Source organism: Triturus cristatus, chromosome 9 (genome assembly GCF_964204655.1).
Source record: "Triturus cristatus chromosome 9, aTriCri1.1, whole genome shotgun sequence".
Lineage (NCBI taxonomy): Eukaryota > Metazoa > Chordata > Amphibia > Caudata > Salamandridae > Triturus > Triturus cristatus.
In genome coordinates, this window is record NC_140592.1 from 941844296 (window position 1) to 942132653 (window position 288358).

The 288358-nt window shown below is 47.1% G+C and overlaps 1 protein-coding gene across 1 annotated transcript; it reads right to left on the reverse strand.

Annotated features, from left to right (window-relative positions):
* Positions 1 to 21734: 21734 nt before the first annotated feature.
* NRDE2 (NRDE-2, necessary for RNA interference, domain containing) lies at positions 21735 to 226738 on the reverse strand. Its single transcript, XM_085626525.1, has 14 exons — positions 226593 to 226738; positions 199445 to 199553; positions 197624 to 197824; positions 188082 to 188231; positions 127213 to 127675; positions 122343 to 122748; positions 119170 to 119303; positions 106500 to 106623; positions 104892 to 105067; positions 84509 to 84895; positions 60977 to 61899; positions 48096 to 48234; positions 47822 to 47893; positions 21735 to 22192 (listed from the first exon to the last, which is right to left on the reverse strand). The coding sequence occupies exons 1-14, from the start codon at positions 226651 to 226653 to the stop codon at positions 22067 to 22069; spliced, it is 3471 nt and encodes a 1156-aa protein (XP_085482651.1). The 5' UTR covers positions 226654 to 226738; the 3' UTR covers positions 21735 to 22066.
* Positions 226739 to 288358: the final 61620 nt, after the last annotated feature.

Genomic DNA, 288358 nt, shown 5'->3' on the forward strand with positions numbered 1-288358 from the left:
TTTGTCGCTGCATTTGGCAATGGCAGGTGAATGTCCTGTGCCTGTGTGTGTCTGTGTACTCTGCTGCGGTAGCGTCAGTGGCCTGTGGCATGTGACTGCTTAGAGGTGCTGCACATTATCCTGGTGTAGCTTGTGATGCACAGTGTGAGCCTGGATCATTGATTGTGTAGTTGCCCTCATTCCACCTGTGTACTTTCAATGGCACGTACTGCATTTGCCCTTCCCCAGAGGATCATGTCCCTATGCCAAAGGTGCAATGCGTTGGATGCATACTATGCCTTGTTGTAAACAGCAAATGTGTTCTAATATGTGTCTCTGTGACATGTGCCAGGTGTATTGATGTAGTGTCACTTGTTCATCCTCACAGGTAGGCGCCTCTGCCAAGGAGCAGATATGGCTGACCGCCGTCAGCGCCGTGAGGAGTGCGGATGGTCGGAAGCGGCGCCTGTCCCAGGTGAGGAAACGCTGGCAGGATATCCGGTGCTGGACGCGGAGGATCGCATGGGTCCTGCTGGGGGACTCACCTGAGAGCCATAAGAACCGCGGGCGCCGCCGACTGAGCCACATCCACAAGCGTGTGCTGCCGGTGGTCTTTCCAGACTTGGAGAGGCGCTTACAGGAGATGCAGCAGCAGGAAGGGGGTAGGTACATGTGTGCTTGTTGTGTTTCACCAGCATTTGTAAGTGCACAGTTGCATGGATACACTGCCAGGGTTTAAAGGTGCTGTGCAGATCCAGTTACCCACTGTATAGCTGTGCTCTCCTGCCTCCCTTCCCCTCCTTGCAATGTGTTCCCTGGTCTGTGTGTAGTCACTCCTTCACAAGGTTATCTAGGCTGGCACTTTCTCCACGTGAACTATGCCTGTAGCATCATGTGTGGGGGTGGTGTGTAACCGGTTTTGGGACCTTGCCTGTGCCCTGTCCAGTTCAGTACATGTGGGTTCCATGTCAGTTGGCACTGATGCAGAGTCCAGACATGGGAGTTAGTCTCACAAGTGTCATGCCTTACAGTGCGCATGTCCTATGTTGTGGCCTGTGACATGATGTGCATGAGTGTGCGATACGCATAGTACAGGGATGGTGGCGTGTGTTGCAGTCATTCCCATTCAGGACCATGGAGCTGTGTTGCCACTACTGTCCCCTGGGGCATGTTTTCCTAGGTGTCATGTGTGTCATCACAAAACGTGGACACTCTCAGTGTCTACAGCATAGGTTGTGCTCTGTGCCATTGTCCCCTGGCACCATGTATATTGACGTGAAATGTAGTACAAGTGTCCACTGTACAGACTGACCTGATTTTCCTTGTTCATACTCACGGTGGCCAGTGCCTGTGTGTCTTGTTACAATCATCTGATGATGCCCATTTGTACATGATCATTTGGACAGGCGCACCTTGGGTATTTGGTGTCCAATCTTGCCTTCATCCAGCCCATGTGTATTTCACCCAGACTAAGAGATGTAAGTGCTTCCTGTGTCTCAACAAATTGTCTCATGTAGGGGGTGGTTGGTGCGGGCAAAGCCTACATGTCAAAACCTGATATCTCCGTGCTAGGTCTGGCCAGTGTGTGATGTTTGTATGCACATGCACTCAAGGTGCAGTGAGCCAGTCATGGTGGGCATGTTTTGAGTATTACCTATGCAGCATGTGCCTCAAGTTCATGGATATGGTCCCTGCTCATCCCTATTTTCGGCAACGCTGTGTGGTGCAGATGCAGTGCTGGATTGTCCCCAGGGCCTGGCTCCTCTGTCAAATTCCATTTCATGTCATTTGCTATTGTGTCATGCTCTCCATGGATTTTCATTGCATGGTGGGTCAACCAACTGTGTGTTGCATGCCCTACATCTGTACCTTGTTTTGTAGATGTTACTGATCTTACTTTTCAGGCTATGCACTGTAACCTACGTAGATTGGACTCATGTGACATATGTATACAGGTGTGTGATTAATTGCTGTCTCTTCACCTTGCCCACAGCATCGTCGGGGGACACGGAGGGAGACATGAGCACAGACGGAGCGGAGGGACCGAGCACCAGTGCCAGCGTTGACATCGTGGCTGGCACATTGAGTGGTACAGAGGCGGAGGAGAGTGAGGCCGAGGACCTGTCCACTGGCACCACTGAATATGAAGCCGACGGGTCCGAGGATGATCTCTCCGAGTGGGCGGAGGCTGCACCACCAGCTGACAGCGGCACAACATCGCACCCCGCCCCCTCCATTGCCATCAGCCGCCTCCCACTTGCTCGTGTCCCTTCCCAACGTCCACGGTCACCACATGTCTCCTTCCTGCCAGGCACCGCACCCCCTGCCCCTGTCTCCACTGCTGCCACCAATGCCGAGTCTGTGGACATCCAGCGGCAGTTGCAGGTTGGTCAGGCTGCGATCCTTAATGTCCTCCATGGCCACAGCCAAGTGCTGCACAACATGGAGGCATACTTGGAGGGCATTTTTTCATCGCAGGCTGACCAACGGCAGTTGCTGAGGTCCATCGACTCGACACTGACTGCAGCAGTGGGTCTCCTGCAGCGCTACGTCCCACCCCCTACCCCTGCCCCATCCACACTTCCCACTCCCATGCCTGTCCCACGTACGCCCAGACGTACGCATGCACACACCACAACAGACACAGGCACCACACCAGCAGGGAAGGTCATATGCACACCTCCTGGCACGCACACACAGGGTGAAGTAGGCACACCCACTGGGTCGGGGGCAAACGTAAGACACGCAGCCAGAGTGGGAGTCCGCATTCCACCCAATCCACTCCCTCCAAATCCCCTCCCCTCAGCTCTCCTGGCCACATATCACACAAAGACTCCTTCATGGCCGCTCTGTCCCTGAGCCCCACAGTGACACCACCCCGCAAGCGGTCAAGGGAGTCCCCGGTCAGGGTGGTTGATTCCCCCCCCCTGTCTACACCCTCCCCCAGTGGCGCTGCGACCCATCCCTCTGACACCCCTCCCCCCCCTCCTTGGGGCCTGTGTTTCCTTCGGGTGCAGGGGATTCCCTGGAGGACCTTGCTAAGGTGTGCAGCGAGATCCTGGCCTCTGCCTTTGGCCCTGCCCCACCCCCTGTGGTGGAGTCCTCCATCCCTGCACCCACGACGCCTACCCTTCGCCCTCCTGTCCCTGCGGTGCCTGGTTCTTCCCCCCCACATGATGCCCTCACCCCTGTGGAAGACGACGGAATCTAACTGTGCAGGCAAGCTAGGGGACACGCATCCCACTGTGTCCCCCATCCAGCTGTGACTTCTGGACTGCCCTATGGGCTTTGTAAATATTGAACTTCCTACAAACAAGATTTTTTGGTTCATGCTGAATAAAGCAATTTATTTTTTCCCTCTTGGAACACTACTGCTTTGCTGGTATTGCTGTTGGTGGGGCTGCTACATGGTTTTGGGTGGTGTTCATGTGTTGGGTGTGTGGGAAATGTAGTAATGTGCTGGTCATAGGGGGGACCCTGGGATCTGTGTGCCATCACACGGTGTTAGCTAGGTTTCTCTGTTCATGTAAGCAGTTGCTGCATGGTGAAATTGTCAAAGGTGTATTCCTTGCTCTGTGTACCCTGACATCTTCCCTGCAGGGTGTTCCCAATATTTAGCGCTGAGCTGTGTGTACATTAGCTGGGTGTGTGACGGACTCCTTCAACTTTGCACATGCATGCTGAGCAATGTCTCCACCTGCATCATTCGTGGCATCCTTGGTAGTCATTGTACTTGTGTATGTGGACTATTGACATGACTTCATGTGGACATGTTTTCTTTTCTGCGCTATGCATGCGTATACTCCCAGCCTCGCACACATGTGGTACATGTACTGCAGGGTCTTTGTGCACCTGACTGAAATTTGTGGGCATGGTATCTGTGGCTACTCCACCCTTTGCGTTACATGGGCACTGCTGTGAGTGTTAGGCACACACCCCTCCTGCGTCTGGGCACTGCTGGGAGTGATAGGCACACACCCCTCCTGCGTCTGGGCACTGCTGGGAGTGATAGGCACACACCCCTCCTGTGTCTGGGCACTGCTGGGAGGACTCTGCACACACCCCTCCTGTCTCTGGGCACTGCTTGGGAGTGATAGGCACACACCCCTCCTGCATCTGGGCACTGCTGGGAGTGATAGGCACACACCCCTCCTGTCTCTGGGCACTGCTGGGGGGACTCTACACCCACCCCTCCTGTGTCTGGGCACTGCTGGGAGGACTCTGCACACACCCCTCCTGTGTCTGGGCACTGCTGGGAGGGCTCTGCACACACCCCTCCTGTCTCTGGGCACTGCTGGGAGGACTCTGCACACACCCCTCCTGTCTCTGGGCACTGCTGGGAGGACTCTGCACACACCCCTCCTGTCTCTGGGCACTGCTGGGAGGACTCTGCACACACCCCTCCTGTCTCTGGGCACTGCTGGGAGGACTCTGCACACACTCCTCCTGTCTCTGGGCACTGCTGGGAGGACTGCACACACCCCTCCTGTCTCTGGGCACTGCTGGGGGGACTCTACACCCACCCCTCCTGTGTCTGGGCACTGCTGGGAGGACTCTGCACACACCCCTCCTGTCTCTGGGCACTGCTGGGAGGACTCTGCACCCACCCCTCCTGTGTCTGGGCACTGCTGGGAGGACTCTGCACACACCCCTCCTGTGTCTGGGCACTGCTGGGAGGAGTCTGCACCCACCCCTCCTGTGTCTGGGCACTGCTGGGAGGACTCTGCACACACCCCTCCTGTCTCTGGGCACTGCTGGGAGGACTCTGCACCCACCCCTCCTGTGTCTGGGCACTGCTGGGAGGACTCTGCACACACCCCTCCTGTCTCTGGGCACTGCTGGGAGGACTCTGCACCCACCCCTCCTGTCTCTGGGCACTGCTGGGGGGACTCTACACCCACCCCTCCTGTGTCTGGGCACTGCTAGGAGGACTCTGCACACACCCCTCCTGTCTCTGGGCACTGCTGGGAGGACTCTGCATACACCCCTCCTGTCTCTGGGCACTGCTGGGAGTGATAGGCACACACCCCTCCTATTTAACAATACACGTGTGTGGGTTCGCTCCATGGGGGTACGGTTCGTACTTACACTGTTGGGGTGGGAGTACGCTCCATGCATACGAGGTGGGGGTACGGGTCGTACATACACGGTTGGGGTGGGGGTACGGGTCGTACTTACACTGTTGGGGTGGGAGTACGCTCCATACGTACGCGGGTGGGGTACGGGTCGTACTTACACTGTTGGGGTGGTGGTACGGTATGTACATACACGGTTGGGGTACGCTCCATGCATACGAGGTGGGGGTACGGGTCGTACATACACGATTGGGGTGGGGGTACGGGTCGTACTTACACTGTTGGGGTGGGAGTATGCTCCATACGTACGCGGGTGGGGTACGGGTCGTACTTACACTGATGGGGTGGTGGTACGGTACGTACATACACTGTTGGGGTTGGGGTACGCTCCATGCATACGAGGTGGGGGTACGGGTCGTACATACTCTGTTGGGGTGGGGGTACGGGTCATACTTACACCGTTGGGGTGGGAGTACGGGTCGTACTTACACTGTTGGGGTGGGAGTACGCTCCATACGTACGCGGGTGGGGTACGGGTCGTACTTACACTGTTGGGGTGGGAGTACGCTCCATGCATACGAGGTGGGGGTACGGGTCGTACATACACGGTTGGGGTGGGGGTACGGGTCGTACTTACACTGTTGGGGTTGGGGGTACGCTCCATACGTACGCGGGTGAGGGTACGGCTCGTACATACACGGTTGGGGTGGGGGGTATGCTCCATGCATACGCGGGTGGGGGTACGGTCCGTACGTACCCGTGCCCACGCTGTGGAATGCTTGTGCGGGCCGTACCCAGGCCTTTGCCACGTGGGTACAGCCGTCCCGCCATTGTTGGGGTGACGTAGGTGTGGGCGTGGTACGACTCGTACCCACGCTTTTAAGGCGTGGGTACGGGACGTACCTGTATAGTTGTGTTGCCGGTTCGCGTCGTCAGGCACTTCCGTTGTGGCGGACGCTGGCTTTGCTGGACACGCCCCCACCCCCTCGTAGTGACCAGGGCCTGGGGGTCAGGTATGTCCAGGGCATGTGTGCTGTGTGACTTTGGTGGTGGTTTTGTGGCCTGCCCCTGGTCCTGCCCCCCCTTTCCCCCCTCCCTTAGTTGTTCTGACCTTCTGCGGCGTCTGCGTCCGAACCTGTAGAGGAGGTCGACTGCTATGAGGGCCGGGATGACACGTAGGTCCGTGTCCATGTCTGTGCGTCGCGTACAGGTCCTCCTTGTTCGCGTCGTCCTGATTTCCCGGCAGTTTTTGGCAGCCGGAAAATATTGTCCGTGCGGGATGACGTCGGTGTGAATCGTAATTCCTGGTTCGTGAATGGCAGGCTGCGTGCGTCCCGACGTCACGTCGGCGCTTTCCCGGATCGCATTTGTATGTTTATTTTGGTCGGTCGGGGTTTTGTACGAATCGTACGGAAATGGTGTTTCCGTGCGAATCGTAATTCCATGTTTGTATATTGTTACGACCGGGTACGCGTCGGACGGAGAATATGCTCCGTCCGACGGTTCGTACCCGGTTTTTACAGGATCGTGAACGGCGCCTCAGTGTCCAAATCTAACAGAGGACTAAGGGGATTAACATTGGGGACCAAATCAGCAGAAGTATTTGATGGCTTATCAGCCAAAGCTATAAGCATGTCCATATTTTCCGACATCAGAATGAATGAAATGAAATGAATGAAAAAGATATTTGATAGAGCGCACTGCGGCCAAGCGGCTTCCTGGCGCTAAAACCTGATCAAGACTCACATAAATCAGACCGAAGGGTTAGAGAGAGAAAGCCTGAGAGAAGAGGAAGGTTTTTAAAGCTTTACGAAAATGATAATAAATGGGAATAGAACGAATAGAAAGAGGGAGAGTATTCCAGAGCTGAGGAGCCAGAACCGAAAGGCGAGTGCCCCCGGTTCTGGATTTACGAAAACGAGGGATGTGCAAAAGAGACAAAGAAGAAGAGCGAAGGGTGCGACAGGGGGCATAGGAAGAAATGAGAGAGGTGATGAAAAGAGGGGCAGAACGGGAATGAGCCTGAAAGGCTAGACAGGCCAATTTAAAAAAAGATCGAAAGTGTACGGGAAGCCAGTGAAGAGATTTGAGTGCAGGAGTGATGTGAGAAAATTTAGGAAGGGAAAGAATAAGGCGAGCAGCTTGATTTTGAATGGCCTGAAGTCGGCGAGATTGAAAAGCAGGAATGCCTACATACAGGCCATTTCCATAGTCGATGCGGGAGATGACAAGAGCCAATACTATGGTTTTGAGGGCGTCAGTGGAAAAAAACCGAGAGATCTTCCGGATGAGACGAAGGGACAAAAAACAAGAAGAAACGACGGAGCTGATCTGACTATGCATCGAAAGGTCATGGCTGACTTTGATGCCAAGAGTACGGACAGAGGGGACAGATGAAGGTGGGGGACCAAAAGAGGGGGGCCAATGTGCAGGGGACCAAGGGTTAGAGGGGCCACCCGTGAGGACAAGTTCCGTCTTGTCAGGATTGAGTTTCAGATGGTTGGCGCTCATCCACTCAGAGATAAAAACTAAAGTAGAACACAATTTGGGAAGGGAGTCAGAGGAAGAGGATAAATCAAAGATGAGCTGAAGGTCATCGGCATAGTTATAAACAGAGACCCCCAGCTCAAGAAGGGAAGTAATAAGAGGTTGGATGTAGAGATTAAAAAGTAAAGGGGAAAGAGAGGAGCCCTGGGGAACGCCACAGGTAACCGGGCGGGAGGGGGCCAAAAAGCCAGAGCGATGGACCGCCTGGGACCTATCCCGAAGAAAAGACGCTATCCAGGAAAAGGCCACACCCCGAATACCAGCTGATCTGACACGGTCGAGAAGGATGGAATGGTCGACCGTGTCAAATGCAGCGGACAAGTCGAGGAGGACCAAAGCTTGAGGAAGATTGAGATCGGCTTTCGCTTTGAGCTCATCCAGAACCGCGAGGACTACCACCTCCGTGGAATGACCCGGGTGGAATCCGGCCTGGTGAGATGCCAATAAGCCATTCTGCGCGACATAGGAGGAGAGGCAAAAGGTGACATGTGCTTCAAGAATTTTTCCAAGATATGGGAGAAGGGAAATGGGACAAAAGTTAGAAAGAAGAGAGGGATCCAGGCCAGTTTTTTTTAAGATGGGAAGGACAATAGCAGATTTAAAAGAGGAAGGGACAGAGCCCAAAGCCAAAGAAGAATTGAGAAGAGCAAGAGGGGGAGCAGAGCAGCTGGTGAATAAGATTTTGAGGATACGAGCTGGCGCACAATCGGCAGGAGAACCTGACCTGACTTTGGCCAGGAGTTTAGAAAATAATTCAAAAGAAAAGGAAAGGAGACAAAAGAAGAGAGAGGAGGAGGGGGGGGGAAGACAAGACAAGGTTGGGACACAGGGGGGATGTGGGCTTTTATCTTCAAGATTTTGTCAATGAAAAAATCATTGAGTGAGGAGCAGAGGGTTTGTGAGGGAACGGGACCGGGACCGGGGGTGGAGCGATCGGAAGTGGCTAGAGCGTGAACCAGGGAAAATATTTCCCGAGGCTTATTGGCAGCCAGAGCCACTTTCTCAGTAAAGTAAGCGGTTTTGGCTGCAATGATCGCTTTTTTGTATTCCGTGAGAAGAGATTTGTATTTGACGCGCCGAGATGGACTGTAGTTGCGTCTCCAAAGGCGTTCCGATCGCCTAAGATCGAGTTTGAGCACTTTGAGCTCGGGAGAGAACCACTTGTGAGCGTCATGGGAACTAACCTTTTTGACCTTTCTGAGCGGGGCGACTAGGTTGCAAGAAGAAGCGAGCCAAGTGCGAACGGTCTCAGCTTGGGAGTCAAGGGGGAGGTCGTTAAGAGCCGGGGCAGAAGAAGCCAGAGTGAGCGTGAGGGCGTCGAGGTCAATCGAGTTCCAATTTCGGGCTAAGAGATTTTTAGGAAGAGAGGGCTTAACGGCCATGGAAAATGAGGTATTAAAATGATCCGACCAGACACAGGGGGAAATAAAGAGAGAGGAAATATTAGAACAAGTAGACCAAATTTGGTCTAAAGTGTGGCCCTGAACATGAGTGGGAGCTGTGACGTAGGGTGTGAAGTTCAGACAGTGAAGGGTGGCAGAAAAATCTTTAGAGGAAGAGTCTTCCCTAATATCACCCGGCCAGAAGTTAAAGTCGCCGAGCAAGAGGACCGAGGAGTTATTGACCACCAAGGTGGCCAAAAGTTCCTGGAGGGAAGAAACAAAAGAAGGCATAGATTGGGGGGGGCGATACACGAGGACAACTGTGATAGGCACCAAAAGATTGAGTGAGCGGGCCACCAGGTAATCCACATTGGGTATAGGAGGATAAGTAAGGAGTTGAAATTTAAGAGAGGACCGGATGAGCATCGCCACTCCTCCCCCGGCTTTGCCTGCCGGGCGATCAGCTCGAAGGGCATAATGAGAGTCGGGGAGGATGGCCAGAAGGTCAGGGAGAGAGTCAGAAGAAAACCATGTTTCGGTCAGGCAAAGAATGTCAGGGGAGTCTGTGGTCAAAAGGTTAAAAAGGGCCGTCTGATGCTTGACCGCAGCAGCCCCTGACGTCCGAAATCCAATGCGGAGCCGATGCAAATCCCCACACGGACTGGTGCCTTCTCCAACACCCGATCCCAGCTGCTAAGAATTTAGAAACAGAGGCGGCTCCTCTCTGCCCCGCTCCGCTCACAACTGAGCCCGTAGAAAATTACCGCTGCCACAAAACAGGATATATTGAACCACTGCTAGCCGAGGAAATTGGAGGAAAAAGCCGCCGTGGTCTGGTCAAATCGAAAATGCCAATTCAATCAGCAATCAGCAAAAACGCTTAGCGTCTACCACCGCCATCCGCCGCCATCCACCTCAGCCTCACAACCTTGAGGGGGGGGGGGGGGGGAGGAGCCAGGAGCCGGAACCTCAGGTGTGTACGGAGGCATGGAGCTCCATACCCGGACCCTGGCTTTTATTCGGGGAATTTTTATTGGGAAAGATGCCGCCACATCGATCGCGGCTAGGGCTATAAAAAACTCATTGGAACATCGTATACAGGTTCTTAGTGTTTTAAGACAACAAAATCCTTCTAGAAATATTAAAGATCAATTAAATGATGCCAAACGCGAATTCAGTACATATTTATATGAGCAAGGAGAGGCGTTCTTTCGTAGTCAATACCAGAAAGTCTACGAGGAAAGCAATTTCACGGGTAGATTTTTAGCCTGGCAGGCTAAAGAACAAGAAGCTTCCAATTTAATTCGGGGTTTAAATTGTCCTGTTACTCATCAATACACAACTGACTTGGATGGGATAGGTAAGATAATGCATTGTCACTATCAAAAAATATACAGCCATCAGCATAAAATAAACCAGCAAAAATTAAATGTTTTTTTGAAGAAAGCTGTGATTCCTTCCCTCTCCCAATCAGAGCAATTAAACATGGCAATTGGATTCTCTTTGGAAGAGGTAGAGTCGGTAGTGAAAGAACTTCCATCAGGGAAAGCCTTTGGCCCAGATGGGCTACCTGCGGAATTTTTTAAAGTTTTTTTCCCTGCCTTTTCTAACCTTTTTATGCAACTGCTTAATTCTATGTTGGCAGGAGCTTCGATTCCAGACTCGTTCCGCGAGGGTACCGTGGTTAGCTTTTTGAAGAAGGGGAAGGATGCTAGAGATCCTAATTCATATCGCCCAATCACCCTTTTAAATTCGGACTATAAGATCGCTACTAAACTACTGGCTATTCGATTTAATGATATTGCTACGGATTTGATTCACGAAGATCAAAATGGCTTTATTGCCGGTAGACAATTGATGACCAATACCCATTATTTGTCGGAAGCCCTGGATTATTTTCAGACACGGAGGATTCAAGCATTAATTCTGTTATTTGATGCGTAAAAAGCTTTTGATTTGGTGGTCTGGGAGACACTTTTCATTATTTTGCAACACTTTCATATTCCGCCAACTATTATTAATTTCATTCGGAATCTCTACACGGGTGCAAAAGCAAATATTATTATTAATTCACAAACGGTAGGATCAGTCTCAGTCAGGGCTGTCCCTTATCACCGATTCTTTTTGCTTTTTTTATCGAACCCCTCGCAATTGCAATTCGGAAGTGTGCAGAGATCTCGCCTCCGATTCCATTAATGTCAAAGATCAAACTTTACGCTGACAATATCATGCTACTCATTAAATCCGATTTGCAGTCTCAAGTTCGAGCATTTCAGCTCTTTGAGGAATTTGAGACTTTCGGGGGCTATCGGATTAACAAAAAGAAGACAGAAATATTGGTCTGTGGCAAGCATAATCCTGAATTATATCCGGACTTAAGGGGCTGTATTAATAATAAACCTAAAAGATATCTCGGTTTTTTTTTTACATCTTCAGTTAAAGATCTCTATAGTCTCAATTTTGATCCCCTTCTTCAAAAAAATCGTTCAGTGCTCACTCGCTGGAATAAACTACCGTTATCAATTTTGGGCAGAGTTGCTTTGATAAAGATGTCTATTTTGCCATTGTTTAATTTTTTGTTCTCAACGAATCCCTGCTTTCTCTCGGGTACATTTTTTACTAAAATTGAATCTATATTTTCGCGTTTTTTGTGGGCACACAAAACGCCTCGTATTGCGTTGAGCACTCTCTATGAGGATTTAGATAATGGAGGCCTCGCACTTCCAAATATCAGAGAATACTATAGTGCTTATTTTGCTCAGTATTTGACCCGATTTAAAGTCCCAATTCCAAATCCAAACGTATACATTAGTTTTTTCTTTGATTTAATTTTTTCGGAAAGTCAAATATCTTCCCCTCTTCAAGTTCCTAAATCTCCCAAACTGGTTAGGTATAAAATAATTGCATGTTTTTTTAGGAAGCGAACGGCCATGCTTAGAAGATATTCTCTTTCTCTTTTTAATTCTTCCTCTTTGTTGACCAATTTACTTTCATTTAGTGGGCGGGGGGCTGGCTCTGATTTAATGGGCTATTGGACTAAAGCTGGATTTAGCAAAGTGTGCGATTTTTTACAACATACAAGGTGGATAACCCTGCCGGAGATGCGATTATTAATTTCAGGAAATTTTCTGTTAGCCGGGTTTTATAATAAAATCTATCAATCTCTGCAGCAGTATGCTCCCACATCGTTTACTCAGATTTCTTCATTAAACAATGATCTTTTTTTAAATAATACTTTGATACGGAAACCCGGAGAGTGGAAGCGTTGTTTTGCTCAGTCCAGACAAGGCGATCTGGGCTCTAAAGCTGTAAAAAAATGGCGGGAACAAGAAAATCATGTTTTATCATTGAATACCTGGCGGACTATTAATAAGTTTAACTTCTCCACATTAAGGGGAGCTAACTGGCGCAGAATGTTATTTTTTGGAAAATGGCTTTTGTATCGCACGCCGGCGGCAATAGCCAAAATGTATAGTAACTATATACCGAATTGTTTCCAATGCTTGAACTTCGCCCCAGCTAATTGGACACACGTTATAATTGATTGTTGTATGGTGAAAGCATTTTGGGAAGATATTTTTGTTTTCTTACGTTCTATTTATCATATCCCGATATTTTCAAATTTTAAACTGGTGCTCTATGGTTTCGATCCGCACCTTAATTTATCTGAATCATTCGCAAAATTGGTCTATATTTGCATGGCAGTTGCTAGATCGCTGTTACTTCAAAACTGGCGTACAAATCAGACACCATCCATGCATGAATGGCTATTCAAAATGCGTAGAGTAAAGAGAAGTGAGCGAAGTTATGCTTTGAGGATTGGGGGGGAAGAAAATTTGAAAAAATGTGGGGGACATTTTTTGAATAATTCGCAATTTTCTTGTCTTTTGATTCTGGTGAACTGTAAGCTAATTATATGCCAACACCAGTCGTCGAATGCGGGGTATGCTTTATGAGACATTTCTGGGTTTTGTTATTCTATATTTTGTATTTCTAATTTTATGTGTATGACACCAATCAATTTCAATAAAAATACTTTAAAAAAAAAAACTGATGCACAAGTTTTGGTAACACTCTTTTTGGTGGACAATCTACCTAACTGCAGATTCCTCATCCTTATAATATTCCCCAGGTGCCAGACTGGATCAGGAAGTTTTTACAGAAGTACTAACATGTGCCACTTCATGGCACTTCACATAGCCACCACAGTCAATTTCTTGATTGACTGACTCATTCCACCCCCCAGCCCCTTCCTTCCGGATGCAGAGCACAAACAACTGTCAGTATCAGTATGCAGATCTCCAACATAGAGATTTTTTGACTAGTAAAATGAGACTACTCCACAAAATGGAAAGGTGGAGGAGAACTGAGGAGTCCGTGGTTAGATAGAGTATCCACTACAAAGAGCGTTACTGACGGTAAGTAACTTGTTCTTCTGCTGGATACTCTAACAGCAGTTTTCTCACATTTAAAAGTGATACCAAAGCAGTATTTCCCAAGGTGGAGTGCTGAAGAGTGGACTCGGACCATACTCCTGAAGGACCGAATAGGCGAAATTCCCTTACCCTCACTCCTGGCTGTCGTTTCATAATTGTGTGCACTGACACCTGGCAGGTGTGAAGAACAGGCATGCCGTGTTCCAACACAGTAATAGCAGCCATGGCCCTGTGTAATGAACCAGCAATCCTTCCAGAATCTGCTTCTTGGCCAGTGCGTAACAGATCTTAATTCAGAGGACTATCTACCTTGATAAAGTTCTTTCTGCACGGCCTTACCTTTTTTTGACCCAGAGAACCCCACAGAAATCCGATTGTCTACCCAATGGTCTTTAGTGAGATTAGTGTAAAAGCTTAGGGCTCATTTGGGGTCCAGGCAATTGCCTCTCTCCGACTATTTCAAGGGGTAAGGCAAGGCAAAGACCATTGGGAGGGTGATGGATTGTCCACAACTTAAGGCAAAAAAGGCTGCCCTGGCCCAGTTTGTCTGTGAAAAAAGTGGTGTAGGGCAGCTGCACCAAGAAATTCTAGAGATCACTCATGCGACATGCTGAAGTGAAAGCGATGATGAAGATAGTTTTGACAGTCAGAGGACGCAACCGGCAGCTGTCATTAACTGGAAAAGGGTACCAATGAGAAACATCAGGACCAAATTAAAATATCTCATTATGGTAGCACAAAAGATTTGGTAGGGAATGTGTGTGTCAAACGTTTAATGAGCTACATCACAATGGGTCATTTAAACTAGGAAGGCTTGCCTGGCAAACACCAAAAAGCTGAAAGGGCAGCCAAATAACCCATAATGGTGTCCACTGCAAGACCTTGCTGGGCCAAAGATTAAACAAACAGCAAAACACCTGCAGTTTAGCTTGTATTACAGACTCCACACCAGGCCACATATTTGTCCCAGCCGCCTTCGTAAATACATTTTGTAGAAGGAAGCCTGGCTGCGAGAATGACATCCACAACCTCAGGGGGTAGATTAAATGTAGCCAACTTCCCCTGCTCAATCTCCACACATCGACGTGTAGATTACGATGGCTTGGTTGCAGAACCTTTTCTGGCTGCTGCAACAAAAGATCCTCCCAAAGCAGTAGCCTGATCTGAGGGCAAATGCTAAAGCCCAGAAGTTCCAGGTACCACACACTTCTGGCACAATCCAGAGCCACTAGGAGGACTTGTGCTTCCTGATCTTCTTCCGAACTCTGGGCAGGAGAGACAGTGGCAGGAAGGCTTACAGGAGTCCTGTGCACCACTCTAGTCTGAATACATCTCCTTTAAAGAGAATTCTTGGGAACTTGCAGAAGTATTGACATTGCACTGTCTCAAAGGCAGCAACAGATCTAGCCAGGGCTAGCTCCACTGTCAGAAGACACCCTGCACCCAATCAGGAAACAACTGCCATTCATGATCCACCAGGCATTGATGGCTGACTTCATCCGCCCTGGTGTTTGAATATCCCCACCAGGTAGTTAATGATTAGGGAGATGCCCTGACGCTGCAGCAAGTTATAGAGCCCCAGGGCCTCTTGGCACAGGATCCCACTCTGCCCTGCTGGTCATTGGTGTGGTCTGTGAGAACCTGCACCAGCCTTCACTTGGAGTAGTAAGAAAGCCTGCAATGCAAAGCGGAATGCACACAACCACAATAGATTTATGTGATTTAGTTTTTTTGCCGGAGACCATAGCCCTCTGATCCCCACCTCTCCCAGATGGCCTTACTAGCCTAGCAGGGATGCAACTGTTGCCACTGTCAGCTCGGGATGGGGAATGGAGAGAGGTCTGCCACTGATCAGGTTGAAGGCTAGCAGCCACCACTACAGATCTTGTGCTATCACAACAGAAATATGGATAACGTACAACAGGTTTCCATGGTGCTGGGACCACTGAGACTGCAGACCCCAATACAGAGCCCGCATATGCCACCTGGCAAAGGGGACAAGCATGATGCATGAGGCCAGCAGGCCAAGAAGCGCCACTGAGTTCCAGGACCAAAGATGAAACATGGGGATCATAGCCCAGATGTCCTGGACTTTTTGCGGCGGAGGAAAAGCCCTGAACTGCACTGTGTTCAGAACAGGTCTAGTAACAGGAAGGATCTAAAAATGAGTTACATGTGACTTCACTCATTGATTGAAAACACCAAAGATGTCCGGAGGTTCGCCATCATCTGGACATGGTCTACAACTGACTGTGGAGAGCCTGCCTTCAACAGCCAGCCATAGAGGTAGGGGAAAACTGGTATCTCAAATAATGGAAGATGGGTGCTGACCACCACTATCAATGTTGTGAATAACCAAGGGGCGCAGGGAAGGTTGAAGGGGAAATGCTCCTGGCTGTCCTTCAACTGCAGGTAATATCTGTGGGACTGAAGAAGGGTCAGTATGCATCTGGCATTACCAAGGAAACCAGCCATTTTCCAGGATACAGAGCAGACAGAACTTGGACCAGTGTTAGGTAGGCATTCAGAGAGCGAAGATCCAGAACAGGGAAAGGCACCTGTCCATCAAAAGGAAATAGTAGAAGTAACAACCTGTTCCTTCTTCCAAAGCAGGCATCTTCTTGATGGCTCCTTTGTTCAATAGAGCTTGAACCTCTTGCAACAAGATGGATAGATTCTCCCCCGAAAGGAGATTGATAGGTTCTCCCTCTGAAGTGGGAGAAAGTTGAGGTGGGTAGGAAAGGAATGCAAAGTCATAGCCTTGCTTGATGATCTGAAGAACCCATCTGTTGAATGTAACAGCCGGCACCCTGAGGGAAAATACCTGATCCTCCCTCCCACAGAGTGGCTGTGCACTGCTAAGGGTAAACTAAGTTGGCTTGCAGGCTGATGCTGCAGTGAAATAATGTCTCTCTAAACCCACACAATGTCTGCTGAGGAAACTGTTGGGTAGGGAATAAAAAGCCAAATGAAAGTGCTGTGGGTCTGCTTTGTTTAAAGTGGTCAAGAGGAGAATCAGCCTTTTGGCAAGGAGGCAAGACACTTCAAATGGCACATCCATTAGAGGTGATTGCACATCCACAGAAAAGCCAGTGTATCCTACATCAACATGTGATGGCACAGCACCACACTAATGCCCACAGCATGCAGTCAGTAGTGTAGAAGTTCCAGACATTGGAGCAACTTTGGGAAAAAGCTCCATAAGTGGACTGACTCAACCTGGCCAGCCAAGCCGCCTGCCTTCAACTACACGTCGGCCTGCCATCCAGGTTTGTACCGCTGAAAAGCTCCGTAGGTCCGACTTCCAGAGTTTGACCGAGAGTAGGCGAAATCCGAGGCCAGAGAACCCTCAGCAAATCCGGCCTGGTGAAGAGCATCGAGGGAACCCACAAGAAAAAGTTTTCTAAGTCCGAACGAAGAAAAGGTAACTGGGAGCAACCGCAAGAGCCAAGCTGCCTACATTCAACTGCGAGCCGGCCTGGATCCTTGGTTCGTCCCGCTGGAATGCTCCAGAGGTCGGACTTCCATAAGTTTGACAGGGAACTCATTGCAAGGCCATCTGGCGAACCCTCACCGAATCCGGACTGACTGAGAGATTCGAGATAACCCAGGAAGAAAAGCTCCAGAAAATGTTCTAAGTCAGAAGGTAAAAACTTTGACCGAGACCTAGCGCGAGGGGTAGCCGCACTGGGATTCATCGCGGTCGGCCTGAAACTTTGACTTTGACCCGGTCTATCGCGACCAAATGTCCAGAAAAAGCACAATAGGTTTCTATGTGCTATATAATGCTAAATCTTTAGAAATTCATATCTCCGGTTCCCTACATATGAATTTTGTTGTTTTGGTGTCATTATAAAAATAAAAATATTTCCCATTTTTATAAATTGGTGCTGGAATTGAATTGTGCATTGTGTCTTAAATATTTACTAAATTGGTGTTTTTAAATGCTTTACATACCTGCCTTTGAAGTTAAGCCTGCCTGCTCGCAGCCAAGCTACCAAGGGTTGAGCATGGGAATAATTTTCCATGACCTATTATGAGTCCTATACTGTGTTAGTGGCAGATATACATTTGCCCCTCCTAATAATCCACTTTCCAACAGAGGCCAGTTCAAAGGGTGCTCCAACTCTGTGGTTTGTGAGACATGTAGCCATACAAGGAGTGTGAGCCTGGAGGCCACCCTCCAAGAAAGAGTGGCAGCAAGATGAGCAAGAGGGCCAGAAGTATGCAGCGCTGATCCTCACTGTAGTCACCAACTGTACAGTATTATCAGAAGCTCGGCTATGACAGACCAGCCACTGTACACCCATTGCCTGCACACCCATGAAAATGAACGCGTACGTCTGAAATGCATGGAGCTCATCGGTTAGTGCTGGTGCTTTGGAAAATAGTTTTTAAAGAAAAAGAACAAACAGCGTGAGGAGCAGGTGATAGGATGCACAAGCAGTAGGAAGAGTAGAGCAGCACGAGGGAGCTGGAGGTCAGGGAGAATGCAAGTGAAAAAAAAACAGTGGCACAAAGACGACGGAACGCATGTACTAGAATGGAGTGCAGGGAAGAAAGTATAAAACAAGCATGTTTTAAATGCTTGCAGCCAGGAGAAGATAAATATCGGTGAACAGTAAAGTTGTGCAGCCTTAACATATGAAAAAAAGTTCCACCCACTAAAGCGGATGAGAATGAGTACTTGGGACTCGGGATACTGATACGAGAAAAACTTTGAAGAACAGGAAATAAAACGCTACAACCAATAGAAACAGAGGAAAAGTTAAGTGACAAGCATGGTGACAAATAAAGAGTGAAGGCGGGATGCAAGTCCATTTTAAGATATATTAAAAACAACAGATTTCACAAGCAATCGAAGTGTAGGCAAAACCTTAAAATCAAGGTTTTTCTAAAGTTAAACGATGCAGGACACCTTAATTACTTCCATTCTGAATGTTAGTGCTGAGACCAGTGCTGCTGTTCACCAAGGGGTCGCTTGGAAAGGCCAGGGCCGTACTTTGAGTATCATTGGTGTGCACTTGAGATCTAAGGACAGGGACAGTGGGTTTGGGACATGGTCAAAAGCTACTCCAATCCTTCTCCAATTGATGCTTTGTGCAAAGTACAAAGTAGGACCTAAAAACAAAAAAGACTAAACTACTGTACTTTACTCACACTGCAAAATAACACATTCTTAAAATCCACTTAAAAACTCTAGTTATTGGGGGTTGGGTAAATGATCCAAACTCTAAAAGTACTACTGCCCCTCCTTTAACACACTTTTCATGGTCACATACACAAAGTCAAAAGCATCCCAAATGCCACTGATGACTCCATTGGTGAAATCAAAACGCCCTTGGGTTCCTCAATAACATAATTGAAGATGCAAATGAAAGTGCTTTGACACAACTTTGAAGTTGTCAAGTAAGTATGTCTCTCTTTCTTTGTGCATCTTTTTCAAGGGCATCTTAGTGTTGATAAGCTGAAGGAAAGAAGCTGTAGCCTGGGGTCTATGGGAGCAGGTGCATTCAGCTCCGGGTCTGTCAAAAGGCAATGCCCAGCAGGATCAGAGGAGATGATGAACACAGGATCTAACCAAAGGCTGGAGCCCATGAGTTGTGAGCAACTGGGGACTAGGCGCAACTTGATGCAGAGCTTGTTAAGAAAATCAAGCAGGATAACGAAAACCAGACAATTTCTGAGGTATTCACTTTTATACCTCAACTTAAACCTAATTTTCTGTAATGGGATATGACTGAATGAACTGCAAGGTTGTCTTAAAATGAAATCTGCCTTTGTCCCAAGGAACAACAAATGTTCTGAAAGCAAAGGGCAATTAAGTGATCCTACAATCTATGTTTGGGGTGTTGCTGTTTTAGAATAGAAAAGTGCAGAATTCTACACCCACAAATACTGTTACCACCTACACTGTTCCTGAAATCAGATCTTTCACAACTACTGGGCTCTGCCAAAATATGAATAGCCACTTGATCAAAGTGCAACGTAAACACTGCTTGGCCAATGAAAGGTAAACTTGAAGGGTGAGGCATGGCTTACGCCCACGGAAGATGGTGGCATCCGAGTAATTCTGCTCGGGATGGCGCAGGCACCGGCAAAAATAAGACGCTTCCTGTGCTTGCTGACCGCTGAAAATTGGGTCGCAGGCACCACGAACTATGTCCTGGTGGGGACGCCTTGATACCATTAAAATGATGTTAGTTCCTATCGAACTTTACACTATCTCTAATATCCCACTACCTATACCCCTTAAATCCTTCCATAAAATTAATTCTATACTTATATCATTTTTGTGGAACAACAGAAAATCTTGTATGTCACTATCAAAACTGTCATGCCAAAAATCAGAAGGAGGTGTAAACTTCCCTGATTTTTCTAGATACCATAATGCGTTTTTATTCTGACAATTATCTAGATGGGTTTCAGACTTCTCATTGACTCCCCGTTATGGGTTGACCTTGAAAACTCCTTCCTTTCCCCTTTTTCTTTCTGAGAATACTTCTCTTTTACCCACAAATCACAATGTATGTCTACACCGGTCCTTAAACACTCCTGTAACTTGCTTGATTCTGTCCTTCACTCTATCCCGAAAGATCTTGATACTTTTCTTACTTCCACTATTTGACATAATAAATATATACAAATAAACCAGAAACTCATACATTGGAAATCGTGGAGAAATAAGGGGTTACTCTGGGTAAATCAGTTTTATGAACAGGATACATTTCTTACATTCTCACAAGCACGCCATCTTTTTCACGGCCCCTCTTCGTAATACACATTGCATATACTCACTTCCAATCTCCTCTCCCTTCTTCTTCCTTTGTTGATTCTGGATGGTATAACCTCCTCCGTACAAACCCCAAAGCATCTATTATTTGCTCTCCTCTTCTACTGATAGAGTTAAAACAAAGGTAGAACTATTCTGGGAATCTGACTTAGATACGAAATGGACCATCTCCCTCTGGAATAAGATCTGGACAAAACTTTGGAAATCTACTAGTGCAGCAAACGCCACAAAAACTTTTTTATGCATTTATAACAGACTCTGATTATCTCCTTTGACATTGCATTAAATGCATTCTAAACTTCCTGTTTCTTGCTGGTCATGTTCCTTTGAACATGCTGACTTAAAGCATATACTTTTCACATGTCCATTTGTGCTCAAGTTTTGGATGCAAATTTGGACTCAGATTAATAGTTTTCACACCACAATTCATTTTTCTTTTACTAATATTTTCTTCGGAAGCTTATCTACTGACTGGGACATATGTCAATCTTGGATACGAATCGTGGATTCACTGCTAGCAGTCGCATTTCAGCAGATCACGAAGAATTTGAACGATTAGTCTAAACAATCCTTTCAAATATGGTGGTATGCTGTCTGTCACAACCATAGATTGGATACCACATTTGTATACCCGATATCTCTTGCTCTGAAGCGTTTACATTTATGGTCTCCTGTTACACGGTTCTTGGATGATAGTGCAAAGCGTTCCTTTGCTCCTACACCCTCTCAGCAAGAAGTTCTTCAGTCTCCTTGACTTTCCCTTTATTGATATTTAGACTGTTTAGCATGTCCATTTTTATCATTCAAACAATTTTATTTTTATATTACATTAAGTTTTTAGTTGTACAAACCAGCTCTCTTTACACCCTGGCATATACTATTCCTTATTCATGGACAACTTATTTTAATTAATACTGTTCCTTATATAATTCCTTATGTTTTATTGCATTAAGTATTGATGTTTTAATATTCCAGCAATAAACGTACTTTTTAACTGGAAAGGTGAACTTGAAGAAGCTGCCTGGCACTTTCGCATTTCTTATGTTATGCATGGTGTAAATGTTTGGTTCCCAAGACTGGGAACACAGACATTCATGTTAAATAGATCTGCTTTGGGAGAGTATGATATCGGAAGAAACTGTTAAAGTTGTTTTGCCCCACATTGCAATCCAGCATTGACTACATTGCATTAGCACCCTCTATGGAATGCTAAAATGACCTCTGTCACCATCTATGGTTGTTTGCCTGCATTTTAAGTTCAGTGAGAGTAGTAAGTAGGTACGAAGAGCAGACATTTATAGATGGCGTGTTCGGGATGGGATTGGGAGCACAAGTACTACTAGCTAGGTGTTAACAGCTGTTCATTGTCCTTACTTTGTTATGTGACAAATTGTTGGGGAAGGCAATGAACAGCGATCCACGCCTTGCAAAACGTTTTAAATAAATCACCTTCATCTACCAGCACTCTGAGGTAAACGAAAGGTGATGCACAACGCTGCATGAAATATCAAAATAAATGTTCTTTAAGAAATAACATAGTTTTTCTTTATTATTTACAAAGAGTCCACACAGACCACAAAGCTTGCACGATTTCTGTTGTATGGTACAAAAGTGTAAACTGTGGCGAATGGAACATAAAGGTACTCAAAATGAAGGCACACAACAGGCACAGATACTGGGTCTGCTGTGCAATTATTAAGGGATGCTGGATGGTCAAAAATACAGAATAAAACAATATATTCACATAAGATAGACATCCTTAGAAGGTTTACATCTAACAATATTAAATCATGCCTTTCAAGCACAAAGTCCTCTTTCAATGTACAAAAAGACTAATGTCCAATAGTGTGCTCCTCAGTCTTCAAGAAGCAATTCAAGCTCTTCGATGGGAACTCTGACTCGCAACTCCTTCTCAGTCATTAGATCCAGAATCTCCTGCAACTGATCTGGAAAATATTCTATTGCATCCAGGTAGAGAACCTGCGTGTTAAGTAGAAAGGAACAGCACCATTAACATCTCGGCATTAATAATCGTTTAACGTTTAACGTTAACGTTTTTTTTAACGTTTCAATACTTTATTCGATAGATATTTATCATAAAAGTACAAACATGCAAAATACATAAAAACAATCCATCCATAGTACTACAATTACATCCAGAACAGCAAATAGTGAATTAAAAAGGGACAAAAGATAAAAACAGAGTTTAAAACAATGCTTTCTTCAGTCATGAGAATTTATATATTACCCAGCAGCCTAGAGCGGATTAACCAGGCACCCGCGAGGTATTTAGCAACCCCACAGATGGTATACATAGAAACAGTATTGGTTAAAATAATACGCATGGCTGATCTGTGATCCCTTACTCCCAGCTCCCTGCATACAGGTTTCAACCATTTAGCCCTAACGAACTTGTAGGCTGAACAAGCAAATAAAAAATGGCCAAGGGTTTCCTCTGGACATTGGCAACCTGGGCAATTTAGATCAAGCCCCCCCCTTGGCCTTCCACCTTTCCAAAAAAATTTTAAGGGGAAGAGTGCCATATCTTAGTTTCAAGAACAAAGTTCTATCTCTAGGTAGTTGGATAAAATCTAAAAAGGGTTCCAACTTCATAGATGGTTTATGGTCAAGAAAGTTCATCGTTAAAGTTCCCAGGTTTGAGTTATTGTTAACCTTGGCCTCAACCCAGTCCCAGTATAATTTCTTTACAATTTGTTTTACAGGGGGGACTTGTGTGGCCCAGGACTCCCCCAGGCCTATTGATACTACCAGTTTCTTAAGGTTGTTGAGCCACTTTATTTGGTGAGAAACATTTAAGGATATTAACTCATCCAACACTCGAGCATATCCGGCTAATTCCTGGGTTCTTCTAAGGCGCACCCAAAACAACAGCGGCCTTAGTTGAACTTTGTCCGAGATTGATTTTTTACCCATATCAAAAAATAATGGTAACAGAGGGGTTGAAACTGGAAGTGAGACTAGATCTCTGATAAACTTATTTTCTGCAGTTGCCAGGACCTTAGTGTTTTCAGCACCCCATAATTCGGAGCCATAGACTGCCGAGGCTAAAGCCTTCCCTTCATAGACTACCAAGGCAGGGGCAACCGGTCTACTAATAGAGAGGCGCTGATTCTTTAGTATGGCACCGGAAACCCTTTTGAGGTTTAGTACCATTTTTGATATATGGGAATCCCAGCTCATGTTGTTGGACAACCTAACCCCTAGATAATCAAATTCATTCACCACCTCTAAAGGGGACCCATACAAAGTAAGACAAACCTTCCTAACCTTTCTATTTGGAGATAAAACCATTAACTTTGTCTTCGAAGTGTTGACCGTTAACCCACGGTCGTTACAGAAGAGGGAGAAGCGGTCAAGCAATTTTTGGAGACCCTTGGGGGTCTTGGACATCAGGAGGGTATCGTCCGCAAAAAGAAGTGTGGGGGTTTTCTCCCCGGCAAGGACGGGGGCATCCGCAGGGTCCTCCCTCAAATGGTCCACCACCCCATTTATAAAGAGGGAGAACAGTGTCGGAGCCATCACACATCCCTGCCGCACCCCCCTGTTGACTGATACCCTCCCTGTCAATTGGCCCTGGCGCCCCCATCGTATCCTTGCATAGTTATCCTCATGGAGTTTGATAACAAATTGCAGCAGGGAACTAGGAAACCCCATGGCTAATAAAACCTCCCATAGCTTGGCACGTGGGATAACATCAAACGCGGTTTTCAGGTCTATGAAAGCCAAGTAAAGACAACCCTTAATAATTGATACTGACTTCCAATAGACCGCGCAAAACCGGAAGACTTGATCCATTGCACCAACATTCCGCCTAAACCCAGCCTGGAAATGGGTTAGAATATCATTATCCATTAGCCAAGTCTCAACTCGATTTATAATGACCCTGCCAACTACCTTTTGAATGGTGTCAATTAAACTAATTGGTCTGTAGTTGGCAGGGTCCTCTCTATCACCTTTCTTATAAATCGTGATCACCTCCGCCCCTTTCCATGATTCCGGGACGGGATGGCCTCGCTGGATGAGATTCATTAGATTTGCTATATAGTCTGCCCAAATTTGGGGGTCATGGAGTAGAAGATCCCCGGGCAGGCCATCTGGACCAGCCGCTTTGCCTGGAAGGATATTTAAAATAGCGACCTTGACTTCTCGCGGGGAGAATACGTTTTCATTACTGGGCAACTCCAAACTAAGGTTGCGCTTATTGCACACTGCTAATGGCAATGGAGGGACTTGATCGCCTTCCTCACAATACAATTTTAAAAAATGGGCGTGCCATTGCTGTTCCCCCTACGGTCTAAAGCATTGATCAGTTTCCAGAAAATAATAGAATTCTTCCCGCTGGCAGCGATCTTAAGCTGCTGCCAATGCTCCTCCTCCCAATTTTTCTTGGCTGAGGCTATTGAACTACGGTACTCCTTTCTAGCCAGTTTCACTACTGTTGGGTCCTTCAATTTTATCGCCAAACCAATGGCTTTCCTCTTTTTCCTACATTCCACTGTATACCACGCGTTTGCCTTCAGGGGTCTAAGATCCACTGGGGGGTTCCCTTGGGTGTTTTTGAGGAAATACTTTCCTATTTTATCTATGAAATTTTGGTACTGGCCCAATAATTTGGGCCCCAGAGAGTGAACCTCTCCCAGATCCACCGCTGCGAGGCTGGAGGTTTCTGCTTTAACTAAGTCCCCAATACTATTAATTTTCCCCTCTTCACATTTTACCACGTCCCATCTAAGTTTCCGGTTACAATTAGAGGGGAGGACGTCCTTGGTAATCAGCTCCAGCCCCCCGTTATTACTAATCCCATTAGCCCAGTTGATTTCCATACATAATGGGTTATGATCGCTATCTGAAGACTGCCTGACCTCCATATCAACTAAACTAGCCCATGAATGAACATCTAAAAAGATGTAATCGATACGTGATGGGCAGCCTATCCTATTATAGGTCATTGCCCCGTTGCGATCAGAAGTGGTCCGGCCATTTAATGCCCGTAGATTATGTTCCAAAGCCAGTGCGTTCAACTGTATAGCTATGGCAGACCACTTCTTAATAGGGGCCAGTACTAAAGGGGGTATAGTCTGTCTCCAGTCCTCTGAGTTCAAACCCAATACATCCTCGTCATCCAGGGGTTCAAATGTACAGTTAAAATCACCCCCCAACAGGATTTTGGACCTAGGTGGAAGCTCAGACAATTTTACATCAAGCAACTCAATTGTTTGCGAGGTTAAACCACCCTGTACCCCTCTTGCATAAACACAAAACAAATGAACAATACCCCCGTGTGGGCTTTTCAGGGAAATGTGCAAGATATCATTGGATTGGACCTTGTGTGTAATAACAGTACAATTCAAATTCACCTTTACCCAGATGAGCAGACCACCTGAGGGGCGGCCTTTTCCTATGGAAACTGCTGGGACAAAGTATGTAGAGTACCCATTTTTATATTGCGGGGACAAACTCCAAGTTTCCTGAAACATACAAATATGGAAGGAGTCAATGAAGTCATTCCATTCCGGATTTTCAAGATTTTTCCTGAGCCCTGCTATGTTCCAAGAAAGGATGTTAATCGAAGAGAGTACTACAGTTGGTGCAAATGGTGTGACTGTTGGACTACAATCCAATTCGCCCCTGCTAGGGCAAACATTATCCACAAACACTTGAACCCCCTTTACAATTGGAGTTACAGCCCGTGGTAACCCTACCTCCTCCCTCATAACCTCTTGGCCAGAGTGCTGGATCGAATGTCAATCAACTGCTTCCAGGCCACTGAAGCGATTGAAACAGGGTAATGGAGGGGGGTTATGCTGATGACCATGCCATTCCCCTTGAAACTGAGTAGAACCAATAGGGGGCCTACCTACTCTCCTGTGTACTGTGCTCCACCCTCCATCTTCACCCGCATCCCACTGGTTAGAATTATAATCCATAAAAGGCTCCTCTCTCATCCCCCTTCTTGTATAATTGTGAGCTCTTAACCAGCTCCACCTATTACTGCGGTGATCTGCAAGCATATAGAAATAGGAGAGGGGTTTAACTAAGACTGAAGAGTTGTTATTACATGGGGGCCCAGCACGGATATATTCCACCGTACGTGGGTCCTCAAATGTTACAACAACACAGTCGCCCTGGAGATTTTTTTTATTCTCACCCACCCATGGTGCTCTCTCCACCATAAGCAAATTACTGCGAATGTTAGGTGGAAGTGGGTAGTTTCTATCTAACCAGTGGCAAACTTTGTTTTTGAGAGCACAAAATGATTCTGTTGATGAGGGGGCAAGCTCGGGGACACCTGTTAGAACTATTACAAAGGAGTGGGCGTCAGGAGGTAAATTAATATTCCGGCGTATCTTAGGATTCGCTGGATGGGATAAAGGGGGTTTGGGAGCAGGAATAATGGGACCATTTACTTTCTGAGATTTACTGGGTGCCTTGGAAGGCAACTTAGTAGTACTAATTGTATTACCCTTAGGTGTAGGTATTTTGGGTAGACACTTTGGAGGGGTAGGGTTCTTCCCTGCTGGTTGTTTAATACACAGAGGCAGTTTGATGCCAGCCAGTGCTGCCCCACCAGTTGCCTTTTGGGCAGAAACTTTGGGTCTGGCTTTTAACTCCAGATTTAGAGCCTGTAGTTGATGTTCAATACCCTGTAGTCTGGTCTCCAGGGGAGACAGTAAGGATTTAATGAGCTCAGATATGGAGCTCATAAATATACCATTCCTGTCTTCGGCCCCCTCAGAAGATTCATCCAGGCTACTCTCTTCAAGGGGACTTGCTAGAAATTGAGGCTGTATCGTCGGGAATACCCAATGGTAGCGGGTGTGAAGCACGATGCGCCTCAGCTCTTCCTCCACTATCATCTATGGTATCCACATTAGCCCTACCCACCTCTGGCCCACAAAAAGTGCTAACAGAGTCATTGGGGCCTCCTGCCCCATCAACTATAACTACTAAATCAGCACTGTCCTTACTAGATATTTGGGAGCATTTGGGAATGGCACCCTCCCTTAAACCCCTTTGTGCAAGTGTTTTATCATGGTCGTCGATAGCTAACGAGGAAGCCATGGGAGAGGTAAGAGGGGCTACTGGTGGGGGCATCAAAAGAGCAGAGTCCAGGGGTACAGATTGACTGGTAGTGATGGAATGGGTTGCAGGTATAGACTGAATGGGGTTTGGTTGGAGAGTGTATTGGGCTTTACTTGGTGTGCGCGCAGAGGCTATAAGGCCTAGAGATGATCTTCTCGCTTGTGCGAGATCCTGTGACACTCTTCTTTCCATGAGGGCAATCCCCTCATCAATTAGAGTGTTTGTACGCACAATAAAGTTATCTAATGTGCCTGTCAGCTTCGAAGCGCCAGCCGCAGCCTTGCTTCGAGTTTCACGTGTGCACATCACTATGACCGGGGGTTACTGACTAGCTAAAACAATATACAACCACAATTACAACGTCAGAATACCAGCAAATAATATAAGGGTAGGCAGAGTTACTCACAACAAATATACCCAAGGCAGCTAAACAAGAATCAAAATACAGGGGGCGGAGCCTAGCGCGCAACCAAGATGGCCGCGTAGGTGCGAGGCTCCCGAGGACCTCCGCAACCTCCTACATTTATCCTGAATTCATCCTGCCTCGATTGAGGGGACTGTGTGGGTGAGCCTGAGCTGAGGTGGAACCCGTTTTCCGTTCTCGAATTGGACCCCGGGTGCCGGAGTGAGCACCGATTGAGGTTTGCGGCCTTCTTCTCGCCGAACCCCGGATTTGCATTGGGGGGTGACCCAGTGGCAAAGTGAACAACAACGGCGGGCCGGGCCTGGCGAGTCGCGTACCCCACACTTTCGCTTTCGCTTTCTCGCCGTTTCTGCAAGTGAGATCGCGGAGCCTTTTGTGTTGGTGTGGCCTCGCTGGGGGACCCGGCCTGCCTGCCTGCTGTGGCCCACCCCGCCGATCTGGGGTGGCCCCCCCGGAGCTCGTGGCCCTGATTGCCTGCCCTCTACGACGTTGCTGGTTCGATTGTGGGACCAGCGGCGATGGCCACGAAACAAGATGGGGATCGGTCAAAGACCAAGTCGACCCGGCGTGGCACCGTCCATCCGGCCAACAGCATGGACCGCTATACCCTCCAGAGGGGATCTCCCGGCGGACCGCACAAGTCCCCTGAGGGCCCCTCTGATGCCCCGGACTTGCCCACGGATCTGACTCTCCACGACGTCATGGGCGCCATTTCCGAGATGAAGGCCTCGGTGGGCCAGCGGTTCGACACCCTGGCACAGAAGATCGATGCGGTCCTTGTAGACGTTGGCATGGTGAGGGCCGATCTTTCCAAGACCAACGATCGAGTTGACTCTTTGGCCCACACCGCATCGGGCCTTACGACTGAGGTGGCGGCACTACAACTGGAGGTACGCCGGCTAAGTCAGGCGAGCGCACTTATGGATCGGCGCCTCGAGGATTCCGAGAGTCGGGCCCGGAGGAATAACGTCCGCATCATCGGAGTGCCCGAGGGACGGGAGGAAGCGGCGGCGGATCTATTTGTGGAGGACCTGATTGCTACCCATCTCCAGCCTCGGGGCCTGAGTAAATTTTTTGCTGTGGAGAGGGCCAACAGGGTTCCCGGGGGAAGGCCGAAGGTCGGAGCCCCTCCGCGACCTCTCATTGCCCGGATTTTTAACTTTCGGGACAGAGACGCTATCCTGCAAGCTTCCAGACTACATGGGCCGGTTAAGTTGGACAATATGGAGGTGAACTTTTACCCTGATTTCACCCAGGCGGTCCAGAAGCAAAGACTGAGCTTCCTCGGCGTTAAACGCCGACTCCGGGACCTGAACTTAAAGTACGCCATGCTCTTCCCGGCCAAGCTGTGAGTGGAGGTGGATGGTCGCACGCACTTTTTTGATCGTCCCGAAGCGGCAGGGGACTGGCTGGACACTCTGTCTGGGGATCGTGATCGAGATGGCGGGGGGTGGGCGGCGGGAGGAGGCGGCCCACTGGATCGGGACTGAGGGGTCAATACTGGGCCTCACTCAGGACGAATACGATGCTACTTTCGATCAAGCGTCTGTCTTTGTACATTCCCCTCCCATGGAGGTTGTGTGGGGTCTAGAAGGGGTACTCTTTCCTCCTCTAGGGGGTCTAGCTAGTTTCTTTTATAGGGGCGACAGGCACACTGCAAGTTGGGGGGGCTGTCCGGGCTCATGCAGGGGTGCAGGGTGGGGGGAGTTTTGTTGGTATGGGTGGGTTGGGGTGGGGTGTTGTTCGTTTCCACCACAAGGCAAACGTATCTTTGTGTTATCTCTACAGTGCTCTCCGGGGGACGAGTGATGACTTCTGTTTATGATGGGGGGTAGGGGACTGAGTTTGTTGTCCTGGAATGTTAATGGACTGGGGGACAGGATAAAACGAGGTGTGGTCCTGCAGTTCTTGAAGCGAACTTCGCCCGATATAGTTTTTCTGCAGGAGACGCACCTCATTGGGAATTCCTTTTGCGCTATGAATCGACGGGGCTACCGCCTTGTGGCCCATGCGGGCTTCACGTCCGGTTCAAGGGGTGTGGGCATTATGGTTAAAAACTCGCTCCCGTTGGAGATTGATGAGGTGCGCCATGACGATAGGGGACGTTACACGGTTTTGGTGGGCAGACTGGAGGGCAGAGCGATTGTTTTTGTGTCAGTATATGTCCCACCGGGGCTGCAGACGACCACCTTTGCGGACCTGGGGCACCTCCTCCTTGGCCTTCCGGAGGGGATTCTAGTGGTGGGGGGGGGATTTTAATGCTGTTGTTTCCGGAACTGTGGATCGTCACCCCCCTAGGGATCTCCCCCGGGCCCAAGAGTGGTTATCTGGCCTCTTGGATACCCTGGGGCTGGTGGATTGTTGGCGTCTAAAACATCCCACGCAGCTACAGTACACCTTCCATTCAGGGGCCCATGGTAGTCTCTCACGGCTAGATTATGTCCTGGTCCCTGCGGCTTATGTAGGGAGGGTGGGAGAAGTGCGCCATTTGGCACGGGGTATTTCGGACCACTCTCCGCTCTTGTTGCACTTTGATGTTTTGCCGAGGGGAGAGGGTAGAGTGGCCCCGATCAATCCCTGGTACCTGCGTGACCCCACCATTCGCGCAGAGCTGATTAAATCCCTTAAGCGCTATTTTGACGAGAATGTGGGGTCTGTGTCTTCGGCGGTCTCACTGTGGGAGGCGTTTAAGACAGTACTCCGAGGAGAAGCCCTGTCCCTTATTTCCCACTCCCGGAGGCGCGAGCGGGAGGAGGTGACCCGTGTTGAAGCTGAGATAACTGAGTTGGAGGGGGATCTAGAACGTGGGGTGACGGAGGATAAATTACATGTTCTCCAACTCAAGCAAGCGGCCTATAAGGCCCTCGTCACGGAGGCGGCCAGGGGCCTCAGTAGGGAGCAACAGGGGAGACTGTATGATGTGGGTGATAAGGCTGGTAAATTGATTGCGTGGCTGGATAAAAAAGAGAGAGCGAGTCGTGTTGTCCCGTTGATTGAGAAAATGAATGGTGTATGTGTCACTGAACCGGAGGAAATTGTCTCTTGCTTCGCGGACTATTTCCGCGGGGTATATTCTCCAGTGTCTTTTCGCTCTGAAGAGGATTCCCATGCCCTGCTCAGAGATATCGCGCTGCCTTCCCTTTCTGAGGAGGACAGAGTGTTGTTGGACGCCGCTCCAACCTCCGAAGAAATTGCCCTCGCCATACGCTCGGTCGCTTCCGGCAAGGCCATGGGTCCTAATGGTCTTCCCATCGAGTTGTATAAGCTGCGACCGGATACGCTGGCGCCGCATCTCCGTGCTATGTTCCTTGCGGCCCACTCGGTGGGTTCCCTCCCGCTAGACCAGCGTCTGGCTACCATCGTGGTTATCCACAAGGAGGGGAGGCCTCGGGACCGGGTCACATCCTATCGACCCATTTCGTTATTGAATGCGGAGCCCAAAATTCTCGCCAAGGTTCTGGCCAATCGGCTGGTCGGCGTGGTGTGTGACTTGGTCCACCAGGACCAGTCCGGCTTTATCCCCCATCGTAACACAGCGCTTAACCTGCGGCGTTTGCATGGGGTGCTCGCACGTGTCCCGTTCATGCGGGAGCCGGCCATCTTGGCATCCTTGGACGCCACTATGGCGTTTGACACACTTGAATGGCCATATATTTGGGCGACGCTCGCGAAATTTGGGTTTGGCCCAGGGTTTATCAGCTGGGTTAAATTGTTGTACTCTGGCCCACTGGCGCAGGTGGTTGTGAACGGTAGAGTGTCGGCTCCGTTTGAGTTGGGCAGGGGCACGCGGCAGGGCTGCCCGTTATCGCCGCTTCTTTTTGCGCTTGCCTTGGAGCCCCTGGCGGAGTGGCTGCGGTGGGAACCTTCTATTCGTGGTCTCCGCTGGACCCCCGAGTATGAGGACCGCGTGTCTCTATATGCTGACGATATTCTCCTGTACCTGGCTTCCCCACGTAAATCACTGATAGTCCTGGTTGATGTATTGCACTCATTTGGTCGTAACTCCGGCCTCGTCATCAACTGGGCTAAATCGTGCGTGTATGTTCTCTCTGGGGAGGCTCCTATCCTTCCGCGGGGCTGTCCTATCCAGATCGCCCCGCAGGGATTTAGGTACCTGGGTATCTTCATCACCCTAGACGCGGAGGCCCGGTATGATCGAAACCTGCTGCCCCCCCTCCAGGGCCTGAAGGAGGATGTCGTGCGTTGGCGGCGTTTGCCGCTCTCGCCGCTCGGCCGGGCGGCATTGTTTAAGATGATGTCGCTGCCGCGTTTCCTGTACGCTCTGCAGAATACAATGGACCTCGTCCCGGCGCGCTACTTCCGCGAGGTGGAGAGCTTGCAACGCCGCCTGTTCTGGGACGGGAGACCGCGTATCGCCCTGGCGAAGCTGACGCTCCCGTGGTATGACGGGGGGATTGCCCTCCCGGATATTAAACGGTATTATTGGGCCTCCCAGCTGGCTGCGATTAATCACGGCCTATACGGGCCCGCCCTAAACCCGGCCTTTGAAATGGATAAGATGCTACTGCCGGGTGGTGACTATAATCGAGCGCTCTACTCCAGCTCGCTCGATGCACGTCTTACGGGCCCCACGCGTGTCATGGTAAGAGTGTGTCACGCGGCTAATGTAGCGATGGGGTGGAAGGATCGTTTGACCCGGGCGTCACCACTGTACGCATCTGAGCAGTTGGGCTCCCTGTGGACCTCGAAGGGCTTCGAGAAGTGGGACATGATAGGCATTAGCAGGGTGGGGGATCTCTGGACGAGGGGGGGATTCAAAACGTTCGGGATGCTGCAGACGGAATTCCAGTTGCAAGACAGGGAGTACTTTCGGTATATGCAGATCCGTCATGCACTATGCTCCGCCTTTCCGGACGTTGCCTCCATCCCGGAGTACTCCCCTCTGGAAGATAGAGTGCTGGATGGACATGTTCCGGAAAGCACGATCTGGTTAATCTATAAAAAACTGATCAATGACCGCGTGGGATTGCTGCTTGATCTTCGCGAGGCTTGGGTTGCCGATGGATTGGAGCTGGACGACGAGGACTGGGTCTCTGCGGTGGCCTCCCCGAAAGAGGTGGCCATACCGGCCCGCCTTCGCTTCGTCCAGCTCAAGATACCCCATAGGGTCTACATAACGGGGCCAAGGCTATTGCGAATGGGCTATGCTGTGGACGGGTTGTGTAAGCGTGGGTGTGGTTCTTTGGGGACCTTTCTTCATATTTTGTGGGAATGCCCAGAGGTGGAGCGATTCTGGGGCGGTGTGCATGAGGTCCTGCGGGTGGTTACGCGTGTGCCGCTGCTGCCCGAAGCGAGGAGATGCCTGTTGAACGTGTGGGAACCAACCAACTATTCGGCGCCACAGACGTGGTGGGTGACTCTGGGATATATGGTGGCCAAGCGCGATATTGCTCAACTGTGGGGTTCCCAGAGGCCCCCGACTGCTTCGGCCTGGAAGGAAAATATGGACTGGTGCATGTTTCGGGAAAAGGTGGTGTATGTAGCGAGAGGTAAGCCTGGGACATGGGTGAAAGTGTGGGGCCCCTGGAACGCCTACCGTGGTGGAATCTGCGCCCCGCCGTTATTGCCCGATCCATCGCCTGCCCCGTCCCCTTAGCCGGTTTAGCTCTCCGGTACCGGGCACTGAGTCCACCCAGTCCCTGTTCTGACCTTCTCCCTCCCCTTGATACTCCTATGGTTTGGTAGGGGAGCACATGCTGCTGTTTTCGATCGTGGGTTGCCTTGTGGTTGGATTTTGTTTGTTGCTATTTATGTTTAAAAGGAACCGTCATGTGGGGTCCATACGGTGTGGCCATCAACGCGGCTGACTCCTGTATGTTTCCCTTTGCCGCTGCCTGCGTTCTACTGTGTGTATATTATGCTCCTCTTGTGCTAGCGGCCGGCCTGAAGGTTGTAGGCCCATCTTTGTATATTCTTTGAACTTTGTAATAAACGGTTTCAACAAAAAAAAAAAAAAAAGAATCAAAATACAGTGGGGTGAGCAAAACCAAGCGCTATGGCCAACACCAGACCCTACAGGCCTCGGAGGGCCACAGAGGGCCCGCCCTTGTCCCGGGCTTCTCCCGGGACGCTCCCGCGCTGCGACCGTGCGTCCTTCTAAAATAACAAAAAAGGAGTGATGGGCGGGGGGGGGGGGGGCGGGGCCAGCAGGGAGAGCAGCCCAGGTGAAGCAGATTGGGCTCGCAGGGACTCCTGGGTGATGGAGTCCCTGCTAACGTGCTCGCAGCCCTGCCAGCAACAACACGCCCCAAGTCTTTACACAGGAGACAGCCCCTCTCCCAGCAGCAGCTCTCGCTGATGGTATATGCGCTGCGGGACCCGCGAAGCGGGTCCGGCGTGTTGCTGGTGGTTTCTGGTGGTTTCCAAGGCCAGAGGGCGAAGAGGCAGCAACAGCAGTCCGGTGGCAGGTCCAAACAAACAGCCGGTAAGGGTCCCACAAACAAAGTCCTGAAGCCCGCTTTTACTCCGTGGGCGGGGGGGCGGGGCCAGCAGGGAGAGCAGCCCAGGTGAAGCAGATTGGGCTCGCAGGGACTCCTGGGTGATGGAGTCCCTGCTAACGTGCTCGCAGCCCTGCCAGCAACAACACGCCCCAAGTCAATACACAGGAGACAGCCCCTCTCCCAGCAGCAGCTCTCGCTGATGGTATATGCGCTGCGGGACCCACGAAGCGGGTCCGGCGAGTTGCTGGTGGTTTCTGGTGGTTGCTGGTGGTTTCCAAGGCCAGAGGGCGAAGAAGGCAGCAACAGCAGTCCGGTGGCAGGTCCAAACAAACAGCTGGTAAGGGTCCCATTAATAATCAAAAATAACATTTTAAACTAAATAGGATAACCCAACTCTCATGAGATATGAAAAAGAAATCATAAGCAAACAATTATAACTAAACATCAGTTTTAATTTAGAGGCAAGTAAAAAAAATGCTAAAAAGTAACCCTATGAAAGAGTAGTTTCTTACCTGTAACTCCAGTTCTCATGTAGGGGGTATTTCCGTGATAGTCATACCATGTGAATAGTCCCGCCCATGTGCGTGGACCCCGGAGCACTTCGTTAGATATATCTTCTTAAGTTGTCATCTTCTGCCTTTCTTCAGGAAGGCCTGTATGGACACTTAAAAGATAAAAAGGCAATAATGCAGCCTAAGCAACTAGGCTACACTGGCCAGTACTTCATCTTGAAGTGAAAAAAGATAGCCAGTTTAACTTTAAATTTAGTAATTTGCTGAGTTTTACACATAGAAAACTCTCCTTCACAAAACTCCTTTTTTCATGAAAGAGATGAAAAGGAATGGATAGAGAAGCCCCCATAGGCTGCCATTATGTGTCTGCAAATGGGTACCGTGCCTTTAAGAGTCTCCAGAGACCCCCGGTATCCCATGAGGCACAACCAGAGGCATAATATAAATAAATAAATTAACTTTCAGTTCTTTTTGAAGGCGTAAAGAAGCAGAGCCTGCTGAGTCTTGGGGACATCTGAGTCTGCCACCGGGGAGGAGGGTGGGTTGCTTATGACAATCACGGAAATACCCCGACAAGAGAACTGGAGTTACAGTTAAGAAACAACTCTTGTAGGGGATTTCCGTGTATAGTCATAACCATGTGAATAGACTAGCAAGCCCATCCCCAAAACAACTCACCGGCGGTGACATTACAGAGAACAACCGCACTATTGTGCAGATAGATTTCGAAGTGAAGCCTGTCCAACCTGAGCATCTGCCCTAGCATCAGTGTCTAGGCAGTAGTGCTTAGTTAATGTGTTGACTGATTTCCAAGTGGCAGCCTTACAGATTTCCGAAATAGGTACATTACGAAATAAAGCCGAAGTAGCTGCTTTACCTCTGGTAGAGTGAGCCCTAGGCTTACTAATCAAAGACTTGTTAGCTTTTTGAGAACACTGCTGAATACATGAAACAATCCACCTTGAAATGGATTGTTTGGAGGTAGCTAGACCAGTTCAAACCAAACCATAGTTTACAAATAGCTGGTCTGATTTACGGATATCCTTAGTCTTGTCCAAATAGAATTTCAAGACCCTTCTAACATCAAGAGTATGCAGCGACCTCTCTGCAGAAGAAGATGGATTCTGAAAAAATGTAGGTAATGTAATAGTCTAGTTTACATGAAACTGCGACACAACTTTAGGAAGGAACTTAGGTTGCGTCCTCATAACTAGCTTAGAGAAATGAAAGACTGTATAAGGTTCTTTACAACAAAGCCTGAAGTTCACAAACCCTGCGGGCAGACGTAATGGCCACAAGGAAAGCAGTCTTCCAGGACAGATGCTGAAGAGAAGCCTTATGAATGGGTTCAAACGGTTCCTTCATCAGTCGTGAAAGGACTACATTCAGCTCCCAGGGACGCGAAAGACGCCTAATGGGAGGAAACACTTTCTTCAATCCTTCAAGAAAATCTCTGATGACTGGGATTTAAAAAAAGGAATTTTGTGAAGGACATTTCCTATGAGCAGTCAAAGCTGCCAGATGAACTTATCGAATGGAACTGAAGGCCAGATTGCGCCAAGTGTAATAAGTAAGGAAGGATGACATCTTCCTTACAGGAGGTAGGATCCAAGTCCTTAGAAGCACACCAGATGCAAAATCTCTTCCATTTATACGCATAGGACGTGCGTGTAGATGGTCTCTTGGCCTCTTTCAATATCTCCATACAGTCCTGAGGGAGATTTAAATGTCCGTACTGTACTAGCTCAGGAGCCATGCTGCCACATTCAACGACGAGAGGTTGGGGTGCACCATCTGTCCGCCGAACTTCGTCAGAAGGTCTGGCCTGCACGGCAGACAGAGATGTGGCAGGAGAGACCGGTGGAGTAGGTCTGTGAACCACCACTGACGGGGCCACTCCAGAGCAATGAGGATCATCTTGGCCAGTGATTGGGAGAGCTTGATCAGCACTGTCGGAATCAGGGGAATTGGCAGAAAAGCGTAGAGAAAGCCGCCTGACCAATTGATCCATAGGGCATTCCCCAGAGTCCCTGGTTGGTAAAACCTGAAAGCGAAGTTGCGGCATTTGCTGTTTTCTGCTGTAGCGAACAGATCGACTTCTGGAGTACCCCATCTGTCGAAGATGTCTTGCACCACTTTGTCGTTTAAGACCCATTCGTGGTTTTTGTGAATAAGTCTGCTGAGCGCGTCTGCTTGAGCATTCTGAACACAGGGAAGGCGAGTTGCCCTGATGGTCAGGTTCCTGGCTAACAGCCAGTGCCAGATGGCCTGGGCTTTCTGAGACAGCACTCGAGATCTTTAGCCTCCTTGCTTGTTGAGGTAGAACATAGTTGTCGTATTGTCCGTTTGGACAAGCAGGGAGCTGGAGTGAAACGACGGCTGGAATGATTTCAGCGCTAAACGGACTGCTCTAAGCTCCAGGAAGTTGATGTGGTACTTGGTCTCTTTTAGGGACCATGTGCCCTGTATCTGAAGGTGGTCGGAATGTGCACCCTATCCGTGGAGAGAAGCATCCGTCACTATTGTTTGCGTGGGTATGTCTTTGTGGAAAGGAATCCCCCGGAGGAGATTGTGTGGAGAACACCTCCATCGGATGGACTGACGAGCCTTTTGCGACAGTTGAATCCTGTCTTCCCAGTCCCCCAGTGTCTGGTCCCACTGATCCTCCAGACATTCCTGCAGGGATCTCATATGGAGGCGTGCATTCGGAATGAGGAAGAGGCAGGAAGACATCGAGCCTAGGAGAGACGATACTTTCCTCACCGTTGGTGAGGGCATGATCATGAGAGCTTGAGCCTTCCGAAGGATCGATAAGCGTCTCTCCTCCGAAGGACACACGTTTGCTGTGCGTGTGTCGATAGTAGCTCCTAGATACTGAAGACACTGAACAGGAGTAGAGATAGACTTCGTGAGGTTGATGTGTAGTCCCAAACGAAGTAAGAGGATGGAGGTCTGATTGAAATGCAGTTGCGCTTCCTGAAACATTGCTGCCTTGATCAACCAATCGTCCAGATATGGGTAGACTAATATTTTGTTCCTCCTCAGATGCGCAACCACCACTGCCATGCATTTGGAAAAAGTCTGAGGCCGAAAGGCAGCACAGAGTATTGATCATGGTTGTTGCCCACTGTGAAACGCAGGAACTTGCGATGTTTCTTCGCTATGGGCACATGAAAGTATGCGTCCTGCACATCTATTGCGCATAGCCAGTCTCCCTGAAGGAGTTGAGGGTAGATCTGATGCAAGGACAACATCCGAAATTTTTCTCTTCTAACCCATTTGTTGGCTTGTCTTAAGTCGAGAATGGGTCTGAACTTGTTCTTGTCTTTCTTGCGAACTAGAAAGAACCGTGAATACAGCCCTGTTCCTTTCTGTCCCAGAGGAACCGGTTCTATCGCCCTTTTCTCTAGGAGGGTGTTGGCCTCCTTCTGCAACTCGCGCAGCATGTATCTTGATCGAGTTGGAGGGATTGATGGAGGAGGGCTTGTAAAACGTATCAAATATCCACTGCGAACAATATTCAGCACCCAATTGTCCGGAGTTATTTTCTGCCACTCTGCCAGATGTTCTTGGCTACTTCCCCCCCACCAGAGTGGACAACGGACGAGGGGGCAGAAACCCTTCAGGGCTTGGGACCAGCAGGAGCCTTGTTCCCCTGTCCAGACTGCTGGTTAGATCGTCCTCGCTGTTGACGTTTCTAAAACGGCTGAAAAGACCGCTGAAACTGCTGCTGTTGTTTGGGTTGGCGACCCTGAGACCGTTGGAATCTCTGAGAGGAATAACGCCGCTGGAAAGGACGGAAGGTCTTACGTTGTTCTTTAGGTTTCTCCAAACCTACAGCCTTCAACGTCTCCATTTCAGTCTTCATGTGGGCCATCTCGTTGTCCGCATGGGCGCCAAAGAGAGTTGTGCCAGAGAACGGGAGATTGGAAATTCGTTGCTGAGCCTCAGGCTTCAGAGATGTGAGAAGAAGCCAAGCATGATGCCGTAGAGCAATACCATGGCAATACCCGTGGGCTGCCAGGAGCGAAGTATCCGCCGCAACGCTGATGACTTGGTTAGAGACCAACAGGCTCTCATTCACAATCTCCTGGAAGTCTTCCCTCTTGTCTCTGGGTATGAGATCCACAAACTGTTGAAGGGACTCCCACAACGATCTATCGTAACGGCCCAGCAAGGCAGTAGAGCTGGCCACCTTCATGGAAGTCGCCGCGGTGTTACAAGACTTTCTGCCCACTGAATCCAGCTTACGGCTCTCCTTATCCGTGGAAGTCAGAGCCGTAGCATGCTGTTTCTGTGCCGCCGCTACTATGACAGAGTCTGGAGTGGGGTCCAGCCGGAGGAAGGCAGGGTCTGAATCCGGTGGACGATACTTCTTCTGCAACCTTGAAGGCGCAGACTTTATAGAGGATGGCGTCAGGAATAGTTCCATAGCTGGTTCCTACAAACCCGGCACCAACGGAAGCAACGGACGTGATGTTTGTCTCTTCTGTAGAGTTTCAAATAGCACAGCGGTCGGCTGCACAAGAGCAGACAGGGGAATGTTCAGTTTCGCAGCCCCTCTGACCAGAACCTCCTGGAAGGTGGAAATATCATCAACCGGTGAAACCCTCTCGGGGGAGAGTCAGAGAGAGTAGGCGAGTACCTCCCTGTACTCATAGAAGGTATGCCGGGACCGAGACCTTTTGTATCGGTGACGACGTGATGTTGTGGAGGACCGGTGGCGTCTATGTGAACGATGTCTTGAGCGAGACTGTGTTCTTGGTCGTCGAGGTTCCACAGGGCGCGTAGGCTGAGGATCCACGAGCCCAGGCTGAGGCTGAGGAGGAGATGGTGGTGGTGGAATCGGTGGAGGAGGAGGACTCAGTAGAACTTCGGTATCGATCCCTCGACGTTGACCTTCGTGTAGCCGGCTGTTTCCTCCTCGACGTCGATCTTCGCGTTGACGTCGATGGTGATCGGTGGCGAACGCCGCTTGTGAGATTCAGAGCGACACCGATGATGCCTCGACGGCGATGTTCGTTGTGTCGAGGTTGGACGCGTGGAACCCCTCGACAGCGATCTCGCCGTTCTTCTCCTCGACGTTGATCGTCGACGTCGCTTCGACCCAGAGCCCTGGGTCGGCAGACAGCATATCGTGGTCATCCCTACTCTCGACGTCATCGTCGCCGTCCTCGACTGGGACAGGCGTTGTTTTTCTGCTGAGGAGCCCCTCAGAGGTCGAAGCATGGGACTTGGTAGAGGACTTACCCTCTCCTTTCCCAGAGGCTGAAGAAGCTGCCTTCTGTCTCCTCTGCTCCATCCCTTGGAGCCGAATCTTCTCCCTGTCACGCAGGGTGCACCTGGAAAAGGTCTTACAAATGGAACAGGTGTCAGGCACATGAGACACAGGCAAACACAGAATACAGACTCTGTGAGAATCCGACTTGGCCTTCTTCCTACCGCAGTCAGGGCACTTGTCAAATAGAGATGGCATTTTGACAAGAAAACTGCAGAAATTCTGCCAAAAAACTACAGCAGAAGTTAGATAAAGGCCAAAGACGTCGAGTGAAACTGTCAAAAGCCAGAAATAATAACTAATTTTGATGAAATACCAAAAAGGTAGAGCTCAATGCTCTGGGGTCCAGCTAGCAGGAGCCGGAAAAAAGAACTGAAAGTAAATGCCCCTGGCAGTGCCTAATGGGATACCGGGGATCTCTGGAGACTCTTAAAGGCACGGTACCCATTTGCAGACACATAATGGCAGCCTATGGGGGCTTCTCTATCCATTCCTTTTCATCTCTATAATGAAAAAAGAAGTTTGGTGAAGGAGAGTTTTCTATGTATAAAACACAGCAAATTACTACATTTAAAGTTAAACAGGCTATCTTTTTTTTCTTCAAGATGAAGTACTGGCCACTGTAGCCTAGTTGCTTAGGCTGCATTATTGTCTTTTTATCTCCTAAGTGTCCATACAGGCCTTCCTGAAGAAAGGCAGAAGATGACAACTTAAGAAGATATATCTAATGAAGTGCTCCGGGGTCCACGCACATGGGCGGAACTATTCACATGGTTATGACTATCACGGGAATCCCCTACAAGAGAATTTAAGTACAAGACTGTGAAATGCGACCATATGCCACGTAAAACATACAGAAGTACTGTCAATACTATAAAGGAGTCAATCAGAAAGTTATCGATCGAGAGAACACAACTTTATGAACAACAAATTGCCATAGATCTGTTCCTCACTTATTTTTTGGCAAGAATACTCAACCAACTCACTGATGTGGTTAAGGTGGCAGCAATTTACTTCTGATGATAAAGATTGTAATGCTTTATCAACGAACACGGACACCAGTGTACCCGATCTGGGGTTTACTCTTGATTAATCTACAATGGGAAGGTAGACATTTACATAAGCACCATCAGTGTTGCACTTGAAGGCAGTCATGTAGGAAGGGTCATTGGCATATAAGAATGAGACTGAATGGAAAGCCACTAAACAACTGAGTAGAGACGTGAGTGCGAAGGAGTAAAACCTTGCACTGCTACTGATTGAGAGGAGGTCATCTTTTCACAAGGATTCCATTGCAGCAAATGACAGCTGTTAATCTGATCCCTAATCAGAAATGTCTGCCTTCATTTTTAATGGGAGCCCGCTAAGACGTTTGAAAAACTAAAATACGTTAGATTAATAAAGATCAAATGCATTACTCATTGTAGCAACTTGTACTGGTCCTCTCTGTATGGCCCCCTGGCTCCAGATTCATGAGATGTCAGAGGCACGGCTGAGGTGTCACGGAGCATACCTGCAAAAAGATTGGTCAAGCCCTTGAGAAAACACATGATAACAGGGGTCTTAAACAGGGATGGCTGATCCGGAAGACAGAGGTAAGCGAACAAGGAGGCTAAATAACTATTTACAGTGCCAATAGCACATCTCCTCTGAGCAAGGGAAAGCGCAAATTGCAGCACTTCAGACAGTTGGACCTGCAAGGGATCCACACCATAACACCAAGCATCAAAGCTGACCCATCTGCCGGAATAAGCAGACTTAGTGGAGGGCTAACGTGTAGACAAAATAACGTCAACTCCGGTGGTAGCTGAAAGGAGCTCAGTTGTCCCTGCTCACTCTGCAAGCCTGTGGGTGGAGATCCTGGAGATTGGGGTACAAACGCACTCCCCCAGACTGGGTGAGAAGGTCCACATGAGCGGAAGACAAAGCGGGGTTGACATGTGGAGAACTGCAGAAGGTATGAATACCATACCCTTCTGAGCCAATGCAGGGCAAAGAGAATGGTTTGGGCCCAGTTTTAGTGCATCATCCTGAGAGCTCAAGGAATCAAGGGCATGGGTGAAACATGCAATGCTGCTGAACGTTTCTCCTGAATGGAAACGAGTCCCACAGGACTCCCTTAAATAGATACAGGAGGGTGCAGAACTAGTGGCACTGAGCATTTTCCAAGGAGGTCAATAAGTCCACTTGAGGAGTGCCTCACTGGGTGAAGATGTCCAGTACTACCTTCGGCAGGAGACGCCACACATGATCGACAGGAAAACACCAGCTATGGGTGTCAGCTCAGACATTCAGTGATTGGCAGTGAGCTACATCACTTAGTGGTGTGCCCAAGACCACAGTCTTAACTCTTCCAGGCAAAGAAAGTGAAACACTACTCCGCCTTGCTTGTTCACGTATTACATCGAAGTAGTGTTGTCTGTCAAGATCTGGACGGGCTGACCCATGATGGTGGCAGCCCACTCCTGCAGTTTCATGTGAAGCACCTGCTCAACCAGAGGCCAGAAGCCCCTGATCTGAAAATTATCTCCCTGACTCAACCTATAGTGGAGGCATCCATCACTACTGTAGTCACAGTCGGAGGGTGAGTGAAAGCCATCCCATGAGTAGATTTGCCTCGCTTCCCTATCAAGCCACTTTAGACGCAGTGCTGGGGGAGATCACAATGGAGTCTGAAAGTTCTCCTCTGTACTTGAGCCACTGCCTGCAGAGGCACCACTACCAACGTGAATGCCTGACTAGGAAGATGAAGACACCCAGTAGACCTAGGAATCACAGGACTCTGTGAACTGGAACTCTTCCACGCTGGTGGAAAGACTGAGCCATCTCTTGGTTGTGGATTCTCTGTAGTGGGGAGACGGAAAAAGGGTGGTGTTCAGTACCTACCCAATGACCTGGAGTTGTTGGGAGGGTCACAGGTGAGATTTGGGCTTGTTGATAGCAAAACCCAGGCTGAACAGCAGAGATGCTGTCAACTACAAATGGCTCTACACCATCTCCGGCAAGCTGGCTTTGAAGAGCCAGTCGTCGTGGTACAGGAAAATGGGGAATCCTGGCTATCTGAGATGGGCCGCAACCACTGCCTTCATGAAGACTCGAGGTGCCCAAGTCAAGCCAAAGGGTAGTACTGCAAATTGATAGTGCGTAGAACCCACCACAAATTACAAATACTTCTGATGTGGCCACAGGATAGGGATGTGAAAGTAGGTGTCCTGCAGGTCAAGTGACACCATCCAGTCTCTGAGCTCCAATGCCAGTAGAACTTGAGCTAGGGTCACCATCTTGAGCTTTTCCTTTTTGAGGAATTAGTTCAGGCTCCTGAGATCCAGAATCTGATGCAGACTGCCGTCCTTCTTGGGCACCCGGAAGTAACACGCATAACAATACTGTCTCTATTCCTTCTCTGGCACTAACTCCTCCTCCACCACTCCTTTGTGGAGGAGAGCTGCCACCTACAGGTGTAGAATGGTTGAATGGTGGGGAGCTGAAGAGGAGGGAGGGGGTGTAGAAGGGCGTAACCTGAAGGAAGGGAACTGTGTAGCATCTTTCTAGGATTTGAAGGACCCACTAGCTTAAAGAAATGGCCTTCGAGGTTGAAAGAAAGCAGGACACCTATCCTCCAACAGTCTCTATGTAGAATTAGGGAAGCATACTGGGCCTGCTTTTCTTGTGGTGCAGGGGGAGAAAGAGAAGGAGGGTTGTAAGGCAGATCTGCAGCCTTTTCCTCTACTGATGCTTCGGGACAGATGTACGAGAGGACTCTGTTGCTGGAGTGATGGTGTGTACTGTTAGGACCAAAACGAGGGGGGTCATTCACAGCCACAAAAGCAACGAAAAGGTTGGAAATCCTCGGTCAAAGGCAGAAGCTGAAGGCCCAAGGATCTTGCCATAGCTTTACGGGCCTTAAACTGCTCCAGCGCTGAGTTAGTGTGGTCTCCAAACAAGCACACGCCCTTGAAAGGGAAGTTCATCAGGTTATCCTGACATCAGATGAAAAGCTGGATTTTCTGAGCCAAGCATTAAGTCATACCATCAAGGAGGTATTCCCTGCTTGGGCAATGGAGCCTGTAGTGTCCAGACTTGAGAATATGCCTGGAGGCATTCTGGCCATCTGTAAGGAGCTTCTGAACGTGATCCTTCATGTCTGTGGGGACATGCAGAAGAATCATTTCGGCTATGTCCCACAAGGTGTGGACGTAGTAGGGGAGAATGAAGTAGGCATTAAGTGGCTCCAAGGCCATCCTCCCCGCAGAAAATGCTTTCTTGCCACATGCATCCAGTCATTTTAACTGCCTGTTTGAGGAGGGCTGTAGGGAAGGCACCACCCAACTGAGTTCCAGAACAGAAATCCACGATGACTAAGCTCTCTGGAGAAGGGTGTGTGTTGAAGAACGCTGAATCACCAGGAGCAGAGTGATAACTGCGTGCCATAAGCAGACTGACCGCTGAAGTGGTGGAAGGCTACCCACCATGCTGCCATGATGGGTTCCTGCAGAGCCTCATTGAAGGGGAGAAGGGGGTTTGGAGCTCATCGTTAGGGGCAGGAGAACCTCAGTGAGGACATTAGCTTTCCTTTCAGCTGCTGGCTACCATAAGTCTAAAACCTCTTCTGCCTTTACCACGATCTGGTGCAATGAAATTACTTCCGGTATTGGTGGTCCAGTGAGGAAGTCAATAGCCAGCTCAGATGAGGTATCTAAGACACTGGCTGAAGACAGGCCCAGGAATTCAAGGGGGTCCTGATCCAGGTCACCAGTAGGGAACTGCTTCACAGTGTCCAAATCCATCCCAAATATTCAATGGAGGTGTGCTGTATAAGCTTCCTCTACTAGGGATTTCAGACCCACCTTGGATCAGACGGTTGACGTCAGGTTGCAGCGCCATTTCTGGAGCAGGTGGCAGTGGTGGTGGAAGCGAGGGCAGATGTCCAACGCCATTGGTTTCAGCGCAGAGAAGCAAAGCGCTAGATCAAAACAATGTGGTGATGGCACCAGCTCAGATGGTGCGGGGACGAAGGATGTCAGCTGAACAGGACATAAAGAGTGGCAGATGCCATGGGGCCGCTAGGCCCGAAGCTGCACCAGATTGTGCTGAAGCCTTTGCGCAGATCAAATACATTGCATTCAGGAGCATCGCTAGGTTTGATCTTGGAGTTGGGAACTCTGGGAAGACCGGGGTCAGTGTTGGAAGTTCAGGAGCTGGAAATGCCCGTGCTGAAGGCTCCAGGAATGGAGTTCTGTCAGGAGTCGGGCACATAAGAGGAGCAGTGCTGTGCTGTGGATCCATTGGCGTCAGGTTGACAAGCTACGGTTCGAGGATGAAGGTCCTGAGGGAGACTGAGAGCGACACTGGAACTTACCCCAGGAAATTGAATCTCCTTTCTTTTATGTTTTCTCTTTGGGAACGCTTCTGGTGTTGGTGTTCGTTCTTCACCCGGGCCATGAAGAGCTTGGTCTCCCGCTCGTTAATAGCCTTGGGTGCATGCTGAGGCAAGAGGAGCAGGTCTTCCAGTCATGGTCCGAGTCTAAACACGAGTCATGGTCTGAGCCAAACAAATGGCATGTGGATCCATAATAGACATCTGTCCCTCACAGTCCCAACAAATTTCAACCCAGACGTCTTGCGAGGAGACATTGGTACTGCTTTCATCTGAAAAGTTGGTGAAGAAATTCCTCAGAGAGGGAAGCTCTGAATGGCAAAAGGCACAGAGAAAAGAGAACAAATGTCAGTGCGCCGGGGCAGGCAATTTATGGTCTTGGTGGCGTCACCTAACTTTGCCTCCAGTGCCGACTGACTCAAGTGCCCTTTACCGGCAGCCTCGTTGCTATGCAAGTTTACGGATCAAGTCTGACACCTGAGGTAAGGAATCTGCAGGTAGAAGTATCCATCAGAAATGTATTTTAGGCTCTCCTTTCAATTAAGGAATGGAACTCACGGAGTCAGTGAATAAGCTAGCAGGGAGAGGTAGTCATCCTATCACTGGGGAATTCTACATCCTCTTGATTGTCATTGGTATTGAACCCTCCCATGAGCACAGCACATGCTGAGACTGCTGGAGGTGGAATTGACTCTTGTGGCTTGGCAGGCCTTGGCAGCGGCTGAGAACTCAATGATAAAATCACTGGTGATGCATGTGGTGGCACATGTTGTGGCATTGATGAACATGGTGTAGCTGCTTTTTCAGGCCCTTCTGGGAACCTATTATAGTAGTCTGTTATCATCTGCCCTGGATATCGGCCCACCAGTCAGCATCTGCATCACAAGTGGTTCATGATAACCTCTCTCGTAGTATGGTTTATAGTGAGCCTCCTAAAGGGACTCATGGAGCAAAGACCTCATTCTGGTTCATCATGAAAAGTTGATAATGTTATCTTAAGTCGTGAAGTTTCATACTGGTCTTCCATCTACACTGAAATGGGAAAGGCGTCTTCTTCATCCTACTCCTGGTATTTTACTTCTTAGCTCTATGCTTGACCAAATGGACATTCATCCTCAGAGCCCTCCATATCTACTATTCTTGGTAAAGGCTGTGGTGTCACCTTGCACTGTGATGTATATGCAGGAAGCAGGAATAATTGAATTCCTGTCTGGAGGGGAGGTCGTCGATAGTATCGTCATCTACAGTACACCTGTCTTTGTTGGTCAAGTTTGTGCTTGTCACCAATGTTTTATTGACTATGCTATTTTTGTCGAAGGTGGAAGAACAGCTCATGGTGAAATAAAGGAAATTTCAATTTCAGAAACTGGGGCACAAAATAGAGACTAGAAAAGCTAAATTGTTGGTGTTGCTTGCTGGTGTGCCTTCTCTGCCTCAGGAGATACTTCAGGAGATGGACTGAGCTTTTTCACAGTTTTCTTCTCTGCCTTCCTGGACTGTTTACAAGGTGGCTCTTTTGAAGTTAAATTTCTTCTACATCAGAAACTGTTTCAGAGATAGTTTTATGTTCAGAATGAGCCTTTGTTTGGGTCATCGTAGGTAGTTTTGAAGCGGTGTCAGAGTTTTCACCAGAGGGAATTGGGTCTTTTGCCTTCAAGTTGCGGAACCACAGCAGCAAGCTTCCTTCCAAGTCTTTAAGGATTTTACTTGAAATCTTGTAAGGTTTAGGTTTATGAACCGGCTATAAGTGACATATGCAGTCTTTGTGATGATCATCAGATAACTTTCTCTTTTTCTCAAAGGCACCACAAGGTCTAAAAAGACTCTTATCAGAAGAGCCTCAAACTCAGCTTAAAGCATGTCTCTCAGGTAGACATATGCTTTAAAGCCTGAGTAGGAGCTGGAAAAGACCATTAGGACTCCCTTCACACACACGACATGCAGGAGAAACCTGAGGGATTATTTCCCAATAATAATTCACCACCACTTTTTGGGTTCCGGAGTAGCGTGCTACTCGCTGAAAAGCGCTTCAACATCTCATCAGTGGTATGAAGAGTTATATGAATGTAAAAAACCGAATTAAATGCAATTACATATACGTGAAACTATGTAAGATCCAATGCTGTAGAACTGTAAACAAACATACAAATAAACTATTTTGCATTGTGTTGCTGTCATACATCAAAAATGACGACTTCTGAACAATACGTTGGATAAGCCATTAACGTGCAATGTACAATATTCACTTCAAATACTCCCAATGTTAACTGTGTACAAATGTAAGAGCAAAAGTAAACAGTAACGTGTAATGCCTTATTTTCTTGAATCTGCAAAAAGTTAGCTCAATAAACAGCAGCTTGGCAATTATGCCTCTGAAAATTCCAAATTCACAATCGAGTCATCAAGGCTACATTTTGTAAGTATAGCTGGAGACATCTCTCTCTCTCTCTCACCTTTGCCCAAGGGCAGTTCTGAAGTGCTTTATAAAACAATCCTTTGGCACGTTCTTTGTTCCCCAAAGAAACCTAAAAAGGGAGGCAAAATAGTACTGTTTTATGAAAAATTAACAGATGTAGAAAACAGTAGGGTAGAACATTGTTGGAATGGAAGTGAGAATGCTATACTATAGTTAATAGGAGGACACATTTAATATACAAGAACAATGATTAGGTAAAGGAACTATTACTTTCTCTGCGAACAGAGCAATGGAACAAAGTATGCGCTTACAGTAAAGTGCAAATACATCCTCCACAAGAGGGGACAGTGCATCCCATTCTCGCTCTGAAGGGCGTGTTCAAATAGTGCTTTGATCCGGTTGGATAACCCAGTCTCGGGAAAAGTGTAGTGGACATCTCCCAGCTCTGCCCTAGGGGAATAAAAAGGACTATTACTATTATAGTCAACACTTTCAACAAAAAGCCCAGAACACAGCAATTTAACTGTTTCAATAAGCAGTCGCTTTTCTTATTCATAGCAACTGAATGTAGTCAAGTCATAAAATAGTGACTGCATAGTCGGCAAACAAAACGTTACCAAATCATGAACACGGTTGGAAACAGATGTAAATTTCTAAACAATACTACACAAGTTAAAAAAGCCAAGAATTTGCAAAGACAATAGTTTAGACCCTGCTGTGCAAACAAAGCCATGCACACTATATGTGCCATGATTCTGTACAACCGGTCTCTCTCTGTGCTGCCTTTAGCTGAGCCGTCTACTTTTTTCTCCAAAGCTTGTGGTGCAATAAGTTGCACGGACAGAGCACAAACAGACTGTACACACATACACCAAGTAGTCTAACAGAATTAGAGCAGTGTTGGAAACAGCCCACTCCCACTCCGCAGGGTGGTGGTGGACCTTCCCGACACAACGTGGTAGCTTGGCTCGAGTGGTCAGGAAACAGGCGCAGTGCTAAGCATACAAAATACCCATACAATAACCATGCGTGCATCCGTTCCAAAAACGACTCTACACCGTAAAAATTATGAAAATATGTTCTCTTTATCTTTCTTCTCTTAGTTGCTGATTGGGAAAATAAATAACAATCACAATATATACATTTTTAAATATAGCAGGTCAAATAAATATTTGCTGTTTGCTGAAATAAATAGGGGTGATTATAAATAACAGGGCATAAATACAAGTGCAATATATACAGTCAATTAAATACTTTGAGGTAATAAATACTGTATCAATAAATACTGTCCCAATAAATACTGTACACCAACAAGTCCTGTGGACCTAGAAATTCAGTGCAGCAATAAATAGATAAGAACTTAATAAATACAGTATCCCCAATAAATAATTAGAAGTATACAGTACACTTTGTGAATCAGATGGCACTTCAATTCTTAAGGGCTGATTTGGCCCAGGTACAGCTTGTAGGGTGTGAAAGGCTTGAGGGGTACCACTCCCTGGCTGAGGCAAAGGCCGAGGCCTAAACTGAGGTAGATCAAAAAGGGGGGAAATTCCAATGCCCTGGCTTCCCTCTCCACAGAACCTCTCCAGGTTAGTCCCAGTTCACCCCAGGCACAGTCAGGTGGGTTTCAGCTCCTCCCTAGCCCCTTAGAGTAGTCTCTCAGGTCTCCACAGGGCCTAAGGCGCCCTCTACTCCACTTACTGCCCTTTTCTGATGTTCCGACGCCGCTGGAGTCGTGTCGACGCCGTGAGGCGGTTCCGGTTCGGTCTCGGCGGCCTCGGCACAATGTCAGTTCTATGACGACGCCGGTAGGCGGTTCCGGTCCGATGTCGGTGGCCTCGGTTCGACCTCTACCTTCGATTCGACGGCGTCGGGCAGTCTCCACACGATGTCGACTTCGGGCGGCTCCGGTCCGATGGCGCACTCGGCTCCGATGACGTCGGCCGGTCTGACCTCGCTGTCGACTTCCGGCGACTCCGGGGTGCGATCCTCACCCCCGACCTCCGGTGTTCCTCCTCACAGGTTCCGGGCGACTCCGGAGTGCGATCCTCACTCCCGACCTCCGGTGCTCCTCTACCTCGGTCTCCGACGACTCCGGAGGGCAGACTTCACCCTTCCGATGACGCCGCTCGCTCGACCTCGGTTCACCTCCTTCTCGACCCTTGGTATTCCACTCGACCTCCGCCGGCGCCCTCTTATGACCTCAGGCGGCTCCGGGTACGACGTCTGCTACCTCAGTCAGCGCCGCTTCTCCACCTCGGGCTCCAGGTCTTCGGCTACTCGACGCCAGGCTCCAGGGAAACCAACTCTCAGGTCAGAATCTTGTTATCTTCTTGGTTCTAAGGCCTGTTCCTGCTGTCCAGGTCCTTAGGATGGTTTTCTTCTTTCTTCTTCCCACACAGGGCTATAGGCTGGGATCCATCAGCTGGGACAAGTATCAAGGGTGGGTTTATGGACCCCACTCCAGGCACAAGTTTCCACCCCTGCTGCTTCACTCCTTCCTCCTTCACTCTTGTGCTCCTCTCTCTTCACCAGTCAGGTGCCAACTGCCAGCTCCAACTGCCAACTGCCTCTCTTATCCTCCCAACATTCTAAACGGTTTCCAACTGTCACACAGTTCTGGAATCTCCTGGAAGGTTCTGGAAGGTGCTGGTAGGTTCCAGTGGATGCTGGTGATGTCACAGGAGGCCACCATTTTGTGCTTCAGGCCCTCAGACAGAAGTTTCAGGGGTAGCTAAAATGGCTCCCTGAATCTGTAGCAACACTAAAAAGTCTGGTGGTTCCCAATAAAAAGGAAAAAGTCAAACAGGGTTTGAGGCAAAAGTGGGACAAAATAAATAATGATGAGGAGGGACCACCCAAAGGGCTGACAGGTCTAACACGCGTCCCCCCCAGCTGAAAGTGGGGAGAGCTACCCAACCCCTTGGGAGTTCTCATCACTAAGGCGGAAATACCTTGAGAGACCGTCTGCATTGGCGTGGTCCACTCCAGGCCGATGTTCCACCTGAAAGTCCATCCCCTGTAGGGAAATAGACCACCTCAACAACTTGGGATTCTCCCCCTTCATTTGCATCAGCCAACGAAGGGGTCTGTGGTCGGTCTGAACTAGGAAGTGCGATCCAAACAGGTATGGCCGCAACTTCTTCAGAGCCCATACCACTGCAAAGGCTTCACGCTCTATTGCACTCCACTTCTGTTCCCTGGGAAGTAGTCTCCGGGATAGGAAGACCACGGGTTGATCCAGACCCTCTTCGTTGAGTTGCGATAACACTGCCCCAATGCCATGTTCTGATGCATCTGTCTGGACAATGAACTTCTTGGAAAAGTCTGGGGCCCTTAAGACCGGGGCCTCGCACATGGCTTTCTTCAATTTCTCAAAGGCTTGCTGACAAGCCTCCGTCCAGACTACCCGTCGAGGTTGTTTCTTGGACGTAAGCTCCGTGAGAGGGGCTACGATGGTACCGTACCCCTTCACGAAGCGGCGATAGTAACCCGTGAGGCCCAAAAATGCTCGGACCTCAGTCTGTGTCTTGGGGGGTTCCCAGGCCATGATGGCCTCGATCTTCGCCTGGAGGGGTTGCACCGTCCCCCTACCCACCAAGTGTCCAAGGTACACTACCGACCCCTGCCCGATCTGGCACTTGCTGGCCTTGATCGTCAATCCAGCTTGTCTCAGGGCCTGGAGAACAGCTTGCAGGTGCTGCAAGTGATCCTCCCAGCTGTTACTGAAGACGGCTATGTCATCCAGATAAGCAGCAGAGAAACTCTCCATCCCGGTGAGGATCTGGTTTACCAGGCGCTGAAACGTGGCAGGTGCGTTCTTGAGCCCAAAGGGCATCACACAGAACTGGTAGTGGCCATTGGGCGTGGAGAAGGCTGACCTTTCCCTTGCTCCATCAGTCAACGAGATCTGCCAGTACCCCGAAGTAAGGTCAAAGGTACTTAGATATTGGGCAGCTCCCAGCCGGTCAATCAATTCATCCGCCCTAGGGATCGGATGAGCATCAGTCCTTGTCACTGAATTCAGTCCCCGGTAGTCCACACAGAACCTCAGTTCTGGTTGGGCACCCGGTGGTGCAGCTTTTGGTACTAGCACCACCGGACTGGACCAGGGGCTGCTAGAAGGTTCAACCACTCCTAGCTCCAGCATCTTAGTGACTTCACTATGAATGCTGGCCTTCACCTTGTCAGACATCCGGTAGATCTTGGACTTCACAGGTGGGCTGTCTCCTGTGTCCACGTCATGGACGCACAGGTGAGTCCTACCTGGGACAAGGGAGAACAACGAAGAGTACTGCCCCAAGACCTGGCGACAGTCCTCCTGCTGTTCAGGAGTTAGGGATGGGGAGAGAATCACTCCCTCCACCGACCCATCCTTTTCCTGAGACGCAAACAGATCAGGGAGAGGCTCGCTTTCCACGTCCCCTCCTCCGTCAGTCACCATCATCAAGATGACTTCGGGCCTCTCGTGGTGGGGTTTGAGGCGGTTGGCATGCAGCACCCGCGGGGGCTGACGAGGGGTCTTCAGGTCCACCAAGTAGGTAGCCTTACCCTTCTTCTCCAACACCTCAAAGGGTCCTGACCAGCGATCCTGGAGGGCACTAAGCTCTCCAGGTTCGATCACCCACACCTTCTGGCCAGGCTCCAACTCCACCGGGTGAGCGTTGTGGTCATACCACGCCTTCATCACTGCTTGGCTGGCTTCCAAGTTGTCAGAAGCTTGCTTCCACAACTTAGCCATTTGGCTCCGGAAGGCCAGCATGTAGCTCACCACATCCTGGGGGAGCTTTCTGGGAGTTCTTTCCCATCCGTCTCTCACCAGGTTAAGAGGTCCGCGTACAGGGTGCCCATACAGAAGCTCGAAGGGGCTGAAGCCCACTCCCTTCTGTGGCACTTCCCTGTAAGAAAAAAGTAAACAGGGTAGGAGGACGTCCCATTTCCTCCGCAGGCTTTCAGGCAGACTTCTGATCATGCCTTTTAAGGTTTTATTAAACCTCTCCACCAGACCATTGGTCTGGGGGTGGTAAGGAGTTGTGAACCGGTAGGTCACTCCACACTCCTTCCACATTGCCCGCATATATGCTGACATGAAGTTGGTCCCCCTGTCGGACACAACTTCCTTGGGAAAACCCACTCGGGTAAAGATTCCCATCAGGGCCCTAGCCACAACAGGTGCTGTTATGGTCCTCAGAGGTATCGCCTCTGGGTACCGTGTGGCATGATCCACCAGAACCAGGATAAACCTGTGACCAGCTGTAGTTGGTGGATCTAACGGTCCCACAATGTCGATGCCCACCCTTTCAAAGGGGGTGCTAACGACAGGAAGTGGTTCCAGGGGAGCTTTCAGCTTCACCCCTGTTTTCCCACTGGCTTGGCAAGACACACATGTCCGGCAGTAGGTATCGGACGACACTTTCATCTGAGGCCAATAAAAGTGTGGGACAAGACGGGCGAAGGTCTTGTCTTGCCCCAGGTGTCCTGCCAAGGGGATCTCGTGAGCCAACTCTAACAGGAAGGCTCGAAAACGTTGAGGTACTACCAAGGCTCGTGACGATCCATGTAGGGGTGCCTTGGGTTCACTGTAGAGGAGGCCATCCTCCCAGTAGACACTGTAGTTCCCTTCAACGTTCCCTGCTGCCTGGGCTTCGGCCTGTCGCCTCAGCCCCTCAAGGGTAGGGCACTCCCTCTGGCCCTGGCAGAATTCCTCCCTGGACGGGCCTCCCTCCACGTGCCACTCGGCCGGGATGGGTAAGTCCTCCAGGTTGGTAACGTCCCCCTCCGCAGACTCCTGGTCCACCACCTCCGGTGGCCTATCCGTCCTACGGGGTGGAGACGCCGAGGCAGGCTCCTCCTGTCCTCGGTTCTTCCCTTGACTGGCAGCTGGCTGGGCCTTTGTTCCAGGCTCCAGCCGGAATGAACTCCCTCTTCGGGTAGTCTCGGACCTTGTGCTAACACAGGCCCAGTCAGGTGTACCCAGCATCTCGGTATGAGTCCGGTATTCCACCTCCTTCCAAGCGTTGTGCTCCATGTCATTGCCCAGCAGACAATCGACTGGCACGGCAGGGCTTACGGCAACTCGAAGTGAACCTGCAACCCCCCCCCATTCAAAGGGAACCTCAGCCACGGGATAGTGACCGGTTCTGCCGTCAGCCATCGCGGCTGGGTGGAGTACATCGGGAATGACTTGCTCTGGAGACACCAGTTGGCTACGTACCATAGTCATACTGGCTCCTGTGTCTCTCAGAGCCTCCCCTCTTTGGCCATTGATGGTGATCCACTGCCCATACTTTGCAGTATTTGCGGGCACCTGGATCTTAGGAACCATCTCCCGTTCTCCCAGGGACACTAAAGTGACACCCGCCCACTCCCTTCCCTTAGTTAAGGGCATCTCCTCCCCGAGCACTACACTAGCTACTCCGGGGGGCTTTCCTCCAGTGGGAGGGGGTGAGCGTTTCTGACACTTCGGATCTCCTTTATAGTGTCCAACGCCACCGCACTCGTAGCAATGGACAACCCTTGGCTGCTGACTCTGGCCAGGATTAGGGTTTCTGGGTGGGTTAGCCTTAGAGGTGAATCCTGTTCCCTTCCCTTGGAAGTTATTTTGGGGGCCTTTGGAGAACTCCTTTTTCTTTTCCCCTCCTTCTTTCTTTTGGGGGGCGCCCTGTCCGGCCTTTTGAGTATCCCCTCCAGTCCCCCTTGTGGACACCCGGGTACTAGCCCAAATGTCCGCCTCCTCAGCAAGCTTCCGGGGGCTGGTCAGCTTGCTATCCACCAGGTGTTGCCGCAGTTCAGGGAAACATTTCTCGAGTAGGTGTTCCTTCAATACCAGGTCAAACAGCTCCTCGTAGTTCCTGACTTCACTGCCCTGAATCCAACCTTCCAGTGCCTTCTTTGCATAGTCCAGGAAGTCCACCCAATTCTGTGTGCCCAGTTTGTGACTACCCCTGAACTTCTGCCTGTACTTTTCCGGAGTTAGTCCAAACTTCCTGATGAGCGCCAGTTTCATGGTGGGGTAGTGGGTTTGCTCCTCCTCTTCGAGGGCCAATAAAGCATCCCTACCAGCTGGAGGCATGTATTTGTACAATCCCCCTCCCCAATACTTCACTGGAACCCCATGGGCCCTCAATGAGACCTCATAGGCTGCTAGCCATTTGGCGATGTCATCACCTGCCCCATAGCTTGCTACAATGTCCTTTGGCAGGTAAGGTTTGGATTCCCTGGTGGACTCTTGGATTTGGCTGCCACCATTAGGAACAGTTGGTGCCCCAATTCTGAGGATCTGAAGCTCTATCTCCTTCAGTCTTATCTCATGAGCCATCCTCTCTTTCTCCGTCTCATGAGCCAACCTCTGTTCCTCCTTCTCCTTCTCCAGCTTTGCTAAATCCAATGTGAGCTGTCTTTTCTCTCTCCGATCTGCTAACTCCACGCTGGATAAGCCCCCACTAGAGGCACGGCTGCCCCCCCTAGAAAGTGTCCTGGGCCCTGCTGACAGGTTCCCCACCTCAGGTTGGTACATCTCAGCCCCCTCGGGGTCAGGCTCTCCATCCCTGTCTTCCTCCTCAGCCTTGCCTTCCCTGCGTGCCTCCCCCCAAGCCCTTAAGCTGGTTTGAAGTGCACCCTTCTTTGCTCCTGGGGGACAGTACACCCCCTCTCGCTGGCAAAACTCCCTGAGTTGGGCCACAGTGTATGTTTCTAAATCTTCAAGAACAAACTCCATCTTGCCCACCCAGGTTAGAGGACAGGTTTTGTGCAGTAACAATGCAGGGGGATACCTTTAGTAATACCTCCTCCCACCACCAGAGTAAATTTGGAAAAAACAAAAACCCACAATTAGGAAGGCCGCTGTGAGAAAACTCCCGGTGTAGGCCTATGGACTACCCACAGTTATTGTTGAGTATATGTAGGCACAGCTCTATCCCACCACTGAACACCAATTTATGTTGGAAACAGCCCACTCCCACTCCGCAGGGTGGTGGTGGACCTTCCCGACACAACGTGGTAGCTTGGCTCGAGTGGTCAGGAAACAGGCGCAGTGCTAAGCATACAAAATACCCATACAATAACCATGCGTGCATCCGTTCCAAAAACGACTCTACACCGTAAAAATTATGAAAATATGTTCTCTTTATCTTTCTTCTCTTAGTTGCTGATTGGGAAAATAAATAACAATCACAATATATACATTTTTAAATATAGCAGGTCAAATAAATATTTGCTGTTTGCTGAAATAAATAGGGGTGATTATAAATAACAGGGCATAAATACAAGTGCAATATATACAGTCAATTAAATACTTTGAGGTAATAAATACTGTATCAATAAATACTGTCCCAATAAATACTGTACACCAACAAGTCCTGTGGACCTAGAAATTCAGTGCAGCAATAAATAGATAAGAACTTAATAAATACAGTATCCCCAATAAATAATTAGAAGTATACAGTACACTTTGTGAATCAGATGGCACTTCAATTCTTAAGGGCTGATTTGGCCCAGGTACAGCTTGTAGGGTGTGAAAGGCTTGAGGGGTACCACTCCCTGGCTGAGGCAAAGGCCGAGGCCTAAACTGAGGTAGATCAAAAAGGGGGGAAATTCCAATGCCCTGGCTTCCCTCTCCACAGAACCTCTCCAGGTTAGTCCCAGTTCACCCCAGGCACAGTCAGGTGGGTTTCAGCTCCTCCCTAGCCCCTTAGAGTAGTCTCTCAGGTCTCCACAGGGCCTAAGGCGCCCTCTACTCCACTTACTGCCCTTTTCTGATGTTCCGACGCCGCTGGAGTCGTGTCGACGCCGTGAGGCGGTTCCGGTTCGGTCTCGGCGGCCTCGGCACAATGTCAGTTCTATGACGACGCCGGTAGGCGGTTCCGGTCCGATGTCGGTGGCCTCGGTTCGACCTCTACCTTCGATTCGACGGCGTCGGGCAGTCTCCACACGATGTCGACTTCGGGCGGCTCCGGTCCGATGGCGCACTCGGCTCCGATGACGTCGGCCGGTCTGACCTCGCTGTCGACTTCCGGCGACTCCGGGGTGCGATCCTCACCCCCGACCTCCGGTGTTCCTCCTCACAGGTTCCGGGCGACTCCGGAGTGCGATCCTCACTCCCGACCTCCGGTGCTCCTCTACCTCGGTCTCCGACGACTCCGGAGGGCAGACTTCACCCTTCCGATGACGCCGCTCGCTCGACCTCGGTTCACCTCCTTCTCGACCCTTGGTATTCCACTCGACCTCCGCCGGCGCCCTCTTATGACCTCAGGCGGCTCCGGGTACGACGTCTGCTACCTCAGTCAGCGCCGCTTCTCCACCTCGGGCTCCAGGTCTTCGGCTACTCGACGCCAGGCTCCAGGGAAACCAACTCTCAGGTCAGAATCTTGTTATCTTCTTGGTTCTAAGGCCTGTTCCTGCTGTCCAGGTCCTTAGGATGGTTTTCTTCTTTCTTCTTCCCACACAGGGCTATAGGCTGGGATCCATCAGCTGGGACAAGTATCAAGGGTGGGTTTATGGACCCCACTCCAGGCACAAGTTTCCACCCCTGCTGCTTCACTCCTTCCTCCTTCACTCTTGTGCTCCTCTCTCTTCACCAGTCAGGTGCCAACTGCCAGCTCCAACTGCCAACTGCCTCTCTTATCCTCCCAACATTCTAAACGGTTTCCAACTGTCACACAGTTCTGGAATCTCCTGGAAGGTTCTGGAAGGTGCTGGTAGGTTCCAGTGGATGCTGGTGATGTCACAGGAGGCCACCATTTTGTGCTTCAGGCCCTCAGACAGAAGTTTCAGGGGTAGCTAAAATGGCTCCCTGAATCTGTAGCAACACTAAAAAGTCTGGTGGTTCCCAATAAAAAGGAAAAAGTCAAACAGGGTTTGAGGCAAAAGTGGGACAAAATAAATAATGATGAGGAGGGACCACCCAAAGGGCTGACAGGTCTAACAAGCAGACAGAATAGTCAATAGCCAAATCATTAGTAGAAAGTCTCAATTCAGCTGATCATCGTCTAAAAAGAGCCGCAAAAAGTGCCCTTCGCTTATTCTCGGTGTAGGTCTTCCTACAGTTGATATATGAATTGTTAGTTATTCCCCATGTAAAGTTTTATAGTCATCGCTACGTGCACTAGTTTAATTACGAGAACTATATTATTGCGTGTGCAGTTTCTAATATAAGTTGTGTGAAGATAATGCATTTCTACAGTCCAAAATATCACACTTAGTGATGCAATGCTTCCTACAAATTAAATACTATAACTAGTATTGTGGAGATTAAAGTTCATAATAGGAAGAGTTTTGTAGCTATGAAAAATCTGAAAAGTTACTGGAGTGTCTGTGGGCTATTTAAAATAGATTATGAATCCAACATAAAATCTATACAGCAGTGTTAAGTTAAATAATGAATGTAGGCACAGTAAATAACATCGGGGTACATAAATATATAAACGTGAAGATGGATTTATGTGAATAGGCTAGATAGCCTTCTCCTCATATTGAAAATCATCAGTTAAAGGCAAGAAGTCTCAGTAAGCTGAAGGTCGATCTGCTATGATCTAGAGGTCACAAATAAGAATCCTGACCAGACCAATTCAGCCATCCATTTCCACCAGGTTAGTAAATTGATTACCACTTAATTGCATAATAGTAATATGGTTATTTACAGCTAATAGATATGCAAGTGCGGTATGAAACACTATATAAAATAAAAACAGTTATAAGAAGGATGAAACCGCACACTCCCTGAAAGAAAGAAAATATAAAGCTAATAATAATTCTTTATGATATGCATAAGATTGTTAATCCAAATTAATGAAAACTATTAAAAAAATAAACAGGTGTAGCAGGTCTGATGAGATAAGGCTTCTCCAGCTTAATGCTGCTTCCTCTCTTACATGTCTTTACTGAGTCAAAATGTCAACATTTATTAGTCATGATTTAGTTCATTAAAACCATCACATAATATAAAAACATACTGTTTAACTAGTGCACACTCAGTTAAAAAGTAAGAACGTTCTAAGGCTAAGGTCACTTCAATAAATGTCCTGATTATACATGTTTAAAGTGCTAGCGCCTGAACTCATCCACAGTTAAGATTTAATCGGATAAGAAAATAAGAACGGTCCTAGCTGTTCAGATTATTCCCGTTATAAAGTGCTAGTGCGTTGGATCATCAAATGAATAGATTCAATGCACTTTAAACTCTTTGTTAGATTAATAAAAACTGTAACTATTTTTCACATGCAACAATTATGAGTGCGGCCATCAAAGTTCAGTTTAGGGGCTGAATACGTTCTAACGCCAGTAGATGATTCTAGACAGTTTGATTACAGCCCAGACACCCAGAGAATAGAGCTGTTGTTTATAAAATCGTATAGGATACCAAAGGGCTTGAACCAACAAAGATAAACTCAAAGCAGTGCGGAAAAAGCGCAGTCGTGGAAAATACTTGACTCAAATACAACCATAGCTAGACGATTTTGCATTTGAAGAGGGGCCTGTAAACTGTGCTGTATGGCTAGATGTTTCGGGGATTCTTGGGGTTGTAGTCAATTATAAGTTTTAGACCATGATGCAAGGGTTGGGAGGTTGAGGGTCGGCGTTGAAGGGAGTCTCTAGGAAAGCTTGACAAATTTAGCGCACCTTGATAAGGACATTGCATCAGGCAAGGCAAGTTGTTGTTGTTGAATGGAATGCATGGTTCTGACGCATTTGTTGTTCCACCCGCGTTGTTAGGGAACGCATGGGAATGGAATGCGTGGTTGTGTCATACAACCACACAGAAGGCGTAGCCTTGATTCCTGCTTGAAATTGCATAGTCTACAGGCCCAAGCTTTGTCTTGGTTGGCCTATACCAACCAAGGTTGAAATCTGCTACTGGTAGGTCAGGCAAACGCCTATGCATAATGTCACTGCGCACCCTGCTGTTGATGGAGACTAAAAGGTATGGCTCAATGATGAAATAGAGTAAAGCAGAAATGATACATTTAGAATCCGTGGTGGAAATAAATATTCAAAAGTTCCAAATAAAGATTACCAGCATTACCTGGAGACAGTGGTGAGCCAGGCACCATTGGCTTTGGGTCTACCAGCTCACCCCTAGGAAGTTATCACCTCTCACAAATGCCTGGTGAAGTTTCTCGAACTTGTGGTCGAAGTAGCAGTGCTGTGAATGTGTCTGACAGCATGTAATTAGGAAGAGAGCAGTCTCTGGCTCTTTTAGCCCCACCACCTTTAAACCAAGCAGTTCCAGCAGGATTCAGACAGCACCACTGCCAGCAGGCGCTCCAAAGAGGGGCACTGTGAGGAAGCTGGCTTTAGAAGTGCAACCTCTTTTCTCTCTCTGTGGCTGGATTCCACCAGCACTGCACATAAAGCAAAGTTATCCAACCTGAGGCAAGAAAAAACACCTAAGGCTGCAGGGGCACGATCACGCTTCTCAAAACTGGATAGGACACTACACAAGATCCTTTCTCTCTCTGACTATTTGATTTAAGCATACCGCGTGGTCTGCCAATGGCCTAAGCTTCTCACACTCCCTGTCCATGTGTACCTATCTCTATACACTTATTGCCCATGTGCCTCATGTACCTCTACCTGTCTGTTCATACCCACAAGCTCCACACATTGCTTGCATATGTGCTTCATGTTCCTCAAACTCTCAGCCCACTGCTCCAAACTCAACACTTTCTACCTCATATGTGCCAAGATCCTCGAGGTGTCAACCCATGTATCTTAAGATCTTCACACTATCCATATGATTCGATGATCCTCACAATGATTGCCTATATGTCCCCCCAAGATCTTCACATTGTCTACCCACACATCCTAAAGCTCTGCTCCTCACCACATGTGCCCTTAGCTCCTTACTATGTGCCTAATACAAGAACCATGTTTATAGGACAAGATGTGAAGGAAATAAAAGACTGGATTTGAGACATCTTGAAATAAATAAAAGAAAAATAAATGGATGAAGAAAAAGAGCACAATTGCTCTTCAACTCATGGATCACTATATTTATAAAGAAACAGGCTGCTAAATCAATCACTTATATAGAGCAATACAAATGGATTGCAATAAGCGGAAGAAATCAGATGTACTTACATGACAGGCTCAATTCACTCCACTCACAATAGTTCAGTAATAAAGCAGTTAGGTAAAAGAAACCAACAGGCAAGACAATTGACAAAAAAGCCATCAAAAACAGCTGCATTACCTCTGAACGGATTCCACAAGCTTTTTCCTGCTTTCTTCTGCTTGGATTGCAAATAGCCACGGCTCCAAAGACTTAGTGGACCTTGCAATGCTGTCAAACAGCCGTCGTGCTTTGCTGGCATTGTGGGACTTACTCTCCACCTGAACATAGACTTTCCAAAGAGACTGGTTGCTGGGGTACAACTTCAAGGCCCCAGTGAGGACCTCTCTCAGTGGTTTCAAAGGGTACACACCAACTTTCATGTGGAACCTGAGAAGATTTACATGCATGAATGTGAGAGCTTCGAGTGCAGTGCTGACATTGGACGCCCCAGTATTTTCAGTTCTTAGTATGCCTTCAAGTGTGACAGAGCTGGGACATCTTGCAGAGACTTGACTAAAAACAGAGACAGCTGCTTCAATTCCAACAGTTAAATACTGGAAGAGTATAAAACAGCCCACCAGGCTCATGAACTGACTAGTGCATTCTGTTCGGTCAGAGGCTGAATGTTCACTCAAGCAGTCTTGAACTGCATGTTCATAAGCCTTACGAGCTTTCAAAGAACTAACTGAAGATACCTGTCCATTATAGGGAACGTATGGTCCACTTTCTGCAAGCTTGGTAAGGATGTGAACAGCCCGGTACCTGCCAACCCCTTCCTGGTTCTGTAACAGCCCTAGCTCTAGTTCACCATAAAGCAGACACAAGTCGCAGAGCTGTGGGTTCTTCATCCCATTGGTTCCCGCCATGCTGATTGCCGTATCAAAAACTTTCCTGGAGTCCTCAATGTTGTCAAGAAGCCATTCAAGGTAGGCAAATTCCTTCCAGAGTGCTAGGTTGTTCCGGTTCTCAGCTTCTTTGAGGAGGTTCTTAGCTAACCTCTTGCTTTTCTTTCCCTGTGATTTAAGCCTCTTTTTGTCTTTCTGTTTATGGTACCCAGAAACCTAAAGCAGAAGATACTTTGTTTAACATATTTCCAAGGTTTGTCTAATTATAATTACTACATTACAAAGAATAGCATTGCACTTTTCTACGAAATACTGTAAAAAGGAAATTTTCAAAAGTAAATGTACAGTGCCAGCCTGCAGGCTATATTTACTGAATGCTATTTGTTTTTGCATTTTAAAAATAAATTCTAATTTCAATTGCTACTAGTGCATTATTAGTTGGTTGTGATTTTCTTAACTTTTAAAAAACAGATTTTACAGAAAATGAAGGAAACAAATCATGTTATGCATCATATTATTTGAGCTGAAAACAGACACTGTCATTTTGAGGTAAGCAGCAGCTCGAGTGTGCTATCATGATTTGTACTAGACATTGCTCCAGTTCAGGTGGAGAAGTGTGGCTCAATGATTAGAGCGGCAGACCCTGATGCAGAGGTCTAGCCCGGGACCAGGGTTCAATTCCTCGCCTCGGCGGGTCTTGGGCTCAAAATTCCACGGACCTGATAATTCTCGCCTCGGTGCCATTCCAATCATGGAGTCCCACTCTGCAACTCTGGGCAATAGCTTGCTTAATCTCCACAACGGCCCCCACAACGCTAAGGATGCCTGGCCTCCACCTTGGGGGTGCCCAGGAGTGGACGCCTCACAGGGAAATCCAGGATGGGCTCCACAGCGGTATTCGTACAAGCGCCTTGAGACCCTTGCGGGTGAGTAGTGCGCTATACAAGTATCAATTTACAATTTATTCCCACAGAGCCAAAAGATCCTGGTTTTGCACGATTTAGCCTCCTTTAGCCACAACAAGGCAAGTAAGTGGTTGTGTATGGCTGCAATGAAGATACCCACCTTGAAGCACTATGATTGTAACTGCATAAAACTTCTTTCTCTATTATGGGATCATCATTTATCATCCAAAAAGGTGATTAGATGAGCAAGCTCAGCTGGTCATGAAGCGGCAAAGAAACTATGGGTTGGAACCACGACAAACAAAAGTAGAAATAATCTCTACTCTTAAGGAAACACCATTCCCTTTTGTTCAATGCTGCCGCAAATAATATAGAGAAATGTCTTAGCTACAAAAGACAGAAGGATCTGCAGTAGAGAGGCCTGTTGAACTTTAATGAATGGTGGAGTTTTTATTAGCCAGTCATCCAGGTATGGACAAAAAAGGTCTTTCGCAGATGAACTACTATCACAGACATGCACTGTGAAATGGATTGAATGTAGGACTTTGCACCGACAATGATCTTTTCATAGTACAAATCAAAGAACATCCATAGGTTTCTTGTAATCAGGAAGTTGGAAGCGTGAATCCGTGAAGAGGGGTCCAGATGAGAAGAGGTGTGTGGAAGAGTAGTGAAAGCAGATGCAATTGTTGAGGTATGCTAGGCCAGTGTCATGTAGTGTCTTGAAAGTGTTGGGGAGGAGCTTGAATTGTGCTCTTTTGAGTGTGAGGAGCCAGTGGAGCACCTTCATGTGTGGTGTGATGAGAGTGCGGCGTGGGATGTTGAGAGTGATTCTGGCTGACGAGTTCTGAATGCTATGCAGCCTCTGATGAGTTTTTTTAGGATCCTGGCATAGAAGGCGGTCCCGTAATCCAGGTTGCTTGAGACAAGGGCATGCATGATGGTTTTCGACTGCAAATTGGGTACCATTTGAAAATCTTTCTCAACATCTTCAGTGTATGAAAGCATGAAGCGTTGAAGGGGTGACTTGGGTGGTCACGTCAAGTTTGTTGTTGTTGACAATCCCAAGGTTCTTGGCATGGGTGGTGGGACTGTGTGTCGGTCCTAGCTCTGCTGGCCACCAGACGGAGTCCCTCAGTGAAGTCCTCTTTCCGAAGGTCAAGATTTCAGTCTTGTTGGTGTTCAGCTGCAGTCAGTTGGTCTTCTCACACATGGGCGATTTTAGTCATGAAGGCATTGAACTTGATGTGGATAATGGGCGTCTTGTTCGTAAAGGAGACAATAAGTTGCATGCTAAGATTCTGGATTCCCGAGCCAATTTATTTGAGGTAATGCATTGCCACATTTCCTCCCTCACTTTCAATGTTGGCAATCAGAAGCATGATTTTAGGAAAACAGTGAATTCAGCAGTATGTTTATGCATCTTCATTTCAATGATTTCTCATGAGAAGATACTGCCTCATACTCATTTGATAGTCTCATTTAAGTAACAGTTTCTCTCATGTATTTATGTTGATCGACTTGTATTAAGAGAAAAGTGTATGAGAATCATCTAAAAAAAGGATGCATGCATTTTAGCATTACAAGCTCCAACTGGCTGTGACAATATGACAAGTCCATCACAGCACCAGAGTGGTGAATGCAAGAAAGGTAAGGTGGAAGTTACTGCTTACGGTAAGCAGCGGATTTCTGAGATACTGCCTTAGGCTGTTGTCCAGCTCTTCCATGGGCTGGTTCTAGGGGTGGCTTGATTGTCATTGATGTGTAATGTTCTCTATGTCATGCACTCTTTCATTTTCATTCCTACTTCTTTTAGTGTTTCTCCCTCCATCATACAGTTCACTTCAAGCTTGGGGGTTGATTAAGCCTCGCTGATATAAGGAGCTTCAGTTGTTTTAGATTTATTGAGGCTGTCGTATCCTGACTGAAGTTCATTATGGGATTAGGAATGACATAATTTATATGACTTTAAATACAAGTAGTCCCTCTCACCTTTGCACAGCTCAGGATCATAACTGTCTTTTAAGGGATGCTATTATTAAGCGAATCAATACTATTTTGTCCTCCAGTGACATTCGCAGACCTACTTTGTCAATCTCCTTTTTTTAATGGCTTAATGTCAACAATCTGATACTGATACTCGGCATTTCGAAAATCTGCTCCATTGTAGAATTTGATGGAGAGAGAGGGAAAGACCCACATATGGACACAAAACAGTTTGAATTACTGTACAATCTACTGCAGTCATTATAGTTTCTAAGTGCAGTACCTCCATTAAGGTATTTCTCTTTAAGTTCTAGATTGTGCACCATGTTGTAGATTCACACTTCTCAATCATTTTGTCGAAACTCGAATCCACATTTGGGAGCCAAGTAGTGTAATCTGGGTCACCTTATCTCCACAGGCTCTAACCAATTGGTGCAAAGGTGCTCCTCCATATTGCTGGTCAAAACATAATAGTTAATTCACTAGGTTGTTAATGGACATGTTTGCCTAAATAGTGACCTTCAATTACTATCCTTATCAAATATTAGGCACATATACTTGTATTCCTACACTTTTCCAATTTGTAGATATAGTAGGAACCATAGTAATTAGTTTCCAAATGTAACTAGTTTTTCCAGCATGACGTTTTCCTGCATTAATAGTTATGTTACTGCTCTCAGCATATCCCACTAAATAGTGCGGTAATAAATACTCATAAAAATAATGACTGAAATTATTCTGTAATCAGACATGGTACATTTGATGATTTAATATTCGATTATGTCACTTCTAAAGCTAGGATAAAGCCTTGTGTTACACTAGAAGAGCAGTATGTATTGTCCCACTTCGCATCGCATGTAAATAGTTTGATGACTGCCCAGGTGTGAGCATGCAATTTGGTTTATAGGTGTACTGATATTGGGTCATTTTTACCGTAATTTGGGTTAAATAGCTTAGAAAGGTCTATGAAGACACAGTGTAAAAACCTGCCCCATGAACAAGAACTTGACTTGTTATTAGGGCTAAGACCATTGCATTATGCAAGGTGGAGTGGCCTTCTTTGAAGCCTGTTTAATAGGTAGACACAACACTATTGTTATTCAACCTATGGGCATCATTGCCTCATTTGTTTTGGTCTTTTAAAAAAAAAAAATCAGGTCAGAAAACCACACCCAACTAATTTTGCACGAGTCATAAAAAAAATGATTTTTTAAACTGAAAAATACAAATGCAATTCAATAAGTACAGCCTGCTGGCTAACTGGTACAATGCATTTACATTTATTCCATTTTATGAGGGACCAGAAACCTTTTCACTTACCATATGCTGGACGCCGCTAGTGGCAAAACCACACACTTTTTTAGTTGTGCACAAATTTGGAAAAAACTCGATTCTGACAGAAAATATCAAATTCTGGTTGCAATTAAAAAGCTGGATTATAAACAATAAAGAGAGGAGTGTTAAGTGTAATCAAATATTTTGCTTTTAGCAAAAGTGTAAAAGATAAAAACCTAACTATGTGCACTTAACACCTTATTGCTCAAGTCCACAACATCTAATGTATAGTTGTTTTTGGAATACGTTTGTAAAAATTAATAACATTTTTTAAACAATTGGGATTGAATCCCTTACAAGACCTGCACATGCTCAACAGATCATTCTGATGATGATAATTTGCATTAAATGTATGTCCAATTGGCATTCAGATAACATGATTACGCATCGAAATGGATGCACACGGATTTTGGTTTAAGATCATTGGTAATACTATTTAAATATAAAATGCATAGTTAAAGAAAGTGAGGGTAAGCAGCTTGCAGTGTGTTAGACCTGTCAGCCCTTTGGCAGTTCCCTCCTCATTTTATTATTTTTGTCCCTTTCCCCCTTCTCATTTTTTCTGTCTACCTAACTTTTTGGTGCTGATGTAGAGGTTCTGGGTGTCTTTTCCACTCCACATGAGGGAAAGGCGCAAGGTGCTCCTCTGAGGGGGATGGATGAGAAAGGTGATATTCATAAAATGGTGGCTCCAACTGTCACTTCAGCACCTGGACCATGACTGCTATGGGAGATTCCAGAACTTTCTGGGCCTCTCTGGCAAGTCAGGTCCAAGGTGATAAATAGAGGTGACAGGAGGGCGGCCATTTTAGGTTTTTCAGAGAGAACTGTGTGGCATCAGGAGTAAGGCGCCTGTGTGAGGAGGTGGTCGTGCCTAAAAGGGAACAGACAGGTTTTAGGGCCTGCACAAACTTCCAAACCAGGTGACGTCACCCCTAACCTTGTGACCGGGCCCTGAGCGCAGTCGGAGATCTGGTGGACAACGCTATCTTGGAATTTACCTGTTGGCACTTCCAGGAGCAAGGAAGCTTGTGGACCCCAATCCAGCCGCACCAAAGAATTACTGGCACCCTTGATTTGGCTCCCCCACTCCCCTCTAATTCCCTCCCAAAGACCCTACCAGAACTGGACACCGTCATCCTCCAGAGATCGTGAGGGACTTCTGGTGTCCTCCGGAGGTGGTTCCTGGCTTGTGGGAGCTTGTGGTGGGGCTTCCTGTGAGGAACGGGTGAGCCGCGACGCCGCTGCCCAGGTGAGGAGAATTGCCTGAGGGAGGAGCGAGACGCGACCGGCTTCGAGGCCGGCATCCTCATGTCACGTGAGAGGGGCCGTAGCGCCGCCCCTCTCTGCTGCCAGTAACCCCGGAAGGCCGCGCCCCATCTGAGACGCTGTTGCTTGAAGTACCCGAGCAGTCCGTAACGGAGTCTGAACCGACCCGGACTCTGCCGGCTGGCCAAGCCCCCCTAGAAAGTGAGGCCATAGCGGAAACGGAGCACCCCCTCGCTACCAGTAAGCGTTGGATGAGGCATTTCGGTGAGGTGCCTAGTGGGACGCCCTCCGACCCTTCGGCCAGATTCCCCCCTTTGGTGTCGGGAGTTCCGACACCCGGAAACAAGGTCCCTCAGTTCAGGAGTAACCTACTCGCAGGACGACCAGCACGAACACAGTAAGCGGGGCCCTAGTAGGAGAAAGGGGGGGTGATAGAGGAGTCCCCAGAGGGCCCGGGGGAGTACGTCGCAGGGGGCAGGAAGTGTCCTGGTATCCCTTGAGGTCCGTTACTGGGAAACACCAGTCCTTGGCGAATAGAAAAGGGAAAGTGACTGGATTTGACACGAGACTGACTAGGGGGGAATACAGTCCTGTCGCTCAGTGTGTGAAAAGATAATCTCCCAGTCAGTGACAGCTGGAGATCGGATTCCATGTTAATAAAAATGTGATTGGGTGTTTGTCAAGAAATAAGCAGAACTTGACAGACTGATTAGAATGGATCAGTGAGTTGCCAGCCAGTGAAGGTCCAACGTAGCGCCTAGAAGGTAGAGATTGGATAGAATCAGCAGAATAAGAGTCCTGAAGTACAGCTGTGAGGGGACTCCTCAGATCGAATATTCAGAGGGGACTAAATGTTCTTTTGAAATGTGATTTGAAGCACGCCCTGTAGAAGTGTAGCTAGGTCTCCCGATTCGGGGTGGGAGAAGCTCTGAGGGTATTTCTGTAATCACTTTGTAAGGTGTAACGTTGAAAGGTATTGTCATTTTGAATGAAAAATATAATGTTTTACCCTGTCATGGGAAACTAAGTACCACCGTTAAAGAAGAAAAGATTATCTAGTACAGAAACGTCCAGGTTTGGCCTTAGACTATAGAGAGAAGTCTAATGCAAATGAAATGAACTGGTTCCAATTGTAATGTCAAAGTGAAAACTGAATCTTGATCAGAAAAGAAATGTTATAAACTTTACAGTAACTCTTTTACAAAAATCGGTGTAGTGTTCTTTTTGAGTGATGTGGCGCAGGATTGCGAGCTGAGTGGGATGCAGGCCTGAAAAGCCAAGAGGAGTGTTGAGCCAAGTGACCTGAGCCAAGCTACCCCCTTAGACGTAGGTCTAACAAATTGGTGCTCAGCGGTGGGATCGTTATTCAGTGCTTGCATCCGCTTGGTAGCAGTTTTGCGCGCATCACCACCTACACTGCATTGTTTTGACTGGAGTTTTCTCCAGATTGTTTCTTAATTGGAGGTTTTTAAAATTGTCCTGTGGATTCTCTTTCTTGAGTAAAGTTCTTGTTAACTGTGTTGGGGTCCCATCTGGCAGGATGGAATTCGAATTGGGTAGGCTGGAGGAGTATACAGTGGCCCAGTTGAAGGAGTTCTGCCAGGAACGGGGGGTATTCTTTAAGCAGGGGGCGAAGAAGACAGAGCTCCAGGCAAGCTTAAGAGCCTGGGTTATGGCCCACCCTAGCGGGAAACGGGAAGAAGAACCAGGACTAGATCTCCTAGAAGAACCGGAAGTGCTTCTTCCCCCTGGGAGCGGTAATGTGGACGTTGGGTCCAGGGCCCCATCAAGAGTGGGAAATAGCGCCTCAGGGGGGAGCCTGTCCTCTGCTGACCTAGTTGATCTGAGGGAAGAGAGACAGCTTAGAATGGATCTGGCCCGGTTGGAAAAGGAGAGGGAGGAGAGGAGGTTCCTCCATGAGCTTCACTTAAAAGAGTTAGAGCTCAAAGCCCTTCAACTTGGAACTCCCAGTAGTCCTAATGGTGGCAGCATACCGAGAGAAGTCCCGAGAGAGTCCAGGCCCTACCTGACCAAAGATGTGGTTGCTAGCTATGGTATAGGGGATGATATTGTAAAATGGCTGGCTGCCTATGAGGTCTCTCTAAGAGCCCATGGGGTCCCCGAAGCCCAGTGGGGGGGTGGCCTGTATAGGTATATGCCTCCGGTGGGGAGGGATGCCTTGTTAGCGCTAGAACAGCCAGACCAGACCCGGTACCCCGTTATGAAGGTAGCCCTAGTGAGGAAATTTGGGCTGACCCCTGAAAAATTCAGGCAGAGGTTCCGGGGCAGTCAGAAGTTGTCCACTCAGAATTGGGTGGACTTCTTGGATTATGCCAGGAAGGCCTTAGAGGGCTGGGTGCAGGGCAGTGATGTCAAGGACTATGAGGGACTGTACAATTTAATTTTAAAGGAGCACCTCCTAGAGAAAAGTTTTCCAGAGCTGCGTCAGCACCTGGTAGACAGCAAGCTAACTAATCCCAGGAAGCTTGCGGAGGAGGCGGATATCTGGGCGAGTACCCGGGTATCCTCAAAAGGGACTGGAGGGAATTTCCAAAGGGCTGGACAGGGCGCCCCCTAGAAGACAGAGGGGGGAGACAAAAAGAGGGAGTTCTCTAAAGGTCCCCAAAAGAGTTCACCAGGGAAGGGAGTAGGATTCCCTCCTAAGGTTGGTCCCCACAAACCCCCTTATCCTGACCGTGGTCAGCAGCCTAGGGTTGTCCGATGTTACGAGTGTGGTGAGGTTGGGCACTATAAGGGGGATGCCAAGTGTCCCAAGAGACCACACCCTCCCATTGGAGGAAAGACCCCTGGGGTGGCGAGTGTAGTGCTCGGGGAGGAGTTGCCCCTAGATAAGGGAGGTGAGTGGGCAGGGCTAACCCTAGTGTCCTTAGGGGATTGTGAGATGGTTCCTAAGACCCAGATGCCCTCGAATACTACTAAGTACAGGCAATGGGTCACCATCAATGCCCAGAGGGTGGAGGCTCTGAGGGACACAGGAGCCAGCATGACTATGGTGAGGAGTCAGCTGGTGTCCCCAGAGCAGGTGGTTCCCAATGTAGTCCACCCGGTTGTGATGGCTGACAACAGAGAGGGTCACTATCCGGTGGCCCAGGTTCCCTTTGAGTGGGGAGGGGTTGCGGGTCCTCTACGAGTTGCGATCAGCCCTGCCATGCCGGTCGACTGCCTGTTGGGAAACGACCTTGAACACTCGGCGTGGAAGGAGGTTGAGTTCAGGGCCCACATGGAGATGTTGGGGACCCCTGAGTGGACGTGTGCCCACACTCGGTCTGTGACCACCCGAAGAGGGGATTCACAGAGGTTGGAGCCTGGGACAAAGGCCCAACCAGCTGCCGGAAAGGGTAGACGGGGACGGGGAAAGCCTGCCCCGGCATCTAACCCTCCAAAGGTGGATGGAGCAACTAAGGTGGTCCCGGAGTCTACGGAGGGGGATGCAACGTCCCTGGAGGGCTTGCCTACCCCTGCAGACTGGCAGGTGGAGGGAGGACCTACTAGGGAAGAGTTTTGTCGGGCTCAGAAGGAGTGCCCTACCCTTGAGGGTTTACGGCGGCAGGCCAAAGCCCAGGCAGCGGGTGACGATTCGGGGAACTTCCACATATACTGGGAAGATGGACTCCTGTATAGCGAACCCAAGGCTCCGGTGCATGGTTCATCCCGGGCCTTGGTAGTTCCCCAGCGTTACCGAGCCTTCCTATTAGGACTGGCTCATGAAATACCCTTGGCAGGACACTTGGGACAAGACAAGACCTTTGCTCGACTTGTCCCTCATTTTTACTGGCCTCAGATGAGGATTACGTCCGATACTTTTTGTAGGACGTGTGTAACCTGCCAAGCTAGTGGGAAAACAGGGGTGAAGCTGAAAGCTCCCCTGGAACCACTGCCTGTCGTTGGTACCCCCTTTGAAAGGGTGGGCATCGACATTGTCGGGCCATTGGATCCACCAACGTCGGCCGGTCACAGGTTTATCCTGGTTCTGGTGGATCATGCCACACGGTACCCAGAGGCTATCCCTCTGAGGACCATTACTGCACCTGCGGTGGCACGGGCCCTTATGGGAATTTTTACCCGGATGGGATTCCCCAAGGAAGTGGTGTCGGACAGAGGTACCAACTTCATGTCGGCCTACATGCGGGCCATGTGGAAAGAGTGTGGAGTTACCTACCGGTTCTCCACTCCTTATCACCCCCAGACTAATGGTCTGGTGGAAAGGTTTAACAAAACCTTAAAGGGCATGATTCGGAGTCTGCCTGAGAGCCTGCGGAGGAAATGGGACGTCCTCCTACCTTGTTTGCTGTTTTCGTACAGGGAGGTACCACAGAAGGGAGTGGGCTTCAGCCCCTTCGAGTTGTTGTACGGGCACCCTGTGCGTGGACCCCTCAGCCTGGTGAAGGATGGATGGGAAAAGACTCCCAGGAAACTTCCCCCGGATGTGGTGAGCTACATGCTGGCCTTTCGTAGCCAAATGGCTAGGTTGTGGAAGCAAGCTTCTGAAAACCTAGAAGCCAGCCAAACGGTCATGAAGGAATGGTATGACCGAAACGCTCACCCGGTGGAGCTGGAGCCTGGCCAGAAGGTGTGGGTGATGGAACCTGGAGAGCTTAGCGCCCTCCAGGATCGCTGGTCAGGTCCCTTTGAGGTTGTTGAGAAAAAGGGCAAGGTTACCTACGTGGTAGATCTTAAGACCCCCAGGCAGCCCCATCGGGTGCTCCATGTCAATCGCCTCAAGCCTCACCAAGAGAGACCCGAGGTCACGTTAATGATGGTGACTGATGGGTCAGAGGAAGAGGAAAGTGAACCTCTTCCTGATCTGTTTGCGTCCCAAGAGAAGGATGGGTCGGTGGAGGGAGTGATCCTTTCACCGTCACTAACTCCTGAACAACGGAAGGACTGTCGCCAGGTACTGGAGCAGTTTGCTTCCTTGTTCTCCCTTATCCCGGGAAGGACTCATCTGTGTACCCATGACGTGGACACAGGGGACAGCCCACCTGTGAAGTCCAAGTCCTACCGACTGTCGGATAAGGTGAAGGCTAGCATCCATGAGGAAGTTACCAAGATGCTAGAGCTAGGAGTGATTGAGCCTTCGAGTAGTCCCTGGTCCAGTCCGGTGGTACTGGTACCTAAAGCTGCCCCACCGGGCACTACCCCAGAACTCCGGTTCTGTGTGGATTATAGGGGACTGAATTCTGTGACAAAGACAGACGCTCATCCAATCCCGAGGGCGGATGAGCTCATTGACCGGTTGGGAGCTGCCCAATATCTCAGTACCTTTGACCTCACTTCCGGGTACTGGCAGATTTCCCTGACGGATGGAGCCAAGGAAAGGTCAGCCTTCTCCACACCCGAGGGTCACTACCAGTTCTGTGTGATGCCCTTTGGGCTCAAGAACGCCCCTGCTACGTTCCAGCGATTGGTGAACCAGGTCCTCTCTGGTATGGAAGCCTTTTCAGTTGCGTACCTGGATGACATCGCTGTCTTCAGCCGCAGCTGGGAGGACCATCTGCGTCACCTTCAGGCTGTTCTTCAGGCTTTGCAGCAGGCAGGTCTGACGATCAAGGCCAGCAAGTGCCAGATCGGGCAGGGGTCGGTAGTGTACCTCGGTCACTTGGTGGGTCGGGGTAAGGTGCAACCCCTCCAGGCCAAGATCGAAACCATCATGGCCTGGGAGCCCCCCAAGACTCAGACGGAGGTCCGGGCCTTCTTGGGCCTCACTGGTTACTACCGACGCTTTGTCAAGGGATACGGAACCATCGTGGCCCCCTTGACTGAGCTCACTTCCAAAAAGCACCCTCGACGGGTGATCTGGACCGAGGGATGTCAACAAGCTTTTGACACCTTGAAAAAGGCCATGTGTGCGGCACCTGTTCTCAGGGCCCCTGACTTTGCCAAGGAGTTCATTGTCCAGATGGACGCGTCGGAGCACGGTATTGGAGCAGTGCTGTCGCAACTTAATGATGAGGGTCTAGACCAACCGGTGGTTTTCCTATCTAGGAGACTACTCCCCCGGGAACAGAGGTGGAGTGCAATTGAGAGGGAAGCTTTTGCGGTGGTGTGGGCTCTGAAGAAGCTGCGGCCATACCTGTTTGGCTCGCACTTCCTGGTTCAGACCGACCACCGGCCCCTCAGGTGGCTGATGCAAATGAGGGGCGAGAATCCCAAGCTGTTGAGGTGGTCCATTTCCCTACAGGGGATGGACTTTAGGGTGGAACATCGCCCAGGAGTGGACCACGCCAATGCTGACGGTCTCTCCAGGTATTTCCGCCTTAGTGAAGAGGACTCCCAAGGGGTTGGGTAGCTCTCCCCACTTTCAGCTGGGGGGGACGCGTGTTAGACCTGTCAGCCCTTTGGCAGTTCCCTCCTCATTTTATTATTTTTGTCCCTTTCCCCCTTCTCATTTTTTCTGTCTACCTAACTTTTTGGTGCTGATGTAGAGGTTCTGGGTGTCTTTTCCACTCCACATGAGGGAAAGGCGCAAGGTGCTCCTCTGAGGGGATGGATGAGAAAGGTGATATTCATAAAATGGTGGCTCCAACTGTCACTTTAGCACCTGGACCATGACTGCTATGGGAGATTCCAGAACTTTCTGGGCCTCTCTGGCAAGTCAGGTCCAAGGTGATAAATAGAGGTGACAGGAGAGCGGCCATTTTAGGTTTTTCAGAGAGAACTGTGTGGCATCAGGAGTAAGGCGCCTGTGTGAGGAGGTGGTCGTGCCTAAAAGGGAACAGACAGGTTTTAGGGCCTGCACAAACTTCCAAACCAGGTGACGTCACCCCTAACCTTGTGACCGGGCCCTGAGCGCAGTCGGAGATCTGGTGGACAACGCTATCTTGGAATTTACCTGTGGCCACTTCCAGGAGCAAGGAAGCTTGTGGACCCCAATCCAGCCGCACCAAAGAATTACTGGCACCCTTGATTTGGCTCCCCCACTCCCCTCTAATTCCCTCCCAAAGACCCTACCAGAACTGGACACCGTCATCCTCCAGAGATCGTGAGGGACTTCTGGTGTCCTCCGGAGGTGGTTCCTGGCTTGTGGGAGCTTGTGGTGGGGCTTCCTGTGAGGAACGGGTGAGCCGCGACGCCGCTGCCCAGGTGAGGAGAATTGCCTGAGGGAGGAGCGAGACGCGACCGGCTTCGAGGCCGGCATCCTCATGTCACGTGAGAGGGGCCGTAGCGCCGCCCCTCTCTGCTGCCAGTAACCCCGGAAGGCCGCGCCCCATCTGAGACGCTGTTGCTTGAAGTACCCGAGCAGTCCGTAACGGAGTCTGAACCGACCCGGACTCTGCCGGCTGGCCAAGCCCCCCTAGAAAGTGAGGCCATAGCGGAAACGGAGCACCCCCTCGCTACCAGTAAGCGTTGGATGAGGCATTTCGGTGAGGTGCCTAGTGGGACGCCCTCCGACCCTTCGGCCAGATTCCCCCCTTTGGTGTCGGGAGTTCCGACACCCGGAAACAAGGTCCCTCAGTTCAGGAGTAACCTACTCGCAGGACGACCAGCACGAACACAGTAAGCGGGGCCCTAGTAGGAGAAAGGGGGGGTGATAGAGGAGTCCCCAGAGGGCCCGGGGGAGTACGTCGCAGGGGGCAGGAAGTGTCCTGGTATCCCTTGAGGTCCGTTACTGGGAAACACCAGTCCTTGGCGAATAGAAAAGGGAAAGTGACTGGATTTGACACGAGACTGACTAGGGGGGAATACAGTCCTGTCGCTCAGTGTGGGAAAAGATAATCTCCCAGTCAGTGACAGCTGGAGATCGGATTCCATGTTAATAAAAATGTGATTGGGTGTTTGTCAAGAAATAAGCAGAACTTGACAGACTGATTAGAATGGATCACTGAGTTGCCAGCCAGTGAAGGTCCAACGTAGCGCCTAGAAGGTGGAGATTGGATAGAATCAGCAGAATAAGAGTCCTGAAGTACAGCTGTGAGGGGACTCCTCAGATCGAATATTCAGAGGGGACTAAATGTTCTTTTGAAATGTGATTTGAAGCACGCCCTGTAGAAGTGTAGCTAGGTCTCCCGATTCGGGGTGGGAGAAGCTCTGAGGGTATTTCTGTAATCACTTTGTAAGGTGTAACGTTGAAAGGTATTGTCATTTTGAATGAAAAATGTAATGTTTTACCCTGTCATGGGAAACTAAGTACCACCGTTAAAGAAGAAAAGATTATCTAGTACAGAAACGTCCAGGTTTGGCCTTAGACTATAGAGAGAAGTCTAATGCAAATGAAATGAACTGGTTCCAATTGTAATGTCAAAGTGAAAACTGAATCTTGATCAGAAAAGAAATGTTATAAACTTTACAGTAACTCTTTTACAAAAATCGGTGTAGTGTTCTTTTTGAGTGATGTGGCGCAGGATTGCGAGCTGAGTGGGATGCAGGCCTGAAAAGCCAAGAGGAGTGTTGAGCCAAGTGACCTGAGCCAAGCTACCCCCTTAGATGTAGGTCTAACAAATTGGTGCTCAGCGGTGGGATCGTTATTCAGTGCTTGCATCCGCTTGGTAGCAGTTTTGCGCGCATCACCACCTACACTGCATTGTTTTGACTGGAGTTTTCTCCAGATTGTTTCTTAATTGGAGGTTTTTAAAATTGTCCTGTGGATTCTCTTTCTTGAGTAAAGTTCTTGTTAACTGTGTTGGGGTCCCATCTGGCAGGATGGAATTCGAATTGGGTAGGCTGGAGGAGTATACAGTGGCCCAGTTGAAGGAGTTCTGCCAGGAACGGGGGGTATTCTTTAAGCAGGGGGCGAAGAAGACAGAGCTCCAGGCAAGCTTAAGAGCCTGGGTTATGGCCCACCCTAGCGGGAAACGGGAAGAAGAACCAGGACTAGATCTCCTAGAAGAACCGGAAGTCCTTCTTCCCCCTGGGAGCGGTAATGTGGACGTTGGGTCCAGGGCCCCATCAAGAGTGGGAAGTAGCGCCTCAGGGGGGAGCCTGTCCTCTGCTGACCTAGTTGATCTGAGGGAAGAGAGACAGCTTAGAATGGATCTGGCCCGGTTGGAAAAGGAGAGGGAGGTGAGGAGGTTCCTCCATGAGCTTCACTTAAAAGAGTTAGAGCTCAAAGCCCTTCAACTTGGAACTCCCAGTAGTCCTAATGGTGGCAGCATACCGAGAGAAGTCCCGAGAGAGTCCAGGCCCTACCTGCCCAAAGATGTGGTTGCTAGCTATGGTATAGGGGATGATATTGTAAAATGGCTGGCTGCCTATGAGGTCTCTCTACGAGCCCATGGGGTCCCCGAAGCCCAGTGGGGGGGTGGCCTGTATAGGTATATGCCTCCGGTGGGGAGGGATGCCTTGTTAGCGCTAGAACAGCCAGACCAGACCCGGTACCCCGTTATGAAGGTAGCCCTAGTGAGGAAATTTGGGCTGACCCCTGAAAAATTCAGGCAGAGGTTCCGGGGCAGTCAGAAGTTGTCCACTCAGAATTGGGTGGACTTCTTGGATTATGCCAGGAAGGCCTTAGAGGGCTGGGTGCAGGGCAGTGATGTCAAGGACTATGAGGGACTGTACAATTTAATTTTAAAGGAGCACCTCCTAGAGAAAAGTTTTCCAGAGCTGCGTCAGCACCTGGTAGACAGCAAGCTAACTAATCCCAGGAAGCTTGCGGAGGAGGCGGATATCTGGGCGAGTACCCGGGTATCCTCAAAAGGGACTGGAGGGAATTTCCAAAGGGCTGGACAGGGCGCCCCCCAGAAGACAGAGGGGGGAGACAAAAAGAGGGAGTTCTCTAAAGGTCCCCAAAAGAGTTCACCAGGGAAGGGAGTAGGATTCCCTCCTAAGGTTGGTCCCCACAAACCCCCTTATCCTGACCGTGGTCAGCAGCCTAGGGTTGTCCGATGTTACGAGTGTGGTGAGGTTGGGCACTATAAGGGGGATGCCAAGTGTCCCAAGAGACCACACCCTCACATTGGAGGAAAGACCCCTGGGGTGGCGAGTGTAGTGCTCGGGGAGGAGTTGCCCCTAGATAAGGGAGGTGAGTGGGCAGGGCTAACCCTAGTGTCCTTAGGGGATTGTGAGATGGTTCCTAAGACCCAGATGCCCTCGAATACTACTAAGTACAGGCAATGGGTCACCATCAATGCCCAGAGGGTGGAGGCTCTGAGGGACACAGGAGCCAGCATGACTATGGTGAGGAGTCAGCTGGTGTCCCCAGAGCAGGTGGTTCCCAATGTAGTCCACCCGGTTGTGATGGCTGACAACCGAGAGGGTCACTATCCGGTGGCCCAGGTTCCCTTTGAGTGGGGAGGGGTTGCGGGTCCTCTACGAGTTGCGATCAGCCCTGCCATGCCGGTCGACTGCCTGTTGGGAAACGACCTTGAACACTCGGCGTGGAAGGAGGTTGAGTTCAGGGCCCACATGGAGATGTTGGGGACCCCTGAGTGGACGTGTGCCCACACTCGGTCTGTGACCACCCGAAGAGGGGATTCACAGAGGTTGGAGCCTGGGACAAAGGCCCAACCAGCTGCCGGAAAGGGTAGACGGGGAAAGCCTGCCCCGGCATCTAACCCTCCAAAGGTGGATGGAGCAACTAAGGTGGTCCCGGAGTCTACGGAGGGGGATGCAACGTCCCTGGAGGGCTTGCCTACCCCTGCAGACTGGCAGGTGGAGGGAGGACCTACTAGGGAAGAGTTTTGTCGGGCTCAGAAGGAGTGCCCTACCCTTGAGGGTTTACGGCGGCAGGCCGAAGCCCAGGCAGCGGGTGACGATTCGGGGAACTTCCACATATACTGGGAAGATGGACTCCTGTATAGCGAACCCAAGGCTCCGGTGCATGGTTCATCCCGGGCCTTGGTAGTTCCCCAGCGTTACCGAGCCTTCCTATTAGGACTGGCTCACGAAATACCCTTGGCAGGACACTTGGGACAAGACAAGACCTTTGCTCGACTTGTCCCTCATTTTTACTGGCCTCAGATGAGGATTACGTCCGATACTTTTTGTAGGACGTGTGTAACCTGCCAAGCTAGTGGGAAAACAGGGGTGAAGCTGAAAGCTCCCCTGGAACCACTGCCTGTCGTTGGTACCCCCTTTGAAAGGGTGGGCATCGACATTGTCGGGCCATTGGATCCACCAACGTCGGCCGGTCACAGGTTTATCCTGGTTCTGGTGGATCATGCCACACGGTACCCAGAGGCTATCCCTCTGAGGACCATTACTGCACCTGCGGTGGCACGGGCCCTTATGGGAATTTTTACCCGGATGGGATTCCCCAAGGAAGTGGTGTCAGACAGAGGTACCAACTTCATGTCGGCCTACATGCGGGCCATGTGGAAAGAGTGTGGAGTTACCTACCGGTTCTCCACTCCTTATCACCCCCAGACTAATGGTCTGGTGGAAAGGTTTAACAAAACCTTAAAGGGCATGATCCGGAGTCTGCCCGAGAGCCTGCGGAGGAAATGGGACGTCCTCCTACCTTGTTTGCTGTTTTCGTACAGGGAGGTACCACAGAAGGGAGTGGGCTTCAGCCCCTTCGAGTTGTTGTACGGGCACCCTGTGCGTGGACCCCTCAGCCTGGTGAAGGATGGATGGGAAAAGACTCCCAGGAAACTTCCCCCGGATGTGGTGAGCTACATGCTGGCCTTTCGTAGCCAAATGGCTAGGTTGTGGAAGCAAGCTTCTGAAAACCTAGAAGCCAGCCAAACGGTCATGAAGGAATGGTATGACCGAAACGCTCACCCGGTGGAGCTGGAGCCTGGCCAGAAGGTGTGGGTGATGGAACCTGGAGAGCTTAGCGCCCTCCAGGATCGCTGGTCAGGTCCCTTTGAGGTGGTTGAGAAAAAGGGCACGGTTACCTACGTGGTAGATCTTAAGACCCCCAGGCAGCCCCATCGGGTGCTCCATGTCAATCGCCTCAAGCCTCACCAAGAGAGACCCGAGGTCACGTTAATGATGGTGACTGATGGGTCAGAGGAAGAGGAAAGTGAACCTCTTCCTGATCTGTTTGCGTCCCAAGAGAAGGATGGGTCGGTGGAGGGAGTGATCCTTTCACCGTCACTAACTCCTGAACAACGGAAGGACTGTCGCCAGGTACTGGAGCAGTTTGCTTCCTTGTTCTCCCTTATCCCGGGAAGGACTCATCTGTGTACCCATGACGTGGACACAGGGGACAGCCCACCTGTGAAGTCCAAGTCCTACCGACTGTCGGATAAGGTGAAGGCTAGCATCCATGAGGAAGTTACCAAGATGCTAGAGCTAGGAGTGATTGAGCCTTCGAGTAGTCCCTGGTCCAGTCCGGTGGTACTGGTACCTAAAGCTGCCCCACCGGGCACTACCCCAGAACTCCGGTTCTGTGTGGATTATAGGGGACTGAATTCTGTGACAAAGACAGACGCTCATCCAATCCCGAGGGCGGATGAGCTCATTGACCGGTTGGGAGCTGCCCAATATCTCAGTACCTTTGACCTCACTTCCGGGTACTGGCAGATTTCCCTGACGGATGGAGCCAAGGAAAGGTCAGCCTTCTCCACACCCGAGGGTCACTACCAGTTCTGTGTGATGCCCTTTGGGCTCAAGAACGCCCCTGCTACGTTCCAGCGATTGGTGAACCAGGTCCTCTCTGGTATGGAAGCCTTTTCAGTTGCGTACCTGGATGACATCGCTGTCTTCAGCCGCAGCTGGGAGGACCATCTGCGTCACCTTCAGGCTGTTCTTCAGGCTTTGCAGCAGGCAGGTCTGACGATCAAGGCCAGCAAGTGCCAGATCGGGCAGGGGTCGGTAGTGTACCTCGGTCACTTGGTGGGTCGGGGTAAGGTGCAACCCCTCCAGGCCAAGATCGAAACCATCATGGCCTGGGAGCCCCCCAAGACTCAGACGGAGGTCCGGGCCTTCTTGGGCCTCACTGGTTACTACCGACGCTTTGTCAAGGGATACGGAACCATCGTGGCCCCCTTGACTGAGCTCACTTCCAAAAAGCACCCTCGACGGGTGATCTGGACCGAGGGATGTCAACAAGCTTTTGACACCTTGAAAAAGGCCATGTGTGCGGCACCTGTTCTCAGGGCCCCTGACTTTGCCAAGGAGTTCATTGTCCAGATGGACGCGTCGGAGCACGGTATTGGAGCAGTGCTGTCGCAACTTAATGATGAGGGTCTAGACCAACCGGTGGTTTTCCTATCTAGGAGACTACTCCCCCGGGAACAGAGGTGGAGTGCAATTGAGAGGGAAGCTTTTGCGGTGGTGTGGGCTCTGAAGAAGCTGCGGCCATACCTGTTTGGCTCGCACTTCCTGGTTCAGACCGACCACCGGCCCCTCAGGTGGCTGATGCAAATGAGGGGCGAGAATCCCAAGCTGTTGAGGTGGTCCATTTCCCTACAGGGGATGGACTTTAGGGTGGAACATCGCCCAGGAGTGGACCACGCCAATGCTGACGGTCTCTCCAGGTATTTCCGCCTTAGTGAAGAGGACTCCCAAGGGGTTGGGTAGCTCTCCCCACTTTCAGCTGGGGGGGACGCGTGTTAGACCTGTCAGCCCTTTGGCAGTTCCCTCCTCATTTTATTATTTTTGTCCCTTTCCCCCTTCTCATTTTTTCTGTCTACCTAACTTTTTGGTGCTGATGTAGAGGTTCTGGGTGTCTTTTCCACTCCACATGAGGGAAAGGCGCAAGGTGCTCCTCTGAGGGGGATGGATGAGAAAGGTGATATTCATAAAATGGTGGCTCCAACTGTCACTTCAGCACCTGGACCATGACTGCTATGGGAGATTCCAGAACTTTCTGGGCCTCTCTGGCAAGTCAGGTCCAAGGTGATAAATAGAGGTGACAGGAGAGCGGCCATTTTAGGTTTTTCAGAGAGAACTGTGTGGCATCAGGAGTAAGGCGCCTGTGTGAGGAGGTGGTCGTGCCTAAAAGGGAACAGACAGGTTTTAGGGCCTGCACAAACTTCCAAACCAGGTGACGTCACCCCTAACCTTGTGACCGGGCCCTGAGCGCAGTCGGAGATCTGGTGGACAACGCTATCTTGGAATTTACCTGTGGCCACTTCCAGGAGCAAGGAAGCTTGTGGACCCCAATCCAGCCGCACCAAAGAATTACTGGCACCCTTGATTTGGCTCCCCCACTCCCCTCTAATTCCCTTCCAAAGACCCTACCAGAACTGGACACCGTCATCCTCCAGAGATCGTGAGGGACTTCTCGTGTCCTCCGGAGGTGGTTCCTGGCTTGTGGGAGCTTGTGGTGGGGCTTCCTGTGAGGAACGGGTGAGCCGCGACGCCGCTGCCCAGGTGAGGAGAATTGCCTGAGGGAGAAGCGAGACGCGACCGGCTTCGAGGCCGGCATCCTCATGTCACGTGAGAGGGGCTGTAGCGCCGCCCCTCTCTGCTGCCAGTAACCCCGGAAGGCCGCGCCCCATCTGAGACGCTGTTGCTTGAAGTACCCGAGCAGTCCGTAATGGAGTCTGAACCGACCCGGACTCTGCCGGCTGGCCAAGCCCCCCTAGAAAGTGAGGCCATAGCGGAAACGGAGCACCCCCTCGCTACCAGTAAGCGTTGGATGAGGCATTTCGGTGAGGTGCCTAGTGGGACGCCCTCCGACCCTTCGGCCAGATTCTCCCCTTTGGTGTCGGGAGTTCCGACACCCGGAAACAAGGTCCCTCAGTTCAGGAGTAACCTACTCGCAGGACGACCAGCACGAACACAGTAAGCGGGGCCCTAGTAGGAGAAAGGGGGGGTGATAGAGGAGTCCCCAGAGGGCCCGGGGGAGTACGTCGCAGGGGGCAGGAAGTGTCCTGGTATCCCTTGAGGTCCGTTACTGGGAAACACCAGTCCTTGGCGAATAGAAAAGGGAAAGTGACTGGATTTGACACGAGACTGACTAGGGGGGAATACAGTCCTGTCGCTCAGTGTGGGAAAAGATAATCTCCCAGTCAGTGACAGCTGGAGATCGGATTCCATGTTAATAAAAATGTGATTGGGTGTTTGTCAAGAAATAAGCAGAACTTGACAGACTGATTAGAATGGATCACTGAGTTGCCAGCCAGTGAAGGTCCAACGTAGCGCCTAGAAGGTGGAGATTGGATAGAATCAGCAGAATAAGAGTCCTGAAGTACAGCTGTGAGGGGACTCCTCAGATCGAATATTCAGAGGGGACTAAATGTTATTTTGAAATGTGATTTGAAGCACGCCCTGTAGAAGTGTAGCTAGGTCTCCCGATTCGGGGTGGGAGAAGCTCTGAGGGTATTTCTGTAATCACTTTGTAAGGTGTAACGTTGAAAGGTATTGTCATTTTGAATGAAAAATGTAATGTTTTACCCTGTCATGGGAAACTAAGTACCACCGTTAAAGAAGAAAAGATTATCTAGTACAGAAACGTCCAGGTTTGGCCTTAGACTATAGAGAGAAGTCTAATGCAAATGAAATGAACTGGTTCCAATTGTAATGTCAAAGTGAAAACTGAATCTTGATCAGAAAAGAAATGTTATAAAGTTTACAGTAACTCTTTTACAAAAATCGGTGTAGTGTTCTTTTTGAGTGATGTGGCGCAGGATTGCGAGCTGAGTGGGATGCAGGCCTGAAAAGCCAAGAGGAGTGTTGAGCCAAGTGACCTGAGCCAAGCTACCCCCTTAGACGTAGGTCTAACACAGTGGATAAATGGATGGCATAAGCAGACTAGTCACTAGCCGTCCTCATTTATACTATCAAGGGGGAACTGTTACCACGGCACACTAAACACATACTGCTCTGGAAAATTATATGTTTTTCACTAATGTGTCATCAGGAGAAGCCTAAATCCAAGCGATCTCTTGCACAACACCCACTGGCACTCGGTTTCAGACTGAGTTTAGCGCTCATGAACAGGTGCTTGATAAAAGGCAGTGAAGAGTGACGTCCCTATTTGCGGTGCCCAGCAGTAGGCAAGATATCTGCTGAGCAAGGTGAAAGTCTCTATGTTCATTCAGTCTTTACCTCTCGTCTGAGACTGGTGTTTTAGAAATAATCTGGTGATTTACAGATAATATTGGCGGTAATCATAGAAAAGTAAGGCAACGGAGATGTAATTGTGTGGCCCTGTCTCAGGTGCATATGTGTCCCTGTCTCAGGTGCATATGTGTCTATCACACAATCAAAGCTGTCAAATTGTGGTTACCATTGGTGAGTGTCAGAATCAAAGTCCAACAACACCACCTGATAAACGTAGACATGACAGATCAACAGTAGGGCAAATGGCTAAATGTAGGGCTTAGGAATGAACAAGGACATTTCAAAGAAGTAGGGCAAATGGCTAAATGTAGGGCATAGGAATGAACAAAGACATTTCAAAGAAGCAGCAGTGTGTACAGCAGTGATGAAAGTGAATAAATGAGGAAGGTGACCAGAACAAGTGAGGTGCATGTAGACTAAGGAGACAACACTGACAAGGAACATACAGCGAAAGGTGGAGAAACTTGAAATCAGACACTTATTAAAATGAAAATGGTGCCAAGTAGTAGGCTCTGGCGAAGTAGACACAAAAATGCCACTAGGTGTGTTGCGCCACCGTTTAACTAAAACCAGGGCCGCTGGCAATGATGGGGGTTTGCGGCCACAGGGTTTGCAGCATAGTTATGCATCAAACGTTACTAAAAGCGCAGCAACAAGGGTTGCCACGCAGTAGAAGGCCCTTTGCAAAAACTCCCTGGTCCCTTTCCACATGCTTATTGTTGCATTTGGGTGTTAGGCTAGTACTAATCTGGTGGAACCTTTGTCCAGACAGTGTGAAACATAGTAATGAAGTAATATTATCCCAAAATGAGCAGCATTAAGCAGCATAATTCACATTTTCTTGTTGCATAATTTAGTTAACGCTGCCGCATAACCCGGTCTCCTCCAGCTACATAACTCCAGGGTCCTTAACTAATACCAGTCCTTCCTGTCCTATTTAAAGACAATCATCAATCCAGTCAACTATTAAAACAAGTCTTGGCAAAGCCAATACGCCTCACCTAGGCAAAATATCTTGAATTTGCCAGTGGTTTTTTTTTTTTTTAACCATGTTATAGAGCAGCATGGCTGAAAGAAAAAAAACACTAGGACGCATTACAAATATGGTATTCAGAGTAATATAACAAAGCACCTCCTACAAAAGTCATAAGTAGAATATCTGATGGGTGCCTGACACTGGGAGTGATGCAGCTCATGAACCATAAAAAGAAGTATGTAATTCACTTCCCTTCCTTGACTCTGCAGTGATCAAACAACTCAATTCAAAAATTGCTGCTTAAGAGTTGAGACACCTTCATGCACACTAATATTAATAAAAACACAATATCAGTAGGTAATGCAAGAAAAAGTACTGAAAATATGACCAAAAATACAATTGAAGAGTAGGTGAAAAGCAACACAAAACTCAAATGTACCTTAGATATTTCGTACCGTAGCCAAAAGAGAGAGAGACAAGACCTCTCATCACCCGAAAAGAAAGACAGTATGGGCTGGAAAACATTAACAATGAACTCCTCGCCATCCTTACAGTGACCTGGATGGTGTTTTTTACTGGAAAATGAGCCCATGTGCCCTATACTGTTAACTCCAAAAAAGGGCAAGTCTAAAGTTGATAATGGCAATTCGTTTGGTTGTCTGCAATCGAAGATAGAGGACTCATCCATGGCGAGGTAGAGGAGTGAGCAAGGAAGCCGAGAGCCGCACGGAACTCCCAAGAACTGCAAAAACGACTTGACCAGCTGGAACTTCAACTGGGGAGACGATATTTTGATTAAGGAAGTGCCAAGTTCATCAAACAAAACCTGAAAAGACACAAAACATTTTAGATAAATGCAAACACAACACTTTTAACTTAATAGTCTAAGAAAGACAATAAGTTATAAATTAACAAAAGGTATTTTTTTTTATTCATCCTCACCCACAAGGCATCATGGCCACACAAAGTGTACTGATGGCCCATTATAAAGCAGAAATTTAGCATAAAACTATGGAAATCTAGCAAGCAGCTATGGATGGACCAACAGGAAAAGATATGCTACCTCCACGGCATGCAAGTTTAACAGAAGCAGCTCAATATCAATTCAAATCAATGGATTCAAGCTAGCCTGGATGATGAGGGGTGACACCCCGAAACTGGTCCCAGGATGCTTGTTTCCGGTCCAGGGAAGACCTGGCCTGGCAGTTTGGGCTGTCCTATTCCCACCAGGAGCAGGGTCAAGACTGATTTGCCTATGGCTGGGACCAAACTGGGGTGGCATGGTGAGCAAAAGAACGTTGGATTAAACCCAAATCTCTTGACTGAGGGTGAGTGGTTGAAAAGTTTCACCACTTCGTCCATCATCTTGTGTTTGGTATGTTCAGTCTAAGTGGCCATGGGTAAGCCCAGACGTGGATCCCTTGCTTGCTGTGCCACTGGATTCAAGCTAGTCTGGCTGATGAGGGGTGATATCCCGAAACCGGTCAAAGGATGCTTGTTTACGGTCAGGAAGGACCTGGCCTGGCAGTTCGGGCTGGACTGTTCCCATGAGGAGCAGACTGATTTGCATATGGCTGGGTCCAAACTGGGGTAGCATAGTGAGCAAAAGAACGAAGGATTAAACCCAGATATCTTGACTGAGGGTGAGTGGCTGAAAAGTTTCACCACTTTGGCCATCGTATTGTTGTGTTTGCAATATCACAAGCTATGTAGCATAATAATATATGTAAACATATCAATTAGGTAAGGATTTGCTAGTGGATTTCATTCACATTTGTGGTTATGTTATGCTTTCTAGTGAGTGGGTGATTATTAGGTCTCGCGCCTAGCATTGCAGTGCGCAGCACTGGTCGCGCAGTGAGAGACCTCTTGTAGGGGGTTTCAAAGCTGACCTAGGAATCGCACACACTCGTGCGTGTGCTTTTCCTTTTGGGACACGCTATTGGCCTTTGCGTGCGTCTTTTTAACAAAGACAGCACGCAATTGGCCAAAGGGAGGCGCATTGCTCCGCCCATGGCCTATTGGTGTCGGTTACCCACAGGCCCGACATCTGTTTTCAATTATCGTGCACAGAGGCGTGCACGATAATAGGAAACAGATGTCTTGGTGTGTCGCGCGTGCACCACTTGGTTTTATATTTTCCCAACTCCACGTGTACGTGCGCACAAACCACAACTAATCAAGTCTCGCTTTTAAAAATATTTAGGCACGCTTTTGCGCACGTCGTCTCGCCGCGTCTCTTGCTCCTTGTTATTTATACTGGATAGGACGCATCCACTAGGCAGCGCTGCTTCAAAGGGGAGCCCCCCAGCGGGACGTCATCGCCGGAGGAAGAAGGAGCTGTGCCGCAATAAATTGGTTGCAGGACGTCTCCTAGCAACCAGGACGCATCTACGAGGCACTGCTGCTACACCGGTTTCCCCTTCACCCCCGCAACGGAGAGTCCAGACCTCTTAATGTCATCATTCCACTCACGCGCCAGGTTTCAGCCTCCTCATCCCCTCACACCTCAGCCTCCTCACTCCCCTTCACACCCTCACACATCAGGGTTCCATTTCGTACTCCCCCTCACACATCAGGTTTCATTCTCCTCAGCCCGTCACGCCCCAGATTTCAGTCCCTCTTCTCCCACACATCAGGTTTCATTCTCCTCAGCCCGTCACGCCCCAGACTTCAGTCCCTCTTCTCCCACTCACACGGCTGCTCATGTCCTCATACTCCTCAGGTTTCAGCTGGTTTCTTTCACTCTTGATTCTTCAGCCACGTCACTGCCATCTGCTCGCTCCATCTCATGCCTCGGGGTACCGTTCCTCACACCTCAGAGCCCAGCCTCCTCATGCGCCCTCACTCCTTCCGGCCGGCCCCCACCCTCCCTCCTTTCACCGTTCGCATGTCGGGCAGCCGTCCCTATATTTCACAGCTGCCAGCTTGTCTCTCACACACAGACTGCCGTCAGCTGAGTGAGCTCTCGTATTCATCTCCATCATGTCATCTCACGCCAGGGCCTATCCTACAGAAGAGATCGCCCCTGAGTCATGGGCTGTCTGCCGCATCATGGCAGCCTGGCGTGAGAGTGCCCACTGGCACCGATGCGACGAGAGAGACATCCATCCACCCATCATCTGGTAATGTGTCTACAGTGACACCGTCCTTACAACCCCAAGCCGTGGCGCGGGGAAGACCGGAACCACAGACCCCGGAGTGAAGGCTGCTGAGGTTTAATATTTTGTACCTCCTTGGGGCGAGCCCAGCCCCAGAGTGCCACACCCCTCTCTCTTCTCACCACAGACTGACATGGAATACCCTGTCCCCTGCCCTCGGTATCCCAAGGCAGGCGAAACCTCTCACAGCTGAGGATCATAGCAGTCATTCTTGTATAGTGCAAGATGAGCCAATAAGTCTAGTCGCTTGGATGATGTCACAATCTATCCATCTGGCGAAAGGGGTGACCGTAGGTCTCATCCATATCGCTTATCAAGTGAATGTTTTCACAATAGGGCACGATAGGTCTCGTGTTATGAATGGTGTCAGTAGGTCTCAAGGAGTGAATAACGTCACAATAGATCTCGTCCAGTGAATCGTGCTACCCTAATTTTCCTCTGCTGAGTAATAATGCACCAGATCGTAACATGAAATGACGCTGCAATATGTTTCATCCAAAGAACGATCCTTAATTAGGTCTCGACTGTTGAATGACGTCATAGCAGGTCTCATTCAGTGAATTATGCTAGAATTGGTTTCATCTGGTGGTTGACGTCACAGGAGGGCTCATCGGTAAACTGTATTAAAATATATTTCGCCCAGTGAATGATGTCATAGCAGTTCTCATGAAGGGAGTGATTTCACAATAGAGATCACCAAGGGAATGACGTCTCATGAAGTGGATTATCTCACAACACATCTCATGCCACACTAGCTCTCACCAAGTGAGTGATGTCACTGGAGTTTTCAAGAGGTCAGTAATGTTCACAGTATGTCTCACCAACAAACGACGCCACAATAGGTTCATTCAGTGAATGGGTCTCAGCTAATGACTGATGTTAAAATCACTTTTTAAGAAGAGGTGTGGCGCAGCGGCCAGGGTGCCTGACTCCGGACTACGGGGTTCAATCACGGTTCGATCCCCGGCGGCAGGTTAGGTTACGTAGTTTCTCCTACTGCAGGCACAACATGCTTTCCTGCAACATTCATACTTTCTAAGCAGCCCGGGACACTGACGGCAGCTTCTTTGCATAGGTCTCGCATTTTCGATAGTTTGAGCTATTGGCATTGTACATGATAATGCCAATAGCTTAAACACTCACAAATGCAAGACCTATTGCATTGCAAATGCTTGTTTTTCGTTTTGCAGCTATTTTTCGTATTTTTTTTTGTGGTTACTGCTCGCCTTTGCTTTCCTACCAACTCAAAAACACTATACACAATGCAGTCAATCCACACTGGGTGTTGCTATGCAAGGTGCGTGACACTGCTAGATCAAGTAGGACAGAGAGCAGGAAATACATGGATCATAATGACCAATGCACAAGACAAGACTTAGTGGGTCTTGTGCCGAACAGGTGATCATGAAATCCCTGCAGCAGGTGTTAATGTCAGCAGTGCACAGCGTAGCTAGACTAGGAAAAATAATAAACCGTGTGGCAATCATGAACAGATGTTTTATACTTCAATGTATACCCTTTCACAGGAGCCCTACAGACTTTTTTCATTGAGAGCTTTTGAAGGTGTCAGTTTGTAGCACTCACCAGAAGACCATGTCCAGATATGCAGCCATTGTACCAAATTGTAGATATGCGGATAATATCCCGATCTATTTCCAGAACAATGTGTTTGTGCCACCATTGATATCGGAAATGTCTTTTCTTGTAACACTGGAATAACCGTGAGTAATTCGACTTCTGGTCAACTGATATAGATTAAGACTATTCATTAGCTCTCAATCAAAATTAAAATTAAATAGCCTGTGAGTTGCACATATGAATGTACACAGTACCTACCTGACCTCCTCAAACTCAGTCAGTCTCAAACTTGACATACCACAGGCCATAGCCTAACAGTAGAACACTATCTTGGAACAGCCTCCTAGTAACAAGGAGCAATCCATTCACTTAAAGTGAGTTTTGCGCTCATGAATGTGTATGCAGAGCATAGCTGGGACTCCATTTAGTCTCCATTTTATGTACAGTTGTCTATTTTACGTACATGAGCTTACCATCAAATACCGCAAGTAATATTTTGAATGAAAGACTTCAACAAGTAATACACAGCTTACCTCAAGTCTCATCAGAATTAACAGCTCTCTTGACTGCGTAGGTCAATTTCCACCATCTTTTTCCAGCCTCCAATTTCCATGTGTATGTTACCAATGACAGTAAAACTGCCCTGCTGAGGACATCTGCTCAGCAATAAAAACTCTTGGCTTGTCATAACTTAGCAGGATGAAATCATCCCAAATCATCTATTGCTTTCCTGAGAGCTGTGATACCAAAGGAGATGATGGACGGAGCCTTTGAGCAAATCAAACACTCACCCCCAGTCAACTGATCTGGGTTTAATCCATCATCATTCTTTAGTTCACTCCACCACCCCAGTTTAGACATGGCCATATGCAAATCAGTCTGACCCTGTGCCGCATGGGAACAGTCCAGCCCGAACTGCCAAGCCATGCCTTCCCTGGACCGGAAACAAGCATCCTGGGACCGGTTTCGGGTTCATAACCCTCATCAGCCAGACTATCTTGAATCCAGTGGCATAGTGAGCAAGGGACCCAAGTCTGGGCATACCCTGCCAACTTAGGGCGAACAAAGCTATACCAAAGGGGATGATGGAGCTGTATCGCACACAGTAGGGGCTATTCCGGGTCAGCTACTTGGCCATTACCTAAGACCCACCTATCCCAGTTCTACTTTGATTTTGTCAAGAGATAGAACACTTTCTAAACAATGGAATTTCTTTGACTTGAGGAATTGAGGTTCTTTACACAAGAGACGTTGTCTCAGTGCATAGAGGGGCTTTTACATCCATATTAAACTGGCATGCAACAGAGATCAGAGGTATTCAGCATTACTTGATATACAGAATAACTTCATTTGCACTATTTTATACACAGTAGACGAACAGTATATTGAATGTATTTAATAACTTCTATTTTATGTATGTGTCAAATCTACCTAGCCTAATGGCCTCATCCTCGCTTTTCAAAACAGAGGAACTAAGAGCAAGGATACTTACCATACAAACTAAATTAAATGTTTAAAATTACATCAAATCGGAAATGTTGTAAGCCAATCAATTCCAACTCCAGAGGTAAGAGAGAAAACATTCTTGTCTGAGTTACAAAAGAAGAATGCCCTTCCACCAATAGGACCGGAAAGTGCACCAAGAGGCAGGTAGATTGGCAGTATGTGGTGGACAAGTTACTTACCTTCAGTAATGCTTTCTCTGGTAGAGACATGATCTAGCCAATGATTCCTTACTATTGAATTCCCTAGGCATCAGACTGGATCCACAGATTTTTCTTCGAGCAATATACCTGCACACCAGTAGGTAACGTTGGTCGACTCTGCGCGACGTCATCGGCAGCGTCTGCGCCTTTGTGACGTCCGTGTTACCTATCTAGGAACCACCTCGGCACGCTGAATTCAGTTACTGTTCTTGACTTTCCACGCCAGAAGCACAGAGCCATGAAGGGCACTGGTGTTAGTGTGTTTCTTAACAACTAGGGCCCTGAGAGCAATCAGCCCTGAGCCTGAAAACCTGTCCGCAGTGCACGGAGGATGTCTCTACCAGATAAGGAGTTACCAAAGTTAAGCAATTTGTCCATCTGATAGAGACATCTAGCCGCAGATTCCTTACCTTTGAATGGATACCCAAGCATTACCGTCCCCGGCAGAGGGACTGCGGACAAATTTAGACCAGGAAGTCCTGCAGGACCTAGCGGCCAAAAAAGGCCATCCATGCGGTCTTGACTTTCCAGGCAGTGGTGGTTGGTAAACGTGTGCAGGGATGCCTACGTTGCTGCCTGACAAATGTCAAGGACTGGAACTCCACATTACAATGCCATGGTAGCAGCCTTAGCTCTGGTGGAGTGACACCTTAAGCCTTCAGGAGCCTGCTTTTTGGTCAGAGCGTAGTAAATTTTGATGCAGAGGATGACCCATCTCAAGACAGTCCTTACAAGCTTTCTTTGTTCCAACGTACCTCACAAAGAGTTGGTCATCCACCCGGAACTCTTTACACTGCTGTGAAGGTATAACAAAAACGCTCTTTTTGGGTCCAGACAGTGGAGTCGCTCCTCTTCTTTGGATGGGTGCGGAGGAGCATAGAAAGTGGACAAGGTGAAAGATTGCCCCACACGGAATGGTGTTATTACTTTCGGTAAGAAAGAGGCCCCAGCACGCAGTACCAACTTATCGGGGAAGGTGGCCAGGAAAGAAGGCTTGGATGGCAGAGCCTGCAATTCACTCTTCGCTGTTTTGATAGTAAGCAACCAGAGGGGGCAATTGTGACGAGGTTCAAATGGAGCGCACATTAGAAATGCAAGAACCAAATTAAGGTTCCAATGAGGCATATTGAAAGGGGAATGTAGCAACATATGTACAAGTCCTTTAAGAAATGTATTTACAATGGGAGATTTAAATAATGAGGGTTGGTCAGGCAGCCTCAGGAAGGCAGACAGGGCCAAAAAGTTCCCGCTTGAGTACCCAGTGCAAAGCGCTGCTGGATAAGGGTCAAATTAAAAATCAAAACCTGAGAAAGGGAAGCAGAAAGAGGATAAATAGACCTTTCTAGATAATACTTTACAAATCAGTTCCACCAGCAGGCTTACACGGTCATGGTAGAGGGATGCCTGGCTGCCAAAATAACATTACAGACTTCGAGAAGAAGTTCAAATGCTTTCAATTGCCGCCGCTCAATCTCCACTCAAGAAGGCGTAGAGTTGACAGCTTCAGGTGGAGGAACCTCCCTTGCTGCTGTGACAGAAGATCCTCCTGACCGGAGGATCGATGCTCAGTTGGAGAAGCTCAGGATACCAGACTCTCCATGCCCAGTACGGAGCCACAACAATGACTTGGGCCCAGTTGCTCCTGACCTTCCTGTGCACTCTGGGCAGAAGTTGTATTGGATTAATGCTAATAGAAGGTCTGAGCTCCACTTGAGATGAAAAGTGCCTCAAAGTAAGAGCTGCCTTGGAAACTCCAGCTTGCACAACTCCTGACATCGCGCGTTCTTGGTGGAGGCAAACAGATCTAACCACTGTTGAAAGAGATCTTGCGCCACCTTTGGATGGAGATGCCATTTGCGAAGAGCTAGGCATCAACGGCTGAGTTTATCCGTCCTAGTGTTTCAGAGAACCTGCCAGGTGTTGACCACCAGGGATATGCCCTGCTCTTCCAGTCACGTCCACAGACGCAGGAACTCATCACGAAGGGTCCACGACACAACCCCACCCTGTTTGTTGCAGTACCACATGGCAGTGGTGTTGTCCGTGAACACTTTAATCAGATTTCTCTTGATTGAAGGAAGAAAGGCTTTCAATGCCAAGCAAATTGCTCGGAGCTCTAGCAAGTAGATGTGGAGTCTGGATTCTGGATTCCAGCGGAAAACAGAGTCCTCTGAACTCCACCTCTCTCAGATGGCCATCCCACCCTAGGAGTGACATATCTGTCACTACTGTGTGGTCTGTTAGGTAACGGGTGAGGGGTCTGCCTCTGACCCAACTGCGGTGTTTTAGCCACCACTGCAGGTCCTGTACAGTTCTCTCCAAGATCTGGACCATGTCTGAGAGATTCTCCAAATGCTGCACCCAGTGGAACTTCACGTCCCACTGCAGAGCTCGCATATGCCATCTAGCATGTATCACTAGCAGGATCATCGAAAACCAGGATAGAAGCTGAAACATCGGTATCATAGACTGAATATCCTGGACTCGCCGTTCAGGAGGACAAGCCCGAAACTGCACTGTGACCAGAGCAGCTCAGATGGAAGGGAGCGTCTGAAATGCAGTAGTGCCGCCATAGTCTGGAGGTAGGAGACAACAGTCAGAGGCGAGCTCGCCTTCAACAGTCAGTCAGCGAGATTGGGGAAGACTGGCACCCCTGATTGGCGCAGAAGAGCTGCGACCACCGCCATCACCTTGGTGAGCCGGTCGTAAGTTGGAAGCATGGAGGGAGGACTAGTCTTGAAGGGGAGGGAGTAGCATCTTCAGACTAGCTGGAAGACCCTCCTGCCCAAAGTGATCTTTTACCAGTGGTGGAGGTGATGGCTGATCCTATCACCAACTAGCTGCCCATGATTTTGAAAAGCAGGACTAGGGAGGTTTGGAGGCTGAGGCTGCAGGGACAGGGGAGGGAGCTTGGGGGCGGCCAACCTCTGGCAGCCCAATTCACGGGGTTGGAACGAACCGCGCCCACGGCTGGGCAAGGTTGTTGAACTTGTGCGTTCTGTTGGCTAAGTTATGGCTGGCCTGGCTGAAAGCCCCTTCCGTAGCCACAAAAGGGGCGAAGGCAGATGGGGGACTGTTGGAAAACCACACTCCCACTCTGAAAGGGTGGTGGTGGTCTTCCGGACACACTGTGGTAGCTTGGCTCGAGTGGTCAGGAATCAGGCACCGTGCTAAGCATACAATATACCCATACAATAACCATGCGTGCATCCGTTCCAAAAACGACTCTACACCGTAAAAATTATGAAAATATCTCTCTTTATCTTTTTCTCTTAGTTGCTGATTGGAAAAATAAATAAGTCAATCACAATATACAAATTTTAAATAGTGCAGGTCAAATAAATACTGTCTAAAGATTCAATAAATAGGGATGATCATAAATACAAGGGACATAAATATAAGTGCAGGGAATACAGGCAATTAAATATTCTGAGGCAATAAATACTGTACCAATAAATATTGTGCACCAACAAGTCCTGTGGACCAATAAATATAGTAAAGCAATAAATAGGTAAAACACAATAAATACAGTGCCCCCAATAAATAATTAAAAGTATACAGCAACACTCATGTAATCAGATCACTTTTCAATTCCTAAGGGCTGATTTGGCCCAGGCACAGCTTGTAGGGTTGTGGAAGGCTTGAGGGGGGCTACTCCCTGGCTGGGACAAGGCTGAGGCCTAAACTGAGGTAGATCAAGGGGGGAATACCAGTGCCCTGGCTCTCTCTCTCCACACAACCTCTCTAGGTTAGTCCCAGTTCACCCCTGGCACAGTCAGGTTGGTTTCAGCACCTCCCTAGCCCCTTAGAGTAGTCTCTCAGGTCTCCACAGGGCCTTAGGCGCCCTCTACTCCACTTACTGCCCTTTTTCTGATGCTCCGACGCCGCTGGAGTCGTGTCGATGCCGTGAGGCGGTTCCGGTTCGATCTCGGCGGCCTCGGCACAATGTCAGTTCTTTGACGACGCCGGTAGGCGGTTCCGGTCCGATGTCGGCGGCCTCGGTTCGATCTCGACCTCCGATTCGACGGCGTCGGGCAGTCTCTACTCGATGTCGACTTCGGGCGGCTCCGGTCCGATGGCGCTCTCGGCTTCGATGACGTCAGCCGGCCTGGCCTCGATGTCGACTTCCGGCGACTCCGGGGTGCGATCCTCACCCCCGACCTCCGGTGCTCCTCCTCTCAGGTTCCGGGCGACTCCGGAGTGCGATCCTCACTCCCGACCTCCGGTACACTTCACCTCGGTCTCCGACGACTCCGGAGGGCGGACTTCACTCCTCCGATGACGCCGCTCACTCGACCTCGGTTAACTTCCTCCTCGACCTTTGGTATTCCTCACGACCTCCGTCGGCGCCCTCTCACGACCTCAGGCGGCTCCGGGTACGACGTCTGCTTCTTCAGTCAGCGCCGCTTCTCCACCTCGGGCTCCAGGTCTTAGGCTACTCGACGCCGGACTCCAGGGAAACCAGTTTCCAGGTCAGGATCTTGCTGCTTTCTGCTTCTAAGGCCTGTTCCTGCTGTCCAGGTCCTTAGGATGAGTTTTTCTGGCTTCTTCCCACACAGGGCTACAGGCTGGGATCCATCAGTAGGGACTAGTATCAAGGGTGGGTTTATGGACCCCACTCCAGGCACAAGTTTCCACCCCTGCTGCTTCACTCCTTCCTCCTTCACTGTTGTGCTGCTCTCCCTTCACCAGTCAGGTGCCAACTGCCAGCTCCAACTGCCAACACTCTGTCTTAACCTCCCAACATTCTAAACCGCCTCCAACTGTCACAGAGTTCTGGAATGTTCTGGAAGGCGCTGGTAGGTTCCAGTGGATGCTGGTGATGTCACAGGTGGCCACCATTTTGTGCTCCAGGCCCTCAGACAGAAGTTTCAGGGTTAGCTAAAATGGCTCCCTGAATCTGTAGCAACACGAAAAAGTCTGGTGGTTCCCAAAAAGGAAAAATTCAAACAGGGTTTGAGGCAAAAGTGGGACAAAATAAATAATGATGAGGAGGGACCACCCAAAGGGCTGACAGGTCTAACACGCGTCCCCCCCAGCTGAAAGTGGGGAGAGCTACCCAACCCCTTGGGAGTTCTCATCACTAAGGCGGAAATACCTTGAGAGACCGTCTGCATTGGCGTGGTCCACTCCAGGCCGATGTTCCACCTGAAAGTCCATCCCCTGTAGGGAAATAGACCACCTCAACAACTTGGGATTCTCCCCCTTCATCTGCATCAGCCAGCGAAGGGGTCTGTGGTCGGTCTGAACCAGGAAGTGCGAGCCAAACAGGTATGGCCGCAACCTCTTCAGAGCCCATACCACTGCAAAGGCTTCACGCTCTATTGCACTCCACTTCTGTTCCCTGGGAAGTAGTCTCCTGGATAGGAAGACCACGGGTTGATCCAGGCCCTCTTCGTTGAGTTGCGATAACACTGCCCCAATGCCATGTTCTGATGCATCTGTCTGGACAATGAACTTCCTGGAAAAGTCTGGGGCCCTTAAGACCGGGGCCTCGCACATGGCTTTCTTCAATCTCTCAAAGGCTTGCTGACAAGCCTCCGTCCAGACTACCCGTCGAGGTTGTTTCTTGGACGTGAGCTCCGTGAGGGGGGCTACGATGGTACCGTACCCCTTCACGAAGCGGCGGTAATATCCCGTGAGGCCCAAAAATGCTCGGACCTCAGTCTGTGTCTTGGGGGGTTCCCAGGCCATGATGGCCTCGATCTTCGCCTGGAGGGGTTGCACCGCTCCCCTACCCACCAAGTGTCCAAGGTACACTACCGACCCCTGCCCGATCTGGCACTTGCTGGCCTTGATCGTCAATCCAGCTTGTCTCAGGGCCTGGAGAACAGCTTGCAGGTGACGCAAGTGATCCTCCCAGCTGTTACTGAAGACGGCTATGTCATCCAGATAAGCAGCAGAGAAACTCTCCATTCCGGTGAGGATCTGGTTTACCAGGCGCTGAAACGTGGCAGGTGCGTTCTTGAGCCCAAAGGGCATCACACAGAACTGGTAGTGGCCATTGGGCGTGGAGAAGGCTGACCTTTCCCTTGCTCCATCAGTCAAAGAGATCTGCCAGTACCCCGAAGTAAGGTCAAAGGTACTTAGATATTGGGCAGCTCCCAGCCGGTCAATCAATTCATCCGCCCTAGGGATCGGATGAGCATCAGTTTTTGTCACTGAATTCAGTCCCCGGTAGTCCACACAGAACCTCAGTTCTGGTTGGGCACCCGGTGGTGCAGCTTTTGGTACTAACACCACCGGACTGGACCAGGGGCTGCTAGAAGGTTCAATCACTCCTAGCTCCAGCATCTTAGTGACTTCACTATGAATGCTGGCCTTCACCTTGTCTGACATCCGGTAGATCTTGGACTTCACAGGTGGGCTGTCTCCTGTGTCCACGTCATGGACGCACAGGTGAGTCCTACCCGGGACAAGGGAGAACAACGAAGAGTACTGCCCCAGGACCTGGCGACAGTCCTCCTGCTGTTCAGGAGTTAGAGATGGGGAGAGAATCACTCCCTCCACCGACCCATCCTTCTCTTGAGACGCAAACAGATCAGGGAGAGGCTCGCTTTCCACGTCCTCTCCTCCGTCAGTCACCATCATCAAGATGACTTCGGGCCTCTCGTGGTGGGGTTTGAGGCGGTTGGCATGCAGCACCCGCAGGGGCTGACGAGGGGTCTTCAGGTCCACCAAGTAGGTAGCCTTACCCTTCTTCTCCAACACCTCAAAGGGTCCTGACCAGCGATCCTGGAGGGCGCTAAGCTCTCCCGGTTCGATCACCCACACCTTCTGGCCAGGCTCCAACTCCACCGGGTGAGCGTTGTGGTCATACCACGCCTTCATTACTGCTTGGCTGGCTTCCAAGTTGTCAGAAGCTTGCTTCCACAACTTAGCCATTTGGCTCCGGAAGGCCAGCATGTAGCTCACCACATCCTGGGGAAGCTTTCTGGGAGTTCTTTCCCATCCGTCTCTCACCAGGTTAAGAGGTCCACGTACAGGGTGCCCATACAGAAGCTCGAAGGGGCTGAAGCCCACTCCCTTCTGTGGCACTTCCCTGTATGAAAAGAGTAAACAGGGTAGGAGGACGTCCCATTTCCTCCGCAGGCTTTCAGGCAGACTTCTGATCATGCCTTTTAAGGTTTTGTTAAACCTTTCCACCAGACCATTGGTCTGGGGGTGGTAAGGAGTTGTGAACCGGTAGGTCACTCCACACTCCTTCCACATTGCCCGCATATATGCTGACATGAAGTTGGTCCCCCTGTCGGACACAACTTCCTTGGGAAAACCCACTCGGGTAAAGATTCCCATCAGGGCCCTAGCCACAACAGGTGCTGTTATGGTCCTCAGAGGTATTGCCTCTGGGTACCGTGTGGCATGATCCACCAGAACCAGGATAAACCTGTGACCAGCTGTAGTTGGTGGATCTAATGGACCCACAATGTCGATGCCCACCCTTTCAAAGGGGGTGCTAACGACAGGAAGTGGTTCCAGGGGAGCTTTCAGCTTCACCCCTGTTTTCCCACTGGCTTGGCAAGACACACATGTCCGGCAGTAGGTATCGGACGACACTTTCATCTGAGGCCAATAAAAGTGTGGGACAAGACGGGCGAAGGTCTTGTCTTGCCCCAGGTGTCCTGCCAATGGTATCTCGTGAGCCAACTCCAAAAGGAAGGCTCGATAACGTTGAGGAACTACCAAGGCTCGTGACGATCCATGTAGGGGTGCCTTGGGTTCACTGTAGAGGAGGCCATCCTCCCAGTAAACACTGTAGTTCCCTTCAACGTTCCCTGCTGCCTGGGCTTCGGCCTGTCGCCTCAGCCCCTCAAGGGTAGGGCACTCCCTCTGGCCCTGGCAGAATTCCTCCCTGGACGGGCCTCCCTCCACGTGCCACTCGGCCGGGATGGGTAGGTCCTCCAGGTTGGTAACGTCCCCCTCCGCAGACTCCTGGTCCACCACCTCCGGTGGCCTATCCGTCCTACGGGGTGGAGACGCCGAGGCAGGCTCCTCCTGTCCTCGGTTCTTCCCTTGACTGGCAGCTGGCTGGGCCTTTGTTCCAGGCTCCAGCCGGAATGAACTCCCTCTTCGGGTAGTCGCGGACCTTGTGCTAACACAGGCCCAGTCAGGTGTACCCAGCATCTCGGTGTGAGTCCGGTATTCCACCTCCTTCCAAGCGTTGTGCTCCATGTCATTCCCCAGCAGACAATCGACTGGCACGGCAGGGCTTACGGCAACTCGAAGTGAACCTGCAACCCCCCCCCATTCAAAGGGAACCTCGGCCACGGGATAGTGGCCTGTTCTGCCGTCAGCCATCGCGGCTGGGTGGAGTACATCGGGAATTACCTGCTCTGGAGACACCAGCTGGCTACGCACCATAGTCATACTGGCTCCTGTGTCTCTCAGAGCCTCCCCTCTTTGGCCGTTGATGGTGATCCACTGCCCATACTTTGCGGTATTTGCGGGCACCTGGATCTTAGGAACCATCTCCCGTTCTCCCAGGGACACTAAAGTGACACCCGCCCACTCCCTTCCCTTAGTTAAGGGCATCTCCTCCCCGAGCACTACACTAGCTACTCCGGGGGTCTTTCCTCCAGTGGGAGGGGGTGATCGTTTCTGACACTTCGGATCTCCTTTATAGTGTCCAACGCCACCGCACTCGTAGCAATGGACAACCCTTGGCTGCTGACTCTGGCCAGGATTAGGGTTTCTGGGTGGGTTAGCCCTAGGGGTGAATCCTGTTCCCTTTCCTTGGAAGCTATTTTGGGGGCTTTTGGAGAACTCCTTTTTCTTTTCCCCTCCCTCTTTCTTCTGGGGGGCGCCCTGTCCGGCCTTTTGAGTATCCCCTCCAGTCCCCCTTGTGGACACCCGGGTACTAGCCCAAATGTCCGCCTCCTCAGCAAGCTTCCGGGGACTGGTCAGCTTGCTATCCACCAGGTGTTGCCGCAGTTCAGGGAAACATTTCTCGAGCAGGTGTTCCTTCAGTACTAGGTCAAACAACTCCTCGTAGTTCCTCACTTCACTGCCCTGAATCCAACCTTCCAGTGCCTTCTTTGCATAGTCCAGGAAGTCCACCCAATTCTGTGTGCCCAGTTTGTGACTACCCCTGAACTTCTGTCTGTACTTTTCAGGTGTTAGTCCAAACTTTCTGATGAGCGCCAGTTTCATGGTGGGGTAGTGGGTCTGCTCATCCTCTTCGAGGGCCAATAAAGCATCCCTACCAGCTGGAGGCATGTACTTATACAATCCCCCTCCCCAGTACTTCTCTGGAACCCCATGGGCCCTTAACGAGACCTCATAGGCCGCTAGCCACTTGGCGATATCATCACCCAACCCATAGCTAGCTACTATGTCCTTTGGCAGGTAGGGTTTGGATTCCCTGGTGATCTCTTGGTCTTTGCTGCCACCATTAGGAACAGTTGGTGCCCCAATTCTTAGGATCTGAAGCTCTATCTCTTTCAGTCTTATCTCATGAGCCATCTTCTGTTTCTCCGTCTCATGAGCCATCCTCTGTTCCTCCTTCTCCTTCTCCAGCTTTGCTAAGTCCCATGTGAGCTGTCTTTTCTCCCTCCGATCTGCTAACTCCACTTCGGATAAGCCCCCACTAGAGACAGTGCTGCCCTTCCTAGAAAGTGTCCTGGGCCCTGCTGACAGGTTCCCCACCTCAGGTTGGTACATCTCAGCCCCCTCGGGGTCAGGCTCTCCATCCCTGTCTTCCTCCTCAGCCTTGCTTTCCCTGCGTGCCTCCCCCCAAGCCCTTAAGCTGGTTTGGAGTGCACCCTTCTTTGCTCCTGGGGGACAGTACACCCCCTCCCGCTGGCAAAACTCCCTGAGTTGGGCCACAGTGTACGTTTCTAGATTTTCTAGTACAAACTCCATCTCGCCCACTCAGGTTAGAGGACAGGTTTTGTGCAGTAACAATGCAGGGGGGTACCTTTAATAATACCTCCTCCCACCACCAGAGTAAATTTGGAAAAAACAAAATCCCACAATTAGGAAGGCCGCTTTGAGAAAACTCCCGGTGTAGGCCTATGGACTACCCACAGTTATTGTTGAGTATATGTAGGCACAGCTCTATCCCACCACTGAACACCAATTTATGTTGGAAAACCACACTCCCACTCTGAAAGGGTGGTGGTGGTCTTCCGGACACACTGTGGTAGCTTGGCTCGAGTGGTCAGGAATCAGGCACCGTGCTAAGCATACAATATACCCATACAATAACCATGCGTGCATCCGTTCCAAAAACGACTCTACACCGTAAAAATTATGAAAATATCTCTCTTTATCTTTTTCTCTTAGTTGCTGATTGGAAAAATAAATAAGTCAATCACAATATACAAATTTTAAATAGTGCAGGTCAAATAAATACTGTCTAAAGATTCAATAAATAGGGATGATCATAAATACAAGGGACATAAATATAAGTGCAGGGAATACAGGCAATTAAATATTCTGAGGCAATAAATACTGTACCAATAAATATTGTGCACCAACAAGTCCTGTGGACCAATAAATATAGTAAAGCAATAAATAGGTAAAACACAATAAATACAGTGCCCCCAATAAATAATTAAAAGTATACAGCAACACTCATGTAATCAGATCACTTTTCAATTCCTAAGGGCTGATTTGGCCCAGGCACAGCTTGTAGGGTTGTGGAAGGCTTGAGGGGGGCTACTCCCTGGCTGGGACAAGGCTGAGGCCTAAACTGAGGTAGATCAAGGGGGGAATACCAGTGCCCTGGCTCTCTCTCTCCACACAACCTCTCTAGGTTAGTCCCAGTTCACCCCTGGCACAGTCAGGTTGGTTTCAGCACCTCCCTAGCCCCTTAGAGTAGTCTCTCAGGTCTCCACAGGGCCTTAGGCGCCCTCTACTCCACTTACTGCCCTTTTTCTGATGCTCCGACGCCGCTGGAGTCGTGTCGATGCCGTGAGGCGGTTCCGGTTCGATCTCGGCGGCCTCGGCACAATGTCAGTTCTTTGACGACGCCGGTAGGCGGTTCCGGTCCGATGTCGGCGGCCTCGGTTCGATCTCGACCTCCGATTCGACGGCGTCGGGCAGTCTCTACTCGATGTCGACTTCGGGCGGCTCCGGTCCGATGGCGCTCTCGGCTTCGATGACGTCAGCCGGCCTGGCCTCGATGTCGACTTCCGGCGACTCCGGGGTGCGATCCTCACCCCCGACCTCCGGTGCTCCTCCTCTCAGGTTCCGGGCGACTCCGGAGTGCGATCCTCACTCCCGACCTCCGGTACACTTCACCTCGGTCTCCGACGACTCCGGAGGGCGGACTTCACTCCTCCGATGACGCCGCTCACTCGACCTCGGTTAACTTCCTCCTCGACCTTTGGTATTCCTCACGACCTCCGTCGGCGCCCTCTCACGACCTCAGGCGGCTCCGGGTACGACGTCTGCTTCTTCAGTCAGCGCCGCTTCTCCACCTCGGGCTCCAGGTCTTAGGCTACTCGACGCCGGACTCCAGGGAAACCAGTTTCCAGGTCAGGATCTTGCTGCTTTCTGCTTCTAAGGCCTGTTCCTGCTGTCCAGGTCCTTAGGATGAGTTTTTCTGGCTTCTTCCCACACAGGGCTACAGGCTGGGATCCATCAGTAGGGACTAGTATCAAGGGTGGGTTTATGGACCCCACTCCAGGCACAAGTTTCCACCCCTGCTGCTTCACTCCTTCCTCCTTCACTGTTGTGCTGCTCTCCCTTCACCAGTCAGGTGCCAACTGCCAGCTCCAACTGCCAACACTCTGTCTTAACCTCCCAACATTCTAAACCGCCTCCAACTGTCACAGAGTTCTGGAATGTTCTGGAAGGCGCTGGTAGGTTCCAGTGGATGCTGGTGATGTCACAGGTGGCCACCATTTTGTGCTCCAGGCCCTCAGACAGAAGTTTCAGGGTTAGCTAAAATGGCTCCCTGAATCTGTAGCAACACGAAAAAGTCTGGTGGTTCCCAAAAAGGAAAAATTCAAACAGGGTTTGAGGCAAAAGTGGGACAAAATAAATAATGATGAGGAGGGACCACCCAAAGGGCTGACAGGTCTAACAGGGACGTGTGGCCACTGAGAGGCCCAAGGACTTGGCCATAGTCTATGAGTACTTAAAGCACTCCAGGACCATGCCTGCCTTGTCTCAGAAGAAACAGGTCCCATCAAAGGACATGTCCATGAGAGAGGCCTGGCATCCCCTGAAAAGCCAGAAGTCCTCAACCAGGCGTGGTGTCGAACAGCCACTGTCGATAAAATCGCTCTGCGCAGTGAGTCGGTCATGTCTAGACCACAACGAATGGCGAACTCTGCAGCATCTCTCCCGTGTGATACTACACGGGAGAGGATGGCCCGGGCCTCCTCCAGGACTTGTGGCAGCACTTGCACAACCATTTCCCACAAAGTATGGGAATAACGGCCCAATAAGCATGTGATGTTGACCGACCACAGTGCAAGGCTGGCGGAAGAAAGTATTTTCTTACACCAACTATCCAGCTTTTTGGATTCCCTATCTGGGGGGGGTGCGGATGGGAACATGTCTTGGGAGGTAAAGGCCTGGACCACTAAGCTCTCAGGGGTACGGTGGTTCGTAAGGAAATCTGGGTCACCTGGCGCAGGGAGATGGCAGCAGGCAATTGTCCTATTCACAGAAGCCCCTGTGCTGGGCTTGGACCAGGTTCCTAGTAGAACGTCAGTTAAGGCCTCATCAAAGGGCAGCAGTGGTTCCGAGGTGAAGACACCAGGCTGCAGGACCTCTGTCAAGATATTCATCTTGACTACCACGGAAGAGAGCTGAAGGCCCAGGACCTCAGCTGCCATTCACACCACCATAGCATATGATTTTCCCTCCTCCATAGCAACGGTAGGGGAAGAAAGCATCCAGAATCTGGAGAGGTATCCAGTCCGCTGGCCTCACCCAATTCCTCATACCAGTCCATTTCTTGATAAGGCTCGTCTTGTAAAGGGTCCAGCGACCCCTCCCAATCTTCCTCCATTCCTAGCCCTTCAGAATAGGGCTGAGGAAGTGGCCTAAAACCTAGGGGTTCTGATCCAGCTCATCAGGGATAGGAATGGGCTGGAGTCGGTAGCACCGGAGTCTCGGTGTCGGGACCGGCGCAGAGGAAGGTCGCTGGATCCATGGGGGGTCATTGGTGCCGGGGCTGGAGCCTACTCACAGCCTCCGGGGCCGTCCAAATATGAAGACATGGCATTATAAAATTCCTTGAGCTGGCATAGGTCGCTACGGATTGCAATTAACCCTTTCACAAGGAATACAACTGCACACATGGTAGTTCCCTTCAGTGCCAATGTTTTTTGTTTTTACTTTTTTATTTCATTAGTGTTGCATTTGCCTTTAGAGCCTGATGAGATAGCATAACACTTTCTACCAGAGCAAAAGGCACATTCCAAATTGATCTCTTAGTGTCTCCTGCCAATGCTGTTGTAAATTCCTGTGGCCTTTGTTTATCTCACTGCTGCTTTTTCACACCATTTCAGCAGATCACATGACTGTAAGCTCACTAAAGTACTCGATCTTTGTAACTATCCTTTCTTCTTCCTTTTCTTGTTGCTTCATCCTTTCATTCGCTCCTCTTTCTTTCATTCTTTCCTCTTTCTTTCCTTTTTTGTCTTCCTTTTTCTTTTTTATTCTTTTCTTTCTTTTTTCCTTATTTCTATCCTTCTTTCTTTCCTTCTTCCCTTATTCTTTCTTATTTCATTTGCTCTTTTTTTTCATTTGCTCTTTCTTTTTTTAATTTCCTTTCCGTTCCCTGTCCTCCTTTTGTTCTTCTTTCAGCCTATACCAGACCGATTGAAGTCTGTGTTAGCCAAGACCTTTTCATTTTACTAAAATTATTTGGATAACATTGTTACCTACAGGCCAGTCTTTGTCAATTAGTAGCATTTAGTCTGCCATTCACATTTTTCTTTCACCTACTCGAGCATGCATCATGGGGCAATGTGTCAGCTCACTTCAGCTATTCGCTGACTTCACTAAGAGTTGTTCGTGCATCAAGTGGTCATTTCATCTATGTCAGAACATTGAACTACTTATCCAAAAATAAGGGAACACATGAAAAACAACGAAAGGATGGCACCTCAATTTGTATTTATCGGGAGGACATTCCTAATCGTTTTTCAATCACTAAGAGTTCCGGCTTACTTTCCTTCCACGAGGAGCACATTAACACACAACATAGTTCCCTCCAGAGCCAGGGAGTACTATGGCACTGTGTGCTTTTTTAAGATAAAAAAAATCATGGTTTTCTTAGATTGATGACGGACTGACAACTACCTGAACAATAACATTTTACAAAAAGCATGACAAAACAAGCATTGCTAAAGTCTGGAAGCCAACGCCAGACCAGTTGCTTTGGTAATGCTTGTTTTGGATACTGCATTCTCACCTGTCTCTCAGGGTCTTCACAATCTTCCTCCTTTTGTCCTTTGGTTGTATCAGGTCGCCAAGGTATCCAGTGCCGGGTTTCCCGAGAGCACTCAGTAGCAAGCCAAATCCGCCATCTGGGAAGTGTCTTGTCTTTAATTTCTGAATCGTTGTCAACCTCTTCTTCATCCTCTTCAACTTAAAAAAAAGAAATGTACCTTTAAAAATGAGATCAGCCACACAACATAACAAAGTAGCACACAACAACCACACACCTCCCTATTTGCACTAAAGCCTTTCCAAATTCATGCTATGGGATATATCCTGTGACAAGCAGTGTTCCTAGACCAGCTGGTGGAAAAGTCACAAAGACCTGTAAGGAAGGGTCAATGGAAGCATAGGTGCAAAGAAATCAAGGAGAAGAATGGGAAGGCTTCTATGATCATATGAGGCATTAACCTCCTTTGTCATATATTACCCTAATGTCCTTTGGCAGATTGTTTACCTTTAGTGGGATCTCTCTAGTAGAGTGGTGTATAACATGCGTCATTCAGGTCCAGAGAAATCCTCTATTTTCAGGATAACCAGATAAATTGTACAATATATGTAATCGAAACTAATTTACTTTCTGAAAGTCTGGCATCGATCTTGCCCACCTAGGCCTAAGTTTGCTAACCATTCTCCAATGGAAGTAAGGAGTTCTGAACTTGCTTGAACATTCTTATTTTACAGGTGACCCAGGCCTTCCCCGAGTCATTCAAAAATAACACAAAATGCGCATTATAAGCATTTTCAATCAAATTAATGTTTTAGTCATTGAAGGGCTTTCTTCCCGCCATCAGTCTCAAGAACCTACTAGGGACTCCATTCCCAAAGAAGAGTAGAATGGAACCGAAGAACCTGGTGAACTATAATCGCATATCTAACCTGGCATGTCCTTGTTTGGGTAATGCAAAAACATGCTACCACTCTACTATGCTGATAGAGACTGATGATGATGAAAAAGTCACCAGTGTAAAGCACAAATGATAATTTGAAGGAAATCACCTATCCGGTGGTAAATATGGATGAATAAGGTCATAAGGAGGGATATCACCAACATATTTCTCATGCTACTGTCATAGATTACTACCAGCTTTTTGCTGGTGGTAATTATGACATAATTATCAAGCTGTGGCACAGTAATATCCATGCAGATGAAGAGTCAGTACAACAGTAAAAAAAAATGCTACATAATGCAGTACATTTCTACTGATCTGCTACAATAACGCAACCAAGTAAATAAAAGGGCCAAGAGAGTTAGAGACCCATGCGAGAGCATTCACTAAGCATGCAAATCCATCCTTGAAGAAAATTGGAAAGCTAAAACTAGTGCCGAGGGTTAACATTTTAAGTTACCATTGAGCATTTCAGAAAATAAAGTCCACTGTGGCTTAAGAGCCACTCTCTTTTTCTTTGGTACTTTATTCTCCTCCATGTACACTCAGGCAGTGAAAAAGCCTTTCACGCTGTGACATTACCAATTAAGGAAAGTAGCACTACATGAATCAGAATTACTGATACATCAATTTTAAAAATGGCTGTTCAGTAAATGTAGTTAGTGCTGATGAATGTGAACGAAAGTAGTTACCGTGGTTTTGGACTACGACCCAGCCCCCTTTCTCCTTCTGGCGCATCCAAGAGTTCCAGCTTTTTGCTCCTTTCTCACCAAATCGTGGCTCACCACTATCCCAAAATGGCTCGAAGAACTCTACCTGGAGCAGAAGATGGAAAAGGGGAAAAAAAAATAATTGTCCAGTGTAAGAAACTACGTTTTTGACTGAGGGGGTGAAAAACTCTCCTCAAGCAACAACCACAATCCTTGTCAAGGTGAACCACAATAGTCACTAATTTAACCTGCACTTAACCTTCTAGTAGCTAGACACAAAAGCAGTCAGACTTAACCTACAGGTACTGTGTTAAGTATTTATGCATTACACAAACACTAATAACGTGAAAACAGAACATAAGAGATATCCCACACCAATTTAGAATAATAGAGTAAAATGTATTTAATGAAATGAGACCGTAATGACAAAAATCCAATCAGTACAGTACAGCCTGATATATGCAATTTAAAAGGTTTAAGGAAAAATAACATCAGGAAGTAGAAAGCGCTCACTGTGGGCATCTGATCGTGCTAGACCGGGTACAAAGTCACATGCTCAGGCGGACTGTGAAGGATTGTCGGTCAGATAGAGGGACCACGTGAGTCCCGTTGAAAAAGTTACCTACTGAAAGTTTGGCACACAGAGTTCAAAACGTTAGGATTTCACATGATGGACTCAATTGATTCCAGCAAATGGTCAAGGATCTGGGAGGCACCACTTGGGGATCAAGAACTCAATCCAGCAAAGGTTGACAGGGCTCAGGCAAGTCCAGTTGCAGGACCAAACTACAAAGAGGTTTCACTTTCTTGTTTTTTTGTAAATGATCAGCTGCCCATAGCACAAAGAATACATACAATGAATTACATAAACATATACATGGCGTACACTGAAATGATCCAAGTGTTGACACACAAAACCTGAGGCAATGAAAAAACATATAATATCTAATGTCCAAAGATTCAAGTTCAGGATATCCTTACATCTTCATTTCATATCACAGGATAGCTGACGTAGGACATAAAACAATGTCATCGACATTTAAACCCTATGATCATGTACTAGTAACTATGCATCATACTGGGTCTTCCTCAGGAGTAAAAAGGTAACAAACCAGAGGACAGCCTTCAAACGATGTAGTCAGGAACGCACAACTGTGCTGTCAAATATATTTCATGACACCAAGGGCCCCAGCCGGGGTTCACTCGGTATAAAAAGGGGTGTGCATCCATCGATAAATCTTCTCATTTGTTTGACTTTAAGCAATGACTTCCCACAATTGGATTCGCATTGGTTTGAAATGGATTCCTTAAATCGGAGCAGTTGGATATATGACGGCCCACTGGACCATTTGGAGTCCCTCAGGTTAGCCTGGGATGAAGGGTGCAGGTCTACTCTTCCTTCTCTTAAGGAAGGGGAGGGCTCAAGCAGACGGGTAGGCCTCTGAAGAACAAGGAAGACCTCAAGCAGCAAAGCAGTCCCTCGGGGAACAAGTCAGGCCTCAAGCAACAGGGCAGTACTATGGTAGCAGAAAGATTGTTCATTGAAGAACAAGGCAGGTCTCAAGCAGCAGGGCAGCCCTCTGGGTAACAAGTCTGGCCTCCAGCAGCAGAGCAGTCCTCTGGGGAATTTGCAAATCCTTCTTCTGCAGTATCCACAGGTCCAGGAGTGTACTGAGGAGTGGTTCGGAGTGTCCTATTTTTATCCCTGATGCTAGCTTTGAAGTGGAAGAAACTTCTACAGTTTTCCCCCTACAGAGGATTCTGGAATTTCTCCCTCCCTGCCTAGGCTCCAAGGGGTGTTGGGTGATAAAAGGCTAGTGTGAAGTTCTTTGTGAGTGTGTTGAGGCAAGTCCTTTAAAATGTAAGTTGGGTAGGGAACAGCTCTGCCCCCCCACACATCCTAAAAGAATGGCACATCCTGTCAACACTTAAGTCACCATTGTCTCACTGTTTGGTAGGAATAACAACCTCCGACTGCCAAGCTAATCACAGTCATGCGACCCAGGCTGAAGGCACCAAATGGTCAGGACAAGAAAATGACAACTTTCTAAAAGCAGAAATTTCAAAATTGTGACTTAATGGAGGCGCCCTCTTCCCCCAAAAGATCTTTCCACAATCACTCCCAGGCTTCTAGGAATGAGCTGCCTTTAAAATCTCAGATAGGGTCAGTAATTTTCAAGAAGATAGCTAGGTTCCTGACCAAAGAGGCACTAATCATGATGGTGACGGTCTTGATCACATCTCGCCTGGATTATGCTAACTCCCTTTACTTGGGTACTCCAAAAGCCCTAGTGAGTAGACTGCAGATTATACATGTTAGAAAACCCCGGGCAACCGGGTTTAGCAGTCACCCGGTGTTTCCCAACACACAAGGGGTATCTTGGCTCGAGCGGTCGGGGGTCAGGCACCGTGTTAAGCGTACGTCACACCCTCACAATAACCATGCGTGCATCCGTTCCAAAAACGACACTACACCGTAAAAATTTATGAAAATATATCTGTGTTTATCTTGTTTTCTCTTAGTTGCAGGTTAAATAAATAATAACACACTTACAGTACACAAAGCTTCTTCTGTAAAAAGGGTAGGTCAAATAAATAAGCTCAGATCCTAAATAATCAATGAATAAATAGATGTGCATAAAATACATAGGCAAATAAATACTGTGAGGGAATAAATACTGTGAGACAATAAATACTGTGAGACAATAAATACTGTGAGACAATAAATACTGTGAGACAATAAATAGGATAAATACAAAGAATACAATACTCTCAATAAATATGAGCCATCAGTACACTTTCAAATCAGGTCACATTTGTGAGGTACTATGGGTTGATTTGGCCCAATCACAGCTTGTGGTTATGTGGATGGCCTGAGGGTGTCTCACCTAGCTTGGATAAGGCTGAGGCTAAAACTGAGGTAGATCAAGGGTAATCTAGGAATCTGGCTCTCCCAAACTACACAACCCCTCACACAGGTCACTGTATCAGTCTCAGTCCACCCCTGGCACTCCCAGGCTGGTCCTAACACCTCTCTAGCCCCTAGGATGGTCTCTTAGGGCTCCACAGGGCCTTAGGCGCCCTCTATTCCACTTACTGCCCTCTTTATGAACTTCCGACTCCGCCGGAGTCGTGTCGACGCCGTGAGGCGGTTCCGGTTCGATGTCGCTAGCCGGCCTCGGCTCGATGTCAGTTCTTGTCGACGCTGTGAGGCGGTTCCGGATCGATGTCAGTTCCTGTCGACGCCGTGAGGTGGTTCCGGATCGATGTCGGCGGGCGGCCTCGGCTCGATGTCGCTGGGCAGCCTCGATTCGATGTCGGTCTCCGGCGTCACAGGGACACGATCTCCCTACTTCCGGGTGTCTCCGGAGTGCGACCTCCACTCCCGACCTCCGGTGCTCTTCCCTTCAGGTTCCGGCGACTCCGGAGTGCGATCTCCACTCCCGACCTCCGGTGCTCCTTTCCTCAGGTTCCGGCGACTCCGGAGTGCGATCTCCACTCCCGACCTCCGGTACGATTCACCTCGGTCTCCGGCGACTCCGGAGGGCGGACTTCACTCCCCCGTCGACGCCGCACACTCGACCTCAGGTGACTTCCTCCTCGACCTCTGGTGTCTCCACGACCTCCGTCGGCACCCTCTCTCGACCTCTGGCGGCTCCGGGTACGACGTCTGCTTTCCAGTCAGCGCCGCTTCTTCACCTCCGGCCCCAGGTCTCTAGGCTTCTCGGCGTCGGACTCCAGGAAGATACCAATGGACAGGTCAGGAACTTGCTGTTCTTTACTTTCAAGGCCTGTTCCGGCTGTTCAGGTCCTTGAGTTGGTTCTTCTTGACTTTATCCCACACAGGGCTCCAGGCTGGGCTCAGTCAGTAGGGACTAGTATCAAGGGTGGGTTTCTGGACCCCACTCCAGGCACAAGTTTCCACCCCTGCTGCCTCACTCCCTCCTCCTTCAGTGTTGTGCTGCTCTCTCTTCACCAGTCAGGTGCCAACTGCCTACTCCAACTGCCAACTCCGAGCTGGCTTCCCAACATTCTAAACCTGCCTCACACTGTCACAGGGTTCTAGAATGTTCTGGAAGGTACTAGTAGGTTCCAGTGATGTCACAGGTGACAATGGGTGGCCACCATTTTGTGTTTCAGGCCCTCAGACAGAAGTTCCAGGGGTAGGGAAAATGGCTCCCTGACCCTGCATCAACACTAAAAAATCTGGTGGTTCCCAAAAAGGAAAAATACTAACAGGGTTTGAGGCAAAAGTGGGACAAAATAAATAATGATGAGGAGCTGACAGGTCTAACACGTGTCCCCCCCAGCTGAAAGCGGGGAGAGCTACGGTCGGTCTGAACTAGGAAGTGCGTGCCAAACAGGTATGGCCGCAGCTTCTTCAGAGCCCATACCACTGCAAAGGCTTCACGCTCTATTGCACTCCACTTCTGTTCCCTGGGAAGTAGTCTCCGGGATAGGAAGACCACGGGTTGATCCAGACCCTCTTCATTGAGTTGCGATAACACTGCCCCAATGCCATGTTCCGATGCATCCGTCTGGACAATGAACTCCTTGGAAAATTCTGGGGCCTGTAGGACCGGGGCCTCGCACATGGCTTGCTTCAGTTTTAAAAAGGCCTGCTGGCAAGCCTCCGTCCAGACTACCCGTCGAGGTTGTTTCTTGGACGTAAGCTCCGTGAGGGGGGCCACAATGGTACCGTATCCCTTCACGAAGCGGCGGTAATATCCGGTGAGGCCCAGAAAAGCTCGGACCTCAGTCTGAGTCTTGGGGGGTTCCCAGGCCATGATGGCCTCGATCTTCGCCTGGAGGGGTTGCACCGCTCCCCTACCCACCAAGTGTCCAAGGTACACTACCGACCCCTGCCCGATCTGGCACTTGCTGGCCTTGATCGTTAAACCAGCTTGTCTCAGGGCCTGGAGAACAGCTTGCAGGTGACGCAAGTGATCCTCCCAGCTGTTACTGAAGACGGCTATGTCATCCAGATAAGCAGCAGAGAAACTCTCCATTCCAGTGAGGATCTGGTTCACCAGACGCTGAAACGTGGCAGGTGCGTTCTTGAGCCCAAAGGGCATCACACAGAACTGGTAGTGGCCTTTGGGCGTGGAGAAGGCTGACCTTTCCCTAGCTCCGTCAGTCAGAGAGATCTGCCAGTACCCAGAAGTAAGGTCAAAGGTACTGGGCAGCTCCCAGCCGGTCAATCAATTCATCCGCCCTTGGGATCGGATGAGCATCAGTCTTGGTTACTGAGTTCAGTCCCCGGTAGTCCACACAGAACCTCAGTTCCGGTTGGGCACCCGGTGGTGCGGCTTTTGGTACTAGCACCACCGGACTGGACCAGGGGCTGCTGGAAGGTTCGATCACTCCTAGCTCCAGCATCTTAGTGACTTCACTGTGAATGCTGGCCTTCACCTTGTCTGACATCCGGTAGATCTTGGACTTCACAGGTGGGCTGTCTCCTGTGTCCACATCATGGACGCACAGGTGAGTCCTACCCGGAACAAGGGAGAACAACGAAGAGTACTGCCCCAGGACCTGGCGGCAGTCCTCCTGCTGTTCAGGAGTTAGAGATGGGGAGAGAATCACTCCCTCCACCGACCCATCCTTCTCTTGAGACGCAAACAAATCGGGGAGAGGCTCGCTTTCCACGTCCTCTGCTCCGTCAGTCACCATCATCAAAATGACTTCGGGCCTATCGTGGTGGGGTTTGAGGCGGTTGGCATGCAGCACCCGTAGGGGCTGACGAGGGGTCTTAAGATCCACCAAGTAGGTAGCCTTACCCTTCTTCTCCAATACCTCAAAGGGTCCTGACCAGCGATCCTGGAGGGCGCTAAGCTCTCCTGGTTCGATCACCCACACCTTCTGGCCAGGCTCCAATTCCACCGGGTGAGCGTTGTGGTCATACCACGCCTTCATTACTGCTTGGCTGGCCTCCAAGTTGTCAGAAGCTTGCTTCCACAACTTAGCCATTTGGCTTCGGAAGGCCAGCATGTAGCTCACCACGTCCTGGGGAAGCTTTCTGGGAGTTCTTTCCCATCCGTCTCTCACCAGGCTGAGAGGTCCACGCACAGGGTGCCCATACAAAAGCTCGAAGGGGCTGAAGCCCACTCCCTTCTGTGGCACTTCCCTGTAGGAAAACAATAGACAGGGTAGGAGGACGTCCCATTTCCTCCGCAGGCTTTCAGGCAGACTTCTGATCATGCCTTTCAAGGTCTTATTGAACCTCTCCACCAGACCATTGGTCTGGGGGTGGTAAGGAGTGGTGAACCGGTAGGTCACTCCACACTCCTTCCACATCGCCCGCATATATGCTGACATGAAGTTGGTCCCCCTGTCGGACACAACTTCCTTGGGAAAACCCACTCGGGTAAAGATTCCCATCAGGGCCCTAGCCACAACAGGTGCAGTAATGGTCCTCAGAGGTATAGCCTCTGGGTACCGTGTGGCATGATCCACCAGAACCAGGATAAACCTGTGACCAGCTGTAGTAGGCGGATCTAACGGACCCACAATGTCGATGCCCACCCTTTCAAAGGGGGTGCTAACGACAGGAAGTGGTTCCAGGGGAGCTTTCAGCTTCACCCCTGTTTTCCCACTGGCTTGACAAGACACACACGTCCGGCAGTAGGTGTCGGACGACACTTTCATCTGAGGCCAATAAAAGTGTGGGACAAGACGGGCAAAGGTCTTGTCTTGCCCCAGGTGTCCTGCCAAGGGGATCTCATGAGCCAACTCCAGAAGGAAGGCTCGGTAACGTTGAGGGACAACCAAAGCCCGTGACGATCCGTGCATGGGTGCCTTGGGTTCACTGTAGAGGAGGCCATCCACCCAGTAAATATTATAGTTCCCCTCAACGTTCCCTGCTGCCTGGGCTTCGGCCTGTCGCCTCAGTCCCTCAAGGGTAGGGCACTCCTTCTGGCCCTTGCAGAATTCCTCCCTGGTCGGCCCTCCCTCCACGTGCCACTCGGCCGGGATGGGTGGGTTCTCCAGTTTGGTAACATCCCACTCCGCGGACTCCTGGTCCACCACCTCCGGTGGCCTATCCGTCACACGGGGCGCAGATGCCGAGGCAGGCTCCTCCTGTCCTCGGTTCTTCCCTTGATTGGCAGCCGGCGGTGCCTTTGTTTCAGGCTCCCGCCTAAGCAAACTCCCTCTCCGGGTAGTCGCAGACCTGGTGCTGACACAGGCCCAGTCAGGTGTACCCAGCATCTCAGCATGAGTCCGGTATTCCACCTCCTTCCAAGCATTATGTTCCATGTCATTCCCCAGCAGACAATCGACTGGCACGGCAGGGCTTACGGCAACTCGAAGTGAACCTGCAACCCCCTCCCATTCAAAGGGAACCTCGGCCACCGGATAGTGGCTGGTTCTGCCGTCAGCCATCGCGGCTGGGTGGAGTACATCGGGAATTACCTGCTCTGGAAACACCAGCTGGCTACGTACCATAGTCATACTGGCTCCTGTGTCTCTCAGAGCCTCCCCTCTTTGGCCGTTGATGGTGACCCACTGCCCATACTTTACGGTATTTGCGGGCACCTGGATCTTAGGAACCATCTCCCGTTCTCCCAGGGACACTAAAGTGACACCCGCCCACTCCCTTCCCTTAGTTAAGGGCATCTCCTCCCCGAGCACTACACTAGCTACTCCGGGGGCCTTTCCTCCAATGGGAGGGGGTGGTCTTTTCGGGCACTTCGCATCTCCCTTATAGTGTCCGACGCCACCGCACTCGAAGCAATGGACAACCCTTGGCTGCTGACTCTGGCCAGGATTAGGGTTTCTGGGTGGGTTAGCCCTAGGGGTGAATCCTGTTCCCTTTCCTTGGAAGTTATTTTGGGGGCCTTTAGAGAACTCCTTTTTCTTTTCCCCTCCCTCTTTCTTCTGGGGGGCGCCCTGTCCGGCCTTTTGAGTATCCCCTCCAGTCCCCCTTGTGGACACCCGGGTACTAGCCCAAATGTCCACCTCCTCAGCAAGCTTCCGGGGATTGGTCAGCTTGCTATCCACCAGGTGTTGACGCAGTTCAGGGAAACATTTTTCGAGCAGGTGTTCCTTCAACATTAAATCAAACAACCCCTCGTAGTCCCTCACCTCACTGCCCTGAATCCAACCCTCTAATGCCTTCTTTGCATAGTCCAGGAAATCCACCCAATTCTGTGTGCCCAGTTTGTGGCTACCCCGGAACTTCTGTCTGTACTTCTCGGGTGTTTGTCCAAACTTTCTTACGAGCGCCACTTTCATGGTGGGGTAGTGGGTCTGCTCATCCGGCTCTAGGGCCAATAATGCATCCCTACCAGCTGGAGGCATGTATTTGTACAATCCCCCTCCCCAGTACTTCTCTGGCACCCCATGGGCCCTTAAAGAGACCTCATAGGCCGCTAGCCACTTGGCGATATCGTCGCCCGCACTATAGCTAGCTACTATGTCTTTTGGCAGATAGGGTTTGGGTTCCCTGGTGATTTCTCTGTCTTTGCTGCCACCATTAGGAACAGTGTGTGCCCCGACTTGTAGGATCTGGAGATCTATTTCCCTCAGCCTCAACTCGTGAGCCATCCTCTGTCCCTCCTTCTCTTTCTCCAGCTCCGCCAACTTCCATGTGAGCTGTCTTTTCTCCCTCCGGTCAGTTAATTCTACTTCTGATAAGCCACCGCTAGAGACAGTGCTGCCCTTCCTGGAAAGTGTTCTGGGCCCCGCTAACAGGTTCCCCACCTCAGGTTGGTACAACCCAGCCCCCTCGCTATCAGGCTCTCCATCCCTGTCCTCCTGCTCAGCCTTACTTTCTCGTCATGCCTCCCCCCAAGCCCTCAAGCTGGTCTGGAGTTCACCCTTCTTGGCACCTTGGGGACAATACACCCCCTCTCTCTGACAAAACTCTCTGAGTTGGGCCACAGTATAAGTTTCCAGGTCTTCCAACACAAACTCCATTTTGCCCACTCAGAATAGAAGACAGGTGTTTACAGAAGCTATGCAGGGGGGTACCTTTAGTAATACCTCCTCCCACCACCAGAGTAAATTTGGAAAAAACAAAACTCAGAATTAGGAAGTCCGCTTTGAGAAAACTCCCGGTGTAGGCCTATGGACTACCCACAGTTATTGTCGAGTGGACGCAAGCACAGCTCAATCCCACCGCTGAACACCAATTATGTTAGAAAACCCCGGGCAACCGGGTTTAGCAGTCACCCGGTGTTTCCCAACACACAAGGGGTAGCTTGGCTCGAGCGGTCGGAGGTCAGGCACCGTGTTAAGCGTACGTCACACCCTCACAATAACCATGCGTGCATCCGTTCCAAAAACGACACTACACCGTAAAAATTTATGAAAATATATCTGTGTTTATCTTGTTTTCTCTTAGTTGCAGGTTAAATAAATAATAACACACTTACAGTACACAAAGCTTCTTCTGTAAAAAGGGTAGGTCAAATAAATAAGCTCAGATCCTAAATAATCAATGAATAAATAGATGTGCATAAAATACATAGGCAAATAAATACTGTGAGGGAATAAATACTCTTTATGAACTTCCGACTCCGCCGGAGTCGTGTCGACGCCGTGAGGCGGTTCCGGTTCGATGTCGCTAGCCGGCCTCGGCTCGATGTAAGTTCTTGTCGACGCCGTGAGGCGGTTCCGGATCGATGTCGGCGGACGGCCTCGGCTCGATGTCAGTTCCTGTCGACGCCGTGAGGTGGTTCCGGATCGATGTCGGCGGGCGGCCTCGGCTCGATGTCGCTGGGCAGCCTCGATTCGATGTCGGTCTCCGGCGTCACAGGGACACGATCTCCCTACTTCCGGGTGTCTCCGGAGTGCGACCTCCACTCCCGACCTCCGGTGCTCTTCCCTTCAGGTTCCGGCGACTCCGGAGTGCGATTTCCACTCCCGACCTCCGGTGCTCCTTTCCTCAGGTTCCGGCGACTCCGGAGTGCGATCTCCACTCCCGACCTCCGGTACGATTCACCTCGGTCTCCGGCGGGCGGACTTCACTCCCCCGTCGACGCCGCACACTCGACCTCAGGTGACTTCCTCCTCGACCTCTGGTGTCTCCACGACCTCCGTCGGCGCCCTCTCTCGACCTCTGGCGGCTCCGGGTACGACGTCTGCTTTCCAGTCAGCGCCGCTTCTTCACCTCCGGCCCCAGGTCTCTAGGCTTCTCGGCGTCGGACTCCAGGAAGATACCAATGGACAGGTCAGGAACTTGCTGTTCTTTACTTTCAAGGCCTGTTCCGGCTGTTCAGGTCCTTGAGTTGGTTCTTCTTGACTTTATCCCACACAGGGCTCCAGGCTGGGCTCAGTCAGTAGGGACTAGTATCAAGGGTGGGTTTCTGGACCCCACTCCAGGCACAAGTTTCCACCCCTGCTGCCTCACTCCCTCCTCCTTCAGTGTTGTGCTGCTCTCTCTTCACCAGTCAGGTGCCAACTGCCTACTCCAACTGCCAACTCTGAGCTGGCTTCCCAACATTCTAAACCTGCCTCACACTGTCACAGGGTTCTAGAATGTTCTGGAAGGTACTAGTAGGTTCCAGTGATGTCACAGGTGACAATGGGTGGCCACCATTTTGTGTTTCAGGCCCTCAGACAGAAGTTCCAGGGGTAGGGAAAATGGCTCCCTGACCCTGCATCAACACTAAAAAATCTGGTGGTTCCCAAAAAGGAAAAATACTAACAGGGTTTGAGGCAAAAGTGGGACAAAATAAATAATGATGAGGAGGGACCACCCAAAGGGCTGACAGGTCTAACAATACAGAATCAGGCTGATAGACTTATGTTAACCAATCTAGAAATTGCCATATCACTCCACTCTTACTAGGCCTTTATTGACTTCCGGTGGAACAGGACTATAATTAAAGTATGTTGCATCACCGTTAAGGCCCTCCATGATCTGGGCCCACAATTCATTCAAACCAGAATCATGTGTTATACTCCTGGTCGGCTATTACGTTCCTCTTCATCCAACTTGCTGACTATCACGACTTTCAAAAATAAAAGGATGGATGGTATTACATTTTCGGTACTAGCTCCAACCTGTTAACACTCTCCCCCAGACACCCTACGCTTTACTAATGACTTGAAGAGGTTTAGGAAAGATTTTAAAAAATGGTTATTTAAACACGCCTTCCGTCTTTAAACTAATACAGCTGTGCCTCCTCTGGCTTTTACTATTGTTACCTATTAGCGCCAAGAAACCTTTGGGTGTACATGCGCTGCATAAATAATACTAACATGATATAACTTACAATCCGGGTTTATTATTAAAGAGGATTTTATATTACAAATCTTTTGAGACCTGTTTCACCGTTGACAATTCAGCCACTAGAGCACACCACCTTCCTAATACACCTACAACTACCATCAGTAGTAGGACATTCCACAGACGAAAAATCCACCGGAGAATCAGTAAAGGTAGGGGATCTTTCACAACAGCCATCTGGAACAGAGACTAACCAAACCCCTGATGTACTAAATTGCAAAGTGTTACGTTTACGAGTTAACCACAAACTTTACCCACACACTACATATCACCTGGAATCTAGTTCACTGCCCACATTCGGACCTAAAATGTTTTAAAAAAAGAGAATGTTGATTGCTGCATTCATTCAATTTGGATTGTAAAATAAAATGGGTAGCAGAATAAGTGAAGCTTGGCTGAACAATGTTCCAACAAAGATAATCTGTAGGAAATCATTTGGTCTGGATAGCTAGTATATGAAGTTAAACTTTAAATTATCCAGTAGTAGCTGTCAACATGGTTGTGGGCTAGCTATGCTACACAATAATGTAACAGGTTTGTCTCAGTCAATCAAGACCAACAATTGCTGTAGACGCTTTAGATTCAGGGACAGGGGTAAAGAGGGTGTTTGATTTTTACTAGCTGGCTGCAATGTTTGCATGTAAAGTTCTGTCAAGTTTTCTTTTCAGTAAAAAAGAATGCATTTTCCAGAAAACACATTATGTCTGAGCTGCCGCAGAGCACTGCACCAATGATCAAACCAGCAATAAATGTTTTTGCTACCTCTGCATGCCTTCTGGGGGCATTTACAGTGAGCAATATGATGTTTAAAGGGACAGGCATCTTGTGAAAAAACAAGTGCTATGATCTTTGTAAGTGTTTTAGGAAAACACTGGAGTAATAAATCCCTAAAACACTGCTGGGATTGTAAACTGGCAAACACAGGTGGCTAGGACTACCTTTCCACTTTCCCGTTAAACTTAGCAAGGGACCTAAAACAAAGAGATGAAATCTGCAAACAACCGAGGAAAAACTTCTAAAACATACTAAAAATACTATGATTAATTACATAGGGAATACTCCTTGCAAGTACAGCATAAGAAATATGAAGCATGGCCAAAATAGAAAATTAAAAAACGGGACAAACTTTGGTGCTATGACTGCAATGCTGTTAAACAGAAAAACAGTGCTTTAATCAAGATGGATAAAGAATGTGTGAAATATACAAACCAAAAATGTCCAGTCAAAAGATCTCATACATAAATGTCAGGTTAATATGCAGTGTCCAGCTCTGCCTTAACAGACTATCCCAACAGTACACATTAAAAACATTTGAAAACGCAAAATCAGAAAAACAGTCCGCTACTGATGTCTGTTTTCGATGGGGTATTGTGGACACAAAGTTACATTGACTGATCTATTAAAAGGAGACCTTACCTGGTCTTTCGTAGACATATTCTTCACGCTGTCCGGTTTGAAGAAGGTGAAGTCGATCATGGCCTGGTACAAAGATATAGCCTTCTCTGAATGGCCAGCTTGCCTGAGAAAATGGCACTGCTGCAAAAAGACAGCTGCAGAGACAAAGGAAGCCAAAAAACATGAGTCAGTAAACAATGAAGAGAATCATTTATTCCTAGGCAGTGCTTAATGTGAGCTTGTGCAAGTTGTGGAAAAAGATTTGATTTTTTTAGGACAGGGACTTATTTTCATCTTCAGATTTTCATCCAGAGCAAGACAGAAAGTAAAAACAGTGAAAAAGAAGAAGAAATAGAAAAGTAGGAAAACAGTGACAAAGGTAGAAAGACGATGTGAAAAAGAATCTGCATGAATGAGATACAGGGAGAGGGAGTGTAGAGTGGTGAAAGAAAAAGGCATGAGGTGAAATCAAAACTAGACAGCCATGGTGTTCGGCAACGCGGGCATTCGACAATGCTGTACTCTTGAGAAAAACATTGGGACCCTGCACTATATGCATCTTACATAATGTTCCAAGAGAGTCAGGCACCCCGTTGTGGGACTGGGGCTCACTGGCAGGTATTTCAGTCACCTGCTTACATAGAACAGGAAGCCAATGTACACTTAACATACATGCAAAAGGAGAACAAAACACTTGCTAGTTCAATTTATTAAAAATGGGATCAGACAAATAAAAAAATTACAGGTGATGCAAGGCCATAGCTTTGTACCGCCTGCATTATAAGTTGCTACAACTCACTGTCAACCACCTACCTGCTCACCAAAACACTTTCTCATTCACTTGTAGTAGGGATGGATCAATGTTGTCTTGCTGTGTATAAAAAGCAGAAGAAATAGGCAGACTTATTCTAGCCACACTGCAGTGCCAGCAGGCTTTGGAGAAAATGGTCATTCTATGAATCTTAACACTAATTGTGGGGTCTAATTAAAGGAGTCACTTGCCCTTGAAGGCTGATATAAGGCTCACGGAAGCAGACTGCTGTGGCTCAAATCCAATTGGATTGCATGACTGCTCTGAGCAGTGAATAGCAATAATAACCTGAAGACACAGTGGACAAATATCCAGTATTTTTATGTGAAATCTAGTAAAGGTATGCTTCTCTGCAAGAGCAGTGTCAGTTTATCCCACTTTCTTGGTTGCAGGCTAGTCAATATATATGTATGTCATTCTGAAGCCCCGCTGTGTCCCTTGATTTTGCTCAGAATGGAGGAAAATTACTTTGGATGTTAGGCGTGTTTCCAGTACCACGCACAAGGGACCCTTTCGCAAAGAGGCCACGGCATTTGCTGGAAAAGAGTGGAGGTTTTACCCGAGGTATCGGATTGCTGTGGCCCGCCACCCTAACTCTGGATGTGAAGAGACTGCCAGCATTAGCGGGTCCGTCACTGTATGGAAAGACGCAGTCACTAAACAGGCGTCTTCAGCCCTTGACGACCGGAGGGAAAGAGGTGCTGAAAGTAGGGGACACAATGACTTTTGTTGTTATTACTTACCAAGTCCTCTCCCTGGTACCACGGGTGTAATCAACATTCTTGTGAGGCACTTTGCTACTAACATGCTGCATTGTGGGGCGGGTAGTTTTCTACATTCAAACTACCGTCATGTAACGTGGTCCAGGTGCGCGCCTCACCACATGGAAGGAGACGCTTATTTGAGACACAGGGTGGAGAGACTTGCATTAAGGAAGAAGGCATCTGATGAAGGCTGTCGCTGAAACGTGTTATGCTCTATTCTTCAAATAAAAGTCATTCTGAAGCCCCGCGGTGTCTCTTGATTTTGCTCGGAACGGAGGAAAATTGATCTTGATCTCGATCTCTCTCTCTCTCTCTGAATGCTGCGCACCCTGGCCACTATTCAAGTTAGTTTATTTTTGTCAATTTCTGCAAACATGATCAACTGACAAACGCGTTTCAGCCTCCTGGCCTTCGTCAATGTCAAAGATCGTGTTCTTCGTCAATGTCAAAGATTGTGTTTGCAGAAATTTACAAAAATAAATTAACTTGAATAATGGCCAGAGTGCGCAGCATTCTTGAACTGTTTTGCGTAAATACGCGAGTTTCATCCTCGCGGCTGTGGCACCTGCTGTGTCGGGAGCGGGGAAACTGACGAGCATCGCAGCAAAAATATATTATTCTAGAATCCTGTGCATGGCCAGTACTCAGTACTTAAGATTAACAAATAAGATCTCCTGATACCACTCCCACCTGAGTTCTGCCTGCTAGGCGTGCGACCAAGAGCCAAGGGGAACTGTTATATTCAAAGATTTATAGACCTTGCCCTGGTACTCTTTAAATGCCAAATAGCAGTGTAGTTGAAGGCCGGTATGGTGCTTGACAAGAGGTGCTGGCTGAGAGAGCATATGAAATGGGCCAGAGTGGAAGCAGGGGGCTCGGAGGTGACCGCGTGGGATGCCTGTGTAACGATACTGGAGGCCAAGAATGATGAGAGGCCGTCTTGAGGGGGAGGCCAGAGGGCCTCAGGAGCTGATGAAGCAGATTGAGTGCTCCTGGGTGCTCCTAGCACTAGCTACCCTTATTTGAAATAACATTGTTGACATTATTTGAAGGTTAGAAAATTTACTTTAAAAACGGATTGCATCTGGTATCCCTTCATCTCATATCGGACTCTACAAATCTCTACATATCTTCAAAGAGTGACCCATACATTTTCCCGTTCTCACAAGCCTGCCTGAATTTCCTGGATTGACATGCCTGCGCAACATGACACTACCCTCACTACAGCATAATAACTTGAGACTAACATCCAGATTTGTATATGGATCATCACTGCACTCCTGTACTGTTGCCGGTTTACACTTGATGTAATATATTGAACGTCAAACTGTGCTGTGGAGTGTTTTCGGTAACTCAAGAGTAAGGTATGAATTGGCTCACAGTTCAAGTCATGGATGTCATTTATAGGAATATCATTCAGTGAGATATGGACTCAATACAAAGGGCTGGGCTAAATCAGGAGGCAAACTGTGGCCTACAGTGTGAAGAGTTTGTTGGAAAATGGGTGTGATCGTCCCCATCTACATCACATGTTGCATCAAAGTCACTGATAATTGGATCAATAACTTATCAGAGTCATGCTGCAGAGTGAAAAAGGCACAACATTTTTTTTTACGTACCAAATATCACCTCCTCCGTGCCTGGCAGGGCAGGGTGGGACACCATACTGCCGTCCAGTACAGTAGACAGGGTGCTCAGGCATTTCCCATAGATGTTGTTAACTTTGGAAACAGAAAAGGTGCTAAACTGGCTCTGGCAAAACAAGAGATATTTCTGCCAAAGCTGTGGATCATTGGGGTGGAGAAATACTAGTTTCTGCCACTCTTTCAGCAAGGTGGCTGGCTCCCAGAACTCCTCACACAGCTTTAACCGGGCCAGTTTCAGCTCCACGTTCTTTTGATTGCTGTCAATGGCTCGCTCCAAGATGGAGAGCTTCTTTTCCAAGATGAGCTTGAGAGAAATCTTCCTAGATTCCAATTCTCTTTCATCAATGGTGTACATGCTGGGTCCCTTCATTAATTCATCCTAAAGAGAAAGAAGTTAGATTTAAAAATCACAAAAATGTATTTTACCACTAAAGTCATGCAATGGGAGTCTCAAAAATATAAATATGAATTAGGGCAAACCGGTCGTTTGCTACATGGTTTATTTTCCGCAAGGGAATACACCGATTGTTCAAGTCATTCTAAAACGATGCATATATAAGACAACAAATATGTACATGTTTATTTGGTATGTCTTCTCTTACATTTCAGCTGCAGTGAAGCTCACTGGAATGAAATTAACACACTGGATGTGCCTGTGTGCCCTGCCAGCTAATGACACCAATTCATCCCCATAAGACTATTCCATAATTCATACACAATTTCTATAAATTACACGTGCTGCTTTAAACAATGTAACAAAGTCAGAATGTCTTTCTGGGGAGTTGTGACCCTGCTAACAGGAGGTACCCACCAGGATATGTGAACACATGGCAAGGGGGCAGAGTATACAGCTAAATCTAACATAACTAATTATAACAATTTCAATTATTAAAGATCCCTAGAACAAGGTAGATGTTATACAAGTTACAGAATGCGGGGCTTCTCAGGAGGAATATAAAAATGGATTCTTCACTAAAATGGTGGTAAATGTAAATGCCTGGACCCACCTCACAATAAAGGTGTCAAAGGTTAAACAAATAATTACATTTTTTAGGGGACAGCAGAAGTAAATTTGACGTTCAAGAGGGTCTGCATTGTTAAAACTTAAGCACAGAAAGGAGCAGACTGTCACCAAATTTGAACATTCTTCTACACATAGAAGAACACTTCGGAGAAAAAAGTAACTGCAATGGTAATATTGCAATGGTAAATGTCCCACATGCAAAGGACAACCTCTCACAAAATGGAAGACTCTCCTACAGTGCAATTTACGACTTCTAAAGTCACGAATACAATAAAAGCCTGCTTCCATCCATGACTTCACCCCCATTCCCTAAAATGAAAGAGGGACCCTTGATGTATGAGCCCTACTGGTATGCAATAACTCTTGACTTGTTCCAGATGGCCAAACCCTCTGGTAATTGTTGAGAAGACATCAAAGAAGTGCTCTGCTCAGACAATCCTTTTGGCTCCTACAACTTTACAATATGGCTATAACTCTACTTTGTTATGCTTTGAAAGGGATGACTTATTTAGTGAGTGAAATCTAGACCTACATACCAATAACCAGCAACATCACCCCAGTTGCAGAAAAAAACACTTTGGAGGGTCTACAAAGATAAGTACTTAATTAACCTTTAGAATACATAAAGCAGTCAATAAGTGAGGGGCCTCTAATACAATAACTGCAAAATGTCATGTTCTCTCTCATGCAAAAACGTACCCCCGGTGTTACACATGACATCCGTTCCAACATATAGAGTCCCAATGCAATCAGTATGATCCCCCCATACATTTCTTTATATGTTGTTATGCAACATCCTAGTACACTGAAGTACTATGATAGCGTATACCTGTACCACGTTGGTTTAGGAGAAAAACAGCTGGCAGCTGGATCTCAGAGAAACAAAACCAACACTATAGGGTTTAATTTAAATATTTTACTAAGCAAATGTTATTTGCCCCAAATATTTTCATACCATACTTTGGCTCAATAAGCAGATGAGGTTATCAGAGCTTTCTGCGTAGGTAATTTGGAAACTTTTTGTGCAGTTTAGACGTTTGTGGAGTAGGCTTCTTGTTAGCTCACCAATGTATCTAACTAATCTAAATATCTATCTAAATAAAAATCAGTCTTACAAATATTTCTCTTACTTCTGGTCATAGCACACGTTTGACCCACGAGCAATAAATAGGAAACCCAGTGTAATAGCCAATTTTGATAAAAAAATAAATGACAAAAATGTCAATGGTCACTTATTTCATGATGGAACGTTCTCTTAAAGCATCGCAGGAACATTAGGGTGCTGGCCCTTACTTATTGTATGGCTAAGTCGATAAGACAGCGCAGCAAGTTAAATCCACATAAAAATACTCAATCAACCAATGTTTGGTTCCATTTATCACAAACCTAGATTTCTGGATTTTTGTGTGGGGCGAATATAGTTTTAAAAAGGTATCCTCCTTAAAAAGTTATTTTTGTTGGAGGCACTAACTCTAAAAAATTATTGAGGCATGTGGCGTACTTGCATTTCTCGAAGGGGGAAGGAGGCCCTCCCCGAATTACTTTTAGGTCCAAGAGGAGGGAGGAATGAGAAACCCCAAAAATGTTTTTTGTATATACCTCTGTGCCGACCTATTTGATTTTACAAGCGACCAAACAAGGTTCTAAAATACCAAGACCCTCTGCATATCATACATTTATATTAATACCACAGTTATTAACTAAATTACAAAACATATTATTGTGCAATTCATCTTTTTATGAAATTCTTTTTATTTTATTCTATAAGTATAAGTGCATATCTCTGAAATTCACACAGTTACATATAAACGTAACACATGTAATGTTATCAATTTTCACAACATTTCTTTTGTGATTCTTTACAAAAATATATCGCATAGGACATCCCACAAAAATACAAACAATATAAAATTGCCCATTATCATCGTTCATTCATAACCACTGTCAAACTGTCACGTACTCTCATTCATACAACAGCTTGTAAAATCAAATAGGTCGGCGCAGAGGTATATACAAAAAAAATGTTTTGGGTACTTGCATTTCTCATCAATTTCAGAAAGAGAAGGATGTTCCTTAAATTTATTGCCCTGATATTCCGGTAGAGTAAATTTTACTTTAAATCTTCACAAATTATTTCTACCATTTCCCTGAAAACACTGGTAAGGTAGATTCATAATTGTCGAAATTTTCAAGGAGAAGTTGCAATACTTAATGGATTTCTAAATTGATCGGGACTCTGTTCAAATCCAATTTGTTTTAAGAGATGTACTACTTTGGCTAGCACAGGTGTGCCTATATGTGGCGAACAGAGGTATCACAGCAGCAGATGTTCATTCTGTGTCCGCCTGTGCATTTTTCCCGCCTCATCGAACACTAAGGTGCAATCCTCTCAAACAGGACGGAGAGGGACAGGAGACCCTCAACAGGACTGAATTGAGTTTTTCATGTATTTAAGGTGTCAATACAAGAGAAGGAGGGGGATAATTTAAAAATCCCCTGAATAATAAGGCCCGATAGAAGCGTGAGGCAGAGGACTCAATGAACTAAAAGCATAGATAAACAGAAAAGCCTAACTTGTCTAAAAATAGGACAATAGTGTCTGAGAAGTTTAAAGCAGAAGAATGGCATATTTTGTACCCAATCAAGAAAACTTGCCTGTAGATGCATTCCGTGCTCCAGGAAAAGTACCCCAAGCCACCCAGAGTACAGAATGTATATATTCATAGATATGTGTAAAGTGCAAATAAAAAGCATGCTTTATAATAGAAAGGGGGTGGTAAAAAAAAGCCAAGTAAGACGCGCTTACAGATGAAGTGTTTTTTTGTTGGTGTCTATGTGTAGTACCCAAACCAAGTGTATATTTTGGACTTGAAAAGTAGGATCATCAACGTTTCCTTCAGTGGAGGAGTGAAGGGGTTTGATCTGTGTTCCAGGTTGTTCGAGATCCACAGCTAAATATGGCCTATTGTGCTGTCTTTTCCTACTTGCTTTTTGTTGTTTTAAGCCTGCCAATGTCCTAACTGCAAGTTTGGTGTCCATGACTGGAGTTATTGCTGCTGTGTTGAAGGTGAACTCCTGGAATGGAACAAAGTAGATTTTAAAGGCAATGCATGTAGTTTCTGGAGCCCCAAAGAAGAGTTTGTATCTTCCGAAGTGTTTATATTATTGCTCCTTACATTTTCACTCTTGATCTTGCCACAAGGACTGTCTATGTATTAATGGAAGGAACTAGATGCAAGAGCAGACAATTTTGTAAATCTTGAGAATTAATATAGGCAGAGATGGGCTTATTTCAGTGATAATTTGGTTCTAGAACAAGGAATCTTCAGGTAAGTTTTACCAGCTGCACACACAGAAGCAAAGTCAGCTCCAGAGTTTAGAAGAGAGAAAGACGTAATCTTAGCATAAGTCTGAGCAGAAAAATAGTGGAGTCTATTGTTAAGCAGGGAGGTGAGACTTATTTCCTCATCAAATATCTTTATACCTCTGCACTAATCAAACTTGCCAGAAAACTGGTGCCAACTAAGGCTTTTTGAGCAAGGACCAGTTTAGCATCAGAATACATACTTATTCAGAATCCTCATAGGAAGTCACAGGCATGTGATGTCTCTGATATATTTCAGGGTTTATGCAAACATGGCTCAAACTGCATATAATCTGGAATATTTTTCCCAAATAATAATGTACTTACACTTCACAAGCAGCAATTTTATGACAAAAAGGATTACATTATGTCTTCCCCTCAAAGACACCAAAATGATGCAGTATCCAAAGCATAACAGCAAGCAGCAAGACCAGATCTCTGACAATAATCCATACCTGAAAAGAAACAAACTTCATCCACAACTGCACATCACTTGGGTTCTCTCTCAGCTTTCTGTTAAATTCCTCCACTTTCACCATGATGGCTGTCTCCTCACTGCTCTCTAAGGGTAACGGCTGCTTGCTCTCTGCCTCCGGGGCACCCTTGCCTTGCCGCCACAGCATTGTTGAATGATCATATATTCCTAAGGGATTCACCCAGGTTTCGGCTGGACACAAAGTCTTTGTCTCCTCCTCTTCCCGCTTATCGATAGGGATGAAAGCACTTTGGCTAGACTGAAGGCTTTGGGTATTGATGTGAACTTGGAAAGCAGGGCAGCTCATTAACTGGACGACACTCTTAGTGAAGTAGCGATCAGGCCGTTTGTTAGGTGTTTTTTTAGCAGAGGTAGACTTTTCCCAAATGATGCAGTGTTTCTTTGGATTGATACCCAGTGATGAGTCTCCTTTTCTTTTATACCTAAAAGGGCGAAAGACTACTGATTTGTATCAAAGCAAAACATTAGGATGGAACACATAGTGTTTACAAAACTCGCAATCTCCTATCCAGAAAAAAGATGTTTCTCAATTAGGAAATCATCACAGACAGAATGATGAGCAATATTCTAAGAAATACAAGTCATCATGACCCATGATGTGACTAAATCAGTCCCAGTTTCAAACTGCAAAGTTGATATTTGTTAGGGGTTACATTGTGCCCGGTCTTGCCCCCTGTTAGGGGATGGTAAAGGTAAATAGTGTATATGTACTTACTGAGGTACTACAGTTGGGGTAGAGACACTAGATAGGTAGGAGGAGAAGTACCCGAGTAAAAGTGCTAGCAGTGTTAGGAAAGAGATACAAGGATAAAATTAGCGCAGAGCAACTGCTGGATTGGTAAGGGAAGGGTTCTAGGCAGTTGTAACGCTAAAGCACTATCGGTAAGGGTAGAGGTAGAAGGATTAAAGGCAGGGGAAAGACGGTATAGGCAGATGGTAGAACGGTTAGTGTAAAGTGGAGGTATAATAATATTGGCAATAGTAAAGCAACAAGGGTATAGACAGGAGTACTAGACAAAAGCAAACAAAAAAGTAGTTGATGAAGAGGAAAATCCTCAGGGGCATAGGAACATGGAATTAAGAGAGAAAACACAGAGAAGGGGTGAAGAACGAGGATAGACAAGCAGATAAGTAATTCTAAAAAATAAAAAACACACTCCAAGGATTTGTTTGCGCAACACAAAGGGTATTCAACCTGGATGGATTAAACATCTTGGGAATGTCATTCAGTTGAAAAATTAAGGACGCAGGTTCATGTGATGGGTTACCCAGAACATGTTTCCTAAAATATGTTTTTCTGCAGAATCGCACATAATCCTTTGAAGAACAGTTCTAAAACGTCCTCTTCCAGACTGCGATGTTCGTGATTAACAACTTTGTGTCTGTGTGTATTAAAGAGTAATATCCCAATACTCCTTCTAAAAGAAGTTTGAGAAGCTCTTTCTTCATCAACAAAAAAGTAAAACAATCAATTGAAGCAAAATACTTCACACAGTGTTATGACAGTGCTGAGATGATTCCTCGAAAACAGACTGACTATTACTTATACATGAATTGATAAGTAACAGTATTCAAAACAGTACATACAGTATCAGACTTGCAACAACACGAGGCAAAGCGTCTCCAATAGAATGGTAATCTGTTAACCCTTTCGCTGCGGCGGGAATTCCGCCGCAGCGCTGGGGGGGGTTTGGGGGCAGCGCGGTGCTCATGACGGAACCACTCCGTCATGAGCCGCGGTTGAGCTGTGCTCATGACGGAGTGGTTCCGTCATGACTCCGCCCACTGCGCTAATCGCCCGCACAGGCGGGGAATTAGCGCCGCGTGGGCGGCGCGGCCGCCAACGGCCGCAGCATGACGGAACCACCCCGTCATGAGCACACGGCGACCGTGGCTCATGACGGAGCGGTTCCGTCATGAGTGGGGAAGGGGTTAATCTTTCTTATCAGCAGACATCAAAGAAGGAATACGTAATGTTATTTTCTTGTAATCTTTGCACACCAACATGTCTCTTGATTAAATTCATAAGCACTGGATATCTCTGCTGATAGGCAGTTTATCAGAATCTTAACCGACAAGAAAACTATATTTTCAAAACTTGAATAACAATGCACCGCTGGTTTTAATTCATTGTATATCTGATTTTCAATTAAACCTAAAATTAAAGGGGGGGGGCGCGGCTTGGCACCAGCCAAGATGGGTGCACTTTAGGAGAGCTACGTAGCAGCAAAAATCAAAACCCCTAAAATCCACCCCAAAATCAGTTTATTGCTCTGAAACTGTGCAGCCCAACAGCTAGCAGCTGAACATTGGCTGGAGAGAGGTGATTTTTAGCACTTCAAGTTGTGGCGTGAGCGAGGACCGCGGAGCAGAGCTATGCAAGCCACGACCAAGGCCCAACAGAGCGCGTAGCGGGAGCGGACGCCCTTGATGGACTCTGATAAAGGCTTGCGGAAGCAACAGAAGTAGCGCCTGGCTCCTTGATGTAAATGAACCGAGCAAAATGGGACCAGAGTTGCGAACGGCCTCAGACTCGGAGTTCGGTACTGAGGGCTGCGATGGCGTATGGTGCAGCAGAGGAGGTGGAAAGACGAGGCCTGAGCTGGTGAGTTATGGCAGCCGCACAGCCGAAGGAGGACGCAGGGGACGGGGGCCAGGCAGTGGGATTCCCCTCTCCCCCTCCCTAACTGGATACTTTGGAGCCCTGGGAGAGCTGCCCCAATACGTTGGTGCTCGAGACTGAAGGAGGCAGGGAGGTCTCTCCATGAAGCAGCGGGAGCAGCTAAGAGATGGCAGTGGGGGATTGAAGGTGCGGGCAAACTCTCGCGGGCCCTGTGAAACAGGACTCCACCGGTCTTTCATGAAACTGCTTGACAACCCCCCACTGTGCAGTAAGAGCATTGAGTACCTGGATGAGTTTGTTTCACGGGCTCGGTTCTAACTTTACCAAGGTTGCACAGCAGGGGTGAGAGGTCGATTTCTTGGCCCCATCCGGCTGGCACTAGTCACCTGTGGCTGTGGTATACATACTTTCTCACTGACTCTTGAAGTGGGGCCAGTGGGTGACGAGTTGGCTGGCATTGTTCAGCCTAGGTCGTAGTGGAACTGAGATATGGTGCAGAGTGGAGACCAGCACAAAGTCACCTATTCGTGAAGGGAGGGAAACCCCTTGGGAGATGTCATAAGCTCATGGAGAGACGATCCTTGAAAATGTTGGTCGACCATGGCTGAAATTCAGCCCAAAGGAGTCCCTCATACCCAATCCAACAAAATGGACAAATTTGCAGTGCCTAAGCAGCCTGGGGAAGCGGCAGCGCCACAGGTGGAGGGTCCGGAGATTGCAGAGCCCTCCCTGGCCACCATAATGGAGGATCTAAAAAGGACCCCTAGAACCTAAAATTGATGCAGTAACCATTGATGTCAACAACCTCCTCAGAGTTGATTTTAGTAAAATGTCCAAGAAGGTCACTGTAGCGGAAACTCACATTGATCGCCTACAGTCCATGTCCCATAAATTAGAGGAGCAAACTCAACAACTGACCGACAACATGCAGCCATGGCAGCTAAAACTAGAAGATCAAGAGGGGAGGGCTCGAAGGAACAACATTAGAGTGGTGGGGGTCCCTGAAGGGAAGAAGGGCCAATGCATTGATCTCTTTCCAGAAGACCTCATAATCAGCAATTTAAAACCCAAGCGCCTCTCCAACTTTTTATTTGTCGAGCGGGCACATAGAGCGATGATACTGTGACCGGGATGCCATCCTGCAAACGGCTCGATCCCGAAGAGATCTCGCCTGTGAGAACACTACGATCGCTTTTTCCTGGACTTCACTCTTCAAGTGCAGCATCACTGTCACAGCTTCGATGAAGTTATAAGGGTTAGGCGAGCGGCAGACTTCAAATACATGATGCTCTATCCAGCGCGCCTTAAAAAAGTGGCGGATAGAAAATAAAGACATTTCCTATCAGTAGAAGAAGCACGGGATTGGTTTGAGAACTTAAGTATGTACCACAAGCCGGAGCATCGCAATGGAGAGTGAAAGCGCCATGGAGGCAGGCCAACAGAGCACAACCTTAAATGAAAGGCGACAGATTAACCGACAAAGCCTTGCAGGACACTTACTCGGATGCCCCTGCCACATTATCTTACTAGGCGAACTGCCGAGGGGAAGCTCTGAGTCAAAGGGCATGCTGATAACAGACTCTGAAGAACAGGTAAGCAGCGTGGGTGCTCCTGAGGTAGATGAAGCTATTTACGAGACCATTGAGGCAAGAGATGGAAGGCATAAGGTTACAGCCTGTCCATACTTCTGAAATGTAGTCCTGAAGACATTACGTTAGGTTATAGGGGGAAAAATTACTTAATCCCAGGCTTGTCAGGCAGAGCCAACCTTCCCCAATTAGTTGAGATATTTCATGGGTGACAGGCACTGTGCAAATTGGGGAAGTGGGTAGTTTTAGATCTACTGTGCAGGAGAGGAGGGAGTTATGCATGGATAAATGTAATTATGGTTCTTATATGTTTTTGTTAACTTTGTTGTTTGAAACTAACTCAGCAAGATCCTGCTGTGCACATAGGGTGTGGGACACTATGCCGGAGACATCGGCTGCACTTTTGGTTCCCAGGGGAGGGGTATACTTGTCTTAGATATCATATGGCTTAGCGTACCTCACCTGGCCGTAGAGTACTGACGTGGCCCGTCAATGGCGTGGGCAGCAAAATTCAACACACCATAGTTAAGCAGTATCTTCGACCACACGGCCCAGAACTGGTCCTGCTGCAGGAAACTCACCTTAAAGGCAATTAGTATAAGGCACTAGATAGGAATGGATACACCCTCCTTGCCCATACAGGTTTTACGACAAACTCTTGGGGTGAAAGATTTGTATTGAGAATCCTTGAAATGCTATTTTAGAAGGGCTTTATATTGTTTTATCCTCTGTAATTTTGTTTATATTTTCAACTTTATTACTGTATATCAGTAGTTGCCTTGTGGGAAGGTTTATGCAGAATACAGTAGGCCTGATTTGGTTATGGTAACATACCACTGATGAAGGCTATCGGCCTCATTGGCTCATTGGAAAAAGTTATGCCAGAAGCCCTGGGTCCAATTAAATCTTTTCATAATAACTTTTTTCATTTTGAAGATCATATGTTATAGCCAACAGGACCTTAAGGGTGATATTATACTGTTTAACGCCTGTACACAGGTATTTCGTTAAACATATTCTCAAAAAATTACTCTAGTAAGCAATGATTTTGGTATTGGTCTCCCCAGTCTGGTTTCCACCTCTCGCAAACCCTGTGGGGAGAAGAGTTTCACTTTGATAATTCTAGTTAACCCAGTTTAGGAGGGGCTGCATATTGTTTTCCCAACTATAGTTTTCTATACATAATTTATTTTCTGACTGTATGCCTCAGGGTTGCCTTGTGGGAAAGTTTATGCAGAATTTAGCAGGCCTGTGTTGATCGTGGCAAACAAGCCAATTATGAAGATTTAAAGCCTGATTTGATCAATGGGAAAAAGTAATTCCAGAAGCCATAGGATTGAATTGTTTGCTATGAAAAGTAAAGACAAAGGAAGTAAACCTGAAAAATGAAAAGCACATGTTAAGGCCTTTAACAAGGATTGTCAATACAAGGTGTTAAAGACTTTACACACCTATTGTCTTTCGTGGAATCTCAAAGTTTACTGTAGAAGGCAAGGGTTTGGTGTTGGTTACCCCTCTAATAAACACTTGGAGTTGAACATTTGCAATGTGATAATACCTGTTAGGCCCTTTTCATAGGGGCCGTATTTTGTTTTACTAACTGCAGTTATTACAGATTTGTAATTTTATGAATGTATGCCTCATAGTTGCCGGCTTCAGAATAGTACAGGTGGCCTTGGTTGGTTATGGTGAGAAGCCAATGATGAAGGTTGTAGGAGTGATTTTTTTCTATCAGGAATAAGAGAAATAGGGGGCGTGGCCAGCAGCATGCAGGGCTAGACGTGTCTCCCGGGAGCTCCCGGCCGACGTCTACAGATCCGACGAATTACATATCTCCACCGGCCACAATTCACACATTGGCTGCTGGTAGATGCACAAGAGAGGGACGAGAACGTCAAAACCCGACTCCGAAGCATATAGAGGACGTTTTGGCGGACCTGGACGCAGCGCCCGCGGTGAAGAGCTCACGACCAGACAAGATGGCGGCGCGGTGAACGGCCCGGGGTAAAGTCCCGCTGCCCGACAGGAACTGGAGCCCACCTGCTACCGACGAGACACCACCGGACACTGGCGCCAGCAGCAACCGGACCGTCCTACAAGCCCGGGGGCCGCCAGGACCGCCCACAGGGAGAGGAGCAGGTACGAGGCGAAGGCGCTCCAGTGACAGACAGCGGCACGACGACGGACGGCGGCGGGTCTGGAGTCCAGTACGAGACGCTGTTCGGCGGCATCGACGGGGCCAGAGAGAGACGCCGGGCCCCGCGCTGAGGGGGCCGGAGGCGGCGGGTGCCGCTGAGCAGGACGGAACACTTATCCAACATGGCGGCCACTCCACCGGACTGACGGCCCGAGGCAAGCCCTGCGGTCCCTGCGGCGGGGGACGGGACCTCTCTACACATACCGGCTGCAACGAAGGCGCGGAGGTGATACGCTGGATGCGGCTGGACCGGGGGAGCGGCGGACGCCGTGAGTACACCTACACCAAGATGGCGGCCATGAACGCGGAGGCACTTGGTGGGTGAGCGGAGCGGGAGAGGGCGGCCCGGCCCACCCACACGCACGGAGGCCGGTGGTCGGGAAACTGGACTGGTACCTAGGGGTTCCTGTGGCGGGAGACCCTTCCCCCCCCACCCCACACTCTTCGCGCCTTCACCAACCCCCCCCCCCCCCCCCCCCACGGAGGTGGGGAGGAAGGAGATTCCAACCAGCGACGGGGGGAGAAGGGGGACAGGTGGAACCCTGCTGGACGTGCCGCTGCAAAAGAGGGGCCCACTGCAGCTGACCCTGTGCAGCATTGAGGAGCTGTGGGACAGGCAGAGCGGAGGGACGCCTGGAAACGCGCGACAGGCATACCCGCTACCGGATAAGCGGGGAAGACGTGAAGCACCAGCACGGTACACCACCCTGGCCGATCGGAGTGAGGTGACAACGGGGGGCGGCCCCGTGCAGGGTTGGTCCTGGAGATTGGCCGTACGACGGGCGACATCGAGCCGCTTTGGATCCCGGTGGGGCGCACAACGGGGAGACCGCTACAACCACTCGGCCAAGGGCGCTGGCTGCTGGGTTGACTACGGAATCAGGCAAGATGGGGAAGAGAGATCCCCCACCCAAGCCCCCCAAACAAGGCACTCTGGATCTCTACGCAGCGCCGAGGTCATCCAAAGACTGCGCGGGCGCGGCGGCAGCGGGGGCCTCTGACACGGACAGGTTGCTGGCGGCTATCCAGGCGTCGAGATCGGACATACAGGAATCCCGATCAGCGCTGGAGGGGAAAATTGGGGAAGTGGGCGCTGAGGTCACACTTCTGCGACAAGACTTCAAGAACCTCTCCGCCAGGGTGTCCGAGACCGAAACTCGCATTGGAGAGGCTGAGGACGCAATAACTACCCTTCGAAGAGACATGGCGGAGCTCCAGGCGTCGCACAGACAGCTGCTCTGGAAGGTGGATGACGCCGAAAATAGGGCGCGACGGAACAACCTCCGTTTCGTAGGATTTAGAGAGGAAATCGAGGGGAACAATATGGCAGCCTTCCTGCACAAGTGGCTCACGGAAACCTTCCCTGGAGCCCGTTTTTCTTCCTGTTTCGCGGTCGAAAGAGCGCACAGGGCGCTCCTGGCAAAGCCTCCGGTGGGCGCAAGACCCCGGCCAGTGATCGCACGATTCCTCAACTTCGCGGACAGAGATCTAATACTGCGGGAAGCGAGGAAAATGGGCGAAATCCGAGTGGAGAACGCCAACGTAATGATTTTTCCGGACTATAGCCAGGAGGTACAGAAGCAGCGGCGCTCCTTTGACTCGGTGAAGGTCAAACTGCGATCACTGAACATTACGTATATGCTGCTCTTCCCGGCGAAACTCAAAGTCATCTACATGGAAAAAACTTCTTCAGCCAGCCAGAGGATGCATGGCACTGGCTGGAGGAGAGACCGATCCTCAATGGTCGGGAGACGGCAGGGAGAGAGGAGCTGGTGAGGACGGCACAGGATAGGGCGCGGTGGGACACGCCAAAACAGCAGAGGAGGAGATCCAGGAGGCTATACTCCAGACACACCGGCACCCCATACCATCCGCGGACATCAGCAGGATCCAGGAGGGGGAGATCGGAATCACCCGGGACGTCGAGGGTGGCACACGGACCCCAGGAAGGGTTGCGGGATCCGACCGGCTCGGAAGGGGAAGGAGGGCACCCCAGAGACTCGGAGGAGGAGGGTGAGGTGTCGGACATTGAACAGCGCTCCTTACACCCACTGGAAGCAGAGATCCGGCAGTTGGAACAGGACGTCTCAGACAAACACTGCAGCACAGTACCGACAACGCAAGACTCACACTCGTGACCCTGGCAGCAGTGGGGGGTTTGATTGTCGGCCAGGACACGGACATGACACGCAAGTGGCCAACACCCTTTCAGTTGTTGTTTCTTTCTCTTTCCCTTTTTGTTCCTTTCCGTTACCTTTCTTCTCTTGTGTTTACAGGTACGGTTTACTTGTTAGCAATAACAGTGGTGTAGAGGGAGGGAGTGGGGGGGGGTGACAGACCGACTTCTACTGACAGCTTGGACCGTGATGGGGACGAGTCTGGAAGGGGAGAGTGGTGGGGTGGGGGGTGGGAGGGGGCGCGGGGGAGTTTCCACAAGTTGGGGTAGCGGGGGAGGGAGCTGGACCAGGGATAGCACGGAGAGACACGATTTGAGGAATGGGTGTCCACACTGTCACACGCAGCCGCAGGGGTCGCCTAGTGACCTTCGGAAGACCTACACAATATGGCAGGTACACTAACAAACACGGCCGGTCTACACAAGGGGGTATCCATTCTGACCTGGAACGTCAATGGCCTGGGCTCCAAAATAAAAAGGGGATTAGTGAATTCCTACATCAAGAAGACCGCCCCGGACCTCATCCTCCTGCAAGAAACCCACCTTAGGGCAGGAAAATGTACATTCATAGCGAGGGGGAGATACAAAGTCTTGCACCATGCGGGATACACGTCAGGCGCCAGGGGAGCCGCAATACTTATTAACAAATCACACCCCTTCGCTGTAGCGCGTACATGGAGTGATACACAGGGTACATATGTGGGAGTGCAGGGGGAGTGGAACAGACAACGCATGACCATCATCTCCGTATATGCCCCTCCGAAACTCCAACCACGCACACTCAGGGAGGTAGCATCCATCTTACTGGACACGGCGGATACGATGCAGATAGTGGGGGGGGACTTCAATGATGTCATGTCAGAAGACTTAGACCGCTCGGGGGCACAACATCGAGGGGGGACACAGACACCTCTTGCAAAATACATGGCGGACATGGGACTCACCGACGCATGGCGGTGGCGACACCCGACGCAGGCGGCATTCTCTTTTTACTCGGGGGCCCACAAAACCTTCTCCAGGCTAGACTACCTTTTTGTGGCGAGACAGTATTTGTCAGAAGGGGATGAGATCGAGTACAAGGCAAGGGGAATTTCGGACCACTCCCCACTCTATGCGCGCCTAGGGAAGAACGCCGAAAGGCGTGAGACGGAATGGCGCTTGGCGGCCTGGGACATTCAATCCCCTGAAATAATCCGGGGTCTGAGGGCGGACATAAAAGTCTATGTAGCAGAGAACAAGGGCTCGGTGGCCTCTAACATTGTCTTCTGGGAAGCCATGAAACCTGTGGTGCGAGACAGACTCAGAGGGAGACTACGAGATGAGCGTAGCAAACGACAGGGGGAGGTTACAGCGTTAGAATGCGACATCCTGACCCTAGAAAGGCACTACCTTGTAAACCGAGGGGAGGGAACGCTACGGCAACTGCAAGACAAACAGAAAGAATATAGGGAGCTGGTCTCCAATGAGGCAAAGACGCAAGCCCTAGCCACGCTACACCGCCTGTATGATGTGGGCGACAAGTCAGGCAAGCTCCTGGCATGGCTTAGTAGGAAAGAACAAGCCGCGAGGTGGGTGGAGCGAATCAGGAACGAGGGGGGAGGCCTGGAAACTACCGACCGGGGCATAACAGCAGCCTTCGCGCGGCACTATGAGAACTTCTATAGGGGCCGGGACCTCGGGTCGGTGGAAGAGGCCCTACTTTATATGGACAGTCTAGATATCCCAGTTTTGGATGAGGAACTCAGCGCCCCTTTGGAGGCGAGAATCACACTGGAGGAGATCTCCGTAGCCATCGCTAAATTAAAAACGGGGAAGACGCCGGGGCCAAACGGGTTCCCGGCGGAATTCTTTAAAAAGACGGCTGACCTGTTGACGCCCCACCTGTTGGCACTATATGTAGAAGCATATGGACTGGGGGACCTCCCGCGAGATTTAGCGCTGGCAACCATAGTGCCGATATACAAACAGGGAAAGCCAAGGGAGGAATGTGCCTCGTACCGCCCCATCTCCCTCCTAAATCTGGAGGTAAAAATACTGGCAACAATTCTAGCGGCGCGCCTACGAACGGTGATCCCGGACCTTATCCACACAGACCAATCCGGATTCTTGCCGGATAGGGCGACAAAACACAACCTCCGACGGACCCACAACTGGCTCCAAGAAATACATGGTAGAACAGAGCCGCACTGGTTCCTGTCCTTGGACGCTGAAAAAGCGTTCGATGCGGTACACTGGCCTTTTCTCATGGCGGTGTTACGCCGGTTTGGATTTGGCCCCCACTTTCTAAAATGGATAGGGCTGCTCTACGCGGCACCAAAGGCGAGGGTACGAGTGAACGGGTGCCTATCACGCGAATTCCGGGTGGAGCGGGGCACCAGACAAGGGTGCCCGCTGTCGCCTCTCCTTTTCACTCTCACCATAGAAATACTGGCGGCTAAAATACGGCAGAATCCGGAGATCCATGGCTTCAGGTGCACCGAGCTGGGGGACACCCAGGAAAAGATTTCGCTGTACGCGGACGATGTACTGTTGTATATCACGAACCCCGAGATATCCATTGGGCAGTTATTTAGAGAGTTGGAAGACTTTGGGGGACTGGCAGGACACACCATCAACTGGCATAAATCAGTCTTGTATATGCCACGGGGAGCAGTGCAGGGAGTAACGTTACCGGGACGTCTACTCACCACCGATGAGGGGTTCCAGTACCTTGGGGTATATGTCACCTTGGACAAAAGGCTCTCGTTCCAGAGAAATGTGGAGCGAATACTGAAAGAGGCGGTGGAGGATATGACGAGATGGAGGCAGCTGCCACTCACCCTACTGGGGAGGGCGGCGATGTATAAGATGATTACCCTACCCAAATTCCTCTACGCACTGCAAAACGAGTACTATCCACTCCCGACGAATACTATCACTAGAATACACGCTGACCTGCGGTCATTCATATGGCTAGGCAAACAACCTCGCATTGCGCTCCAGACCCTCCAGCGCCATCAATACAGCGGAGGGATTTCACTACCGAACCTGGAGGCCTACTATTGGGCGGAACACCTGACCCCCATTAATGACTGGTTGCATACTCCGGCAGATCACCCAACCTATGCTTTGGAGAGATATAAACTATCCACACACAACATACTCCACTACCTGTACGGGGGTAAGGCGGAGAGAACGCTCTTGCCAGCGACTTTGATCACGCTTAGAGCATGGGCCCGAGCGACTAGATCCACGGGATGGGAGGGGAAGCCAACACGTCAGACTCCACTGTGGCACTGTACATGGTTGAAGGAACTACATAAACTGAGAGGCTTCCAAAGGTGGGATGACATAGGGATCTCCACCATCGGGGACGTGATTAGTAAAGGGGAATTGAAGACGTTCGCGGTGCTTCAGGCAGAGTTCGGATTAAACAACACTCAACGTTACAAGCACCTACAGCTAGTTCACGCCTGGAAGACACAGCAGGTATCCATACAGGGCATACCGGAGTACTCACCTTTGGAAGGGAGACTCCTACAGGAGCAGATGGTACATCAGGCAGTCTCACTTACATATAAAACCCTCACAAACAACATGTTGGGAAATCTGGCGAAACTCAGAGCTACCTGGGAGGCAGACATAGGGCAGTTGGAGGACTTAGACTGGGAACTGATATTGATGCACCCCCGGGAAGTCGCCATTAAATCAAGGCTGAGGCTGATCCAATTAAATATACTACACAGGACTTACTTCGACCGAAGGCGTCTCCAGAAGATGGGTAGGATAGCGGACGCTACGTGTCTTCGATGTCATACGGAACAGGGAGATTTCTACCACACCCTATGGTCCTGTGAGGAAATTCAAACGTATTGGTCTCACATCTTCACAGAATTGGGGGAGGTGCTGGGAGTTGAGCTACCACTAGACCCGAAACTGGCATTACTGGGAATGGTGACCGACATAGACCTGCCGCGCCCACATATCATTTTCCTGGTGTTGGCGCTGGTGGTAGCGAAAAGGGACATCGCGAAATATTGGGGGGTGGCGGAGAGGCCGGAAATAGAGGAATGGAGGAGAGGTCTGGACCTCTATATGGCAGCGGAACGAGTGACATACAAAGCGAGAGGCTGTCCCAAAAAATTTCGAAAGATATGGAGCAAATGGAGGCAGTACCATGGCCTAGAGGTGGGACACATAGGAGGACACACATAGAAGGGAGGATGGGGGGGACGGGAGGGAGAGACAACATGATAACGAGGAGGGCCAGTGCAGGACAGTGACGGCGATTCATTGGGAGAGGCCACACATGCGAGGTGCCATATTAGGCGGTGGGGGGGGGGGGGGGGGGGGGGGGCAAGCGTGACTACACTATACCAGTATGACACCGGTGAACGGGAGACTCATAGTTGGCGCGACGTGGGAGTTGTTGTTTCACCCTGGAGGGAGACGTGCTATTGGTTCTGTGGGCAGGGGGGGGGGGACGGGGGGGGGGGGGGTGTTGTGGGAGAAAAACAATACAAAAGCAGGATTGTGGGGTTCTGTAACAGCTATGATCTCGTAACAAGCTATAAGTTGGTTATGTGGGTTGAGATGTGCCACAGCTGTAATCTTTTTTTCATGCCTGCACAAAAATAAAGTTTAAAAAAAAAGGAATAAGAGAAATATTGCTGTGAAAAACCATGGAGAAAATGTGTTAGGTCATTGCTTGAAACAAACTGGTGACTAGATGCCCGGTGGTAAATCACTGGAGAACGTTATTGGGCAACAGCCTAACCGACATTATAATATGGCTGCCATTTTGGCTCAATAGACTGTGTACCTTATGTGATGTTTTCTCGCAAGATTTGACTTGATACAGATTACGCAAGCCTTTCACTACTCACTTCAATTAGAGACTAGGAGGAGAGTAGTGTTTTCCGTCTTAGTGACCTGACTTCAGAAAACCTGTGTAACCTTCGTCTACAGCGAGGCTTCTTCTCATCATTAGCCTTTGAGGGAGCAGTATCCTAGCGAGGCACGGACTTAGTCGCTCCAAGTTGTGTAACCTCCTTCGCTCATACAGAGCAGTGTTCCCACACGGGAATCCCTCGACATACTTAATCTAACCCCGTATGTCTGTCTTCCCACCCATGAAAAAGGGCACAAGCTGACCCAGATCTTCTCATCGAATCGGATCGAAATGGATGTCCCCCTGGCCTTAACCTGGTCGGACCACTGCTTGATTAGTTTTAGAGTATGTAGGGAGCCAACCACAGGGTAAAACCCGCGCTAGCAGTTTTAGGCCCTTTCATTTGATCTCGCACTGAGTCGCATCCCTATTCCCCTCAGTGGTAATCTCGAGAGGGATATGCACTCCCTAGAGCATTGTCTCCAACTCCGTGCCCTAGAACTTGCCCACCACGAGGGCAGTTAAATTAAACCGAGTTTCTGCCCCTTGGTTTACAGAAGCCCTAAGTAAAAGGAAAAGTGCGTGTAAACACCTTGAAAGAGTGTGGTGGAGGAATTACAGACCCACTGATAAATCCATTTATAAACAGGCTTTAAAAGACCATTATAGGAAAGTCAGCGAGGGTAAGAAATTCTTCTTCTCCACAAAAATCGATCAGGCGGGCAATAAAAGCAGAGAACTTTTTAATATTGTACAAAGTTTCTCCTCTCCCACGGCAATTGGTTGCCCGTTTGTTCCCACGAGTGATTGGATCAGTCGTATGGCCTGTTTCTTCTATGATAAAATTAAAAACATTTAGGATTCTTTCGAAGTTCAGTCGCCAGCGCTAGAGGTAGCTATTGGTCTGCCCCCTGACACTTGTAGTAATACTGATTTCTCCCTTATGAAGTTTCCTGCCATCACTTTGGAGCAATCCCTGGCACTCATGAAAAACACTTAAGTCCGGCTCACCATCAGATCCCTGTCCAGCAAAAGTCCTGTCTTCTATTGCAGAAGTGATAAACCCTGTAGTAAACTCGATTTTGAACACTGCCCTGTGGGAGGGGCACATGCCGAAAACCTGGAAACACGCAAAAATTCTCCCACTGTTAAAGAAACCCACGGCAGACCCTGAAGTCGCCAGCAACTACAGGCCTATATCACTCCTGCCTTTCTTATCCATGGTCTTGGAGAAATAGGTCAACACAGTCACCACGGATTACATGGAGGCCAACCATCTTCTGCACCCGAGCCAGTCGGGCTTCAGAGCTAATTTCAGCACAGAAACGGCCCTGCTAGAAGTCGCTGAAACTATAAAAGCCACGCTGGATAGAGGAGGCAATGCGGTTTTGATGTTGTTGGACCTTTCCGCAGCCTTCGATACCGTACCCCACAACAGATTATTGCAAAGACTTAAGGAGGGCAGTATCGGAGGCACGGTATTGAGATGGTTCACCTCCTTCTTAAATAACTGTTTACAAACGATCTGGTCTCCGCCTTTCGCCGCCGCAAACCCCCCATGAATGTTGGGATTCCACAGGGCTCAATTTTGAGCCCAACATTGTTCAACTTGTATATGGCCCCTCTTGCACCCCTCGCAGAGAAATACGGTGCCAAAATAGTGTTGTATGCGGACACCACTCAATTGTTGTTCATGTGCGAGAAGGGTGCTGAGTTTAAGGCAATGTGATTAACACCTGCCTCTCTGAGGTATTTTCTTGGCTTAGACAAAACCAACTGAAGTGCAACTCTGAAAAGTCAGAGATTATTTTCTTCAGCTCACATCCTTATGAAGCATGGCACACATGGTGGCCGCAGGATATGTCTCCCCCCACTTCTTCAGTTACCACCGTGAAAAATCTGGGGGTCAAATTGGATGCTGCTCTCTCTATGAAGGCTCAAGTACAATCGGTGGCAGGGGCCTTCTTTGGGGTGATGGGGGTGATGAGAATGCTGAGGAATTTTCTCCCCCTGCTCCCAGTCTCTTACAGGAAAACAGTGGTCCAGGCCCTGGTGGTTTAGAGACTGGACTATGTAAACTCCCTGTACTTGGGCCTCCCTGATTACTTACTTGGCCGTTTGCAGGTGATCCAGAATGTGGCGGCCAGGGCCATCTTTTTGACAGGACCTAGGACACACACGACCCATCTTCTGTCTTCCCTACATTGGCTTCCGGTGCGGAAAATAATCCATTTCAAAGCGCTAGTTCTGGTCTTCAAAGCCTTTCATAAGATTGGAGCCCCCTAGCTTAGGGAAAGATTTCAACCCTATATACCTTAACGTACCTTGAGGTCCTCTGCTCAGCTCCTGACCTCTACTCCGAAGGTCCTGCTCTCCCGGGTAGGGGGTAGATCCTTTCAAGTGGTGGCCTCTCGGCTATGGAATAGCCTACCTCTCTCTCTTAGACAGGTACCGGACCTACTTACTTTCAGGAGGAAACTAAAAACATGGCTTTTCCAACATTAGGATCTGACCGATTTCTGCTGTGGGGTGATGTTCTGTTTGCTGTTATGTGGTTTTTTCTTCTAGCGCCGGGACACTCTTGGGTGTAGCTGCGCGCTTTATAAATACCAAATAACATAACATAACGGTGTGGTCCCAGCCACAACAAGTCTTGTGACCTTCTTCGCCCTGATGAGAGCAGTGTTTCTACAATCACGGCTCATCCGCTTCACTTAACAGGAGACTAGTGTCTCTCAAGTGTTTTAGCCTTTCCCGCATTTTTGTCAGTTCCCGCTAGTTACCACCTTTCAGGCGTTATTCTCCTCATATAACACAAAAGAAATCCTGGGGTCTAATGGTAAAGAGAAATAGGTGGTATGTAGGGTGAGGAGGGAAAACCTAATGTACGTAGTGAAACTGGAGAAAGCTCCAAAACCATGGTCATACAATCACCGTGGGTAACTAACCCCATCACATGGGATTTTCATCCCAAAGAAAATCTCAAAATCTCAAGGGGCGACAGCGCCCTTGTGTGAGACGTGAGTACTTTGTGCTATGATTATTATGCACCAAGAAAGTGGAATAAATCCACAAATGAGCCTGAAGTGAGTGGGGATTGCAGTGCTGGTAGTAGTGAAAAGGGGAGTGTATTAAAACTAGTGACGGGACGGCCAGAGGACTTCTGTTAAACAATGCCGTACCGATATTAGATTAAAAAGAAGTAGGGGCAACACTAATCTGGTGTGATCAATGAAGCATCGTGAGAGAATGTGGTCGACATGTTTCAGCCATAGCGCCTATCTAGGCTAGGCTTTCATCAGGACCTTGAAGCTACTGCAAGGAAAAAACAACGTGACAAAGGATATGATGGGCACCCTCAACTTGATTGTAGAGTGCAAGTCTCCTCAGAGATACATACAGCACCCGTACAAACTGGGTGGTAAGAGGACCTCCACCTGGCAACCGCTCAGGAAGGAACACCGCTCTGTCCGTCGGGGAACCAGGCTGGAATATTTATTTTTTGCTAATTTTTTTATGTATTTATCCATTTTTATTTTATGTTTTCTGTATAAATAAAGCTGCAATTAGTATTTTTCAACATTTATTTGACTGATAAATGTATACTTGTATTTGAATGCCCAGAAGGTTTCAGGAGTATACAGTGCCAAAGCGTGATCTCAAAACACTTGCATTATGGAATAGCATAAATAACTGTAGATCTGCACTTAATTAGGAAATCTATTGTCTTTTTTGATCTACCCTACCTCTCAATCTATACACCTACTTACCTGGCACTCATGATTGACAGTAGAAAAAATCATCCAAAGAAGACCTATTTTATGTATTTTTCTGTATTCATAAATAAATACAGACAGGAAAATGAATAGTTTTCTGTCTATATTTATCGGTAAAACTCAGTTAAGAAAGGAAAACTGGGAGCCCTAGTTATGATTGACTGGGGAGCAACAGGCACTTTTTGTGATATTAAATATGGGCAAAAGGTAAGGTAAGAGCGATTCTCAAGAAAAAAAGTGAAAAAGTACAGGCAGTAGATGGAACAAATCTATCCTCAGGTACAAACACGTCATACTGAACCCAACAAACTGATTAAATCAGATAGACATCGGGAAATAATCCAAACCAACCTAACTGATGTTCCAGAATTCCAGATAATTTTAGGGTTGGCTCTCTGATAACAATCTCACCATTGACATGGGAAAACCAAACAGAGGAGATGAACTATAATTACTGTCTAGATAGAACACTTATCAATAACTAGAACAGAGTCCAGATCTTTCCCAAGCAACCTTGTTGTCTCTGGGAGGAGAGTTGATTTGTGTAATCAATAGAACTGATATACGCCCTGAATACAAGGAGTTCCAAGAAGTCTTTAGTGAGATTGCAGAAGAGAAACTACCACCACATCCTCCGTATGACTGTAAGAAATTGAAACCAGGAGCAGTACTTCCTTGTAGTAGGATCTACATTTTAACCGAAGCAGGAAACAGAGCGTTAAAAGAATACCTTGTCAAATATTTATCTAACGGTTTTATCAGACCCCCTCAATCTCCTGTATCCTCCTCGTGTGCTTTCTGTTCCTAAGAAGGAAGGAAATTTGAGGGCCTGTATCGACTATACAGCCTTAAACCTAGTGACAATTAAAAAACGTTATCCCTTGCCCCTGTTATTTGTGCTGCTAGACCAGGTTAAGAATGCTCAGATATATATCAAACCAGATCTAGGAGGAGCCTATACTCCCCTCGCCCATCTTCGGTCTATGGGGCAGCATCTGGCGGTTGTTCCTCAGGTGAGGAGGGTGCGTGCTGGTGGGCGTTCCTTTTGTACTTTGGCTGCCAAACTTTGCAACGCGCTACCTATACACATCCACAGTATGAATAACTATCTGGCTTTTCACAAGGCAATCAAAGCGTACCTCTTCCCTCCGTTGTAGGCTTTCTCCACCTGTCAGTTGCTTTGCAGTTTTCTGCTCTCAGCGCTGGGACGCCCCTTTGCTGGGGCAGCTATGCGCTTTATAAAATGGTATAAAAAAATTTAAATAAAAATAAGAGATAAGGAAGGCGATGAATGGAAAACTGCTTTTCGAACAAAATATGGCCTATTTGAATACCAAGCAATGCCTTAAGGCCATTGCAATGCTCCTGCTGCCTTTCAGCATTTCATCAATGATGTCATGGGAGATCTAACTGATAGCATAGCAGTGGTCTACTTGGGTGATACTCTCATATTTTCAAAAGATCCAGAAAAGCATACTGCGCGTATAAAAACAGTTCTGGAAAGACTGCGCAAAATTGACCAGTACATTAAATTAGAGAAATGTGCTTTTATTGTGAGAACTTGAATTCTTAGGATTCGTTTTAACCCCTGGTGGAGTCACCATGGATGCCAAGGAGGTTGAGGCAGTAATTAACTGGCCGTCGCCAAAAAATGTTAAAGAGGTTCAAAAGATTTCTTGCCTTTGGCAACTTCTAACGAAAGTTAATTCAGGGGTTCTTGCAAAAGATTGTTCTGATCACGAAATTACTTAAAAAAGGTACGAATTTCAATTGGTCAGAAGAAGCTGAAGAAGTATTTAAAGTACCTAAAAAACAGCTTTACTACCGCTACAATTCTAATTCACGCTTAACCTTTCTACCTTGAAGCAGATGCATCAGATCAAGCAATTGGGAAAGTACCAACCAAACACCACAAACTAACTGGTCAGCTACTTCCTTTAGCGGATAGGTCGAAAAAATTAAGCTCAGCCGAGATTAATACTATTGCTGAAAAATAATTTTTGGAAGCCAAATATGCCTTCGAAGAGTGGAGACATTACTTACTTGGGGCAAAATGTGGTAACAGTGTTCACTGATCACAAAAATCTCCAATTTATAAGAATCACCAAGACCTTGACTGCCTGACAATTACGATGGTCCCTTTATTTTGCCGATTTTGATTTCGTTATCACCTATCACCCAGGAAAGAAGAATGAGAAAGATGATGTCTTGTACAGAATCCAGACTGAGACACAGGAGCGTCTAGTAAAAGAACCTATCATCCTGGAGTCAAAAACTATTTCACTGGTGAGTTTTGAGGAGGAAGTCAAGAAAAGCATGACTCAAGAAAAGAAATATTGACCTGGTCAGAACAAGAACCAGCGAGAGAGGTCCTCAATCAGCTACCCTTTTACAATGGAGCTCTGTTCTTACCTACTAAGGAAATACAGAAAAAAGCCCTACATGAATGTTATAATCAGCCTCTAGCAGGCCACAAAGGAATCCATAAAACCATAGATTTGGTCAAACGCTATTTTTTGGTGGCCAGGTATGAATCACATATTTAACAATATGTAGCAACCTGAGAAATATGTGCTTGAGGGAACCCTGATATTTGCAACCCCTACCTGTATCTCCCCATCCATGGCCCGCAGTAACTATGAGCTTGATTGTGCAACTACCATCTAACCTTCCTCTACAACAAGGCTTCTTGTCATCATTAGCCTTCGAGGCAGCAGTGTCCTAGTCAGGCGCGGACAAAGTCGCTCTGAGTTTTGTAACCTCCTTTGCTCAGAGAGAGTGGTTTAACCCACAAGGCATGGACTCAGCTGCAACAAGTTTTTTGGTCTTCGTCACCCTGAAGAGTGCAGTGTTCCCGAAAGGCACAGTCTCAGCCGCAACGAGTCTTGTGACAATCTTTGCTCGAAGAGAGAGTGTTTCTACAAGCTCAGCTTCTCTGCTTAAGTTAACAAGAGACTAGTATCTCTCACCTGCATTAGCCTTTCTGGTGTTTTTGTCGGTTCACGCTAGTTAACCCCTTTTGGGCCGTGATGCCCTTTATTTCCCTTCCCTGGTCCTTCCCTCAGTTCATCGCTTGTTCCAGGAAGTTCCCGAAAGCAGCATCATAAATTGTGGTCGGTACACTGCGATATGGAGCATGAACTGTGAGTAAGAAACCTTAATACAATCTTAGTCACAAGACTTCCTAAAAGAACTATAATTTGAAGCACAACAGAAATGACTATTAGAAGAGAGGCTGAATTTTCTTGATTGTACGGGATGTGTTGAGTAAGCATTAGAAGTGTTTTAATGCAATAAGTTATAACAGCATAGAAATGTACTCCTTATCCTGCATGTTATTGTTTGTGTGAATGCATTAGGTAATCCTCTCCATTGAAAACATGCTACCTGCTAAACAATAACAAGAAGAGCGAAAGAGTGTAGCAGATCAGAACAACCTACAGAATACCCCGCAGATGATCAGGCGTTGTCTCTGCTCTATCCCATTCCCCTTTCCACCCCTGCTGGTGTAACGTGGCCTTACTCATTAGGCAGATGATACCTGGAGGAGGGCACTGGGAACTTACGTCAATTCTGCTTCTGTTGAGATCCTTGGCACCTGACAGGTTATTTGGAAAATGTTATGCAGAAGCCGAGGTCTGATCGGTTTGTTATGAAAAGTTATGATAAAGGAAGTAAGCCTGACTCACTTATTTAGAAATGGGTGCTATTATACTGTGGCATGTTGTTCCATGGGACAGATTAAGTTAGTAGCAAAATTTCTGGGGTTGGTTACCCCCTCGGATAAACCCTTGTTATAGAAGATATGCACTGTTATAATCCTTATCCGATGATCTTAAGAGGGGTTGTTTTGCTGACTGCAATTGTATAACTATTTGCAAGTTTGCTGTTTATTGATGGCTCTCTAGTGAGAAAGTATATACCTATATATACTATATGATATAGTAGGCCTGAGTTATTTATGGTGATGAAGTAGTGATAAGGGCTAAAGGCTAAAGGCCCTATTGGTTCATTAGGTAATGTTATGTCAGACGCCAAAGGTCTGATCTATTTATTATGAAAAATTACAAAAAAAGACTGTAGGTACAACTTATTTATTGTGAGAATCCTATGTTAAAGCCAATTGGCCTTCAGTGGTAGATTAATATTACACTGTGCTAAAGCTTGGAGTCAGGTATTTTGTTACATATAATTTCACTGATTATTTTATCAGGCAAGGATTCTGGTGCTGGATACATTCTTTGACAAACCCTGGGGGTCATAATCCTTGATAGACCTGCTTAGGAAGGCCTAGTAGATGTAGTTATCTGCCAGCCCCTTGTAGTACAAAAAAAAAACACACCAAAAACAAACATACATAAAAAGAGCTTCTTTGGATTATAGTTGTCTGTCAGTCTCTTGTAATAAAAAAAACTAAACACATAAATATACATTCAAAGAGGGTGTTTGGGTTAGCCCTTTTCTCTCTGGTAGAGTGTCACTGGTATTCTGCTTCTCACTGTGAAAGCATACTGCTTGTGACAAAGGGTTAGCCTATTTCTGCCACGGTCTCTATTGTCCTATGAGAAAAAACTGTTGCCTGTGCACACATGGCTGAAAAGGAGTGTGCTTCAGTGCCTGGGCTTTTGGGCTAATCAATTAGTTTACCATTGGTCCTTTATAGGCCCTCTTTGATTTCTTTCCATCTTTCTATTTATTTATTTATTTATTGCATCCCACAGGTCCCCAGACAGTGCCACTAAGTCACTTGTTTCACTTATATTCTTTTAATTTATCTTGCCTAAGTTTGGAAATGGAAGGGGACCTGGAACGGGTGGCCATGCAGGCTGCAGTAGCCAACACCAGACACATTATTAATTACCTTCAAATAGGATGAATTCCTAAAGTAAAAATGTGCCTGTAATACAGTATGAGCAGCAACGAGGTGTGGGGGGAGTTGGGGATAATGCTCTTATGACAACGTTCTGTAAGTGTCACTCTTCTGAGCCATGATGTAGTGCTGTAATCCTATGAAAATTAATAAAGGACATTAAAAAAAAAACACCATAAAATGGCAACACCAGGGACATTAGGATCATCCATGTCTTGGGCTCTTTCAGTAAGACTAGCTCTTCAGCAAAAGAGGAAAGTCAATATAATGGAAAGAGAAATATATAGGGAGCCAGTTGATCAAAAGGACAATGCTTTGCAGGAGAGTTCCAGTTAACACCTTTTTTAGTTAATCTGCATTTTTTAACTTCTGAAAAAGAGATGTGACTTTGGAGACCCCACAGTGCAGAAACTGCTCTGCACCTTGTTGTTGATGGCTCACTCGGAGTCTTCAATATGTGAGATATTTAAGACATCTTTCATATTTTAAACAACTGGAAAATGCACCTCTGTAAGCTGAAATCTTCGATGAGGAGTCAGCCCAGGATTGCTTAGGCCCTTTTTAGGTCTCGGGACCATCCGGTCGGCAGACCGGAAGTCCGGAGATTTAATGTCTTTGAGAAGAGGGGCTTGCACCCGCCCCTCTTCTCTCCTGTTCTCCATTGGCTGGCCTCTTAAATGCTGGCCAGCCACTGGAGAAGAGGTCCAGTCATTCCGTTGAAGCCCCGTCCTTTTCGGATCGGGGGGCGTGTTTTTTCATTGCTTTTCGCAGGGCGTGTTTTTCTCTCCTCCAGCCAATGGCAAGAGGAGAGAATAAGAAACACGCCCCCGAATCCGAAACCGAGGCTGCGTTTCTCCGAGGCAGTTCTTCTCTGCCTCGGAGAAAGGCGGTGGTGTCCCGGCGTTGCTCCCTCACCTTAAATTGATTGACGGGACTTGCAGCCATCTAACTCATTGTACATTACGCCACTTAATCTTGGAGAGAAATGTTCGTAAAAAAACTGCACAGCACACATGGCTTCAAGTTGAGGACGTGCTTTCCGATCAAGCAAGTACGCCACTCCGTCCCTATGCATTTTAAACCCCGTTTTAAGGAATAGACGTGGTTTAGGGATGTTCTGTTTTTTACTACAAACGAATATGGAAAGTTTTCTAAGGCCCCCACGCTCCACCTCCGCGTGCTGCTCAATGGCGAGGTTACCAAGGTTGTCTAGTTTTCATTGCACCTCATTTCCCTTTCTTCCACTCTCGTAGCTCTTTTTCATCTCTTCTTTCTCTATTTGCCACACTTCCCTGGCTTTCTATGACTTCTTTCTGATGGAAGACTGGTGGCTGATACGCTTGCTTGCGGGGCGATGGTCAGACCTGGGACAGCAGCATGAGTGGGTTATTTGTGTAAATCTACCTAGTGAAACCCCTCGGCTGAGATTGACCGCGATTGTGTGAGATCACCCATGCGCACTGGTGCTACGGGAGAGCGCTTCGATCAGGGTGAAGCCCAAACATGGTGTATGGATGGCAGCCGGCCAACAATAGCGACCCAGGGGGTCTGACTGCAGCGGCCCGCAGGCGGGGGGCTTCAGAGCGCTGTCGATTGCTGACTGGAGCAGAGTGGTGTCTAAGCAGCGTCTCACAAGCACTCACCGATGCTGTGTAAAGGTTTTAACTCTGCTCAGTTTCTCTGAACTGTGCGAAAAGTTCATACAAGCTGTAGTCATCGTATGGGCATTTGGCACAGCTTATTAAATGTAGGGTAAGCATAAGACGTCGTGTACCATTTAAAAGGAGTGGCGTGAATACGTGACATTAGACATACTTATGACAGTGGATAAGCTTCAGTGGCCATGTACACATTACCTTGTGAGCGATTAAATCAGACATCATAGAGAGGGTGTCCGTCTGGACCATCAGGGGCCGCTTACAGGAGGCGTCGAGGCATGTGACGTCACACAGAGGGGGTGAACTTAAAACGTTAGGGGTAGGTTACAGGCGATGGCACGTGAACCCGACATCAGACAAAGTTCTCGGAGGGGGTGGGGGGTGTTTACAAGAGGCGCCGAGTGAGAAACACTAGACATCACTTCCTCGAGCCCCTCTGTAAAGGAGGCGCTCGGTCGAGCTGCATGGGCGCCAGCCTACGAGCACTCTGTGAAGTGCGGAACATCCTCTGCAGCTTATTTCAACTGTAGGAATGCCAATGAAATGGTAAACAGGCTGATGAGAGCAAACAAAAAGAATCGTACACTTTGTATTACTTTTTGGGAACAATATGTGCACGCCGTCCTGCAGGAGTTTGGACTTCCTTTGTTTGCAATAAAGGTTTTATTTTCCCATTCTGGTTTAAAACAACAAGGAGCACACCAGGCTACAGTTGTTGGACCTTCATTTAGCATCCCCCAGCCACGATCTAAGCTGAAATGTTGGGTGCTTTGGAGAGGGTGGGGAGATGACGTTTCTCATGCAAATGGGGGTGCGAGATGAAAAACACAACTGAACTACCTACATCGCCACACCAGAAGGCTGCTCAAGCCCCTCGCCAGTTCCCTGTAGCTTATCTGGGTGTTAATAACTTAAGCGACAACGTCCCACCCACAAAAAGGCTTCTCCCGCGCTTCTTCTCTACCACCAGCTATAAGACACAGATCCGCAAAGTCCATCCTCCCCCTACTGCTTCGGAGAGGACATACACAATGACATCTTCTTTCAATTAAAATACGAGCTCTTGACATTATTTTTGTTTATGTTTTTGTTTTTACAACATTTAAAGAAACGGCATTGTCATGAGCAATGCCAATAGCTCTAACTTTAACAATGCCGAGACCGTTGCATTGTAAATGCTTGTTCCAACATGGTCCTGGGCCTTGTTGCTCCTTTGATGTTCAGATAATACATTGCTTTTTTATTATCGGCCTGAAAACGCATTCAGTTTGTTGTTATATTACATAAGTTTTGTATTCTGCAGCATTGCCAATTTGATGGATTCCTTTGGCAGTAAGTTCTAGGGCATTCTGATTGTGGGTTTTCCTGACTCAAGATCTCCATCGAAAGAAGTGGGGAAATAAACAACGTCCCCTTGGCCCAAGCATGTTGCTTGTATCCAACACATCTCCAATGTATTTCAATTTCTGCACCAGAATATATTGACTTATGTGGTATTTGCAGTACCAGGTGGCTGAGGCTTCAGCAACTACATTGTGGACTTTTTAGCATAGATATGCCTTGCGAACACAGTCATCCAGGTGTGGGTAGACCTAGAGGTTAATTTTCCATTAAAGGGCTGCACCAATGCCCATGTATTTGAAAAAGAAACCTGGAGCCAATTTTGGAATACAAGAGATGACTATAAAATTGTAATGTTGGTTGTCCACAAAAACTCAGGGAATTCAATGTTTTTGAACAAAAACCCCGCTACCACCACAGACATCAGACTAACCGAACTGAGTCAGCTCGCCACACAGGATTCCGCCTCCATCATAAACTTGGTCCACTAGACCTCTCAGCAGCCTGCGATACAGTCACCCCACCACACACTCATTCCAAGGCTACACAACATAGGCATCCAATGAGCCACTCTCAAATGGCATGCCTCTTAACTCACAGAGAGAATGCAAAATGTCTGCCTTCCCCCTTCACCTCCGAACACAAGGAAATCATCTTTGGAGTATCCCCAGGATCCTCGCTCTGTCTCACCCTCTCAACACTTATATGACACCTCTGGCCATCATCGCTAAAACCTACAGATTCAACATCATATCCTATGCAGACAACATCCAACTCATCTTCTTCCTTTCTGAAGACACCACCAAGACCAACTTCCGCAACTGCATGACTGCCTGAAGCCTAACTCGGTCAAGACAGAGGTACTGATTTTTTAAAACAAAAGCTCGCCAAGGGACACATCCTGGTGGCCCTCAGAACTCGGACCTAGTCCTACCCCCGCTGGCCATGCTAGAAACCTAGGCATCATTCTGGACGAGAAGCTAAACATGACCACTCAGGCCAACTCCGTCACCTCCTCCTGCTTCTTCATCCTCCGAATGCTCCATAAGATATTCAAATAGCTATCCCAAAGTTTAAGATGCACCATAACCCAGGCCCTCATCTACATTAGACTGGACAAGGGCAATGTTCTCTACACAGGGATCGCAGCTCACCTCCTCCGACGACTACAGACCATACACAAAATTGCAGCCAGACATGTTCTGGATCTCCCTAGACAAACCCACATCACCCCCTACCTCAAGGAAGTCCACTGGCTCCCTTTGCAGAAAAGATGCCAGTTGAAGCTTCTGACCCATGCAAACAAAGCCCTATACAACTGCAGACCAGCCTACTGGAACCACCGCCAAAACTTCCATCAGCCCGCCAGACACCTCCGCTCCACTTCCCTTTCTCTAACCCTAACCCCCGCATCCAATGTAGCAGAATCGGAGGTCGCTTCTTCTCCTACCTAGCAGCGAAGGCATGGAACAAGCTACCCTTTCATCTACTGACTTCCCCACCTCTTTCAGAGTTCCGAAAGTCCCTGAAGACCTGGCTATTCAGATAATCAACTGGACCCTCCCAGGGCCTATCGGGTGACAAAAAGAACTCTACAAATCAACTATTTTTTTTTTAAATCCTACACAAGTGCTATGCTTCATTTCAACTGTGTAGGCTGCAGAGTGCATGAAATAGTTTCGAACTGCAATACATTGTTGTAGATAAATAAACTAATTTCCTTTGAAGTGTGAAACTGTTCTAGATTGAAATGCTGAACACTGTATGTGAGGCAGTATTTCACCTCCATGGAGGAGCACATAAAATGGGACACAGTCAGCACACAGACCTCTTAATATTATCTGCCCCACTGCTGCTTTTTGATTAGCCCAAATAGCCGCACAGAAATCTTACCCAAACCTCTAAAATGACGGTCATGTAATTAGCCTGCATATATCTGACAAAGACATAATGCAAATTAAAAGAAAACTAGTTACATAAGTGTAGACCATGCCCTGTGTGTCACTTGCAGTATTTGGTCGGATAACGAGTAAGACAATTGATTACAATTCCAAACCCAGCATATAATATGTGCCTTGGTAAGAGGATTGCCCGATGCTGCAGATCAAATGACCTTTAGAGCTCATCTGTCTTTCTAAACAGCTTTGCCTTATCCCTTTACCACATTATAGCTCTTCTTATGAAGGGAGCAGGATATTTCTCCCAATGCAGGCTACGAGGATGTGTGCTTCTCAAAAACATATAATTCACTTTCAAGAAGTACAGTTTGACTTCTTGAAAAGCAACTAGTTGCACAGCTAACTTTGTAGCTAAGATACTTCTGGTATTAAACCCACATAAGGATTATCAAATCTAGCCAGCACAGTATATTTGCATATTTATCAAGTTGTCTCTTCCTTTATTATTCAATACATTTATAATTAGCTGATTAGTTTAAAAGGACTATCATATAACTTCATGCTATCTGCTAATCACTCAGTATCATGACTTCTAAACTGCATTACCCTGACATTGTTAGGTAGCTACAAAAAGCTAAACTACACCCCAAGCTAAAAATATTAAAGAAGTGTCATAGTAAAATGTTCCAAAGACAATAAACTGGAAAATGGCAAACTTTGTTACAAAAATGATTTTTCCCTCTAGCCAATTATCAATCAACCAATTCAAATGATGTGGGAATCGAATCTCTAATACTGAAGAGCTAAAATTCACAGCATTTACTATGAGCTTTTTAGGATTTGCTATTTTGGTCAGTTAAAAGTATTAATTATAATTTAAAAATGTTATCCAGAGCATACTATAAAAAAAGTTTAATATTTATCTTGGATCACCTTTTTAGAATCACAGAGAGATAACAAACCTCAGCACTACTGGCACTCTAAGATTTAATCCCTCGAGGTTGGAAAAAAAAAAAAAAAAAGATTATGATGTTTCCTCTACACTATCAAACAATAAATGTTCAAAGCAGTTAAAAGTGTCTGTGTTACAACTAATAGATTACCCCAGTCCTCTATACTCTGCTGCCATTGACTGAAAAGCCCCACTTTTAACGGTTCAAAATGGATCACCAAATGACGCACAGGTGCAGCCACTACCAACATTTTTTAAATACTCTTTAAGCTAACTTAATATAAAAAAGCAGAATAAAAACATAAATGTTTGTCACCAATCAGAGGGCTTCCTGTGAATTGGCTTCACCGACATGTCTAAGTGCATAACTAAGAGCCTAATTTATAGTTCGGCAGATGGGTTACTCCATCACAAATGCAATACGGCAGACGAGATATCCATCACGTTTGTGACAGAGTAACCTGTCCACCGAACTCTAAACCGGGCCCTGAGATTTCTTTTTTTTTTTTTTACAAGCTTTTCTGTAAGTCACATTTTTGTGACTACAATTTGAGTATTTGCATTAGCATTAAGGTTTTTCGTCCATATCAGCGTATCTATGTAGTATTTATGTATCCTTCAGAGTCATAAACCTTTGACTCTTTCTGTTAGGAGCAGGACCAAGTCTTATGTGCACAACTTTATGATCTTTCCACCACACTAGCAAACAATGAATGTTCCCAATAGTTCAGCATTCTCTTTGTTACAAACAATAAATCACCCCATTCTTCTATACTCTGCAACCACTGACTGATGAGCTCTACTGGCAAATGTACAAAGGGGATCATGACGCACAGGTGCAGCCACCACCAACAGTTACATCCTCTTGGGGCTAACTTAGGCAAAAAAGCAGAATAAAAATGTTGATATTTGTCCTTAATCAGAGGACTTCCTTGGATTTGGGTTCGCCGCCGTGTAAGTACTTAACCAAGTATTTTTTCGTTCACAACTTTATCTGAGTCACGTTTTCGTAACTGCAGTTTCAGTACTGACATTGGCATGAAGGTTCTTAGTTCATGTGAGGGCGCCTATGTGGTATTTCATGTACCTTTTTGAATTTCAGCATTTCAACGGTTTCCGTTAGGATCAGCGCAAAGGCTTACATGCACATGACTGGTTCCTATTTGGAGTGGCAATGATTTCATAAAATGATGGTGTGGAATGCGGCCTGAGTAACTGCCATTGGCTGAGACATTTGTAATCATTTCAACCGTCATCATCATGTTTCACTGTGATGCCCTGGGAGCCATGGGTTTGCCCAGACATGGGTTCCATAGCTGTTGTGCCACAGGCCTTGCAAGGCCCCACTAGCCCAAAACAAATTTAAAGTTACTTTTGTTCTAACCTAGTAGGGGCACGGCATGGCCATTTGGGCTGGACTGTTTCTATTGGACCAGCACCAACTTTGATTTGCATATGGATATTTCCTGCCTGAAGTGGCATTGTGGGCAAAACACACATGAACTGAAATGTGGCCCCACACAAGTTGTTCTAGAGATTGAGTGAAAGACACTTTTGAAAGCTTTCCATCCCTTACATTTGTGTTTCCTATTGGCAGCAGAGACTGAAGGTCTTCTAGCGAACTAGGTATGTGATGTTTTTTCATGCATGCCTGCTCAGGTTAGGGGCGTGGCCTGAACGAAGATGGCGGACATGCCTTGTGGGAGCTTTGATAAGACCCCCCAAATATCCGTCATTATCCTAATGTGTATTGCCTTTTTAAGCTACTGCACCCCCTCTCCCCCCCGGACACTTCATGAAATACGTGGGTGTCGGTGCTGGGCCCGGTTTGCGGCCCTGACCCCTCTGTAATTGATATGCGCTGCTTGCAACCTGCCTGGTTGCTGGAGCGGGGCAGTGCTGGGTGAGTGGTGTCCCTGGGAGAGGCCGGAGGAACAGATATGCCCGCAGAACCTGACCTGCCGTTCCTGCCCTGGAGTCTGGCTGGACCCAGCGACGACTGCCTGGTAGGTGCCTGCTGCGGCCATGGACTTGGGAGGCGGAGTGAGTAGCCGGGCCTGTGGGATCCCCATCTCTATCCGTGGGCAATGGGTCGGAGCCCCACCCCCCTCCATGAATAAGCTCAGAGCACCCTGGCTCAGAGGAAACGGTGACCCGAGTTGTGGACATGAAATACCACCCCTCTGGCATCCCGGTAGCGGCGGACTGAGACGTCAGGTAGGGGCGGTGGTCGGGTGGTGCTGCCATCGGCCCCTGTATGGCGGTAAACCTGTCCTGTGTTGAAATTGTGGCCTGGGTGAGGGCCAGTTGTCCCACCCTTCCGGGCCATCCTTGAGACTCATTCTAATTCTGGAGAACGGGTCGGGTGCCCCCCCCTACGGATGAGATATTGGGTAATACAGCCCCACAGGGAATGGACTGGTGGGTTGCCTGTTGGTCTAATGGGGAGTGAGCAATCAGAGACTAATCCCTTGAAGCCCTCCCTACGAGCGACCACCTGCAAGCTGGGGGTATAGTGTAAAGTGGGAGAGAACTGATTTGCCTGCTGCGGCATGCAAGCCTTCAGCATCTTGATAAGCGTAGTGCATTATAAATAATCCAATCCCAATTATTGCCTTGAATTGTACGCCTGCCAACAGCTCCTGTTCAGCAGGAGAGTAGTAAGGAACTAGTCAATAAAATAGACTCAGTGGCCATCGCTGTTAATTTGCTGCATGCTGACTTGTGCGGTTTAGCAGACCGTGTGACATCGGCAGAGGGAATTGTGTCTGACCTACAGACGGAGGTACCATCATTACACAAAACGGTCTCCTCCCTTCAAAAACAGACTATCCGTCTGGAGGACCGTGTTGAAGATGCGGAGGGTCGTTCCAGAAGCAACAAACTCCATTTTTATCGCTCAGATGTTTCATTATAGAGACCGAGACGCGACACTACAGTGCATCCGTGCAAAGACCTCACCAAATTATGAGGTTCGTCCCATCTCAGTGTTCCCAGACTACACCTTGAAGGTACAGGAGCAACGGCAAACGTTTCTAGCAGTCAAGAGAAGGCTTCATGATCATAAACTACGCTATAGCCTGATGTTTCCAGCACAACTACGAGCAATACACCAGGGAAAGGTGCGGTTTTTCACCTCATGGGCCGAGGCATCGGAATGGGTAGATGCTCTCCCGGGTCCTGTTTATCAGTCCTCTGACGTCCCAGCCTCGCACACCTCTGAGTTGTGACACAAGTCCTCGCATCAGAGAAGTCAAACTGCGAAGCCTGCGCATAGCGATAAGCAGACCAACATGGGTCGCAAAGAGGTCTGTTTGGACGGAACACTGTGTGATGCAACATCCTGGCAAACGGTCCAACACGATTGTCAGGACAGACGAAGTGGTCTGGAGTACCATTCCGATAGCACAGATGATGGCTGCTCCTAGCCCTTCTCCTTCACCAATGTGTGTTGATCAGGGACTTGGATAGAGGACGGCATAGCCTGGACTGCCTACAGATCTTTCTATAATTGAGTTTTGTTCCTATTATCTTCCAACCTAATGAATACTGTGTAATTACGGTTACTGTTCTGGGGTGGGGGGGGGGGGGGGGGCGGACTGGTTCGGAGGCTTTGCCTTTGGGCTTTATTGGATTGGTCCCTTGGTATGCAAACCAGTCTGTTTAGGGGCCTCATCATGCTTGTTATAATGTTGTATTGCAATCCACAACCTATACATTTAGGGTTCAGGGGTCGTATGACTGCGGCAAGGTTGCAGGAGGGACGTGTAACCCCTTTGGGCCCTATCTTCCACTAGTACCAGTAGCGGAGCACCGACTCCTAGCATTGCATTCTAGATAATTCATGTTGTTATCTTGATATCTTTTTTAACACAGTAATGGGTATGGGGCGGGCACAGCAATTTCTAGTATTGCTAGGTACGAGGCGGGATGGGTTGGTGGTACTGCCCAGTGGGTGGGGGGAGTTGTGAACTGGGAAGTTAGTTTGTTTATTGTTACGACACACTGAAAGGCTACACAGACAGACAAAAGAACAATGACATAACAGGTCACGTTTGAAACCTGACCTTTCAGACACATCAGAATGGCAGCTAAGACATTTAAATTCCGGACGTGGAATATCAGGGGCCTGGCACAGCCCAGGAAGAGACAGAGAGTACATGCCTATATTAAAAGATATTGTCATATGGCAGATAGAGACATTGTCGACATCGCTAAGTTAGCATGAGCTTTGCTGCCATGATGCTGCTTTTGCGCACGCTACTACATGACTATTTTGCGATACTATGTTTATGTCTTTCACATGAGAACCGTCTGCTTTGTGCGTTCTCTGTCCGTTCCTGGAGTTTAGTCTGAACACGGTGAGCAAGGTCGATAAACAATGACCCTTGTTATTCTGTTCTGGTCAGTCCCTAGCACCTAGACAAAACAAGCTAACACAGCTGCTGCTGCTAGAAGCTCGTGTTTTGATATTATGGGCATGCATGTGTGGTAAACACACACTTGGAGGGGGACCTTTCCAGGGAGAAGAACTATGATGTTTCTATGATGTAGACCATCTAGGCACTAAGGTAGGGGGTCTGCTGACAAAGCCCAGAGATCTTATATTTTATAATAATACGTCTTCTTACCAAGGGGAGTATGGTTAGTCCTTCTAAATCATTAGCCACTGTCTTTATAAATTGAAATCTCCCTTTATGATATATGGCCTTGCTACAATGCTAACTGTGTTAAGTTTGTGTATTTTGCTGCTGGTAGTGGCTCATACAATGTGTTATAGAGCACAATAGTTCAAATAAACATTTTAAACTATATTCGTGTCTCAGACAATTATTATTGTGGCCAAGTACAAGTGAGTGAGCGAAAGGGTGTGTGTTCTTACCGCGACTCCTGAGAGAGTCGGGAGTGTTGCGTTCTGTGGTGTCTAATCATTTGCATCTTTGTGATTGTATAGGAGAGCGAGTGAGTCACCATAGCTAGTCGGCCCTGGGATTGTGGGTACTGAGGGGGTAGGAAGGCTTAGCTCCTATACACCAAGGTCCCGTATTCCTGCGCATAGTTCTGTGTATGTGCAGAATCCCTGCAACAACATCATATAGCGATCGCCTTGTTACAGGAGATACACGTCTGGAGTGACTGTCTCCCCATGCTACATAAGTGATGGAGGGGGCAGTTATATGCAACATCATACTCGGGGTTCACACAAGGTGCATTAATATGGGTGGCCCCGGGGACACCGTTTCAGGACAGTGGACATGTTGTGGATGCGGAGGGATGATATGTGGTCCTAGCCAGGCTATTGGGATGGGCGGGAGCTCTGCGGTATCTCGGTCTATGCCCCAAACGAAGACAGCCACCAGTTCTTCACTGCTGTGGTGAAAGTGGCAGCCCCCTACCTAGCTAGGGACATACTCCCCGCGGGAGACTGTAACTGTGTACTCAACCAGTTACTAGATCGTGAACCCCCCAGGGTGCGTACTAAGCCCTAAATGACTTCACACCTACAAACACTACTGAAAGACTTAGGGTTAAAGGACATATGGAGGGAGAGACACCCAAACACTCGCACTTTCTCCTGCTATACACCGGCAGCGGGTACACATAGTAGACTGGATTACTTTCTTCTGACCCCAACCATTGCTAATCTAGCATGTGAGGTGACCTACCTGGCCAGGTACCTATCGGACCATTCCCTACTCTTGCTATCCTTATCCAGAGGAAGGCCGCAACCTACAGTCCTACATGCCGAGGTGCTCGAAGACTCACCATTTCTTAACACAGTACAGACATCACTGGGGCACAACTTTCGCAAAAACTGGGGGACCTCCACGACTAGAGCCCATGACTGGGAAGCAATGAAGGTTGTGCTCCGGGGAGTGTGCATGAACACGACATACCGGGTGCGGAAACAGCTGGTCCATCACATAGATAGTGGCGAGGCTAAGTTACTGGAGATTAAAAAAACGCTCCCAACACAACCCTCTAGATTAGAGGAGAGGTGGCGCCTGCGCGGAACAGTGCTAGATGACTGCCGTAGATTAGAGAAGCATATGTACAAGGCCCATAAGCATATATTGCATGCAGAGGGAGACAAGACGGGGGCCTACTGGCGAGACTGGTGAGGCAGCAGACATTCCATGACCCTATCTAGGCAATGAGGGATTCAGGGGGCACAATGTATACATCCCAGACAGCCATAAACCAACTAGCACGACAATATCTTACCGACCTATACGCAGTGACAATGAGAACGCCTACCCCCGATTAGTCAGGACACTTAGCAAACCTTGTCCTGCCTTGCTCTACTCCTGAGGACAGAGCCACGCTCGAGGCTGATCTGACTAGAGAAGAGATCCTTGCGTCCCTAAAACTCCAAAAGCCGGCAAAAATGCCAGGTGAAGATGGCCTGCCTGCAGAATTTTATCACAATTCTGCGGACCAAATAGTGGAAAAACTGTTGGAGGTATATAACAAGGCCATGCAGGTGGGAACCCTACCTGACAGTATGCGAGAGGCACTGGTGGTGCTAGTCTCCAAGCCAAGTAAACCAATTGACGAGATGAAGTCCTATAGACCACTCTTGATGCTTAATGTAGATACTAAAATATTAGGCAGTATACTAGCCTCCCGAATGCTTCCCCACCTGCCTGCGCTTGTACACTAGGACCAATTTGGGTATATACCTAAGAGGAACACTGTGTTAAACCTCCGTAGACTATTTTATGTTCTACAGGCCCCTGAAGTACAACAGGAGCTGTGTGCGCTTGCATTCTTAGAGCAAGCCGCTGATTCAATAGCATGGTCGTATATATGGCATGTAATGGAAACAAGCATTGGCATAGCCAATAGGTCTCGCCTTTAGGCCCTTTTAAGTGTTTAGCCATGCAACAGTTGCATAACTAAATACTTATAAGGTCCCAAAAGCGAGACCTATTGGCTATGCCAAGCGGCCGTGTGGCCGCGAAAGTGAAAGTGATCGCCATCGCGATCACGATCAAACATCAAAGCGGCCGTGGGGCCGCGAAAGTGAAAGTGATCGCGGTAAAGCGTGGCGCGAGCGCCCGCGCACATGCACTGTAGCTCTAGGCTGGTCTGGTAGCACTTTTTGGAGCCCTCTCAATAAGTCTCGCCAGACCAGCGCATGCGCTGGGTCAGGCGAGACCTAAAAAATGGGGTTTGGACCCAAATTCACTTCATGGGTAAAACTGTTGTATGCTGAACTGATAGCCAGAGTCAAGAGGGGTGACTATGTTTTCGAGGTTTATCCATTATGACGTGGTACACGACAGGAATGCCCCTTGTCGCCGATACTGTTCACGGTGGCGATGGACCACTGGCGGTGTTACTGCGACATAGACTTATGGACTGGGGCAATAAAACATGGGGACCATGCATGTGGAATCGCTCTATGCCGACGACGCTCTGGTGTAGCTGCGAGGCCAGACAGTGGCACTGCCCATATTGCAGACAGCGTTGGCGGATTTCGCGACGGTCTCCGACTTAGTGGTAAATTCCAGAGAATCCCAACTCATGCCACTTGGGACGCTAGCGGAAGTAGACCTGTTACAGCTCCCTCAATGCCATGGTGCTGTGACGGAATCTGCTATTTGGGCATCAGAATAGCCATAGACAAAACAATTCTTGGACCTGAATATATGGAGGGTCAAGGTGAATCTCCAAGCGTCAATTACATTTTGCAAGGACCTCTCACTGACATTAATGGGTAGGTCGGCTATAGACAAGATAGTGACATTACCCCGCTGCTTATATGTTATGCAGAATTCGCTCTATGAGATCTCCCGTAGGTATTTCCAAGAGCTTGATGGACTTTTCGTGGAACTGCTATGGTCCACGAGACAAAAAAGAATTGGGGTCCGTATGCTGCAACAGTCCAGGGAGAGAGGGGGTATAGGACACAGGAATCTAGAATATTATTACTTAGCAACAAACCTCCAGCATACGATCCACTGGTTCGATGAGAGGAATAATTGGGGAAAGCGATTGCTGAGCCCTCCAGACCGGCAGCGAGGATTGCCAGAGCTCCTAATGATAGGGGCTCACATCCTAGATACCTATACCTTTTTAATTAGACAGATGGTCCGGATCTGAGAATGGGTGGTTATAACGGTCCTACACAGGGCACAATGCGCTTGTGACATGCCCATATGGGCAAGTATACGCTTTGCGGGTATAGAACATAATATGTCAGTGAGAAAATGGAAGGTTGGTGGCTGCTTAGTATGGAGGGATCTTAATCTCGGGGCCCAATTCATAACCCGCGAAAATGCGGTAGAATCATTTGCACTTGGCACAGGACAATATCTACAGTATAACAAGATGTCAGCCACTGCGCATGGACTTTGACCTGGCTTCCCAGAGGAGCCGCCCCTCTCTCAGATATTGACCAGACTACTGGACATGATAGGAGGCGGAAAACGTATCACCCACTTATACAGAGCACTATGCGAGGATGCTCCGCTATTCACCCCAAAAGCCCAAACCATACGGAAGAAAGGCTTGGAGCTAGATATTAGCTCACGGAATTGGATAAAGGTCCATGAAAAAGTGTGCAAGACCAATACAAAAGCCTGATTTAAACTAATACAGTACAATTATGTCCACCAATTATATCTTACTCCTAAGACCCTGCAGGCTATCTACCCAGCCCGATCCAATGAGTGTCTGAGGTGTAAGGCCCCCGCGGCAGATTTTTTTACACATGGTCTGGCAATGTACCTCAGTGCATCATACTGGAGGGGGTTCCGCAGACAAACACGCTACAGGGTAGGAATTTGAGGGCACCCCTTGTGAGGTGCTGCTGCCAGCCCCAGTCAAAAGGAAGCTCAGCCGTAAGTTTTTGGCCGAGATTGGTACTTGCCAAAAGACGCATCACAATCAAATGGATGAACGCGAACCCACCAGAACATAGGGAATGGCTCTGGGATATGCTGGAGTGGCCAACTTCTGAAGAGGTCAGAATGAAACACGTCAAAAAAGACGTGAAACTAGAGGACGACCTAAGAGCATGGAGACAGATGTATGTAGACTTACAGATGGGGGTGGTTACACCGGGGTTACAGCACACAGATGAGTAACAGATTGCTATACCGCACGCACCACATACACACTATCCAGCACAGAGTGCTGGAAGAGGCCGCAGGGCATGCGGACGATCTGCCAAAACCAACTTGTACTCTAATCAGGAAACGCTCTACATTTGACCTGCTGTAATGCCTTAGTAATACTAAATAGCTATCATCCAAATGTTTCTTGTTAATATCAGAGTATAGCCTAAGTGGGAGTGGGGTGAAGTGACGAGACGAGTAGACGATCAGAGTTGGCACATCCTAGATGATGAATAAGGATATGTAATTATGCTGTATAAGATGCAACCAACCATTAATCTTGAAAATTGTTAAACATGTTTTTTTTTAAAACAATCCCTACTTGAGTTATTGCTTTTTTATTTTCTGTACAAACTGTAACCAGTATCCCTATTGGATAGACTGCATCAGCCATTTGCCTGAGGTTATGTCTTTTTTGAAACACCTAAATTACCCCCAATTGGGGTGGCATGATCAATGAGTACACAAGGCCTGGTCACTGCTATGAGGGGCTTGCAACCTTAGGGCTATGCTCTCAGTCTCATCCTTTGTCTAAAATGGCAATATGAGGTGGAACATTGAGGAGTCATGAATTGGTTTGCCACTAATTGTAGAAAGACTTGTAGGCAGATGTGTGCCAAATGTTTCTTTATTTGATATTCCGTATGCAAAGGATTTACCTTTAGAAGTGGAGTTTTTTGTTGCAAGGCTCTCAAAACTAGTAGTGTCACCTTTTTGAGGCATTCGAAAGCATCATTCACCCATTATCTTAACAGTTGTTCACAATTAAATGGCATGTTGATAAAGTGGGCTTAGGACTTAAGCCTAAAGCAGAAACCCTCAGTCACCTTTATCGCTTTAAGACCAGACATATTAAGAGTTGCCTACAGGTTCCATCAACGGCCGTGTGAGATATCCCGAGGCAAGTATGTGTCTGTGTGTTTTTGCGACCATCTTGGGCTCAAGCACAATGGCAATAACCGCCTTGCACTTTTCTGGAATATACTGCAGATTGTCTTCTATGTCTTTCCAAAACTGGTGTGGCCACAACTACCAAGGAGAGCACTAGAACTGGAAATAGGTAGGTTATGGATGCCTCAGACTCCTACTTCTTCCCCACCTCCTCTACCCACTTACTGTCCCTTCATGGGAATAGTTTGGGGTGACACTAGTGTTAATTGTATGGTTTTGAATGAGACCAAACAAACAGTGTTGATGATCAGGTCTGTATTTTAGCTCACTGCTTCGTATCGCAGATGTTACAGTAATGAGTGTCAGCAAAATGGCACTACCCATCTGCAAATATACTTGGCAGCAGATGAAATATTGATTCTTCCTCTGAAGAGGGGCAAGTATCTCAATTAAGAAGCAGGAACGTTCATATTCCTCCTCAAGGAGCACCCCATAAATGTGCCCAGTATTTTCTATGAAATTATTAGATGCATCAAACTAGTCTAGTGATGAGGTAGCTGGTATGAACTTATGTTTTACAACTGACAATCTTATCTATATTTGTTCATAGTAATGCCTAGGTTCATGACTGTGTTCTCAAGACTCATCACTGTGTTCCTGTGATGATGTCGGAGGTGAATCAGAGCCTGTGTCCAAATTATATTGGGCCTCATCGTACAGAAATATATAATAAAGTAAGGGTGCAGGAGGTTTTGCCTTCTATATATATTGTGCAGAAAGGCTTTGTCACTGAAATATTACAGAGCTTTTTGACGGCAACTGAAATAAGGCAATTAACTAAATTCAACATCCAGGTTCTTTGGCATCTCAAGTTGAAATCGGTTTGTGGGGTAATGTGTAAAATCTTTTCAACTCAATTATGATTTGGTGTTTGTAGCAGTGCTCAAAGCTGCTTTAACTTGCACTGATGTTCGTTTAGTTCCAAAGGTAAATAGCCAAGATAGGGTTTGAGATCAATGTCAGTGAAATGAAATCAGGTTACAGTACAAGGAATTTCTGGACACCCTTGTGTTTTGATGCAGTTTTTAGGACAGAAGAAACAGGAGCAACCCAGTATGTCTACTAAGTACAGGTGTTCCACTTAGAACCTATTACTCAGATTTCCTTCTGTGCAGACTTAATCTGAATAAAATAAGCTATAATAGAGCAGACATATTCTGTAAAGATCTAATCTTGTTACAAGCTTGAATAAAATTCTGACAACCAGTATTCCATAATTATATTATCCAATGTGGTTCAGCCAAACTGTAGTTCTTTTTAGAAATATATGAAAAAACGATTTTCATCACATTTATAATGAAGTGAGTGGCAGAAAGATTTAGAAAAATACCCCAAGTGAAAAAAAAAGTACCAGACAAAGACAAAGTGACCATACAAGTGAGTACGAACAATAAATTGGTTTCTCTCAAGAGAAAGCCAGTCCTTATTTAAATCATGAGACACAGGTCTCTTTTAGGTGCCAACAACGTTTCAACCCTAATTGCAGATGCTAGGGTCTCATCAGGACTGAAGGATAACCTGGGGGGCTGAGAGGGTAACATTAGTGATGGGGCTGACATGACAAGGTGTAGTTAACATGGTGATGAAAAAGAGAAGGCTACATACTGGTTGTAACACTGGATAATAGTCTTTCTTATTAATAGTAGACCAAAATTCTTAAAGCACGGTATGATGTGTGCTGTATTCAGGCCCAACAGCCGGTCTAGTATAGAGAATTTGTTTTCTGGAAAGGCAAGCAATGCAAATACACTGCGTTCTGCAAAGAAATGAGTACGGGCATTTAAGTTAGTGTCTCATTAAAACGTTTTGTGAAGGAATATACAACCCTTACTCGTGTACACTAGTATAGCTGTGGTCAAGTGAGGATAAAGTTCCAGCAAAATTAGTTGGGATTGGCATAATGGAACAGAAGACTTCATTAACCTAAGGCTAGACTCATGTCAAAATAAGTATCAGGCGTATGGGCAGAAAGAGAGAAAGGATAGTCCGTGCACAACTACAGATTAACAGTCTCCCATTCAAAGATCTGAGGCCTGTCTACGAAGAACCCTCCGCCTGCACTTGGCGGGAACAAATAGATGAGGACATTGCATCGTGCTACGTCCTCAAGAAAAGGCGTGGTCACAGGCGTGTCATGGGGCATGGCACACTCGGTAAAGGAAAACCTTGGAAAGATATCAGGAATTGGTGCAAAGTGCACCAAACCATGCACACATGTAAAGCCACCTAAAATTATATACAGGGATCAATAAAGCTCAGACAGGCTTATTCAGAGTTATTGTGAGTAATTGAAAAATAAGACAAAAATAATAATGATAAATCAGGCCAGAATTGGGGATCAAACCGGTACGGTCACTGCAAGAGTGCCGTAGTACAAAGGAATGAACTAAGCTCTATCCTGTGGGAAGAGGTGTGGCGCTGCAGCCAGGGCGCCTGACTCCTGACCACGGGGTTCACGGTTTGATCCTGAGTGCCAGCGGCAGGTTAGTCCAGCACCATGTGACTCTGAGCAATAGCTCACTTAATCTTCCCGACGGCCTCCAGCGTCTTGACACCCTTGGGTAATTGTGCGCTTTACAAACACTGGATTTCATTTACTGGATTAATGGCTCTAAGAGGGGAAAGGGAATACTACATTGTTCATTAGGAAGACTGCAAATTCTCCTATAAATTCACAATCCTGTCAAATGAATGAATGAATCATTTATATAGCGCGAACAAATACCCTTAGGCGTCTAGGCGCTAAAACAATTACAGCTATCTGATAGGAGCGGAGTATGAGAGATCATATTTCCAAGGCAAAAAGCCAGGTCTTCAAGGCCTTGCGAAAAGTAAGATGTAGCTCTAAGCCGGAAGTAGATAAAGGAAGAGCGTTCCAAAGATTGGCCGCTGCGACCGAGAAAGCTCTTCCTACCCATCGTGACCTTCTATATCTTGGAATAACCAACTGATTTTTATTGGCTGATAGGGACATATCGGTGGAAGATGTTACTGATTGCCTCTGGTCCTAAATTGTGTATTGCTTTATGCACAATACACAAGTCTTTAAATAGAATAATTTTTCGTGCTGGGAGCCAATGCAAATTCTTGATGGCAGCCAAGATAGAATGGTATTTAGGAATGTCTAATACCAGTCTTGCTGTCGCATTCTGTACCAGCTGGAGTTTATTAATGTAAGTCCTGGTAGATTCTACAAGAAGGGCATTACAATAATTCAACTTTGATAGAATTAGTGATACAGCAGCCTGCTTCTGAGCGCCAAGGGAAAGAAATAGGAATATCTTTCTAAGGATCCTTATGATCCAAAAGCAAGAAGAAACAGTCCTATTAACCTGGAGGTTGAAAGATAGATTTGTGTCAACTATGACATCAAGGTTTCTTGCGGATTCAACCGGAGTGGGACAAGACCCCAAGGTTTCTGGCCACCATAAGTGGGACCATTAAGGGTGACGATTACCAAACATCAAAACCTGTTTTGTCGCAGTTCAGCTGTAGGTAGTTGTCTCTCATCCAGATAACCACTGACTTCATACAATTATTAAAATTGGCGGCTGTGGCTTCTATGTCTTGTGAGATGAACACAATTAACTGTGTGTCATCTGAATAGTATATTACCTCAAGCCCAAGGGATCTAACCAATTTTGCCAGTGGGGAGATGTATATGTTAAACATTGTGAGGCTCAAGGAGGACCCCTGAGGAACTCCACAACAGTTTAAAATCGGGTCTGAATAGAATTGATCCATCTTAACCTTTTGTGATCCATCAATCAAGAATGAAGCCAGCAGCTTCAGTGCACATACCGAGACCCCCATTTGTTGTAGCCGATTGATCATCTCGATGGGGGAGATGGTATCAAAAGCTGAAGATAAATCCAATAAGATTAACATGACTGTTTGCCCAGCATCGAACTGAATGCGTGTATTGTTAACTGTTGTTATTAAAGCAGTTTCCGCTCCATGACAAGTTCTGAATCCATACTGAGAAGGATCCAGTATATGACGTCAAAAAGTAATACATATTAAATAAAGTATTGTAAAAAATTAATACATAGTAAATAACAAAGGTCATGGTTTTCATGAACCCACTGATGAATTAGGAGAACTGAAATTATTGTGAGTGAATATAAAACGGACAATAATAATACATAATAATAAGGCCAAGGTCAGGGAATGAAACAGCACCATCTGCACGAGAGGACCATGGCCCAAGGGAAAGAGCTAAACCCTCTCCAGTGTCTGTTGATTTGGGAAACTACAGTGGTTTGTGGTAACTCAAATGTAATTCTCTAACTCTTGACAAACGGGACCTCTGTAGTTATATGCAAATAAGCATGTTTGATCATGTCAAGCAGCAGCTTGGAGAAAATAAGCATAGGAAAGCACAGATAAAAACCCTAAGGGTGCCTTTGGTGATGGTGACCATTTACAGAAATAATAGTGAAATCACTATAGATGCTAAGCCCTGTCATAAATTAATACAAAGAGAATTACCAAGGTCAAGGTACTCATGAACCCACTGATAACTTAGGAGAACAGAACTAAAAAAGTCATTTCATGAGAGAAATAAAGTTGAGCCATTCTTCCATTGTATTCAACCCATTTCTTACGGAGTCACATTTATCTATTCACTTCCATTCCAGCCTTTGATAGATGTGCGTCACATCACTACCCCTGGGCGGGGGATAAGCTTTTTCAATGACTTGCCACTTGATATCTTCAGCTGTATGCTGCATTTCCATGTAGTGGGAAACCATGGAGGCTAACAAGATACAACAGCAAATCCTGCTCCTCGGTTGTGATATTCTGGTCTTGATTGGCTGTGATTTTGTGCCCTACATAGATCAAGCCACAAGGGCACCAAATGCAATAAATCACGTTTGTGGAAGCACAGCTTGTGTGACGGTGTATAGTGTGTATCTGACCATGTGTAAAAGTCTTAGTATTTGTGGTGTAACACGGTGTCTACATTTGTAGTGACCCTCGATTGGGCCGGGGTCCCAAGCTGACAGAATGGTGTCATTCAGTCTGGTGACATCAGAATTAGCATGAACAGGATGGTCCCTGATATTTTTGCCTTTCTTGTATGAAAATAAAGACAGCTGTCACACGTGCTATTTTATTTGATGTGTCCTTAGTCCTGGTCTTGAATATCTGCTCTCTAGGACTAAACCAGGCTCTCTTCATAGAATTTTTCACAAGATGTTTGGGGTAACCTCTCTCACCGAGTATGGCTCCTTCCCAAAAAAAATCTGAAACACTATCCGTAGGAGACTCTATCCTTCTTCAAGGCCCTGGAATGGAAACTCTAATGGAGGCCTTTTTTCCAGTCTGTGGGAAAGCAGCCAGATTTTAAAACATTGTTAAGCAACAAGGCCAAAGATTGTGCAAGAAAGTTGGCTATGTCGTGTACCATTTTCATGGGGCAAGGGTCTGAAGGTATGTTTCACAAGTCCAATCATGTGTTCAATGGAGATTGTAGTAAATTCGCAAAGCGCTGGATAACCGTCATCCGAGGCAGTGGAGACTGGAAGATTATACCCTATGGGAAGGTTAAATTCCCTGTATATCACCTCAACTTTGTTTCTTATGTAATGCAACTGGTGCTATGTAAAGCGCTCCGATACCCGATTCGGGTCAAGTTCGCGCTAAATAAAACTCTGTAAAATAAAAAACTAAAAAAATTGTTTCTAAAATACTTTGCTAAATTATCAGAGCTCTTGAGTGGGAGGGGTTGTGATGGTGACAGGAGTGGAAAAATAGTGAACTGCTCCCAGGACGAATCACCGGCGGACTTAACTTTGCCTGTAAAATAGCTAGTTTTATCAGAGATAATCAGGCTCCTAAATTCGTGAATCAACAGTTTGTATTTGCGTTTTTCATTTAGGTGGTAATTAATTCTCCAGGCCCTTTCTTGTCGTCAACATCTTTTCTTTAGGTCCCTAAGCTTAGGGGAAAACCATGGAGCCGATGGGCGTGATCTATTGTTGCTGACCTTCTTAAGTGGAGCCAACTGCTTGACTGTTTCCTGAATCCAATTAGCATATCTAGGGATTGCAGAGTTGGGTATGTCTGGAAAGGTGAGTTGGGAGATCTCATGGGTCCTTACCAATTCTGTTCTATTAACATTGTGTCAAGGGCCTAACTAGCTTAGCCTGTGTTTTGTGATTCAAGACTACAGCCACTTGATTGCCACGGATGCTAAACTGCACCACCAGGTGATCATACCACGTCATTAGAAGGATGTCGCCTAGCTGTAATTCAGGAAGATTAGTAAAAAATTCCATCTAATGAGTGTCATGCACAGTGAGTAAGAGAGCTCACCAGCTTTCTGAGGTAAAAACTCAAGAGATAGTCAATGCGTGTTTTAGTATCAGTGCCATTAGGATCATCTAACTGTAAATTGAAATCCCCCAATACTATCAATCAATCAGGGAATTGACAAGCGGCTACTCACCTGTGGGGGGCTCAAGGTGCTGGGGTGGGGGGTAAGCAGCTAAGTGAGGTTGCTTAACTGACCGTTCCCCTAAAGAAAGTTGCTGAGAGATTCTAAAAAAATCGTTTTACGGCCTGGGGTCTATATATTAAGAGTCCATGGAAAGAAGCAGGATAGTTTGGTCTAATAGTAAAGGAGAGTGCTTCACAGTCAGTAATCCTAGCTGGCTGGTAGGAGATTTTCAATTTTTTCATCACCAAAGCTGTTGATTGGCACCCTTATGGTTTTTAACTGTGTTTTCCTATGCTTATTTTCTCCAAGCTACGACTCAACATGATCAAACGTGCTTATTTGTATATAAGTAGAGAGGTCCTGTTTGTCGGAAGTTAGAGAATAACATGTGTGTTATCATGAACAGCTGTATACTCTAAAATCAACCATGTGGCCCTCCCGGTCTCCTCTTAGAAGAGCCACAGAAGAGGGTTAATTTTTTTCTCTTAGGCCATTGCACTCTTGTGCTAACGGTGCCACTTCAATCCCCGACCTTGGCCTTATTATTTTTATTATTATCTATTTGTTGTGTATTCGCTCACAATAATTCCGGTTCTACTAATTCATCACGGGGTTCATTAAAACCATGACATTTGTTATTTACTATGTATTACTTTTGGATAGGACTCTGCATCGATAGAAGAATTTGAAGTCTTCCCAATGAATAAAGTAGTATTCCCTGTACTCTCTTAAAAAAGAGCCACAGGTTAGGGTTTAGCTCTTACCTTTGTACTACGGCACTCTTGCACTGAAAGTGCTGTTTCGATCCCCGATTCCGGCCTGATTTATCATTAGAATTTGTGGCTTATTTTTCAAGTACTCACAATAATTCTCAATAAGCCTGTTGTTGCCTTATTGAACCTGTATATAATTTTAAGTGGCTTTACATGTTTGCACATTTTGGTGCACTCCGCACTAATTCCTGATATCTTTCAAAGGTTTTCCTTTACTGAGTGCGCCAGACTCCATACAATGCCTGTCATCACACCTCTCCTTAAAGGCATAGCGCGGTGGAATGTTCTAGTCTATTTCTTTCCGTCCCGTGCAGCCAGCGGGTTCTTCATTGACAAGCCGCTGATCTCTGACTGGGAGACCATTAATCTGTAGCTGTGCTCAGACTATTCTTTCTCTGTTTTGGGTAAGAACAGTTCTTTCTGCCCATACTGCTGATCTCAATTTTGACATGAGTCTTGCCTTATGTTAATGAAGTTTTCTGTTCCACTAGGCCAATCCCAACAACTTTTGCTGGAACTTTATCCTCACTTGACCACATTTGTACCACTGTACACCAGTAAGGACTGTACATTCCTACACTATCCTTGACAAAGTGTTTTCCATGAGACAATGACTCAAATGCCCTGTACTCATTTCTTTGCAGAACTCAGTATTTACATGGCTGGCCCTTCCACAAAATAAATCCTCTATACAAGACTGGCCGATAGGCCTGTATACAGCATAGATCGCATCGTGCAATACGAGTTTTGGTCTACTAATAATAAGAAAGACCATTATCCAGTGTTACAACCAGTATGTAACCTTCTCTTTTTCATCACCATTTTAACTACACCTTGTCAGCCCCATCACTAATTATTGCTATCCTCTCAGTCCCTCGGGTTATCCTTCAGTCCTAATGACACCCTAGCATCCACAATTAGGGTTGAAAGGTCTTTGACATCTAAAGAAGACAGACCTGTGTTGTGTGCAGTGAAAACATTGTGTATTTACCTTTTGTGTTTCATGATTTAAAGTAGGACTGGCTATATCTTAAAAGAAACCATTTTATTGTTCACGCTCACTGCTATGGTCACTTTTTCTTTGTCTGGTTCTGAATTTTTCACTTGGGGTGTTTTTCTAAATTTTTTCCCCATTTATTTCATTATAAATGGGATGAAAATCGTTTTTTCATGTATTTCTAAATAAACATTCGGTTCAACTTGACCAAATTGGATAATGTAATTATGGAATACTGGTTCTCAGAATTTTATTCAAGCTTGTAACAAGGTTAAGTCTTTACAGAATATATGTCTGCTCTAGTATAGCTTATTCTGTACAGAATAAGGGCCTGATAACGACTTTGGTGGCGTGGCAGTGGGCCATCATGCCAGCGCACCGCTGCCACACTGACAAAGTCGACCAACCACCAGATTAGGAGTGTTATCCTGGTCTGGCATGCGGTCCACGGCGGTGCAGTTCTAAGGCTCATAAGTGAGCCTTAGAAAAGCAGCGCTGAGGGACTGGCAAAGCCCATTCCTGCACAGCATGGACTGTGTAGTCCATACCGTGCAGGAACAGGGGATGCATGCACACAGGGGGTACAACATGTGCCCCCTGCATTCATCCCCAGGCACTGAAGCAACAGAGGTCCCTGTAGGGCCCCTTTAGTTTCCTCACCACCACACTTTTCATGGCAAGCTTACTGTCATGAAAACTGTGGCGGTGAGGAAACACCTTATTCACTTGGCGGTGCCGCAGTGCCACTGCCAGCATATTGCAGGTCTCAGACTGCTGCAAGACCGCCAGGGATCGCGGATCCCTGGCGGTTGCAATAGTCTCATGGCGGTCCTACCACCAGAGTCAAAATATGGTGTTCGGACTGCTGTGTTGTGCCACCCCGGGTTTGCAGTCTACAGACAGCCAAACTCAGACTTAGGACCGAAGTCTGCACAGAAGGAAATCTGTGTAATAACACTGTTTTTGAAAATGAGTTCCAAGTCAACAGCTAAACTTAGTGCTACATTCTTGCAGTTTTTAGTATGGATTCATGCTTCAAGGCTTAGAATGTGGTCCAAAGAACAAGTGAACCTATTGTGTAAAGCTAGGGAAAGGTCCTAGATATAATCCTTTTCTTCATATGAAATCCTATTTTTGGGAGTCTGTGCTTGTTGGAAACGCCCACTCCCACTCCGCAGGGTGGTGGTGGACTCCCCGAACACACTGTGGTAGCTTGGCTCGAGTGGTCAGGAAACAGGCGCAGTGCTAAGCATACAATATACCCATACAATAACCATGCGTGCATCCGTTCCAAAAACGACTCTACACCGTAAAAATTATGAAAATATTCTTTCTTTATCTTTTTCTCTTAGTTGCTGATTGGAAAAATAAATAGGTCAATCACAATATACAAATTTCAATTAGTGCAGGTCAAATAAATATTGGCTGTTGAATGAAATAAATAGGGGTGATCATAAATAGCAGGGCATAAATACAAGGGCAATATATACAGACAATTAAATACTTTGAGGCAATAAATACTGTATCAATAAATATTGTACACCAACAAGTCCTGTGGACCTATAAATATAGTGCAGCAATAAATAGGTAAAAACTCAATAAATACAGTATCCCCAATAAATAATTACAAGTATACAGCCCCCCTCATATAATCAGTTGACACTTCACTTCTTAAGGGCTGATTTGGCCCAGGCACAGCTTGTAGGGTTGTGGAAGGCTTGAGGGGGGAGGCTACTCCCTGGCTGGGACAAGGCTGAGGCCTAAACTGAGGTAGATCAAAGGGGGGGAATACCAATGCCCTGGCTTTCCTTCTCCACACAACCTCTCTAGGTTAGTCCCAGTTCACCCCAGGCACAGTCAGGTGGGTTTCAGCACCTCCCTAGCCCCTTAGAGCAGTCTCTCAGGTCTCCACAGGGCCTTAGGCGCCCTCTACTCCACTTACTGCCCTTTTTCTGATGTTCCGACGCCGCTGGAGTCGGGTCGACGCCGTGAGGCGGTTCCGGTTCGGTCTCGGCGGCCTCGGCACAATGTCAGTTCTTTGACGACGCCGGTAGGCGGCTCCGGTCCGATGTCGGTGGCCTCGGTTCGATCTCGACCTCCGATTCGACGGCGTCGGGCAGTCTCTTCACGATGTCGACTTCGGGCGGCTCCGGTCCGATGGCGCTCTCGGCTCCGATGACGTCGGCCGGCCTGGCCTCGATGTCGACTTCCGGCGACTCCGGGGTGCGATCCTCACCCCCGACCTCCGGTGCTCCTCCTCACAGGCTCCGGGCGACTCCGGAGTGCGATCCTCACTCCCGACCTCCGGTGCTCCTCTACCTCGGTCTCCGACGACTCCGGAGGGCGGACTTCACTCCTCCGATGACGCCGCTCGCTCGACCTCGGTTCACTCCCTCCTCGACCTCTGGTATTCCTCACGACCTCCGTCGGCGCCCTCTCACGACCTCAGGCGGCTCCGGGTGCGACGTCTGCTACTTCAGTCAGCGCCGCTTCTCCACCTCGGGCTCCAGGTCTTCAGGCTACTCGACGCCGGACTCCAGGGAAACCAGTTCTCAGGTCAGAATCTTGCTGTTTTCTTGGTTCTAAGGCCTGTTCCTGCTGTCCAGGTCCTTAGGATAAGTTTCTTCTGTCTTCTTCCCACACAGGGCTATAGGCTGGGATCCATCAGTAGGGACAAGTATCAAGGGTGGGTTTATGGACCCCACTCCAGGCACAAGTTTCCACCCCTGCTGCTTCACTCCTTCCTCCTTCACTGTTGTGCTCCTCTCTCTTCACCAGTCAGGTGCCAACTGCCAGCTCCAACTGCCAACACTCTCTCTTAACTCCCCAACATTCTAAACCGCCTCCAACTGTCACAGAGTTCTGGAATGTTCTGGAAGGTGCTGGTAGGTTCCAGTGGATGCTGGTGATGTCACAGGTGGCCACCATTTTGTGCTTCAGGCCCTCAGACAGAAGTTTCAGGGGTAGCTAAAATGGCTCCCTGAATCTGTAGCAACACTAAAAAGTCTGGTGGTTCCCAAAAAGGAAAAATTCAAACAGGGTTTGAGGCAAAAGTGGGACAAAATAAATAATGATGAGGAGGGACCACCCAAAGGGCTGACAGGTCTAACACGCGTCCCCCCCAGCTGAAAGTGGGGAGAGCTACCCAACCCCTTGGGAGTTCTCATCACTAAGGCGGAAATACCTTGAGAGACCGTCTGCATTGGCGTGGTCCACTCCAGGCCGATGTTCCACCTGAAAGTCCATCCCCTGTAGGGAAATAGACCACCTCAACAACTTGGGATTCTCCCCCTTCATTTGCATCAGCCAACGAAGGGGTCTGTGGTCGGTCTGAACCAGGAAGTGCGAGCCAAACAGGTATGGCCGCAACTTCTTCAGAGCCCATACCACTGCAAAGGCTTCACGCTCTATTGCACTCCACTTCTGTTCCCTGGGAAGTAGTCTCCTGGATAGGAAGACCACGGGTTGATCCAGACCCTCTTCGTTGAGTTGCGATAACACTGCCCCAATGCCATGTTCTGATGCATCTGTCTGGACAATGAACTTCTTGGAAAAGTCTGGGGCCCGTAAGACCGGGGCCTCGCACATGGCTTTCTTCAATTTCTCAAAGGCTTGCTGACAAGCCTCCGTCCAGACTACCAGTCGAGGTTGTTTCTTGGACGTGAGCTCCGTGAGAGGGGCTACGATGGTACCGTACCCCTTCACGAAGCGGCGATAGTATCCCGTGAGGCCCAAAAATGCTCGGACCTCAGTCTGTGTCTTGGGGGGTTCCCAGGCCATGATGGCCTCGATCTTCGCCTGGAGGGGCTGCACCGTTCCCCTACCCACCAAGTGTCCAAGGTACACTACCGACCCCTGCCCGATCTGGCACTTGCTGGCCTTGATCGTCAATCCAGCTTGTCTCAGGGCCTGGAGAACAGCTTGCAGGTGCTGCAAGTGATCCTCCCAGCTGTTACTGAAGACGGCTATGTCATCCAGATATGCAGCAGAGAACCTCTCCATTCCGGTGAGGATCTGGTTTACCAGGCGCTGAAACGTGGCAGGTGCGTTCTTGAGCCCAAAGGGCATCACACAGAACTGGTAGTGGCCATTGGGTGTAGAGAAGGCTGACCTTTCCCTTGCTCCATTAGTCAAAGAGATCTGCCAGTACCCTGAAGTGAGGTCAAAGGTACTTAGATATTGGGCAGCTCCCAGCCGGTCAATCAATTCATCCGCCCTAGGGATCGGATGAGCATCAGTCTTTGTCACTGAATTCAGTCCCCGGTAGTCCACACAGAACCTCAGTTCTGGTTGGGCACCCGGTGGTGCAGCTTTCGGTACTAACACCACCGGACTAGACCAGGGGCTGCTAGAAGGTTCAATCACTCCTAGCTCCAGCATCTTAGTGACTTCACTATGAATGCTGGCCTTCACCTTGTCTGACATCCGGTAGATCTTGGACTTCACAGGTGGGCTGTCTCCTGTGTCCACGTCATGGACGCACAGGTGAGTCCTACCCGGGACAAGGGAGAACAACGAAGAGTACTGCCCCAGGACCTGGCGACAGTCCTCCTGCTGTTCAGGAGTTAGAGTTGGGGAGAGAATCACTCCCTCCACCGACCCATCCTTCTCTTGAGACGCAAACAGATCAGGGAGAGGCTCGCTTTCCACGTCCTCTCCTCCGTCAGTCACCATCATCAAGATGACTTCAGGCCTCTCGTGGTGGGGTTTGAGGCGGTTGGCATGCAGCACCCGCAGGGGCTGACGAGGGGTCTTCAGGTCCACCAAGTAGGTAGCCTTGCCCTTCTTCTCCAACACCTCAAAGGGTCCTGACCAGCGATCCTGGAGGGCACTAAGCTCTCCCGGTTCGATCACCCACACCTTCTGGCCAGGCTCCAACTCCACCGGGTGAGCGTTGTGGTCATACCACGCCTTCATTACTGCTTGGCTGGCTTCCAAGTTGTCAGAAGCTTGCTTCCACAACTTAGCCATTTGGCTCCGGAAGGCCAGCATGTAGCTCACCACATCCTGGGGGAGCTTTCTGGGAGTTCTTTCCCATCAGTCTCTCACCAGGTTAAGAGGTCCACGTACAGGGTGCCCATACAGAAGCTCGAAGGGGCTGAAGCCCACTCCCTTCTGTGGCACTTCCCTGTAGGAAAAAAGTAAACAGGGTAGGAGGACGTCCCATTTCCTCCGCAGGCTTTCAGGCAGACTTCTGATCATGCCCTTCAAGGTTTTGTTAAACCTCTCCACCAGACCATTTGTCTGGGGGTGGTAAGGAGTTGTGAACCGGTAGGTCACTCCACACTCCTTCCACATCGCCCGCATATACGCTGACATGAAGTTGGTCCCCCTGTCGGACACAACTTCCTTGGGAAAACCCACTCGGGTAAAGATTCCCATCAGGGCCCTTGCCACAACAGGTGCTGTTATGGTCCTCAGAGGTATTGCCTCTGGGTACCGTGTGGCATGATCCACCAGAACCAGGATAAACCTGTGACCAGCTGTCGTTGGCGGATCTAATGGACCCACAATGTCGATGCCCACCCTTTCAAAGGGGGTGCTAACGACAGGAAGTGGTTCCAGGGGAGCTTTCAGCTTCACCCCTGTTTTCCCACTGGCTTGGCAAGACACACATGTCCGGCAGTAGGTATCGGACGACACTTTCATCTGAGGCCAATAAAAGTGTGGGACAAGACGGGCGAAGGTCTTGTCTTGCCCCAGGTGTCCTGCCAATGGTATCTCGTGAGCCAACTCCAGAAGGAAGGCTCGATAACGTTGAGGAACTACCAAGGCTCGTGACGATCCATGTAGGGGTGCCTTGGGTTCACTGTAGAGGAGGCCATCCTCCCAGTAAACACTGTAGTTCCCTTCAACGTTCCCTGCTGCCTGGGCTTCGGCCTGTCGCCTCAGCCCCTCAAGGGTAGGGCACTCCCTCTGGCCCTGGCAGAATTCCTCCCTGGACGGGCCTCCCTCCACGTGCCACTCGGCCGGGATGGGTAGGTCCTCCAGGTTGGTAACGTCCCCCACCGCAGACTCCTGGTCCACCACCTCCGGTGGCCTATCCGTCCTACGGGGTGGGGACGCCGAGGCAGGCTCCTCCTGTCCTCGGTTCTTCCCTTGACTGGCAGCTGGCTGGGCCTTTGTTCCAGGCTCCAGCCGGAATGAACTCCCTCTTCGGGTAGTCGCGGACCTTGTGCTAACACAGGCCCAGTCAGGTGTACCCAGCATCTCGGTATGAGTCCGGTATTCCACCTCCTTCCAAGCGTTGTGCTCCATATCATTCCCCAGCAGACAATCGACTGGCACGGCAGGGCTTACGGCAACTCGAAGTGAACCTGCAACCCCCCCCCATTCAAAGGGAACCTCGGCCACGGGATAGTGACCTGTTCTGCCGTCAGCCATCGCGGCTGGGTGGAGTACATCGGGAATGACTTGCTCTGGAGACACCAGTTGGCTACGTACCATAGTCATACTGGCTCCTGTGTCTCTCAGAGCCTCCCCTCTTTGGCCGTTGATGGTGATCCACTGCCCATACTTTGCGGTATTTGCGGGCACCTGGATCTTGGGAACCATCTCCCGTTCTCCCAGGGACACTAAAGTGACACCCGCCCACTCCCTTCCCTTAGTTAAGGGCATCTCCTCCCCGAGCACTACACTAGCTACTCCGGGGGGCTTTCCTCCAGTGGGAGGGGGTGATCGTTTCTGACACTTCGGATCTCCTTTATAGTGTCCAACGCCACCGCATTCGTAGCAATGGACAACCCTTGGCTGCTGACTCTGGCCAGGATTAGGGTTTCTGGGTGGGGTAGCCTTAGAGGTGAATCCTGGTCCCTTCCCTTGGAAGTTATTTTGGGGGCCTTTGGAGAACTCCTTTTTCTTTTCCCCTCCCTCTTTCCTCTGGGGGGCGCCCTGTCCGGCCTTTTGAGTATCCCCTCCAGTCCCCCTTGTGGACACCCGGGTACTAGCCCAAATGTCCGCCTCCTCAGCAAGCTTCCGGGGACTGGTCAGCTTGCTATCCACCAGGTGTTGCCGCAGTTCAGGGAAACATTTCTCGAGTAGGTGTTCCTTCAATACTAGGTCAAACAGCTCCTCGTAGTTCCTTACTTCACTGCCTTGAATCCAACCTTCCAGTGCCTTCTTTGCATAGTCCAGGAAGTCCACCCAATTCTGTGTGCCCAGTTTGTGACTACCCCTGAACTTCTGTCTGTACTTTTCCGGAGTTAGTCCAAACTTTCTGATGAGCGCCAGTTTCATAGTGGGGTAGTGGGTTTGCTCCTCCTCTTCGAGGGCCAATAAAGCATCCCTACCAGCTGGAGGCATGTATTTGTACAATCCCCCTCCCCAATACTTCACTGGAACCCCATGGGCCCTCAATGAGACCTCATAGGCTGCTAGCCACTTGGCGATGTCGTCACCCGCCCCATAGCTCGCTACAATGTCCTTTGGCAGGTAAGGTTTGGATTCCCTGGTGGACTCTTGGTTTTGGCTGCCACCATTAGGAACAGGTTGTGCCCCGATTCTCCGAATCTGAAGATCTATTTCTTTCAGTCGCAATTCATGGGCCATCCTTTGCTCCTCTTTCTCCTTTTCCAGCCTGGCTAAGTCCCATGTGAGCTGTCTCTTCTCTCTCCGGTCTGCTAACTCCACTTCGGATAAGCCCCCACTAGAGACAGTGCTGCCCTTCCTAGAAAGTGTCCTGGGCCCTGCGGACAGGTTCCCCACCTCAGGTTGGTACATCTCAGCCCCCTCGGGGTCAGGCTCTCCATCCCTGTCTTCTTCCTCAGCCTTGCTTTCCCTGCGTGCCTCCCCCCAAGCCCTTAAGCTGGTTTGAAGTGCACCCTTCTTTGCTCCTGGGGGACAGTACACCCCCTCTCGCTGGCAAAACTCCCTGAGTTGGGCCACAGTGTACGTGTCTAGATTTTCAAGAACAAACTCCATCTTGCCCACTCAGGTTAGAGGACAGGTTTTGTGCAGTAACAATGCAGGGGGGTACCTTTAGTAATACCTCCTCCCACCACCAGAGTAAATTTGGAAAAAACAAAAACCCACAATTAGGAAGGCCGCTGTGAGAAAACTCCCGGTGTAGGCCTATGGACTACCCACAGTTATTGTTGAGTATATGTAGGCACAGCTCTATCCCACCACTGAACACCAATTTATGTTGGAAACGCCCACTCCCACTCCGCAGGGTGGTGGTGGACTCCCCGAACACACTGTGGTAGCTTGGCTCGAGTGGTCAGGAAACAGGCGCAGTGCTAAGCATACAATATACCCATACAATAACCATGCGTGCATCCGTTCCAAAAACGACTCTACACCGTAAAAATTATGAAAATATTCTTTCTTTATCTTTTTCTCTTAGTTGCTGATTGGAAAAATAAATAGGTCAATCACAATATACAAATTTCAATTAGTGCAGGTCAAATAAATATTGGCTGTTGAATGAAATAAATAGGGGTGATCATAAATAGCAGGGCATAAATACAAGGGCAATATATACAGACAATTAAATACTTTGAGGCAATAAATACTGTATCAATAAATATTGTACACCAACAAGTCCTGTGGACCTATAAATATAGTGCAGCAATAAATAGGTAAAAACTCAATAAATACAGTATCCCCAATAAATAATTACAAGTATACAGCCCCCCTCATATAATCAGTTGACACTTCACTTCTTAAGGGCTGATTTGGCCCAGGCACAGCTTGTAGGGTTGTGGAAGGCTTGAGGGGGGAGGCTACTCCCTGGCTGGGACAAGGCTGAGGCCTAAACTGAGGTAGATCAAAGGGGGGGAATACCAATGCCCTGGCTTTCCTTCTCCACACAACCTCTCTAGGTTAGTCCCAGTTCACCCCAGGCACAGTCAGGTGGGTTTCAGCACCTCCCTAGCCCCTTAGAGCAGTCTCTCAGGTCTCCACAGGGCCTTAGGCGCCCTCTACTCCACTTACTGCCCTTTTTCTGATGTTCCGACGCCGCTGGAGTCGGGTCGACGCCGTGAGGCGGTTCCGGTTCGGTCTCGGCGGCCTCGGCACAATGTCAGTTCTTTGACGACGCCGGTAGGCGGCTCCGGTCCGATGTCGGTGGCCTCGGTTCGATCTCGACCTCCGATTCGACGGCGTCGGGCAGTCTCTTCACGATGTCGACTTCGGGCGGCTCCGGTCCGATGGCGCTCTCGGCTCCGATGACGTCGGCCGGCCTGGCCTCGATGTCGACTTCCGGCGACTCCGGGGTGCGATCCTCACCCCCGACCTCCGGTGCTCCTCCTCACAGGCTCCGGGCGACTCCGGAGTGCGATCCTCACTCCCGACCTCCGGTGCTCCTCTACCTCGGTCTCCGACGACTCCGGAGGGCGGACTTCACTCCTCCGATGACGCCGCTCGCTCGACCTCGGTTCACTCCCTCCTCGACCTCTGGTATTCCTCACGACCTCCGTCGGCGCCCTCTCACGACCTCAGGCGGCTCCGGGTGCGACGTCTGCTACTTCAGTCAGCGCCGCTTCTCCACCTCGGGCTCCAGGTCTTCAGGCTACTCGACGCCGGACTCCAGGGAAACCAGTTCTCAGGTCAGAATCTTGCTGTTTTCTTGGTTCTAAGGCCTGTTCCTGCTGTCCAGGTCCTTAGGATAAGTTTCTTCTGTCTTCTTCCCACACAGGGCTATAGGCTGGGATCCATCAGTAGGGACAAGTATCAAGGGTGGGTTTATGGACCCCACTCCAGGCACAAGTTTCCACCCCTGCTGCTTCACTCCTTCCTCCTTCACTGTTGTGCTCCTCTCTCTTCACCAGTCAGGTGCCAACTGCCAGCTCCAACTGCCAACACTCTCTCTTAACTCCCCAACATTCTAAACCGCCTCCAACTGTCACAGAGTTCTGGAATGTTCTGGAAGGTGCTGGTAGGTTCCAGTGGATGCTGGTGATGTCACAGGTGGCCACCATTTTGTGCTTCAGGCCCTCAGACAGAAGTTTCAGGGGTAGCTAAAATGGCTCCCTGAATCTGTAGCAACACTAAAAAGTCTGGTGGTTCCCAAAAAGGAAAAATTCAAACAGGGTTTGAGGCAAAAGTGGGACAAAATAAATAATGATGAGGAGGGACCACCCAAAGGGCTGACAGGTCTAACAGTGCTGATTTGGTTTTCTCGTTCCCTCATTATAAAAGCTTCACGGTCAATGACCAGAATGTGTTGCTCTATTTCTTGCAGACCTGCGTTGCAGCACGCATCCGCTGCTCGCTCTGTGAGGCTTCGTGTAATCAAGGAGATTTTATAAGTGTAGTTGAAGCCCCACCTATCTTTTCGATTAGCTGGCGTCAACGTTCATGCTAAATGCTGGCTTTTGATTGTAAATGAGTCTCCTTCATTAGTCGGGACGCACTATATTTTTGTCACAATGCCGAAATTTATTTTAAAATGCGCCTCGGCGGGCTCTCTTACCTCATCCTCGGACCCCATGTGGGCCAGCGCCCTCTACCCACACCGGTCTCCCTCCTTCGCACAGTTCGCCAATGATCTCTTGATAAGTGACGCCTGATTGCCAAAGCCGGTTCCTAGCCGCCCTGGCCACCTTAGACGAAAGGAGAGATCGCTCTGGTGGTGCCCAGCAATCTCCGCTCTTCGCGCCACTGGCACGACGCAGCCTGTCCGCCTCCACGCGCAAGGCCAATCAGTTCTGACGAGTGAGTCGGCTTTCTGGTTTACATATTAGAACACATGCATCTATGCCGGAAATACTGCGTGTAGGGACCCTGGCGGGACGCCGTAGGGGAAGAGCAGGAGACGGGACTTGCTGCAGTTTCCTCCATGAAGGACCATCTTCATACACTCGCCAGCAGCGCATAGCTTAAGACTCCCCCTGATCCGCTGGCACCGGTCAAAGGTCTCTGCGCTCATTAACCCAGTACAGAGAACAATGCCCTGGGCATCACGAGAAAGGTGGCCGTAATCTTCTCAAAAACAGGTCTGCATTCCAACCACAACCCTTCAGCAACCCCCCCGTAAATTCTGCATCTCCAGTGCCCAACTCGTCTACTTGAAATGCATGTTTGCATATCATGGGTAAATGTCATTTTGTGATATATAGCTTCACAGAAGCCTCTATTGTGAATACCCAGATTGGAATATGTTAATTCGCTTGAGTAACGCCACAACAGTGTGAAACCAAAGCGATTATCCACTGCTGTGACATCACACGTGGAAGCGCTCACTCCTCCTTTGTTTATCCATAGAGACCCTAGCGTGGCGGGGGAACGGCAGGCAGATGCCTCTGCAAAGAGCCGAAGGCGGGACAAACGCAGGCATTGTGATGTGCCTGCTTCAGTCACCTACTCCCCTACCGGAAACAGTCCCCATACTTGTTGCCTCATTCCCACATTCGAGGACCCCTCACTTCCCCTCCCCCCATGGCACTTATCAGAGTTCCCATACTTTTTTTATGCACGTCAACTCTGCAGAACTGTGCTGCAAGGACAAAACCATCCATGCTGACAGGCTTTTCCCACAGCTGCTGTGAACGCGCCTCCGACTCCAACAGAGGCACGAGAAAAAGGCTGCGATGGGGTGGGGGGGTGGAGAAGGGTGGTCCGGGAAGGTGGTATTAGGCCTGGTATTTTTATTAAATATCTTGATTTGAGCAGTCACCTCAGGGTTTTCAGTGGCATCATAGACAACTCGAGTTTCGCTCTCCTTGTCTCTGATAACATTCAGAAACCCGCAGTGAAAAACGTCCCTGTTATTCACAGTTACAATAACTACTTGTGCCAATCTGCACATTAATACCATGGTACCCATACCAAGCTAAGTATGGCCGGGTGGTGGTTTCAGACGGCTGCTTCGCATTGAATGCACCATGGTACCTAAACAGCGCTCTAGCCCATCCCCTACTCTTAGCTCCAGGACTCAGCGCCGACCTTGGAGAGGGGTGAACATTCTGGCAACTCCGGGGCACAGCAGTGGGATTATTTTCAGAAGATCACACAGGGTGCTGGTAGAACACCGACTTTTCCATCAAAATCCCTTGCTCTAGCCTTGCATAACTTACCTTGCAGTCTGAGGAACAGATTTGGTAAGTCAGGGCTTTGGAGGCATCAAGTGAACCTTCTACCCGGACGAGTTGCTACTAGGTCTGGCCGACCATTAGGTGAGTTAGCAAAAAAATGACCTTTGATCATGAGCAGTCTCTCCTGTTTGAAAGCCTGCTGATAAGAATGGTCCCCTTTAAAACTCCTTAGCAGAGGCAAATTAAAGGACCAAAAATCCCGTCCAGCTAACAGACATTCCATAGTGGTCAATGTCCCAGTGGTCTGCTGCTGGGAACTTCTGGAGGCAGCACACAGGCCAGAGTCCACTTGTGGGGAGTGTATGATGATTATGGTCTGTCCCAACCAGTGTGCCAATCCAAATCCTTCATGCTCAAAGTGGAACTGTGCCTGACACAATTTCAGTGGCTGTGAAACAGGCCAACCCGCAGAGGAGCCCTCTCATGCAGAATAAGATGAAATCCGGTCTTGCTAATGCACTGAAAACGTGTCGATGGAGGTTCACAAAAGCTGACCTCCCCTACTTGCAAGAGCAACCAGAAGCACCTGTGCATTTATGTACTGCACGTTTTAGGTGCTACATGCCAGTCAAAGGCCACTCCAAGAGCCACAAGGCTGCTGAATCCTTGAGGTAACAAGCGCTTGCATTCCGAGTCCTGATTAAAAAATTAAAACAGTCAGCTGCACTGAAACATGCAACACATGACTGTTGAAAAGGCTGCATCTAGAAGATAAATATTGTAACGAGTGATGATGCATTACAAAGCAAGCACTTTCTAGGAGGTGGAATGATACACCAAGCATCCAATAGCGTCAGGTGAGAGGGATACACTCCTCTGGGAGGAGAGGAGTCAAAGCTCACTATATATGTTATAAAGAATTGGGAACAACAGATTCATAAGACAGCGACACACTCATGCCAGACCAAACAAGCATTTGCAATGCAATAGGTCTCGCATTTACGCGTAAATTGTAAATGACAATGCATTTTATTTATGTTTCAAAAACGAAAACATAAATAAAAGGCATTGTCATTTACAATGCTAATAGGTCAAACTTGCGTAAATGCGAGAGCTGTTGCTTTGCAAATGCTTGTTTTTTTTATGAAACTCACACGTTACGGACACCGAGACCCTGCAATCTTCTGGAAGACAAACATGATAGCCTTTGTGTGTAGTTATCAAAAGAAACCTGGGTAACACTTTGGGTGTACCCTAAATAGGATGTAGCTCATTCCATATATTACACATATAGAGAAAAGCCAAAAAATTCACTATCTATAATTTGTTAACAGAATGCCACTCAGTTATTCAAACCTGATCAAGGGGGAAAAAAGACAAATCCGAAAATAGTCATTATTTTTGGATGTTGCAGATTTTGGGTCAGAGGGCAACAGCCAAAATGTTTAACTCTCAGGCCAGAAGATGCTATTTCAAACTCAGCCACTAAATAGCAGAACATGTACTTTACTGTAATTGCATTTATGTAGCACTTACTACCCCAGACAAGGCGTTGAAGCACTTTACATCAGGCAGCATGCTGCTCCACTACCAAACGTTAGTCCAGTGTTATTGTTGGTTATTGCTGGTTTCTGAGATTAATCTTGTCCGTGCAAGCAAATCATTTCATGCATTCACAATAGCTTTTTTTGTGGTAGATTAAATGTATAGGGGTTAGATGGGGAAATTGGTGGGTGGGTATCTGAGTTCATGCAGATGTTTGGTGGGGTTGATAGGTGAGCTAGAGGAGATTAGATATTGTTAGGCTGCATGGGTGGGACTTCCAAAAAAAGTAGAGGTTCTAATCTTTGAAATGAGTTGTGGGCAATTTAAAGAAATATATTAATCGGGATTAAGGAAAACATGCATGTGTGTGGAGAGAGAGAGAGAGAGAGAGAAGATAAAGGGAAGGAGAAGGCCATTGGATGCATTTTAAAACAGCATGTAATTTGAGGTTGAAAGAATGTAGAAAGAAACATTATTTTTTATGTGAAGGTGGTGCTATATTTGGTACATTAGACTACAAATAGATGACCGCTTCTGCAAGAAGAGCTGATCAGCTCTCAGGTTGGAAGTGTAAACTAATGGTAGGAAGGAAACGTTAAAAGGAGATTCTGCATATGCTGGAGCAGAAGTCTTACAATGTTCAATCTCAAGTTTTGGTTAAAATATTAATTACAAAGCCATTTTGGAAGCTTCTAGTTTTGCGTGGCACAAAGAGCAAGGACAGCTTTGTAAGGCACTAGAAGTGTATTGCGGCAGCATTCCAGTGGCAGGATAGTGGAGATGCGAACAATGTGGTTAGGACGATGGTGACAGGACTGCCTTTAGAAATTCATTGATCCTGTTGAACAAAAGGTTGCTGATTAGACTTTGTGAAGCACTATCTATTAGATGGTAAGGAGGAATCTAGAATAATATGAAATTGGAAAAAATGAAGACATGTTGCTGAGCTATTACCCTGCAATAAACACTTCAGTCCTGGAAGCCAAAAGCAACTTCACATGAACCTATGGCAAATCATCAGTATGATGAAGCAACCAAATTTTACTTAACAGCACACACCTCCATACCTCGCAATGTCCCCTCGATATAAAGACTTGTACTCCCAGTTTGCCAGATCAGGTTTTTTATCAAGTCTGAATGGTTCGGCTGTCAAACTTTGAAGATCTTCAATCCACACTGAGCGACTTTGAACAGCGTCTGGAACTATGTCTCTCTGCCTGCACACATGGAATAAACCAAAGTAGGCCGATAAGTAGGATTAACATAATACACAATCAAACAATTGCAGAAAAGTACTACCATTACTCAATAATTCAAATGCAGGGGTTTATGTTCAATTCAGAGTGAAGAAAAGTTACCAGTTGTAACAGTTTCAGCAGAGGCATCTTTCAAAGATTTACAAGTTTGCAGCATTCCTCCCCATTGGATAAGCTCCACTGGAGTAAAGAATTCTAAGCTTGTGACTCAAAATGACAGCAACTATTGTTACAGTTAATTTGCCTATGCGTGTCCTAGATTCTAGTAGTCTGCTTCTCAGCAGAGGTGCCTTCTAAAAAGTGTCAATTCCAAAAGTGGCACAATGGAGGATAACCATTCCAGGCAATTACCACTGTTGCTGACGGTATGATTTTTATGAAAAAAAGGCAGTAGATGCCCCCTGGATTAAACAAAAGTTAGATAATCTTTCTAGAAGCCTGCGTACTTTTTTTCTCCACAATTATAGCAACACTAAAATAGGTTACTAATTTGTACCCTTTAAATTAATTTTGGACTCAACTTCTCCGTGTTTTTGGTCTGCGGCACCTCAGGATCAGCAGATAATCCAATAAATGGGGACCAATTCAGAGGTGATGCATTAAATCCAGTTTATTCAATTTTTAAAAACAATAGCAAAAAAACATGGGCAATATATTTCAGCTTAAAAACCTTCTATATATTATACATATAAACAAAAAATTACAATTATGAATGCTTATTATTCCACAACCGAAATACTCTTTCAAAAAATGTATATAAATATTTTTGGAGAGAAGAGTTTTAAATATTTTAGAGCAATATGTCTGCAGTAAAGAGCTTTTCTAATGGAATAGCCCAAACCACATAAATCACAAACGACATGTAAAGAAAGGAGTTAAGCAACTCAAAAGAATAGTCTATCAGAGGGGCATCCAAAATACGACCAGGATTGTCAACCCTATGATGTAAACGCCATACTAAGGATTTGAGCACAATATAGGTAAGATGCCTGTGTGTATTTACTGCCCTCACCCAACTTTCATTAGTAAGACAAATTCTTGAACAATAAGCACAGATGCCCTTTTTGACACCCCTAAAATTGTATCCTGCATTCCCAAGTTTGTTATGACGTTTGACAAGTTAAACTTTCTACTTTTAACTCTTGCACTCACAATATTATATTGTATATCACTGTCCTCTTGAAAATACTCATTCTTCACTCTTAGCCTATTCTCCCTCCGTCTGCTTCATATTTATTTCATCACCTACATTACTCTTGCACTGTGGAGCAGTATAGCAACATAGTGTCAAAACGTAATGTAATGAATAAGAAGATTTCATGTCTGCATTTCCACTGTTTTGTTTTGTTGCTTTTATTATGGTAGGAGTCTATTCGGTAAAAAGAAATAAATAGTACAATTTGAATTTAAAAGAAGAAAGGCCACCAGGCAGAAATATTATCAGACACAATCTAGTTTAATTAATTGGGTTTCATTCTAAAGCTGTATAATTATAATTCCGGTTTGTGAGGAAACAAGGTTTTTGCACTTTTTGCTCCCATTTGGGATAAAGCTGGTGGCTTTTCGACTGAGGGTGCACCGAGGCCTGCTAGCCAGGCCTCAGTGCCAGTGTTCTAACCCCGTACAAAATGTATGTTGAATTGACTACCCCCAACTGGCGGAAACTGACTTACTAGTCCCTAGTATATAGTACCAAGGAAACCCTGGCGTTGGCATTGAATCTAATGGCAAAGCCCCAAATTTCCTTAACTATATATGCAAATCTTCCCTAAGGAAGCACTAGCAAGCCCCACGGCTGTATAATATGAAGTGGGATCATACTTTAATATGTCCTAACAGCAAACGTTTAGAAAGTTGCCACTCCAGTTTATCAGGTGGTCTTTACAGTGGCTGGCCACCAGAAAGCCTTCTGCCCTTCTGGTGGCTTCCAGGATCAGGACCAATAGAAGCCAGCTAGAGAGAGAGGTGTTACCTCCCCCTTGCAGGAAGTCAAATCGGGTGTTCTTCCAAAAGGCGAGATTCGAAGAGGAAGCCGCCTTTGGTGGGCTAATGGCGATATCACTCATATAAGGATGCCCCTATGTTCAGGTAGACGAACTAGTTGCAGGAACAGAGAGGGAAAACCACTGACCAAACTGGGTTTTCAGTGGGTGTGTAGCCCATAGGTAGCCACACCTCTAGGGCAGGCTACCAAACACATAAGATGTCTGAACCCTTCCTCAGGTGTTGAGAGTGGGCAGAATAGTGTACTCTGGAATTGCTACATGGCATACATAGCTGAAGTCTTCATAAGTTGGGAGGGATGCTGGCAGCCCATTGGCTACTGACCACATAAAAGCTGTAGTGAACCATCCTGGCTAGGCAGTAGCCACTCGCAAAGTATCGCCGCTGACTGGCGACGTGCTGCTAAGCAGAACTCCACCCAAGACTCAAAAGTTGCACATGTGTCTGTCGGACTCGGAGTGCCATCAGAGTGTGGATTGTTCGCCAAAGACGGGCACTAGCCCTCACCAAAGGATATTGCTGGACCTGCTGTGTCTGGAGATTGGTAGCCCAGCCTGGACTTCTAATAGTTCAAAGAGGACTTCAGGGGACTCCAACCTTGTGGTCAAAGTCGCCGCACCTTACCCGTTAACCGAAGAATAACCCCAAGAAGACCCCCGTTGACCACACAGCGCCAAGAGCATCTTCCAGCATCCACAGCAGTCTGCATTCTCAGCATCAGGACCATTCCATTGAAGTCTATGCCAGTCTTGATGCAAAGTGTGGAACTGGACTTGAGACGGTTTTGGTGAGGAGGTAACAGTCCAAATACTCCTTATTGCCCCCACGCCCCCGACCCTCTTCTTGTTGGAAGTTGTTGCCCAAGTCGGGCTGGAGTAGCTGAACAGAACTCTTTCAAACTTTTCAAAAGTTCCCAAGCTTTACAGTTACTGAAGCTTGTTTGCACTTTGGACTAAAAAGCTGAGATTTATATTTTACTTAAAACCCTCTGGTGGAATTTGCTCATCTTGGTGTCTAAAAATTCATAAAAATATAATCTATTTTTATAAATTGGCAAGGATTTCTTTCATGCTGCATGACTTTCTTATTTCGTTGTTTGGCATTTCTAAATTCTTTACACTAGTTCCTTTGTTTAAGCCTTGCTGCTCAAAGCCACAGCTAACTAGGGTTGAGCCTGACTGGGCCCAAGACGGTTTAAATAGTGTATTACAAGGTAAGGTTGCACAACCATACCATATAATACACCACAATCCTCAAGCTGTATTTGGAAAAATTATTTCTGGAAGAACGTGAAGAATTGCAGGTAACTTCTAAAATACAGTGCTGCAATCTGGTGTTTACAGACTTCTCTCACTTTGCAGTCAAAAAAAGAAAAAAAGGGAAGTGAATTTTGTGACAATCTTGCCGGGGTACACGTAGTGTGAAAGGAAAGGCTGTAGCACAACAAAATGTAAATATCTGTAAATGAACTGTACACATTCAGCAGTTAAGAAAGTAAATATTGAAGCACATTTTTTGGGTAATTCTGAAGTTTGATGGAAGCAAATATTTTTAATAGAATCAAAATCAATACACTTTTACTTTGTGGTGCACAAATGATACATATTCACTGAAACACACGATTTTCACATGTTATGTGTGCAATACAGTTTTATCAGTAAAACTGTTTGTCTGTGCAAATTAAGTGGGTTTTTGAATGGAAAATGTGATGTTTGCAATTGATAAACGCCAAAGCTCGCTAGGCGGTCCTCAGTGTATGCTGATTCTGGTGCTCTGGAAATATTGCTTTCAAATCGCTTTTAATTGTTTTTAAGCCTAATTCCTGCTGCTAAATAAATTGTGTTGTGTTGAATTTGCACGTTTAAAAAACAAAAACAAATCTGACCCGTTTTTTAAAGTGAAATTGATCGGTACCTGCAGCGCATTTCCCTCGCCGACACACACTCCCAAGTCACTTGCACTTCCACTTGCCTAAACGCAGTCTAGTGCTCAGGGGGAGAACGGCTCCTGCAAACGCAGAGCAGACTGGCTGGGGGGCGGAAGGGGAGTACCTAAATAGCTACGCTGGAGCGGACGCGCTGCTGGCACGCCAAAGGCAAGCCCATCTGCGCCCGTCCGTGCCCGACCGGGTCCAGGGGCCAAGACCCCTGGTCAATCGATAGTTTACTCAGCGGAAGAACTACAGACTTTATCCACGGAAAGCTATGCTTTAAGCTGTAATGTAGTAGATAAGCTGAGAGAGGAAAAAATCCTGAGGGAAAAAGGATGGGGCAATCCTATGATCCCGCCTCCAGCATCCCACTAAAACACCGTACCCGAAAGACAGCCAAGATTAAAGGTGGCAATCCTTAACACACGCTCCTTCAGGAGCACCACCTTGAAGTCTTTTCTCTCCTCCAAGATGGAGACATAGACCTATTGGCGCTTAAGGAAACCTGGCTAGGTGACACCTCAGCCCCTGACATCATTGCAGCCCTCCCAGGAGACTTTGATGCCCTCTGGCATAACCGTGGAGATAAAATGAGAGGAGGGGGTGTGGCCATCTTCTTTAAGAGGAGGATAATGGTTGCCAAAATAGTGTCGGAGAGCATTGATAATGCAGAATACTTGGAGTCAAAAGCTCATTTCAATCCTCCTGCCTTCTACTCCTGGTAGCGTACCGTCCTCCGCGGTCAACCCCCAGCTTCAACGATCTCTTCTCGGAGATTATTACTGACCTCTGCTCACGGTACCAACGGCTTCTTGTGGTTGGGGACTTCAATTATCATTGGGATAAAGTACCGAGAGAGCCACTGGCCAGCCAATTTGAGATAGAAATGGGCTCGATGGGGCTCTGCCAATTGGTCGACGGCCCCACCCACATTAAAGGTCACATCCTGGACCTCATCTGGACCTCGCAACCACGGGCTAGTCTAATAGATATCAGCCCCTGTGCCTGGTCTGACCACTCATTAATTAGCTGTTGGGTCCCGATGGACAGCCAACTGTCACAACCACCCCCAGAGTGGAAAAGGGTGCGAAGTTGGAATAAAATTGAGGCATTGAACCTAGTGGGCACCCTACTCAGGCTCCCCCTCCCCAAAATTTGAGATAGGAAACTTAGATCAGGAAAGTGAAGCCCTCACTGGTACTTTGTGTGCAGTCATAGATCAAGTGGCACCAGAGCGGAGGGACAGAATTAGAGACAAGGGCAAGGGGGCCCCCTGGTTTAATGAGATCTTGAGGGAAAGGAAGGAAAAACTTCACCAAGCTGAGAGATGGTGGGGTAAAGCATATGACCCAGCCGAGCTGATAATTTACAAAACTCTACTTACCTCATACAAAAAATCTATTATGACCAGGAAAGCAGAGTATTACGACACCAGAATTACAGCCGCGGCAAACAAACAGAAAGAGACTTTCAGAATATTGAAAGAACTCAGCCAAAAGTCTGAGCGGAAATCGGCAGCCGCACCCATTGACTGCAATGCATTCCAATCTTTCTTTCTCCAGCAGGTCAGGGATATCCTCGCCAAGACTAATAATACCCCTACTAATCAGAACTCCCTGGTTCAGTTCCAAACCTCCCCCCTGTAAGCTACTTACCACCATTCCCAACCTAGACTCAGCTTCTGTGACACTGCTGATGAATCGGACCAAATCGGGTTCTCTTGCATATCCCTGCCCCCCTAGGATCTTCCGAATGGCCCTTCCCAGGCTGGAAAGGCAGATCATCGCTCTATTAAATAACTCCTAGGAGTCTGGCTACTTGCCATCCAACCTGAAGGAGGCCACCCCCCTGTGAAAGAAACCAGGAGCAGACGCTGCTAACCCCAAAAACTATAGGCCCAGCTTCCCTTCCTGGCAAAAGTTGTGGAACAACATGTCCTTAAGACACTCTCGTCTTTCCTGGAGGAACACCAGCTACTCCAGGGGCGACAGGCTGCTTTTAGAGCCCATCACAGCACTGAGCTGGTGATACTGTCAGTAGTTGACGAGCTTAGAATCATGACTGATAATAAAAGCGCCCTGATTTGACTAGATCTATCAGCGGCGTTCGATACGGTCAGCCATGCACAACTGCTGGCCAGACTCACAGCTTTGGGCATCTGTGAGTTGGCTCATCGCTGGCTAGAATCCTTCTTGTCAGGCCGGTCCCAGAGGATTCAGTTGGGTGAGCAGGTATCGGACAGTGGCATCCTTACTTGCGGCGTTCCCCAAGGCTCTGCCCTGTCCCCCCTCCTTTTTAACACGTACCTACAGCCACTGGTAGTGGCCCTAGCCATTTTGGACTGCAGAGTCTTCAACTAGGCGGATGACACCCAGCTCATCCTCTGTATTGTTAACTCTTCCCATGCGCATGATCTGGAACAGAACATTCTCAGATTTACAGTGAACTGGATGACAGCCAATTCACTGAAAATCAACTCGGATAAAACAAAAGTCCTTGTTATCCCCACCAAAAGCAACCCCTGGAGTGACCTTTTTTGGCCCCAGGAGCTAGGTGTCACCCCCACACCAGTGCCGTGCGTGAAAAGCTGGGGCATAAAAGTTGATTCCGAGCTTTCTATGGTAAACCAGGTCACCTCAGTGGTTGGCACATGTACAAGTCTCATGAGGCAGTTGCCGAAACTTGCCCTCCCTCCTTTCAACCACTTCATTACAGACGATTGTGTCAGCTGCTGTCTCGAGGTTAGATTATGGCAATGCCTTATATATCGGCCTCCCCCACAAACTTGTTAATAAACTGCAGGTGGTACTGAATGACAAGGCCAGGGGGATTTTCAGGCTCCCAAGAAGGTGTCACACTACCCCGCTGCTGTGTAAGCTGCACTGGCTTCCCATCAGGCAGAGAGCAAAATTTAAGGGCCTCTGCATCGCCCACAAAGCAATTTATGGCCAAGCCCCAGCCTACATTAAAGAACGCCTCGAGAACTATGTTCCAGGCCGTACACTGAGGTCTTCCGAGACCTGCCGCTTGACCCTTCCATGATGCAACACTGCATCCAAAGGGGGTAGAGCATTCTCCGTCATGGTTCCACAACTATGGAACCAAATGTCTGAACACCTCTGCAAAGAACCCGCACTCCTCCTGTTCAGGAAGCAGCTCAAAACTGTCCTGTTTAGAGAAGCCTTAGGCACAGTTTAGCTCCCTATCCTTGCACTATTTGGTACCGCTAGTAGCTCTGGCCACTCTCCCCAAAGCGCTAAGAGACCTGCCGGTGATTATGCGCTATATAAATACCAGTTAACATTAACAGTGCGCTACCACACTATGCTTTAATTACATGGAAAAAAAAATTGCCTGCCTCATGTCCATTTAAACTTGGTGAGATGCAAACGTTTGCCATTCTAAAAATTGGGTCGTGGTTCTAAAAGGTTTGGGACTCATTGATCTAAAAGATATGTCCCCTTCACCTGGAGAAACCTCTTTAATTAGATGCAAGTCCACGTAGTTTAAAGTATCATCTGGACTGCAAAAAGCTTTTGTACTGCAACAAATGTTGATTCTATTCCGGTATTTGCCCTGAACACAGACTAGGAATTCATTCATTTAGTAGAAAGAACTAAAGCACACCTTGGGCAGAAGCAACCGATATCAACCAAAATAATCATGGTGAGCTCAACCTTCCTAATCTTAAGAAATTAAAAAGTCTCTTTCTGGAAATGAAATCCAATATGTTAGTACAGCTTACATACTATGTTAATAGCTGAAATGGCTGGACAGCAAAAAAGCGAACACTGTGAAACAAGCTTAAAAATGGCCCCACTGGTAGGGGGACTGTGTACCACCCAAACTATGGCTGCTTAATAGCAGAGAACTCTAACACAGCTCCATTTTTTTTTTTAGAGTTGTCTCTGCTAAATGATGCTCCTTAGACCCTGTATTGATGGGTTGGCTTGCAGATTCTCAACTTTACATGGATCTGCTGTATTGACCATTTCTGACACTGAAAAACCAAAGGGGATGATGGACGGAGTGCTGAACATTGCAAGCACTCACCCCCAGTCAACTGATCTGGGTGTAATCCATCATCGTTCTTTAGCTCACTCCGCCACCTCAGTTCAGACATGGCCATATGCAAATCAGTCTGACCATGTGCCTCATGGGAACAGTCCAGCCCAAACTGCCAAACCATGTCTTCCCTGGAACGGAAACAAGCATCCTGGGACCAGTTTCGGGTTCATAACCCTCATAAGCCAGGCTATCCTGAATCCAGTGGCAAAGTGAGCAAGGGACCTACGTCTGGGCATACCCTGCCAACTTAGGGCGAAAGCAAAACCAAAGGGGATGATGGACGGAGTGTTGAACATTGTCCTAAGTGGGCAGGGTATGCGCCGGCTTCTTGCCTTGCCTGCGTGAGTCGTCAGGTATGGAGAACGGTATGCATGTTCTGCATAAAATAATGGATAGGCATTGTAGCACAGTTGCGGTGCGCTTGTCTGAGTTGGAATGATTGCCAATGTATGCCTGTTGAGATATTCCGTGCTTTTTCTTAACTAAAAATCTGTGGCACATAGAAGTGTTGACAACAAAGGTCGGCGTTGGCTTCGCAGCACGTGAACAGAGCTGAGTGGGCAGCGGAAAGGGGCCTGCGCAGCTTTAAAATAAAGCGGTACAAAGAATAAAGTAAGCGTCGGCCTGAGAGCCCTCTTACCTAGTGGGTTTGAATACCGGGAGCACTGCGTTTAATGAGAAGGTCAACAAAAAGGAACAATGATTGAAATCCGAATGCAGCTTTAATGGTGCTACGTGCGTGGCGAAGGAGCGAAGAATAAACAATAAAAAGCCAAGCCAATAGGAGGGATGAAACCCCATACAGTGATTTAAATGTGTTGAGATGACCAACAAAAAGGAACAATGAGTGAAATCCGATGGGAGGGAACAAAGCACCCAAAGGCAGGACAAAAACCAAAAATTATCCAATATACAGGACAATGCAAGTAACCAATAAAAAGCCAGTAGGCGGTATGAAAGACCATACAGTGATTATAGTATGTCTTGCAAACAGCGCATGCGCACTACCTAGGCTCGACCTAAACAGCACAGCTAAACTTGTAAAACAATTAGAAACAAATCCTAATTGTCCACTCAAATAGACCGTTGGAAGTAACATGAGGAGACTGTATTAAATATTTGCTCATGTCAAAAAAACATCAGCAAAGCTAAGATCAAAATTCCCTCAACAAAAATTGCAAGACACCCCCAATTGGTATCTGTAAAAGTCAGTCTGTTCACATTTGTAAAATGAAAGTACATCTTTTTTCACTTTTTTAAACAAAAAAAATGAAAATGGCTATATGCTTTTGCAGAACAAAAGCCCCAATTACCCATTTTGCACTACAGTATATCGCACAAGTGCACGTACTTTGAAGTCTCGGCTTTTCCCTCTTCCGGTTGATTTGAATGAGTCTTCCTCTCCTCTTCACTAGAGCTCTCCTTTTCCCCTCGACTTTTTTTCTTTTTCTTTAGATGCTTGTGTTTCTTCTTTTTCTTCTTTTTTTTTGTTGCTTTTTCAGTGCCTTTATCTGGGTCGCTGACGTTTGAAGCTTCTGAGAGAGAAGGACTCCTAAGAACAGAACAACATTAAAACGAGACCTATGAAATGAAAACAAACACACAACTATTTCACCTCTGTCAAGGTTTGCCCCCGAGAGGGTGAACAGGACCGTCCCTGTCTTTTAGCAAACGTGTGCAGCATGGACTAGAAGGGTGGTGGCTGGAATTTGCATTTAAGGATGTCTGCATTAACAATTATAGACAAAATGGAGTTGGAAGTGTTACGTTAGTGTGAATTACTTTGCATACCTTAGAAAAACCCCGACTAGAAATGAGATACGCAATAGTGTGTGGCTGCACTTGCACATAGCGTTCAAATACAGTCTTAGAAGCATATCTGAGCATAGTGTAGAGAAGCCACATACTAAAAGCCTAAATTCAGAGAAGCAAGGGAAAACAAAGATTATATTATAATCTATAGTTGTGTGCGTGCATAGCAGATTATAGAAGGTTTTGCAATGCATACCCAGTAGTGAGGCCAGTATAGAAAATTACTTGTTATAAGAGTTTGTCCTGTGAATACGTAAATGCCATGATGGCATGCTTAGGCCCTTGGGACAGGGGAAGAGGAAGTAAAAAGTTGATTATCCTTACTCCTACATAACCCCAAATGGAATATCATGCCAGGGCCTGGTGGCTCGGTGGACTAATGCATCCACTGTAGGGGCCTGTGTATGACCTCGTGGTCACAGCTGCAAATCCCAGTGAATCCACTCAGCCTTTCATACTTCTGAGGTCGATAAAATGAGTACCATTGAGATGGGTAACAATAAACATCTTTTATTCAATGCCAAGATACCCTTCTGGGTCAACGTGCGCTGTACAAATACCAGTTATGTTACGTTAAGGTAAATTCTCTCACAGGAGCAAATCATGGTTTTTCCTCCCTCTCCCATTGGAGGATATCACAATGCATGAAAGCAGAGGCAAGAGACTGGGGACAATTGCTTGTATATCATGCTTGTTGCTGGTCTTTCACCAAGTTAACTGGGTTAACCTTATGAGTGCCATTAAATAGACAATTAGTGCATGGGCCTGGCAAAATGCCCATTAAAAGTAGACCAGGTCAACAAATGTCTACTTCAGGTCCTGCATTTCAAACTATTATTCACCAAGTGTCAACCTCAGAGCTATACAGAGGAAGGGCTTCTGTTTTCCAACATGACATCAGGTCATGAGGGGGCCATATATTGTCAGTTCAGGGGCCTCTAGTATGGATCTACCCGGCCCCAAACATCAGGCTCTATGTCACATTCTTAAGCATCAGAAAAAACTGAAGACCTATTTTTTCATTTTACAGTTTTAACAATAGCACCAGGAGACTTCTCAGGAAGGTGGGTGCTTTATAAATTATATTACTAACTGCCAAAGAAAGGAATCTTTGAGTATCACAGTTTTTTAAAGCCAAGTGACAAAGTGGACAGACTAAGGTAAATACTGTGATGCACCACAGTGCATCACTGGCTGCAACTGGCCACAAAAGGGAATAAATAAATGGCGGCCATCATGAAACATAAACGAAGTTGGACACCTTTGAAAGGGCTACATAAAATCTGCCTAGATCCCTGTGTGACGTGGGATGTAAATATGGGTGCAAAAACAGTTAAGAACCATATTTCCATAAGGCTACCTGTTGGTTGACGATATCGCAGGAGCAGGGTCGGTGGTCTCGACAGCACGCTGATGCAGCAGGAGGGCATCATGAGTGCTAAAGCTTTGGTTGCTGAGCCAGTCCAAATCTGCAGGGCAAGAGAATAAAAAAAAAATGAGGAAACAAACCCATGACAACACACTCATTGTGCTCTGTGAAGCTGAGGTGCCATCAGGTCAACAGAGCCCAATCTGCAGTAAATACCACTATGTCACTTATAACCTTCACGGGAAACAGATGGCTAGCATGGCCATTTTCATTTAGGAAAGCGCCTGGGTTTAATACACAGTACAGTATTTAGAAATTTAAATCCTCATCTGACATCAATCCGGGAATTAAGTAGAACACAAAAATAATATATATTTTTTTAAAACACACAAACACCAAAAAGCAAGGGCTCACTCAAATTTATGAAGAAATGATACCAACAGCACCAGAAAAATATATATTTACGAAAGCATATATTATAATTGTTTTAGGAGTCAATGCTCTGAGCACAACAAATACTACCCATTGTGATTACTACATTAATCTTGTAAAAGACAAACAAACATTTCTGAGAATTCTGTTTTTCCCCAATTCACGGCATGCACACCACTGGGTCCTGATTACGCCACCTGCGGCTGATAAGTTGAAGGTCAGAAGGTGGACAGTGCTTATCAGTATGGCTTGGCTGCTTAAATCCTTTATTTACAAGTGAGAGTTGTAATCGAGACTGCCAACATCACCAAGAGGCTAAGCAATTGCTTTGCTATAAAAAAAAAAAAATTATAATGTGGAGTAAATTCTTGCAAATGTCCTTTTCATTAAAGACCCTTGGTTTGATGTTAATGCTCTCAGGAGGATGCAGATTTGTGCAATGTGAAAAACAACAGGGCATCACCGTGATTCGAGCACTGTCTCTCCAGTATTGTTTTCGCCAAGTTGATGTGTTGATGAATTTTGTCTACCGCTCCACTCCTAGGCAAGAGGGAATGGCACATTGCTAATGCAGTGTGCAACGCATGCATCAGTTGACATTACAAGAGGCTACATTTTCACATTAGACCGTTTCTAACTGCAGCAGAACATAAGCAGAAGACACTATGATGTGAGGTAGAGGCGAACAAGTTGTGGGACAAACGAAGGAGGTTGCTGTCAGTGTCATCAATGATGTCATTTGAGATGTCATCAGCGATGTCATAAATTATGTCATAGAACATGTCATGAGTGATATAATATGTGAGGTTATAAGCAGTGCATGGCAAGGACGCAAGTTAAAGTTAGCTTTGCTAACTATAACTCGTAAATTTATGGGTTTTTTTTTTGTTCAAAATATTAATGTTGTCACCTAACTATAAAGATCTTATTTTGTTTTTCTTTTTAAACAGATCTTTTTTCACACCTAACTAGAACGTTACTTTAACCCTTGTTGTTTTTTCAGTGAATTTCTAGGCTTTTTTGTAACATAAGAAATATTATTTTTACCATACGTAAAGCTAACCCCCCACCGTGCACAGCGTTCAGGCGTGCACTCACGGGGGGGGGGGGGGGGAGTCGGCAACTGGGCTTTATATTTTTTAAAGGGGAGAGGGGCCACTTGGCCCCCTCCCCGATCAGTCTTAGGTCCTGGGACCCCATCCTCCAGGGACTTATTTTGGTTAAAGGGGTGGGGGGGGCCACGTGCCCCCCCCTTTAAAAAATACAAGGCCTTGTGGCTTTACATTTGGTAATAAAATATTACTTTATATTTAAAAAAAACCTGGCAATTCACTGAAAAAATGGCAACCCATCGCCGGGGCCAAAAACTTATGAAAAAGTGAAGGGGGGCTGCACGGCCCCCTTCCCGAGTCTCTAATTCCATCCCCATGGGGTTTTTCTTTTAATTAAAGGGCAGGGGGGCTTTGTGTGCCCCCTCCCCGAGCCTTTTTATGCTACGGTGATCCCATCCCCCCAGGGCCTTCTTACGAAAGGGGGCCCCCCTTCCCAAGCCTTATTAGGCCCTGAACAACCCATCACCCCATGCACCAAAGCTGTTTAGGGGCAGACCACTTTCAGTCGCCAGGAACACCATCCCCAGAGCCTGCATCATTAAAAAAGTGAGTGCCCTGGCACCCAGCATACATTCATTGGAGGCCACGGGGGTAGTCCCAAGGGCCCCATGGCCACAGTCGGCTCCCCGCATGCAGCGGAAGCCGGCATTGCTCCAGCCCGGAGGGAGCAGCGACTTATGCTGCTCCCTCTAGGCAGGAGCAATATTTTGATCAGTTTTCCTTCCCGCAATGATGCGCCCAGCCGGTGGGAGCATTTTCAAAGCTTCCACCTGCTTGGAGCAGACTTTGTGGTTGCTCCCGTTTGGCGGGGGGAAGAAAAAAATGCTCCTGCCAAGCGGGAGAAAAAACAGGTTTCCCTGCCCGAGCCGGTAAAGTTAAACCTTTACCATGGATTCAAAGATACAACCCAACAGAAGAGAATGAGATACTGTATCAAAGCCTGTGCTTCCATCCAGAAGGATCAAAGTAGCTCTACCTCAGGGCTTTGGGATGATCTAAACATACATTGAGATGAGCCCAGCTGTAATGAACATTCAGTATTATGTGGTTTGTCAATTGATCTCTTTTTCCAAAATGTTTGTTGGGATTGGAAATAGAGCAGAGAGATCAGACAATGGCTTTTTGGGGGGGGTTTAAAAAGGGAACGAATAAGGCCTTTTTTCCAGGTAACTGGAACAACGGCATATGTTATGAACTTATTGCACACGGAGGTGAGAACTCATTTCTTTAGATACCAGATGCCCAATCGGATGATGACAAGGATCCAATGGGGAACAAGATTTCGATTGAAGAAAAATCTGTTCAGTTCTTTCAATATAAAAAGGTTCAAACTGAATAAAGAGGCCTGAATTGTTTGAAGATTCAGACAGAGGAAAAGTATTCTCCACTAGGTTAGGTGTAGTGGAAAAGCTAGGTGCAATTGTCCATATTGTTTCTTCCTCAAAGATCAATGAGAGTTGGTCACAAAGAGGAGACTGAGAGGTAGTAATTGAAGTAGTGAGAATGTGGCTTAACAGGTTAACAACTGAAAACAAGAATAAGTCTAATAGATGCTTAAATAGTGTGGCTAACACATAGCCTTTCCCAGACTAGAGCACTAAACACAGTCCTACTGTGGTCGTTCTTTCTAATCCTAAATTGGCAACTGTTTTAGGAGAAAACAAAGACAGACTGAATCAAGTTTGATGGGGGAGAGAAGGCAGTGAGCTTCGTGGCAGTGCAGCAGGCACTAGAATACTATGCCTTCTAACAACCATTGAGAATCAAGTAAGTAGTAAATAACGAAAATAAAGTATTAGCACAAGTACTTAATGCAAGATGTCTAAAGTTTAATTACAAAAGGTAATAAGGGAGGCTGCCAAAAAGGTTAAATTGGAGGACAGAATTGTTACCAGCCATTAGCATAAATAAAAGGATATGTTTTAAATACTTTTTTTCCACACTTTATTTAGTTTTGGATTTTTTGTTACATTTGATAAAATAAACAATAAATCAAACAACCAGACACTGGTAAATATGAGGGTAAAACTATGCAAGGTAGGAGAAGAAGAAAAACAAGAAGGAGGGAAGGACAGAGAAGAGAAGAGGGGGGCACATTGGCCATCTTTACCTAGGAGGGAGGAGACGATAATTAACAACTGTGATTCAATTATGCAATTGTTTCAGTCCCTCAATGTCAGGGGAGGGACCATGGCTCGTGACTCTGGTCTCCCTCACCAACCCCCTAGCCTATTACAGTGTCCCCGTTATTATTTTGGGAGGATCCAGACATTCTGTGGAACCAACACCTTCCGCTCTATAGCAGAAACATGTCTTGTAATTCCCCAAATCCACCCCGGAAATCTGATTTTTGATAAATGTCTTAATTAGTTACCAACTTCTTTAAGATCTAAGCTTTTTGTCAGACAGTGTATCTGTCAATTTTCCACTGAGTAACTATGCCAAAACTCTACCCACAATAATAACAGTGGGCCAAACTCATTCTACCAGCTAGCAAGATATGTGCAATTAATCTTCCCAAGTGTGAAGACATGGAGGATTTCCTATTCTTCCCCAGGTGGCCTCAAGCTGTATGTCTATGACAGTTATATCTTTTATAAAGAGTAATAAAGTTGCCCAGCATGGTTGGATCTGAGGAGACCACCACCATATATGCGCCATTGTGTCCCTCACCTGACAGTTCCTCCAACACACATCGGAGCCCCACAGGTATCCTAGAGTCTGGCCAGATTCAGGAGCCATCTGGTTAACAAATTATAAGCATTTTCCTTATATTTTGTGTAGATGGAATCTGTTGCTTCCCTCAACCTATTGGCCTCCCACTCCTCCTCAACTAGGCTCCTTATCAACTCTTCCTGCCCCTTCTCCATATAGCTATGCCGTATTAGTTCCGGGCTTGCGTCTAGAGCCTGGTATGAGCTGGAGGTACTCTTCCGCAAAGAGGCCTGTTTAAAGGTAGTTTCTACTGGAGTTAATTAATGATCGCTTGGGCCTCATCGTTCCCATTGTCCAGCCCAAAGTAATGCTTGTTGTAGTTTGAGTCCTCAGATTCGTCTCTAGTTTTTAAGTTGTCATTATCAAAATAGTATCTTAATCTTTGTAGGGCCAATGCACGAGGGAGGAATTTAGTCTTTATACTAATAATTTAGCTAATCCAGAGACAGATCCAGGCTAGCCCATCTGAAGAGATCCTTTAAAAGGATATCCAATAAGGCCTGCACATTGCCGGTATACAGGGCCCTGCAGTTTGCCACTATCCAGACTCCTAAATAACGTAAGAGCCCTACTATGTGTGTAAAATTTCATTTTTGCAAATAATGCCTTGCATCCTCAATTATACCCATCTCTGGGGAATAATTGTAATTAATAAGGAATCCAGACACTCCTAAAAAGGCTTGAAATTCCTTCTTAAGAGCTGGCCTGGACTTAGCAGGTTTGTTTGGAAACACAAGAGGTGATCGCAAGCTGAACAAATTTAATGTTATGGTTATTTGTAAAGCACAGCGATTACCCGAGGGTGTCCTGGCGCTGACCACTGGTTGTCTGAGAAACTGAGATAGGAGACAGGGTTGAAAAGAGTAAAAAGCCAGGTTTTCAATCCGCTCCGAAAAGTGAGGAGGTCAGGGGCCTTTCTCAAATACGGGGGAAGATTATTCCAGGCCTTCACTGCGCCCACCATAAAGCTTCTCCCCCCCCCCAAGAGGATTTTTTGATGGGTTGCACTATCACTAATCATTCTACTGTTAATATTGACATCATGGATAGGTTGGCTATTGATCCTGCAGCTAAGGGGCAACAAGGTAGAATCAAAAATGAGGGAAAACAAGGGACATCTTGTCTCGTTCTTCTCATAAGCTGAATACAATGCTCTCCATTGATTTTTATTGGGCTCACTTAGTTTGCCATGATAAACCAGGCCATGACAGGCCAACAAAAGTTTGGGGTAAAACTTTAATGCACTGCCAGACCACTCTTTTAAAGGCCTTCTCTGTTTCAAGCGAGAGAAAGACCACCAGAATTTAGCTTATGGTAGAAAGGTCAAATAGGTTAAGGGCCAGCATTGTGTTATCATATGTGTGCTACCCCTGGACATATCCTAAGTGTAAAGGAGATAGCAACTTCCACTGGACCATATTCAACCTTGTGGGAAAGATCTTTGTAAATACTTTTACGTCATTGTTAAGGATCGCTACTGGTCAGTAGGACTCGCACAGTAAGAGCTCTTTACCAGGTTTCAGGAAGACCATGGTAACAGCTCCAAGCATGGCGACCAAAACCTTTTGACCCTCCCCAATATGGCTGAACAGTTTAGTAAGGGCCACAGTAGGATATTGAGAAATGATTTATAAAATGACACGGGAAAGCCATCAAGGCCCAGAGTCTAGTTCCGCGGGATCCCCCAAATCCTATTCAACCTTCTTAAGAGGTGAAAGGGGCTGCCAATTCCTGTCGGAAATCACAATCCCATGCTGGAGGGTTATATTATCTTAGATAGGTGTCCTGTGCATGTGCCTCTAAGCCTTGTTTGTGATATAGCTCTGTATGGAAACCGTAAATGTCCTCAGTATGTCTCTAGTGTGCAACCGGATTGTTCCAAAAGGGGCTCCCAATTTTTCTATATAATTATGCGTTACTTTAAATACTTTTTAAAAATCCTACAGCATAAACAGAGGGCAAAAAGTGTAATAACAGCCTTATTCCCTAGCGAATTCATTCTTGTCGGGCCATGCATTTCAGAACTAGATCACTCACATAACATTTGCAAAATGCTGTGATACCCTCACCACTCCTTTAAGCCACACTTACAACAAAGAGGACATCCTACAGGCTTTTCATATCATTAATTTTTTATCTGAACGGATACCCTGGAAATGGAGGAGTGAAACAATAGGTACACTAAACACCATGCCTTTCTGGAAAGACCTAAAGTTGAATACAAGTGGCAAACACAATACACAAAAGTAAAGTTAACGTTCAGAACAAACTCAGCTGCAGATCAATAAAGAATTCAGCAAGAATTAAAGGCCAGACCACTGCTTTAATCCTCCTCTCATCAACCAAGGTGATAATCCACCATTCCTCCTGCAAACAGGGACAAAACACCCAAAAAGAAATATCTAATGATCTTTAGATTAGATAGGGCCCTTCATCTCAAAATGGAACAGGTTAATTAGGATATGATAGGCTTAAATTCTAACAGCGCTCTATTGACAAAGGTATGCAAGAGTTTCTTATGCTTCACTACGTCCAAAGAAAGATATACCTCCATCTCCCCAAAGTACCTTAAACTGACCTCTCCCTTTGCAACAGGAACTGATACAGTAAACAAAACCCATTAATTCAACTTCTCCCTAAAGACTGAGCAGAAAACAAGCCTAGTGATAGCATTAGTCCCAACAGACCCCCAAACTAACCCAGTGAGAAATCTTGTCTGGTGTTGTAATGTTGACTTGATGTAACTCCTGAAGAAACAAACAATATATGGCAGCAAATATTTTGTTGCGTATCGTTACCTAAGTTAGACTATTTGCTTTTCACATATATTGCACCTGTATGTATTAGGCTGTATCTCGAGTGCTATGTTAAGGTTTTATGGCACCTTAGCCACAGATATTTTGCATCCCTACCCAGCACCCATTCAGAACATTTAGACTCAATAACTAGTAAAATATATGCTTCTCCTTGAGCCAATTACAATTGTGGAGTCTGGTGTAGAGATGAAGGACTTCAATTTGAAAGAGTCCACTGAAATAAGAGGACTACATTTACTACTCGACTAACAGAATTGTCAACCAACATAAATGGAAGGATATTATGGTATAAATGTATGAGCTGCATTTCATTTATTCAGCTCCTACAGGCTCAGACCTATGCCCATAGAGCTATCATTCAGATTAAAGAGATCTTAGACTCTGACAAAAAGCATCCTCCAGGTTATACATATCTTGCAGTCTCAGGGATATGGTAGCAGAGCAAGGTTACACAGCTTTACAAGCTTAGACAACTGACAGCAGGAATATTTGTCAGGCTTGGATACTTTGTAGCTACAGCTAGTCTACCTCATGGATCACAGAGATCTTATCAGCATGGCCATCTGGCAGGAAAGCTATTCCTCATATTACATAGACCATATAGGTTAGACTTTTAGAGGCAGAGTTAAGTCACATGTTGTGCAAATCTTACAGGCACATCTACCCTTAGATTTACAAAAATATTATAGGCCGAGTCATCTAAAAGGATAGAGTAGTACTTACAGGTTGAGTTCGCCGACAGCAAAGTTATCCCTCAGGTAACGGGTATTACATGGTCATGCCTAAGGCATCAGAGATACACCGCAGATTACAGAGAGCTTCCTAGCTCAGTGCTCTTACACAATATATATTCCACAGTGTGTACTGATACTACAAACTATTCTTCAAGTAGTAAATATATATTTTATGGCAACTGATACCATTCAGGCTACAGTCTCAACCAGTAACATTATTCATCAAGTTAAACAGCTCTCACTGGCTCAGGTTAGGGACTGCAAATCTATTAATTAGGTTAGAGTTATGTTGTACATGCTGATTAATCAGACAGCCAAGCTTTTCATTAAAACTATAATCTTATTATGTTCACAAAAAGCAGGAGTACATAGTCTACAATGTGCAGATCTCACACCAGTTCTTGACCATTTCTTCTTTTCCCCAAAAGTCCCTTTGCATCTAAATCTAACTCAACTGAATACCCATCTGAAGGTTGAATCCACACTTACAGCTTGATTGCGTGTTTATCCACTACAAAACCTTTACAATACTGACTAGAGGATTATTCCGTCCCAAGTGATTGTAGTCATAATTTTTAGAGTAAAATCAAATTTTTTATGTCCATGAGTTTATATGGCTGGAAATCAACTTCTACATCAAAGCCATCATAAAACAGCCCCAACATTTCAAGCCAAGTGTGCATAAGTTTCTATAATTAATCCCACAAGTAGCTGTCCGGTGCCTAATTTCTTTATACAACCTTGAAATGGTTGGCGCACAACTCTAATTAATTCACAAATACAAATCTGTAAAAGATCTCGGCCTCTAGCGCGAAGTGATTCTCAATTGGTAGCACATCCTCTACCAATTGGGGCATTATCTAGGGCCCTTAACATATCCTTCAAAATAGAACCAATATACAGAGACGGGGATCAAAGCATAGATACCTGCACCAGTCTAAACGTCCCTATTTATACAAATGAAAAGGTGCAAAAAGGGCTTGAGACCCAATCCCCTAGGTCCCAATTTATGAAGAGGCCAAAGACAATCCACTTGGTCTCCCCAAAAGCATACAACAACAAACAGCCCTGCACACTTATAAAAAATTAAATCATGTATATAGTACATAGACAGTAATATTTAACACAACTGTTTTTCCAAAGAAAGATCGATGTCACCAGATGATTTTGTTTTTGTCCTTTATTTGATTTTCTTAATCTTTTAGAATCGTGTTTTTTTGGTAACCGCCAACGCGTTTCGCCCACAAACGGACTTCTTCAGGGCTTACAGTGTGTTTTAAAGTTCGTTCTTTCTCAAGCCAATGCGTATTGGGTCAGCTGATATAGAGCAAAGTTCAGGACAGTAGAGTTGTGTCCAATCAGAAACTTGTCTTGAAAATTGTTGTCCTTGTACTGTTTGTGATTAGGCGTGTTTTCTTAGACCAGTGTTATATGGCTTGGAAATTCAGAACAGTATAGTAGGCAGTAGAAGAAGCGTCGCTTGATGAAGTTCTTCGGAAGTCGGATGCGTGTATGCACTGACAGATAACCATCACTGCAAATCTTCGAATGAATATGACTTTACTGCCTACTATACTGTTCTGAATTTCCAAGCCATATAACACTGGTCTAAGAAAACACGCCTAATCACAAACAGTACAAGGACAACAATTGTCAAGACAAGTTTCTGATTGGACACAACTCTACTGTCCTGAACTTTGCTCTATATCAGCTGACCCAATACGCATTGGCTTGAGAAAGAACGAACTTTAAAACACACTGTAAGCCCTGAAGAAGTCCGTTTGTGGACGAAACGCGTTGGCGGTTACCAAAAAAAACGATTCTAAAAGATTAAGAAAATCAAATAAAGGACAAAAACAAAATCATCTGGTGACATCGATCTTTCTTTGGAAAAACAGTTGTGTTAAATATTACAGTCTATGTACTATATATGATTTAATTTTTTATAAGTGTGCAGGGCTGTTTGTTGTTATATCCTTCAAAATAGTGCTGTTCAGATTTTCCAAGTGATTAGTCATACAAGGCAGCCAAAAGGGGGTGTCATAAGCTATTAGTTTGATTTCACTAGTATTGGCTATAATCCCAGAGACACAATCTGTGAGCCATAAAAATTATATAATCAGCAGGGCACTTTCCACAGCTTCAAGAGATCTTACTTTAGTCTGCCTTTTGTGTTCCCAAGATAGCCTATTATAAAAGATAACAACCCCCCCCCCCCCCCCCCAAGTTATTTATATATTTTAGGATGCGACTGTCATTCAAACACTAAAAACCACTGTACTCTGGATAATCGAAGCTCATGGCTTGGAACTTCATCAGATTAAACATAAGTAAGTACACTGTGCCAAAGGACATTCAATCCACGTTGAGGGCTCGCAGGCATTTCGCCCCAGATGACAATGTCATTAGAGAAATAAAAGGTTAAAGCAGTCCTATAGCAAACCATAGCAGAAAAGTCACAGTCTTGTTAGCACATATGGAGAGAAAAAAAGGACTAAGGCAAAGATGTACCCCTGAAACACTCCCTTCCTAGTACAGACCAGGGATATTGGATGCTTTTTGACAACTGCCCATGAATCCTAATAGAGGTCAAATATTTGGGACATCCAGTTTTAACAACTTCACCCATGATCGTGTGCTGTAACTACTATCAAAGGCTGCACTAAAATTCACTATGTAGTGGCACATGACCCTTCCTCAAGGACTGGACTTCAGCATCACGAGTCATTGCATTGTGCAACGTGGGTAATCCCATTCTGGAACAAGTATGCATCTGGGGAATTCTCTTGATTCTTCAGCACAAAGCATCAATTTGGCAAAAGCTATTATGAGGGCACTAGTAATCAGATATGCTTCTGACACACTTTGTACATGGGTGGGTGTGGAAAGAAGGCTCGGACAAAACAAGGGAAGAGAGCACTGCGCTGTTAGGACAAGAACCCTCACTCACCCGAAGATGACACGCTTCATCATTGGGTTCCCTCCTCACACTGGGAACGCAAGGAACCCGGTGTGGGCTACAACTTCCCAAGAAAAACAAAGGGGAGTGGTGGAGGTGTTTTGTTATAAGGCTGAGCAATGTTGATATATAGGGTGAGGGGCAGGGCGCAAAACTAGTGACAAAGTGTAAATAAAACTCTCTCATGGTGGGCGAAAATTGTCCTTTATTTTTGTGCACCCATTGATAGGGGTTACTATAATTGACCTATCTTATGTGGTCAACAGGTTTCTGCCAAGAAATACTTGAAAAAGTTCAAAGGCATTCATCAGAACCAGAAGATGTAAGTCACTCTGCTATTGTGTTAAAAAATATGTAAATACTATCTATACATTCAACTTGGTGGCTATACCTTTGGCCTGTCACAGCAGTAGGGCCCACTTAAAATGATGAAAAACAAACAAATAGCAGTTACTTGTGCAACAATCTAAACTCTAGTGTCACCAGTGTACGGCACCAAAAAAAACACTTGTGTTAAAGAACCATGAAATACAAGTCAAAATGGGGTAAATTCTTATCCAAAGCGTGTATAAAAACTCAACTCTACCATCATCAGTCCCCACCCAGAGTACAGAACTGTATATATACAATAAACAAAACAAACATAATTAAAAATTGTTGTGACCTGAACTATTAAAATAACTAAATGGGACTACAGAGTGTTCCTTGGATTCATTCACTTGTTTCTTTCTCCAAACCACTCTAACCACCCCGACAGATCCCCTCTGCAGGGACTAGTTAAAGGATGGACAGAGATTTTGTAGACATGGTGCACGACATATGGAGAGCCTAATTTGCACATTATTCCATGTCTACACTTACATGATTTTATGCCAACATTTACATTGTGACTACAGATGATAAGAGAGATACACTCCCAAACTTTCAAAACTTGACAGCTACTCCTATTCTAATGCCTGTCTCATTTACCTATCTTAGAGTGGTTTCGAGAGTGAGGGTTCTTGTCCTAACAGCACAGGGCTCTCTTTCCTTGTTTTGTCCGATCCTTCTTTCCACACCAACCCACGTACATAGTGTGTGTCAGAATCGATATTGGAGTAATACTTCTTTTGGGTGGGATAATGCTCCTACTAGACCCCTTTGTGTATTTATAATCATATACGCTTCACAGCAATCCTTGGGTTGCCACCATATTACCAAGATCCTCAAAACAACTTTCAAATTGAGGCACTCCTGCAAGATTCAGATTTCAAAATGAATCTGAGGTCATCAGGTCCAAACCCTCCAGCGGTCGTACAGCGGTTAATTAGCCTTTGGGAGCATACTATAATCGATACCCCATTCCACTGCCACTAGATCATTCCTCAGACATTCATGTGGGCTAAACCATCAACAATCCTTGCACTGTTCCTAAGCGCATCATAGAACTGCTTATTGTGATTAAAATTTAGCAAACTCTTATAATTTTACTTCAGTTGTCTCATACAAAATGTTTACATGTCTGGTTGGCGGATAGGTTTTTTGTCTGATGTTGGCATTAATTTCTCTACTAAGTTATCTTGCATCCTGACACAACAATACATTTAGTAGCTGGTTAGCCACAATCTTACAGCTTTTAACTACTAGCTGGGAGTTTAGAAAAGGGTCAGTTTTGCCAGCAGCTAAACTTGTGTTGGAAACAATATCCCCCACTCAGAAATTCAATTTTGTAAGATCAAATTGTAGATGGTTTGAGGCCCACTTAACAGGCACAGAAGTTGGATCACGATCCTTGGTAGCAATTATTTTAAGATAATTAACTAATCAAATAAAACACTGAGGTTGATCAATCTATGGGCACAAATATATCACAAAAAACGTGAACAACTAAACACATGTACACGCAGTCATTCAATATACAATGCTGGCCACTAATTCTAGTGGGTTCTGCCAGGCAATCGTCACCAAATTGACAATTTAAATGAATGCTGTAACAAATGCTTTTTCAGTTATCACGCTGTTGAACATAACCAGTTCAACACCGATTTCTGTTCTATGCATATCAGAAAATATCCTGCCATTTGAACCCCCAAAGCGAATAATCATGGCATCAGGTGAGACAGCAACAAGATTATATCCATGTGAAAAAGATAGCAGTTCATACAAAGCACTTCACTATCTGCACTATTTGAAATACCATGGCAGTTTGAGATGGACAGTATGTAAATTTGGAGCGGTGTAAACCTGTGTGACTGCATCACAGTGAAGTAGTTTAGACTCACCAGTCAAAAGTATTCCCCCCCTTACCTCCTTACAAAAATGCTATATCCTTCCTACAAAATGATACCCAAAGGGCCAAATAGTTGCCCAATTCTCCTGGAGCAAAACTAGATTACACTAAATTTTTCACATACTGTAAGACACGCATACCGTGTCACATTCCAAGAGATTCTTCATGTCAGAAACGTTTCTCCAATGCTAAACACTTGGATGAGGACTCCTGTGTAGTACAGTCATAGCATACTTTGTAAAAATCTCACACTCTCTCCCATGCCTGCTCCTAAGCTCTTGTTTAGCAAGAAACGTGTTACACATTAGCTGGGTCATAACAGGTTATCATTTTGGCAGATTAAAAATGTCAATTCTGCATTACTGTGTTTAGTTGGTTAACATTTTATTTTTAATCTTGGCACGGATGCTAGCCAGAAATAAAACGGAGACGAAAAGGGATAAGCCGCAGCATAGTTTAACTTCACCATTACCCAGTTTACATCTCCATTCCTCAACCCATATTGATGGGCAGCTACCAGTGCTTTGGCAAACACCAAGACAGAGGGAGAAAAGATCGTTGCTAAAGTCCCCCACCCTTTGGAACTCACTGGGTATTGCGGCACCCACCCAACGAGGATAAAGCCCGATGATGAAGCATGCCACCTAGGTGGGAGAGGGCTATTAAATCCTAATCATAGGACTCTCCACGACAAAAAAGGTGACATTGATTCCACCAGTCGATTCTGAGTTTGGTGTCAATGCGGAACAGCGCACCAGGTCATTAAGCTAGGTACCTCGAATTTTCACAAATTAAATTTAAATCATCTATCGGAAAAGCCTTTTAATTCAGGTATGCCAGGCTAAAGATGCAATACAACTATTCCATTTAATATTGAAGAACTATCACTATTTGTGTTGGAAATATAGAACATACATATAATGCAAAAGAGTTAATCCTATGCTCTCATACAGACTACACTCTCTTTCAAAACAATTATGCCATCCCCCACACATTTTCTCGTTGATGGGGATCAACGTTTTTAGATGGTGTACAACCTTTCACATTTTGCAATAACGGGGTGTCTCTGAGTAATAATTTATTTCCTATGCTCCAGCATTTCACTACAGCCACCCAAAGTACCTGCTCTTAAAAACACCATATGGTGACAAGCACGCAATGATGTTGCAAGTTCAGAGTTAGAGGACTTAACAGTCAACTATTTCTCCTCTGTGCAGAGCTGGAATGCTCCAATCTTTCCCTCTGGTTACACAGATTTGGTAGGCCTGGTAATTCACAGAACAGCCATCCCTCAGGGAACAAAGAAGATACAAGCTCAGGTCTCCGACAAAAGGGTTCTCCTTAAACGGAAAAAGCTTGTATAGGCTCAAACATCTCAGAGTAAACTTACTTCTCATGTTACACAGAATTTATGGGATGAGGCCTCAGCAAGCAGAGCTACTCCTAATCTCAAGCAAAACCTACATGCTGAGGTTTCAGAGAACCAGATCTAAGTTACATAGGTCTTTTAGAGCCAGGTTTTGCACAGCAACCATATATCCCTGATTACATAGATATAATAATCACATAAGCACAGGGTTCAGACAGAGAAGCTTACACCTTGGTTATTACTATCTCCGAAGCACATATATCTAAAGGGCAAATTTATCTCCTTGTGTCACAAAGATCCCACAGGCCCAGGACACTGACAGGGTAGCCGAGTCTCCGGTTCTTTCAGGCTTATGAAACAGTTACCCTTCAGGTTACAAAGATCCTATAGGCTCAAACATCTGGCATCAAAGCCATCCTGTTCAACACAATAAATTTCTTGGGTCTGGTACATTTTTTTCTAAAAAAATGGCAATCAAGGAAAAGAAAAGGTGCAAGAAGGAAGAAGAAGAGCAAAAGAAGTGTCTCTTTGATAAAGGTCTAATAGGGGAAGAAATCCCTTTTAGGACGAATGCCCTCACTCACCAAAAGGTGACATGCTTCATCATCTGGGCTTTCTCCTCCCAGTGGGAAATCCTAGTCCCACTGAGGGCTACAACCTCCTCTCTAAGAGGAAGGAGCTCTGGGATGTTTTGATTTTTAAGCCTCACAAAGGATGCTAAAATCCCAAATGTAAAGAATGGTGATGTGGGGGCGCAGCGCGAAAAATCAAAAATAGAGAAAAAGTGAGTCTAAAACTGCCTAGTGCAGATGAAAAGAAAACTTTATTGACTCATCTGTACTGACACTTCTTTTGCTCTTCTTCTTCCTTCTTGCACCTTTTCTTTTCCTTGATTGCCATTTTTTTAGAAAAAAATGTACCAGACCCAAGAAATTTATTGTGTTGAACATATATTGTGTTAGGGGTATTATTTCTTGCAGGTCTTTAAACATATATACCCTTGGACCCCCTTCCTTTTAAGAATTTGGTGTGTTCTAAATCAAAGCCATCCTGCATTTAGAGAACTTTCAGGATCATTCTCCAAACAGCAAATCTATTTATCAGGTGTGCACTTCCTATAACTGAGGTTCCAGGCTCAATCTCTACCAGATTACACAGATCATATAGGATACATTCTCAATTGTTCACAGCCTTTTGACAGCAAAGTTATCCCTTATGTTACAATGATCTGTCACACTGAAGTCTCAGAATCAGACATGGGAATAATCCATCAGGATTTGAACAGCAAAGCGATCTCTTAAATTAGACACATTATAGGTTCAGGACTCTTGAAGTACAAGGTAAGGGGAATATGTAGCCTCCTGAGAGAAAGAAAATCTTAGTTGTTCAAACGAAACATCATTGTAGATGGCAAGCTTTTAAAGACAACAAAAAAAGTTTAAGGCAACTCACTCATTACAAAGCAGCCAACGTGTTTAGCAAAAGAATTTAAATATTGGTGTCCAATATGCTTCAAGTTACAGGTCACCAGAGGATATACAGATTTGAAATCTGGAAATTTCAGAAGTTAAGCATATTGGGAACATTGTCTTCTTACAAATGAGGAACCTCAGGCAACTATTGTCAATAGATCTAGGTTTACAGGACTCACACATAAAGTGTTATCACATTAGAGCAAAAGATAGGGGAAGGAATCAAGCAGGAGTGGACATAGAGGTTTGCAATTGTAAAGTAGTCCCTGATGAAGTTCAATGCAAACCCTGGAGAGGACGCAGAAAGATGTACTCAAACAGGCAAAAGTCATAGGTGAGAGTCCAATACTTCATCGGGCTGAGACAAAACTTGATTGACATAGTCTGAAGCCACTGCCTGAAAGAGTCTGGTCGAAGAAAGCCAGTGACTGAAAGGGGCAAACTCAAAACCCCTTCTACGAATATACTGTTAGGGCATTTTGACATCTGCGCTATGAAAACTCTGACTTAAGAAGTCTACGACCCTTAAAAGGAAATATCACCTTTATTGATTATAGTCTATACTTAAAATGCTATCCACACTGATCACACAATCTGTGCTTTCCTGCGTATACAAGATTTCCATTTTACTCATTCAACAATCCTAGCCAGACAGTAGCTTTGGGTGACTGCGAATGTAAATCTCCCAACTACTAATCCTGTCTTTCAGTCAACAAAGTCTCTACCGTAGAGCCAGTTTAAGATTTTCAGTTTATTCCACTTCAACCTCTTGCCTACTGATTTTCCACACTCAGTGCAGAGCCTTTTTTCGATGTTTGAGGCACTTCAAACTGAAGTCTTCATAACTTCTTTTTTCACAAAAAGGTACCAGTACTCACCCTTGGGGAAAATAGAAAGAGGAACGAGGCCTTAGAATCAGGCTGCAATATAACAAAGGGGGCCAACAGCATACACGAAATGAGTCAGGTTGGCAGGATGAGTAAATTCGGATACAGTAAAACAGAGGGAGGTGAGTATTGTACCAATGCATTCATGTCCAAGGGAGAAGATGTAGTGAGGACAGAGATTATTGGGTTAATCAGATTTGTTAATGTGGAAACACTTCAGAGAGAGAATGGCCGGAGATGGGTGGCGGATTTGTGGGGAAGGAGATGGCTTAGGGGTGGCATTCACCTGAGATGCAGGAATGAAAGGGAAGGACAGGACAGGTGCAGTGGCAGTAGAGGCAAATTAAAAGTGCCTTCAAGAAAGGTGGGCAAGGCTTGAAACAGAGCAGCGGGATGCCCTGGTTCAATATGCACAAGGTGGGGGCTACATAAAAAGTGCTAGCCTGGACCTGCCATACTCGCCTGGTCCACTTCATCCTGTAACTCACCTGTGTTTGCTTCCTTAAAGGTTGGAGCCTCAGTCCTATGATCAAGGGATGGCTGGGCCTATTGTTATCTTAATTTCATTTTATTTGTGGTATCTTTTCCTTGTATGGTTCTCTCCCAAAAGGATGCCTAGCCTGGTTATTATCTTTATTTTAATTTTGTTACTTTACCACATTTGTTTCTAAGTTTTAACTTGTTTTGGCCCTTATCCTGTACCACTGGCCGTCTGCCATGCATTACTGAAGAACCGGCTCTAGGTGCCTCCTCCCTCCCCTTCCGCCATTTGAAGCACTGCCTCCCCCTCCTTTGGGGCTTTATAATGGCAGTCACAGCGTGCATATGCATCTGACATGCCAAAGGCACATTCATCTCTGCCCAGATCACATACAGGACTCCAACCCCAGGATCTACTCTACCTCAATCAAACGTAAGTTTGAATATTGATCTAACTATACTTCAGATGGATTTGCTCAAGTTCACCCGAAAACTTCACTTTAAAAAGTATTTTGATAGCAAAAAGGTCACTAATAACTGGAGGTTCCTATCCATAATGATCTATTTCGATCATACCAGATTTAGGGCAATTGCACGATTCAGCACTAGAAAGGAACACATTTAAATACCAGTGGCGCCTGCCAACTTCGGCGTATCGAGGGGCCGGCAAATGGGTGGTGGGTGGATGATTTCATAAAAAACAAGTAAACAAAATAAAAAATGTACTTGCCGTGGTTGCTGCTGCATCATACTTCACTCCGGTCTTATTCCCTCGTGACTACAGGGTCCCAGCTAATGCTATTAACCTATCCTGGTGCTGCTCTTGTGCTGTCAGAGCAGCACCAGAATTGGTGGGAGGCTTTTGCTTTCTCTAACCCAGCTGTCCTAAAACATCTGGGTTAGAGAGGTTTAAAGTGTGCATGTGTGTTGGCCGACACAAGACGGACGGCCAAAGAGACATGCACACTTTAAACAAGTGCAAAGGCAGCAAGAATGTCAATCTCATGAAAGTTTAAAATTCTCAATTCATATGATATATGTAGATTTTTGCGGCATAATCCAAATATGGATTGACATTCTTTCGGAACACGACACGCATGTTTTGGAAAGACCTCGCCGGAATTATAACCGGATACTAGGCGTAGAACTGCACAACTTGGATAGCCATACAGCCCTGAAGAAGTCTATGGTTTACACCCCAAAGACGAAACACGTGTTGGCTGGACTCTGTGATGTTTCCGGAATTAAAAAGGTAACAAAAGAACATTCGCATTGAGATTAGACTTTTTTGGCATTCCGCTTTGGATCAGATTTTCCAAACCACACTAAAGCGTGTGCACAGGATTTGACTGCTTTGCATTTCGGACCTTGTGGTCCTCATTGGAGGGTTTTAGGGGTTTCTCCCTCACCTGTTGCACCGTTTCATTTCTGTGCTAATTAACGAATAACGCCGTAATTTCCTGTGTTAATCTATACCCCCTTCTGGTTATATAGCTTTTTGCAAGTTCATGTCATACAGGCCAAGTCTGTTGACGGAGAGTGACATTTGAGACATGTGAGTGGACAGGATGGGTCCATCCGGTGCACTTTGATGGGTGTAACATACGCAACGCCATAGAAACTTAAAGTGCATCAGCTTATGTCGGTTGTTTAAGGAAACCATGCATGTCAATCTGTATGCAGCAGTGATGCCACTGTAAGTCAGACAGCGAATGACCCAGATCCCTTTCCGACATAGCACGTACTCCTGCTTCTCTAGCAGGGAGCAGAACCATGCATGCTTTATACAGCTTAGACATCAGGTGATCCCCACCCGTATCTTTGATGAATAGTGTCAAGGGTGTAAATTCGGTCGGTTCAAGGGGGTAGCTGGGGATCTGGGAACTCAGTGCTCCCTGCAGTCGCCTCAACACAAATTGGTCCATCAGTGAGGTGTCTAGGAAGCCGATGTATTCAGTCCGAGAAAACACGTGTCCATCAGGAAACAAATCTCAATAGTTTCCAAGGAATACCTTGACAGTGTTTGCTTTACAAGGGTCTCCTGAGTAATGAGTAGCCAAGTATTACCCGCCAAGGGAAGAGCTGGTGAGTAGAGTAAGTGCCCTTCCGTTTCCCTAATGAGTCTTTTCCAAGCCCAGCTGGTTGTGGAGACCGTTTGAATGTTGTGAGGGTCGCATGTTAGTCCTGCCAGCAGAATAGTGGCCAGCGGGGTGGGGTACGTGAGGTCTGCTTTTGGTTTAGAATATGGTGTCCTGACATCTGGATGATACGAGTGTCTGGCAAAACTGCACTGGGCTACCAGATCATATATATGAAAATTCGAAACCCCAAATTCTCTGAGTTCGTATGGTAGTGTCAAAGTATCCCACGAAATAACACTTGAGGAAGACAGCCCGTCCTACCACTGTAGATTGGATCAAGATGGTCCTAGATTTAGGATGATTTTTAGGAGTTACACACCTGCCCACCAAGTGTAACAACTATTTTATAAACCCCTAACCCACAGATTGGGTCTGTAGGCCAGGAGTTAGAGTCACCGGATCAGTCTTTGCCCATTATCAATGGCACCCCAATCTTGAATTTTCCTGTAGGGCTATGTCTTTATGGGATGGCACTGATGTTAGTCAGGATGCACTAGGGAAGTGTACTCATATCTGGGATGAAAACATTTCACACTATACGTGGATAGATGGTACAGTAAGTCCTCAGACGGTCATGAGACTAACTTCTGTATCTTTGTGTTTCAGAGGGAATGGCATTATTTACGTAGGACAGAATACTGGATGTAAGGTCACAGTTTACCACACCAACATACAGGGGGCACCTCTAGCCTCATGGATTTTTATTGGCAGTGTAGAGAACTGCTGGATGCCCAATTACCACTAAATTGGGGTGGAATCTGTTCCATTGTGACCTTGCACGTTCCGGTTTTGGTCATTCCTGGCATCAACTTGTCAACCTTTCACAAACACCCCATAAGCCGTCCACCGACCTTCCTACACCATAGCCGCAGGAAGAGAACTGCACAGTACTATGACACAAGCACTTGGAGTTATTTACCCCAGGAGTATTGCCTGTTCAGTGATGCTCAACTCTTCATTGGAAGCATTCTTCCGCTTGTGCAAGCTAAACCAACAGCTTGTTGGCTCCTTATAATGTGGTGGGAGCTCCTGAAGGTCATAAATACTACCAACGAAGGTTTCAACGCCATAAAGGAAGAGCTACATGCTATGTAAATGATGGTGATGCAATATCACTATGTACTGGACCTTATGACAGCCATGCATGGAGTGGTATGCAAGCAAATTGGGACTGCATGCTGCACGTTTATTCCACCAAATGATGCTGACAATGGGACTTTATCAGAGGCTATACAGACACTGCATAATCTACAAAAGAAAATGGTAAATGAAGGAGGTGCCCCAGATAGTTGGTTCAGTGGTTGTGTTCTATCACAGTCATCCTGGATGTCGAGGTTGTTAGGGACTTTGTTGCCAACAGTTGTGGTCTTACTGTTAATATACTGTGTTGCACAACTAATCCTAGCATTTTGTAGGAGAATAGGTGCAAAGGCGAGTGGGATGTTCCCAGTTAGGACACCAATGCAAGCAGTGGATTCCCAGGGCAACTTGTACCACCTAGTGCCAAGTTCAGACAAGGTCTAGGTGAAGTAGTTAAAATATCAACTAGACGGGGGAATGTTTTAGAAAATGTAAAAAATAAACACACTGTAGAAAATATAACACAAGAGACTATGACACAACATCAAACCCAAGCAGAAAATACACAGCTGTTCGTGGTCAAAAACCAGGTTAGGCCCAAATCTTGCACCAACACGAGTAAGGTGAAAAGTTCACTTATGGATACAATAGTATGGGAAACTTGAAAGGGCTTTTTAGTTAAAGGTCAGCTCGTGTCTAGTAAGCTTGAAAGCATTACTTTGACACACAAGTCCACCGGCATGCACTCTGTGCTTACAAACAGATCATGGCCTGATTAAACAATGGGAGCAGAAAATTGAATTAGCCAAGAGCACACTAAGGTGCCTGAGTAGACAATATGTGCAGGGAAGTAAATTACTTCAGAGCACACAGAGGTCTTAGGTTCACAATACTGAAAGTACACACTTCACTTAAATTTACCATGGACGCACATGCATTCATGAGCAGAAGAATGCTTTATTTATCAAGCATTGTTGGGAATGCAATAAAGAATGTATAATGGATTGGATCAGAATCTGGGATTATGGGGTCATGGGGTCATGTCTTCAAGTGTTTTTTCCGGCTTTAATCTTTTACTTGCAAGTCAATCATTATTTACCATTTGTAATGAACCATTGTACAATCATGTATAAAAACACTGCAAGCGAGCAGCAATCTGACAAAGACTGAGGAAGACTAAGGTGCAGTCCGTGTTGAAGGTCTTTCTCCTTGTCGTGACAGGTAGGTACTGTCTTAGCATTTCCAAGAGGAGCCCGTGTCTTTATTCAATTTTTTGGAAGGTTTTAAGTCATCTCGTAAAAGGAGGGAGGGGTGTGTTTTGACAGTCAATGCCAGAGTGGGGAGTAGCCAGAGAAGGGGGTGAAGATGAAGGAGAGGAACAAACGATCTTGGAGAGGTGGGGGGTTTAAACAAACGAAAAGCTAGACAGGGAGAAGTGGAAGATGTAATGGAGCCGAGAGGGTGGGAGCAACACAGATAGCAAGTAGGCAATGCAGTATTTTAGGACGGGGAGCTACTGAGGAGCAGGTAGGGGCGGTCACCACGTGAGTAGAGAGCAGTAGGAGGGGAGAACAACATTAGAGCGTGGAGGCAGAGCAGTCAGGTAATTTAGATGTATTCTTCTGAACTTTAATCCAGTTAGGAGAGTTACTTGCTTCTCAAAATACATTTTGTTGTATTTTATCGGAGGGAGAGGATGTGGCATTAAGTTACCTGCTTCTCAAAATACATTTTGTTGTATTTTATCTGAGGGAGAGGATGTGGCATTATGGCCAGAGATGCTGACTTTGGAACTGGGAAACCAGATTCAAGTCATGGTATGGGCTCAATCAACATACTGTTATTCTGGGCAAATCACTTAATCTTCCTGAGCCTAAAGAAAAAAAAAATCAATATGATTATTGTGTAATCTACAATACCTTTGGGTCGAGTTCCCACTATATAAAACTGCAAAACAAAAAAAACAAGCATTTGCAATGCAATAGGTCTCGCATTTGCAAGAGTTTAAGCTATTGGCATTGTAAATGAGTTCTGAAGTTTGGCACCGCTAAGCCCATTGTTTTTTCTGTTTCTCGTTTTTTAAATTCAATGTGGCGTAGGCACTGGATCTTTTTTTTTTGTTGAAAAAAAGGTACACTAGATGCAAATGCTTACATTTATTTTACCCCCTAACAGCTCCAAAAAAACCAAGCATTTGCAATGCAATAGGTCTCGCATTTGCAAGAGTTTGAGCTATTGTCATTGTAAATGACTATGCCTTTTATTTATGTGTTATGAAAACCTGCAAGCGGTGCGTAAACACGCACTTTGTACAGATAGTCCTTGCTTACGAGAAGCAAGGCTGGCAGTAAAAGAGGCGCAGTTATTGCCAGCCTTGCTTCTCGTAAGCAAAGGCTATAAGTACAGAGTGCATGTTTACGCACCTCTTGCAAGTTTTCAAAACACATAAATAAAAGGCAGTGTCATTTACAATGCAAATAGCTCAAACTGACGCAGAAGCGAGACCTATTGCATTGCAAATGCTTGTTTAACTGTTCTAAACAACGTTTAACAAGTCTTTGACCCAGACAATTAAACACTAGTTGTGCGAAGTTATACCTACTGAATGTGCAAGTCAATTTAGTCCAACAAGGTTAATGTAGCCAATACACTCATCGTTGTCTTTTCCAGAACCCGTCCCCGCAGGGCTTTGAAACATGAGAACACAATTAAAGACAAAAATAATCTGTCGACAGTAAGGTCTCGGCCTGGTAACCAAATCGGGTCGAACACTTTGCATTTCAAGGTAACTGGTCTTTTTAGGCATGACCCTGATCAAAAACCAGTTATTAGTGTAACAATACTTTCCACAATCGCAGAGAAATAATTCTGTTAACATTGGTGTGAGACTGCACACAAAGAATGAAAAAACTAACAGGTAAAACTGAGCATAGATCGATCCAAGAATTTACACTTCATACATTTACGATGTAAAGGAAAGGAGTGCATTTGTTTAAATGTTCCTGGAAGATGGCGTGATTTGCCAACAAATTTTACAAGTGCCAAAGAGATGCATTAGAATAAAATGATAATCTCATTTATCTGCAGAAATGTTTCACGGTCTGAGACACAAAACCAAAACTAACTTTTGAGTCTCTTAGAGAACGTGAGACGTGTTCACTTTCAGAGGTTATCTAACGTTTTATTAATGAAACCCACAAAGCAAGTTTGGTAATCAAAGCAAATCTGGTTACAGAATATTCACAGCAGCAACCCAGATAGTCCTGGGAAGATCTCAATGGACGCATAAAATCGTATATTAGAGTTTTCAAGAAATACAGCATATAACAAAACCAAGCAGCAATATGCTCCATTCAGAAAAATCTTACTTTAGCACAGCTGTCTAATCACTTACTGAAGGGCACATAAATATTTTCTTGTATGTGGAGCTGGTACCTGAAAAGCAAAACGCTATGGGTGGGACTACCCAAACAAAACCAAGCTTGGTAAGGAATTGCGTCATTTGTTAATAAATGACCCGCCAGTTGGATTTAATGATTTCCCTTAGTAGTGGTGACTTCCAGACTTCACACGCTGCATAAGGGTGATCAACTTGCTGATATACATAATTGGCTTCAAGCTTTCATTCTCGTGCAAAGCCCATTAACAGAGCTGTCAATCACGATCACAAACTGTAGAGTACAACACATTAAACTACGTGATGCAAAATATTAATTAACCCGTTGTGCAGCCCGTAGCAGTTTTATCACACATTTCAAATTGTCCAACACAAAGCTGGCTTGCCCAAGGCCCACTTAAGAACTTATTAGGTAGCTCCTAATTTTTTACAAAGTAACAAAAAACGAAATTGTGCAAACCAAAGCAGTGCGTGCAACCGCATAATCGGTGGCACTTCGAAGCCTGCCTCCAATTAACTGGTTTGTCTGGCTGCTGCTGCAAATCAAATATTTCAAAGCTCTGACGTCAAATTCCTTTTCAAAGAGTCACCAACCAAACAATGGTAATTAAGAGCACACTTAGACAAAACCTGAAAGGCGGGTCGCGGCCTCGTTATGTTTGTACGTGTTAAATAAATAAAAGATCTCAACTCAAGAAGGCATGCCATATTTACTCCACACAACCCTTCTATTACAAAAGGAAAACCATAAAAGAAATTAAACCCCATCTCGAAGCACCCAAAATCTGCGCCGCCAGAGATTAAAGGTTACAAAGGACCTTTCAATCAAAAAATAAATCCTAAATAAACAAGCATTAGCCGCGCGGCCGTCAATGTGACGCGGCCAATGCTTGGGCTCGGCTGTTAGGGTGCCCACGAGCGAGCACTTAATGAGCCATGACAGCTCGTAACTGTGCGCGTAACCGCACGCTCTAGGCCACACAAATAGCTGTGGTCGGCTTTTTAAAGCCCACTCACTAAATGTCTCGCCAGTGCAGCGTATGCGCTGGCTCAGGCGAGACCTAAAAACCTTTTTTTTTTTAAATTGTTCCAAATTTTAATTACGTATATGTAATGTGTTTTAAATTCCTTACTGCATGTATAACTTTTTATTCATAATGCGAATAGTAGTGTTTTAAATGGACCAATTAATTTCACGACTTCTGCCAAGTACCCATCAGCCCCTCAGAACTAGCTAGATTTTCTGGACTTATGTTCTGTTTTCCTTTCAGTGTTATTTCCCTATCAATGCACATGCGCTTTCTGAGGGTATTGATATTGCGCAGATGTTACAGCAGACTGTTGGCCTGGTATTTAAAGATGATGCACATTTATTTTTGTATGCTGGAAGGAACTTTTTTTATCAATTTTAACTTGTTAAGATATTTACTGTATTGTATACATACTTTTATGGTCTCTAACGACCGAAATGTCACCGGGCCAAACAAGTGTGGCAGAGCGAATATGGAGACACAGGATACTTAAGAGAATCTGAGACAAAAACCCAGGTCTGCAAGGGGGACAGAGACAAAAGGAACTCACAAGATCACTCCGCCTGCCGTGCACAGAAGCGTAGGGGCGGGGCACACTCATCCCCAGGTGCCCAGTGCGCACACCTTTAATGTATGCTGCCTGCACACAAGGTGCGCTGCTTTCACGGGAGGAATAAACGCTCATCTTTTAAATAAAAAAATTAATAAATGTAAACTCATTGCAAGAAAAAAATACAACAAGCCCAATCCTCCTTAAAACAAAGCCCAAAACAAACAAACATTCTACTAAAAACGCCAAATGAAGGTCGACATCAAAAATAGCGAAAAGATAAAAAAATATAACAAATGAAGCGGAGGCATGTAACAAGACGTACCCACAATACAACTGTGGAATTAAGAGGCGGTGGGAGGAAGAAAAACTATATTTAAATGTAATCAGCTATGGTGCCAAAACTACACACAGGCAAACAGAAACAGAGCAGGAAACCAAGAAAAAAAGTAGTCCCCCATAGAACATATAAAGAACTGTAGCGTGATGAGACAGTACTTAGTCCTTGCTGCATGGGAGGAACCGAAGAGAAAAAGGAGACACAAAGAGGCAGGACTGACCACTGGCAAGCAAGGATTTATGAAGAACACTGACATAGACAAACGAAAAGCAAGCAATGGGTCGGGTTGGAACTCCACAAAACACTAAGCGGCAGCGCAAGCGTTGCCTAGGCTCGACCTAAAAAGAGGAGTCCTGTCTCTGCTTATGAAGCACTTCCAGTAATGTTCCCACGGCCTAATAGAACAGAACATTACAGGGGTTACTATTATATCAACCCAGCAGCACTCAAATTATAAACCTTCGAAGGGTAAAAAGCAGATCCTGCAGAGATTCAAACTTTGACCTCCAGGTTGAGTTTGGCCTTTGGCAGCAGATGCCTTGGCTCCCTGAGCTACCGTACATTAGGCTGTGTTTAACAAAACTGCATCTGAACTTTAAAATAGCTTATTTTAATATCCGTATTTCACTTAAAAACTCTGTGATTGCACATCTTTATCGGCATCAAGACCAAAGGCAATTTGTAGTGGGTACCCGAAGATGACCCTTCCCCCAAACAACCCCTGCCCCCCCCCCCCCTCCCCGACCCCGCTCACCACAAAAGAAATGTAGTCTACTATACCCCTATCCCCACTCCCACACATAAAATGATGCCTTTACCCCCGTATCCATGGGAATCCCTTTTCTCTGACTCCTAAATCGCTGGGATGTTGAAGTGATGACAATACAATGATGAAGTAAGATCCTTTATTGCTGAGGAGCAACCCCGGGTACATCCACCTTCATCAAACCCAATACTGGTCTCCACGCAGTGGAACCAGAAACACACTCAACCCATAACATTCCAACCCACGAGATTGCACAGCAACACATAGCCACGCGGATGCGCGACCATTAGTTACCAAGCAACACAACAGATTTTTAACCCCTTTCTCCAGTGGTATCGTCTGTCTTGCACATAATCAAGGGCTCTCTTCTTACCCAATCCAGAGTGAATAGGTAATCCTGTCTGTGTGTGTACTGTATTGGCGTTCAGATTATATAATGGGGTACACAGGACTGCAAGTCCCAGAAAACAACAGGCTTGCCTGGTTGAGGTTCTGAAACATGTGCATGGGAAACGGAAGAACTCTTCTACGACCTCAAACTACCGTCCCCAAGCTCCCACGAGAAAGCAGGATTTTCTCGCTCACTCACCTTTCCTTGCGTTGGTTTGAACGTCATTTGAACTGTCAGAAAAGGCAGGGAACAGAGACATCGCTAGCCCTCACTTTCAGCTACGTAAACAGCACTCCACGACGCACAGAATGTACGTCAACATGCCAGCACGGAGCGTGATGGGATACGTAGTTCTAGCGGTCTCCTTCTGTCAGTTTCCGAGAAGGCAATTAAAAAGAAGGAGGTTAATAACAAGAGTACTGCAGAATTTCGAGGATCGTGACCTAATTACGCGGCTAATCTACTCTCAAAAATAGTAGAATACATGCATTTAATTCGAATTTACAAATCCAGTAAGTCAAAGTTTCTTGTTTTCTGAAAATCATGAAAACACATTGCTGCGCGTCGATAAAACAATTGTAAACGTTTTCTGTACTGGACAAGACAAAGCAGTTTTGGGGAGCTATTTATGCGCCGTGAGTTAAACCCCTAAAGAGGCACCAAAGCGCATTAGTACTTTGTAATTATAGGGGAATTCATGCTGTCCGATATTTTGGAATAGATTAGAGAGAAATTCAGGAAAAAATGCAGGGGAGGTTAATTTCCCGATTGACTCGGACTGAAGAAAAACATTGATGCAGCCTGTTCTATCCAGCAAGATCGGTTTGAAAAATATATGTTCCTGAAGGAGCCCCTTCGGTCACCTGGTGACCTGGTGTTGTCTCTCACACGGGAAACAGTGAACAGGGTTGGCTTTAGCACTGACGGCGCCCTGTGCGACAATGTTTGTTCCCCCCCCCCCCCCCCCCCCCCCCCCATGACGACAGCTGTCACCGATTCCCTCACTACCATCATCTAACAGTGCCCCTCAAGTCTCCATAGCCAGTCTCTCACACACATTTAACAGAGACATTCACACGTGTAAATCAGGAAATATTACATAAGACAGAGGATTACAAGATGTAGGAGTCACATATCGTTCATTTAAGAGTCCTTGGTCTGGAAAAGCACAAATTCAGAATTTAAAACATAACACTAATTGTTAGGGGTTCTCTTTAATAATAATTTCTACCCAAATGAACCCTTTTTGCCAGATTAGGTTAAGGAAAGACCGGGCAAAAAAACATCTAGGTCTAATATACACCTTGCAGTTTCCATGCAGCTCTTTGATGACAGTTAATACCTCATTTATCTATATTAGGATTTTAATTATAAACTGCAAATAACAAAAAGATCTCTCTGACAAAAGCAGTAACCCGTTGACCTATTAACATTATATGCACTTTGTGATCTGCATGGCACAGATTCTAACCCTCTGAGCTACCTTACGAGGAGTCAAACATTCACTAGACAAAACTCTGTCTCTCTCCAGGAAGAACATTAATCAGTGGTGTTATCTTGACATTTTTATGGATGTCTGAAAATTGCTGGAAGCAAGGAACAGGGCAGCAGGTGGTTTTCGAGCCATAATATATTTGCAAACAAGACGCCCCCAACCCAACTCAACGCCCGGTGTGGTGGCACCGATCGCACCGCCCTAGAGCCGGCCCTGACAGTGAATAATCAAAAACATACATGCTAACAATTGGAAGGAGGGAGATGTTGAAAACAAGAGTGACTGGTAACATATAAAGGCGGTGGGCGAGCGAAGTGCCCCACTGCATCCCAAAATACATTTACATAAAAGAGGAATACAAAATAAAAGCATGCCTTACAATTAAATTAAAAATAAAATAAATGCACTACTCCGGGCTGCGTCTCCTCTATGTCCTTGCAGTCCGTGGCTCCAAGGGGCACCAGTCGAAGAGGAAACTTCTGTAACCAGTCCAGACGCTGCTCTCATGCTGCTTGACAGCAGCGCATGAACTGGGTGGAGCAGTCTGACTAGATGCTCCTTTAGGCTCTGTAGGCCTGTGCTTGGTCTTCTCCCAGGTATCTATGGCAGTTTGTTTGAGACCTGCAAAGTGCGCATGTCAGTTTGGCCGGCTCAAGACAGTCGGGCAAACTGACTTGCGCACTTTTGCAGTGTTTTTCCAGCCACGTCACCAGTCCTCCGTGCAGCAGAGGACATGCCCTCCTTTATCCCGGCTCTTGGGCAGGCTGACGGCTGTGGCACACTTTGTGTATAATAACATGGCAATTAAATAATTTCATTGCCATTTTATTGTTGACATTGTTTTAGCTGGGCAAGCAGCGGGTGGGGAGAGGGGTGACGCTTCCCCGCCCTCACGAAAAAAACGCAGCTGGTTGAAAAATAGTTTCGGGGGATTTATTATCCCCATTCACTTTCAGTAAAGGGGAGACACTTTTAGGTAGGAGAAAGCCAGTGGTGCTGGAACAATTTTTAAAGTGGGGGTGCTGCCATTTATGTAACATTACCAAAGTCATAACGATTGTGAAAAATCTAAGTGTCACACAAAAAGTGTAGCAAATGTACCACGCTGATTCAGCAGGAAAGTGGTAAGGGTGTCGTATGTATTTAGTGGTGCATTTTGGAGCACTGTTGTGGTTGTGCAGTCATTTACAGACAGCACATTTTCTATTGAAATGGGCACTAACTTTGCATAGGCATTAAGTTTTACTAGTAAAACTTTTAAGCACACAATTACAAAAAATGTGCTTCATTCGTTCTCTCCTACTTACTGATATATTTGGAAATTTGTACAGTTCATTTACAGATATTTAACGGTTGTTTTGTGTTAGAAAAAACCCTGACATCCTAGAGCCTATCCTTTCACTTCCTGTACCGAGCAAGATTGCCACCTAGGTCACTTTCACAAAATCCTCTCACTTTGCAGTCAGAGAAATAAAAGTACACAGCAGTTTCCAAATAAGCAGCAATTTGTCAGAAGGCATGGCATGACATTGGTCTTTGAACGCGAAACAAATGCGACAAGATAAACAAAAAATTGAAAGGGATCTTTATTGCTCATTCACATTCTGAACTCCAACATCCCTACTTCCAGCGACTAAAATAAACCCATTTTTGTATTGATAAATCAGGAGTCACCTGCATGAATTGAGTGTTGGCATATGGCAACGCGCTGTCACTATTTGCCATTTTGCATTATAGATATATATATATCTATAAAACATCAACGTTGCCCTCTCAGAGATGTCGCACGAGGAAGGGTTACTGCACACCACCTCGGGCAGCAACCGCCACAGCTTGTCCTCCTTTTTTCAATTCTGCCAAACGCGTTTCGAGCGTAGTATCGCTCTTGATCACTGGCTTGAGAAAAATGTAGAGACTACGGTTTTGATCGGAAACTCCATATTTATTAATTGAAAAGTCCCGCCCAAATGAGCGTCAGATAGCAAAGCATTATGGTACTGATAGTCCCTCTGTTTTGCCAAGACTCGAGCAGGTGGGTACTGCATTCTCCTAACAAATAATGTCCCAATGGATATGTACAATGTCATGACCCCAGGTGGGTGGTGGTATCAAGGAAGAAAGCTGTGCCGCTCACCAGTCTATTCCGGAGGTCAGGCCCCCTTCACTCACAAAGGTGCACACAATTGCGAGCACCATAGAACCGCTAAGCAGGCGGTGTCACATCTCTGCGGCCGGACTAGTCGCTTAAACATCAAAACATCAAGGTTGCACTCTCAGAGATGTCGCACCTGGAAGAGTTACTGCACACCACCTCCGGCAGCAATCGCCACAGCTTCTCCTTGTCCTCCTTTCTTCAATTCTGCCAAACGCGTTTCGGGCACAGTGGAAATCATTTCCTGCTGCAACACATGCATGCAAATGCAGGGCATCCTGACCTGTCCCTATGGAAAATGTTGGCATCAGCAAGGGAATGTAGATCTGCTCTGGAGCAATAAGCTTTGTCCAAAAAGTCTTTCGAAGCTCTTAGAGGAGCGAGCTCACCGGACTTTGGTGTCCCCGCAAAGACCAGGGGTCCACTTAGAGCAATAATGGCCTGTAGCCTTAATTTCAGAGACAGTGATGTGATCTTACAGACTGTGAAAGTAAAGGGCCCCTTGCAGTCTTAAAATGTGAATGTCCTGTTCTTTCTGAACGTCACGTAGGCCTTGCAGAAACAGAGTAGGACATTGGATACTATGAAATGGGAACTGAGAAAGAAAGGCCTGAAATTCAAGATGCTATTCCCTGTTTGTTTCCACATATTGGTGATGGGGAAGTCTTGGTTCTTCACTTCGTGCAACAATGCGTGGAACTCGAGGGGCTGTTGCTTAATAGAAGGTGCAAGAATCAATGCTTCATCAAGCAAGGGTGGACCTCTTGGAGACAAGCCAAGTATGGCTCAGGTGAAAATCAAGGACAAACCCAACCAGCCCAGAATTGGGTGGTGCACAGTTTGGTGCAGTAGGATAGGGCCACTGGACATAAAAGAATCACTATCTGAACGGATTCCTTCAGTTTAATACCCTTATTAACAAGCTTTCACTGATCTTATAAAGGAATTGAAGAATAGCCAATGTAGTCTAGGGCTGTATTTGAGGTGTAGTTATGGGTCTGTCAGGAGCCACTGCATTATGTGTTCTCTCCTCTCTTTAGATGAGAGTCTGGATCTGCTAACAACCAATGCAACACTCTACTAACATTTTCCCCTCATGCTGATAGCAACATTCTTGTTGTCAAAGTATTTGGAGCATGTTGGCCTTATTATTCTACCACAAAATGTGATGCCAGTATGCTCCCAGGTGTTACTCATAAGTTAGATATTTTAGGTTGGCAACAAGTTTAATGTGAATTGGGGCTGTGGGTAGTTCTGAACCCACAGCACGGAGTTCCAGGGTGGGGAAGTGGGAAAGAGGGTATTTACAGTTTCAAAGTGCATGGCTGAATGATAGTAGTGCAGATATAGGACGAATGCTGTGTGGTGAGCTGCCATGGGGGCATTGTATTGAAGTCTGGCTGATGAGTGGTAATTGGAATCAAAACAGCTTAACCTGAACTTTAATGAATGGGAGTAGTGTTGAACCTACTCCACATGTATGGACAGGAGCTTGACCGGGAGGAGCCAGTTGTGCCACCGGCCATTTAATGCCTGCCGTGGTGCAGACGCGGTGCTTTGCTAACTGATTTAAAGCACCTATCTGACGCTCGTTGCTGCTCCCTTGTTTTAATGTTTTTAACATTTTAGTTCACTTGCGGTTGTGTTTTCAAATACTGTCTTTGGCCTCACTTTTGTTCTGCTCTCATCACGGCTAGGCTGAGCGCTGATTGGTGTTTCTTGTCCAATCAGGAACTCGACCGGGTGGAGCCAGTTGTCCCCCCTGGCCATTTAATGCCTGCCATGGCACAGACATGCAGCGTATGCGCGCAGCGGCCGCCCTGCTGGCGTGCCAGAGGCAAGCTCGTCTGCACCAGGCCGCGCTTGGACAACGCCAGACATGCTGCTGGTTCGGTTTACACTAACCAGTCATACTCTCGGGATGAGCTAGTGGCTATCAGCACAAGGGTAAGTCCATGTGCACATCAGTTCTGTGTCACACTGGAGGGCCCCTTTTGCTGCACGCATTGCGGTTTCAGCTCATTGGCTGGCGCAACCTCTTTACCTCCTCCCTCACCTACCATCAAGCTTCTTAGCTTGAATTGCCGTTCCCTGGTCAGGCACTTCGCTGAAGTGTCTGACCTAATCCAGGATGAGGTTCCTGATATCCTCTTCCTCACGGAGACTTGGCTTACTGCTAGTACGGTGGCTGAGGCTAGTCTGGCCCTTCCCCAAAGTTATAATATTGAGACACTCAATAGCGGGGCCCGGGGCAGTGGTATTGCAATTATTTTTAAAACTGGTTATACCTGCGTTTTGATTAGGTCCTTGTGGGGTGTGAATGTGCATGTTTCAAAATCTCCCTCAACGCCAACTTCATACTGTCTGGGCTCCTGATCTACCTCCCCCAGGGCCCTCCAAAGATTTCTGAGATGCCCTTATCGCTGTGTCTGGAATGCCAGATCGGCTAATTTCAACATCATTGGCGATCTCAACCTGCATTTAGAAGAGAGCCAAGACAGTGAAATTGGCAATTTTTTAGCTGAACTCGCTGCCTTCTAACTCACGCAGTGTGTCCCAAGCTGTACACTCTCAGCTGGGCATCCTCTCGACCCTATCTTCTCCAATCTACCTGCTCTTACAGTCAATCCACCCCTCCCTATGAGCTGGTCCGACCACTATCTGGTATCTATGGCACTATAGGGAGTAGGGCCCCTCCAGGAGGCTCCTCGGAAATCTGTCCTAAAGCGCCCCTGGCATAAACTTGATGCCGACCATTTCTGTGCCCTCCTCCTCAGCCAAACACCCAACCTTCCAGATAACCCTGACATGGCGGACAGCATCCTGTCTGATTGGCTTACGCATTCCCTTGATACTCTCATCCCCGCCAGGTTGTCCCAGAGTCGTAGAACCCAGTCAAGTCCGTGGTACACTGACAATGTGGCCCTGGCCCGAAAAGCCTGTAAAGCCCTAGAACGGGCATGGACACAGCACTATGATCCAGCTCTGAAAGTACAATATCGAGCAGCCATTAAGAACTATCATAAGTCCATCCAGAAGGAAAGAGCTGCCTACTTTGCAGAAAAAAATAGAAACAGCAGTAACCCTGCAAAATGCCTTCCTTAACGATCTCAAATCCCCAGGGCATCCTAAAACATCTCCTCTTTCCTCCAATCAGCAATGCAAGGTACTTGCTGTTTTTTTCATTAAGAAGGTCGAGGACATTTACAGAACCTTCCCCCACACTGCAAGCAAAACAGGCCCCTCTCTTCTGCCTAGTGGCACCCCCACACTTTTTGCTTTTCCGGCGCTCTCCCATGAAGTGATGCGCACCATCTGCAATAAACTTAAATCAGGATCCCCAGCAGACCCCCTTAAACCGGAGCAATTTCAGAAATTTCTACCCCAGCTTCTCTCCCCTTACTGTGATCTCATTAATCGGTCTATATCCGCAGCTATTATTCCCATGGCCTGGAAACATGCCAAGGTGGTTCCTTTACTCAAAAACCTACGCTGGATGACTCGAAGCCTGAGAATTTTCGTCCAATCTCTCTTCTCCCTTTGCTATCTAAGATTACTGAATCCTACAGTAATTCCGTTCTTACTACTTTCATCGAAGTTAATAACCTGTTAGACCCCTCTCAAAATGGCTTTCGCCCATGTCACAGCACTGAAACTGCCCTTCTGGCCGTAACGGAACATCTGCGGAGCTCACTAGATGCAGGACGTACTTCAGCATTGATCCTTCTGGACCTAAGCGCTGCATTCAATACAGTGTCCCATCAGATCCTTCTGCAGCACCTGGAGTATATCGGTATTGGTGGCCTGGCCTTGGGCTGGTTCACTTCCTTTTTATCTGAGAGATCCTTCCAAGTGTCTGTTCCCCCTTCTGCTCTCATACTGTATATCAAGGGGTACCTCAGGGCACCGCCCTGAGTCCTACTCTATTTAACATCTACATTCAACCCCTGGCAGCAGTAGCTTGGAACAGGGGATTAACTGCGGTATGTTATGCAGATGACACACAGTTATCTGACAACTCTGCACAGGATGTGCTTAAATTCAAAGACAATTTAACAGCTATGGCAGATTGGATGACCTCTAACTGTCTTCAACTGAATGCCAGTAAATCCGAGATCTTGTTGGTGGGTAAAGATAAGCATCTGTGGAGCGAGCATTGGTGGCCATCCACTCTGGCCCTCCCGCCTGCCCCAAATCTGACAGGCTGTTTTTTTTTATCCTACCATCTCTCAGGTGATCATTCAGGGCCATGTACTATCTAGGCTGGATTATGCAAGCTCCCTGTATCTAGGGGCAAACAGAGCAGAGATACATCGCCTACAAAGGGCACAAAATGCTGCGGTTCGGATGCTATTTGGTCAGCCGAGAACCTGCTCTACCTCCGACTCCATCTACATTGGCTTCCAGTGGAGAAACGTATCCATTTCAAATTCCTCTGTATTTCTGATAGAATTATGAATCTCCAATGGGCCGACATTTTAGCTAATCTTCTTACAACCAATATACCCACCTGCTAGCTGCGTTCTATTAGCCAGCACCTGGCGGTTGTTCCTCGGGTTAAGATAGTGTTGGCAGGAGGGCGCTCCTTTCGTGCTCTAGCTCCTAAACTTTGGAATTCCCTCCCTGTGGGTATCAGAAGCATCCAAAATCACACACTTTTCTGTGAAGCCATAAAAACCCATCTTTTCCTACATAATCTGCTCTTCTGTGAGTCTCTCTGTCTGCCCTACGTCAGTTTGCGATTAGTGCTGGACGCCCCTTTCCTAGGGCAGCTATGCAAGCTATAAAACTTATACCATAACATATCATATCGAGTTCATGTAGGAGAGATTTAGTCAACACAAAATGCTTTATTTTCTGTAGGTGAACGAAACCTTGCTAAATGTAAGGTTCCCAATGAACTCAAGTGGATGTCGCCGTATTGCTAAGGAAATCCGTACCATTCATGCAGTATAATGCCTGATTGTATCGGTAGGGTTTTCTTGTGGTGGCCTCTGGAAATTTGGATGACAAGTAATTACTTTGTTGTCAGTATACCTATGGTACATTTGCAAAAGTGCTAAGTTCTGTCAATGTGTGGAGGGAAAGGCACCCTGAAGAGCAGCAATACTCTTGTTATTCTGTTGGGTATTGAACTTTCCATAGGTGGTTTCATTTTTAGCATTGCAATCATTTGTGTATGGATTCCAGGATATAAGGTTCGTAGCCAAAAGAGTGTTCGATCACTTCTCTTTATGTATGGTGTTTGAAACCAGAGACCAGGGTAGGTCCCTATGGTAGAGTTCAGATAAATGGGTAACTGAAAGACAAAACAATTACTGACAAACTGAGAGATGCCACAGGTAATTATATGGGAGGTGCAGGAAATTTGCCTTTTCTGCAAGATCACCACAGATTTGTCACCTTTTGCTGAACTCTATAGTTTTGCTAGATGTAGAACTCTGTGCACATTACCCCTGCTAAACAGTTAGACAAGTGCCTGTATTCCCCCATACAAAATTGTGAAATTGGCATACCCTTAATTGGCATATTTAGCTTACCTATAAGTCCCTAGTATATGGTACAAAGTGTACCCAGGATCTGTAAGTTAAAACAGTTAGACAAGTGCCTGTATTCCGCCATACAAAATTGTGAAATTGGCATACCCTTAATTGGCATATTTAGCTTACCTATAAGTCCCTAGTATATGGTACAAAGTGTACCCAGGATCTGTAAGTTAAATGTCACTACTGGACTGCAGCACCTTGTGTGCTGCCCACTACAGCAACAGTGCAAACCTGACTGCAGGCCTGCCATTTGTATCCTGGCGTTTGGAATTTTAAACAGCAAATCCAACCTGTCAAAATAATCCCTTTGACAGGTCAACACGTCCTTTTAAATATTTATAAGCCAACACTATATAGGCGTTATTACCCACACGGCTGGGTGGATGGTATGAGAATATAGCTTATGTAGGAATTTAATGTTAAACATGTCCTTAAAGGTGTATCCGACGTGCTACATCGCAGTCTGCTTTAAATTACGCTCAGGTACCAATCTACTGTGACCATTGACTATCATTGGCACTTTATGCTTCTAGTCATTATTCCTACTTAAAACTTTAAAAAATCATCTCTTTGGTTTCGCTGATTAGATTTTTATCATTTTTATGTCATTTTACTGTATATTGCTAATTCTGTTTGGGATTTTTATTTTGTTGAATTTCAAGTTTATAACTTTTTTAGTACATCATGAATACTTTACACATAACCCTAAGTTAAGCCTGTCTGCACTGTGCCATACCAACCACAGGGTTGAGCCCGGGTTAATTTAGTGCAGGCCTCGAAAATCCTAAAAGTGTTACTGGACCCGCAGGTCTAGTGACCTGATTAATCTACTCAACCTAACTGTAAAAGAACTTGACCCATAAACTGGTCTAAAACTGTGCGATTCGAGACATATATCTTATTTCACAGAATTGCCTTTTTTTCATTATCCGATTAGAGAGCACCTTCAAAATATGAGTTCAGCATGTCTGCTGTACAAAAAACTATTTTGTTTGTTTCAGTAGACTAAACACTTGCTTCATGTAAAATAATCTAATCCACACCCCTGACGTGCCTCTTAGTTCACTAGTATCATTGTCATCAGGCTGGGGGCAAGAATGTTTCTGCAAATTTAAAAACTCTCACTTCAAATAAGTATATTACTAAAGCATGATGTGGTAGCACTCTGTGATTTGCTGGCAGCACATTTTCCATTAAAATGACCACAAACTTTGCTACTAACATGCAGTTTTACTGGTTAAACTATATAGAGTACAAAGGATAATGTGTGGAAATCGTCTTTCAGTAAATATTTATCATTTGCACATCACCAAGTAAAGTGTTCAGATTTGTTTTGATCCTATTAAAATCTTTGTTTCCATCACACATTAGAATTTCCAAAAATGTGCTTTCCTAACTGCTGATATATTTTGAAATATTTGTATGCTTCATTTACAAGCTATTTAAATGTTGTGTTTCGAAAAAGACTGACATCCAACAGCTTTCAATTTCACAGTCCCTGTGCCCCAGTACAATTGTCAGACAGTTCACTTTACAAAATACTCTAACTTTGCGGTCAGAGAAAAAAATGTAAACACCAGGATAAAATAAGCAGACGTTTGTAAGAAGGCACAAGCTGACATTTGACCTCTGTCTTGGAACACACAGGAAATGTGACAGGATAAAAACAGGATTTAAATGCATCTTTATTGTTCATTCTCTTTCTGGATGAAAAGAACACCTGTTCTTTGTTAGTTGAGATCTCACCATAATGGGTCAGTAGGTCCTAAAAATAGCTCGCCCTGATAAAATCAGACTCCCCATAGTGAGTGGGCAAGTAGATTTTTCGAGGCTTGTAGTGATTTTAAGGGTTGATCCTGACAAATGTTGGGATTATTCCTTGAGGTGGGTAGTTACCCACTCCTATTAATAATCTAATATCTGACAGGAGGCATATAAATCTCATTAGTGGGCTGGCAATCTCATGCCTCAGGGAAAGAAAAAGAGAGAGAATGCTCTATTAACCGTAGAGAAGTACCATCTAATGAACAGAGATGCAGTTACAGGTGAACAATGTATGCTAAAGAGATTTGAATTTAATTCACTCTACACTAATTAAACCCCAAACCAATACATTGCCACACAGAAAAGTGTGTATGAATAAGGGGTAGGGGCAGCTCATTACTTGGCTTAGCAGACATGAGCTCAGCATTAGATGGTTAAGGGCTGTGCTGAACATGCAGGGTTTCCTGTTGCTTTCAATGTAGAGAATGCACAGGCATTTGCTGATCACCTCCAGTCACTCTACTCCACAAATCTGCATGTCCAAGAATCAGACCTTCTTAGTTTTATTGGGGAGTTGATAATCTCCCAACTTTCCACACTAGGTACCGATTTCCCGGAAGTGATGTTTACAGCGTAAGAGGTTTTAGATTCTCCCACTCAAATGAGAGGAGTTAAGTTTGTTGAAGTAAAATCAGATCTCACACCAACTTGAAGTATGAACACATACATTAAAGCAATAATAAACAATCCGTGAATTCTCAAGATTGAGCAACAAAGATTCCCCCTTTCCTCTTGTCCCCAATACATGGCGTTTTTATAGAATTTTACGCACAAGCACCAAAGGAACACGTGACAGAAACAATAACAATTAGATCATTGCAGGTGTACAACTACAACAAAAAGTACAAAGGCACAAGTTCCTTTCAGGAAAGAAAAAAGAAACAAACTTCTAGATGCTAAATTCACTACTTGTGAATCGTTACCTGGAGCTGCAAACATAACAATGAGGCTTGATACATTAGAAGCGGCAAGCCCTGTGTGACATAGGTTAACATAGGCCAACAGAATGTGTACAATGTTTCTATCCTTCCCGTTGCACCTACATGCGTAACTCAAACAATTCTATAGATATCAGTCTTCTAAATTCATTGCTCATTTCGTCTTCTTTAATTTGTTTCCCATATTCAAGATTGCTAGCAGTACCATCCTCACATTTGGGACAATTAGGAGGGATGGAAGGGGGTGGACCTTTCTTATTAGTGAAGCGATGCATGGCACACATGCAAACTTGTATAAGTTTGTAAGGAAGGAAAAAGATGAAAAAGACAACAGTTATTATTTCACTTATCATCATGCCCACTTCATCAACGATGCCTTTTAGCCAGGACCAAATACTCAACCCCTCTAGATTGAATCCATTTTTTATCATCTACCCTTGGCAGCCAGGACAAAATCCAGAGCCATTTGATTGGGTTTTGTTCGCATCCAACTGACCTGAAACCAGTTTCAGCAAGAGCTTGTACTTTATGTATGGTGAGTCCTATTCCATATATGGAAATTGTAATAGCAAAGAAATAGGCAGTATCTTGTGATGAAGGAGCCAGTTGGAAGTGTGATGGATAGCTGGTATAATGATATTAATCCACATTTGTAAAGCGCGAACAATCACCCGTAAGGGTCTCTAGGCGCTGCGGGCCGTCGGGAAGATTAAGCAAGCTATTGCCCAGAGTCACATGGTGCTGGGCTAATCTGCCGCCGGGATCGAACCGTGGTCCCCAGATTCCGGAGTCAGTCGCCCTGGCCGCGGCGCCACACCTCTTCCTTAATGATAATGATAATGATATAAGCAGGGTAACAGGATCCCGACCAATCAACAGGGAAGCAAGGGTAGACTTGGTTCCCACAGACAAGGTAAGTACCAAACTATTCCTCAGGTTGGCTGTGGCAGTATAGCATTCCAGAAAGTAACTAAAAGAGGTACAGTCTTCCCTTGGACGCAGGTATGGATGAATCAGTAAGGCTTCACAAGCCAACACGTAGGCATTGTTAGCAAGACAGATGGGAAGAGGCAAAATGTTTTCATTGGGAAAACTGAAACCACTGTGGATCAGGGGTACCAAGCTAGTACCGTTATTGCACTGCTTAGTGTGGTGCCCATGGAAGAACAGATTGCGGCAGGTTTCTTTTCCTTCGGGGTATAGGGGATTATGGGCACACCCCCTTGACCTCTGTGTGCAGGAGAGTGCAAACCCAGCATGAAGAAAGGGTAATATCCTGTGAGTATTGTTCCTAGTGATACAAGTAGGTGTTCTCACATTACAACGAACATTGATTCTGTGGGTGGGCCACTTACAGGGTGCAATTTGTTTCGAGCCATCTATCACCTGTTACTTCAAGACAGTACCACACCACAGTCCAAACAACAAGACTTGCTACAAACAGAGCCAAGAAGACCAACCGCTGGTGGCCACACTGGCCTCCAAGATGATCGTTTAGTGCAAACCTCCAGGGCTGGACTCACCAATCCTACTTATGATTGGGAAATTCCAGCACCATTGCCACCCATGGATGTGGCAAAAGAACGATGGATTTAACCCAGATCTCTTGACTGGGGGAGAATGTCTCCATTGTCAGCATTCCGTCCATCATTTGTTTGTTGTAATGCTTTTCGCCCTAAGTGGGATGGGTATTCCCAGACGTGGGACCCATGCTCACTACGCCACTGGAGTCAAGCTATCCTGGCTGATGACGGCTGATAGCCAGAAACCGGTCCTAGGATGCTTGATTCCGGTCCAGGGAAGACATGGCTTGGCATTTCGGGCTGGACTGTTCCCATGAGACACAGGGTCAAGACTGATTTGCATATGGCCATGTCTGAACTGGTGTGGCGTAGTGGGCAAAAGAACAATGGATTTAACCCAGATCTCTTGACTGGGGGAAGAATGTCTGCATTGTCAGCATTCCGTCCATCATTTGTTTGTTGTAACGCTTTTCGCCCTAAGTGGGATGGGTATTCCCAGACGTGGGACCCGTGCTCACTACGCCACTGGAGTCAAGCTATCCTGGCTGATGACGGCTGATAGCCAGAAACCGGTCCTAGGATGCTTGATTCCGGTCCAGGGAAGACATGGCTTGGCAGTTCGGGCTGGACTGTTCCCATGAGGCACAGGGTCAAGACTGATTTGCATATGGCCATGTCTGAACTGGGGTGGCGTAGTGGGCAAAAGAACAATGGATTTAACCCAGATCTCTTGACTGGGGGAGAATGTCTGCATTGTCAGCATTCCGTCCATCATTTGTTTGTTGTAACGCTTTTCGCCCTAAGTGGGATGGGTATTCCCAGACGTGGGACCCGTGCTCACTACGCCACTGGAGTCAAGCTATCCTGGCTGATGACGGCTGATAGCCAGAAACCGGTCCTAGGATGCTTGATTCCGGTCCAGGGAAGACATGGCTTGGCAGTTCGGGCTGGACTGTTCCCATGAGGCACAGGGTCAAGACTGATTTGCATATGGCCATGTCTGAACTGGGGTGGCGTAGTGGGCAAAAGAACGATGGATTTAACCCAGATCTCTTGACTGGGGGAGAATGTCTGCATTGTCAGCATTCCGTCCATCATTTGTTTGTTGTAACGCTTTTCGCCCTAAGTGGGATGGGTATTCCCAGACGTGGGACCCGTGCTCACTACGCCACTGGAGTCAAGCTATCCTGGCTGATGACGGCTGATAGCCAGAAACCGGTCCTAGGATGCTTGATTCCGGTCCAGGGAAGACATGGCTTGGCAGTTCGGGCTGGACTGTTCCCATGAGGCACAGGGTCAAGACTGATTTGCATAGGGCCATGTCTGAACTGGTGTGGCGTAGTGGGCAAAAGAACGATGGATTTAACCCAGATCTCTTGACTGGGGGAGAATGTCTGCATTGTCAGCATTCCGTCCATCATTTGTTTGTTGTAACGCTTTTCGCCCTAAGTGGGATGGGTATTCCCAGACGTGGGACCCGTGCTCACTACGCCTCTGGAGTCAAGCTATCCTGGCTGATGACGGCTGATAGCCAGAAACCAGTCCTAGGATGCTTGATTCCGGTCCAGGGAAGACATGGCTTGGCAGTTCGGGCTGGACTGTTCCCATGAGGCACAGGGTCAAGACTGATTTGCATATGGCCATGTCTGAACTGGGGTGGCGTAGTGGGCAAAAGAACGATGGATTTAACCCAGATCTCTTGACTGGGGGAGAATGTCTGCATTGTCAGCATTCCGTCCATCATTTGTTTGTTGTAACGCTTTTCGCCCTAAGTGGGATGGGTATTCCCAGACGTGGGACCCGTGCTCACTACGCCACTGGAGTCAAGCTATCCTGGCTGATGACGGCTGATAGCCAGAAACCGGTCCTAGGATGCTTGATTCTGGTCCAGGGAAGACATGGCTTGGCAGTTCGGGCTGGACTGTTCCCATGAGGCACAGGGTCAAGACTGATTTGCATATGGCCATGTCTGAACTGGGGTGGCGTAGTGGGCAAAAGAACGATGGATTTAACCCAGATCTCTTGACTGGGGGAGAATGTCTGCATTGTCAGCATTCCGTCCATCATTTGTTTGTTGTAACGCTTTTCGCCCTAAGTGGGATGGGTATTCCCAGACGTGGGACCCGTGCTCACTACGCCACTGGAGTCAAGCTATCCTGGCTGATGACGGCTGATAGCCAGAAACCGGTCCTAGGATGCTTGATTCCGGTCCAGGGAAGACATGGCTTGGCAGTTCGGGCTGGACTGTACCCATGAGGCACAGGGTCAAGACTGATTTGCATATGGCCATGTCTGAACTGGGGTGGCGTAGTGGGCAAAAGAACGATGGATTTAACCCAGACCTCTTGACTGGGGGAGAATGTCTGCATTGTCAGCATTCCATCCATCATTTGTTTGTTGTAACCCATGGATGTGGGGCAAGGCCGGCTTAGACCCTGAGGGGACCGCAACTGCCCCTATTGGGCACAACAATGCGGCTGAGAGCTCCCGGTTGCGCGGCCGCATGTCAGAGCCACCACAGGCCTCAGAGGCCTGGAGGTGACAGGGTCCACTGGTGAGCCTGAGGCCACAACAGCGGGTCCCCTGCCTTGTTGGGGGACCGCAGCTCACAAGGGAAGTTTAGAAAATTTCCAACTTTAAGAATCAGTTGACAAAACATTTCAAGTTGGTGACTGATAAGAATATTATCACAGGCTGTGCCGACTAGTTGTGCTTTCGGCTGAAGCATTTCAAGAATAATTGTGGCCAGTGCCCATTGAATTATGGCACTGCCCAGATGGCCTCATGAAGGGGGTGGCGATGGTGGATTCTGAGGTGTGCTGTTGATGGTGGTCACACGCTGCTGAACCATAGGGGAGATGGATGACCCCCCACAACCACAAGCTCACCAGAACCATCCATCGGAGCGCTGTGATACTATTGATCTCCTTGGTGTCTCACTTGGCGCTTGCTGTCATTGACGGTGCACCCTGTCCCCACTTACATTGCAGCCTACTACAGGAGACAATGTGCCAGACTTTGCCTGCGTTTACTACTCCTGCAGTGTTCAGCTCAAATTAGGAACTGTATATTGGTATACTGGTGACCCCCGTGCCCAAGGTGCCTTCTTACAAATTGAGGTGCTATCGTGCCCTTTTGCTGCTCACTGTGTCTGTGCCCTATATACCATTATGGAGAAAGGAGACCCGAAATAGGTCAATTTGTACTTCGAACATAAGAAGCCGATGTGCAAGGCTACACAGGACTCAGACACCGAAGACGGGACCCCTAAGTACTCTCCTCAGGGGAGGCAATGTCATGTTACTGGAGTTTTGTGGCAGTCTTAAGTCCATCTGCAGCAAAATAGACTCTCTGGTAACCAGACTTGATAAGCTCACTGAAAGGCTAGTCAGACAAAATGTGAGGATTGATGGAGCAGAGAGGAGCATTTCTGATCTGAAGGATGACACCAGCACCACTGCCAATTGATTGAGTAAGATGGAGAATCTGCTCTCCCGGGTGATGGACAAAAATGAAGACTTAGAAGCCCGATCTCATTGAAATAACATACTAAGCTTCAGCACAGCTGAAACTACCAACATGGGCCACCCAGACACCTTTGTTGAATAGCTGCCCATTGAACTGTTTAGTGCAACAGAGTTCTCTTTGATCTTCCTGTTGGAACGGGCACATAGATCCCTCGGGCAGCAACACGGCAACCTACCTGGCACATGAGAAAGGCTCACTTCATTACTAGGGAATGACCATATGCATCTTTCCCGATTTTACCCAGTTTGCAGAGGAGACCTGCAGAAAGTTCACAGATGAGCAAAACAAGTTGTACAACAAAGGGATTAAATATGGCATGCTCTACCCAGCACTGTTAAAGAGCGATGTGGGTGGCAAAGCACACTTTTTTATCAACCCCACTGATGCCAGTTTGTATTTAAAAAAACAGTTTGATAGCAAAAGCTGGAATATTCACACTGTCGCTGCAACTGGATGAGACCCTGGGAACGACGATGGGGACCGTGTGAGTACTGTCTGACCATCACTATGACTATAGAATAGGATGAAGGCCCCAGGCAATGTACTGTTGCTTGAGGACAACGTAAACAGTAATACAGACTATGCATACTATACTTGCTCTGTATTTTGCAGGCTCTTATTTGTGCGGCATTTTGTAACAACATTAATCTTTATGGCGGCAATGGTTTTGCGGAGCATTGCTCACGCCAATGGTGAGTATCAAGTATTTTTTTTTAATATATTTATTTCTTGGCATTTTGTAAAAGGAAAAAAAAACATTACAAACAAAACAGGCAGTCCGATGCTTAATCAATACATAATTGACATTACATGTTACCATCATGTGAATTGCAATTATATTTATAGATACATTCGCTTCTACACATAGTCTCTGTAACAAAAGATAGGTATTTCCAGTATGAAGGTTGGAATCAAAAGTACAACGCAATAGTTCCCTGCCGGGTATAACTCATCCATAATTGGAAGAATCGTAGAGAATTCTAGATAACAGTATACATCTACATGGTTGCCGACCCCACAAATAGTATCCCACGTCTCATCTTGCTTCCCCTCCAGGCTACTCCTGTGACCCTGGATCTACAATCGTCCCTTGATGTTCGCGAGCCCACGTAACAAATGGTTCCCAAATATCCTTGGGCCTAGACGCGGAAGGCATCAACTCCCAGAAAGTGGTCAATTCTGAGTGGCCAAAGGTTACATCTTTTATCCAATCATCTTTAAAGGAAATTCTCCAGCCTCCCCAGTGAATGGCAACCCGTCTTTTAGCAAAAAGAAGAAGAAAGGCATTCAGTTTTCTGAACTTAACAGGAGTGTCTTTAACATACCCCAACAGTCACTGTATACGATTGGGATCCCCAACCAACCCTGTTATTTGGTGTATAATATGAAAAACATTGGACCAATACGTTTCCAAGTTCGGGCGGCCCCATGCGACATGTAGGAAACCAGCAGGAGCAATACCGCGCCTCCAGCAACTTTCGTCGTCTTTGAGACCTATAAAATATGTGTAAGAATTTAAAATTAATTAAGTGAAGTTTGTAATTGGGGGAGAGGGCTGTGAGTTGGTTGCAACAATACAACCATTGGTCTTCCGTGAGCTGTGGCTGGAGGTCTTCTTTCCACGCCTACAGTGCCCGGGGTTTTGTCAGAGGCGCCAACGTCTGCATGTGTGTATATATCCTGGTAATGAGTCTGCGGGGGAAGCTGAATTGAGTACGTTTTCTAAAGTGCTTAGAGTGGGCGGGGCGTCCGTAAAAGTGTTATGTTAAGACCGACACACTGCCTTTAGTTTATGATATGCAAATAATTCAGAAAACGCCACCTGCCCATCCTCCACAGCCGTCGGGGAAGGCCGGAACGATCCCTCCGGATATAGGTCTGCAAAAGTGTGTAGTTTCATCTGGCGTGCCAATTCTTTTCCAATTCCGTCGCCTTTGGGGAACAGCATTGGATTATGTGCCAGGGGCACTGATGGGGCATATAGGATGTGGGCCCGGCTCTCCTCCGCAACGCATCCTAGGCCCAGCGTAAGGTCTCCACGGTATCTATATCGTCCCGGGGTGTTTGTACACCTTAAACAAGGCGACCTGCAGAGGGAGGGGCGCTGCGCCTCCACAGCCACATGGGGCTGAAAAGGAGTAGGGTGCACCCAGTAGTGTTAATACTGAGCCTGTGCAATGGTGAGTATCAAGTATTCATCACTGAAAGTTGGGGTTGTCAGTGTGGGTGGAGGGAGGGTGGCTTGGGGTTTTGTTTTGTTTTGTTTTTATGTTTATGTTTTTTTTCAGAAATAAGGTCACACAAAGACTAATACACAAGCAAAACATACACTCCAGCGTAGCTACTACTGCAATGACATGACTACCACAGTCATCAAAAAACTGACACTACTGTCATGGAATATCCAGAGCATGAACACTCTACTACCAGCGCATTTTGTGGCAGGCCACCACGAGTAGGGACGAGACCGGTAAAATAGGAGCCTCACATGATGGGACCATGATTAGTACCTCAGCCTGAATACATTGTTTCAGAAACACATGCCTAGGAGGCAGTCGACCTCTATCCTGAGCTCCTGATGCAGTCATACCGTTTACACACTAGCCCCGCCAGATTCTGTCTGTGAATGCCCACGGCGCAACAACTTGTGATGGGCTGTATGCCCGCCAAGATGCAGCAAGGGCCGCTGCGTGCTGGTAACCTAGATCCTTCACGTTTGAGAGACGAGAGAGAGGTGGAGCCGACGTCCACAGCACTGGCGGCCAAAATGGACTCTGTCCTTGCAGCAGTGGAGAAAATAGGAGCTGCATTAGATCATACCGGGACATCCCTGGAAAACCGGATTGATAAAGTTACCTCAGACTTCACGCTCCTCCATGCGTTCCACTGCAAACTAGCTGACAAAGTTACCGCCCAGGGTCAAACGCTCAAGGAACTCCAGCCGGTCACTTACAGTCACGCTGCTGCGCTGCAAGGTATGATGGATCGTATACATGCCCTGGAGGACAGAGCGGAGGATGCGGAAGGACGTTCTCGTCGCAACAATTTTCGTGATGTGGGATTGCCAGAAGGAGAGGAGGGTAGGAACCCAGAACAGTATATTGAGAACTGGCTGCGTGACCTTATGCCACAGGGAACACTGTTGAAACAGTTTGCAGTGGAAAGAGCCCATCGGGTGCCAACACAGAGGCCTCAGCCGGGAGCCAGACCGCACCCATTCCTGTTCAAACTCCTCAACTACAGAGACAGGGATGCGGTGCTACGAGAGATCCGAAAACTAGACAGCCTCGCAGTACGTGGCAGCCGAGTCAAGCTTTCCCCCGACTACACCGCTCTTGTGCAACACCGCAGAAACAACTATATGGCGGTGAAACGCCAGCTCAGGGAGCTAGAGTTACCATACTCACTGTTGTTTCCTGCCAGGTTGCGAGTGGTTGAGAAGGGTAAAGCCCGCTTCTTTGACTCTCCTGCAGAGGCATGGGACTGGCTCGAAGAGTCAGGGCTGTGAACGGGAACGAGGCCGACAGATTCAGATGAAGGCACCTCAACAGGCAAAAGGAACAGACGGCGCAGACGGCGAAGGGCATCACGCGGGGCAGCATCAAGAACAGTAGCCCCAAGCCCGGAGAAAATGCGAATGGAGAGTCAACATGTACTAGAAGCGGTCACAACACTTGGCACCCCGAGCGCTAAAGATCGCCTGGAATCCTTCGTGCAACCCACGGTGGTGGCAAGCAGCTCATCGTCACCATCAACTGAAATTTCTGACGACCTCTGCCTGCCGGTGGTCACTCTGCAGACTGCTAATGGTATCCTAGGATGAGAACACTATTATGCTGAACTAAGTGGCGCACCGCCCACACAAGTAGGCCATTGTTTGTTAATATGGTTCTGTTCATAATGTGCGAGGGGCGGGGCGGGTCAGCAGTGCTATTGACTGTACATGCCCGTTAGACGTTACCTAGGAACCACTAAGCTTATAGCTAGACATCTCGTGGGTCTCCTCGCAGGCAGCAATTAACATACATGCGACGATATTTAAATCTTAACCTGAACCTTACTAGCCCCGCATGCTAAACTGGCGGAACTTCTCAGCGACACACCACACACGTAGGATAATAAGGGGACAGCAACAGTAGAATGTTGTTTGCGCACGCACCCCATACATTGACCTAGTTTTTACCTGTGCATGGCCACAGAAGTTTTGACGGACAAACACGCAAAGTTCGCCCCGGACGTTATGTTGTTCACAGTTCACACATTGTTATTGTTACAGCAGACCGCTGCACTCATGCTCGACCAAGTTCCGCGCTTACAAAGACATACCCCACCCCTGGCTTCCCAGATGACTATACACTCTAGCAATGACATGAGTTAACATACTCACGCAGAACATACGCGGCATGCACACTCCCACACGGCGATACTCCATATTTGCCTATCTCCAGAGACACTCGGTTGGAATTGCCCTATTACAAGAAACGCACATGACACAGCCGGAATTAGAAAGACTACGCAAGCGTTGGAGAGGGCAGGTGTATGGTACTGCGTATTCGGCCCATGCTAGGGGCACACTCATCTGGGTGAGAGCGGGTGTCCCGTTCATTAGCAAGACGTGGTAATAGACCCTGAAGGCAGGTACACTCTAGTGCATGGAACACTCAATGGTCAATTCATATTGCTGGCCTCGATCTATGCTCCGAATGTCGATCAGGCATCATTCCTAACACAGCTGTCGCTGGTGCTGACCCCTTATGCTGGGCTCCCCTGGTTGCTGGGAGGCGATTTCAATTCAGTGCTTGATGTGCACTTTGATCGATCCTTCCCCCTCTCCGTAAAACATCAGCCGTGTCTAATGCGTAGGCGCTCACAGACTGCCTCTCAAACTGGGCACTGCTAGACATGTGGCGGGTCCTCCACCCCACTGAACGTATTTACTCCTATTACTCGGCGACGCATGACCTACATGTGCGACTAGATAGGGTCCCAGTCTTTGCTACCATTAGTCGAGAAATTGGAGTATCTAGGGCGGACACACTCCGATCAAAACCCCTTGTGGTTTCAGCTCAGCTGGGAAGCCGATCGGCCTCCTACACCCACATGGCGTCTCCAACCCACTGCGCTGGAAGATTCCGAATTCCGCTCCTCACTAGGGACAGCTATCCTTACATATTTTGATCTCAACTAAGGTACAGCAAGTAATGCGCTGGTGGAATGGGATGCCCTCAAAACAACACTCAGGGGTCACTGTTTAGGAGCCACATGGAACATACGGAAGCAGCTAGCGAAATCAATCACCTGCCTTGAATCCCAATTGCTACAATATGAATGCGAGGGGGAAGGAGGGGGCAGACACTCGAACCGTCTAGAATCCCTTAGGACACAACATGTGGAACTTCTGGAGTGCTTGCGGTGTCATAACTATGCAGCTCACACTGCCCGTACACACGCCACAGCAGATAGGGTGGGCCACCTGCTCGCCTGGCTACTAAAACAAGAAAGTAACCGCACCCCGATTGGAGCTATGCGCACACCAGAGGGAGACCTAGTGTACACACAACGGGAGATTCACAGGGTCATGGTAGATCACTATACACGACTGTATCAATCAAGAGCCCACTGCTCAGGCCAAGAACTGGAGAGGTTCCTCGAGCAGTCACAGTTACCCACAGCTCCAGAAACACATCAGGAGACACTCAACTGCCCCCTCACCCTGGGGGAGATAGTTGAGGCGATCACATCCATGGCATCTGGGAAAACACCGGGTCCGGATGGCCTGCCTACCGAATTCTACAAGGCTTACCGGGAGTATCTGGTGCCACACTTACACACACTTTACACAATAGCATTGGAGAAAGGCACGCTACCCCCCTCGATGCGCGAGGCGTACCTAGTCTCTGCTCAAACCAGACCGGGGTCCCACAGCCTTGGGATCTTATTGGCCGTTAGCACTCCTCAACGTGGATTAGAAGATACTTGCCAAAGCACTAGCGGTGCGTTTAGCTCCAGTGGTTCCCGACCTGGTCCACAGGGACCAAAATGGATTTGTGCCCAAGCGGAGCACGTCGCTGAACCTGCGGAGGTTTTTCAGAGTGGCCACAGACAGTGTACGGGAGTGGCCAAGAGCGGGTTGCCTAATGTTGGACCTGGAAAAAGCATTTGATTGCTTGGAGTTGAGTTACTTGTCGGCATTGTTGCAACGATACGATCTGGGACTGGGATTTCTGCAAATGGTGGGCCTGTTATACAAGAACCTCACAGTTCGGGTAAGGCTGGGTCCGTACATATCTGACGTCATACCAATATGCAGGGGTACCAGACAGGGGTGCCCACTATCGCCACTCCTGTTCGCGTTGGCGATCGAGCCACTAGCGGTGGCCTTCCGCACCACATTAGGGGGCGGCATACCCCTAGGAGATGCAGTACACCAAGTGCCGTTATATGCAGACGACCTGTTGGTATACGTGAGAGACATAGACGATATTCCGGCCCAGTTGGCCTGCACTTTACAAGACTTTGCCGCCATTTCGGGACTCCGGGTGAATGCCAGCAAGTCCTGTCTTTATGCGTTCGGGGAGGGGAGGCAAGATCCAGGATACACTCTTAACGGTACGAGGGTACAGTGGAGATGGGACATATTCCGATACCTGGGAATCCAGATATAATTTCAACCGGCAGACCTTTTTGATGGTAACCTGGGAGGGGCCTTCACAGCCATCAAGTCGCAAGTACGCTTCTGGAGCACACTGCCGCTAACGGTCACTGGCAGGGTAGCACTATCCAAAATGGTGATTCTCCCCAGGCTACTGTATTACTTTGCTAACTTGCCTTTATATGTCCCCGTGGCCTTCTTTGCCACACTCTCTAAACTGCTCAGGGACCTCATCTGGGGGAGCAGCTGACACAGGATGACACTAGCGAAGCTATACCTCCCCACGGACCAGGGGGAACTGGCTGCACCTTGCTTCGAGCACTACTATTTAACTGCACAGCTGCAATGGATAGCCCGCTGGCTTGCGGATAAGGGTCGGGAAGATACGGCATCTACACTGCCCCCACGCTCCCTAGAACAGATACTCACACTCTTCCACCCATCCACCAAGTCTGCGACGCCGACTCCGCTCCTTCTGGCGGTGGCGTACAAATCCTACCGTAGGAGCCTATTCCTAACCAGATCTTTGGTCCCCTACGTACCGGCAATACCACTGGAAGGCTTCCCTAACAGGACAAGGGCGCTCACCTCTCTTGCACTCACGCGATGGCGAGATGCTGACATACAGACCCTGGGAGATCTATCTCGTGATGGCACACTTATCCCGTATGACTCCCTGGTCGAAAATGAGGGATTACCACCGGGGCAATTCCTAATACACCGCTCACTGATTACGACCCTGACCGCTAAATGGGGAGACATGTCCACAGAACCCAGCCAGCACCTTACCATACAATACCTTCACGTTATGGGGCGAGGCAGACACCTAGTCTGTTGGTTTGCAGTGTCACTATGTACGCATGCGGCGATTACCCTAAAACCCCTTCGACGCAAATGGGAACTAGATCTGGGGAGACAACTAGAGGACAGGGAATGGGAACGGTTATTGAAGAGTCCAGTGCGCATACCCAGAAATATAAGGTTCCGACAAATACAATTATTCAATGTGCATGGGGCATACCTTACGCCTGAGACGATCAATAGGTATTTCCACCGCACGGATGCAGTGTGCCCTAGATGTGCCAAACCTGGGGCTGGTCTAGTCCACATGCTGTGGAGTTGCCACAGATTACACACATATTGGCACACAATCAGCGAGTTACTACACGTAAGCACAGGTCGCGACATACCCTTTGACTGGACTGGTTACCTGCTGCACCATTTCCGTAGAACCCCGGCCACAAAAGTAACATCCTGTTTCCTTGACCTGGGGCTAGTGGTCGCTAATCGACTTCTCGCCAAGTGGTGGAAGGCGCAAGCATGGAGGCACTCTCTCTCCGCATGGGCTAGGGCAGAGGGAACTACCATCCAATGGGAAGAGACACTGGGATTAAGGAAGGATCCCATAGCTACTCAGTGGGAGGGACTGCTCCAGGCATTTCAGCAAACTGAGGAAGGATGCTCAAGGGGACAACCCGAGGGGAGGGATGCAGGCCCAGAGTAGGTGCCGTGGGCCATGTCCATGTGCGGCCGTAGTGTTCCATGTATATTAATATTTGAATAGACACCAAGGGTAAGCACAGCTGACGCCAATGCAGGGGAGTAACAGCCAGACTGACACGATGTGGCACGTTATTGGGGGAGCAGAGGTGTGGTGGGGGGTGGGGATACTTGCACTAGCACCGGTCTATGTTGTGGTTGTCGGTTTTGACTGTTTTACTTACACAACATCTGTTCAGAAGTCCACACTGACCCATCTGAAAGACTTTACGCGTTGGACTAATGGAACCATGCTATCACTGAGCTGTAACTTATATCTTTCACGGAATGAGCTGAATACTGGACTCACATACATTCTGGTGCAACAGGCACCCTATGTACACTTGAAATGCTCAAACTTCATGTACCAGTAGTATGTTTCCACTATTGATAAGTGATCCAATGCATGGATAGTTCTAAGAGTATATTGCCTTTCATGTACATGTAACCTAAAAGTCAATAAAAAACAGATTTTAAAAAAATGGAATATCCAGAGCATAAATAATCAACGCACAGGTAAATTAGACCGACAAGGCAGAGACAAAGCATTTGTTCCCTGCCAAATGGGGAGCATATAGATTTTTCTCATCATATAGTACTTATTCACGAGTTGTTTGCATACTCATACTTGCATACTCATACACAAACGTTATGTGTCACCCAATGTACATGATGGCCCAGAAGGGAGATATATACTGTTAGATGGCAATGAGAGACAAAAAGTAACACATATGCACCAAATGTAGACATACCCAGGTTTTTTCAATCCATCCTTCTTACCCTACAACACGCAGACACTGTTCGAATGTTATGGCTTTCCAGTTCGATCTCACGCCTGTGATTGCCCACTTAGGCTTTGTAAAGCAGATACCAGAAGGAGTGTCTAGATACACAGTGATAGCTTTGCTTTTAGCAAAAGGACACATTGTGATGTGCTGTGGTGGTGGCTGTGACCACAAAACCTGTATTGGATAGGTTGTACAATGTAACACCCACAGTGAAGTCTTTTCAGACCTGCAGCCCAGACTGCCAGACCTAAGGACATCTGGGGACCCCTGAAATCACATTTGGTTCAGACCAAGGACTCAGACACAAACTCCAGTGCATGCACAGAGGTCAATGTTGCGGCCTCAGCATCATCCTAGGCAGTGCCTAGGTAAGGTCATTCTTCGATCCATTGATATATTACAAAGCTCGCCCTTCAGGGATCAACAACATTATCTGTAACTGAGATGCGTGGACCTCAATATTTCTGGACACGCCTCATTGTCTTGATTGCCTTGGAGAGGCCATCCCCGTAAAGGACCAGACTATAAAACCCGTATACATGTACTCATGTTGATGTAATGCACCACTGTGTACTGTACTGTGACCTGCATTAATCGCGATGGACCTCTGTACTGTAATTTTTCATTAGTTGCTTGATAAAAACTAATGAAAACAACAACAAATAAATTACAAGAAGAGACTACCGCAGCTGGTGCTGGTGTCAATAGGAAGGGGCTGCTTTCCACAGTAAGTGAAGCTGTGGAGGCGCAGCAGCTGAAACTCCTCTTGTGACTTTGAAGCATGCCAGTCTGAGGCAGCAGGACTGGAACTAGGAGGTGCAGAGGAGACAGAGTCTTGGGGTTCTGTAGTCCACTTGCAGTGGCTGGAGTGGATCCAGGCAGCGATGTCTTGGGGCTTCGCAGCAGTGATCTTGGTGAATAGGACTTGCAAAGGGACCTCCCCACTGGGGTGGAGGGCAGAATCACTCTGATGCCCTCTCACGTGGACCCAGTCTCCAGGCTGCAGGTTGAGGCAAGCTTCGGTCAGGCAAGCAGGAAGGGCGGCTGAACTGGAGAACAGAAACTGCAGGGATAGAGAATGAGTTGCCTGCAGGAGTGCAGAACTACTTCACCATTTAAATGCAAGTCAGGTGAAGCTGAAGACACTGTAGAGCTAGATGGTATCAACCTGGGACAGGCCATGACAATTTCATAAGAACTGAGTTTGGTTTTCTGGGATGAAAAGCTCGGATTGAGCAGAGTGCCAAGGGCAGTGCATCTGGCAACTTGAGACCAGTTTCAGCGGAACCCTTCGCTATCTTGTTTTCTGGGTACCACTGTATCTTTCCACTTTGCCCAATGGCTCTGGGCAAAGTGTAAATGCTACTTGGCACTAAACCCTTGCACCATGGAAGAAACATAGTGAGATCCCTTGCGTCTGGACAGGCAGAAGGGGGCCCCAAACAAAGGTTTGAAATCCCTAAGCAACTTTTAAGCCACAGTGATTGCGTTAGCATGCACACAAGGATACTATGCGATCCTACTCGAGAGCATACATATAATAACAAAAACAAATGAATAAGAACCATACTTAAGCATAGGAAAAAGGTCCATCTGTAGACCAACAGAGGACCCCATGGAGATGGGTGGGTATCAGAGGTGGCCTCAATCCCTTTCCAGATATTGTGAGTTTGGCATGTGGCACAGAACTAACAGTACTGATTGGTGATAGAGGAAAAGAATAGTGCAAACCAGTGGGTAGTGTGGTACAACTCATACCATCCCTTCTGACTTGAACAACACCAAGATGCAATCTGGCGAGGATGGGCAGGAGAAATTTCTCTCACAGTGATGTTGTATAACTCTCCACCAGGGTTATTTTATAATTCTGTCCGTTCTTTGTGTGTGCTCCTGCAAGACAGACAAATGCATAGGTACAGGCAATTCATAAGTTTGAATAATGTACATTGTCACTTCAGAATTTAGGGATAGAGAAGCTGTGATACCTTTAGATCTGCAAATGTACTACCCGAGACGCGTTCTCTTGGGAAGACTGCCAAGCAACACATTTATCATTAGCTAGCTCAGAGGGTAAAGTAAGGGCACCTAACAGGTTTATTTTTTTTACATAAGAGCAAAAACAGCACCAGCTGCCTCCTGTCCTTGTTCGGTAGGTTTGGCCATAGCAAAGTTCCTCTCAAAGACATCTTTCAGTCAATGTAGATTATCTGAGGGGGATTCTTCCTTGTTCTGCTTACAATTGGCTGGGCACACTTCCATTACAGTGTTTAACAAAGCTTTCTTTGCCTTGGCTAGAGCAGGATCACCAGGAGGAACAAGACACAACCAATTACCCTTTTCTGCCAGTCGGTCGCTAACTTCACTGAGTACCACTAATTGGAACAGTTAATTCAAATCAGTTTGATTAGGTTTGTTGCACTCGAAAGTGGTGTGAAGTGCCTCGTGGAAGCTCATGAGGTTCTCACAAATATTAAGGAACTGTGTCTTACTATTAACTTGGTCAGCTGAGAACCAGGAGAATAGGATGGTAACCCTTCCTCCAGGTCCTGGGTATTTTTTAAAAGGGAAAAGGCCGTCTTGGGGTCTGTCACTTTCAATATCGTAGGCTAGAGGCTAAGATCATGTTGCTGCAGATATGGGGTGATGACTCATCACCTTGTTATGTTAAAACAATTCTATGGTCAGGGGCTGAGGGTTGCCCAACAGGATATTGCATGTGTAAGAAACTGGGATACTGCTTGAAAGGGGTGAAACCCTTCTCAAGAAGCAACTACAATTCTTGTCAGGGTGAAGTCCTAAGCAACCCCAAATTAACATGTGCCCACCCTCTGTAGTTTGGCACAGAATAGTCAAGCTTAACTTAGAAGCATTGTGTAAAGTATTTTGTGCAACATTTGAAACAGCTTTAAAGTAAAAACACCACACAAGAACAAACCCACACTAGATCACTAGATTAGAAACATAGAGTACGTTTTAATAAATAAAACAAGACCAAAAGGACAAAAATGCAATCAGTAGAAATGGAGATATGCAATTTTAAATATTTCAAAGAATATAGTGCCTCAAAGTGCCAACTGTGGGTATCTGGTCGCGCCAGACTGGGCAAATTCACAAGATCAGGCTGACCATGATGGAGTGCGGGCCGGCTACAGGGATCCACTTAGGCCTGCTGAACAAGAGTACCTTATATCCTGGTTGTGTGTGAGGTCCCACGTTGAGGATGCATCACTCAGCCTAGGTAATGCAAGATCCGGTTCGGAAATGTGTTGTGCAGTACCATTTCTGGGGAGCTGTAAGGCTGCGATGAGAGGTCCTGATTCGTCATTGAGGAGGCCATCGACGTGGGATCTTGCAATGCGAAGTTCTGCATCCAGGGAGTGTCGCGCACCGGCTGGTTACGAAGCTATGAGGTTTGCGATTCAGAGTCCTACATCGTCGTCCAGGCTGCCATTGATGAGGGCTTGCGATGTGAGGGTCTGCATTGAGGATATGTTGTCCAGTAGCGAATACGATGAGACTGCTGGCTGCAAGGAGGATAGAGGCCTGGCACAAGGAAAGTCTACGCAGCAGAGGTGATGGTCCGGTTCCGCTTGGCGGTGTGCCATGCAGCAGAACAAATGCGTTGTTTCAGCTGGGCCACAGATGGCTGGCAGAGCACCTTGAGCCCCAGTTCCAAGGGTCCAAAACTGGGGATGCACCACTTTTCAGGGTAAGGCTCACAGTTGCATAGTCCAGGTGCTGGTTACAAGAGATTATCCCTTGGTGGTTCTGAGTGCAAGTGGCAGGTTTCAGTTCTTCTCACCCAGGCAAGAGGTAGCAGGGCAGCAGTCCAGCCAGTGGCATTCTTTTCAGCTGCACAGCAGTGCTTCTTCCTGGCAGAGACTTCCAAAGGCTCAGAACTGTACTGTGGAGTTGTTGTCTGAGGTCCAATATTTATACCTGGTGCCTTCTTTGAAGTGGGAGAAGCTTTGTGAGGATTCCCTTTGAAGTTCTCAGGTTTCCTGCTTCCACTGTCATGGCTCCAGACTAGCTGTAGGGGGTATGCAATTATTTGTGTGAAGGCAGGACACAGCCTATTCAGGTGTAAGTGGGACCGTGCCTAACTCTGCCCTTCCATCTTGTCAGTGATAGCCCATCTAGGCACACTTATGGCTTTCTAGGAGAAATACACAAAGACCAACTGCCAACTACACCTAGTCATGTGGCCCAGAGACAGCTGCAAGCACTAAATGGCTAAGACAGGAAAATGCCAACTTTCTAAAAGTGGCAAGATGGTGGCGGAGCAACATCGAGCCTGAGGAGCTCCGCTCGCCGTTGCTGAAGAACAACGTTCAATGTCGCTAATGGGGCCCCCGGAGGCTGTTTGCGAGCTGCAGTGACCCCGGTGCTCATACTGCCTGCACTGCGAGCGTCGGAGGCCCTCAGCGGCCGCAATATCGCCGATCCAGAGCTGCGGCCTGAGAAGGCCGGCTCCCGCGCGGTGACTACCGGTGGTGAAGGAGGGCTGCTGGTAATGCTGTGATCCGCATCGGCCAGACTGAGCAATGACGCAATTGAGTAGCCGCCTCCGGATCCCCAGTGACATTGGAGTCGCGGAGCTGTGGGGCCACGGCAGGCGCGGCCGCGAGGTAGCCGGCAAGGTGACACTCGTGTGCAGCTTCCCTGCCGCCGCATCACCACCGAACCGGTGAACGCCTGGGAGCAGCCTTGTGGGGCCAAGCAGAGCAGCAAAGAGGGAGACACACCTAAAGACTAACCCGGATCGGGTCTGCATAGACTCTGCGGCACTGATGACCGGGAGATTCCTGACGGCACCCCCGAGGGAACATACGACCTGCAAGTGAATCGTGCCTTGTCGCCCCCCCCCCCCCCCCGAGGCACATCACGGTATCCTGTAAATGGGAATGACTCATCTGGATGTGGCCGCTGAATAAATGCCGTAAGACCGTTTGCCGGGCTGAAAGGGGGGCAAGAGGCAGCCATAATTGTGCCGATGCGGTGGGGTAGACCGGGGACCGCAAATTAGCCAAAAGAAGGCACACTGGTTCTAGTAGAAGCCCGATTGGACTGTTTTGACCCACCCCCCCGGGGGAAATACTTGCTAGAGTTGGAGGGCCCAAATTGATGCAGGGACATATTAAACGTTGCGGCTCGACCCTAAGATGGCGGCCGTTTGAGGGACTTTCTGCGAGCGTCTCATCCTTTGCCTAAGGAACTGTGCTGCAATACTTTAACATTTGATCACTCATTATTATTTTAGCGGCCACTGGGAGCAGGGAGCGTCCTTATGCACAACTGTTTATTTCACCACGCATCCTTTCACTACATGTGGCCTGACCCCAATATGGCGCCCAAGTCAAATTAGAACTTTAATGCTTTTTGCATTGCTCTGGCGCCCACTACACTCTAATGGCACCCAAGTCATTCTCCAGCCTTCAGCAACAGTAACTAAGCACCAGGCGGCCAGCAATTGACTGAGAATCTCATTCTCAAACGTTTTAGTTGCATAAAACTATATGTGGGTTAGTGGCGATCTGCCGCAGGGGAAGCGGCACGACTGATCGCCCCATCTACTTCCAATGACCTGGACGATACTGTGGGTTATTAAGTGAAGCCTCCCACAAGGCGGTGTAGGCTGACGCGAGAGATCGCTCCAGAGTTGCCTGACGCTACGATGGTGGCCAATCCTGAGGAAACTTTGGGACTTGTCGGTGCCTACGGTGAGAAAATCGTAATAACGGAGTCCGAGGCGAGGGGCCGCGAGACCACTCCCCTAAAAGGTTGGACCAGAGTCCGCATTCTCTAAGCGCCGAGTGAGCTTCGACCAGCTGAAGAGAGACGAGTGCCGGAGAGATGGAGGTTTGAGGCGGACGGCGCCTCCCAGTAACACCGAGACTGGTGCGGCCGATGGATCTATGACGATGCCGCCTAGGTGAAAACCTTTTATGTTGTCCTGACCGCTGAGCCCAAGCAACATGGCTGATGCATGGTGGAGGTGTTTAGTCAGCTATAGAGGAGATTGACTTTGGTTTTACCCCCTTGGCCGTCACCTACTCAGCCGGACATTGGAAATTGTTTTTCCTCGTCTCTCTGCTGTGTCTCCTTTCCCTCCCCTACCTCCTCCCTCCTCCCTCCGTGATCCTGTGGCTGCCTTCTCCCCCTTCCAGCCCTGCCTGACTTTGTCTTTTTTTTTTTTTCCCTACACCCTTGTCTCATTCCTCCCCCCACCCATCCTCATGCTCCTATTGACTCATATCTGTTCTATTTTATGCTATTGTAACTGATGTAACTATGTACAATCTGTTCTCTTGTAAAGTGCTCTGATACCTCCGGGTCTAGCCAGCGCTATATAAAACTCTTCAAATAAACTAAATAAATAAATAAATCTTTCTAAATTGTAGTTCAAAATCCGACTTTACCATAAAGGAAGATTTTTCATTACAATAACAAATACGCCAAACATTAACTGTTTACCTGCTCCCATTTGGAAAATACCCGGGACAGCTTAGGAAAGTCCAAGGTCCCCGAATGAGATAAAGGAACATTTCCGAGAGGTGCAGGCATACAAAACGAGTGAATCGCAGTAAGCAGGGAGCGCTTATGCAGTGCACTTCATTGAAAGTGATGGCATTATACAAGACAAGGAAGCAGGTTGACAGGAACCATTTCCCCATGACCCAGAACTGCCATGGCCCACAGAAGGAACATGGCTTTCCAGGTGGGTTTCTCCCTGGTGTGTCTACTGCTGCTTCCAAAGCGAGAAAAATAATATAGGAATGCTCAAAGATGGCGTGAACCAAAAGAAAGAAGCAAACTGAAGCTAACTAAAGCCTAGCAAAAACTTACTAGACATGTCCTTTTCTATGCTTCCCTAGAGTGCAACCATATAACTGAATAAATTAGTCTGCCAAATCCCAGGTACCACAGTCTGAACCTTAACTTGTTAACCCACATCGGGAGCCAAGCCGAAAGATGGCTGCCAACTGAGGAGGCTCTGCCTGCTGGGATGAACATCAGCAATTAATACGTTCATCCCTCCACAATTGTTGACTGCGGAGGATGGGACTGCACCCCTGAGCTATTGCGTGAGAGGAGTGTTTCTGTATTTTCTCCCTTGACCCAGGAGCTGAGAGATTCTGTGGCCACCACTGCTGCCTGAAGGCCCAAATGCAAGTCACGGTGCTACGGGCGCTTGAACTGGATGGAGTGTCTGGCAGACAGTGGGCTTGGGTTTCCTTTGGACGCGGACCTCACTGGTGGGTATTGCTGAAAGTTCGAACGATGTGGTGGCTTCTATTAACTCGACTTACTTGCTTTACCTGTAGTTCAATCGTTGCCCTCGTTATTGACTGTACACCTGGAGCACCCAAGTTTGTGCTACTGACTCCTTGCTGTTTTTCTCTTCTGCAGCTGTTGGTGGCAGCCTGGATTATGTGGCTCAGCTTCTGTGCTGGGCTGCAACCAGCTGTGTTCCCCACTCTATCCAGGTTATCTTCGGCTAACTGGGCTTAGGGAGACCCATCAATTAGAGTGCCTGCACTTGGGGATAGCCATAGCAGACAACATGGGAGTTTATGGTCGCATGCGGCTTATGTTCACTGGTGGCACTCCAAGGTCAAAACGGGGGACCTGCCTGGCTCACTTTGGTCCCCCCTGGGATGGATCTCTTGTGTTTTACCCTTATCTCTTCGCAGGAATGTTACTACCTGTTGCTGATTCTTTTTTTTGGGAGGGTTGTCTCTTCAATGGGTTGGGAGAGATGGGTCCCCTTGACTTATTGCTGATGTTCCTGTACATCTCCCCGCTTGATCAAAGTCTAGACTATGTGCACCGAGTTGCTGCTATAGCCCTTAGCACATGCCTGTTTCTGTGTGCATGGTATGGACTGATCCTCATGAGTCCGGCCCCTAGATTTATCAGGCTGCGAAATCGAAATGTCTAGCGTTACGCTAATGTCATGGAATGTCCGGGGAGTGAGACCCATGCAAGGTCAGGCAGCTTCTTGCTTATTTTCGATGCACAGGGTAGATGTCTGCTTCTTTCAGGACCTCAACCCTCATCAGGCACTCCTGAAATAGGCTCCGTGGTAGTTGGATTAATGAGATGCATATAGCCACTATCTCTGTTTACGCTGTGGGGGTGGCAATCCTGATCAGTAAATGGAAGTGATGGTGCCCGGGAGGGAAGATATCTAATCCTCCATGGCATCCTGAAGGGCAAAGCTGTCAATGTGGTGTGTGTATATGGCCCTAATATTGATTGGATTGTCATTTTCCTTTCCCTGTGGCATCTGGGTCAAAATGTAGGGATTGTCCGAGGCTGGCCTAACCAGAAGCTGCATCGCGGACTGCCTGTTACTTGATGGGGCAGACCAAATATCATGGTTCTCATATCTGAAGGAATCGTGTAAGAAATTAGGTTTATTGGGATTATATGAAAATCCTCGCATAATTTGGCCAGAACATAAAGAACAATAACTGGAACATTGTACGAGCATACACCTAGAAAAGGCCCAGGCTACAGAGACGATAGTTAAATATGCCCCAAGTGTCAACAACACGCAGGATAGAACATTATTCGGGGTGGATTATGAATCTCACACGTCCTCATTGGCTCACTGTTTTTAGGCTGCTCACACTGCACTTTACATTGGCTTTTCCCATGCCAGGGGCCTTGAAACAGGATTTACTGCCATCTCAGTGCAATGCACTGGCCACTTCATCCTGTTCTTCCCTCTTTACTCTTTGGCACCAATATTGAGTTAGCCAAATTTGAGGCATCACCATGAATGGTTAATATTCTTGCAGCTTTAGGATCCCCAGAAACTTGCTATGCGGTATTACATTTTATAAAACCAGCTTTTTACAGAAAAATATATGAATCCCAATAATATGTAATTCAATAGATGATTTTTTTAACCTATAAATGTGCACCTTTTGTCCAATGAATGCGTCCTTTTCACTGTTAAAACAATGTTTGTTTTGGCCTTCTGGGCTATCAAAGAAGGCTTTGGTTTTAACTTTCCTGTGACATTTATCTTTAAAAACTGTAATTTGAGTTTATTAACCATAATGCTACATGGATATCAGTGTTGAAATTGTTATGTATTGTACGTGTTTATTGCTTTGCTGTGCTTTCATGGCTCTGGCCGAATAAATAGTTGTTTGACTGATTGCTTTGACATTTCCCTTACCATGTGGCCCTAGGTGAGGAACTGGGATGCACAACAGTGATATGGAGATGGGATTTCAATATGGGACTACACCACGAAGTGGACAAGTCCCACTCAGCCCGGAGACCCCATCCACGTGCGGCTGTGCAGTTACACACCATTGTGTCAGATAATGACCTGGTTGATATACAGGGAGAGAGGCACTCAGAGCGACTCAACGGCATGTGCATCACAACCTCCCATAATGCATGGTTGCGCATTGATTACTGGTTAGTTCCTAAAAATATCGCTGCCATCACCCAAAAAGCCTTGGATGCTTTCAGGCCATGCCCCAATAGTACTTGTGTTGAATCTAGCAGCGGTGGGAGATCGTGCCTTCTCGTAGAGACTGCTCCCAAATGCTCTAACTCTGAAATTAAATGAGCTATTGCCAAATAGTTTGCTCATAATGTGAATTTGGGTGTGGTGTGGGTGGCCTTCACGGTCTATATTCAAGGAATGTGCATGTGCAAACAGCTGGGAGTCCATAGAGCCAACCTCGCCTGCCTTGAGCGGGATTTGCAAGAACTTAATACCCCATACTCTGCTACGGATGACGTACAAATACTTGCTGAGAGGGAGACCCATTACATGTAAAGGGAGACCCAGAAAACCCTGGTGTCCTTACCCAGGACCTCCCAAGGAAGGCCCTCCAATACTGAGCTTGTAGATGCTCTGGGCTGACTCTGTCATTCCACTGGGAAGGTAATGCATGCAATGACACAGTACTCCGCGGTGCTCTACAAGTCTAACCTGACTGTGGCTCCCAGTGAGCTACAAGAGTACTTTAAAATGATACAACTGATGTGGCTAGATGATGCGCACAGAGAGTACCTTGACGTCCCATTTGATGTAGAGGACATTAGCCATGTGATCCGTAGCATGCTTAATGGCATGCCCCCCCACTGGCCTGCTTGACTGCCAGTTCTATAAAAAATATACTGAATTATTAGCCCCACTTTTACAATCTATGTTTGAAGAGGCCAGGACCATTGGAGTACTCCCCCCCTCTCTGTGCTCAAACCCAATAAACTCTCCAATAATTGTGACTCCTATAGGACTTTATCAATTATCAATATTCACAAGATACTGACCAAACTCATTGCGGACTGCTTATTGCCACGTCTCCTACGCATTGCTCAACCAGACCAGTCTAGCTTCTTACTTGGGTGGTTGACTGCACATAACCTGGGGATCCTTCCTTCTAGGTTTGCGAGTCGCAGCAGTCTTTTTAGACTCCACAATGGCTTTTGACTCCCTGGAATGGCCATTCCTGTTCTCACTCCCACACCATGTAGGCCTCGGGCCATGCTTCCTTAGGTGGATAGCTCTGTTTTATGCACATCCCACTGACCATATTTGGGTAAATGGATTGGTCTCCTCCACAGTCCCAATTAGTAGAGGCAGGTGTCAGGATTACCTGCTGTGTTGTATGAGGTTGCCATGGAGTGTAGTGATTCCCCTTCTGGGCCCACGTTGGTTATCCCTTGGTTGCACATTTTAGCAGCTTTAGGCTGCCTTTGCTTTGCAAAGCCCCACATAATACATTTGTTTTAGTGATATTATAATATTTTAGAAATACACTGCAGATATTATTTGTTATTCAGTGACTCTTCTTGGGATTCAGTCTAAACATTTCGTATAAGGTCAAACAACATCGTGTACTGTTTTCTTGTGCCCGGTCAGCAACATCTTCTAACGTTTTTAGATACAAGACAGAATCACTGCTGCAGTTTTATAACGCAATATTTCTTATCATATAAACTGTGTCTATGCCTCTTGGAGAGCAGAGGGACCAGTCTTGGAACGGAGGCAGCAGCCTTGCATAAACTGAGTTTACACTTATGATGCAGACCACCTACCACCTAACTACACACACCAGGTACGGGGTCCGGTAATAATCCCAGAGATCACTAATATATCACTGTGCTTACATAGTGAGGGTAGGCCTAGATAGATATATTAGTTACCATGGTTTGTTGGTTCATTGTTTACAGCCTGCTAGTAATGTTGATTACGTTGCTTGGTTGTGTCTGTTTACTAATCGCAGCACATCTGCTTCAAAATAGACTACGATAGTTTCAATAAATATATCGTAAAAGGCCTTCGTGTATTTCTCCTGTTTAATATGGACATGTGTGAGAGAGAACAGAAAGTGATGATCGGTTTCTACGGTTCCCTTGGGGACTACGGGTTCATGTTCTAGGTTTGCCAAACTCATCTGTTACTCTGGAAACGTTAGGAGTTCAGGTGAGGCACTGTGAGCTAGTCGGATTTGGGCTACAGGTACTGATGCGGTAGAGACTCAGTCCCTATATTCTGACTTTCTGTTCTCCCAAGGCACTGTTCTGTTTTCAAACAGAATCCCTGCATCATGAGAACCTGGTGGTAAAGGAAAGGCAGCACCACACAGAATGTGGCCTGAGCTTCACATTCATGCAGCTTACTGTCTCCGTATATGCAAATGACTTCACAGTTTATGTGCACGAGCCTGAAAAAAACTTGGTGACTATTCTACTCAAGTTCTTTAGATTCAGAGGACTGACTGGAATCACTATTAACTGGGCGAAATCTGCAATTTTTCCCCTGACCCCAGCTACCCTCCGATTGTCCTGTGATGTGGGCGGTCAATATCTCCATGTCTTTTACTAGAGTTGTTATTTACCAACTCAGGGCACTTCTAATAATGCTTGCCTAGAGTGGATGACAGCTGAGACTAGTATGGGAGGAGTTTACACTACCATTTGATCAGGGCGGCATAGGTGCTCTGGACCTTGAACTCTATTAATACTGTGCACATACACTTTTCTCACTTCAGTGGTTCCATCCTGAGCTGCACATCTTGCACGTACATGTGGAATTGGATGGCGCTGCCAATTGCCCCTTGACCACTGCTGTCTGTGCCAGACCTAGGCGCTGAGGGGCACTTTGAACACTGGATTGCACTGTGAGTACATGGGATGGACTTCACCATCGAGCCCGTTGACCTCCACTTTACTCAACAGAGCTGCCAATGGCAAAGGTCCAGCTATACCCCCTTCACTGGACTGCCAGCCTTGCCAATAGATGCATCCCATGTGACTGATGCTAATGGGTGTTCTATACCTGGGGGCTACTCTGTTCAGGCCTTGCAGAGAATGATAGATGCGCACGATGTGGGGAGGAGAGGGCAGGAGTCCTGCACTTGGCTTGGGATGATGAATATCACAGCTGCTGAGATCCAATGGCTACCTGTGGTGGCCATCCGTGGATATGTGAAGGACTTCCTCGTCGGTGTTCATAGCTCAATGTAATGCTGCTGCTACTGGTGAAGATGCGGGTTGCTATGCACTGGGCCACTCTGTTGTGCCCACTGTCGACAGCTGTCTAGCTGACATTGCCTTCTGCCAGGAACTACTAGCAGAATACTGGTTCTTCATGCAGGTGCCCAGTAGACCAAAGAAAATTTGGAAACTCTTTGAATTAGATGTGGCAACTAGGCCCGATCCCTGAGCGGGGTGGACGATGCCACTGGATGATGTGGAAATGGATGGCTCTGCCTCACTACAATGTATTGACATGATACAGCAGCTACACCCTCCTTGCCGAGCTCATATCAATTGTCAGTGTTCATACTGTACCCACAGAACTCAAGACTTCCATTGCCCCTGACACCTGAAACGTATTCTATGCACCCATGTACATACTTAAGCACAATGTTTGATATATTTCTGTCATTTCTAAAAGGAGATGTGCATGACGTTTGTATGTTTTGTTGTACAATGCACTGAAAATGGCTATTAAAAAAGCTTGTTAACCCATATCTCCAGTGGTGTCAGAAATGGGATCCCATTCTCTCTCACCTAATCCCATGACATCATGGATACAGTAGTCCATCAACCTGTGGAGAGCCAAGAGAAACTGGAGTGGGCCTTAGAGCCTTATATAAAGGCCATGGATCAGGACAGAGAAAACTTTCAACATAACTTACAAAACTAGGCTGAAAAAATGATGCAACTAGGTCTCACCCATACTGCCACAATGGGCAACTTAGTTGAAGTAGTAATTATACACCATTAGTGATATTTGCAAACATTCACTCTGGGAAAGAGTCAGACTACTTCTTTAGCAATTTTGAATGCGCAGTGCAAACCACCAATTGGCCACTTTTAGGGAAACTGTGATAAAAAACACAAGACTCCTCTTGGCAAGGAAAAAGCAGGTTTACTGTTGTGACAGGCAGAGTAACTAGCTCCACACAGCTAAACAGCTGGTCCAAATGGTTGCTTGCATGTTCCACTTAAAAAGTTACACAAACAATGTGTCTTAAAAAATAAGGTCAAACAATAGGTTACTCAATAATCATATATTTGTTACAAAAACATCGCATCACCTGTGTCTTCAAACTCCTGACATTTTCTCTACACATTCTTTATTGTAAGTCTAATAATGCTTAACAATTTATTTACGTCTTTCGTATGCATGTGTGTGCGTGTGTTTTATTGTTCTGCTCCCAAGAGTTCTTATTAGATTATGTGTATTCTTGGCTAACTATACCTCTTGTCTTTATTCTTTAAGTCATGTTTTCAATCACTGAGAAAACAGAATACGTGATTGTTGTACTGTGACAATAAATGCCTTCAGACTTGTTAACACAAGTTTTCATTTAACTAAGACCATGCTGATCATGCACTCTATTTCTTGAACTCTTCACCTGTCTTGCATCATTGTGAATTTTAGCCCTGCACTGCTCTTTCACCACATATTAATTTTTGATGCTCTCTACTGATGTCTGCAGTAGCGCAAATTCTTCATATTTAATTTCCCCTCTAACACCACCCCTATTCATGAGAGACATAGGCAGCCTATTAGTTAGTGTTGGAAGTGGGGGTCCTAGGCACTCACCGCCACCACCAAATGTGGGAGGCGGGAGTCCCTGACCCACACCGCTGTTGCCAGGTGCGAAGTCCGGACCCTTTGCGTCTGAGATAGCCCTGCTCACCCCCTTAGTAGCTTGGCACGAGCAGCCAGGCTTATCTCCAAGGCACGAGTGGACAGTATGTGCAACCACACTCATAGCAACCCACTGATGTCACCACAAATAGACTCCACACGAGTTTTTATAAAACAAGTATAATCTTTATATAAGAAGATATACGATATGCCCACACGATAAAAAAACAACATATAATAATGAGTAGTATTCCTTCCGGTGGGTTGGTAGGTTCTAATCCCAACCACTGCTTCTAACCAACAGTTATGTTTACTTCTAACCGTTCCCAAAAGGTTAGGCAGGTCGTATTGCTAGAATCACACGTTGCAAAAGAAAAGAAATACTGCAATGCGTAACGATATTCTCCTGTACTGTGCACTAGAGAAACAATGCCATACGTAGCGCCACAATCATGTACTTTGCAACAGAAGGAATAATGCATGCGTGTCACTACCAGCATGCCCTGTGCAAGGAAGAAACAAAGCAATGTGTAATGCTACAATCATGTACTTGTGCAATGGAAAAACAATGCAAGGCACCACATAATAATCCTGGCCTGTACGATGAAGAAATAACGCAATGTGCCACGTTACAATCATGTACTCTGCAAGGGAAAAATAACGCAGTGCGTAGCGCACCCAGCATGTAGTTCGTCGGGCCCCAATAAGGCCAGGCGTCATACGGCAGTTCGATAGTTCGTTAGCAGCAGTAATGCAAAGTGTAATACGACAGTTTAGGTGCTCTGTTAACAGTTGCCCCCAATCTTGGATCAATGATGACACCAAAGTACTGCTTCTCACTCCAGCCCCAGTGCTACTCCTACTTGGGCCAGCACGGGCCTAGATCTGAGCCGAAGCAACAGGCTCACGCAGCTGACAGAAGCGAGAGGCCGAGAGAGTGGCCCTCCGGGCCCCCACCCCAGGTGGTGATCCACGTTACCTGGGGGGTGCGACCCCACTCTCCTCTCCTTCTTCAGCGACTTGGGCCTTGATCCAGAACTCCGTCAGGTGGGCACGGTGAGCTTGGGCCGGCGGCTCAGCTCCTCTGGGGCTGCCGGTCCAGGCCGCTGCTGTTTCCGTCCGAGGACCCGATGTCCTGGCCCTCTTTCCTGCGGTCTCAGTCGCAACCGAGACCCGTCCTCAGCACTGTGGAGACCTACTCCGATTTCAGTGCACACACCACCCAGGCACTCCTCACCAGCACCTTTGGTTGCACCGCGACATGCACGCTTGCAAATCCGAGACTCGCCTCTTCTCTGGTGCACACGATGACCAGGCACTCCTCACCAACGCCTCGACTGCACCATGGCACGCTCCTTGCGCATCCGAGTTTCACTTCCTCGCTCGGTGCACACAACGACCAGGCGCTCTTCACCAACCCCTCGGCTGCACCACGACACGTTCCTTGCGCGCCCGCGACTCCCGTGTACCCACGATCACAAGGCACAACTTCTGAGGGTCCCAAGCTGCAAAGGCACGTGCATACCGCGTTGCTTAGGACTTCTCCGGAAACTTTTATGTTCCTGTGTTTCCAAACAGGGAGCCAGCTCACCTCGGGCCCTTGGGGTTCAGGACACAGCACAAAGCACAGTCCTGTTCAAGAAGGGGGGGTGGGGTGGGGGGGGACACCATCCACTTCTATGTCCCTTCAGTCTCTTCCTTAGTAAAAGCTACAAACTGCAGGCCAGCCCCAGATCACGAAGCAAGGGTCAGTCCTATCCAGCAGTCTCTTCAGCAACTTCTTCCTTGGCAGAGGTTCTTCTTGACCATGGAAAAGGTCAGAGCCTCTGCAAACTCGACCTGTCCTTTTCGCCATTCAAAACGACACCAAATTCTAGGGGTTTCAGTTCTCTTAGTTATACCCCTTCGTGCCTTTGAAGTTCGTATGTGCTCACGGGTCCCTGATCCCTCCCTAAATCAGTTCTGGGTGTCTCCCTCCCAGTGTCACCTTTATCCCTTTGATACTCGGGGTCTGGATCCTTAATCACTCAGCTGGAGATGGGTCAATTGGTTTATAGCACCAGCCCAGGCCTTTTCACTTCCCAGGCTTCTCCTCCCCCTACTCTGCAGATGCAGGGCAGCCTGGTGACATCTCAACCCCTCCCTGGGTCAAGACCTCTCCCAGCTCCACGCACCTCACAAATCCAGACAGTCAATCCACATTCAGCAGAGACACACAGAAATGCTTAAAGCACAAAACTCAGCCACTTTCTAAAAGAGTGGCTTCTGAACACACAGTGACAAAACCACTTTCATAGAAAGATGTGTTATGACACTGAGTTCATACATACCAAACTTCACCTCTCCATTTTAAACTGATAGGAAACTAGGCTAACAAAAAACAATACCCAGCCTCCCCCATTCTGTCCTTTGGGCAGAATGGCCTTTCACCAGTGAAAACAAAATGGAGTGCTTTTCACTGTCAGAACATAACACACACCTCAGTACATGTTCTGCCTTATACTTATACTGCACCCTGCCCAGGGGTTACCCAGGACCTACCACAGGGGCGCCCCTTGTCAGGCCTGACAAGTGGTTACACTTGTCAGGACGACATGCTAACTTAGCACACTGCGCGCAGGTCCTACACTGAAGCCCTGAGTTCCCTTCTCTGCGCGCCTTTGCATTATTAGCCCTTGCACACACAGTGCACATCACTAGGGACTTTACTAGTAAGGCAAGCATACCAATCATGGCCAACCAATTACCACTACACTTTACACAGGGAACCCTTGTACTTTGACACTGATTAGTAGTGGCAAAGTACCCAAAGCATCTAAATTGGCAATTCTATGTCAGGAAAACGGTCTAGGGGGAAAGCTAAAAGTTTAGGGAACTTTAGCCAAAAAGGCCAAGTCCTACAGTTAGCCTACCCAGAAGTAGATTAAAATAACTATTTTAAAGAGGTTAGGAATTGATGATGAAACATAGTGGCAGCTGGTGAATATTTGGTAGGAGTAAGGTCCCTCAAAGCCCAAAAGTACTCTCCAGCACCTGTCCCCCATCTTTAAAACCCCCCTGGCCGAATAACTTAACAGGCTTTCAAATCACATGTGCACGCACACACTCACATACCCTTAAATACGCGTTTAGGCATACAAGCAAACATACATACCAACAGTCGCAGGCACACACACATAGACAGTCACACAGATGAACACACTCAAACTGCTAAACATAAACACTTACTCATGGCAGTCTTTGACATGAGCATACATGCTCTTGGTCTGAAGGGCAGCCCAATGGTTTCTGACACCCCCCATCTGTCTGCAGCATGCCAGAGGCAGGTCCATGAGCTTCCACCAATCAGAATCCGGAATAAGATTGAAGTTCCAGAGGTAGCCTTTTTTTCTCAATTTCCGCTTCTAATAGGGCAAGAAGACATGTGATTGACAAGCCCTGAAGCTCCATTATCTGCTGTCCTGTCGGATGCTAGTGCAGCCCGTCTGCGCCTGTCCACGTCCGTCACGCGTCCAGCGCCATGACCCATGGTCGATTTCACCCCATTAAATACAGCAGGCTGGAGCTGTTGGCCTGTGATCTAGGCCGGTGTAAATCACACAACTTAATTCCATTAGGTAAGACTGAGTGTGCAAACTGTCTGTTTCACGTGGGTTGCCTGAATGAGGCAAAGACAGGAGGGAGGGAGGGTAGTACGCCGGAAACCCCTAGAAACATGCTGAGTGTTCCCCCCACCAGCCGTATATGGCTGGTTGTCGTCCTGATGTTCAGGAACAATACATCCAATGCATGCTGCTTAATGTTCGCTCATTGAGCAAACATAAGTATCAAATTGAAGATATAATTCAAAGCACTAATATCGACATAATGTTCCTGACGGAGACATGGGCAGATAAAGCCTCATGTCCAGATTGGAACACAGCCCTTCCTCAAGGCTATGCGGTGGCATCCCATAACAGGGAAGGCGGAAAAGGGGGGGCATTGCCATTATTCATCGGGATTATATTAACCTAGGATACAGGCCATTCAAGATCTCTCGGCGGAAGCCGTCCATTTTATCATCAGTAGAAATAATGTCACTAATTTTCAGGGTCTACTACTTTATCGCCCGCCCGGCCCAAAAGCTGCATTTGCCCAATCATTGATGACCTACCTAGAATCACAAACAGATCAGGGTTCATTCCTGTTGCTTGGTGATTTTAACTTCCATTTAGAGCTGGGGGATAACTCTGACACAGAAAGACTTCTTGACGCTCTCGCTACTTTTTGTCTTGTCCAGTTGGTTGCGGAACCTACTCACCAGGCGGGTCACACCCTGGACGGTATCTTTTCGAATGATCCTAACATAAATGTGGAAAAAGTCACCCCTTTGGTTTGGACTGACCACTATGCAATTTTGTTTAGGATCAGATTCCCACTCCCACCGTCACAGAAACAAATAAAATCCACGAAAGTTTTGATTCGACGGTGGAATAAAGTTAACACAGAGGATCTTTTATTGGCCCTCAGTTTAGGGCCTGGATCATTGCCTCAAGACTGCAACACGGCTGCCCATAATATCAATGTCTGGCTACAGTCAGCAGCTGACCAGGTAGCCCCTGTAAGATGGTCTACCATCAGAAGGCATAAGCCAACCTCCCCCTGGTATAACTCTCAGCTTAAAGCTATCAAGGTTAAATGTCGAACTGATGAACGCAAATGGCGGCAGGAATATGATACATCCGCAAAAATGATATATAATACTGCCCTTAAAGACTATAAGATGGCCACCATTGAGGCAAAAAAGAAGTTTTTTGCAAATAAAATTGATGAAGCGGGTAACTCCGCCAGAGAGCTTTTTAAAACAGTTAATCTACTCTCTAAAGCTCAGCAGGGTTCCGCCTTTCATCCAGACCAAAAGTTGTGTGACAGGATGGCTATGTTTTTTCAAAAGAAGGTTCAAGATATTTATGATGACCTTTCGCAGATCTGCCCACTCTCTGAGAAAGTGCAAGACCCATCAGTGACAGTGAGCCCACCCCCTGAGGAACTTGCTAGTTTCCCCGTGATTGGTTCAGAGGAAGTTGGTGACACACTTCTCTCCTTAAAATCAGGATCACCTAATGATCCCTGTCCTGCAACTGTGCTTCATCGGGTCGCAGGTAGAATTGGGGAGGTGCTAACCCCACTGTTAAACCAGATTGTAGAACTTGGCACATTCCCGCTTTGCTGGAAGAGGGCAACTATTAAGCCTATATTAAAGAAGGCTACGCTTGACCCCACTGAGCCAATGAATTACCAGCCGATCGCCGGATTACCCATTATGGCTAAAATCATAGAAAAATCTATGAATAGAACTCTGACCGACTATCTCGAAACAAATGAAATATTGGACAAAGCCCAACACGGATTCAGACCAAGCCATTCAACTGAGTCTGCCCTCATAGTAGTCACAGAAGAGATCCGTAGAACCATAGATCAGGGGGGAAACGCAATCTTGGTTTTATTGGATCTGTCGGCAGCTTTCGACACTGTGAACCACACAGTGTTGGTCCAACGACTCCAAGAGGTGGGCATCAAGGGTACAGCCTTGTCCCTCCTGTCTTCCTTCCTGGATGGAAGAGTTCAAAGCCTGAGCTGGGAGGGTTTGCAGTCGGAGAGTTTCTCCCTGCCGTGTGGGGTACCTCAGGGCTCTGCCTTGTCACCCACCCTTTTCAATATTTATTTGCTGCCACTGGCTACCCTGATCAGGAAGCATGGCTTTGAGTTTACATCCTACGCCGATGATTCTCAGCTTATAGTCTCTATGACTAAACATCCTGAGAACACGGCAGTAAGGTTCCATGCCTGCCTGGAGGAGATTATAGCCTGGATGAATAACAGCTTCCTCAAGATAAACACCGATAAAACGGAGGTTATGGAATTCGGCCAGGGACAACCCCGATGGGATGCCTCATGGTGGCCTACGATGGCTGGACAGTGCCCTACTCCTGCGTCTAAGATTAGAAACTTGGGGGTTATCTTTGATTGTAAACTAACTTTCACAGCCCAAGTAAATAGCCTTACCTCCTCTTGTTTCTTCCTGATCAAAACTCTGAAGAAGATCTTTCCTTTTATTAGTAAGGAACAACAGAAGTTAGTGGTGGTGGCCCTTCTGCTCTCAAAGTTGGATTACTGTAATGGCCTATTTTTGGGAATTGATAAGGCACAAATGAATAGGCTTCAATCACTGCAGAATGCTGGTGCCCGATTGCTTTTGGACATACCTAGAGGTAAACCCACCTCTGTGGCTATTCGAACCTTACATTGGCTCCCAATGCAGCATCGGGTCGAATTTAAGGCTTTATGTCTTGTCCATAAGGCTCTTTATGGAGGAGGGGCTAGGGTCATGCGTACATTATTTAGACCTTACATCCCAGCCCGACCACTACGATCGGGTAACCTGAATCTTCTCTGCCTGGATAGGATCAGGAGAGTAAGATGGGGTGGCAGAGCGTTCTCACACCGTGCTGCTCTACTATGGAACTCACTGCCGGTAGCCATGCGTCTCCAATCTAACAGATTGGCGTTTAGGAGAGCCTTGAAAACTCTGTTGTTTACCAGAACATAGTTGTAGGTGACAGGTCTATTGGCTCCACTAGGTTTTTACCCTTTTTAGCGCCAAGACGCCACGGCATTCGAGCTCTCTACAAGCACATATCCTATCCTATCCTATAAGTATTGTGTCTGTGTGTGGCCGGGCTGTAACAGCGCCCATCAGAAATGTGCAATACAGCTAGTGGAGCCCTCTTCTGCTGCTAAGGCTATATGACAGCTTTTACATGCCAAACAAATGATCCATTAGATCATTTATTTTCATCTAAAAGCTGTAGCATGCCATGCAAAAGTGGAAAAGTGAGGTTGGTGACATGCTTCATCATCGGGCCCCACCAGGAAGGCCGAGTGCCTCCCCGGTGTGCTTCAACGTCAGAATTACTGCGGAGCTGGTTAGTGAAAGTGACAAGTGAAAGTGATTGTGTGGTGGGTTAAAAATGTCTAGATTGTGTCCAAAAATAAGTTTATTTGTTGGCGGTATGAGCGCGCTAAGGCCCACTCTAACCAAGAGGTCCAATGTGTGAAAAAACAACAGTTAATAGTAACCTACTGTTACTGAGGAATCCTTCCTATTTGGAGGAACCAGAATATGTGGTGCAATAATTTATCACACCATGGGTCTCGGGAGGGGGGTGGTGGCTAGTAGGCACACCGCCGGCAAAGCCAAGCACCCGCTCGGTACCTGATGTAGCCCTCAATAACCGGACCCTGCTCATACCGCCGAGGTTCACACTTTGGTCCTGAAGATTGCCTAGCCAATAGCACCATATAGGCACCATATAGGCATAAACATGTTGACCAATGCACAGTGAGACATAGCTGATCAATCTATCCAGCTCATTTAACGCTCACTCTGTTTTTAACCCGTGGCTGGTTGGCTAACGAATAAACTTATTTTTGGACACAATCTAGACATTTTTGGTGAGTGAGGGCTTTCTAATGAATCAAGTGTGATTCTCTATGCTTGCTCTTCTCCTGACAAGGCACACTCTTCTGTTGTTTTGATTACCCCCTATGGGCAGCCACCACAGATTAAACATATCAAATAAGTTTCCAATAAAAGAGATGAACCAAGTAAATATTCCAAAAGCCCTATTTTTTAGAATCAAAGCTCTAGCAGACAAATGGTTAAAACAAAAGGAATCTACTAAAGAAGACATGAGGAATAACATTGTATAGTACAATTCATAAATGCACTTTCTCTTGGTATACAGCAGTGGATCAAACATCCTGACCGTCTGAGTTTAACCACTGCCTTTGAGATAACAAGGGCGTTTTACAGAGCAAATGAAGCCCGTAATAGGGAATTTGAGATAGTGAGAATGAATTAGGCAAACCCACCGCCAGACCTTCGGGTCAGTTTGCCCCTCTGGTTAGACCGGAACACTGACCATGGCCCCCAGAAAGGAAGGTCCCTTCTCATGTACATACTATACTCCAATGCTTTGATTGTGCCGATTGGCGTCATATAGCATGATATTGTCCAAGGCAGAAGTAGGAGGAGGAGGAGCCAATGGAAATTAGCCTCAGTGCCTGGCGTGTTTAATGGTGAACATGCGGAACCTCAATACTACTTACCTGTGCACAGTAATGGACACTCTATACAGACCTTCTCAATAAAGGATGTCATCAATCCGTAGTTAGTGACTCTTATATTTCCCAATACCAAATGGCTTCCCAATGGACTGTAAGAATTAAATCTGCATATGGGAATATAAGTGTATCCGTTAGCAACTGTTGAGACTGCACAGCCCCAATCCCTCCTATCCAAACCCATATGGATTCATAGCTCCGTTTACCAGCAGAGATGATACCCCCCCAGTTTAGCTCCTTTTTAAATGTTGAACTCAATATGGAAATTCCAGGCTGGGATCCTTCCTTTTCACAGGAAGATCTTGAAACCCCCTTGCCCATGTAGCACAGGGAAAAGCGAGTGGGAAGAAAGGACCCTCCAATTCCTTAGTGGCATTGTCCTTTGACGACTTCCTAAAGGGTGATCCTCTCCTACAATATGTCTGGGCTAGGTCTAAGACGTAAGAACAAGAGGTTATAAAACGTGATAGCATGAGGCCCTCTTTATAGGAAAGCAAATGCTGCTGCTAATTTGAAAATGTTGGTGCCAAAAGCATTTCAGGAACAAACATTCCTACTTCCTGGGCAGGTATTTCTAGGCATAGAAGCCAGCAGAAAAAAACTTTTCCAGAACATTTCTACTAGCCCAGGATGTTTGCCTATATAAAAATATATTGTAGTGAGTGTCCAACTTTCCAAGCGTTTAATCCATGTAAGCGGCCACAAGACCAGCTAAAAAAAATGACCCAGATTTATAACCTTTTCAAGCCTTTCAGGATGGATCTTTTGGGTCCATTAATTCCTTTTAGGAAGGGTTATAGGCATATACTAGTCATTGTAGACTATGACACCTGTTACTTACAGGCAATTCTTTACAAACAACCAATAGTCAGATCTCTACCACTGTCATAATGGATTCATAATTGGATTCCTGTAGAAGATCCTCACTGAACAGTGCAGTCCATTTGTCTACAAACTGATGATGGAAGCATGCCAGGAACTGGGCATCAAGCAACTGACAACATCTGCATACCTTCTAGAGATCAATGGTCTTGTAGAATGTTATATTGCCACACAAAGGCTAATGCTAAATAAAACGAAAACAAAACAAAAACAAGCACTGTGACTGGGATAAAATACTCCCCTCAACTCTCTTCAGGTCGAGCCCAAGGGCAGCGCACATGCACTGCTCTCTCTGTGAGGCATGCTGTATTAGGGTATGCATTGAAAGCTCCTCCTACTCTCCGCCATAGTTTTCATTGGCTTGTGTCATTGTCCTTCATAAATGCTGGCTTCTGATTCATAAGTAGGCTTGTTAGTCCCTCATTGGTACCGCCTTGTTTGCATTTGTTACTGCCCATAACGACTGGACCTTTTAATTGGCGTGTTACATGGTCGGCATTATATATGGGTGTTTATTGACTATGGGGATTAACAATGGCGGCTGCTTTTTCGTTAGTATTTGCAGCGTGCCGTCCATTTTTCGTATAAAGCGTTATGCCATCCTAACTTTAAAAGCGGCTGCTCCCTACCCCCACAGCACTCATTGCACAATGGCGAAGGTTATTTTTTTAATATAACTACTTTTTAGAAGAACGCGCCGTCCGCTTCACGGACACCGCTCGTTCTTTCACCTTTTGTTTTTATTACAAAAATGTGCATGGTGACCACGGCACCCGCTTTAGGGACACTGCGCTCAGTTACATTTTTTTCTTTTTATTAACTATAATGTTGTGCGGCGGGTGCTTCAGGGACACTGCGCTCAGTTTGCTTTCTTTTTTACTTTATTGGTGAGCGCAGTGCCCGCATCACGGACACCAGGCTCTACAATACTTGCTAAAGTTTGACCTATTGGTATTGTAAATGACAATGCCTTTTAAATAATAAAAGACATTGCCATTTACAATGCCAATAGGCCAAAATCTCGCTATTGTGAAACCTATTGCAATGTAAATGCTTGTTTGCCATTGGTGCTAGCCAGTCTAGTCAAGGGTTTGCAGCATTTCAACTACTGTTCAGCAAAAAACCCTGGACACTTCTGGAAATGACTACAGATGCCTGGGAAGAGGAAGGCCGAGAAGAAAAGACTGTACTAGAATATGCTGCTCTGTTAAGAGCAACTGGTGAAGTTTTAGAGAATTAATAGCCGGCAACATGGAAAAGGCCCAGAATCTTCAGGAGTGTTATTACAATCATAATACTAAGCTCAGAGAGTTCTCTATTGGAGACTGGGTATTACTCTGGATTCCTTCCAGTAAGCAAAATCGGTAAGCCCATTGGCAGGGCCTACATAAACCAGAGAAAAACTTAATAAGGTAACCTACCAACTTGAAATCCCAGGGAAAAGGAATGAAATAAGATTTTCCACATCTTTCTTCTCAAAGGTTGACAGGGTTCTCCTCAATTTATAGTCACCCTGATCCAATTTTGGGCAACGGGGCTACCGCATTTAGAAAAGAAAACAAGTGACACTGAGAATGAAAGAGTTATTTTAAAGACTACCCTACAACCTTTTTCTAAAACCTTTTCCATAATGCAGGCTATTACGGGGTGAACCCATCATTTTATTCATGCGTAGCCTGTTCAAGTTAATAAACAAAAACTCTATGGGATTCCAGAGGCAAGAAGAAAAGCCATTGATGAGAAGGTTGACAGAATGTTATTAGAACCGTCTACCAGCAGTTGAAAGTCCCCTATAATTTTTGCACCAAAACCAGATTGAACAATGAGATTTTAATAAAATTAACCAAATCTCAAAATTTGGCGCATTAGCAGAAAAGTCATCCCAAGAGAAAAATTTCCCACGATTGAAAAAGAGTGCCTTGCAATTAAGTGAGCTATTAAGAAACTTAATTATTATCTCGATGGGCGAGAATTTCTTCTCTTTACTAATCTCACCCCTTTAACTTGGTCGGCCCTATTTAGAGTTCACCCAGAATCACTAGAGGGCCTGCGGGCTGGTTACAGAAACCGCGGCCCTAAGGTAAGCATCAAGTGGCAGGTTCACAAAAGAAACGTAGACAAAACAAGACAAACAAATTTCTTTAGTCACAAATCAAGGAGATTATGTCCAAATTTCCAGCTCAGACAAATAACATTCTAGGCCTTTAAACTAACAGTACCTTGCATTCTGGCTCTGGTAGTTTCCCTTTTAACACTGTGTTGCATCACAGCTATCTTAGTAACCAGTACCATGGTTACGGTTGCTGGTTACATCTGAGTGTGGGTTCTAGATCTAAGCTAGAACAGTTAGAGTCAAGACATCAAGCTGTACAGATGTTCCTGCTTGCCCTGAATAAATCTTCTACAAATCCTTCAACCTGACTGAAGTATTATTACAATTTGGCGACGGATGATGGGATTACAGAATCATTAAGGATTCACAGAGCTACATTCGCTTACTTCTTCAATCCTGAAGAATATTTTACCAATTTTGAGCAGTTGGCAGAGAAAGCAGAAGAAGGAACTGCTCAAAAGACTCCAAGAACCTACGATTTACAAACGGATGCGCATTCAAGAAGCCTCCTATTTCTCCTGGAATCCAAGTTTGTTTGTGATTACTACTTACAAACTTCCACAGAGTGCTTCATTGTTTGTACAAGTTGGAATTTTAATTTCCAATGCTGACTAGCAGATTAATTTTATCTACACAGAAAACGGCATTCATTTTAGAAACGGTAACATTGGTGTTTTGGTAACATTGGTGTTTTGATTGCGGTTACTTACTGAGAAGTGAGCGTTGCAGCAGTCCACCTCGACCGCATTTTTCGAGCGGTGGCGACTCCCGAGGACGTTCTACCACAATTATGCCTACGAGTTAGCCAGCTCCAGAAGCATCGCTGCGTAGGACGAAGTCGGAGAGTCCATTCCTGCAGCGTCATCCAAGTTCGAGGAGGTGTGACGTATAAAGAGCCACAAGAAACCTTCCAGGCTTCCGTAAGACGTACGCGTCATTACGCGAGATCACGTGACATCATCTGTACGTAGCGGCCATTTTGGTTTTGTTTCTCGGTTATTAGGCAACATCGGACCGAACAATTTTCATAGCACGGCAAGCTCACCACTGGATACGAGTTACTGGAATCAAGCGAAGTAAGACCGAGTGAAATACCACTCACAAGTTCCAGGCATCGTCGAGCGGAACTTTCTCTGTAAGCTTAATTCCCTTCATTATGGTAACCACGAAATACTCAAAAATTTAACTCTGCGGTGATATGCACACCACCCACACCACTCATTATTGTGCATATTTATCATTATTGTGCATATTTTTAGTCAGTGTAACAATGTATACTCCGTTTTAATAGCCCATAGTAATATATTTATTACTAGATAATGTCTTATCATACCATTATTTGATGATATTATTCACACTCTTATATCCTGAATAGAGATAATTCTGTAGATGTATTATTAGGAACTGTAACTATTTTCACTTAGGCGTAATTCTTACAATATTGTCAACATAGATACTGCTTTTAGGGATGGCTAGTCAAGGTTATGGTTTAGTTATCCCAGTCCCATTCCTTACACGTCCTGGTGAACCTGTATTGAAGTGTTTATACTGGACAGAATATCTGCCTTAGAAGAAGAGAGTGAGGATGAATTTTCTGCATCTAGAAAAAAGAAAATGCTATTGCACAGTTTAGGACCTGAAGGGTCCAGAATTTACTATCAAATGGAGAAAAAAGCGAGAGTGGGGGGTAATGTGTTTCTTGAGGCCTTAGAAGACCTCGACGCACATTACCAACCCACTGTTTGTGTGGGGATTAGTAGATACGAGTTTTTTCAGAGGAAACAACATAAATTAGAACCTATTGAAGATTATGTGTCTTCTTTGAGGAAATTGTCTATTAATTGTGAATTTGGAGATCTTCAGGATAGTTTCATTAGAGACCAACCTGCCATGCACTCCAACAATTCTGCCATACAAGAAAAACTATGGGTATGTGGAGACGCACCTTTAAATGAAATAATTGCCATAGTAAAAAAGGGAGAAATGTCAAAAAGATGTGCACAGGTTGCACTTAACAATAAGGAAGAGAATAATGTGGTTAGCAAAGTCTCTAGTAACGTAAATGAAAGTAAAAAATTTGACAGACGTAATTACAAGGATTCTAATGAAAGGCTCTACTTTTTTAAAAAAACTTTCAAGATGACAGACAGCTCACATGTTACAGATGTGGGTACAAAGGCCATAACGCTAATGAAAAATGGTGTCCCGCGTTGAAATCCAAATGTGGTTACTGCGGAATTATGGGGCATTTTACAAAAGCATGTAGAAGAAGAATTAAGACGGGTAACAAAAAAGTAGTAAGTTGTATTGAAGATAAAAGTGAAGAACATGATGATGAAGGGAACTCATCTAGTGACGATAGCATATTATGTATTAGTGACATAAATGATGATGATAATGTTGTACTAAATGTTAGCAGTACTGGCAGAAAAAAATAGTTTGTGTAGTGAACATAGAAGGTGTCGATCTACAAATTGTACCAGACTCTGGTTCACCTTATACTATCATACAACGTAATGTTTGGGAGAGTAAATTTGCAAATGTTCTTGAATTAAATCTGAACCCTCCTGATATTTAACCAGTAACTTACGCAGGTGAGAAAATACCTATGGTGGGTTATGTGGAAGTTAATTTCAAGTTCAAAGACAGCAATGCAATGTGTAAATTATATGTTGCAGAAAAAGGACCATCCGTATTAGGATGGGGTAAAAAAAAGAAACAGCATGCAAGGTGGTATTGGCTCAACCTCTAGGAATGGGCGAGGGTGCCACACATTGCATCACCACACTTGGAGGTATGAGAGTTCCACACATATTTATTCATTTACTAAAAACAAAGTGATGTGCATTGCCTCCCGGTGACTTCAAAGCATGTTGAATGTAACCAAGACTGTGTTGGGAAGTGGGGTGAGTTACAGGTCACTCTGTGAGGGTAACCCCTATCTGATATTCTTCATTGCATTCCCTGGGTGTAAGAAGTTCAATTCAAGCTGACCGATGAGAGGTCTGTTTTCAATCCTTTATTGAAACACAAGTACATGTATTACACTCTGAAGCAGGGATAGAGTGCATTCCACAGGCAATGGACCATGGACTGCAAGGTTCTCCTTCCATGTTTGATTTTAAGACAAACTCTTTGGGTATTATTGTGTGCCTATGTGGAGAGCAGGGTTTAGTTTGGGAGGGTAATGTGGTATGACTCTTTGTTTCTGATGGATAGGCTCAACAAACATCAGCAAACAATTCAGCTCGCTCTTACCAGAATTTCCAAGGAATAGCAGTCAGGAAACATCTTCTGTCGGCACAGTAAAAAGTACTAACAGCACACAGGCAAGTATATAGCAAACTAGGCCTGCACATACCCAAAATCAGCCCTAAAGATCTTATACAGCATCAAGCCTCCCTCCCTGTAACCAACTGGGATATTGCTTGAGAGGATGGAAGCCCCACTCAGGCAACAACCACAATCCTTGCCCTGGTGAATCATGAAAATCACTAAATTAACCTGTGCTTAACCCTCTGGTAGATTGGCACAACGCAGTCAGGCTTAAGTTTGAGGAAATGTGTAAAGTATTTATACAGCACACAAGCAGTGATACAATGATTGCACAGCACAAGAAGAATCCCAAACTGATTCAGAAAAATAGAGTAGATTTTAATAAACAAAATGACAAAAATCCAATCAGTAAGACCAGAGATATTTAATTTTAACGTTTTTGGTGAAAATAGCTCCAAAAAGTACAAAGCACCACTGCCGTTCATTTGGTCAAGTTAAACTGGCAGAAAGTCACAAGTTTAGGCCGACTGTGATGAAGTCCGGTTTGGACACAGGAACCAGATTTCCCCCACTGAAAAGTTACCTTCTAAGTCCAGCGCAAAGAATTCAGTTTACATTGGAATAGGCCAGACAGAGGAGGTTAGCGTCGCGGATGGTCATCGCTGTAGTGCAAAGAGCAGGTCAGGCGTCACGGATGGTTGGAACTGTAGCACGAAGAGCTGGCTAAGCAACACGGATGGTGGCTGCTGTAGCTTCATGTTGGCGGGCATCATGAGCTGTTGTTGCAGTAGCACAAAGTGCGAGTCTTGTATTAACGGTCGTCGCTGCCAGTTGCTGTAGACACGAAGAGCAGGTCTCACCAGAGCTTCCCATTGGCGGTCGTCACGGGAGGCAGATTCTTGGCATGAACTGGCCCGTTCATGGTGGTGAGGAGCCTAAACTTCAAGATTTTCGCCTTTTGTGGGTGGAGTGCACTTTGATGCTAGCCAAAGGTCCAGGATCTGCTGCGGCACTTCTTGGGGAATCAGGGACTCACAACAGAAGAGGCCAGCAGGGCTCAGGCAGATCCAGTTGCAGGTTCAGTTGCAGCAGCTCTGCTGGCCAGTTGCAGACAGGCCTCTGAGCTTGTTGAGTCCATGTGGCTCACACAGGAGGTCAGCCAACTGACCCTTGGAGTCACTCTGGTGAGCCTGGAATGAAGGCAAGCAGGTCCAGTGTTCCTTATCAAACAGCAAAGCATGGCAGTTCTCTGACAGTAGGGCATTCCTTCTTCTCTAACTTCCACAGGTTCAGGCATGTTCTGAAGAGTGGTTCTGTATGTCCAATGTCCTGGTGCCATTCTTTGTGTGTGGGGACTACCTGCCCTACTCCACATCTAGTTCTGGAATGTTCTTCCCTTCCACTGTCAAAGCTCCAAACTGTCTGGGGAGACAAAAAAATGGGCAGGCCAGATGTCAGATTCCTTTGTGTGGGCAGGAGCAAAGCCCTTTGAATTGTAAGTGAGGCTGAGTACACCCCTCCCAATCATCATGCCAGTAGCGCCCGGACACTTCATTCGCGGTAGCTGTGGGCTCAACAAATGTCTTTATTATTATTATTATTGTCCATCCTGTCCACATCTAAACCACTTTTGTGGCACTGTCTGGAGGCAATACACAAACCCCAACAGCACAGCCATTCACAGTAATGTGATCCAGGACCCAGGCAGAAGGCACAAATTGTTGGGACAAGAAAATGCTAACTTTCTAAAAGTGGCATTTTCAGAGTTGTAACCTAAAATCCGCCGTCATCATTAAAGAGGGTTTTAAATTACGATTCATTTGAGTGTAAACAGCATATCTCTATCTGTTCCTTATTACATGTAATAAGGTAAGCCACTGTTAGTCAATAGGAGAGATAGGCCTTGCAGCTCTGAAAAACAACTTTAAGGGTTTTTCCCTACTAGGACATGTAAAACTTAGGTACTCGTCCAACTTTTTAAATATGATGCACCTGCCCTGTGAGCCTTTAGGGTATACCTTAGAGGTGACTTTTAAGTTTCATTAAGGAAGGTTTAGGCCTGGCACAAAGTTTATTTTTCCAGATCGAAATGGCAGTTTAAAATTGCACTGTAGGCTGAAGTTACAGGACTCAGACATGTGGATGGCACAATGCGTGCTGCAGGCCGACTAGAAGCATTGAATTTACAGGACCTGAGTACATGTAGTACCATTTACTAGGGACTTATAAGTAAATTACATGTGCCATTTAGGTGTAGGCCAATTTTATCATGTTTGAAGGACAGAGAACAAGCACTTTAAAACTAGGTAGCAGTGGTAAGATGCACAGAGTCCTTCAGCCAACAACAACAAATTCTGTAAAACTGGAAGGTTGAGCGCAAAACGTTTGGGGGAACACCACGCCAAGAGTAACACGTCTAACACTCCCCTTCTGGTTTAAGTTCACAATAAGTCTAATATTCACAGATTCAAAGATATAAAGACTCATTCCATTTCTTCTTTCCATTTCTAGAAATGAATGCCAGCAAAGCTATGCATTGCTCTTCAGCATCATCTAAAACATCTCAACAATAGGGCATGCATGAGTAACAAAATCTCTGCACTGATGAAAGACCATGTAGCCAGGTCTTCCAAGGAATCCTTAGTATGCTCTCTCACAGCCCTTGCACCTCGCTTAGGAGCATCTCCCTACAGAATGCTAATATTGGAAATCACAAACAAGAGCAAGATTTTCCCAGGGAAGCAACATGGGCCCAAAGGAAGCATAACATTATTTATTGAGTTGAACTGTTCCAAATCCCTGGGAAGAAACCTTAATCTTGCATATTACATTTGCTTACTTTGCTATGGTTAGAAACCCAAAGCACAGAAGAATTCACCAAAAACAAAATGAGTGACCACAGACTAGAAATAGAGACTGGCCAATGAAGATCAAACCCAAATAGCATAAGACTTGCCAGCAGTGTGATTCGGGAGAAGATGGCACTGAGAGACACTTTCCCCTAAACTGCACCACATGAACAAGCATACAAAACATCTACTTCTACAAATCATCTTTACTAAGACCGAAGAAGAAAAATGATGTATCATCCCAGAAGACCTGGGAGAACCAGCGGAAAAGAAAGTAAATACGTCCATTAATGTCACCAAACAAGGTCCACTGGATAAAACTTAGACTTCGAAAGAGCCTGGATCCTCTGCTGAACAGACTGCAGTATGTGATGTTTTATGTAATTGCTTTGGTAACACTTGTCTGACTTGTCCTACCATTAAAATATTGTACTTTGCACTGCATGTAAGAGTAGCAACAATGTATGCAAGGATATCTATCATTCTGGGATACTAATGGCCAAAACTGCAGTGTCAAAAGGATTGTAATCCCTAAAGCAGTGACCTGGGAGAAGAAACTACTGCTGTTAGGAACCTCAAAGCCCACACCACCCAGGAGAACTTAGATGGCAATGTCTGTTGTTTGAATAGGTAGCTCGGAAGAATTGCAAGATTGTGAAGCACAGTAGTGAAAACAAGAACAAAAGTGAAGATGTAAATGATCCATTAGCTTGAAAAAAATAATACTAAAACCTGAGGCCTCTCCAGGCACTAAAGCCACCAGAAAGTGACCTAGAGCCAAAACACTGTGAAAATCCAGTCAAAGTGGATAAGTAATGAGCACCAGTATTTTGGGTTTACCCCATTTGATCACTCTTTTAAGGCGGGTTTGATCGGACAGCTTGCACCCCACGTATTCTGCATCTAATATCCATGCAGAGATTTGTGGGTTACTAAATCTAGAGCTGTGTTAAGACAACGCACAGCAGAGTAATGAATACTCCTCTGGTGCAGATGCAGAAGTCTCCAAGCATCCACAAGCCCCAGGCTGTTATCTACCTTGCAAAATGGGCAGTAATCCTACCATTTGGGGTGCTCTGTAATGGAGGGAGAGGGAGGGGGGGTGAAAAGATCTGCCTCTAGGCCTGGTATATTGTTGAAGTCATACCCCATGATATAAAACACAGATGCATCTTGGAGCAGTATTGGTGTCAGTGAGTCTACATAGGCAGGGTGGTTAGAGTTTGGGGCATAAATAGCCAACAAGGCCTAGGGTGTCCCTTCTAGCAGTCCCTCTATTAACACATATCCGCCCTCACCGTCTATCCAACTGTGTTTTACCACAGGGAAGACTTGGCGCAATCCACACCAGAACCCCCTTGCATACGCTGATTATGTGGATTCCAGTGCTTGGCCTATCCTGCTCCTCACCAGACTCTGTAGTTCCACAGAGTTCATGTACGTCTCCTGGATGTAGGCTCCATCAATGCATCTAGGCTTGAGGTTCAGTACACTCTGTCTCTTGGTCGGTGTAGCTATACCCCGTACATTCCATGGGTAGGACACTGCAGCCTGGTGTCGAACGGTGTTCATCTCTACGTTGCTTTGCTACCTGGAATAACCCACTTACTAACAGATTAACAATCCAACTCCCGCTCCCCTGGCAGGCTGGTGACAAGGCAGCGGCTTCATAGGTAGCAGCCTCGAGGCAGCCACTTCCGTGCTCCTCAGCTTAGCCAAATCCACTGATGTGTGTGGAGGGTGTCTTTTCGTTGTTCCCTCTTTGAAAAATCCTTCAATCCCCTCTGCACACTGTATGTAATACATCCAAGAGCGGGCAGGCTGGTCCCTTACCACCAAAACACTTGGTCGTTTTCTCTCCATTCCTGCTCAATGCATGTAGTTTAAACTATAGTATCTGCGGCCCTGCAGGTCGGTGCAGGCCCCTGGAGGTCGGTGCAGGCCCCTGGAGGTCGGTGCAGGCCCCTGGAGGTCGGTGCGGGCCCCTGGAGGCCGGTGCGGGCCCCTGGAGGTCAGTGCGGGTCCCTGGAGGCCAGTGCGGGTCCCTGGAGGCCAGTGCGGGTCCCTGGAGGTCAGTGCGGGTCCCTGGAGGTCAGTGCGGGTCCCTGGAGGTCAGTGCGGGTCCCTGGAGGTCAGTGCAGTCCCCTGGAGATCGGTGCAGTCCCCTGGAGGTCGGTGCAGTCCCCTGGAGGTCGGTGCAGGCCCCTGGAGGTCGGTGCAGGCCCCTGGAGGTCGGTGCAGGCCCCTGAAGGTCGGTGCAGGCCCCTGAAGGTCAGTGCAGGCCCCTGGAGGTCAGTGCGGGTCCCTGGAGGCCAGTGCGGGTCCCTGGAGGTCAGTGCGGGTCCCTGGAGGTCAGTGCGGGTCCCTGGAGGTCAGTGCAGTCCCCTGGAGATCAGTGCAGTCCCCTGGAGATCAGTGCAGTCCCCTGGAGATCAGTGCAGGTCCCTGGAGGTCGGTGCAGGCCCCTGGAGGTCGGTGCAGGCCCCTGGAGGTCGGTGCAGGCCCCTGGAGGTCGGTGCAGGCCCCTGGAGGTCGGTGCAGGCCCCTGGAGGTCGGCGCTGGCCCCTGGAGGTCGGCGCTGGCCCCTGGAGGTCGGTGTAGGCCCCTGGAGGTCAGTGCGGGTCCCTGGAGGTCAGTGCGGGTCCCTGGAGGTCAGTGCGGGTCCCTGGAGGTCAGTGCGGGTCCCTGGAGGTCAGTGCAGGCCCCTGGAGGTCAGTGCAGTCCCCTGGAGGTCAGTGCAGTCCCCTGGAGATCAGTGCAGGTCCCTGGAGGTCGGTGCAGGCCCCTGGAGGTCGGTGCAGGCCCCTGGAGGTCGGTGCAGGTCCCTGGAGATCAGTGCAGGTCCCTGGAGGTCGGTGCAGGCCCCTGGAGGTCGGTGCAGGCCCCTGGAGGTCAGTGCGGGTCCCTGGAGGTCAGTGCGGGTCCCTGGAGGTCAGTGCAGGTCCCTGGAGGTCAGTGCAGGCCCCTGGAGGTCAGTGCAGTCCCCTGGAGATCAGTGCAGTCCCCTGGAGGTCGGTGCAGGTCCCTGGAGATCAGTGCAGGTCCCTGGAGGTCGGTGCAGGTCCCTGGAGGTCGGTGCAGGCCCCTGGAGGTCGGTGCAGGTCCCTGGGATAGTTCCATGTCCGTGTCTCCATTGCCGTTGTCCTCGGACTCCGTGTTCCTCTCTCTGTCAGACGGGTCGGCATCCCACTGTTTTTTGCTCTGCATCGTTACCTCCTCCAGCACCCGAGCCCTATCCACTGCCGCCTATTCTTTCGTGGGCTTACTCGTGACCTCCTAGGACTGCGCCGTCCGAGGCCACAATGATCCAGCCATTCCATGCGTCTACTTCCGTCTGAGGGATTTCCACCCCCATCGTTTGCAGCCACTGCCATGCCTCCTATGCTGTGTTGAGAAACAGAGATATGACTGGTATTTATTTATATTAAAATTAGAGGAACCTACGCTTTGCCAATGACACATGATTTGCAGAAGGCACTAAACAACCTGACTCATGCTCTTAAACTAATGTCTTAAACGACTGCAGAGATCCAATATTTCTTTGGACTCACAGAACTTCAGTGGAAAGCGGAGGTTGGACTAGTATGTCAATGTCAAAGAAGGCCATGTGTGGCTATGTATTGCCATTTTAATGTTATGTAGCTGTCAAGGGATCGTTCAGTGTGCCCTGGCTTATGACAACAGCTCCTTGCCTGCTGGGATTTGGAATTCGCTTTAACCTTTAAACGTCTGGGGATAAAAACTGGAAATGGCAGAGTGCAGTTGGCCAAAAAGTCAGAATTGGCACAATGGCTCCAGTTAGCTGCGATAAATAAGTTATATCAAAAGCAAGCAAGATAAAAGCCGGCAAGTTACTCTAGTTGTTGAAGAGCAACACAGCCTAATCAGCAAATATACTAAATAATTAGTGACTGAAACTAAATCCAATTAACGTTTATGTTTGTCGAGCTATATAGCGCCTGCTCACCTGCCAGCAATAAAAGATAATGATGTTAATTAGGTGATACAAGTAATTATTTAATCAACCTCCACCCCACAAGAACCTATGTACCACGTATGTCACTGTTACTGCTTGTATGTTATTCCTCATGTTTTATGGACGACTCATGCAGTGACTATGTGCAGAATAAGCATAATTCGTGCTGAACGCTATTTTAATGGCTTCACTGTTGATGTTGTTAATTTAAAATAATTCAATTAAATTTTTAAAAAGTAATTACTTAATCAAAACTTCATGATAGAAAAAAATGACATGTAGGCCCCACCAAAAGCCAGCACCGTAGACATGGCGCGGGTCTGATCCGGGGCATAGCTATCAATGGTGCATCAGGTACATTGTCACTAGTGCCAAGTCAGGGCCCAATGCAGCCCAAATGGCTGCTTTTTAGGTCTCGGCTGGCATTGGAGCGCGCATGCGCTCCTCACCTAGAGACTTATAGTGATCCAGTCAGTTTTAGAAAAGGGCTTCAAGCCCCGCCCCTTATTCCCATTGGCTTGCGTCACCGTTTATGTTAAACGGTGCGCCGCCATTGGAAATAAGGTGCCCAGGG

Bases quoted from the DNA above. Each gene is read 5' to 3' on its own strand.
- NRDE2 (XM_085626525.1), bottom strand. From the start codon at position 226,653: ATGTCTCTGTTCCCTGCCTTTTCTGACAGTTCAAATGACGTTCAAACC. The intron at 119,304-122,342 runs GTACGTAAAAAA...TTGTCTCTGCAG, and splicing joins CACGGAGGAGGTGATATTTG to CTGTCTTTTTGCAGCAGTGC. The intron at 106,624-119,169 runs GTAAGGTCTCCT...CTTCTGCTCCAG, and splicing joins ATATGTCTACGAAAGACCAG to GTAGAGTTCTTCGAGCCATT.